This window comes from Hyperolius riggenbachi, chromosome 7, assembly GCF_040937935.1.
Source record: "Hyperolius riggenbachi isolate aHypRig1 chromosome 7, aHypRig1.pri, whole genome shotgun sequence".
Lineage (NCBI taxonomy): Eukaryota > Metazoa > Chordata > Amphibia > Anura > Hyperoliidae > Hyperolius > Hyperolius riggenbachi.
Window position 1 is genome coordinate 163,421,648 of NC_090652.1, and position 251,350 is coordinate 163,672,997.

The 251,350-nt window shown below is 43.1% G+C and overlaps 1 protein-coding gene across 2 annotated transcripts; it reads left to right on the forward strand.

The window, feature by feature from the left end:
- Window positions 1-481: 481 nt before the first annotated feature.
- On the forward strand, window positions 482-226,086 carry TNRC18 (trinucleotide repeat containing 18). Of its 2 annotated transcripts, none has more exons than XM_068244834.1 (29): window positions 482-1,426; window positions 3,465-3,685; window positions 40,533-40,658; window positions 46,086-47,732; window positions 61,439-61,535; window positions 63,542-63,741; window positions 91,722-91,868; window positions 100,645-100,997; window positions 103,510-103,849; window positions 107,133-107,966; window positions 115,995-116,170; window positions 118,766-118,902; window positions 122,607-122,729; window positions 125,808-125,973; window positions 130,356-130,584; window positions 134,267-134,530; window positions 142,271-142,468; window positions 151,557-151,969; window positions 171,258-171,395; window positions 172,534-172,675; window positions 173,749-173,866; window positions 189,793-189,868; window positions 192,971-193,079; window positions 195,825-195,941; window positions 204,906-205,070; window positions 209,245-210,419; window positions 215,234-215,470; window positions 222,258-222,332; window positions 225,094-226,086. In XM_068244834.1, the coding sequence occupies exons 2-29, from the start codon at window positions 3,508-3,510 to the stop codon at window positions 225,298-225,300; spliced, it is 8,187 nt and encodes a 2,728-aa protein (XP_068100935.1). In that variant the 5' UTR covers window positions 482-1,426; window positions 3,465-3,507; the 3' UTR covers window positions 225,301-226,086. The 2 variants fall into 2 exon arrangements, with proteins under 2 accessions (XP_068100935.1, XP_068100936.1); XM_068244835.1 differs by having other exon boundaries at window positions 482-894.
- Window positions 226,087-251,350: the final 25,264 nt, after the last annotated feature.

The window sequence follows — 251,350 nt, forward strand, 5'->3', positions numbered from 1 at the left end:
AATACTAAATAATAATGTTCCATACTATAACAGCTGCAATTGCTGACTTGTTAGGAAAGGTTCAAGCTACAGGGCTCTCATTATTCTTCACCCTGGTCTTTCCAAGAGCAGCCCTTTCTTTTCGATTTGCCACAAATATACCACCCCAAGTTTTTTATATTCTTCTACCCCCTCAGCTGGACACTGATGTTCTTTCAGTACCCAAGTTCAGAACAGTTTACTGCCCAAACGTAATGTTTATTTATGTGCTGATCTACCAGCATGAAAACCAAAATGTGTTGCCATAACTGGATTATCTCAGATGTACACTGTACTATTCTTCGCTATCTTTCTATGCGACTTTGCAAATTATGCAACCCCCTTCTCTCACCCCGCAACAGCCCGGGCGTCTTGAAACCGTCAAATTGGGTTTGGCCGAGGGCGACTTGAAACCTCCAACTCTACTCGGCTGAATTTCTAAATAAACCTTACTTTTTGCACAGAATAGTAATTTGTAGATCATGAAGGGGGGAGAGAATCTACACACTGCAGCCTTCAGCGCTAGATAGACGATAGAAAGCGGCCCTGTCACCCGAGTCCTGCAAGCTCCTTACCAGCAGCGATACGTGATTAGCAGCTATCATGATTTCACGCATGATGTTCTAGAGGCTGAGACACCAGCAGTCGCTTCCGTTTACTTTAATCCTCCGGTGTCAGTGCTTGAAAGCTGCCCTATCTTTCATGTATTCTCCTCGCAGAATATCGCATGGTAATTCAAACCCTGGGAAAAAGGAGCCGTGAATGACTGGGGGTCCCGGAGGCCATGCGTATATGGAGAGCTCACTACAGCGCACGTCTGTTGGAGAACTGACAGCACGGAGTAGAAGAATTGCATTCTGCCTACTGCAAAGATAAGTAAAGGCCCGGGGGAGCCTGGAAACCTTTCCTAAAAAATTCTCACCACCAGTTCCTACCATTCAGGCTCCTTCGGGAAGCCTTGAAACAGGAGCAGTTCTTACTCCATAACTGACTTCATGGAAATGGCTGAGAGCCAAAGTGTTTGTGCGCCGGAGATTGACAGGTGGAGCGGCTAACCAGAGGCGTGCGGGGCGCTGCGGGTTGGTGGGTGTGGGAGTGGGCGGCACCGGGCGCACAATGCTGGTTTCTTTGCTACTTAGCGCTTTCAGCGTTTTGCTGCGGATGTAACATTCAGAAAAATGCGTCTTTGCCGAGTTGTAGCTTTGCTGCGGGATCGGAGCTAATATTAACAGCTCAGCAGCATCCTGGATTATAAAGTGCCTTCGTGCTATTTCAGAATAACATGTAAAGTAACGAGTGGGCACCAATAAGATTGTAAAAATCAGGTTTTTGATTGCTCTTTAATCTCAAAATCCCCCCCGGAGGATTGGCAGCTATCTAAGGGAAGGAGCTGCGCCAAACGAGGAAGGTAAAAGAACCGAATGTTCATAGAAGGAAGTACTAATATGGCAGTCGATCATTAATCGGGAACCTTCGGGCTTTCCTTACATTATCCCTGCACGTATAATGTCAAATGAACACTCTAGAAAAAGGTTATTTTTAGCAAAACTGCAGCCATCTTTAGTGGTTGCTGCACAAATTTCCATTGCTGACTGTGGTGTGAGTCACGGGAACTTTCCGCCCTGCACAACTCGCTTTCGTTTGCTCGTTGTTGTTGTGGAAGTTAAAGATCGGGGAATGTAGATTTGGTGGCTTAAAACATCTGACCCTTCTAGTAATGATCTGCTGGAGATCTAGCAGTGGCAAGTTGTGCCTGGCACGGGCAGCCCTAAGAACAGGGGCACGTTTGCCTTTCTGAAGGGCTTTATTTACTGCTCCCATCAGTGGGTGGAATAATATTTTTCGCGTTTTAATTTTTATAAGCCAAAGTGGTTGTTAGTTTCGCCCCCCAAAAAGTGAAAGTAGCTTTTTCAGCTGTCCAATTAAAGCTACATGTAATTTTTCTTCCCATCTGGAGATAACACGACCTGCATAAATGAAAGCATTGGCAGAAATGTTTATTGCTATGCATTTATGTAATGCTTTCTAGTTTACATGTAAAAATTCATGTCACTGAACTGTCTCACTCAAGGTCTCACGATCTAATATTCCCACAGGGTGGCATTTGAGTTTATTATAGGGGGTTATTTACTTTGACGTGAGAATGTTGGTGTTTGATGCGTTAAGGGTTGAAAGCCACATAAACAAGATGCTGAGATGTATAATACAGCTGTTCAGGGGGAGGGAAGGCATTCTTCATCATTCTATTTGCCTGCATACATCTGTCCTTCCATTTAGAATGCATCGCCTTAAATGTATATTCTAGTTTGTTTCATTATGTTATCCTGATAAATGTTTTTAATGTTATTTTTAGAATTGCAGGTACTAATAAATACAGCATAGTGCCTAAACTGTAAGTGCGTAGATTTTGTATGTGTTGATGCAACACATTTCTTCTTCTAGCGTACAGTGTTGAAGACAAAAATATTGTTGTGTATGTTGTACTTTTAACACCCCCACAGTCGTCTTTTGGCATATGTCTGTGCGCTTATTGTGCAAGCATACGCAACTGAATTTGTGTGCTGGGACATGAATATTAAACATGGGTATTTTACTGTAAAATTTAGCTTGTTCTATTACTTGTATTGCACTTAAACAGAATTTTTATTTTTTAAATGTTAATGTGAGATGTAATTCTTACAGCCTTCTCTGGCAGTCTTTACATTTTCTTATATTTAATGAGATTTTCTTGTAGAATATGTTTTGCAGTCTTACCTTTTCTGGAAGCTAAACACAGGGTGGTCTTATTAGCTTTCATCTGTGGCTTTTCCGCAAGATCTGTTTTTTTTTTTCTTTTTAAATTTCTATTTTTTAAAAGTAATTCAGGTTTTCCTTCCCCCCCATGATGTCCATTCTGTTTCCATTGTAGTCTTCTTTTGCTTTTGCAAGATTGACAGAGCTTAATAGGGGTATCCTTTTTTTCATCATTAGTTTGCTCATTAGGTGTACTGTATATCCTGAAATGTTATTTCAGTTTGTACATGATTACATATTGGGCAAAATGGCTGGTAGCTTCCATATCCAGTTACTGACAATGGTGGTAGTTTGACATTCATAATTATTTTTCCATTTTATTTAGGTTTACAAACCCAATAAACTGTATTTCTTTCCATGGTGGGATTATACTGTATCATTTATGTGGATGTGTAACCAATATACAGGGTCTGACATTCTGCTGCGTGTCTTGCATACACAGAAAAATCATTGACTCTCAAGGGAGGCATATTAACTAACTGTAGAAAAGTGTTACAGTAAGCTATAATTTGGTGTTCTCTTGATAGCCTGTAATGCTTCTGCAGTCTTAGACTGGTGCATCTTTCAAATAAAGTATACATAAACATGTCATATTGGCACAAATTATGGTAATTTTTATTCTGATTAGATAAACCAATATGTATTTGTTTTAGGTGGATTTTGAACCATGGTTCGGTTTAAGGATTCTGTATAGAAATGGATGGGCGAGAATTTGTGAACATGCCCCCCTTAGGGCTCTCGGGGTTGCCTATGGAGCCTGGCCGTGTGTCCTCGGGAGCTGCTGGTGGACGACTTCTTCCATCAACAGGTCAATTACCCCCATTTTGCACAGCAAAGTACTTCCCAGCATCCCTTGGCTTACACTCTCAACCAGGTAAGACAGTGAGCTGTTATGGCAAGTAGATATGTTATTCTCAATAGCTGGCAGTTAGCCACTGTTTTCACTGTATTTATCATTTAAGAGTTTTGGGGACTAAAAGAACAAAAAAAAAAAATCTGTGCTAAATATCTGCTTTTTTTAATGTTCATGATGTAGATTATGACAGTGCTGTAAGAACAAGGCCAATTTTCTGATAAGTGAAGGTTAAGAATGACACACATGAAACTTTTTTTTCTTTTTTTCTTTGCACTTGTTTGTAGAACTCAATGCTGCTGGATTTGCTTCGACAACAAATATTATCGTGTGGACTTTCATACTTAACTGATTTCATTATACTGCAGTTAAATGGCATTAATTTAGTAAGGTTGGAAAACAGTAGAGAATCATTTATCTGTTAGACTTGGCCTGCATTTGTTAAGAGAAAAAGGTCTGCAATTAAGAATCTAAATGTGGGTTGTTAGTAAATTGATTGTACAATGATATTCATGCATCTGCAGGAAGAACTTGAATCAAGACAGTTGTAGAATTATTGTTGTGACTGTGTGCTTTTAACCCTTCAGCTCTCCTCACTGTAGTCTAATATGACCCAGGCAAGGGCTGCTATCGTTTGCCACCAAATAGCAGGCTTGCTGTATTAATGATTGTTATTGTTTTCAGCCAGTCTCCTGCATCTTCAGCAACGATTCCCTCCCTACCACCTTCCGAATGTTGTTATTCAGTGGCAGTCTAGATGTGTGGGCTTGCTGATTTACTGGCATTTACATACATAGGTGTATGACGGAGATAACGGTAGTGTTGGAAATGTGTTAGATTGGTGTGAAATCCGCAGAATGGATTTCTTAAGTCATTAGAAATGAGTAGAATGGCAGGAGTGTATACAGTAGAGATAAAGCATAAATGACCAGACCCTCTGTACAGCTCTAGGAAATCATTTGCTTTGTGAATGTAATAGAAGACACAGCCTTTGTGCATGTACTGAGGGACTGATGTGTTCAGTAGTGTTTTTACAACTCTTATCCAGCCAGAGTGTTTATCACCTTATACTTTTTTTTTTCTCTTTAATGGACCACTATCACGAAAAATTGTAAAGTTAAAAATACTTGTAAACACAGGGTCGGACTGGGACACTAAGGGCCCACCAGGAAAGTTTCAGCCTGCCCCTTCCCCCCCCCCCCCCCCCAAAAAAAAAAAAATTGGGCTCACATACTCATGTACTCAAGACATTTTGTGCAGATGTCAGTGCTATATAATTCATTTGGTAGGACATTAGACTATGGTGGGGAGTAGATTGTGAGCTCAGTCTATAACTGGGAGATGGCTATGCGGGCCGCAGCAAAAATGAGTGGCCATGCACTGAAACATGGGTGTGGTCATGATGGCTCATCGCAGACCCCAAAATACACAAAATAAGTGGCAATGTTATTTACAAAGAGTGGGTCTGACAATATAATATTAAGATAAAATAATCAAGTAGTAACATGCCTCATAATTCATCAAGTAGTCAAATGCCGCTAGATAAAAATATTAAGTAGTCACACATCTCCACATAAAATGATTAAGTAGCCAGGTTCAGTAAACAAAAAAAAAATAGCCAGGTACATCAAAACAAAATAGTTTAGTAACCAAATGGGCCCTGTATACATAAATTAAGTAGCTATGTTCCCCAGAAAATAGAATTAGGTAGCCACATGCTCATATCAGTATTAGGTAGCCAGGACTGGCTGGGGAGGGCTGGGTGCTACTGCCTGCAATGCTGGGTGGCCTTAGAGCATGCAGGGCCTGAAGAAAGTGTCATATGAAGGGCCTAGAGCCTGAGTATAGGTGTCCACAGTATAGGTAGTTAGCTGTAGGCACCCCAGTATAGGTAGCAAGTTATAGGGGTCCCAAGTATAGGTAGTGAGCTATAGGTGTCCCCAGTATAGGTAGCTATCTATAGGTGTCCCCAGTATACAGTGGAGGAAATAATTATTTGACCCCTCACTGATTTTGTAAGTTTGTCCAATGACAAAGAAATGAAAAGTCTCAGAACAGTATCATTTCAATGGTAGGTTTATTTTAACAGTGGCAGATAGCACATCACAAGGAAAATCGAAAGAATAACCTTAAATAAAAGATAGCAACTGATTTGCATTTCATTGAGTGAAATACGTTTTTGAACCCTCTAACAATAAAAGACTTAATACTTAGTGGAAAAACCCTTGTTTGCACGCACAGAGGTCAAACGTTTCTTGTAATTGATGACCAAGTTTGCACACATTTTAGGAGGAATGTTGGTCCACTCCTCTTTGCAGATCATCTCTAAGGGCTGGTGCACACCAAAACCCGCTAGCAGATTTTTAAACGCTTTTTTTTATTTTTATGAGGCGTTTTGCTAGCGTTTTGCGGATTGCTGCTGCGGTTTTCAGTATAGTAGATTTCATATATTGTTACAGTAAAGCTGTAACTGAACAGCTTCTGTAACAAAAACGCCTGCAAAACCGCTCTAAAGTGCCGTTTTTCAGAGCGGTTTGCGTTTTTGCTATACTTAACATTGAGGCAGAAACGCATCCGAAATCCAAAAAATGCCTCACCCAGGCATTTTTCGTTTCTGCAAAACGCCTGCCGCTCTGGTGTGCACCACCCCATTGAGATACATTGACCAAGCAGATCCGCAGCCGCAAGCGGATCTGAGAACGCCCAAAAAGCCGCTCGGTGTGCACCAGCCCTAAATCCTTAAGGTTTCGAGGCTGTCTCTGTGCAACTCTGAGCTTGAGCTCCCTCCATAGGTTTTCTATTGGATTAAGGTCCAGAGACTGACTAGGCCACTCCATGACCTTAATGTGCTTCTTCTTGAGCCACTCCTTTGTTGCCTTTGCTGTATGTTTTGGGTCATTGTCGTGCTGGAACACCCATCCACGACCCATTTTCAGTTTCCTGGCAGAGGGAAGGAGGTTGTCGTTCAGGATTTCACGATACATGGCTCCGTCCATTTTCCCGTTAATGCGATTAAGTTGTCCTGTGCCCTTAGCAGAAAAACACCCCCAAAGCAAAATGTTTCCACCCCCATGCTTGACGGTGGGGACGGTGTTTTGGGGGTCATAGGCAGCATTTTTCTTCCTCCAAACACAGCGAGTTGAGTTAATGCCAAAGAGCTCTATTTTGGTCTCATCAGACCACAACACCTTCTCCCAGTCACTCACAGAATCATTCAGGTGTTCATTGGCAAACTTCAGACGGGCCTGCACATGTGCCTTCTTGAGCAGGGGGACCTTGCGAGCCCTGCAGGATTTTAATCCATTGCGGTGTAATGTGTTTCCAATGGTTTTCTTGGTGACTGTGGTCCCTGCTAATTTGAGGTCATTCACTAACTCCTCCCGTGTAGTTCTAGGATGCTTTTTCACCTTTCTCAGAACCATTGACACCCCACGAGGTGAGATCTTGCGTGGAGCCCCAGAGTGAGGTCGATTGATGGTCATTTTGTGCTCCTTCCATTTTCGAACAATCGCACCAACAGTTGTCACCTTCTCTCCCAGCTTCTTGCTAATGGTTTTGTAGCCCATTCCAGCCTTGTGCAGGTTTACAATTTTGTCTCTGACATCCTTGGACCGCTCTTTGGTCTTTCCCATGTTGGAGAGTTTGGAGTCTGCTTGATTGATTGATGCTGTGGACAGGTGTCTTTTATACAGGTGACTAGTTAAGACAGGTGTCCTTAATGAGGGTGACTAATTGAGTAGAAGTGTCTAACCACTCTGTGGGAGCCAGAACTCTTAATGGTTAGTAGGGGTTCAAAAACTTATTTCACTCAATGAAATGCAAATCAGTTGCTATCTTTTATTTAAGGTTATTTTTTCGATTTTTCCTTTTGATGTGCTATCTGCCACTGTTAAAATAAACCTACCATTGAAATGATACTGTTCTGAGACTTTTCATTTCTTTGTCATTGGACAAACTTACAAAATCAGTGAGGGGTCAAATAATTATTTCCTCCCACTGTATGTAGTTAGCTATAGGTGTCCCTAGTGAAGGCAGTTGGCTATCAATGTACCCAGTATAGGTAGTTGGCTTTAGGTGTCCCCATAGTTAGCTATAGGTGTCCCCAATTACCTGGAAGGGGGAGCTTGCTGATACACAGCGGTGGAGAGGGGGCCCAACTCCCACACCTGGATCCCCCCTACTTCTGCACTCCCCCTCCAGTTTTTAGTGCAGTGATGGGCTGGTAGCAGCGTGCAGGGAACCATTCACCTCATCCTGGATCCAGACTCCGGTGTTCTGCCACAGAGTCGCTGCGTGTCATGTATCTTCCGTCTCCCACTAATCAGGAAGTACAGTGAGAGGCATTGGAGACGGAAGACAAGTGACACGAAGTGACACAGATCCCCGGCATCTGAAACGCAGGAGAAGTAGTTCCCTGCCCGACCACTGCCATTGTGCGACATTCTGGAGGGGGGAGTGCGGAAAGGGAGGGCCCCAGGTGAGGGAGGGGGGATTTGGGCCCCCTCTCCGCCGCTGTGTGCCCAAGCCCCCCTTTCCTGCGCTGCTACCCCCTCCTCTCCTGTTGCTCGGTGCAGGGTCTTGGAGGGCCCATTTAAAGTTAAAGGGACTAGGCCTACTGGGAAAATTCCCGTGATCCTGGTGGCCCCGTCCGAGCCTGTGTAAAAACATACAACAATTCTTCAACATTAAAATGAGCCATAAATTACTTTACTTCCATCTTCCTGTCACTTACAGCTGGTAGTAGAAATCTGACAGAACCTACAGGTTTTGGTCTTGTCCAGCTCTTCATGGGGGATTCTCAGAATGGCCTTTGTTTCATAAAGATGCTGGCCAGCCTCTCTGCACACTTTTGTAGCAGTTGGACGGAGCAACTGCTATTCACAAAGTGCTTTTGAAAATAAAGATAACCCTGAGAATCCCCAAGAGCAGATGGGCTAGTCCAAAACCTTTCAGTTCTGTCAGATATCTACTACCTACTGTAAGTGACAGCAAAATAGGAGAAAAGTAATTTCTCATTGTACTCTGGAAGAAATGTACTTCTTGTGTCTGTGTTTACATGTATTATAATTTTTTACAATTTTCACGATAGTGGTTCTTAACCTCCTTCGCGGTATGGACCGCCGCAGGGCACTGCTCAGGCCCTGGTGGGCCGATTTTTGCTAGCTGCGTGTTGGGGACGATCGCCGCCAATGCTCCGCTACCCGCCGCGTAACAGGGCCCCCCAAGACCCCGTGCGCAGCCTGGCCAATCTGTGCCAGGCAGCGCTGAGGGATGGATCGGGACTCCCTGCGACGTCACAACATTGATGATGTCATTCCGTTCGTCGCCATGGCGACGGGGGAAGCCCTAAAGGAAATCCCCGTTCAGAACGGGATTTCCTGGTGGGTTTGATCGCCGGTGGCGATCGGAAGGGTGAGAGGGATTCTGCAGGCAGGGGGGAATCATGTAGCTAGCGCTAGGCTAGCTACGTGATTTAAAGAGAAAAAAAAAAAATACTGCTGCGCAGCTACCCTGACGATCTTAATAGAGCGCCAGGGTGGATAATATACAAGTCCTTTTTTTTTTTTTTTTTTTTTTTTTCTTCTTCTGTTTGTGTCTCTGTTGGATGACTCTTTTCATGCCAGGACATGTAGTTGGAGGAAATGCCAATTTTTGACAGTTGTTAGGCCACATAGACACATCAGACCATAGTCTTTTGAAAATGAAAGATCACAGACCAATCTTACCACCCTTCATGTAGTATGAGAGCCATACTCTACACAGTCTTTTCTATGGAGCTGAACTCCACATCAGAAAAAAATCTTTGCAAGATGCAGCACACACAGATGCTGTACAGACACAAAAGATCAGTATCTGCAAAAGATCTGTTCCTGCCAAAAATCCATTCCTGCAAATTGCAATGATAGTCTATGAGATCTGCAGATCATCATATATACATGATTTAACTGACATTCATCTGCAGATCAAGCAATCATCTGCAGATCTGAAAATCCATCCTGGTGGATCTGACCTGCAGATGAATGTCAGTTAAATCATGTGTGTATGATGATCTACAGATCTCATAGACTATCATTGCAATTTGCAGAAATGGATTTTTGGCAGGAACAGATCTTTTGCAGATACTGATCTTTTGTGTCTGTACAGCATCTGTGTGTGAAGCATCTTGCAAAGATTTTTTTCTGATGTGGAGTTCAGCTCCATAGAAAAGACTGTGTAGAGTATGGCTCTCATACTACATGAAGGGTGGTAAGATTGATCTGTGATCTTTCATTTTCCAAAGACTATAGTCTGATGGGTGTATGAGCCTTTATAGTAACCGGTGTCTTTCTGAGAGATTGAGGCTAGGTTCACAGTGGTCAGTTGCATAGCGCACACCTTTTCCAGCATAAGGCCTAGTTCACATCATTTAGCGCAGAAGGATGTGCGATCGGAACGCAACGCGTCCGATCGCACGCCATCTGCGCTACTATGGGATCTGCGCTGCAATTACCAAAAATGCGTGCAGCACGATGGGAACAGTAGAAGGGCTGTCTATGCCCTTCTACCGTTCTTGCGCGTCGCACACTATACGCGCTGCCAAAATGAGCACGGCAGCGTGTATAGTCTGAACGAGGCCTTAGACTGCTACTGCCTACTGAGTGTGCTCTAGTAGCTGCCTTGCAAGTGCTTTGAGGGCTCCTATACACTACATACAATTCTAATTTTGAAGTGATTTTACAATGCGATTCTGATATTTGATATTATTAAAAAAAAGACCTGCATGCTGTGTTTTTCTTCTTGCTTTATCATATAGTGAAAACTACAAATCAGAATCGCAAATCAAAATTGCGATTTGCATTGTAAAAGAAGCCTTAGTCCGACAGGAGAAAAGCACTCTACAAATACTGGACTTATAATTATAAACTATTATAATTTGTTATTAACACCACTGTGGTGGCTTTAAAACTTATTTGATCTCTGTCAGCAAATTGGGTAATATACAGTGGTTTGCAAAAGTATTCGGCCCCCTTGAAGTTTTCCACATTTTGCCACATTACTGCCACAAACATGAATCATTTTTATTGGAATTCCACGTAAAAGACCAATACAATGTGGTGTACACGTGAGAAGTGGAACGAAAATCATACATGATTCCAAACATTTTTTTTCAAATCAACTGCAAAGTGGGGTGTGCGTAATTATTCAGCCCCCTTGAGTCAATACTTTGTAGAACCACCTTTTGCTGCAATTACAGCTGCCAGTCTTTTAGGGTATGTCTCTACCAGCTTTGCACATCTAGAGACTGAAATCCTTGCCCATTCTTCTGTGCAAAACCGCTCCAACTCAGTCAGATTAGATGGACAGCGTTTGTGAACAGCAGTTTTCAGATCTTGCCACAGATTCTCGATTGGATTTAGATCTGGACTTTGACTGGGCCATTCTAACACATGGATATGTTTTGTTTTAAACCATTCCATTGTTGCCCTGGCTTTATGTTTAGGGTCATTGTCCTGCTGGAAGGTGTACCTTCGCCCCAGTCTCAAGTCTTTTGCAGACTCCAAGAGGTTTTCTTCCAAGATTGCCTTGTATTTGGCTCCATCCATCTTCCCATCAACTCTGACCAGCTTCCCTGTACCTGCTGAAGAGAAGCACCCCCAGAGCATGATGTTGCCACCACCATATTTGACAGTGGGGATGGTGTGTTAGATGCAATGTTAGTTTTACACCACACATAGCGTTTAGCATTTTGGCCAAAAAGTTCCATTTTGGTCTCTGACGAGCACCTTCTTCCACATGTTTTCTGTGTCCCCCATTTGGCTTGTGGCAAACTGCAAACGGGACTTCTAATGCTTTTCTGTTAACAATGGCTTTCTTCTTGCCACTCTTCCATAAAGGCCAACTTTGTGCAGTGCACAACTAATAGTTGTCCTATGGAAAGATTCCCCCACCTGAGCAGTGGATCTCTGAAGCTCATCCAGAGTCACCATGGGCCTCTTGACTGCATTTCTGATCAGTGCTCTCCTTGTTCGGCCTGTGAGTTTAGGTGGACGGGCTTGTCTTGGTAGGTTTACAGTTGTGCCATACTCCTTCCATTTCTGAATGATCACTTGAACAGTGCTCCGTGGGATGTTCAAGGCTTTGGAAATCTTTTTGTAGCCTAAGCCTGCTTTAAATTTCTCAACTTTATCCCTGACCTGACTGATGTGTTCTTTGGACTTCATGGTGTTGTTTCTCCCAAGATTCTCTTAGACAACCTTTGAGGCCGTCACAGAGCAGCTGTATTTGTACTGACATTAGATTACACACAGGTGCACTCTATTTAGTCATTAGCACTCATCAGGCAATGTCTATGGGCAACTGACTGCACTCAGACCAAAGGGGCTGAATAATTACACACACCCCACTTTGCAGTTATTGATTTGTAAAAAAATGTTTGGAATCGTGTATGATTTTCGTTCCACTTCTCACGTGTACACCAATTTGTATTGGTCTTCCACGTAGAATTCCAATAAAATTGATTCATGTTTGTGGGAGTAATGTGACAAAATGTGGAAAACATCAAGGGGGCCCGAATACTTTTGCAACCACTATAGGTAATGGAAAAGAATAGAATCCTGGCATCTTTTATCTTTCAGCCCCTTTCCCAAGCAAGCCCATCGGGAAAAACTGGCAGCTGTGCAATCGCAGTGAAAATCATGTTCCCACATAATTTTGCATCTGGGATTCCAGGTAATGAAAATATGTGAATCGCAATGCATGGATGGGAACATTAGACAGTGCAGTCTATGCCGATCGTGTTGCAGCAAAACGCAGCTAAAAATGGCAGTGTGGGGAAGGGCCCTTACTGTTTACCTGAGTAAACTGATCACGTTTCTCTGTGAATTCTGATAAACACAAGCAACTCTAGTTCTAACCCTTTCCTAACCCTATCCAAAATGAAAAATGTTTTGACTTTGTTCCACTTTAGTGTTATATCTGGTATGTAAATGGCTTATAAACCTGTTTCTGTGTGCACCTTTTGATTGCTTGTTGCATTTGCAAGGCATGTTTCCTGGTCTGTGTTTTTTTTTTTTTCCTTCCCCTCTGCTGAGTAACGATGAGGATTACTGTTCCTACTTTTTATTTACTTATTTTTTCTTCCCTCTGCTGAGTAATTATGTTAACTGTTCCTAGCCCTCCATAAGGGCCTGTTCTCACTAGGGCGATTAACGGGTAATTCCCACTAATCACCAAAGCGCTAGCGCAATTATAAGTATTGCAGTGATTTCACTGCCACAATTGCCGCCGATCGCAGGAGCTCTGCGAATAATGGCAATCGTGAAACGTGGCCTGCCGCATTTTGTCGCAATTCTCGAGTGATTGCGGTACAGTGCTTAAAGGTAAGGTTCAGGGACAGTTGGTAAAAAAAAAAATCCGAATCCACTTACCTGGGGCTTCCTCCAGCCCGTGGCAGGCAGGAGGTGCCCTCGGCGCCGCTCCGCAGGCTCCCGGTGGTCTCCGGTGGCCGACCCGACCTGGCCAGGCCGGCGGCCAGGTCGGGCCTCTTCTGTGCTCCATTGTGCGTTCCACGCCGGTGCGCTGACGTCATCGGACGTCCTCCGGGCTGTACTGCGCAGGCTCAGTAGTTCTGAGCCTGCGCAGTACAGCCCGGAGGACGTCCGATGACGTCAGCGCGCCGGCGTGGAACGCACAATGGAGCGCAGAAGAGGCCCGACCTGGCTGCCGGCCTGGCCAGGTCGGGTCGGCCACCGGAGACCACCGGGAGCCTGCGGAGCGGCGCCGAGGGCACCTCCTGCCTGCCACGGGCTGGAGGAAGCCCCAGGTAAGTGGATTCAGATTTTTATTTTTTACCAACTGTCCCTGAACCTTCCCTTTAAAGCACTGATTGCGATCGTTTTGAATCGCGGGGGAATACAGTGATTTTTTTTTTTTTCTTCCCCCACTAAGCGTGGTAATATCCCCTGTGCAAAAAGTTAGCGCTAAGCGCCACCGGTTTGCACTTTTAAGTGTGAATGGGCCCTGAAAGTCTATCAAACTGGTTGGTTTGATTAAAAGCAACTGTTGATTGAGCTGATCTGGCCCTCACGATTAGAAAATCTCTCTTTGCAATTATGATAAAAGCAACAAACTGTCTTTATTCCAGTAGTTGTTGAAAGTTGTGCTTGATTTTAAAGCGGATCCGAGATGAAAAACTAACTATAACAAGTACATGGCAAAGAAATAAACAGCAATACTTAAAAACAGACAAGTGCCTACCTGCAAAAGAGTGCAAGCCCCACTTGTGGGATAAAATACACACCTAGCATACACATGACCTGTCTACCACTGGAGGATGTTGGTTTCCGTAACAGCTTGCATGCAACCTATTAAGTACTCGTCCCTCCCACTGCGAAGAAGTCAATCCTCCATGGGAGGGGACCTAACACTAACTAAATCCTAACCTATGTATATGCATAGCCTGGGTGCGGCTAATCAAGTAAATTCGAAAATTGAAAATTGCGCAAAAGGTGGATCAGCGCATCACCAGGCCGCCTACGAATGGCCTCCAATTAAGAGGTGCGCTGAGCCCCCCCAGAAACTATAACAAGTAACTTGTCTATATATCTTATTTAAAGTTTAGATAATAATTGCAGTATTTGTATAGCGCCTTTCTCCTGTCGGACTCAAAGCGCTTGCGAGGCAGCCATTAGACTGCACTCAGTAGGCAGTAGCAGTGTTAAGGAGACTTGCCCAAGAAACTCCTTACTGAAATAGGTGCTGGCTTACTGAACAGGCAGAGCCGAGATTTGAACCCAGGTCTCCTGTGTCAGAGGCAGAGCCCTTAACTATTACCCTATCCAGCCACTGTTGGATAGATAGTTTACACAGCAAATCTAGCTGCAAACAGCTTTAATAGAAAATGATTTCTTCCTGTGATACGACAGCAGCCATGTTGTTTGTAAACATTACACAGAGGCAGGCTTATCTGTATCTTGAGCACTCAGCCTGTGAAAAAAACCTAATTTCCCCCCCCCCCCCCCCCCAGTCCTCCCCTCTGCCTCTGAAATCAATGGCTAGTAACACCACCACCTCCTCCTGCCTAGACTGAGCTCCCATGAGCCCTTGCTACTGCCAAGGCTCTCTGAAAACCTGTGGGCGTGGTTTATTTAGTTAGAGTATTAGAGTATTAAAACAAAGTATTTGGCTTGAGGAATGCCCTATAAATAATAGGAAAGGAACACAATTATGCAATGAGTAAAAGTTCACCTCAGATCCACTTTAAAGAGAACCCGAGGTGGGATTTAATTATGTTACTGTACTGGGGCACAGAGGCTGGTTGTGCACACTAAGACCAGCCTCCGTTGCCCCATTGTTTGCCGCTATACCCACCGCAGTGCTGGCGACACGCAGCGCATCGCCAGCACAATGTTTACCTATGCGCTGTCAGTCAGCGCCGCTCCCCCCGCCTCCTCCGCATCGTTGCTACCCGCCCGCGTCACTTCCCTCCTATCAGCGGGAGGGAAGGGACACGGGCGGGTAGTGCCGATGCGGGGGAGCGGCGCTGACTGACATCGCTTAAAGAGAAACTCCGACCAAGAATTGAACTTTATCCCAATCAGTAGCTGATACCCACTTTTACATGAAAAATATAATGATTTTCACAAACAGACCATCAGGGGGCGCTGTATGACTGAATTTGTGCTGAAACCCCTCCCACAAGAAGCTCTGGTACCGTACGGTACTCTGGGCAAACTGCCACAATGTAACAATGACACACACAGGAAATGGCTGTTTATAGCTGTCTGTTAAAGCCAGAACAGCTACATAATCTGCCCACAGTAACAATGTCACCATGTAATACATGTCAGAATGTGAATCTGGGAGAGGAAAGATTTTACAATGAGCAAACTCTGACTAAATCATGTATACATAATTATTGTAAAAATTAAGCACCTTTTTATATTAAATTATTTTCACTGGAGTTCCTCTTTAAGTAAATATTGTGCTGGCGACACGCTGCGTGTCGCCAGCACTGCGGGGGTATAGCGGCACGCAGGGGGGACATGGAGGCACACCATGGGGCAACGGAGGCTGGTCTTAGTGTGCACAACCAGCCTCTGTGCCCCAGTAACATAATTAAATCCCACCTTGGGTTCTCCTTTAAGGCTGTAAAAAGAAACTACAAATCAATGTATCAAATTGTTACCTAATAAGGTACTGCAAGCATGTAACTACGAGCAGGTTAAGTCCTATTTCAATTACATGTGCTGCGAATATGCTATAGTTTACCCTTGTGTAACTTGCTGAAGTTTTTTTTGCGTTTACTTCTATTTAGGTAGCATCTTAGTTAACCAGAGATGTGTTGGGTAATGTGGGACTTCAGTGTCTTGTGTTGTTGAAATGAAAAGCATTTTTTGAGACTAGCTCTACAGCTATTCTAGAGCTGCACTAAAGCTACCCATAGACATGATGGTAATTGCATATTTTCGGACAAATAGTATGATGGGATCAGTGCGATACTGGGATTTGCATTGAGGTTGGACGATTTTGCTCAGTGCTTTAATTCTACTTTTTCCCTCAGCAGTGATAATAATTCAGTCTGTGAAGCTGAGAGATGCTGACAAATGCACATGCTATCTGTATTGTACTGGATGTACTGTCATGCTTTAAATAAATTTCTCTGATTTTGATAAAGATTGTGCATTTCTAAAATAAATTAATCAAGTATTATCTAGACTAGAGTGCCTTACCATATGTCAAGCATCCCTTGTTCTTTATAAATATTGTCAATGATTATTACATTTTATACAAATGTTCTCCAGACAATACATTGTCTAAAAAAGAAAACCAAGATTGACACCCAATGTAACAAAATGATAAATCCCTTTCTGAGCTGGATATGGGCAAGTCTCCCTAACACTGCTACTGCCTATAGAGCGCGTCCTAGTGGCTGCAGCTCTGGCGCTTTGAGTCTGCCAGGAGAAAAGCGCGATATAAATGTTCTGTGTTTGTTGATTAGGGATTGATCGATTCCTACTACACACAGCACATCCATTTCCAGGCGATTTAAGCTTGAAATCTACTAAAAATGGATGGAACTACTGCCTTGAAATGCTTTGACACCACTCCAGCCCCATCCCCAATTTGCAGAGATGTGCTGTCTGGTCTGTCTGATCTATCGTGTAATCGTCAATTATTTAAGTTTTTATTTTAATCCACCCGTTTATGCAGGAGTTTCATGCACAGATTCTTTCCCTTTTGATACCTGACAGATTCAATCACTATGATCAAGCCTGGAATCGAACAGCAAAATTGATGTGTATGGCATGCTTTAATAATTGGGGGTCATGTGACTAGATGTAGAACTGCTGAGGTGTGGCTTATGACATCACCAAAAGGCTGAAACCTATGTTCTCAGCTGCCCATCACTTGTCCTTACTGGCCTTGCCATTTTAATTAATAGGACTTGTAGTACCAGGTAGCCAGAGGAAGGTAGAAAATTGTAAAAATTGTAATCTAAAGAGGTGTTTTTTATCTTTGTTAATCTACACATGCTGGCAATAGTTGTTGGCCGTTTTTGGCAACAATTTAATGTGCAAGTTTTATGTAAAGACTATTGGCTGATTATGAAAGTCATTTCTGTTGTTTCCTGGTAACATAGCACTGGTGGTGTCTGTGTAGAGTCCCGTCCCCTCATTCTTTGGTGAGAACACAAATGTGCGTATTCAGTCATTCATATGTGGAGCATCACTTTTGAACCTCAGGGCCTACAGTTTGAAGGAGCATAGTAAAACCATAATTTATTTATTTTATATTATGTAAAGTTTAATATACTTAGTTTGGAACAAAAGTTTATCTAAAATAAGAAATTAATCTGTTATTGAAGACTATCACATTAGTGCTGTACATTAGTTGGTGGGGCGAGTACTGAAGCACTACATGCTTTCCCAGAATAGAAATATGGATAGACACAGTGCAGGAACGCTGAGTGGATTTGCTTGCTCCTTTTCATGGCACCCCCTAATGTTAGGAACCATCTTGAATTAAAATAAATGTTTAACTCTTTAAAGCATCGTAATTTATCAAATACCGGTTCATCCCACATCGGGCACTCAATTTGACTCAAATTAACTTAATCACTTCAGGACGAGCAATTTCCACATATCAGTGCTGCTCCCATTCAGTCACCAATAACTTTAATACTACTTATCACACCAAAATGATCTATATATTTTTTTTTTTTTCCTTTTTCAGGACAAATTAGGCTTTTAGCGTGTGATAGTTTTGTTCGTAATTACCTTATTTTCTATGCTTTTTTTAAAGTGGATCCGAGATAAACGTTTACTCATTGCATAATTATGTTCCTTTCCTATAGTTTATAGGGCATTCCTCAAGCCAAATACTTTTCTTGTTTTGTTTAAGGCTGGTTTCACAGTGGGACGTTACAGGCGCACGTTAGAGCAGCCTGTAACGCACCCCACCGCACAGCAATGAAAAATCAATGGGCTGTTCACAGTGCCCACGTTGCGTTACAGTGTAACGCTGCGCCATAATATAACGTACTGCATGCAGTACTTTGCAAGCGGCAGAGCCGCGTTAGACTGTTTGCACATGCTCAGTAACGTTGGGGAGGAGCAGAGAGCGGCCAGGCGCATGGCTAATTAATATTCACTGCACTCAGTGTCGTGCAGTGTTTACTTCCTGGAGCGGCCGCTCTGTGCGGCGATTGGCCGGCGGGACCACGTGATGCCGCATGCGTCCAAGAGTGCGCATCACGGCATCACGGACCCCAGAGTGAGCTGCACAACGCGGCTCACTCTGACGTCCAAAGCAGGGAGCACCAGGCGTTGCGTTAGGGGCACGTTATGCGACCATAACTTCCCCTAAAACGCAACGTCCTGGTGTGAAACCAGCCTTAATACTCCAATTCCCTATAAACTAAACAAGCCTCGCCCACAGCTTTTCACAGTGCCTTGGCCTTTTCAGACAGTAGCAAGGGCTTACAGGAGCTCGGTCTGGGCAGGAGGGGGAGGTGCTGCTAGCCAGAGATTTCAGAGGCAGAGGGGAGGAGGAGAGGGGGCAAGCTGATCGCATCTCCTGATGGCTGATGGCAGCCTGTGACAAACAGAACATGGCTGCCCTCATTGTATCACAGAAAGAAATAATCCTATTCTGTTGAAGCTGTTTGCAGATAGATATGCTGTGTACACTATCTAAACTTTAGGTAACCTATATAGACAAGTTACTTGTTATAGTTAGTTTTTCATCTCGGATCCGCTTTAAAGGGAAAAAAATAGAAAAAAACACACTATTTCCCCATTTACATCCAGTATAACTTTACAATAAACCTTGCTAACTATAAGTTAACCCCACAAATGTTATTTGGTTATCCATCCTGGTTAGTACAACATATACATTATGTTCCTAGTGCAATGTATGGTGACATTATTGTATTTGGAAATAAAGGTGTGGTGTGGTGTTTTTTTTTCCCCTCAGTTTTTTGCTTTCTCATTGTGCACTATCGATGATTCCAATACCTAATTTTCAAAAATAATAGTAATATACCCTCATGGCATACATATATTAAAATTTGGTCAGAATGAAACAGATTTGAGTGGCACTCCCTACACTAACATGGAGCAGTGTGAGTGCATGGGCAAAAATCGTTCTCACCAAAGCATCTGCTGCTGGGACGTGTTCACATCGGACTGTGTGAAGAAAGCAATCAGTAACCTCCAATAAACAGAAAAAGAAGTTGAACCTCCAGGCACCTTCCATCCAAGTTCTTTATTGCAGTGCTTTGGCTACAGGTAATACGTCTGCGATACATCCATATAACGGATCATCAAGTGATGGGGGGGGGGGGGGGGGGGGGTGCCGGGCACTAGATGGGGCTTGCTTTTGACGGCCGTTTCGCGTCTCAGTGGACGCTTGGTCACGCTACGCTCCAATAACAAGAGCGAGCTGCGGTCTTCTGGTATATTGTGGGGATACGCCCCGCCCCTTCCGGTTGCCGCTATTGGTGGATGAAGATCAAATGGGACAGTCCGGCCAACGGGGATACATCCCCACCGTGTCTGGACTACTATACCCATAAGGCAGTGCGGACTAGGAGGCATAGGAGGGTTGTGTGCTTTCGCCACACCTTACTGGCTCTCCATCAATCTGTGCAGCCAATCCCTCCGTCCTAACATGCCGCACAAAAAACGACTGCTTGGATTTTAGCAAAAATGTAGAAACGCCTTCGCATAGTAAAGTAGGGGTATTCTGAAGAAACTCCCCATTACTTGTCTATGACACGGCGGGGGGCATCCTCAGTTCGCATCTCCCTAATCTGTGCATTATGTGAAAAGTGTAAAAGTGACACACAATTTATTAAAAGGGATAAAACCTGGGCTATTCAGACCCAGCTGCAGCCAAACAAGCTTCAAAGCTACGATTCATCTTATAAGACTTTACACATTGCATATAATTATGTGGCCCTAGCTCATGCCTAAATAGCTGTAAGCAGGGGAAGATAAATACCAAGAGTCTGAAACCTGGCTTTCTGAACCAGTTGGCCCCACCCTGGAGGCTGCCGTGCCAACAAACTATTCCGTGATATACTGCAACAGGAAAGAACGCAGGGATGGAGGGGTTGCACTTTGCTTTAGATCAGCTTTGAAAATCAGACCACTTACTGTAGGACCTACCAACTCGTTTGAATGCTTGGGGGTGCAACTTTCAGCTGAGAAAAACATTAATGTATTGCTGATCTACCGCCCACCAGAAAAATACTCAGACTTCCTTAAGGAACTTGTAGCCCTCCTATGCAACCTAACACTGGAACACCCCAGATGGATTGTTCTTGGAGTTTTCAATACATGGGTGGATGACTCCTCTTCACAATTTGGAATAGAGCTACCTCGAGCCTTACATGAACTGGGCTTCCTCCAATAAATCAGCTCTGCTACTCACAGGAAAGGTCACACTCTGGACCTTATATTCCATACTGGGCTGTCAATAGCCAATGTGGAAATTAATCCTGTTGCCTGGTCAGACCATCACACTATCCACTTCTCCCTATCAATACCAGCTGTCAAGCACCAGGTCAAGAATCCAAATAAAATACTGCAACTTAAAAGGGCTAACACCTCAACATATCTGAGATAACCTTAGCTTTGATGAATTGACTGACTCCAGCTTGGACCCTGATACTCTGGTGTTTAACCACTTAAGGACCAGGGCTTTCTGCAGTGATCGGTGCTGCGTGGGCTCTCCAGCCTGCAGCACCGATCAGGATTGAGCCTTGGCGATCAGACTCACCCCCCCTTTTTTTTCCCCACTAGGGGGATGTCCTGCTGGGGGGGGTCTGATCGCCACCGGCTGTTTGTGATCTGCGGGGGGGGCTCTTCAAAGCCCCCCTCCGCAGCGTTTTCGGCGCTCCCTCCTTCCCCTTACCTCCCTCTCCCTCCATGGGCTGCGCAGGACGGATATCCGTCCTGCGCATTGAAGGATAGGCTTCAACCTATCATATACCGGCGATCCCCGGCCAATCAGAGGCCGGGGATCGCCGATCTACGTCACGCCGCTGCTGCGCAGCAGCGCCGTGTGATGTAAACAGCGGGGATTTCTTCCCCGCCTGTTTACAGTTCGCTGGCGAGCCGCGATCGGCGGCTCTCCGGCTGTTCACGGAGACAGCTTACGTGAACTGGCATGGAAAGGCCGCTCGATCGAGCGGCCGTTTCCATGCTATACCATTAACGACCCGCCGACGCCTATCGGCGTTAGGCGGTCGTTAAGTGGTTAAATACAACAAATGTGTGTCCACCTTTGAGACCATTGCTCCTCTGGGCACCAAATATCTTACTCCACACCATCATGCACAGTGGTTTGATAACGCTATAAAAGAGCTGAAAAGACAAGGCCGAAAACTTGAGACTGTGGCGCAAATCTCTGTCCCCAGAAGACAAACATGCCTTAATCCTCCACTTGAAGAACTACCAAAAGGTAATCACGGGAAAAAAAATAATCCTTTCTATCATAAGATATTGCAAATGCAGTTAACAAACCAGCCCAACTGTTCCGCACAGTGGAAAAACTCTGCAACCTGGCATGTCAAAAACTTAATATCGAGTCTTCAAAGGACCTCTGTGATCAATTTGCCCATTTCTTCACAGACAAAGTCTCCGCTATAAGGTCCGCCATCCAACTTACAGCATCTGAGCCTAATATAGCGCCGAAGACCATTAGCAGAGACAACGTAACACCTTGGTCAAACTTCAAAGAAATTGATGAAGAAGTCACATCAAGCATCCTCCTTCACCTCCGCCTAACTACCTGTGACCCGGATCCTGGCCCAACACAGTTCATGTTGAACTGCCCCGACCTGTTCGTACCGGTATTCCTCAAAATTGTTTACTGTCCCTTACAATCAGGGTTATTTCCTGCTTTACTGAAGGAAGCAATCATCGAGCCTCTCCTCAAAAAACCCTCCCTGGACCCAAATGCAATGACCAGCTACAGACCTATCTTTAACCTCCCCTTTCTGGGCAAGCTAATTGAAAAAGCTGTTTACCTCCAGCTAGAAGCCAAAATCCTACAAAACAGTTGTGACCTATTCCAGCCTGGCTTCAGGAAACACCACAGCACTGAAACTGCCCTCATCCAAATATGGCAAGAGACAGAGGAGAGTGCTCGATCCTCATACTGCTAGACCTTTCTGCAGCCCTTGATACAGTTGACCATGACATCTTGATAAACAGGCTACAGGAATACTGCGGCATTGATGGCATAGTTCTTCAGTGGTTCCAATCCTTCTTGAGTGGCAGAACCCACAAAGTGTCTATGGGGCCCTTCCTGTCCACCCCTGTATCACTTAAGGCTCAATCTTCTCTCCCCTGCTTTTCACGATTTACATGTTACCGCTTGGAAAACTAATCCAAAAACATGGCCTGACATACCACTGCTATGCAGACGACACCCAACTAGATCTTTCCTTCAAGCCTGGTGTGACAGACCCAACTCTAACTATAAACGCCTGCTTACGTGAACTACGGCAATGGATGAATGACAACTGGCTGAAACTAAATGCAGACAAAACTGAAGTCCTTCTGATTGGAGGGCAGAGCATGATAACAAAACAACTTAACTTTCAGTCTTCATCATTGGGAATAGGAGGCACGGATCTACGCAGCTCTGATCATGTGCGTAGCCTGGGAGTTCTAATTGATGGGAATTTAAACTTCAGAACTCAAATCTCTGCTGTGGTGAAATCATCCTATTTTCACCTGAAGAACATTGCAAAAATCAAGCACCTCATCCCCCCAGAAGATCTGCCAACCTTAGTCCATGCCTTCATCACATCCCGACTGGACTACTGTAATGCTCTCTACACTGGCCTTCCAAAAAAGGTCTTGTACCGCCTACAGCTGATAAAGAATACTGCTGCCAGACTGCTAACTAACCAACCCCGTCACTGCCACACGCCGCCAGTCCTGCACTCCCTTCACTGGCTACCTATAGAATGGAGGGGCCTATTCAAGATCGGCCTACTGACATTTAAATCCCTGAATAATCTGGGCCCTGGATACATGAAAGATATGTTGCAGCTGCGTAGCAATCCCCGCATTCTCAGATCCACAGGTTCTAATAATCTAGTCATACCCAGAGTCCACTTGGAAACTTTTGGTCCCAGAGCCTTCTGTCATGCTGCCCCTACGTTTTGGAACTCCCTACCTCAACAGATCAGGACAGCTCCATCCCTGGCCGTGTTTAAATCCAGACTGAAAACCCACCTGTTCAGTTTGGCATTTGCAGAATTATAGCTTTTGTTGTGTGATTACTTTATCCTACTACCAATTACTGAATCTGAGAGAGCCTAAGCGCTTTGAGTCCTATGGGAGAAAAGCGCTATAGAAATGTTATGGTATTATTGTATTGTATTAAAATGGGAGGCTCTGAAAGGACACATTGGTCATTAACACGACCTCCATCACTCCAGCATTATATAACAATTAGAGGCATATCCAAAATCAATCAAACAGAGAACTGGCAAGATTAACCACTTCCCGACCGCCGCATGTACAAATGGCGGCCGGGAAGTGGACCCCGCAAGGACCGCCGCATGTACAAATGGCGGCGGTCCTTGTACGGGCATGGGCGGAGCGATCATGTCATTCGTGACGCGATCCTCCGCCTGGGACTGGCTCCGCTCCCCTCGCGCTGTAACCTGCCGGCCGTTCGGAAGCGCCGGCGGGTTACTAGCACCCGGATCGCCGCATACAAAGTGTATAATACACTTTGTAATGTATACAAAGTGTATTATACAGGCTGCCTCCTGCCCTGGTGGTCCCAGTGTCCAAGGAACCACCAGGGCAGGCTGCAGCCACCCTAGTCTGCACCCAAGCACACTGATTCCCCCCCCCCCCTGCCCCCTGATCGCCCACAGCACCCCTCAGACCCCACTGCCCACTACCCAGACCACTGTTTGCACCCAATCACCTATCAATCACTCCCTGTCACTATCTGTCAACGCTATTTTTTTTTTTTTTTAATGCCCTAAACTGCTCCCTCCTGATCACCCCCACACCCCTCAGATTCTCCCCAGACCCCCCCCCCCTGTGTACTGTATGCATCTATCACCCTGATCACCTGTCAATCACCCATCAATCACCCCCTGTCACTGCCACCCATCAATCAGCCCCTAACCTGCCCCTTGCGGGCAATCTGATCACCCACCCACACCAATAGATCGCCCGCAGATCCGACATCAGATCACCTCCCAAGTGTATTGTTTACATCTGTTCTCTACCCTAAACACCCACTAATTACCCATCAATCACCCCCTATCACCACCTGTCACTGTTACCCATCAGATCAGACCCTAATCTGCCCCTTGCGGGCACCCAATCACCCGCCTACACGCTCAGATTGCCCTCAGACCCCCCCTTATCAATTCGCCAGTGCAATATTTACATCTGTTCTTCCCTGTAATAACCCACTGATCACCTGTCAATCACCCCCTGTCACTGCCACCCATCAATCACCCCCCGTCACTGCCACCCATCAATCAGCCCCTAACCTGCCCCTTGCGGGCAATCTGATCACCCACCCACACAAATAGATCGCCCACAGATCCGACGTCAGATCACCTCCCAAGTGCAGTGTTTACATCTGTTATCTACCCTAAACACCCACTAATTACCCATCAATCACCCCCTGTCACTGCTACCTATCAGATTAGACCCCTATCTGCCCCTAGGGCACCCAATCACCCGCCCACACCCTCAGAATGCCCTCAGACCCAAGCCCTGATCACCTCGCCAGTGCATTGCTTGCATCTATTCCCCCCTCTAATCACACCTTGAGACACCCATCAATCACCTCCTGTCACCCCCTAGCACACCTACCCATCAGATCAGGCCCTAATTTGCCCCGTGTGGGCTCTTGATCACTCGGCCAAACCCTCAGATCCCCCTCAGACCCCCTTCCGATCACCTCCCCAGTGCATTGATTGCATCTATTTTTCCCCTCTAACCACCCCCTGAGACACCCATCAATCACCTCCTGTCACCCCCCCCCCCCTAGCACTCCTATCCATCAGATCAGGCCCAATACAACCTGTCATCTAAAAGGCCACCCTGCTTATGACCGGTTCCACAAAATTCGCGCCCTCATAGAACACCTGTAATCAAAATTTTGCAGATGCTTATACCCCTGAACAGTCATTTTGAGACATTTGGTTTCCAGACTACTCGCGGTTTTGAGCTTTTAAAATGCCAGGGCAGTATAGGAACCCCACAAGTGACCCCATTTTAGAAAAAAAGACACCCCAAGGTATTCTGTTAGGTGTATGACTAGTGCATAGAAGATTTTTTTTTTTTTGTCAAAAGTTAGTGGAAATTGATTTTTTTTTCTTTCACAAAGTGTCATTTTTCACTAACTTGTGACAAAAAATAAAATCTTCGATGAACTCGCCATACACCTAACGTAATACCTTGGGATGTCTTCTTTCTAAAATGGGGTCATTAGTGGGGTTCTTGAAACAAAAATGACCTGTGAAATCCTAAAGGTACTCATTGGACTTTGGGCCCTTTAGCGCAGTTAGGGTGCAAAAAAGTGCCACACATGTGGTATCGCCGTACTCAGGAAAAGTAGTATGTGTTTTGGGGTGTATTTTTACACATACCCATGCTGAGTGTTAGAAATCTCTCTGTAAATGGACAATTGTGTGTAGTAAAAAAAAAAAATAAAAAAAAAATCAAACAATTGTCATTTACAGAGATATTTCTCCCACCCAGCAAGGGTATGTGTAAAAATACACCCCAAAACACATTATACTACTACTCCTGAGTACGGCAATACCACATGTGTGGCACTTTTTTGCAGCCTAACTGCGCTAAGGGGCCCAAAGTCCAAAGAGCACCTTTAGGGCTCGTTTCCACTTGTGCGGCGTGCGTCTCGCAGACGCACGCCGCACTGAGTGGGTGGGCGGGATCGCTGGCGAATCCCATGAGCCGTGCCATGCACGGCTATGGGATTCGCAGCCTCAGCAGCGAAAACTGCGGGGTATTCCGGGCGAATCGCTCCCGCGAGCGATTCCGCACCGGCGCCGTCATCCCCTATGGCAGAGTTTCCCCGTGCGAATGATGTGCGGGGAAACTCTGCAGATTCGCGGGCGAAAACGCCCTAGTGGAAACGGGCCCTTAGGCTTTACAGGGGTGCTTACAATTAGGCACCCCCCCAAAATGCCAGGCCAGTAAACACCCCACAAATTACCCAATTTTGGAAAGTAGACACTTCAAGGTATTCAGAGAGGAGCATAGTGAGTCCGTGGCAGATTTCATTTTTTTTTATTTTTTTTTGTCGCAAGTTAGCAGAAATGGAAACTTTTTTTTTTTTTTCTTTTTTGTCACAAAGTGTCATTTTCCGCTAACTTGTGACAAAAAAATAAAATCATCTTTGAACTCACCATGCCTCTCAGTGAATACTTTGGGATGTCTTCTTTCCAAAATGGGGTAATTTGGGGGTATTTATACTATCCTGGAATTCTAGCTGGAAAAAAAGGGTCTGGTCCTTAAAGAGACTGTGTAACATCAGAAACACCCCCCTGGGGGGTACTCACCTCGGGTGGGGGAAGCCTCCGGATCCTAATGAGGCTTCCCACGCCGTCCTCTGTCCCACGGGGGTCTCGCTGCAGCCCTCCGAACAGCCGGCTGTAAATTCAATATTTACCTTTGCTGGCTCCAGCGGGGGCGCTGTGGCTGCTCTCGGCTCCGAAGTAGACGGAAATACCCGATCTCAGTCGGGTCCGCTCTACTGCGCAGGCGCCGGAAACTTGTGCCTGCGCAGTAGAGCAGACCCAACGGCGATCGGGTATTTCCCCCTACTTCGGAGCCGACAGCCGTCAGAGCGCCTGTGCAGGAGCCGGGAAGGTAAATCATGACGTCATTTTGCACGGAGGGCTGCAGCGAGACCCCTGAGGGACGGAGGACGGCGTGGGAAACCTCATTAGGATCCGGAGGCTTTCCCCACCCGAGGTGAGTACCCCCCAGGGGACGTTTTCGACGTTACAGATGCACTTTAAGGGGGGTAAAGCCCACGGTCCTCAAGTGGTTAACAAAACCCATTCCCATCATTAACATGTCCACTTATAGCACATAAAACTGGCAAATCATACAGATATTCATGGATCCAGCATACATGCCAGTTCGATTTTGTCGTTCAGGCCAGCCGGCCCCATTGCTTCCGTACGTAGTACGATACGTGTTTCTTTTCTAAGGAGGAGTTTGTCCCGATCACCTCCTCCCCTGGGGACCTCCACCCTATCCAATACTGCGAATTTCAATCCATGGCAGCTTCCTCCATGTTTATCCTTCATGTGTGATACTAGTCTGGTGCAGCTCTTTCCAACTTAAATTGTACTGACATGCTCCCCAATTCGTATTTTAATCGGTCTTGTTGTTTGTCCGATATAAAATCTTTTGCAAGGACAAAATATCACATATACAACATAATCAGTTAAACAAGTATATAAACCCCCTCATACGGAACTCCACTCCTCCATCCTTAATATATTTTTGTGTAATCATTTTAGGGCAATATTTACAAAACCCACATTTAAAGTTGCCTTTGGTGACAGATCTATTAAGCCAAGTTGTACGTTTAGGGGACACAAACTTGCTTTTGGTCAGTAGATTGGCCAGGGTGGGCGCTCTCCTAAAAGCTACCCGTGGGGGTTGTGAAATCTTTCCAGATAATTCTGGATCCTGCTTAATTAATTCCCAATGGTTGAAAACACTCTCCCTTATTTTTGTTGGCCGGAGGGGTATAATCGAAGGTAAAGACTATCGTCCTGTCCTTCTCTCTTTGCTTTTGTGTTTCCCTGCAAGAGGGTCACTCTGTCCTTTTCGGCAGCCCGACCCCCTAGCCCTCACCAGCATCTGCGGATCATATCCTCTTTTTACAAATCTGGTGGTCAATTCAGTCGCTTGGTCGTCAAACGTAGATCGCAACCGATTATTCCTTTTTAAGCGAAGATATTGGCCATAGGGGATAGCCTCCACCACATGCTTTGGATGGAAACTCCCAGCATGAAGGACCGAATTGGTTGCGGTTGGTTTGCGATAAATTTCACTAATTCATTCTCTACAATTCTCAGCCTCAGGTCTAAAAAAAACACCTCATCCCTTATCATTTCTGAAGTGAATTGCATGTTAATGTTGTTAACATTTAGGTACTTCATGAAGTCAAGGAATTCAATTTCAGTACCAGACCACACCACCAGGACGTCGTCCACGTACCTGGACCACTGTCTGATGTGGCCCCGGAAAGGATTCAAATCCGAGTACACAGCAGACTCCTCCCACGCCCCCAGGAAGAGGTTGGCGAAGGAGCATGCCACTGGGGTCCCCATAGCGGTCCCCGACACCTGTTGGTACCAATGACCTTCAAACAAAAACGCATTATGTGTTAATACAAAATGCACACATTTGCAAATGAACTCAATGTAATCATCATCTTTATTAGTACGTTGTAGATATTTTCTGACGGCCTGCACCCCCAGGTCTTGGGGAATCCTGCTGTACAGACTGACCACATCGATTGTGGCCAGTCTGTCCTTTGGGACCCAAGTGGCACGCTCCACAGCCTGTAACACCTCCAGGGTGTCCCTCAGGTAAGAGGGCACCCCTCCAAGAAGGAGGCGCAGGAGATGGTCCAGGTACCTGGACAGTCTCTCTGTGAGAGACCCACAGCCTGAGACTATGGGACGTCCCGGTGGTGCGGTCAAAGACTTGTGAATTTTGGGGATGTGCTACCACACTGGTCATCTGGGAAAGGCCAGGATTAGATCCCTCGCCAATTTCTTGGGGAGAAATCCCCTCTGCACCCCTCTTTCCAACAAGGCCCTTAATTCATCCTGGAAACGAGGGGTTGGATCACGAGGAAACGGACAATAAGTGTCCTCATCATTCAATTGCCTCTCGGCTTCAATTTTGTATTGTTGAACAGACATTATAACCAAATTGCCTCCTTTGTCCGCATTCTTAATGACCAACCCCTCATTTCTCCTCAGCCATTCAAGTGCCCTTCTCTCTTGTACACTCAAATTGGGAATGGCTTGATCATAAATCTGGGCCTTCAGATCTTTCAATACAGCATCAAAAAAGTGATCAATACTAGACCCTGGGCTAATTGGGAAGGGCTGCACCGACCTACAGGCTCTGAAGGTGTTTGTGTCTCCCAATTGCAGATCCCCTATGGCTAGCACATACGGCCAGTCCAACCGTCCACCTTCCTCCCACAAATCACTTAATATTGCCTCGATTTCCTTATCTGTGGGGTCCCACCGCACTATTAGGCCAGGGCCCAAGTTGCCGGTGTCTATCCCCTGTGTCATCTGAGGAAACAAGGCTTTTACACCCTCCGTTGCCTGTGCCAAGCACCCCCACCACCTCCATCACTTGATGATCCTTTATATGGATGTATCGCAGACGTATTACCTGTAGCCAAAGCACTGCAATAAAGAACTTGGACGGAAGGTGCCCGAAGGTTCAACTTCTTTTTCTGTTTATTGGATGATACATATTTAAAAATCCATGTTCGTAAGGTAAAAATATGTTTTTATTTTATATTCTGTAACTTGTTTTCATTTTACAAGTAATTTATTTTGGTACAAATATGCAAAAAGTTAATTGCTTTTGATTCAGTTTGTGACTAAAAAGAATACACAAGACGTGGGCCTCAACCCTAAAATGCTTTGAACTTGATTCTACTACCTATCACGGTTAAAATGTTAACATCTTGTAGTTTTCCTACAACCCCTATGCAACATAATTTCCTTCGTACATTCAGCACATACCCTCCTCTAGAAGTACTCAAGCAGAGGTTACTGCTTCTATAGAGATACATGTAACTGACAAATGAATTGTGAATCAAGCAGCCAGTGTCTGCCTAAAGCATAAATAAATTCCTGACTTGATATTTAATGACATTACTGAAGATAAATTGCTCCTGGATAAGAAATAAACTCAAGACTATTTCCACTTTTTTTTAAGAGAAGAAAATGTTACTGGTCTTTATTTTGCTGTTATATTAGCAGGAATAACAAGCAGGTGGACTGTTAGGCCTGGAACCCACTAGCGGTGCTTTTCTAAGCTCTTGTAATTTGTAAAGCTCTTGCTAATGTAATGCTATGGGTGATGTTTAGAAAATCATATCCCTGAAGTGGGAATCGCACCGATAGAATGACATTAGCAAGAGCTTTTCAAATAACAAGTGCTGAGAAAAGCACTGCTGGAGGGTCCCATGCCTTAAAGTATAGTTGAAATTACATGTGGCACGATGAAATAAATGTTAAATATTGATACTCTTATCTGGGAAGAAAAGGACCACCCCTCTAATAATTCAGTACAAAAATAAACAAAATACAAATTGAAGGTTTCTTGGCCTAGTATTCTTATACATAAAACATAAATTTTAATAGTAATTCCAATAAATAGTCATACAAGTGATACAGAATAAAAAAAAGTCCTTAGTACATGTTGGTCATAATGTCAATAGCCTAACGTACGTTTCGCGACCTATGACCAGTTCGCTTCTTCAGAGGCAATTTTTTTTGCAGTTTAAGGTTCATGAATACAGGACGGTTTTATAAAAGCATAATCAAAACCATATAGAACCACATCCAGGTGTGTATTGCATGTTTTTATCGTCCTGTCAGTCCAGTACACAGCCAATTCTAATCGCATCCAATAGTCAATCTTTACAAAACAGCATAATATCAGAGACTGAGGTCCAAATATAGCACTTTTCAGCTGGAGTATAATCCTTTAGATGCAGCCAGGGAAGGCACAGCAGTATCACATTGCTGTCTGTGTAGTACTGGTGATTCAGGAAGGCCTGCGAATCCTTGTTGGATGTGGTTTATCTTCTGCTTTTGTAAACTGTCCTGTATTCATGGACCACTCTGAAAAATGTTGCCTTTGAAGAAGCGACCTGGTTAAAGGTTTCGAAAGGTGCGGTAGGCTATTAACATTAAAGGGAAGGTCCAAGCAAAAAAAAAAAAAAAATGAGTTTCACTTACCTGGGGCTTCTACCAGCCCCAGGCAGCCATCCTGTGCCCTCGTAGTCACTCACTGCTGCTCCAGTCCCCCGCTGGCAGCTTTCTGACCTCGGAGGTCTGGGCCACATTGCATACATTTTTACGCATTCCAGCTAGTGCAGGAACAAAAATGTACGCGTTGCACCACTAACGCGTAAAAATGTATGTGTTAATGTTCCTGCACTAGCGGGAACGTGTAAAAATGTACGCAATTCGGCCCTGACCTCCGAGGTCAGAAAACTGCCAGCGGGGGACTGGAGCAGCAGTGAGTGACTACGAGGGCACAGGATGGCTGCATGGGGCTGGTAGAAGCCCCAGGTAAGTGAAACTCATTTTTTTTTTTTTTTTGCTTGGACCTTCCCTTTTAAGACTGTATATTAAGGACTTTTTTTATGCTGTATCACTTGTATGACTATTTATTGGCATTACTATTAAAAGTTCTATGTTATGCATAAGAATACTAGGCCAAGAAAGCCTCAATTCGTATTTTGTTTTTGTACGGACGATTAAATAAAGATGTAAACAAGTGGTACCAATCTATAAAACGCCTGTGTTCCTTTTTTCACTACAAGGTTGAATAAATCGGTGCTTTATCTGTGCAGTTAGACTTCTATGGTAGCTCTTATAAAAACTTTTATTAGAGGCAGTAAAACTTCTGTCTGGTCGTGCAAACACTCCTGATAACAGGATACTAATAAAATGTTCAATAGGCTGGCATTTATTTGTGTGGGAGCTGAATAGGGATGGCAGTGCTTAAGCCCCATCTACACGATACGATTCTTTGTGCTATTAGATTACGTTTCTATTTACGATCCGATTAAATTTGACATGTCTGATCGTGTTTCGATTCAATTCGATTTGCGATGGCAAATCGGATTGAATCGAATCCAGATCGGACATGTCTGATTTAATTAGATCGTAAATAGAATTGTAATCGAATCGCACAAAAAATCATATTGTCTATATCGGGCTTTAGAACGCTTGGAGAAGCATGTGATCCATTTCATCATCTGATAGATTTGTAAGGATCTGATTCTCTGTGAATACTTCTGGTTTAACACATGACCTTGACCAGCAAATCGGAACCTTACAAATCTATCAGCTGATCAAGCTGATCACATGCTTCTCCATGAGTTTTCCTAAGTATTGCCATCCATAGAGCTGAATAACCAGCAGCATGTCAGTGTGAAGTTATGTCTGGCTGAAACTTTAGCCCTAAGGTGCCCGTTAACGGTAAAAAAATGTTTTCACTAAATGTGATCTTTCGATGCAATTTTTATGATCGAAAATAATCTGAAGGTAATTTTCAATTTACTGAACGATTCTTTCTTCAAATTTGATCATGAAATCCAACTTTTGAATAGATTTTATCCCATTTAGCAATAGACCAAAGAATTGATTCTTATTGATTTGCCTTCATAAACAGCAAATATTCTATACAATTTGATCATTCAAATCGCATTGAAAGATCGCATTTAGTGAAAAAATTGTACCGTTAATAGACAGCTTTTTAGTTTTACCGTCTTTAAAATCAAAATGGGAATCAGTTACTCAAGGAGAGTACTATGAAGCATTAGTTCTACAGATACAATATATCATATGTCTATTTTCGATTCTGGTTTGTTTTAGGGCCCACTTCTCCATGACACATAGTAGTACTTGGTCTGATACGAGTATCAGCATAACTCTCACTGTCTGTCTGTTTGTACCTGGAGTCGGTGGTTTTATAAACTGCGGAGTTGGATTATTTTTATACCGACTCCCCAGCCCTGGTACAGAGTAGCAACCTTAAAGGGCCATGTGTATCCTTCTTGGTGTTCCCATCCGCAATACCGCCCTGCACCTGTGCAGGACCCTATTGCAGATGGGAACACAAAGAAGGATACGGTTGGGTGGGGATATACTCAACTGTTTGTATCCGTAGGTAGCGAATGAGACCTAGCTTCCAGCCAAGCTGTGGGTTACTTATTTACTGCAATAGGGGGATTTGCCTGCTTTCGGTAATCTAAGTTAGTGATGTTAGTGGTTTCAGTGAGATCATATTTGTATTGTATGGGTGAAAAATTTAGAGGCATATGTACCATAACTGAGGATAGACTTGGGTAGTAAAGGACAGAAAAGAGAAAGAGTGGGGGGGGGGGGGGATGAGGAGTAGCAAGATAAGGTACTTTGGCTATCATTCATGAAAGTGCTGTCGGTAAAATAAATACATGCGGGAAAACACCGCTGTCGGTATTTTAGACTTCTGGCTGCTCATTCATAAAAATGTTGCCAGTTGCGATAGCACTGCCGAGATTCCCCGAACTAGGCTGGCGGTAGGCGTGGGGAAGCACAGGAAGCTGCTGAGTTGATACATTTCCCCGTGTTCCGCTCTACTGCAGCTGCCTGGGAGGTCTGTGTCTCCATTCACTTAACGTTATCGCCACATGCAAGGGAGCGGTACTTCCCGACCTCACACCGATTGCGGATATTTTTATGAATTAACATTTTGTTACATTTTTTACGATAATCACCGCACAAGGCGGTGATTTATCGCTCTGCTCGATAATGTCAGCTTTTCATGCGGAAAGAGCCTTTATGAATGCAAAATTTGCTATGTGGTCTGTAAAGTCAGCTGTTTTAAGCATTTCCGCATGCGGAAATGCTTTATGAATGATAGCCATTGTGGCCTATTTATTTAAAGATATTGTCTCTAACACAAGCACCTCATTCAAGGCCCAAAAGATACTCCATGAGTGGAGACTCGATTTTATTGAATTTTTGTCATATTATCTTCCAACCTCGCTATTTAGTTTTTCAAAGAAGAGAATGCGACCCAGTCTGTTTTTGACTAGGCCTAAAGATACTATTCTGGAGTTCCAAGTGGCTGCAATAGTTAGTTTAATGGCAATAAATATGTAATTAGTGCATTCTGTGATTTAGATAGGTCTGAGTATGGGAGACAAAGAAGTGTTTGGGTGTCTGGAGATGGGGTGTTAAGTAGGGAGGGAGCCCAAATGCATAGTCTCGTCCATAGACGCCTCACTTGTATGCAATTCCACCAAATGTGCTTGCACGTGCCAGGGGTATCGAACTCTCTAAAGCAATTAGGCTTTAAGTTCAAGTTGAATTTGGCTGACCTGTGTGGTACTAAGTACCAGCGAAACAATAGTTTATAGTTCACCTCAATCAAGTCAGCATTTACTGAAGATTTAAAAATATTGTTCCATGTCGCCAGGAGATCTGGATCTCTTTCTGTATCTGTATATCTTGTTCCCAATTGTAAATATAATTTAGTTTATGTTTATTGCAGCTCAGGGTAAGTTCTTTATATATTAATGAAATCATCCTGGAGGAGAGCAGGTCCACAGCACATACCTGGTAAAAGGATGTTTGTGACGGGGGATCTGCCTTAGAAATATGCTCTTTGACGAAATGGAATATCTGCATATAATGGAATATTTCACTAGGAGGATGTTGCATACATTCATGTAAAAAAAAAGCGTAAGTGGTTTAACCCCACATATTGGTGGTTGTTATACACTCTGGTTAGTTTTGCTTGGGATCACCATTGATAGAGTTTGGGAGCCTCCAAAGCAGCTGGGAATGTGGGATTGCCAATAAAGGATGCAAGTGGTCTATGAGGGGACATTAGTCTACCTGAGTATTTACAGTTATACCAAATTTTGATTGCATGTTTGATTATGGGATTATGAATTTTACGTTGGGCGGGAGTTAACCAAAGTAGGTTATGTGTTTTGATTGGATAGATTGTATGGTTCTCTATGTCAACCCAGATATGACTTTCTTCCTCTGTATGCCAGCTTGTTAAAGGTCCTATTTGGGCTGCTTAGTAGTAGTGTTTTAGGTTAGGGACACCTAATCCTGCATCGGATTTCAAATGAAACAAATGGCGTCTATTAAGTCTAGTTGTGTACTTTTCCATTGTAGGATATCTAAAGTTGTGGATGGAAGTGGGATTGGGAGTGCTGAAAATATGTAAGAGCTTAGGGAGAAAGGTCATCCTAATTCTGCCCAACCAGGATGTGGAGTATCTCTTCCAACGTTCCAGTAATTTTAGTGAGTTCCTTAACAAGAGATGGGTAGTTTTGTTGGTATAGAACACGAGTCGAACTCCAGGCCTGGAGGGACAGATCCATGGTAGTGTTTAGGATGGACTGAGGGCTCGTTTCCACTATCGCAAATCCGCATGCGTACAACGCATGCGGATTCGCACATGTAATGCAAGTGGATGGGCCTGTTTCCACTGTAGCGTTGTTGAGGTGCGTTTTTTTTCAGCGGTGAAAAAACGCACAAAAGAGCCGCAGAATTCGCCTGCTAATGGAATGCATGCAAATCGCATGCAATGTATTTAATAGGGAAATCGCATGCGGTTTCCCCATGCGTTTTTTTTTGCCGCGAATTCGCATGCAAATTCGCATAGGTACCAATGTAAATTCACACAGGCAGTGACATGGTTAAATTCGCATATACCCTCACCTATGCGAATTCGCGGCAAAAACGCATGGGGAATCGCATCCCCATGCAATGTCATCAGCGGTGGAATCCAGGCGATTCCGCACCGCAATAGTGGAAACGAGCCCTGAGAAAGAGAAGAATGTGTTCTACCTGAAGGACCACACCTTTCCTGATTCAGACCCATCAATTATTTTGAGCTGTGTCAAAAAATGTGTGAGGACCTCGGCCCTTGAAGGACCGGTTTGACATCCCTGAAAGTGACACACGTATTAGTGAGATTAATTCCGAGATAGGGAAGTTTATACTGATCCCATTGAAATTCAAATGTGTCTTGTTACAACTTGCACCCATTTGAAGAATAAAGATAGATATTAAGGGCCCATAATTTTGTTGCATTAACCCAGTAGACTTATTATTATTATTTTTTTTTTTTTATCCAGTCCAGGTTTGCTAAATCACTTGTGACGTCGTAAATGGAGATGCTTTAGTTATCAGGCCCAGCATATGTACTTGAGGAAGGATCTGTTGTCTGCTTTGCCTGTATCTGGAGTTTAAAAATGACTGTTATAATGTACTTATGCAGTTGTAATAAAGTATTGCTGTTGCAATGGTATAGATCAGTGCTGTCCAACTGGCGGCCCCCAAGGCCTCCTGCTGCGGCCCCCGAGTCCCCAGAGCTGAGGACTTTTTTTTTTTTTTTTTTTTTAAACCTCTTTCCCCCATGCTGCGGCTGCTGGACTGTGTAAATATTTACAGCCCCTCCTCGTTCTCTCCCGTGCTGCTGCCGCCTCTAACTCACCTCAGATCGGCGGCAGGCAGGAGATAGGAACCAGCCAGACCGGCGCATAGCAGCCGCACAGTGGACTTTTAAGTGCTGTACGTGACCGATGATGTCACTTCCTGCATTTAAATTCACCACGCGGCTGCTTTGCGCCAGTTTGACTCGCTCTGATCTCCTGTCCGCCGTCGATCTTAGGTGTGTTAGAGGCGGCAGCACGGGGGAGAACGAGGGGAGGGGGTTTAAATATTTGCATTTAAGCAGCTGCAACACGGGGAAGAACAAGGGGAGCAGGAGTGTGTAAATTACATTTAAGCAGCGCAGCATGAGGGAAAGGGTTTATGGTGAAATCTGTGGCCAATCTGACTGCATTTTGTGGGGAAATCTGAGGCCAATCTGATTGCATTATGTGGGGAAACTGCTGCTAGATTTTTTTTCTTTCCTTTTTGGGGGGGTCGGGGAGGTCTGCCGGCCCTCCACCATGTGGTCTGGAAAAAAAAAACGGCCCTCCATGCCTGCGAAGTTGGACAGCACTGGTATAGATCTATAAAATTGCAGGTAATTTTGAGCATACATCAGAGCTTGTTTAACATATGTTGGTCTGGGGTTTTGCATTTTTTTTTAAACATTACAAGCTTTCTTATCAAAGTACAAATGAGCAGTATGAGCATATCTTGGCCAATATGAGACAGGTGTTTTGCATCTTTAACCTTAATTTGTGCTTAGGCAGGACATAATATACAGAGGGATCATTAAATGCTTCTTCTCTGGCATTAAAGCGGACCCAAACTAAACATTTTTTTAATTCAAAATATTTAGTTGCACCATTCTGACACATACAAAGATAAATAAACATTCATTCAAGCCTATGAGCATTTCAGTGCATGTTTTTCACCCTTCTCTTTTCATAACTAGGGTTATACAGGTGGCAGCCATTACTTCTGAGCTTAGTAGGAGGTTTTAGATCATGGGTGTGTTTGTCATCAGCTACCATCCCTCACAGGGGTGTCGTCTATGTGAAATCTCTCACAAGCTGAGATCACCTCCCCTGTGACATCATCAGTAGCAGCCTGTGTTTTTGTTTTTTTTCTCCTCCACCAGTTTGCCGGAAAAATCCCTGCAATATGAAAGGAAGGGAGGGGTTCCTCCAATAAATGTAAAATATTTTATATTTGTCATCATGCAGCTGAAAAAAGCTGCTATTTATCATTATAATTTAGAAAATAGATTTTATTTCTGTAATCTTGTGTTTTTAGTTTGGGTCCACTTTAACTGGGACTTGCCAAAATGTGTGGATCACATCAGATAGCTGAAATATAAGCTAGATTGATTCTTCCCTGATGTCTTCCATTGCTGCACATAGCTAGCCTGCTCAGAACCTGAGCTCCTATGAAACAGACTTGCAACCCCTTCTCTGTTCTTCCTCCATCTCTACCTTGTAAGTCCTCCACAATGTGAACTATGAACTCTTTCATCTGCATCCTTCTATACCAAATTATAATTTCTTACTGCATAGATTTTATAACCATCTTCAACATGCAAAACAAGGAAAACTGTTCTTCAAGGGGAAGGTTTCTCTGAACACTTTTTTTTTTTTTTTTCATTTAAATTTACCTCCCCCTTTACCTCTAATAGGAATTTATCTCCCCTAACATCACCCAGCACCTTGTAAATCAAAACTGCCTTGTTCTATGTTACTAATTAACTGTTTTTCTAATTTCAAAATACAATAATTAAGCAAAGGCACTTGCCTCTTCCCGCCCCAAAAAATAAATTATTCAATTGACCCATCAATATCTTGCTTGGGAAAATATTTTGAGATACCTAGAAAGATGGACAGTTAAGTCCCATAGAGGTGCCAAAAAGCATTCTTCAGCACCTAGTTCATGCAACACTGCACAAACTGTATCCGCCGGGGAAATCCAGGTGTTTCACAATATTCAGAAATAACTCATGAGAGGGTTTATTTTTTATTATATTTTTTTAACGTGCGCACATACCTACGTTACTGTGCTGCACCTGCTGCGATCTGTGCCGGACCAGAAGTCATGTAAGTATGGCAAAGGGTATGAATCATTTTGGACTGGACACTTTTTGCTCAAATGTAAATAAAAGCCCCCACAATAAAGCCTCTGGTACATTGTCGGATTATCTTTTGGGAGAAACCTATGTCACTTCCCGTCAAAAAATTACTTGCTGGTCAAATAAAAGAAACTTTAAGGCCTTGTTCACATTGCGTTCCATTCACGTGGCCGTTAGCGTTGGGTGTTTGTTTTTATTATATTTTTATTTTTTTATTCCCAGCGCTTGGGTGGGCGATTCGTTTTTGTTATAAGCGGTTTTCTAAGCGTTTTTTCCCGAGCTGTTTTGCAATTCACTACCTGACGCAAGTCAGGAAGTGGACTCTTTGACCCGGAAAATAATGAATAAAATGTATTTATTCTTAAACGCAAACGCTACACAACGATTTTGTGAACTTTTGACGGTTTTTCCTATACCAAAATGGTACATGCAGCGCTTATCTGATCGGAAACTAACCGCTCAGATGTGAACTCCGTAATAGAGAATCATTGCACCAGCGTTCTTAGTGATTTTGAAAATCGCCTGCGTTTGAAAAAAGGGTCACGTTAAGTTTAGTGAGTTGTATGGACATTACAATGACCCTGGCTGCTGACACAAATGCCACTGTTTTGAATCCTGGCAAGTCTGCATAATCGCATTGAATTCAACCAGACCAGGGACATTGCTATTATCTCCTACCTCACTCTCCATGTGATTCTGCACCAGCAGTGATGTCAGGCGATGATCTCATCATAGGGTCAGGAAGAAAGCGTGTGTGTTGGTAAAGGTGGGCAGAGGCGTGCCAATGGGGGGAAAGTAATCAAGGCTGGGTTTCCCAATGCCTGCCTTCATATAGGGGGTCCGAGGACAGAAATGGCTTTATAAACAGAATGGTACTGTAACAGTTAATGCAGAAAAAAAGACCGCAAAAGAACTGTAGACGCTACTTAATGGGTAGCTGTGCACATAGCTTATCAAATGAGGTATTTGTGATTTCATTTTAATTAAAATAAGTTGTACAATACATTTTGATGTCTCTTAATCCATCACTCAAAAAATGTCTCTTTCAAACTTTGGAAAACTTTAGGAAAGCTACACGAGTCGGAACCTTACTAACTACTCATATTTGATTAGCCCTGGTTGTTTCATTTTCAGTATGTGACATTTGTGGCCTTTTTCTGATGTCCAGACTCTACTGGAGCTTCAAAAAAACAATGGCACTAAAATATTTTATGCAAAAAGTTGACCTGTGGAAAGCCACATGCAGACTTCAGGTTATTGCCCTGCTAAATGCTTAACTAGCTATCAAATGAAACATAACGTATGTGGTATTGTACTGGAACACAACCCAAAGTGACAGAATTTAAGAGAATACATGCCATATTTTTCAAAATCTATTACACACTTTTTCTTCCCAAAAAGTGTGTGTGTGTGTGTGTGTGTGTGTGTGTGTGTGTGTGTGTGTGTGTGTGTGTGTGTGTGTGTGTTGCATCTTATAGTCTGGAGCATCTCCATATTCTGAAAAATACAGTAATTTGTTACCTTAGGGACTCTGCTTTTGAAATATGTATTTCATGAAGGGATGTTAGGGCTAGTTCACAATGCTCCATTACGTTGCAGATTAATTCTGCATGTCAACTCACTGCTCATACAATTCACAGTACAACATTGTAACCGATCGCACTCTTCTAATTTTTGCTGCATGCAGGCTTTGTACTAAAGTCTGTCTCCATTGCAGTTCACACTTATTAGAACAGTAAGGCTAGGTTTACAGTGGTCAGTTGCATAATGCACGCATTACATATTTATTATGCGGTATGCAACTAACCGCCTTACTGTTATTTTTGCAAATAAGGCCTTGTAATGATTGATAGAGTATACTGAGAAGCCAAAAACATGCACCTTTATTTCCAAATAAAATATTTTCACCACACATTCTACTAGGAACACAATTTGAATATTATGATTATCTGTAAACTTGAGCCGATTGAGTAACTTTTTTTTTTTTTTTTTTTTTTTTTTTAAAGCCTTTCCTCACCTAGGAAGAACCGTCTACCATTCCTACATTCCACTGAGCCACCTTGAACCTTCCAGTGGCAGCAATCCTCTGCTAACACACATGGGGCCACGCAGTTTGATTGAGCCCCCAAAGGGTAAACCTTTTATTATATAATGTTTAACTTCATGCTTTGTTTTAGGTTTGTACCAAATATTTGTCTAGTTGTGTTGAATCAAAAGTACATATATGAGAGTTTCCAGTGTAATCATGTTTGGTCAGACATGTGACTCACGCCTAGACCTCATTCACAGTACATATTTAAGTTACATCATGTCATCTGCAGTACCTGCTAGGGAGAGCAAGAAACTTTAAATTAGGATGTTGCAGTGTCATCTTACTAGCCATGTAGTTTTCCAGGGCTATTGGAATAAAAGAAATGGGTGACCAGGAGAACAATGTCCTTGACCTGCGCCTGGCCAAGATGATCCACCAGGTCAATCACTCTTCATCGTATTAAGGGGATTTTCAGCAGCATCATCCCTGAACACAATCTAGAGTGAGTACGCGGCTTAAAGGGATACTCAAATCAGCTGAAAAAAAGGAGTTTCACTTACCTGGGGCTTCTGCCCACCCCCTGCAGCCGTCCTGTGCCCGCGCAGCCACAGACAAGCAGTGAGTGCCTGCAGGGGCACAGGACGGCTGCAGGGGGCTGGTAGAAGCCCCAGTTAAGTGAACCCCCCCCTTTTTTTTTTTTTTTTTCCAGCTGACTTAAAGAAATCGTCAGGCAGAAAACCTTCTACCAGCCCCATGCAGCCATCCTGTGCCCTCGTAGTCACTCACTGCTGCCCCAGTCCCCCTATGCCAGCTAGTTTTTTTTGTCGACCTCTGGGTCGGCAGCCCGCATTGCGTACATTTTTACGCATTCCTGCTGGTGCAGGAGCATTAACGCATATATTTTTACGCGTTAGTGATGCAACGCATAAAAATGTACGCATTGCACCACTAACGCGTAAAAATGTATGCGTTAATGTTCCTGCACCAGCGGGAATGAGAAGGGACATATTCACATAAATATGGCCCAACATGGGTCTGTGAAAACCTGTGGAGCTTAAGCTGTGAGGTAAGGCAGCTCCTGATTGGTTGGATACTTTGGGGCTCAGTAGTAGGGGAAGAAAGTGTAGGCATGTCAGTGATAGGTCGGCACAGGTAACTGTGCCTAGTCTGCCAAGTGTTGCTGGGGTGCAACATTGTTGCAGGGGCGAATCAGGGGTGAGATAGGTGTATATAAGAAGCCCCTGTTCGCTGTTTACCTGCCTTCATTCCTGCGTGGCTGGGACAAGCTCCCCACCCACCCGTCCCTCTCTGCTGTATAGAAGAATCGTCGTGGTCAAGCCTTTAATGGTAGAAGATACGACAGAAGTCAAGTCACATGTGGGGCCCTAACGGAATTATGTTGATTTGGGTCTGAACCGTAGTGGTGGATCTAATTAATGGAGTTATGTCTGTTTGACTATGGTTAGTAAGTTGAATAAAGTTATTGGTTGAATAAAGTTGGGACCTCAACAATTTTAATGATTACCAATAAAGATGGCCACGGCCTTAAAACGGCAACCTGGAGTGTATTTATTTATGTATTGATGTTATGCTTAACCTTTTTTTCAACAGTGCTGACTACAGTCCCATGCGTAAAAATGTACGCAATGCGGCCCGCCGACCCCAAGGTCGGCAAAAATGAAACTAGCTGGTGGCGGGGGACTGGAGCAGCAGTGAGTGACTACGAGGGCACAGGATGGTTGCATGGGGCTGGTAGAAGCCCCAGGTTTTTTTTTTATTTTTTCCTGACGATTCCTTTAAGTATCCCTTTAACTCTATTACTCAACCATCCTATGACCTCTAAAGGTCCGTACACATGTTCAATTTCTGTCACCTGCAAGAATCATGACTGAATCCCTCAGGTGGCGAGCTGATTTCAGTAAAAATGTATCACTAGCCTGCATTCTGTATCTATGTAGAGTGGAGGAGGGCAGACAGTGCAGCACACAACACAACAGAGTGCCATGGAGTAGGAAGAGAAAGAAGGGAGGATGAAGGACTCGCAGCATGAAGGCTGACCTATTTGTTTCCTTTTAAACTATACTAGTTACCTTTCATCCTGCTAATTTTTCATGCATCAGTAGTATTTGAATCACGCACTTTAACAAACATGCGGCAAATGCAGTCAAACTTAAGTCATACATCTGATTTACACACTTGTTCACAGTCTAGTACTAAAATTATTAGAGGCAGAGGATCTGCAGGACTGCCAGGCAATGTGCGTTGTTTAAAAGGAAATAAATATGGTAGTCTCCATATCACTCTAAGGCCAGTTGTCCTTTCCTGAAGAATAATTTTAAAACAAGGAAGCCATAACTTTGCCTTTTATATCAGACATTTAAAAAAAAAAAAACTTTTAATTTTTTTAAAATGTATTTTCTGTTATCTTCAATCTTGCCAAGAACCCGCATAGCTCAATTTGATAGTCGGCCATTATTCACTTAGTCTGACATGGGTGAACAAGAAAATCTGCAGTTATTTTGCTTTCCTTATATAACTGTCTTTTGGTGACAGAAACCTGTGTTGAGTGATCCTTATTGAAAAATGAAAGCAGCCTTCTTGCTATGCTTGTCTCCTCCTCTTAGGCCACATACACACATCAGACCATAGACTTTGGAAAATGAAAAATCACAGACCAATTTTACCCCCTTCCATGTAGTATGAGAGCCATACCTACACAGTCTATTCTATTGAGCTGAACTCCCCATGTGTATGTGGCCTTACTGCGTTACTGACCGATAACTAGTCTACATATCAGATGCTCTGGCAAGTGTAGCTCCATTGCTGGCTGCATGGATTATTTGGGTCATCAAAAATGTAAACTTTTATTCACCAAGGATTTGTGCCTGAAATGCTGTAAAGCTATGTTGGTAGTTAATCTACACAGTGTAGTTAGGCTACACTTTTTTTTACATTTTTATTGAAGTTACTGTAACAGTTTCAAAGGTAATCAGTTGCAGGATGAAAAACTAGTAATTTTGCAAAATCAATTCAAACTGACATTGCTTAAAGTGAACCTCCGGACTAAAAATCTACTCAGCAGAACTGGAAAGGCTTGGTGTTAAACAGTTTCACAGAATCAGAACTTTGTTTTTCTTACCAAAGCATAATTTTTAGCTGCATTTTTAGCTTAGCTCCACCCATCAAAGAAAACTGCCGGGTGGTTTTTCCCTGATGCAGTGCAAAGCATGATGGGATTTCCTATGATGTTGTTCACGTTGCCTAGCAACTGGGAAGAGTGATCAGCACACAGGACAGTTGGGAACTGTCTCATGCTCCCTGTCACCTCCTTTCAACCAAAAAGATGGCTGCCATCATGAAATCAAACATTTGCCTGTTCTTTTAAAACAGGGTGGGTAAGAGATTATATTACCTATCTATTTTAATTAACATAACGTAACTTAATGACAGTATGTGTGTTTAGGCAGGAGTTCCTCTTTAAGCTGTGATAATAAACATTGTTTATGGTATTATAGCATTCACATTTGTTGTGTTCTTACCACATTTCAACACTGTAATACATTGAAAATGAGTTCTTGTCATACTATACATGTTGTTCCTATATCGGTGCTGCATAAAACAGTAAAACTATACCACAACAAAGGTACATAGAGGAAAAGTGATAACCCCGCCCTTCTCCCCCAAAATACACATAACATGCGTTAGCAGTAATCTTCCTCATGGCATAATTGGCTCCATCTGAGTATATATTAGCCTTATCAAACAAAGTTATATATTCATAGCTGTCAATGGTTACTCAGCCTATTTACCACAAGCCAGTTTGCATAGGTATGTTTTTGTTGGCTGTCAGCTGATTGCGGGGAGACGCTGAGAGACAGCGCTCCCTCCCTTCAAAAAAGTAGGGGAATATAACAAATCTATTCCCCTACTGACAACATAGCCTATCCTCTACTGGCGTAATTCTGGGTCTGGCTATTGCTGACACCTGAATGCAGTGGGACAAGATGTACACAGACGCGTAGCTATAAAATTATAGCTATAGCGAAGCCCAGGTCCGGCACTGCGCGGTAGCCATCGAGTGCAGAAATGATCTGCTTTGGCTCAATTACCTCGCACCTTTTCAAACCAATTCAGACACTGAGGCGTTATACTAAAATAAACAGAACTATGCTCTTTAAAGCAGTAGGATCAGCCATACTATGCCAGGGAAAAAAAACACATATATAAGTAGATAAATACTTGATCTGCTTACATAACACATGTATTATACTGTCCACATTTTGATTTCAGTGAATGTTATATAGTAAATTACGAGAATTCTGTTCCTGGTGGGGGCCATGTCTTTTGCCCACAGTTAAGGCTTACTCGTGATGTCATTTCTGCCCTTTACTTTTTTTTCTTGTCTCCTCCAATCGCTGAGTCGCCTACGCCTTGCTTGTAAACACAAGTGAGTAGGGGATTAGGTTTCAGATAAGAAGCTGGCAGGGAAATAAAGGGAAGAGGAGGAATAGATTATAGATAAAAAGAACCCCCAGCATGCAATTCTTTGGCACGACTACTAAAGGGCCAGTTTTCCTTAAAGAGAACCCGAGGTGGGTTTGAAGAATATTATCTGCATACAGAGGCTGGATCTGCCTATACAGCCCAGCCTCTGTTGCTATCCCAAACCCCCCTAAGGTCCCCCTGCACTCTGCAATCCCTCATAAATCACAGCCACGCTGCTGACAAACAGCTTGTCAGAGCTGGCTGTGTTTATCTCTATAGTGTCAGTCTGCTGCTCTCCCGCCTCCTGCAGAACTCCAGTCCCCCACCTGCATCCCTTCCCTTCCTGCTGATTGGAGGGAAGGGACGGTGGCAGGGACCGGAGCTATGCAGGAGGCGGGGGAGCAGCTGAGACTGACACTACAGATGTAAACACAGCCTCACAACACGGCTGTGATTTATGAGGGATTGCAGAGTGCAGGGGGACCTTAGTGGGGTTTGGGATAGCAACAGAGGCTGGGCTGTATAGGCAGATCCAGCCTCTGTATGTAGATAACATTCTTTAAACACACCTCGGGTTCTCTTTAAGTATGTGATAACTCCAAATCATAATAGCAGAAAAAGTTTTGAAAGTTTTGAATGCAGGCTTAGCATCTTTATCACTTAATACACTCAGTCCAGTTGCTGTTGAAATTTGATTTTTATGGTGACGATACCACTTTAAGCTGTTCATTTGCCAACTTGCAGAAAAATGTTTCCTTTAGTACATTATATGAAACTTGTATGTTTCAATTCTGGGTTGTCCATGAGATTTTAATAATTCCAAGTTGTTGCAAATTTCATGCTTATTGTATGCAAATTCATACAGCTGTGAATTTGACCAACTCAGAATTTAATAGCATGTCATCCCTTTCTTGTTTTTTCTTTTTAAATTGCAGGTTCACAAGATTGCTGGGTAAATTTACAAGTATAGTTGAAACCCCATTTAACTGTGTAATATGACATGAGCCCACACCACTAACTTACTTTTTTGTACCTTTTTTAGATGGATTTTGTTTTCCTGGTCAACTATCAAGCTATCATCCTACACCATCTCTAGAGAAGATATCAACTAACCAGACACAAGGGTCCCGTTTGAACGAGAATGATGTTTGTCACTCCTATAAAAATTCCAGAGAGGTTTCCAAGGAGTCTAAAGAAAAATATTGCAGAAAGGAATTATTATGTAACACTCAATTATTAGGCACATCAAAAAAAGATGGACGATTATCTGTGGAAACCAGTTCTGGTGATGTAGTAGAGTATGACCTGGAGACAAAAGGGGAAAGGGAGCGGAAGAAAAGTCTTCCTAGGGTGCCTAAAATAGGGGACCATGCCTCTTCATTCTTTTCTGAGCAAGTGCCAATTCACTGGACTGGAAACAATGAAGCAAAGGCTTCAAACTATAATCCAACATCTGTTTTAAGAGGTTGTAACCAGGGTAGTGAATTGCTTGCCAAATCACTTGCTTCTGAGGATGATACAGGTGTCAAGGATGCAAGGAGACATGATGAGAACTTAAGGACTTTGTTTTCTACAAGTACAAATCGAACTAAACCTAGTGATTCTACTTTGACACCATCTTCCTTGAATACTTTGTGCAGCTGCTCTTCCGTACATTCTTCTAATTTATTGTGTAAAATTGGTTCCTCTTCCCCAGTACCTGCACAACCTCTCCATCCCACCATGTACAAAATGAAATTACAAAGCAGGGACAGTGATGAGTTAAAGAACGTGATATCATCTACTTGTGTGTCTAATTTAGAGGGAACAGATGAACAGAGGGACTCTACACAAGTTGGAAACCCAATTCGTGATTTTAAAGGAAAAGTAAGCAAGTTGGAAGAAAAGACAGATTTCTATTCAAATTTACCCCAGGACATTTCTTTGAATGAACGTAAGAGAGTAGAGGTTTTCCAGGAGAAAGGATCTGTGATTTGCTGTAATTCTTCTGCAAAATGCCAGGGTGTATCTGATTCTTTAATGGACACTCCAGTAGTAGCCGCTGCAGAGAAAAGGCCGTTTGTATCTACAAAAGATACCAGTGCTTCCTACTCTAGGCAGGGTGACCAATCTAAAGAAAAATGCAAGTCTTCTGGTTTTGTGGATTCTCAGCAGACTCAGTCAGGGATTTCCCATGCTAACCTCCCAGAACAAAAAGCAAAGCATTTAGAGATTGGAGAATGTATCTCTTTGCAAAAGGACGGTTTAACCGCACAACATTTTCAAGTAAGTCATAGGAAAGATGAAATGAAAAAACTATGTTCTGAAACAAAAACTGGTGCCAACAAAGCCGCTTCTGAATTTACATATCCATTTATTCACTCTGAGGGCTGTGCAATGCAGAGTCTGATTAAATACAGTGGAAACTTTGACAGAAAGGCAGCTTCATGGAAAAGTGGTGACAAGAAAACTCCATTTGGCGGTCTTGGAAATATGAGGTTGGAGGAATCTCAAGCGAAAGCTACAAAGTTAGCAAATTTATCCCATCAGGAAGTAAAGAGAGACCCAGATCGGCCAGAAAGTGCTAAATCTTTTACAAAGGATCCAATTGCTTTCCAGGAGCTGGAAGTGCGTAATCCGCCTGTTGGAATAGCTGTGGCTGTAGCACGACAAAAGGACAATAATGGAAATAAATCAGTATCTTCAAAAGGTAGGACACTTTGCAAATTTTACAGCTTTATTTGGTATTACCTTTTGTCTATATATACACAACCATTTTAGGCCCAGAGCAAGTTAAGGTGTTGCTGTGTAATAACGTTAAGATAACCATCGGATTTTTTTTATACTGTTGTGTTCCCTTATAAAAATGGCTTTCTGCGAGTTCAAGCATTAAATATGGATCAGAAAGGAATTAGCTACAAGGTACTAATACAGCAATTTAATTATTCTTAAAAAAAAAAATGCTCTGCATCAATCACTCCCACCAAACATATAAAACCCATTAAAAATAATGTAATGAGCGCTCATTATCTGTACGATGGGCTGGGCAATGATCTCCCAAGTGAGAGCCCACGTTTTCCAAACACTCGAGTTGTATCCAGCTTCTAGTTTAGACATCAGGGTGATGAGCAATAGCCTTTGCCATATGCATGCATGTGGATGCATATGCCAGACCGTATTGACGAGCAGCATATAAAGGTGCATACACACATCAGACTATAGTCTTTGGAAAATGAAAGATCACAGACTAATCTTACCACCCTTCATGTAGTATGAGAGCCATGCTCTACACAGCCTTTTCTATGGAGCTGAACTCCACATCAGAAAAAAAATCTTTGCTAGATGCTGCACACACAGATGCTGTACAGACACAAAAGATCTGTTCCTGCCAAAAATCCATTCCTGCAAATTGCAATGATAGTCTATGAGCTCTGCAGATCATCATACACACATGATTTAACTGACATTCATCTGCAGATCAAGCAATCCTCCGCAGATCTGAAAATCCATGCTGGTGGATCTGATCTGCAGATGAATGTCAGTTAAATCATGTGTGTGTGATGATCTGCGGATCTCAGACTATCATTGCAATTTGAAGGAATGGATTTTTGGCAGGAACAGATCTTTTGCAGCTACAGATCTTTTGAGTGTGTGCAGCATGTTTGTGTGCAGCATCTTGCAAAGATTTTTTTTTTTGTGATGGGGAGTTCAGCTCCATAGAAAAGACTGTGTAGGCATGGCTCTCATACTCCATGAAGGGGGGTAAGATTGGTCTGTGATCTTTCATTTTCCAAAGACTATAGTCTGATGTGTGTATGAGCCTTTAGTCACCCATATACAGTGTGCTAATCCTCTAGAGGTGGTAACAGAACCTCATTGAGACTTTCATTTAGAAGCTTTTATTCAATTATGCTCTGTCATCATCCACAATCGCTGCACATCTTTTGGGGGCTCCTTGACCACTTTTCCATCATTGGGACATATGCAACGCCGGTCATTCCTGGGCCCATATGCAATTCATTTTTTCACCATCATCTAGAGTCATCTCCTAGATTATTTTCATCTTCTCTTTAACCACTTGAGGACCGCAGGCTTTACCCCCCTTTAAGGACCAGACCCTTTTTTCCATTCAGACCACTGCAGCTTTCACGGTTTATTGCTCGCTCATACAACCTACCACCTAAATGAATTTTACCGCCTTTTCTTGTTTGATTGCTGCTGCGATTTTTACTTTTTATTATATTCATCAAACAAGACATGAATTTTGGCAAAAAAATGATTTTTTTTAACTTTCTGTGCTGACATTTTTCAAATAAAGTAACATTTCTGTATACATGCAGCACGAAAAATGTGGACAAACATGTTTTTAATAAAAAAAAAACCCATTCAGCCTATATTGATTGGTTTGGGTAAAAGTTATAGCGTTTACAAACTATGGTGCAAAAAGTGAATTTTCCCATTTTGAAGCATCTATGACTTTTCTGACCCCCTGTCATGTTTCATGAGGGGCTAGAATTCCAGGATAGTATAAATACCCCCCAAATGACCCCATTTTGGAAAGAAGACATCCCAAAGTATTCACTGAGAGGCATGGTGAGTTCATAGAAGATTTTATTTTTTGTCACAAGTTAGCGGAAAATGACACTTTGTGACAAAAAAGAAAAAAAAATGCTAACTTGCGACAAAAAAAAAAAAAAAATGAAATCTGCCACGGACTCACTATGCTCCTCTCTGAATACCTTGAAGTGTCTACTTTCCAAAATGGGGTAATTAGTGGGGTGTGTTTACTGTCCTTGCATTTTGGGGGGTGCCTAATTGTAAGTACCCCTGTAAAGCCTAAAGGTGCTCATTGGACTTTGGGCCCCTTAGCGCAGTTAGGCTGCAAAAAAGTGCTACACATGTGGTATTGCCGTACTCAGGAGACGTAGTATAATGTGTTTTGGGGTGTATTTTTACACATACCCATGCTGGGTGGGAGAAATATCTCTGTAAATGACAATTGTTTAATTTTTTTTTTTTTACTCACAATTGTCCATTTACAGAGAGATTTCTCCCACTCAGCATGGGTATGTGTAAAAATACACCCCAAAACACATTAAACTACTTCTCCTGAGTACGGCGATACCACATGTGTGGCACTTTTTTGCACCCTAACTGCGCTAAGGGGCCCAAAGTCCAAGGAGTACCTTTAGGATTTCACAGGTCATTTTTGTTTCAAGACTACTCCTCACGGTTTAGGGCCCCTAAAATGCCAGGGTAGTAAAGGAACCCCACTAATGACCCCATTTTAGAAAGAAGACACCCCAAGGTATTCCGTTAGGTGTATGGCGAGTTCATAGAAGATTTTATTTTTTGTCACAAGTTAGTAAAAATGACACTTTGTGAAAAAATAAAAATAAAAATCAATTTCCGCTAACTTGTGACCAAAAATAAAATATTCTATGAACTCGTCATACACCTAACAGAATACCTTGGGGTGTCTTTTTTCTAAAATGGGTTCACTTGTGGGGTTCCTATACCGCCCTGGCATTTTACGGGCCCAAAACCGTGAGTAGTCTGGAAACCAAATGTCTCAAAATGACTGTTCAGGGGTATAAGCATCTGCAAATTTTGATGACAGGTGGTCTATGAGGGGGCGAATTTTGTGGAACCGGTCATAAGCAGGGTGGCCTTTTAGATGACAGGTTGTATTGGGACTGATCTGATGGATAGGAGTGCTAGGGGGGTGACAGGAGGTGATTGATGGGTGTCTCAGGGGGTGGTTAGAGGGGAAAATAGATGCAATCAATGCACTGGGGAGGTGATTGGAAGGGGACTGAGACTTTGGCCGAGTGATCAGGAGCCCACACGGGGCAAATTAGGGCCTGATCTGATGGGTAGGTGTGCTAGGGGATAACAGGAGGTGATTGATGGGTGTCTCAAGGTATGATTAGAGGGGGGAATAGATGCAAGCAATGCACTGGCGAGGTGATCAGGGCTGGGGTCTGAGGGCGTTCTGAGGGTGTGGGCGGGTGATTGAGTGCCCTAGGGGCAGATAGGGGTCTAATCTGATGGGTAGCAGTGACAGGGGGGTGATTGATGGGTAATTAGTGGGTGTTTAGAGTAGAGAACAGATGTAAACAATGCACTTGGGAGGTGATCTGACGTCGGATCTGCGGGCGATCTATTGGTGTGGGTGGGTGATCAGATTGCCCGCAAGGGGCAGGTTAGGGGCTGATTGATGGGTGGCAGTGACAGGGGGTGATTGATGGGTGATTGACAGGTGATCAGAGGGGGTAGATGCGTACAGTACACGGGAGGGGGGGGGGTCTGGGGAGAATCTGAGGGGTGGGGAAGGGGTGATCAGGAGGGAGCGGGGGCAGTTTAGGGCAAAAAAAAAATATAGCGTTTACAGATAGTGACAGGGAGTGATTGATGGGTGATTAGGGGGGTGATTGGGTGCAAACAGGGGTCTGGAGGGTGGGTGGGGGGGGGGGGGGTCTGAGGGGTGCGGCGATCAGGGGGCACGGGGAGAAATCAGTGTGCTTAGGTGCAGACTAGGGTGGCTGCAGCCTGCCCTGGTGGTCCCTCGGACACTGGGACCACCAGGGCAGGAGGCAGCCTGTATAATACACTTTGTATACATTACAAAGTGTATTATACACTTTGTATGCGGCGATCCGGGTGCTAGTAACCCGCCGGCGTTTCCGAACGGCCGGCGGGTTACAGCGCGAGGGAGGCGGAGCCAGTCCCCGGTGGAGGATCGCGTCACGAATGACGCGATCGCTCCGCCCATGCCCGTACAAGGACCGCCGCCAATTGTACATGCGGCGGTCCTTGCCGGATCCACTTCCCGCCCGCCATTTGTACATGCGGCGGTCGGGAAGTGGTTAAACTAACTTTTCAGCATATTACAATTGAAAAAGTACTCAAAAGTTAGTGTAAAAAGTACTATCAAATTTATTTTGAGTATTTTCTTGCTGGCTTGCTTTTTTTGCGAAAATAACACCTAGGAGAAAACTCAGGAGAAAAAGTGAATTGCATATGGGCTCTGGGCTGGCTGATTAGCTGGGTGGTGTGCGAGAGGTGGTGTTTGGCTGATGGCAGATACTGTAATTACGGCAGCACTGACTGCTTTCATAAGCTTCACAGTGGGCACTTGCTCACATGCCAGTTGTCCTTTCTGGAAATCTGTTTTGAGATCATGAGAGCACTCATTACATTTTTATAGTGGGTTTTATATGTTTAGTGAGAAGGAATGATGCACCTCATGTTTTTTCTATAACCAATAAATTGTTGTATTAGCACCTTGCAGAGACTCCATCCAATTCTGTGTGGTTTTGGTATCCAGTTTCCCTATCAGAGGGGTGCTTTGTTACAAGCTGGCCGCTCTCATATCTATTATATACAGCGTTAAACAAATATCAGTTTCCTTTCTCGGGCAGATTTAGAAACAATATGGAAAACTCAATTTAAAAAACAAAAAAATGAAGGCTGATAAAATAGAAGCAAATTAAAATGAAATATTTATTCAGTAATGAATATTTAAAAAAAAAAATGGATTTTATTTTTTTTTAGAACATTTGATTTGTCACAGCCAAAAACACACCATAAGCTAATTTAGGGAATTTATTAATATATATTTATATAAAATATAATTTTGAATTTTTTGTACATAAAAATACACACCCACCACTCAAATGCATCTTTGAATATTATCCATCTGCCTACCAAGAAAACTAGATCCATTGTAACCTTGAGTTTTTCAATACGAGACATGTTTAGTGGTGAGTGGCCATGAAAATGAGGACTACAGTACATATAAAAAGCGCAGTACTAAAGTAAATATAAAAAACACACACACAAATAAGACCCCAATAAATGATTTAAAAAATGTTCCCACCTTTGTGACTTTCAACCTTTAAAAAGCTTTTCCTTTAAAAAACACGCTCAACATGTCAGGTTACAAGTGCATCTCTTGTTCAGTCCTCCTCTCCCCACAGATTTTTCTTTTTAGGCCTGGTCTCTGGGTGGGCTAGTCTAAAATTTTAGTTTTCTTTTATTGATTTGGATATATGCTTGGAGTCATTGGGCTTTATTCACAAAACTTATTGCTTAAAAATAACCTTTCAGCACATTTACAAGCATAATAATAAGTAAGTTGTACCTGAATTATAAATTAGTTTGCTTTAAACCTAATAAGTTCCCAAAATATATAAACTAACACATGATAAAGTGTGATTTTTCTCACCCCCAGGGTCTGTATTCCACATATGGTCTTATGGTCCCTGCCTCCAGTGTGAAATTGGGCCTTGGGCTTTTTTTTTTTTTTTTTTTTTTTTTTTACCCCAAACCATAGATGCAAAGGATGCTGGGAAATTGATGTAATAACTCCACTCCTCATGTCCATGGGATTTAATCTAGGCAGACAGACATCTGAAATAAGAATTATAGCAGACAGACATAAGAGAGGCTGAAACCGGTTTCCTGTGTCTTCTATCTCTCCTACACACTGTGAAAAGAGAAGTAATTTGATCCAGGCAGGGGAGGGAGGGACAGGGGAGTTAACCAGGCTGAAGAGGTGGGGACAATGCTTTCAGCTTCAGGAGGAATACGGAAGTGCTACTTACAGATATAAATGTGAGTCTGTTCTATCAAATATGATATACCAGATGTAAACTTTATATGTTCATCTAACTGTATAGTGCCTAGACTATATGTGTGTGTGTGTGTGTGTGTGTGTTTGTATTGCCATTTAGACCTTTTTTTGGCTGGAGGTGGTCTTTCATTTTAATATTACTTTTCTTACCTTAATTTATATTATATTTTTGCTCTTTGGGAGCTTCAAAAAGTAACTTAGATAAGGTGAGAACAGAAGAAAAAGGGTGAAAAAGCTTTGTGAATCATGCACATTGTTGTGTTGAAAAGTGAAATTCCTCTTCGTCTTCAGCTTTCCAGGTGACACCTAAGGTTGAAGGTGAAAATAGGTATTTGGAGCTATTCATAAATTCCCACCCCCACCTTGATTAAAGCCCCATTTCCAGCTGAAGAAAAGCAACCCTAAGGCCAGGGACCCACTAACACCGATTTTCTAAGCGCTTGTGATTTAAAGCGGATCCGAGATGATAAAAAACTAACTATAACAAGTAACTTTTCTATATATCTTATCTAAAGTTTAGATGGTTTACACAGCAAATCTGGCTGCATACAACTCCCAATAGTTTATGATGATTTATTCCTGTGATACGAGAGTGGCCATGTTCTGTTTGTCGTCATTACACAGGTAGTCTGCAACTGCATCTCCATCCTCCAGCCTGTGAAAAATTCACTCCCCCTCCCCTCTGCCTCTGAAATATCTGGCTAGTAACCACCTCCTCCTCCTCCTGCCCGGCTACCATAAGCCATTGCTACATGGGTCTGAGTGCCTTGGCGTTTTGGAGAAGCTGTGGGTGAGGCTTGCTTAGTTTATAGGGAGTTAGAGTATTAAAACAAACAAAAAAAGTATTTGGCTTGAGGAATGCCCTATAAACTATATGTAAGGAACACAATTATGCAATGAATAAAATGTTGTCTCGGATCCACTTTAAAATGCTCTTGCTATTGTAATGTTTTTGTTTTTTTTTTTCCGTTTAATTTTTTTAAATTACATCTCTCAAGTGGGATTACACCCATAGCATTACATTAGCAAGCGCTTTTCTAATCACAAGTGCACTCCTAGGATTCTGAGCTGCATGACCTAAAGAGTCTCACTCTCCACTATAGAAGTGTTCAGACTGTGACTACTGGAATGCGGGCCATAACCTAGAGGTGTAAGAAAAGGATAAAGAGGTGCAGAAACTCCTGATTTCAAGAAAAGCTTAAATATGATTTACTTGCTCACCCTTGCCTTCACTCTCAGCACCAAATGGTGTTGGGTTTCCTTGAAAGAATAGCAACGCTGCGCTAAACCTGCTCTTTAGTACATCTTATGGCCTGGATTTAGCATGTTTGATGTTCTGGTTCCCATGCTATGTGCTTTAAAATGCACAGAAGTACTCATTGTGATACTTGGATTTTGCTTTGCTGTTCTCGTTCAGCTGATGGCTGTATCATCTTTGGATGCAGTTTTGTTCTCTGCATATTTTGTTAAATAAAACAAATCTTAGCTGGGATAAATAAAGAATAGTATATTTATAGGCCATTTAAATGTGCAATTCTGAACGTTATTAAAGGAATACTGTAGCGGGTTGGGGGAAAATGAGTTGAACTTATCCGGGGCTTCGAATGCTCCGCCGCAGACATCCTGTGCCCACGCAGCCACTCACTGATGCTCTGGCCCCGCCTCTGGTTCGCTTCTGGAATTTCATACTTTAAAGTCTGAAAACCAATGCGCCTGCGTTGCCATGTCCTCGCTCCCGTTGATGTCACTAGGAGCGTACTGCGCAGGCACAAACCATACTGGGCCTGCGCAGTATGCTCCTGGTGACATCAGCGGGAGCGTGGACACAGCAACGCAGGCGCAGTGGTTTTCAGACTTTAAAGTATGAAGTTCCAGAAGTGAACCGGAGGCGGGCCGGAGCATCGGTGAGTGGCTGCGTGGGCACAGGATGTCTGCGGGGGAGCATTAGAAGCCCCGGGTAAGTTCAACTCCTTTTCCCCCGAAAGCTTTAGAAACCATTCAACACTGAGTATTTTAAACTGCGCATGCACTTTACAAGCATTTTAACATGTGCTTTTAATGTGCTTTTGTATTCACATTAGAAACAATGATTCATGCACATGCAGTGCAGGAAAGTGAGCTCAGAAAGCATTTAGCAGACATATGATCCTGATTTGGTAAACATAATTTTACGTTGAACAGTTCATTGTACTTTTATCACACTTTACTGTATTCTCTGTTGCAAACTAGAGTCGTCCTGGATGGTGTGTTGCCAGATTGGACCGGTATCAGAATATGGATAGGATGACTTTATTTTCCTAGTGAAAGGAAGTATGCAAACGTAATTGCAGAAATTCAGAAATCCACATTTATTCTTCTAATAATTTAAAACTGACAGCTGAACTGTAACTGTTTACTGTGGATAACTGCATATTGTTACCAGCATTTGTGTTCTTCTAGTAAAATGTGCTAATAGTGAACGGTTTTCTAAGTAGTATAATGTATTTTTTTTATGAATAATTATTAGTTCAGGAAGGCAGATTGATTTTAAAGATTCAAATACCTACTAAACACACAATAACAGTTAAAAAGCTGGATTAGTGCTGTCTAGTTACGCATGCTCGTGCACCTCTGTCCACACCCTCTGCTGCTTATTTCTGTACCATAAGTACTGTGGTATGTGGCAGAATTCCCTTCCAGATGATGGTCTCCATCTTAAGATTAGTGCAACTATCCATTTCTGACAGTCTTGTCTCTTATTAACTAACCCTAGATAGAGCAATGGTCATGTGTGCCCAGCTAGTATTAATTCACGGAGAGCTAGGACCCTGATATGAGTTACAGCAAAAAGAAGAGCTATATAGATAGAAGAGATGGATGCCTGGGAGTGAGAAGATGCACACCCTTGCTACCTCTATCGAGAGTGGCCACAGGAAGGAGGGAGTGGTTCAAGGTGTGGATCAGTGCTAAACTGTAAATTTACATAATGAGATGAGCAGTCTCTGGAAACTGGGTGGGGGAGTCATGGGGGGAGGATTGGTTATTTCAGATGACTTAAACTCATTGGATATGACGTGAGCATCAAATTACCCCACTCCGCCTTACCCCATCTCCCCAAACAACTTGTATATGATAATTCTCTAAAAAAACAGGATGATGTTGTAGGTCTTTGGTGCTGGTCTGTGGGTTGACTCTCTGACTGTTCTCACCATTCGTTACTTCTGTTTATCCGAGATTTTTCTTGGTCTGCCACTTCCAGCCTTAATTTGAACTGAGCCTGTGGTCTTCCAGTTCCTCAATATGTTCCTAATTGTAGAAACAGACAGCTGAAATCTGAGATGGCTTTTTGTAATCTTCCCCTAAACCATGATGGTGAACAATCTTTGTCTTCAGGTCATTTGAGGGTTGTTTTGAGACCCCCATGTTGCTACTCTTCAGAGAAAATTAAGAGCAGGGAAATTTACAGTTGACCCCCTTAAATACTCTTTCTCATAATTTGATTCACCTGTGTATGTAGGTCAGGGGTCACGGAGTTTACCATATAGAACATAGACTGCACTCTCTGATGTTTCCATACCATGATTGCCTGCATTTTGGGGCGAATGTGCCAGCGCTCCCATGCATTATAAGGAATTGGATAGCAAGCACCACCGCCGCAGGAGTCACATGCAATGCAGCCATACTGACGCATTGGCTCTTGCGCTTGCACATTGGAAGCGAGCCCTAAGTATGCAATTCGATAATACTGTGCTTTTGCCTGCTATGTAGCAGGAGAGAGCTGCCATCATCAGCAACAGTGGAGAATCAGTTATCTTAATTTCCTGTATGCCATAGCAAGCAGCACGTATGTACTGCACCCGTTTTACACCTCGTGAATGTATGAATGCTAGGTTTCTATGCTTGCACCTTTACATTTCTTTAGTGAATCTCCCTCCCCATGATGTTGGCATTTAACTTAGGCCAATGTTGTCTAATAAAAAATAAGTGTTTGATTCCTGAAATCAAAACTGGAAATTTGGCCACTACAGGCACTGGAATAGTTTGGGAGCTGCAACTTTCTCAACACCAAATAAAAGAGAAACTGGAGAAGGCAGTTCAGATATCAGCGGCAATTGCGGGAAGGTGTTACTTAGCCATGGGTTGGGGACGGGATTGGGGGGTCAGTTAGTTTAGACACCGGCTGGGGGGGGGGGGGGGGGGGGCACGTTTGGTCGGTTGGGGTGGTTAGGCATTGGTTGGGGGGGTGTTGATTAGGAATTGATAGCGCGGAGGGTTCAAGTGAGAACGGGGTTAGAGGATAATAAAATATTGGTAAAACGCCAATATTTTAATATTGTAAAGAGAAACAGTTTAAGTTAGGTATGTCTATGGGCTTACCTAAAGAGCTTCAGTGAAGACCACGGTTTGTGTCCCTGCAACCTGTACCTCACATGTATCGTGGGTCCCTCCCTCTTCATCAGAGTAGGTGATGATTCATGTGTCTGTGTTTACTATACCTGGTCTTGGATTTTACTTTTAAGTGTGTTACAATACGCAGGATGTCTCATGTTGCCAGGCTCATCATAAACACTACTTGCTAGACAGAAATGTTATGCCATCTCCTTATATAATCCTCCTGGCTTTGATGAGCAAACATTTTCAGCAACTTTACGATGGCTTTTAAGTTCTTTTCATTAACAGCCACATCTGTGAGAAGACATGATCTTCCCAGCTGCGGATCTGCAAAAGCACAAGCCATAGGAATTTATATTTCTTGTACTTGTATAGCACTGCCGTACTTTGTAGAACTTTATACAAAGAACATCTTCCTTAGTTATTACTGAGACTGTCCTGTAAATAACAATACTGCTGTTTCCACTCGATCATCCATCATGAGAGATTGCCAGATTCACTATTGGTAGTGTATGGCATGGTAAAAATGTAGACATCAGTCATGAAGACAGTTTTTTCCCAATTTTATCAGGACTGGTATTCCAAGACTATCGATACCATTACTACTGAAATGACAATGCAAATCCACACATGTACTTTAAAAGTATTCTCAAATGGAGCTCTTTTTTTGAGTGATACTTATCTCTCTTTCCCAAGATTTTATAAGAGACTGTGTTGTGGGAGCGGAACTAGTGTGCTTGAGATAACTACTGGTCTGCTGACTAGGAGACCCATCCCCTTTGTTATTGCACACTATCGCACATGTGGCCAGAAGAAGTATATTATGGTTTTTTCCTGTGTTCCCTAGTAGTTCCTTACTATTACAATCAATCTCCGCTGCGACTGCTCTGGGCAGTCATCTTCTCCTCCCTTTTGAATTTACCAATGGACAAGCCTCCAGGCTCTGACTGGACAGCTATGGTATGGGGTGGGGGTGTGCCTCCACGGAGAAGCCGAGCATGTGCCTGCTAGATTTGTGTGTCAGTTGCCTTCCAATCCTGTCCAGAGGCTAGAGGCATATCCATTTATGTATGTTCAAAGTAGGATGGCGATAGCCGCATCGTCACGCTGAAATTAATGTAATTTTGTAATATTACATAGCTCCCAGGGACCTGAGGCAAGCTAAATCAACTAGAGGTAGCTGGACAGATCTGCGAAATCAGGACTTTAATATGTAGCCCCGCCCACACAGTGGTGGTTTCTCATGGTGTAATTTGCCCTTCTTCCCCAGAGCACTCTGGAAGATGCAAACATTGACAAATGAATATTGGGTTTTTTTTTTTGTTTTTTTTTCATTGCATCAAAGTGTCACATTAATTGCAAATGATCCACATACAAGGCCTGATTACTGACAGCCATAATAAGTGGGAATCACTGCAATGCTGGAAAAATCTTATTTACACTGACAAGACAGTGTTGCCCACGCATGATTCTAGTCAATGGCTGATGCCACCTGTGGCTCTAGTTGAGGTGTCCCACCAAGAAATGGGGATATGTCGCTCCTTGTAATTCATTGCGGCAAACTCACTGCTGATCATTTCATGCCCCAAACAAGTGTAGACTTTGGACCAGCCTACATTTCCACATCAAAAAAAATGTAATTATAGTATTTAAATAATTATGGCTGATTAGTGCCTAGAGCATCAGTTCTGCTGACTACACCTATTTATTTTACGTCCAGACTGGGGGGATGGGGAGGGGCGTGTCACCCCTTCAAAAAAGCTAAATTTTGATATGTTATAATACAGATTACAGTAATCTAGCCCTAGCTTCTAAACTAGCCCTTCTTTAAACCAAATGTCACACTACCTGTCTGTTTTAATGTAATTTGAGCGCTGGCAATAGCAACTAGAACCCAAATTGCATTAAGCAGGGGCGGGTAGTGTTATGCGTAGAGTTTACAGGAAGGCTAGTGTAGAAATAAATTAGGGCTAGATTACTTGCCAGATATAGTGCAATTTAGCCCTTTTTGAGGTGTGTGTATATGACACCCGACCCCCCCCCCCCCCCCCCTTTCTGTCTGTACAACCCTTGGAGCTCTGGCAGGTAGCTGGTATTTAACATTTAAATTACTAAAGGATAACCTTTTTCGCTGTGGAAACCTGCTGAAATGTCCACACTTGATTGGGGCTATGAATTGATCAGTGACGAGTTGGCCACAATTAATTTCAAGGAGCAGCAATTCCCTATGAGGCTTTCCGGTGGGTCAACTCAACTAGACAAGTGCTTCTATTTCAACAAATGGCAAATGTTTCAGTCTCAGGTAATTGTATGGTAGAGTGATAATTATGCTGTTCTAAAATAAACAGTGTTGGTATTTATTTCATATTTGTTATGCTTATACATGTCCAGTCTTGCATTTACATGCATTACTGTAGAGTCAAGTAAGTTTTTGAGCAGTCTATTTTTTATATTTTATTTCCAATTAAGGAGGCATTTAATGATTTCAGGGCAAATTAAGTGTAATAAGATATGAATGATGCAGGTAGTGGATAGCATACTTGCCTTGTAACGCTAGAGGACCTGGTTCACATCAATTATGTTCTTCCTGTGTTTGTGTGGGTTTATTTTGGGGACCTTTGGTTTCCTTCCCCATCCTGTACGAGTACACATACTGGTACAGTTATTGTTTCCCTCGCATTTGGCTTTAGACTACCATAGAGACCCTACGATATTACTGTGGTAGGGATTAGATTGTAAGATGCACTGACAGACATTTAGGGACATGGCACTGTGGAAGATGTCAGTTGTATAAATACAAAATAATATTATTACTCTATTATATAAGAAAATGCTTTGATCTAGAGAAAGATCCATAGTAACACTTAGGTCATAAAAATCACATAAAAATGATAATAAAGGGAAGGTGGTACTTGGTTTAACACAGCTTTTCCTCACATTGCCGCAGTTTGCATGCCACCCGTTATTGTGACCATTGTATCTCCGGTAAATACAATCATCAAGTGAGCTGAGGTGAATGATTGTAAAGCTCATAGCATTGGCCTCAGCGTGTGCGGAGCAGGAACTAATAATCCCTGTATCGGAGCCATTAGAAATCTGCACCAGACTTGATTTTAGCTTGATATGACCACTCTTTAGATCAAGTGAAAGTGCATTTACTCATAATATTATATTTCTGTACAGATTCACAGTCAAACAAAAAATACAAACCTGCATGTTTCCAAAACGTAATCTAGCCAAATTGTTCTATCTACATTTAAAACAAAATATATAAAATGCAATCTTACTTTCTAGCTTAACTAAAGGGGTTTGCTGTACAAGCATATAAACTAGAAACATTGGTCTAATTGGCCATAGTTACTCCATTTGTTATATTAATTTCTGTTTTTTTTTTTTTCATTGTATAGGACATACAGGTGAAGAAAATGGGGATGAGCAGGTTAGACATTGCAATGAAAGAATACTGATGGAAAGAATGGACAGGGAGCATGCTGCATTGCTTCGGTGAGTGTCTAAGGCTGTCCAGAGGATGATGGGAAAAAAAAAAAAAAAGTAAAAAATCATTAGTATGCCAATAGTTTTTAGTCATTTGATGGTACCACCTTCACCTCCCGGATGAAGTTTTTTTTTGCATATTATAAGAATTATCTGCTCATCACTATCTATAGATGGGCACTGAGATTCATGTTTGGTGAGACATTTTACATTTTTGTTTGAATCACTGCACTTTTCTGATCTGTGGCAGTCTTAAAGCAGATCCGAGATGAAAAACGAACTATAACAAGTAACTTGTCTATATATCTTATTTAAAGTTTATATAGTTTACACAGCAAATCTAGCTGCAAACAGCTTCAAAAGTTTATGATTATTTATTCCTGTGATACTGTTAGGGCAGCCATGTTCTGTTTGTCACATTGTCACAGGCTGAGGGCTGGAGATGCTATCAGCTTGCCTTTGTGTAAATTCAGTCCCCTCTCTTCATCCCCTCTGCCTCTGAAATCAATGACTAGTTACCTACTCCTGCCCAGACTGAGCTCCCATAAGCCCTTGCTACAGTGTCAAGGCACTATGAAAAGCTGTGGGCGAGGCTTGTTTAGTTTATAGGGAATTGGAGTATTAAAACAAAACAAAAAAAGTATTTGGCTTGAGGAATGCCCTATAAACTATATGAAAGGAACACCATTATGCAATGAGTAAAAGTTTTTTTTATCTCCGATCCACTTTACTATTTACTTAGTTTGAACAACTTGCTCCTGATTACTGATCAGACAGATATTGTTTGTGTAGTGCTAATGATAAATAGAATGTTTCTGGAGTCTCACGTTCTTATTTTAATTTTAATGCTGAAAGGATAAAGGTATAGATGCATATGGGTACTGTTGCATGCAGGAATTGGGACTCCATCCCTTGCCTGACAGCTTGGGAACTAGGTCTGTACAGACACATCACTAGTCTATATGTTGCTATGCAGTGGGGAAGAGCAAGAGCGAACAACAGAGGGGGAGGAGAACAATGCCTTCGGCTTGCGCGTGGCTGAGATGATCTGGATCTCTTTGCCCCCTGTAGGAGAGGGAAGGAACCCATGCTTAATTCTCGGCGAAGGCATGCCCGAGCATCTTCCTCGGTTGAAACCATCTTGCGTGTTTACAATTCTAAAGTGTGAATAGCAGATATGTCAGTGTAACATAAAATCTAGTTCATTCAAAGCTGTCCTGAATCGTTTGGTAATACAGAATAAGATGAATTTTGCGCAATTTAATACATATGCATTAACTGATCAGTTTGGGGCATAGACACGGATTTGTTAAAAATATATGCAAAGGGTATTCAACCATGAATTAAACATTTATCTAAATATATTTGTCAAAATAAGCCTTAGTGCATGATAAACCTCTTTTGAGTCAACCCATTGTTGTGATCTTGGAACTTATGTGATTTAAAGGGACTTACATATGAGTTCTAAGGAAATGCTTTCAGTATCTAATGCAAAGCAGCTACCATATGCTTCTCACTTCAGGTTCCCTTTCAATGCAGATTGTGTCTATCAGAGGTTGATATGTACCATAACATTTTAACGGAGAATGATCTTTAATTGAGCTGTAAGGCACAAATATCGATCGAGCGTGGTAGATAATGAGATATCTAACTAACATTTACTTCTGCATGTTTTCACCCAGCCAAACAGCTGAAAAATCCTTTTACTTAGTGAGGATAGAGTAAAGTTGGGCCTGTAGTACAGAGTCTCACCGTTTAAGTAGACAAAATTTGGCTGAACATTTTTGTGATGTGGTGGATGGAGAAAGACCATTCAGTGTTGCCATGTATAGGTGAAAGTACATCAATATTGCACAATAAAACCTGTTTTAGGAGAGAGCTTTTCAGCTTGTATTGTTCATTGGGCAAGACTGTTGTTCACCCAAAGTTGTTATCAGCTCTTTTGACTACACAAAGTGCCATATTGACAGATACTTTAAGACTTCTAATACTGTATTTTCTGCATTCTGTTGCAGAGAAAATAAAGATCTGCCAGACATTTCCCCGATTCATCCAGGAGGATGTGCAGCCATTGGTCTGAGCTCTAATCTGATGGTAACAGGAGGTCCTGCAATTTCAGGGCCTTGGGCATCTGATTCTACCTCACACCTCTCAAGTCATCCTTGGCTTTCTGGGGGAGTTTTGCCTTGTATGTGGCATCCTGACAATCCTTATGGTAAGTTATTACAGAAATGTCTTTACAGACAGGACATGTTTCACTGTGTTCATTTACCTGTATTCATCTATTGATTTATTATCAAACATTTATTAGTGCTAATAGTATACCAGAAGCCCAGGGCCAGCACTTCAATTGAGGCAAAGGGGGCAATTGCCCCAGAGCCCTCAAGCACTTGTGGGCCCTCCAGGTCTCCCTCTGACTTCTCCCCGGGCCCCTGCACCTGCATCCCTGTGATCTTGCCGCCGGGAGACTTGGGCGCAGGATACAGCCGGTATATGGCTTATCCTGCTGCTGCACAAATTCCCAGCGGCGTTAAATACTATTCCCCCTCTAGGTCCACGTGGATAGTGGGGAATGATGTATTTCGGCTTCCAGCTAAAGCTGGAAGCCGAATTACAGTGTTTTAAAAGTATCTTCAGCTCCGTCTTCTGACGGCGCCGAAATTACTCACTGTGTGTCGCTATAGCCGTAATTCCTATTACGGTGTATGGTGGCGCTGGCTGCGCCCAAATCTCCTGTGCTGTTATTACAGTGCTCGCTGCACCGTTGTTGACAGGATTACTCGGGCTTCTGTGTGCCTTGATGCAAACAGGCGTGCTGCCCCAACAGATCTTTAGATCGCAACGGCCACCCAGCATCAGCTAGCAGCAGAGAAGTGCCTTCCATTCTTTCTTGCTCACTTCTTCATCAGGTTTATCGATCCCCACGGCACCGGGTATCCGAACGGTGAAGAAGAAATTAATGGCACAATCAACAGCCTATCATGGAATCTGATTCCCTGAAAGTAAATGCAGGAGCAGCTCTCTGATGTCTGAAATATCTAACAAGAAGTGAGCAAGTCGAGGAAGGAAGGCATTTATGAAGGGAAGCTGTGCTGCTGACAGGTGCAATGCACACTTGTTTCTCTGCTAGCTGATGCTGGGTGGCTTCTGAGATCTGAAGGTCTGTTGGGCAGCACTGACTGCCTAATGGCTACTGCTTCCTGTTTGCCTGACTGACACACAACTCAGGGGACCTGTGGATGGAATTTTTTTTAATTTTCTATTTTGAAGGAGTGTGGTAGGTGGCTCCAGGTTAACATTTGCCCTGGGGCCCCATTAAAACTTAAACTGGCCCTCAGAGGCCTACTGGGAGTAGACTAATGGCCTAAACATACATATTTAAAGGTTATGAAATAGGTAAAACAGCATTCATTAAAATTAATCTGAAGTCATTTTTAAGTACTGCGTTGCCGAGCTTTCAAGAAAATATTTTGGAATAGAATCAGGACCACATACATGGCATCGGTATGAACCAAGTGTAATCAGAAGACTTGAGTATTATAATTAATGATGAGCTATGCTTTTAATTAAGGTTTCCTTTAACCACTTGAGGACCGCAGGCTTTACCCCCCTTAAGGACCAGAGCCTTTTTTTCCATTCAGACCACTGCAGCTTTGATAAAACAATTTTTATTGGTTTTTACACAGACAACAAGAAACAATACAGGTTTCATTCCCCAAGGTGGTCTAGTCCCCCCCCCCCCCCCCCATTGGTGCATCCGAAAAGAGCAGAACATATACTTTGCTGTTGATGCATGTTACACGTCAGAGACACAATTATATCACACTTCAATTTTAAATACTCTCAACCACTTTGACCAAATCTTGTAGAATTTCTTACATGAACCTCTGTTGTCGTACACACTCTTATAAGTAGGCAAATCAGTATTAACATGTATTTTAAATTCTGCACATGTTGGTGGAGAGGAGTTCTTCCACTTTAAAGCTATCGCCCTTCTAGCGTACATTAATAGGAGTCTTGTTAGGTATAATTTGTTCTCTGCAAGAGAGATAGTACCAAAGACGTTTAAGAGCATGGCCATAGGAGTATGGGGGATTCTGATATCTATTATCAAAGTCAACATCTCGTGAATGTCCCTCCACAAGGGCTTAATATGTGGACAGTCCCAGAACATATGGAAGAAGCAGGCATTAGAGGCCCTGCATCTCCAGCACTGGTCGTCCTTCATCCTACCCATCTTCAGCAGCCTATGTGGTGTAAGGTAAGTTCGGTATAGGTATCTGAGGGAGATTAGTCTGTGCTTAGCAGCAATTGGGGTGGAGACGAAATGAGCGAGAGTGTCAACCCATTCCTTATCCGTCAGTTCCGGTATGTCTACCCGCCACCTGAGAAGGAGGTGGTTGGTTAAACTGGCTTCTTTATTCATGAGGGTTACGTATATCTGAGATATAATCCCTGTCAGGCCCGAATGAGCTAGGAGGAGCTCCAAGGGGTGGGATCGGACCGTCAGGGAGTCGCTTGGGAATTGAGAGTTGAATGCATGACGGAGCTGTAGGTATCTGAAATACATGGAGTTGGGCAGGGAAAAGAGGGCTTTGAGGTCATTAAATTGCAGGAGAGTACTATCTGCGGTGATGTCTCTTAGCTTAACAACTCCTCTGTCTGCCCAAAGGCATGGGTCAGGAATAGTGGTAAACTCCTTGAGCCTGGAGTTGTTCCATAGTGGAGTGTGTGGCGACCATTGGCCCCTTGGAGATAGATATGTACCCGCGACATCCCAAACCTTGATTACCGTGATCATAGAGGGTGTGAGGTTTGGCAGGGCCTTAGGACCTCGAAATGGTAGACTAGAGAGGGCCATAGGGGAACCCACAATAGCTGCTTCGAGTACTGTGGCCGGATTATATTGTGATTGGGCAAACCACCAATACACCGAGGTAAGGACAGCTGCCCAGTAGTAGAACTTAAGCTTAGGTAGTGCGATCCCACCCCTATCTACAGGAAGTTGTAGGTTACGTAACGCAATACGCGGTGGGGAGGTTCCCCATATAAATGAACATATAAATGTGTCCATCTCTGAAAAGAAGTGGGCAGGGAGACATACCGGGGTGTTCCTGAATAAATAAAGAAATTTAGGCAAAATGCACATTTTGATTAGATTTGAGCGACCAATGAGAGATATTGGCAGTGTTTTCCAGGCCCTTAGTTTATCTTTGACTATGGCTATAGCTGGAGAGACATTCAACTTGTAGAATTGCGTGACATCAGGGGATACATCAATGCCAAGATAGCGAAATTTATCAACTACCTGCAGTGGGTGTGTAGAGGGGTCAGGGGCAACATAAGGGTCCAGTGGGAGTAAGAGAGATTTGTTCCAATTCATCTTAAGACCAGAATAGGAGCCAAAATCCGCAATTAGAGATAGTGCTGAGGAAAGGGACAGGTGGGGGTCTGCCAAGTATAGGAGGAGGTCGTCGGCATAAAGCGACACCTTCTCTTCCAGGTCTGTAAGATGGAGTCCAGCTACATCTTTAGAGGCCCTCAGTCGCGCCGCCAGGGGCTCCATCGCCAGCGCAAAAAGCGCCGGGGACAGCGGACATCCCTGCCGTGTGCCTCGGCTAAGGGAGAAGAAGGGAGAGAGGCGATTCCCTGTCCGGATTTTGGCTCTAGGGGAGTGGTATAGCGCCTGGATGTACGTTATAAATTTGGGTCCAAAGTTGAACCTCCGCAGGACCTCCCAAAGGTACGTCCACTCGACACTGTCAAATGCCTTTTCGGCATCGAAGGAGGCGATTACTCTAGATCCAGCGTTGACGTGCCGAGTGGACAGATTAGTGAAGAGCCGGCGGAGGTTGATGTCACAGCCTTTCCCAGGTATGAACCCGGATTGGTCCTTATGTACTAGTGTGGTGATAACCTCGTTCAGTCGTTGAGCCAGCACTTTAGCAAGGATTTTGCTGTCAACGTTTAAGAGGGAGATAGGTCTGTATGAAGAGCACATGGAGGGATCTTTCCCTTTTTTAGGGATGACTATTATCAGTGCCTCCGTCATTGAGGGGGAGACTGTGCCTGTTCGGGCTACTTCTCTAAATAATTTTAAAAGCCTAGGGGCCATCTGTTTTTTGCATTTAGTGTAAAGCTCAGAAGGAATTCCGTCCAGGCCAGGGGTTTTGTTGGTTTTGAGTGATGAGATGGCTTGTTGGATCTCTGTGAGAGATACGTCAGCTTCCAGCATTTCCACATCTGGGACAGAGAGCCGTGGCAGTAGGGTGTTTTCTAAATACTGTTTAGTTTCAGAGGGGGATTTAGCAATACTGGATGCATATAGTTGCTGGTAGTAAAGGCAGAATTCGGCATTGATGTCTCCCGGATGTGTAAGCTCCACCCCTGCGTTTGTAGTAATTTTTGCTATTTGAGTGGCTCCCTTTTCCTGACTGGCCAGCTGGGCTAGCATCCTGCCAGTCTTGTCTCCATGCGTGAACACTCTTACATTTTTTGTTTGTATTCCGATTTTAGTATAATCAGATTGTTTTGCAGAGAGAGACAGGAGGGATGCCTGCCAATGGTCATATGTTTCCTTGGTTTTATGGGCTATATAGGTATTTTCAGCCTCCTCTGCTGCCTTTTCTAGTGCTTCCAAAATAACATGCGACTGTCTCTTTTCCTCAGCAATGCTAGACATGTAGGCTCCCCTGATCACTGCCTTGTAAGCATCCCAAGCTGTTAATGGTGGTACCGGGTCATGTGAGAGTTGCCAGTATTCCCTCATACGATCTACGACAGAATACTGTACTCTAGGAACTGAGAGCCAGTGTGGAGAGAGCCTCCAGACCAGGTCAGCATGGGAGGCCCCAAAGTCCAGCTTTAGTTTCAATGGACAATGGTCTGAGATGCCTCTTGGAAGCATCTCTACGTTATGGACCAAGGTTTGTCCTGCAGAGGTGGCATAGACTAAGTCTATTCGGGATAGGGTGCAATAGGAGGAGGAGTGGCAGGTAAACCCTTGCACATCTGGATGCTTCCAGCGCCACACGTCGGTAAGGGAGTGGGCGAGTGACCAGTCAAAAAGCGCAGGTGTTTCTGAGTTGCGAGGCGTGAGTCTGTCCACGCCTGGGGATGGGACCATATTAAAGTCACCCAAATAAAATTTATAGGGGGTAGGATATTGATAGGTTAGTTGTGTGATCTCATGTAGGAGATCTGTCGATGCTGGGGGCGGCCAGAAGCATCCAGATGTAAATGGTGTAGTTGGAATGGCAGGTTTTTCCTGACCAGGATGCTAACTCCTCTGGAGTAGGAGGAGTACGTGGAGTGATAGCAGCTAGCAATCCATGGTTTTTTGAGAGCTAGAAGCTTGCTGCCCACCAAGTGCGTTTCCACAAGGATAATAACATGGGGTTCGTGTTTCTTTAGGAAGTTAAAGACCAGGGACCTTTTAAATGAGGAATTGAGGCCTCTAACGTTCCAAAGAATACAGTTTACATACTCTCTTTTATTAGCCATAGTCAATTGGAGAGGTATACCTAGACAGCGTCTCAATAGAATACTCATCGGAGGGGTAGGTGGACCAGACCCTGGAGAATAACCTGGGGAAGGGAACAGCATCCCCAGTAACCTGTGGCTCCCCCCCCCATATCAAGTGCAATCCCACCCACAACAACCCATCCCACCATCCCCCCCCCCACCCCCCTCCCAGGTTATCTTAAACCCACCCTGCAGCTTCCCCCTAACACCGAAGTTGCTTAGACCCTTAACCCCTAACAATTGCGAACCTGTACCCAAACCTGGAACTGAGTGTGTGCTCCGTACTGTGGCTTAATAAATGCAGAATGTATGATAGATAGGAAGGGAGGATAGGGATGGGAAAGAGGGTAGAAGGGAAATTGGGAAATAAGGAATGAGGGAAGGGATAGGAGCAGAGTTGCACATTAGTGTGTATACAGTCATTGTTTACGTCTCTCCTCTCCCCACATTCTGCATATACATATAGCCATCATATACGGTAGTAAAAAAGAGCAAGAACAATAAAGTGCTATTTGGCTGCTCCGGCTAACAGGCTGGTGCTCCACGTTGTATATATTCAGTTTCGCCTCGGACCGAGGTGGAGAAAGAAGAGTTATTAAAGTAGGATCAAACAGTCTGTCTCTAATCCTGTAAAAGGAAGATCTGAAGGTGACGGTTAGTGACCTGCTGTCTATAGCATGGCCCGGTAGATATTCCAGCGAGACGTGTCCGCGTAGGGCCTAGTAGTGAAAGTGCGCGGCCAGACCATAGGCCTCTAGCCGTTATTTATCAGTGGTGGAGCACCAGCGATTATGCAGTACATGTGGGAGCCATCATTATTTAAAGTGAAAGAAAAATAAAAAGAGAAAACATAGTCAAGAACGATCTCACCATCAGCGGAGAGTGTCCAGCCAGTCGGATGCCTCCGAAGCCGTGCTAAAGAACTCAACCTTGTCGTTATGTTGGACGCGCAGTCTCGCTGGGAAAAGCATGGCGTACTTGAGGCCTTTGTTACGGAGACGAGATCTCACACTGTCGAAGAGCTTGCGCTTTCGTTGCGTCTCAGCCGCCAGGTCTGGAAAAACCATCAGGGCTGCATTTTGGTACCGCAGATCCTCACACTGGCGGGCTTCCTTCAGGACCAGATCACGATCTAGATAGTTGAGGAGTTTGAAGATGAAGGGGCAGGGGTAGGCGCCCGGAGCTTTCCCGCGGGTGGTGATCCGATGTGCTCTCTCCACCACAAAGCAGTTAGAGAACGGGGCCCCGGGGAACAGTTGCTTGAGGAGGGTGATGGTAAAGGATGGCGGATCTTCTCCCTCCGGTAGGCCGAGGATGCGGATGTTGTTCCGCCTGTTTCTATTTTCCGCGTCCTCCATCTTCGCTTCCAGTGCTGAGATGCGCTTGGAGTGGTCTTTCGAAGTGCTGTTTAGAGTGGCGACGGAGTCTTCTGTAGTGCTCACTCGTTGCTCTACTTCCCCTATTCTGGCTCTAATGGCGCCAACGTCTTGCCGGAGAATGGTGACTTGTGATTGCACATTATCAATCTTGAGAGCAAGGGCGTCTCTCGTAGTAACGATCAGATCTTTGCAAGACGTGATGGCTGCAAGTAAGGCTGCTGCGTCAGGCTGGTCTCCGTCCTCAGACGCCATTGTCTGTACGGCTTTGGCCTTCGTTTTAATAGAGGATATGGCGGGCCGGCCTACTTCCGGTTTGTATGGCGTGTCCTTATTTCTTGCTCTATTGCTTCTTTTTGCTGACGTGGATGTCATCACCTGATGGCTAGGTGTTCCCGTTACCGCAGGGCTGAGAGTGAGCGATTGTAGGATAAAAGGTGTAGCAGGATTTTGCCCGGTAAGGCTAGCCACAGACGGAGCTCCTCTTCAGCACGTCTTCTCAGTCCATGCGTCCGGCCACGCCCCCCAGACCACTGCAGCTTTAACGGTTTATTGCTCGCTCATACAACCTACCACCTAAATGAATTTTGGCTCCTTTTCTTGTCACTAATAAAGCCTTCTTTTGGTGCTATTTGATTGCTGCTGCGATTTTTACTTTTTATTATATTCATCAAAAAAGACATGAATTTTGTCAAATGATTTTTTTTTACTTTCTGTGCTGACATTTTTCAAATAAAGTAAAATTTCTGTATACATGCAGCACGAAAAATGTGGACAAACATGTTTTTGATTAAAAAAAAAAAAACTCATTCAGCCTATATTTATTGGTTTGGGTAAAAGTTATAGCGTTTACAAACTATGGTGCAAAAAGTGAATTTTCCCATTTGGAAGCATCTCTGACTTTTCTGACCACCTGACATGTTTCATGAGGGGCTAGAATTCCAGGATAGTATAAATACCCCCCAAATGACCCCATTTTGGAAAGAAGACATCCCAAAGTTTTCACTGAGAGGCATGGTGAGTTCATAGAAGATTTAATTTTTAGTCACAAGTTAGCGGAAAATGACACTTTGTGACAAAAAAAAATAAAAAAAAAAGTTTCCATTTCTTCTAACTTGCGACAAAAAAAAATGAAATCTGCCACGGACTCACTATGCTCCTCTCTGAATACCTTGAAGGGTCTACTTTCCAAAATGGGGTCATTTGTGGGGTGTGTTTACTGTCCTGGCATTTTGCGGGGTGCCTAATTGTAAGCACCCCTGTAAAGCCTAAAGGTGCTCATTGGACTTTGGACCCCTTAGCGCAGTTAGGCTGCAAAAAAGTGCCACACATGTGGTATTGCTGTACTCAGGAGAAGTAGTATAATGTGTTTTAGGGTGTATTTTTACACATTCCGATGCTGGGTGGGAGAAATATCTCTGTAAATGACAATTTTTTTATTTTTTTTTACACACAATTGTCTGGTACGCCACTGCTTTCTACAGATTCAAATTCGGACCCGGATGATTCGTCGCTCTCACCCGACTGGTCCATGTACCTGTATACCTCCTCATTGGAAATTCCCCTTCTTGCCATTGTGGACTGCTAAATTTATGGGGTTTTCCTCCGAGACTACACAGAAAAAAAGAGCACCTACCTAGCAAAAGGGAGTATTTGAGAGGTAGAAAGCTGTGGTCACTGAGTTTTAAAAAAAATCAAAACTGATCTTTACAGCGCCACAGCTAGTGTACAGTGTTTTTTGCAGTGATCAGAAAAAAAACTGTCACTACAGTGGGGCGGCTGGACGCAGGTGCGGGCGAACAATCAGGCCTGATCGGGTAAACACTGTGTTTTTAGTGGAGCCTACACTAAGGTGACCCTAATGTACTGCTATAGATCTGTCTGCGATCAGGAATGATCACTAGATACTATATAGTACCAATGCTGATTAGCGACAGTGATGGCGATAATCGGCGACTAATCGGTGAATGCGGTGCAGTGGGCTGGGCACTAACTGACCCTAACAAAGGGGCCTAGCTAACTGGCCTAACTGCTAACACTAGTGATACTAAAAAAGTGTCAGTTTTCACTGATCACTGTTTTTAGATCACTAGGATAGTAACAGAGGGATGATCTGGGGTGGTGGGGTTTGGGGGTGGTGGGGGTTTGGGGGTGGTGGCGAGTGGGGTCTCAGAGGCAATCAAACAATCACGGGACAATCAAAGCCGATCACGGGACAATCAAATACAATTACAGCACAATCGAATCCAATCACAGCACAATCAAATATGATGCACTCGGAAGGTAATGTGGGGTGGTGGTGGGGGGGGGGGGGGGGGGAGTTGGTGGGAAGTGGGGTCTCAGAGGCAATCAAAGAATCACGGGACAATCACATACAATCACAGCACAATCAAATCCAATCACAGAACAAGCAAATCTGATGCACTCGGTTGGAGGTGGTGGGGTTGGGTGTGGCGGGAAGTGGGGTCTCAGAGGCAATCAAACAATCACGGGACAGTCGAAGCAGATCACGGGACAATTAAATACAATTGTAGCACAATCGAATACAATTGCAGCACAATCGAATACAATCACAGCACAGTCAAATACAATGCACTCGGATGGTGATTAGGGGGGGTTCTGAGGGCGATTTGAGGGGGTGGAGGGTTGATCAGGAGCCCGCACGGGGCAGACTGAGTCCTGATCTGATGAGAGGCAGTCACAGGGGGTTACTGATCGAAGATCAGTTAGTGATTGCTGGGGAGGACAGATGTAAACAATGCGCAGAGGATGTAATCAGGAGGGGGGTCTGAGGGCAATCGAGGGTCTGGGAAGGTGATCGGTTGCCCCCGCGGGGCAGTTAGGGTCTGCTCTGATGGGTGGGGGTGCTGAGGGGTTTTGGACAGGTGATAGACAGGTGATCAGAGGGGGATCAGGGGGCAAGCTAGCTTTATAAAGATGTATACAATATACAGGCGGGTAGTCTGGGATGGGGTCTGGGGGGGATCTAAAGGTAGGGGGGGGATCAGGGGTGATTAGGAGGCAGTTAGGGACCTAATCAAAGGGATAGCGTCGATAGTGACAGGTGGGGGGGGGGTTAGAGGGGTGCAAGGGTGCTGGCAGGGGTCTTCTGGGGTGATCGGGGGGGGGGTCTGAAGGCTGGGGTGGGAGATCATGGGGGCTATGTGCAAAAAAAATAAGTGTGGTGTATACTCACTATGGCTTCCTCCTCGCTGGTGGTCTCTGGAACAATGAGACCACGAGGCGAGGAGGAAGCATGTATAAGGCACTTTGTTTACCTAACAAAGTGCCTTATACACATTGATAGGCGAATTTTTATATTTCTCCGCTTGCCGGCGCTGCTAATTGGCCGGCAAGCTGGAGGCTAAATGCCCGGCCATCGATCCTCGGCAGAGGATTGCGTCACAGATGACGCGATCGCTCCGCCCATGCCCGTACAAGAACCGCCGCCTCTGTGCATGCGGCGGTCCTTGCGGCATCCACTTTCCAACCGCCCCAGTGCAGTGGGCGGTCGTTAAGTGGTTGAAATATGTGATAAATTATCAAAAAACTATTTAAGCTCAAACGTAACAGTGTTTTGAGTTAATCTTTTATATTTATTTATTGTATTTATTTATTGTGTTTCAAAACCATCTCAAGTCCATTAACCCTCCTGGCGGTCTATTAACCACTTCACCACTGAGGGGTTTTACCCCTTGAACACCAGAGCAATTTTCACCTTTCAGCGCTCCTTCCATTCATTCGTCTATAACTTTATTATTACTTATCACAAAGAAATGAACTATGTCTTGTTTTTTTCGCCACTAATTAGGCTTTCTTTAGGTGGGACATTATGCCAAGAATTATTTTATTCTAAATGTGTTTTAATGGGAAAATAGGAAAAAATGTGGAAAAAAATTATTTTTTTTCAGTTTACGGCCTTTATAGTTTTTAAATAATGCTTGCTACTGTAATTAAAACCCATGAAATGTATTTGCCAATTTGTCCTGGTTATAAAACGTTTAAATTATGTCCCTATCACAATGTTTGGCGCCAATATTTTATTTGGAAATAAAGGTGCATTTTTTTCAGTTTTGCATCCATCCCTAATTACAAGCCCGCAGTTTATAAAGTAACAGTGTTATACCCTCTTGACATAAATATTTAAAAAGTTCAGTCCCTAAGGTAACTATTTGTTTTTTTTTGTTTTGTTTTTTTTATTGTATTTTTTTTTTCAAATTACAAAAAAATAATAATTGGGGAGTGTGGAAGTTAATGAGTTAATTTATTGTGTAAAACTAATGTATTTGTATATGTAAAATGCTTTAGGGTGTAGTTTTACTATTTTTACAGTGAGTTTGTTTACATGCGACCTGTAAGCGTCCGGAAGGACGCTTACAGGAAGGAGTACGAGGCTGGGCAAATCACAATGATCGTGCTGTTTCTCAAAGAAGCAGCAGATCATTGCGGGGGCTTAGATCAACGAACGGGAATGGATTTTCCCATTCATTGATCTCCGGGCGAACTAACGGCGACACGCACGAGCGGCGGGAGCGCGGACAGCGGCGGTAGCGCGGAAGGTACAGATTTCTCCATCCCTTGGTTTTTTAGGGGGGGAAAAAAGGGACGGAGAAATTCGTACCGGGGGGGGGGGGGGGGGGGTGTAAAGTGGTTAAAAACCGCCAGGGGGCAGCAGAGCATTTTTTTTAAAATGGTTTTTTAAAATCATGTAGCGAGCCCAGGGCAGCGGCATCCCCCCACCCTCTTCGATCAGGAAGTCCCGTTCAAAGAACGGGATTTCTTGGAGGGCTTCCCCCGTAGCCATGGCGACGGGCGGCATGACGTCACCGACGTCGAGACGTCACTGGGAGTCCCGATCTACCCCTCAGCGCTGCCTGGCACTGATTGGCCATGCAGCGCACGGGAAGGGGGGGGGGGGAATTAATCGGCGGGTAGCGGCGGCGATCAGAATGCACACGAAGCTAGCAAAGTGCTAGCTGCGTGTTGCAAAAAAAATAAATCATGCAAATCAGCCCAGCAGGGCTTGAGAAATCCTCCTGCGCGGCATAGCCCGTGCTCAGCGCGGGCTTACCGCCAGGGAGTTATCCTTCCCCCTGTCTTGGTCACAACTGCAGGAGAAATTTAATTTACCAGACTCGGAAGCTTTCAGATACCTCCAGGTTGGCCACTTTTTGCAATCACAGCGTTTTAGACGTTCTGTCTTTAGCTTCTTCTGGTTTACAAAAAATGGCTCTGACCCACCCACTCCCCAGTGGCCTTATCTCCTCTCTATATCATGAACTCTGGTACTCTGAGCACGATACATTTTCTACAGCCATGTTGAAATGGCAAGATAGACTGAATGCTGCTTGTGATGCAAGGCAATGGGAGGCTATCTTTCTGGGCATGTCTACCTCGTCTAGGAATACAATTACTAAGGAACACAAGTATAAGCTTCTTTTCGATTGGTATAGGACACCTGCCCAACTGTTCAAGTGGGGATTGCTCTCATCTGACTTATGTTTCCGTGGCTGTGCATCCACAGCTGATCAAACTCACTGCTGGTGGTCATGCTCTTTGGTAGCGGATTTTTGGGATATGTGTTATTCACTTGCATCTGCAGTATTAGGTAGGCAAATCCAACCAGATCCATGGTTGGCTCTGTTCCATAGGCCACATCCTCAACTCTCCAAACCCCAGAACAAGCTCCTGGGACAAATTTGTAATGCTGCAGAAGCTTTACTTGCTAAGACTTGAAAATCCCTCCCCCCTTCCAGAAGCTAACTTATAAACCGGATACAAAGTATATATATGTGTTAGTAAAAATCACTGCAACAATTCGAGACTACACCCCAGTTTGACTTGAAATGGGATCCTTGGACAGTATGGTCGGCTTTAAATATTTCCCAGTAACACTAACTCTCTTCCATACCTGTTTACATTTAAAGTTATTATATTGGTATATGATATTCTGTCTTATCACTGTTGTTGTTTGTTCTCTGGATAATATCCTCCAAGCATGACTTGCTGTTGCATATTCGATGTTATGTGTTTAATATTTGTTTCTTTATTCTTTTTGAATAATAAAAAGATAATTGAAAAAAAGAGTATGTTATCCTTATTTTTAGAAATCTGCCACCTGTAGAGGGGTTAATCGTTCAACCATCTCTAACAAATGCCACTAGATATTTGTCATCTAACATTTTAATGTTAACCTGAAGACACTTGAGGCATCAAATAAGTTCCATTTCTTAACCACCTGGGCATTACGGACGAGCTCAGCTCGTCCAGTAACGCAGCTGTGGATTCTCAGGCCCTAGTGAGCCGATTTGCATAATTTTTTTTTTTTTATACACGCAGCTAGCACTTTGCTAGCTGCGTGTCTTACCCGATCGCTGCCGCTTGCCGCGGATCCGCTGCTACCCGCCGCGAAAGAGGGCCCCCTTGCGCAGCCTGGCCAATCACCGCCAGGCTACGCTATGGGGTGGATCGGGACTCCCTGTGACGTCAATGACGTCATTCCATTCGTCGCCATGGCGACGGGGAAGCCCTGCAGGAAATCCCGTTCAGAACGGGAGTTCCTGATAGGTATTCCCACCGGCGGCGATCGGAAGGGTGGGAGGGAGAGAGCAGGGAGGGGGGAATCATGTAGCTAGCGATAGGCTAGCTACATGAAAGAAAAAATTTAGATTTAAAAAAACCATCCCACGGCCGTGCGCTGCACGGAATCAAAACGCCAGGGAGGTTAATACTTCTTTCAAAGAGCCTAGGCCAGTGATCTGCAAACGTAGTTCCTTAACAGCTGGAGAGCCATAAGTTCCACAATCCATTTGCCTTTATGAATCATGACTGTGGCTGTCAGACTCCTGCTTTGCGCTGTGGTACTTGTAGTTCCTTAACAGCTGGAAAGCCAAGTAGGCAGATCACTGGCCTAGGCTGTTGTGTTGTGCCATCATTTCCTCATGCAGGCGTTGCAAGCATGCCAACTGTTTGTAATTCTCTGGTCAATGTAGTAGTTGATCTATCACAGTGGTGGCGAACCTATGGCACGCTGCTGCCTGCCACAACTGGTATATTAAAGATTTTTGTTTTCTTTTTCTAAACAAAATCATTTCCTCTTACTTCTCCCTTCTGGAAACCTCAAATCTTGTACAGTGCAGAGAGGCAGGCAGCTAAACTCTTAGTTCTGGCCGACAGGGAACAGAAGCAGAGATGCTCTGGACTGGCTTTTTGAACTACGCAGTCCAGCCTGCCCCGCCCCCTACACTCAAACTGCTGTGGAGAGGACTCCATTATCTCCCTGCAGGATCTTTGACTTCCTGGTTCAGGGAAAGTTTGCCCCCAGGAAGAGGACCTGTCTTTTCCACTTTGCTAGCTGCGTGTTTGGTCTGATCGGCGCTACCTGCCGCGATACAGGCCCCCCCGCATACCCCTTGCGCAGCCTGGCCAATCACCGCCAGGCTGCGCTATGGGGTGGATCGGGACTCCCTGTGACGTCACGACGAAGATGACGTCACTCCGTTCATCGCCATGGCGTCAGGGGAAGCCCTCAAGGAAATCCCGTTCAGAAAGGGATTTCCTTATGGGCAAGCGGCGCCGGCGGCGATCGTAAGCTACGGGAGGACGCCGCAGGGAGGGGGGAAACATGTAGCTAGCGCTAGGCTAGCTACATGCTAAAAAAAAAAAAAATTACTGCATGCTTCTCTCTCATTTTTTGTTTTTATCGCTCTCTCTTCTTACCACTCTTTTCCTCTCACTACCCTCCCCTCTCTCATTATCCCCCCTGTCTTTCATAACCCAGCTCTCTCACACACCCCTCCCCCTCCTGCCCTTCCTATACCCACCCAGCAACAGCATGTACCTACCCTCTCTGCCATTCAAATGTTCACCCAGCAGCATGTACCCACCCTCGCTACCCTACCTCTTGCCCGCAGCAACCACCTACCCTACATATGCCTGCTCAACCATATCTACCTACCGTTACTACAGCCGACCCAGGTGCTGCTACCTAACTGCAGTCCCTTCCACCCAAATCCTAACTACGTACCTTTTCATACAGCCCGCCCAGCAACAGCTACCTATTTTACCTACTGCGTTACTGCTGCAGCTACCTACCTACAGTTACCTTACCTGCTTACACTCCCTCCTGTCCTGCAGCATATATTTAATCCCTCTACCTACCCTCCCTCATTACTTACACTGTTTCTCCCCAGCTGCAACTACTTAACATCCCACCTATCCTCCCGCCCAGCTGCAACTACCGTATCTACCTCCTTACACTCCCTCCTGATATACAGCAGCTACCTAATCTCTCTACCTACCCTCACTTTGAGCCACAGCTACCTAACCTCCCTCCCTACCTACCCACACTGATTGGGGGGCAGTAACTATGGTATTAAAATTGCCATTTATTCATTTTTTTTCTATCTCACCTTGTGCTCAGCTGAATTACCCCCCCAGGACAAGAAGGCGGCATTTGGAAATGCACTGCAGCTAGCAGCAGGGCGTCATTCCTGCGTAATGCAAAGACTGGTAGGTGGGTCTGCTGTACTGACAAGAGTAGTGGGCCGTGCGCAGCCTCTCAAAGTGAGGAGGAAAGTTATTATTGGGCTATAAACAGCCGGACGCTCGTCAGAATTACCTGGGTGGAGCGTCTGACTAAAATGCTCAGGGGAGAACTTGGGGGTAGGTTAATTGCGGAACTTATGAGGGACATTTCTGCATTTTATACGTGGGGGTGATTGCCAGATTTCAAATGTAGTGTGGCCTTTTATGTATCCGTTGTATCTTTGTTTCTTTTTTTAACTAAAGCTGCAGGATTCAGTATAAATAGCCATGTTGGCACTCTGTGATAAATAAGTGAATTTTGGATCGCAGTTGGGCACTCTGCCTCTAAAAGGTTCGCCATCACTAATCTATCATGTTGGGCAAGTGTTGGATCAACAGGAACCCAATTAAACCCTCTGTATTTGCCAGGATGACACGGTAAAAAGCAACTTAGAGTAATTTAAAGAAATGAGCACTGTAGGGGTAAGTAAGGCACTAGGCATTGCAGCTTTATTTTTGCCTGAAGCTGAAGCGACTTCTGGTTTACTTTTATCTAATCTAAACCCTAGTTCTGTTAATTCATCTTTATACCACCTCCTCCTCTCCCCACCAAAAGTAGTTTTCCTTCTCTCTATAACCTACATACTTACCTACAGGAGTTCTCACATTTGGGCTTCATGTGTGCACCACTATGGGTAGTCGCCCTTTGCATTCCTCACCACTGTCCAGATGACCTATCCATCCCTGGGCTGCATCTCCCCCCCGTGGGAAAAACAGAAGGTATTCCAAGTGGCAGTCAATTCCTATAAACTCCCATGGCACATTCTGGACCCCTCTCAAATACCACCATGTGCCCCCCCCCCCCCCTCAAATTACATCTCTATTTCATAACTAATTTGCCTGAGTATTTAAAGTGAGAGGAGTGGAGGATAGTTGCTATTATGGCCATACCACTCTCCAATAGACCGCAATGAGAGTTTGTAAATAACATGATGTAATTGTAAATGACAAATGCAAGCCAACCCAACTTGCCCCGCCTCCATAACCGAACCACACCCCCTCCGAAGTGGCTGGAAATGGCAGAATTCTAGCTGGGAGCCATAGCATGAAGTAATCGCTGGATGGTTAAGGGATATTGTGTGAAGTAGATGGGAGGGGAGTAATATTACTGCACATTCTTCTTTTTCTTTTTTTTTTAAGGACAATCTAGGCTTTCTCTGATATATTTATTTTAATATTCTTTTATTTAGAATAATTTTTATGCAGATGGTATACATACAAGCAGTTGTGGTGATGTGACGCGCATATACTTTCTGTGTACGCATGCTATGTCATCACAACTGAGCCATTGGTTCTTCTCTCTTTGATGCTGCATGATTGTAATTCATTTTACCAAACTAAGTGTAGGCACTGCACAATGGTGAATTTCAGTAAGTCCTCAAAAGCAGCTGACAATGTGTAAGTTCCTTGTTTAAAAAAAAAAAGACAACAATTCTGTTATAGTGAGTAATTTTTACTTTATACTGTAGTTTGTAATTTATTTTTTTTTTTTTTAGAAATATTTTTGGATCGAGGAACCAAACAGTTTCCATTAATCCTTACTGGGAAATTTGCTTTGATATAACTATGCTTTGGATTACAAGCATGTTTCTAGAACAAATTCTGCTTGCAAACGTTCCACTGTATAATTCTGAGATAACGAACCATGATCTATAAACCATTTCCAATAACCAGTATCTCTATACCTTGAAGTGCTGTGCCTTTCGCCCCTCCCAGAGCAAGCAGAGCAGAAACATGGGTCTATTAGTAACTTGCAGGGCACACTGCTGTATTTATACAGTCCTGGCCAAAAGTTTTGAGACTTTCAAAAATATTGGAAATTAGAAAAGTTGGTGCTTAAGTTTTTATAATAGCAATTTGCATATACTCCAGAATGTTAAGAAGACTGTTCAGATGAATTGCATAGTCCTTCTTTGCCATGAAAATTAACTGAATCCCAAAAAAACCTTTCTACTGCATTTAATTGCTGTCATTAAAGGACCTGCTGAGATCATTTCAGTAATCATCTTGTTAACTCAGGTGTGAATGATGATGAGCACAAGGCTGTAGATCATTATGTCAGGCTGATTGGGTTAGAATGGCAGATTTGACATGTTAAGAGGGTGATGCTTGAAATCATTGATCTTCCATTGTGTACCATGGTGATCAACAAATAAACCAATGCAGCCATTTGGATTGGATTGTATCACATGTAACTCAACACACGTGGTGTATCTATTATGGTGCACGTGTGGATATCAATACATTGGTAGGACAACTAGATTACTGAGGAAACGGATATCTGAGCATGTATACAACATTGAGCGGGGTTTTGAGGGACATAGTGTTTCTAAACACTTCAAGTTATATCATCAGAAAGACCCCAGCCACATGAAGTTTTGTGCAATTGAGAAACTATCAGGCAACTGGAGAGGTTGCCATAAGATACGGGAGATTTCTAAACTAGAGACTAGGATATTTGAGGTGAAAACCATGACACCTGGCGGTCTGAATGTGGAAGTGGATTTGAACTGTTTCATTTCAGACGATTAGAACTCTGATTAAATTGGATGTGTGGGGTGTTGCTGATAGAGGGGGGATCTGCAATGCTCACACCTAACCTCCCGAGGAATCTTGGGGCCTGGTTTACAACTATGGGAACCTTATGTGGTTCTTTGAAAAAATTTAGCGAGAATATTGAGAAAAATAATCACTAATGGGCTTAGAGAGATAAGATATATAATGCACTGATAATTATATAATGCACTAATCACTATGTACCAATATAGTGGGGTGAGAGAAGTATCATGAGCAATATGTGCCAGATAAGTTAATTAATAAGGGAGGGGGGTGCACTGGTTAAGGGATATTTGAGGATGGTTAGTATAACAGAGTTGGAGGGTATGAATAATCAACCAGTTGGAGTGTATATGGGGTGGTTGTTATATTACACAGAATTGGTCGGCATTATGAACAGTTGGCACACGTGAAACAGAGGTAGGTTCACTATATGGTTATAAGAGTATTGAATTAAAATGGGGCGATTAAAATAGTGTGGTTGTTGAATAATAGCACTGTAGATAAGATGATTGTAAAAAGGATCAATAAGGTATAAACACAATAGGCATAATTAAGATAGGATCTGTATGTGGAGTTCACATGACTATTTGCACGGGTAGGATATCCTACAGAGGGTGTACACTATGTAAAGAATGTGTAATAAGTGGGTGGGTGGGAGGAAATATAGCGGGCGGTGAAGGGTTAAAGGGTTTAAGTGAATGGGTTCCTGGGGATATGGTGAGTACATAGGGGTCCAGTTTTTGAGCCACGTAGAAGGAGTTGTTGCTATGGAATCCGGACGCATGAGGCAAAACATTCTGACTGTGGAGCAGTGCTCTCTCGAGACTCTGGGAAGTATGGGTAATGTAGTCTGAGACATCGGGCCATGCTGGGCAACATGGCGTCTAAGTCTCGCGGGAGTGCGGGATTATGGGAATATGGGTAATGTAGTTCTTGCGGGCGGATAATGTAGTTCCTGTAGGTGCGCAAGATGCCCTGAGTCTCGCGAGGATGCGAGATTTGGGCGAGATGGGTAATGTAGTTCGGGGCATGCGTGCAGGACAATAATCCCATGAGAATTTCGACAAGTGGCGCTGCATAAAAGGAATCAATAGAGTATAAGTAAGTACAAGATGGTGGGGGAGCGAAAGGCATAAATAACAATATTTTAGGAAAACAATTTTTAGCTATATAGGTGTTAGGAGTGTTTTTGGCTAGTAATCACATGTGTGGAATATGCTAATGAGCTATGGGAATATATAAGACTGCTGGGTCGCTTCCTAACCAATAGCCCCTGATGAGTCGTATGACGTAACGCGTAGGGCGGAGCCTGGAAGGGAAGCGACCAGCAGCAGGAGGAGACGTCCCCTGAGTGTTTTAAATTTACATGCGCTTTTTATCTGATGTTTGTGAGTACAACTCTTAACTTTTATACAAATAAATCGTGGATTTTACACTATTGGAAGCTTTTTAGTCTATAGATGTATGCCTAAGTTCCCGCCATCAGACTGTGGAGGTGGTATCCGTTTGTAATCACTGAGGTTGAGACTGCACACCTATAAACGTGGACAGCTGTCTGTGAGTGTGGGCAGCAGGAATAAAGGGTGAGCAGGAGACCAATAGATGTGAAGTGTTATAAGATTCCAGTTGTTGTGTAAACAAGATTGCACTATGATATTATCTCACTGCTTTGTTTGAGATTGGATGAGTCACTGACCGCTGGGAAAGAACCGGTTAACCCATAAGTGCAGTTGCTGTCTGTGGGGCTGGGCAGCCCGGCAGCAAGGTGAGCGTGCTAATTGTTGGCTAGATGGTCACAGATACAGAGGTGATCCCACTATAAGAGTCACATAACTGATTCCCATAGGGTGAAGGTCCCTACATGGTTTCGACACAAACGGATCGCACTATGATTTTGTGTCTATTTCTCTTTTTCTTTTTGCATATGTGAAATAATCGAATAACGGGTGAATAAGTTTGGAGTACCTGAATACTGGACAGTAAACAGCGGAAGACGTGCCAAACAAGGACCTGTGTAAAGCTATTGAACATTGGGAAGGGGTAGCGCACTCTATAAGTACTGTTTTAATATATGAGATGTACATGTAGCATCTGTTTTGAGTTGCAGCAGGCCCTGATATAGAGGGGAGGGTGACAATAGGGGAGCGCAATTGAAAGACTATATAAAATTAGAAAAGTTGGTGCTTAAGTTTTTATAATAGCAATTTGCATATACTCCAGAATGTTAAGAAGACTGTTCAGATGAATTGCATAGTCCTTCTTTGCCATGAAAATTAACTGAATCCCAAAAAAACCTTTCTACTGCATTTAATTGCTGTCATTAAAGGACCTGCTGAGATCATTTCAGTAATCATCTTGTTAACTCAGGTGTGAATGTTGATGAGCACAAGGCTGGAGATCATTATGTCAGGCTGATTGGGTTAGAATGGCAGATTTGACATGTTAAGAGGGTGATGCTTGAAATCATTGATCTTCCATTGTGTACCATGGTGATCAACAAAGAAACCAATGCAGCCATCATTGCTTTGCATAAAAATGGCTTCACAGGCAAGGATATTGTGGCTACGAAGATTGCACCTAAACCAACAATTTATAGGATCATTAAGAACTTCAAGGAAAGAGGTTCAATTCTAGTTAAGAAGTCTCCAGTGTGTCCAAGAAAGTCCATCAAGCGCCAGGATGGTCTCCTGAAGAGGATTCAGCTGTGGGATCGGAGTGCAACCAGTGGAGAGGTTGCTCAGGAATGGCAGCAGGCAGGTGTGAACGCATCTGCACGCACAGTGAGGTGAAGACTTTTGGAAGATGACCTGGTGTCAAGAAGGGCAGCAAAGAAGCCACTTTTCTCCCCAAAAAACATCAGGGACAGATTGATCTTCTGCAGAAAGTATGGTGAATGGACTGCTGAGGACTGGGGCAAAGTCATATCCTCCGATGCAGCCTCTTTCCGATTGTTTGGGGCATCTGGAAAAAGGCTTGTCAGGAGAAGAAAAGGTGAGCGCTACCATCAGTCCTGTGTCATGCCAACAGTAAAGCATCCTGAGACCATTCATGTGTGGGGTTGCTTCTCATCCAAGGTAGTGGGCTCACTCACAATTTTGACAAACAACCATGAATAAAGAATGGTACCAAATTACTCTCCAACAGCAACTTCTTCCAACAATCCAACAACAGTTTGGTGAAGAACAATGCATTTTCCAGCACGATGGAGCACCGTGTCATAAGGCAAAAGTGATAACTAAGTGGCTCGGGGAACAAAATGTTGAAATTTTGGGTCCATGGCCTGGAACCTCCCCAGATCTTAATCCCATTGAGAACTTATGGTCATTCCTCAAGAGGCAGGTGGACAAACAAAAAACAACTAATTCTGAAGGGCCAACTCTGCAAATACTGACTCTTTGCATAAATCTCATTTAATTGTCAATAAAAGTGCTTATAATTATATTTCAGTACATCACATAAACTGAAACAAAAATCTAAAAGCCGTTTAGCAGCAAACTTTGTGAAAACTAATATTTTTGACAGTCTCAACTTTTGGCCAGGACTGTATATTACAATGCATTCAGTTAGAATGTATCTTCTCCTGTGTACACTTTTAGCTTGTATTCAGCTGAGACACTGCTAGCAGTGCTTATATTATCTTGCTTGTTTTGTTGTTCGCTACTATTCTAATCACTTCCTCAAGTTTGGTAATGGCACTTCCCACCGAAGAAGAACATGCTGTGTTTAATGCTGTTCTACTACCAGTGGTTTCTTTTTTTTCCTAGTATTACCTTTTTATTACTGTAAAGAATATTTTAGAGAATAGAAGAAATTATGAATTTCATACCATTTTAAGGAAGAAAAAATTAGAAAGGGTAGGATGATTAGTCTCCTATGGCATTCCTGTATAAGGACCTAGAAGGAAAAGTTAAACTCATGTCTCATTCTAGGTCAGTAATGGCTAACCTTGGCACTCCAGCTGTGACAAAACTACAAATCCCATCATGCCTCTGCCTGCCCGAGTTATGCTTAATGTCAGAGTATTGCAATGCCTCATGGGACTTGAAGTTCCACTACAGCTGGAGTGCCAAGGTTAGCCATCACTGTTCTAGGTCTTTAGCCATCACTGTTCTAGGAAGTGTTAGTGACAGATCAAACAAGCAACAACAAACAAATACAGAACATTTATATCGCGCTTTTCTCCTGGCGGACTCAAAGCGCCAGAGCTGCAGCCACTAGGACGCGCTCTATAGGCAGTAGCAGTGTTAGGGATACTTGCCCAAGGTCTCCTACTGAAAAGTGCTGGCTTACTGAATAGGCAGAGCCGAGGTTTGAACCCAGGTCTCCTATGTCAGAGGCAGAGCCCTTAACCATTTCAATCCCAGATCAGAACAATCAACAGTTTTTTTTCTGCATTTAAGGTAAGGAGTAACTTATTATGGCAACTAGGAATAAAGTTGATTTCTTGAATGTCTATTTTTTCTAAACCCTTTTTTTTGCCCAGGATAGATTCCATAACACTAGCAATTCTTATTGACATTTTGAATCAGGTTTTTACATCTGCAAAAATGATCAAAATTGGGCAGTAGTAGCATTCCTAAAGGGACTTCTCTTTTGCTAATATTGTGGAAACAGCTTTGTTTGCATCTTTCAAAGTGACTTCTGGAGATGGTCAAAGAGATGAAAATAATTTTGAGTTAATGCAGCATTATGCAAATTTATGCAGCTTGAAAATGAACCAATCAGATCCTGCTGGGATAAAAATCAATTGGTCCATTTCATAGCTGCATAAATTTGTGTAATCCGGCATCCATTTAAAATTGTTTGCATCTCATTGACCATCCCTAGTGACAATTCCCATCTTCCCCTCCACTAAGCGGTGTACAAAAGTGAGGGGCGAGTTCCTTCTTGAAAGATTTGATAGAACTCAATACTGAATCTAACCTAGCTGTGGCTTTTCCATTTTGCATAGTTGAAGGCTGCTTCCTCAAATTCTGTTACAAAGATTGGGGAGTCCAGTTGAGGTGTATTTAACACATTCAACAAGTTCAAAAGAGAAACCTACACAATGACTGTGAATGACAGTAGCAAGATAATGAGCCTTAGAGTCAAGAAGCACTGGCCTGTATAATTATTTATCTGGTTAGAATTTATTATAAAATCCTGATTGCTGCTGGGATTGAAAAAAAAAACCCTCTACACATTTCTGTTATTAAGAGCCTGGAGTTCAGATCTGCCCTTTTGTATGAAAATCACATATTTGTTTAAATGTCAGTGTTTTTTGATTTGGTCTTCATGTACCACCTGTTGGTTATGCTTGAGGACTACTGCTGAGAAACCTGCCTCAGATAGTACAATTCTCAGCTGGCTCAAAATCCACATGATACATTTTAGTTTGCTTTTGTAAAAGATCAGACATATTTTTGCCTAATGATGAGCTTTGGTTAACCACTTAAATGTATTATTCTACAAATGTAGACCTGTCAGAGTTTTTCCATTACTACTGGAACAGTTTGTCTTGTCTTATCAGAATATTACATCTGTCCTGAATAAAGTGATCAGATTACATTGGGTATCTGTCAAGTATGGTTGATTATGGTAGGCCATGGTTGTCTGGTTGTTGTAGATAATCAATAGTACAGCCTATTTCAACACAAAGCAAAAAAAGCACCCTTTTGTGACCAGCACACTTGCTTTCCAGTAAGAGGGCAAAGTTATAGGCAGGTCTGTCACCTGCAGGTTCAGGCACTCCACCCCCTCGTTTCCCCTGCTCACCAGAACAATTATTTTACACCAGCCAATGTCCGCCACCTAGGCTTCTAAATAAATAACTATGCAGGTAAACTCAGGGCTATCTTTTTAGTAAAACGTTAAAATCAGTAATGCCCATACATGTTAAAAAACATAATATACAGCTCTCTCATTTCACCATGTCCCAGCCAAGTAGATTGCAGTTTCCTGCTCGTCTTCTCCTCGTGCTGGCTCAGCATGTGTGACATTGGCTCCGCTCTACTGGTTTCGTCATTCCATGACTCATCAGGGGCTATGGGTCACACACGCCTCTGAGCCTATGTAGTACCACCGTTAACTAGTTAGCATAGTTCCCAACCCTTCCTCATCGCCACCACCCATTGGTCATTAGGCATAATTGATTGGTTCCTTTTGGATAAATTGGGATTCTGTTAACTGCCGGACACCTCAGGGCATTGTGGGCAGACCACCAAAATGTTTAAAATATTTGTTGTGAGGGGTATATTTTGAGGGATTTTTTTACGTGCATGTACGTGTGCAGTCTGTTTGGAAGCTTTCCACATCTGTGTGCCCTAAAGAGGATGTAGTAATGGGGGATGTGCTTATAAAATAATTAAGGGTCTTCTTCATAATCCTTACTTATTCAAACAGAAGGTTAAATGGTATAACACACTAAAAAAAATTGATGAGACTAGTCATACTTGCTTTTCAAATAATTCTCAAACATAGTATTGTAATTCACCTTTTTATTTATAAATGTTCTGTTCCTTTTCATCATCTTTGTTCTTAATCCTTATCCTTATGAACCAGTATCCAACTGTCCACGCTCACCAGATCCCTGGTTATAAATGATGGGGAACCTCAGGTACAACATAATTTTTTTTTGGGGGGAGGATCTCGATTTGTCCAGACCAATAGACAAATTGGAATACTCAATGGCAAATTTGAAGAAACTCCAAGGGGAAGTGACAGGTATTTCTAGGGATGTTTTATTGTGTGCTACCATTTAAATTTGTGTTGAAATGGGTACTACAGATCCTCTGTGTAGACCAGAACACAACATTTGGAAAAATAAATGTTCGCGAAGGATTGGAACATACATCATGAATTCATACCTCTCAACTTTTTGAGTTAAGAAAGAGGAACACTTTCAGACACGCTGCTGCCACACCCCTAGTCGCACGTCATAAAAAAATCATAAGCAATAGATGTAGTTTTATCATTCAAACTACAGTGGTCCTTTTCTATTGTCATTAGTATTATTTTATAATAACATTTAAAAGTAAAAATATATCAATTTAAAGGAATAAAGTTTAGAATCAATTAAAATGTATTCAGGAGAAAAATGAATATGTTTACATCAGTCCTGAAAAAAAGAGCAAATGAGGAAGAAAGAGGGACAGGGTGATTTGGTTCACAAAAAGGCACTGTCCTTCCAAAAAAGGTACAGTTGGGAACTATGTGAATGTGGGAAGTATTTGGATATACCATACTTTAAATAAATACATAACAAATCTGGCATTTCATTTTGTGTGGCTGAAATTTAACCATGTTAGTGTTTTTGAGTGTGGATTTGTAATTAATTTCTTCAGAAATTTGCTTTTTTGGAACCAGTACTAATCTTCATTGCTTCTTCCTCAGCTTTGCCTGTTTCCCAGCTTACTGTCTGCTTTCTTGAACAGCTGACGAGTCAATCTAAAATAATAATTATACTTGTATAGCGCTTTTCTCCTGTCTGACTTAGAGTATGCCAGAGACCTCCAAAACTAAAGCTTTGATACTTAGCTGGGGGTTCCTCCCACCCCATAAACGCGTCTCACGTGTTCAGCTGTGATCGGTCCCGGTAACTGGCTCAGTCTGTTCCAGTCTGGGTCTTCTGTGCATGCACGGCAGGCTGTGGGAGGACGGTGTGGGGCGGGAGGAAGCTCCAGGTAAGTATCAAATCTTTAGTTTCCCAGGCATGTCAAACCGGTCCTGCAAGGACCGAGGACGTCACACATTTTTGGCACAGCTCAAATAAATTGATGGGTCTGAATCCGGAAAGGTGTGGTCTATCAGGTAGAACACATTTATTCTCTTTCTCAGTCCATCCTAAACGCTGGCATGGATCCGGCTCTCCAGGCCTGGAGTTCGACACCTGTGCTTTAAGCACTTCAGCCTTCAGTGTTTTCATCTTATGCGTCCGAGCAACTTTCACCTCTTTTCCAATAACTTTATCACTGCTTATCACAACAAAATGATCTATATTTTGTTTTTTTTCTGCCACCATTTAGGCTTTCTTTGGGTGGTACATTTTGCTAAGAAATATTTAATTATTTATTTTAACAGGTATATTAAGGAAAAAAGTTGAAATGCATTATTTCTCAGTTTTCAGCCATTATAGTTTTAAAATAATGCATGCTGCCATAATTAAAACCCACATTTTATTTGCCCATTTGTCCCGGTTATGACATCATTTAAATTATGTCTATCACAATGTATGGCAGTGATATTTTATTTGGAAATAAAGGTGCAATTTTTTTTTTTCAGTTTTGTGTCCAATCGCTTATTACAAGCCCATATTTTAAAAAACAGTCATATACCTTTTTGACATTCATATTAAAAAAGTTCAGTCCCTAAGGTAATTATTTGTTTGTTTTTTTGTTGTTGTTGTAGCTATTGGGGAGTGTGGGAAGTAAGGCGTTACTTTTAAAAGTAAAAAAAAAATAATTTAATTAAAAAATATTTTTTGTAGATGTAATTTTACTATTTGGCCACAAGATGTCCTTGCACCCAAGTTCCTTATGCGTAGTATTACTGCGCAAAATGGAAGCAATGCGTGGACGTGTAAGTATCGGCTTTGTGAATGACGGAGCAGTCTCATAGACAGCGTCGGTCATTCATACCGGGGCTTAGATAAATGAATGGGAAGTATTTCCATTCATTGATCTCCAGGCTTACGGGCGGCGGCGAAAACGCGATTACCCACGGTGATGAGCGGCAGCAGAGGTAGTATTTTGGACATAGCAGCTACGTCCAAAATGCTAAAGTAGTTAAAGAGCTTGAGAGCTGCAGCCACTAAGGGTAGGCTCAGTAGGCCACCCTACAGTATTAGGGAGTCTTGCCCAAGTTATCCTTACTGAACAGGTACTGTCTTAAAGGACAAGTGTAGTGAGATGTATATGGAGGCTACCAAATGCATTTCCTTTTAAGCATTGCAGTTGCCTGGAAGCCCTGCTGATTTATTTGTCTGAAGTAGCACCTGAATCACCAGAAACAAGCTGCGGGCTAACCTTGTAAGATCTGACAATAATATCAGAAACACCTGATCTGCTGCATGCTTGTTCAGGGTCTAGGGCTAAAAGTATTAGAGGCAGAGAATAAGTAGTTGTCTAAAGGACAACTGAAGTGAGAGGGATATGGAATCTGCCATATTTATTTCCTTTTAAGCAATACCAGTTACCTGGCAGCCCTGCTTGTTTTTTTGCCAGCAGTAGTGTCTGAATCACATCAGAAACACGCATGCAGCTAATCTTGTCAGATCTGACAATAATTTCAGAAACACCTGATCTGCTGCATGCTTGTTCAGAGTCTATGGTTAAGGGCTTGTTTCCACTGTTGCGACGCGATTCGCCGGCATTCCGACGCTTGTAAAAACGCATGCGGATGTGTTTCTGCATGCGTTTTTACCCGCGATTTCGCATGGCAGGGTGCCATGCGAAATTAACCATGACACTGCCAGGGCAAAATAACATTGGAAAAGGTGCGAAATCGCACGCGAATCGCGGGTAAAAACGCATGTAAAAAACGCATGCGTTTTTACTATTAAATACATTGCCTCTTTTGTGCGTTTTTTCTCCGCAACAAAAAACGCACAACGTCACCGCAGGAGTGGAAACAGCCCCATCCACTCACATTACATGTGCGAATCCGCATGCGTTGGACGCATGCGGATTCGCGATAGTGAGAACGAGCCCTTAAGGTATTAGAGGCAAAGGATCAGCAGGAAAGCCAGGCAACTAGTATTGCTTAAAAGGAAGTAAATATGACTGCCTCCAAATACCTCTCACTACAGTTGTCCTTTAAGACTTGGTCCCTATGTCAGAGGCAGCACTCTTCACCAGTATACTATCCAGACATTATACAAAAAAATACAAAAAAACAAACCAGCAACAACCTGCAAGCTGTGCAGCTAATGTAATATTTATTCTATTCTTTTGTGAAGATCTCTATGCCAAATTACACTAGAAAGGCCTAGTGCATTCTTTCACCAGATTTTTAGGAACAGAAACTGAGTGTTTTTATTTTACACAGAATATTTAAGTTTAAGCTGATTTGTTCTGTGTGCAGTTTATTTATGGGAAATTTTTTTGTTTGTTTTGTTTTTACGCAACCATATATTTTTTTTTTATAAATATATACATTTTATCTTTCACTTTAGGTTTGGCTCACCCCACTCTTCATCAGGGGATGAACCCAGCAGTCCCCCCGGGCGTACCAGCCAATTTTCCTTCTGCTTACAGTTTTGCCAGAGATCCTCAGAATGGACAGATTGTGGTGATTCCTGCTGAACATTTATCAAATTTTGGTACGTATGCTAAAAATATACATTTTTATTCACTTTTGTACAGTTGTTCAAAATTATTCAACCCCCAATGCTGTAAAGGGTTTTAGGAAATTTAGTGTAAATTTGTAATTGTGTTCAGAATAAAATTTTACAAGGACTTTTTAAAGAACCAAATGCAACTAAAATGACATCCATTGTTTTTGTAATACAGTATTAAATGTGTTTTTTTGTGATTTCTTCATTGACAAAATTATTCAACCCCTTAGACTACCACTCTTAGGGCTCTTTTCCACTATGAAATGCGATCGCGATTCCGATCGCAATCGCGTTTCAATTTCCACCATGCGATTGAGCTACTATACTCATTATAGTACAGCTCAATCGCATACAAAACGCGGCAGGACGACGATTGCGCTTTGACCAAAATCGCATCGCAATCGGATCGCACTAATGGAAATTGCTGCTGCAGTAAAAGTACCTTGCGATTTGCGATCAGAAGCAAATCGCAAATCGCAGGCTAGTGGAAAAAGGCCCTTAAGAACAGAGGTTCAAGTGTTTTCGATCAGGTATTGCAAACACCTGTGGATGTTAACGAGCAGCAATCAAGCATAATAAGCACCAATTAGGCAGATTTAAAATGACTGTGATACTCAGCTCCTTCTAGACATTTACTGGTGTGTTTACAAACCTGATGAAGTCAAGAGAATGGTCCGGGAAGACAAGAGAAGAGGTGATTTCTCTTCACAAGAAGGGCGATGGCTATAAGAAGATTGCACCGATGTTAAACCTACCAAGAGGCACCATAGGAAGCATCATTCGCAAATTCAAGGCAAAGGGCACTGTTGAAACGCTACCTGGTCATGGCAGAAAGAAGATGCTGACTTCTACTGCTGTGCGCTATCTGAAGCGCAAAGTGGAGAAAAGGCCCTGTGTGACTGCTGAGGAACTGAAAAAAGATTTGTCAGATGCGGGTACTGAAGTTTCAGCTCAGACAATAAGGCGCACACTGCGTAATGAAGGCCTCCATTCCAGAACTCCCAGGCGCACCCCTTTGCTGTCTCCAAAGAATAAGAGTCGACTGCAGTATGCTAAAAGTCATGTGGACAAAACACAAACGTTTTGGGACAGTGTTCTGTGGACTGATGAAACAAAATTAGAACTGTTTGGGCCCATGGATCAAAGCTAAGTTTGGAGGAGGAAGGACAAGGCATATGAATAAAATAATACCTTGCCTACTGTGAAGGATGACGGGAGGTCAATCATGCTTTGGGGCTGTTTTTCTTCTGCAGGTACAGGGAAGCTTCAGCGTGTGCAAGGTACCATGAATTCTCTTCAATACCAGGAGATATTGGATGAAAATGTGATGCAGTCGTCACAAACCTGAGGCTTGGGAGACGTTGGACCTTTCAACAAGACAATGATCCCAAGCATATCTCCAAGTCCACTAGAGCATGGTTGCAGATTAAAGGCTGGAACATTTTGGAGTGGCCATTTCAGTCACCAGACTTAAAGCAATAGTCAGGCAAAAAAAATAAAATAAATTGAGTTTCACTTACCTGGGGCTTTTACCAGCCCCATACAGCCATCCTGTGCCCTCGTAGTCACTCACTGCTGCTCTGGTCCCCCTTCGTCAGCTAGTTTTGTTTTTGCCAACCTCGGGGGTCAGAGTACATTTTTACGCATTTCCGCTGGTGCAGGAACATGAACACATACATTTTTACGCATTGCTCCACTAACATGTAAAAATGTATGTGTTAATGTTCCTGCACCAGCGGGAATGCGTAAAAATGTACTCTGACCTCGAGGTCGGCAAACACGAAACTAGCTGCCAGCGGGGGACTGGAGCAGCAGTGAGTGACTACGAGGGCACAGGATGGCTGTATGGGGCTGGTAGAAGTCCCAGGTAAGTGAAACTCAATTTTTTTTTTTTTGCCTGACTATTCCTTTAAATCCGATTGAGAACCTCTGGTGGGACTTAAAGAGGAACTCCAGTGAACATTTTACTATTGGCAGGTGATGTAGCTGCTGCATGGTTTTTGCTATTTCCCACAAAAGTTCGAACTTTTCTTGTGGGAGGGGTTACTTGTGGGAGGGGATTCACCACAATATCAGTCATACAGCGCCCCCTGATGGTCTGTTTGTGAAAAGGAATAGATTTCTCTTGTAAAAGGGGGTATCAGCTACTGATTGGGATAAAGTTCAATTTTTGGTCTGAGTTTCTCTTTAAAGGAAGCAGTTGCAGCACACAAGCCTAAGAATGTGACTGAACTGGAGGCTTTTGCCCATGAAGAATGGGCTAAGATAACCGCAGATCGCTGCAAGACACTTGTGTCAAGCTATGCTTCACGTTTAAAAGCTGTTATAACTGGAAAAGGATGTTGTACTAAGTACTAAGAATGAATGTCACTTGGGGGTTGAATAAAACTGATAATGATGTGAGCACAGAAAAGACATTTGTGGTTATTTCATTGTAAGTCAGACAAATATAACATAACATTTATAAGTGCCTCTTTGACTTAATTGTAAACAAGATGACCGAAATGATCAAAATCAATGTCAAACTGGCCAAAACACTCAATTTCAGTGGGATTTGAATAATTTTGAACACAACTGAATGTAAAAGTTAAGGTTCATAAGTCCTATTTGTGGTGAAAAGTTAGAACTCTGAAATAACATAAAAATATCAGCTATTAGGCTGGATTTACAGTGGGACGTTAAAGTCCCACGTTACAGCAGCCAGTAACGCAGCCTAACTCGCAGCACTGTAAAATCAATGTGCTGTTCACAGTGCACATATTGCGTTACATAGTAACGCAGCACGTTTCATCAAAGTGCTACATGCTGTACGTTATACTGGGCTAAGCCACGTTAGACTGTTTGCACATGCTCAGTAATGTTGGAGGAGGAGGTCTCCCCTCCTCCTCCGCTGCCAGCCACATGGCTAATTAATATTCACTGCACTGTGGTGACTGGTGGTGGAACTCCTAGTGTTGTCCAGATCATAAACGAATCGTTCATTTGATCCGGATCTTTTTTGTGAGTCGAATCATCCGGATCACCACAATGAACAATTTGTTCACAGTGGATGTCTGTCTGGAAGAAACAGGAACATACAGAATGTACAGTGCAGGGAAAGTCCTGTCCTGCTAGTCATTTCACCCAGTCTGCTTCCCTAGTAAAATGATTCAAATGATTCGGTTCAAGGATCTGGATCTTTTCAATGATCCGATTCAAATGATCCAAATCCTTAAAAAGATCCGGACTTCCTGTCACTTACCTGGATCGGCTGCTTTGAGAGCTGCATAACGCAGCTCAATCTGACGTCCAACTTCAACACCACCATGCGACCATAACGTCCCCTAAAACGCAACGTCTTAGTGGGAAAGTAGCCTTAAAGAGTAACTGTTAGCCCCCAAAGTGAAATTTAAATCTGTACAGCAATGTTTTATTTAGTATTAAAGTGATCAAAAAAGCCAATGCGTTCTGCAAAAATCAATATAATTTTGCTACTATGTAGCCTTTTGCCCACGCTAACGACGCAAAGCCGCATATCAGATACTGATGACGAGCATGCCTATGTTTGCCCGACCACCCTCTCCCCCCCAGGACCAGGTGCCGATCTATTTGCACCACAAACAGCTGACCGCTCTGACACGGAGACAGAGCGGCAGCACTTCCAGCGGGAGCACCGCAGAGCAGCCGCCGCTGTGCATCTCTCACATGTGATTCTCTCACATGTGACTCGGCGGCGGCTGCTCTGCGGTGCTCCCGCTGGAAGTGCTGCCGCTCTGTCTCCGTGTCAGAGCGGTCAGCTGTTTGTGGTGCAAATAGATCGGCACCTGGTCCTGGGGGGGAGAGGGTGGTCGGGCAAACATAGGCATGCTCTGCATGCTCGTCATCAGTATCTGATATGCGGCTTTGCGTCGTTAGCGTGGGCAAAAGGCTACATAGTAGCAAAATTATATTGATTTTTGCAGAACGCATTGGCTTTTTTGATCACTTTAATACTAAATAAAACATTGCTGTACAGATTTAAATTTCACTTTGGGGGCTAACAGTTACTCTTTAAGGCACATAATTATAGTTGCCATTCGTGTTATGTGACCTGTGTGGTTGCTTAGAGCATTATCTTAAGAAACAACATAGTTAGATTTTGAAGGAACTCTAATGCTACATACACACTTGAGATAAGTCTTTGGAAAAGGCAAGATCACAGACCAATTTTACCGCATTCCATGTAGTATGAGAGCATACTCTACACAGTCTATTCTATTGAGCTGAACTCCCCATCAGATAAAAATCTTTGCAAAATGCTGCACACAAAGATGCTGAACACATGCAAAAGATCTGTTCCTGCAAAAGATCTGTTCCTGCAAAAGATCTGTTCCTGCAAAAGATCTGTTCCTGCAAAAGATCTGTTCCTGCAAAAGATCTGTTCCTGCAAAAGATCTGTTCCTGCAAAAGATCTGTTCCTGCAAAAGATCTGTTCCTGCAAAAGATCTGTTCCTGCAAAAGATCTGTTCCTGCAAAAGATCTGTTCCTGCAAAAGATCTGTTCCTGCAAAAGATCTGTTCCTGCAAAAGATCTGTTCCTGCAAAATGCATTCATAGTCTATGATATCTGCAGATCCTCATACACACCTTGTTTAGCAGACATTCGTCTGCATATCTGGCAATCTGCAGATCTGAAGATCCATCCTGGTGGATCTGATCTGCAGATGAATGTCTGTTAAACAAGGTGTGTATGAGGATATGCAGATCTCATAGACTATGAATGCATTTTGCAGGAATGGATCTTTTGCAGGAATGGATCTTTTGCAGGAATGGATCTTTTGCGCTAACGGATCTTTTGCGCTAACGGATCTTTTGCGCTAACGGATCTTTTGCGCGAACGGATCTTTTGCGCGAACGGATCTTTTGCGCGAACGGATCTTTTGCGCGAACGGATCTTTTGCGGGAACGGATCTTTTGCAGGAACGGATCTTTTGAATGTGTACAGCATCTTGCAAAGATTTTTATCTGATGGGGAGTTCAGCTCAATAGAATAGACTGTGTAGAGTATGCTCTCATACTACATGGAATGGGGTAAAATTGGCCTGTGATCTTGCCTTTTCCAAAGACTTTTATCTCAAGTGTGTATGTAGCATTAGGCCGGTTTTACACCTGGACTTAGCGTTGTGGTCTTCTGAGTTCACTCAAATCTATTGGCCGCATTCTTTCACCAAGTGTGTGTGTTTCTTACTCCCCAAACTACGATTTTAATGAACATTTGACAACATACTCAAGAATTACTTGTGTGTAAAAGTGTTTTCTTTCACTGCAAATAATCTCTGGCTAATCTGCAAATGTAATCATTGCTCTCCAGGAGACAATATCAGCCTGTGTCTTGATTCTGCTCCCTCCTCCCTTTGCTGAATAGACACATAGCCCTAGCATCAGCTGGGTCACTTCAGCAGAAAAGGATGGGGGCCGAGTGAAGACACAGGCAGAGAGAGACAGCGCATCACTTTTTTTCCACATTTTGTTAAGTTACAGCCTTATTCCATTGGGGGAGTGTTGTGTGTGTAGAATTCTGAGGAAACAAATTTAATCAATTTTGGAATAAGGCTGTACATAACTTTTTCCACATTTTGTTAAGTGCAGTGAATACTTTCTGGATGCACTGTACTTTGTGGCAATTATTACATTTGCCAATTGGCTAGAGATAAGCAAGCCCATACTGCTCTCTGCTGTGAAAATAAACATTTTAAACGCAGGGAATGCTTTCAAATGTTTTTATGTACTCAGGAGAAGCTAATAAAATGTAAATTTTCTAAGTATAATCCCATTTAAAGGACTTACGAGGCTAAAGGTGCGTACACACGCTCTATTTGCAGGAACGACGGGTTTATCGGACCCTCCCGCTGGGCAGGCGTTCCAGCGATAGCAGAGTGTGTGTACAGTCTGTCTGCGGACTGATAAATCGCTCAAACGGTATTATCAGTCTGCAGACAGACTGTACACACGCTCTATCGCTGGAACGCCCGCCCAGCTGGAGGGTCCAACGGACCTGCCGTTCCTTATAGTAGTGCGTGTGTACGCACCTTAAGGGCAACAATCTATGTTTACTCACTGGGGCTTCTTCCAGCCCATAGCAGCCATTTCAGTCCCTCGCCACAACGCCGGTCCTCCTCTGTGTCCCACTGGCTACCCATAATGGTCTGCAACCGGCCGGCAAGTTGTCTCTGCGCACGTCCACATCATCTGGGTGTACTGCACTTGCTCACAACTACTGCGCAGGCGCAGTACGCACCAGATGACGTGGACGTGCGACGAGACAACCTGACGGCGGGTGGCTGATCATTATGGGCGGCAATGAGCAGCCTTCCTTGTTTCGCTTACCTCGTCGCCATGGCGACGAGCGGAGTGACGTCATGGACGTCAGTCGACGTCCTGACATCAGCCGCCTCCGATCCAGCCCTTAGCGCTGGCCGGAACTGTTTGTTCCGGCTACGCTGGGCTCAGGCGGCTGGGGGGACCCTCTTTCGCCGCTGCACGCGGCGAATCATCAGGTAGCACACGCGGCTGGCAAAGTGCCGGCTGCATGTGCTGCTTTTTATTCCATGCAAACCGGCCCAGCAGGGCCTGAGCGGCAGCCTCCGGCGGTAATGGACGAGCTGAGCTCGTCCATACCTCCCGGCTGGTTAAAACCACTAAGGTCAAAATGACACTTTCCTATCCAACTATCCTTTTTTTTTTTTTTTTTTTTTTTTTTTTTTTAAGGTGCTTTACTCCCATGCTGTTCTAGTCTCATGGGTCAGAAAGTGAGGTCGAAGCTAATCCAATGTCCAAAAAAAATATAAAATCATAAGGAAAAAAGTTTCTTGATGCACTCTTCACACATGTCCTGTAGGAGAGGAAGCTTACACTAGCGAGATAACTGTTTAGAAATGGAGAATGCAGTAAAAAATAAAAACAAGTGATTGGTGACAGGTGTTTCACAGACACACACACCACTCCCCAATACTGTATTCGCTCTTCAAATAGTAGCCATCTCAAAGACCAAGTAGATCTAGCGATTAACCATATGAAGCCCGCATATATGAATCGCAAATGATTCGGGCCTCTTTCATAGTAGGACATTGCGTTTTGATGCGACCTTAAAGTCTCAACGCAAATTACAATGCAACGCCCCCAAAAAGTCACAACGCAACTTAATGCCCCGTTATCGCCGCATACAGTACAGCATACAGGCAATGAAAAGTATGCTTCCATGTCATTACTTAGCATGTGCAAACATTCCAACACAGCTAATAATGTGTATAACGCACAGCATGCCACACTATAACGCTACATGTTACACACAAACGCAACGTGTGCACTGTGAATGTCGCACAGACTTAGTATTGCTGTGCGTTAGTCTGCATTGAAACATTTTCTAACGTCAACTTTAACGTTGCACTGTGAAAGAGGCCTCAAAGTGTAATCAGACTAGCTTCCACAATATTCTTTAAAATGCCAGTTTTAATCCAATATCAAAGTATAAAACCAAATTGCACATAGCGTAATCCAGTAAAAGCAAGGCACTTCAGCCTGCTAAAAGTATATATTGCACTTACAAACTTGCATATGAATTGGCCATAGCCTTGCCCATGGATGGACTGATAGACAGTGGGACACAGTCTTCCACACACATCCAGTGCCCGGGTCGACATGGAGTTAGCATTATGATATGCGCCAATCCATCTGCAAGTTTGGAAATGCAATATATACTTTTAGCAGGCTGAAGTGCCTTGTTTTTACTGGATTATGCTACGTGCAATTTGGTTTTATACTTTGAGATTGGATTACAACTGGGGTTTTGAAGAATATTGTGGAAGCTGGTCTGATTACACTTTAAATAGTAAGCGGGAAATACTGAGGAGCTTCATATGGTTAATCGCTAGATCTACTTAGTCTTTGGGGTGGCTACAATTTGGTGAGTGAATACAGTATAGGGGAGTGGTGTGTGTGTGTGTGTGTGTGTGTGTGGTGCTCTCACAGTGAAACACCTGCCACCAATCACTTGTTTTTTGTTTTTTTTCTCACTGCATGCATGTTTCATTTCTAAACTGTTATTACACTATTTTAAAGAGACTCTGAAGCAAGAATAAATCTCGCTTCTGAGCTTATATTCAGCAGGGGCATGTGTGCCCCTGCTAAAACGCCGCTATCATGCGGCTAAACGGGGGTCCCTTACCTCCCAAATCCCCTCCGTGGTGTCCGGGGATCTCTTTCTTGTGAGGCAGGGCTAATGCACGCAGCCCTGCCTCCACGCGCGTCTGTCAGCGCGTATCTCCGCCTCTCCCCCGCCCCTCTCAGTCTACCTTCGCTGAGAGGGGCGGGGGAAAGGCGGCGATGCGCTGCTGATAGACGGCGCTGTGAGGCAGGGCTGCAGCCGTTAGCCCTGCCTCAAGAGCAGCAAAATCTACGACCAAGTTGGTCGTGGATCTTGCAGGGGGGGATTTGGGGGGGTAAGGGACCCCCGTTTAGCCGCGGGATAGCGGTGTTTTAGCAGGGGCACACATGCTCCTGCTGAATATAAGCTCTGAAGCGAGATTTATTCTCGCTTCAGTGTCTCTAAGCTTTCTCTCCTACAGGACATGTGTTAAGAGCGCAGCAGGAAACTTTCTTGCTTTATGAATGTAAAAAAAGTGTCTACGGGTACCACTTCTTTAGTCTTGCTCAGCTTTGTCATTTAAGTAAGGGGGGAGTGCTTTGTTGCAATCTGTACTCATGGGTATTTATTGTTAAATATGTTTGTTTTTTGTGCCTTTTAGCAGAAATATTGGATCGGACATCATCCTTCTGGCCTTCTATGTATTCTTCAGCACATAGCTCACTGCAGCATGCACACCAACTACAGCTATTTTCTCAACAACAACTTCTAAGACAACATGAACTATATATGCTGTTGCAGCAACAAGCAGCACACTCTATAGATCTACATAGAAGTGCTCAACTGGAGGCTGTTGAACCACAGAGAAATGACCAAGCAGATGTTATGGATTTGCAGAGAAATTCACAGCTAGATATTCTTGAGATGAGAAGAAGTTTTCAGGCGGAAATGAAAGAACTGCAGAGGAGAACTCATGTTGAATCTCAGCAGTATCACAGAAATGAATACCGTCCAGTAAGTTCTCAAAGCTTTTGTGATATGTTGTATTTACTCACACTTTTGCTTTTACAGTCTGCCAGCAAAGTTCATACAGTAGATTCTCTCCTGTTTTATTCAAGGTTTGTAGATACATATCCGAGCTCTAGGTACTCTACTCTTCTCTCCTTACAGCTACCAGCGGTGCTGTAGTGTCCTTTGTAGACTTGCATTGGGCCCCGGCTGCTTGAACTGCCAAACAACTGGAAAGCCCACCTATCCCGTATCGGGCAATCTCCGCCTGTGCCAGATAACCGAGAATTTAATGTATTATCTTTTTGAAAACACATCTGAAATCTGTGTTTCTGTCTTTTATCAATGGATTCTGATTTTTTTTTTATTTGGTTGATTTTGTATGCACAGAGCAATGCTATTTTTTATTTTCACACTTTGAACGCACTTTGTTTGAAAAGGTTTTTTGTTTTTTTTAATAGTTTTAACAATCACCATTCCCACAGTTGTTTGGCATTCATTGGAATCATGCAAAGTATGTAGCTCATAGTTTCATTGAACTGTAGTGTTTTCAGCTAAATTAACTAAATATACCAAAGTAGAAATGGAAGAGGAGGAAGACTAGAGTAGAGTAAAAGAGAGATAAGGCAAATTAGAGGAACTAGTGCACGATAGGGCCAGAGATCGTTTGAATCATGCACATTGAAATTTACATGCCAGTTTCACTACACTGCAGTGTTCTCCCCAGAATTTTTTTCCAGCCGGGTGGCATGAAATAGTAGCCGGGTGGCATGAAAAAGTAGCCGGGTGGGGCGAGTTGAAAATGCAGGACAACTGTGCTTACAGCATAGGAGGAGGTAAGGAGGTGAGCCGATGACAGCCGGGTGGTCACCAAATCTAAACAGAGCCTGGGGAGAACACTGCACTGCTACTCAATATTGTTTTGCCCAGCAGTATGAAGGCAGAAATTTTCTCTAGTCTTGCAATGCCCCCTTTGTCCATATAGTGATATGGGCTCATCATCCCTTTTTGCTTAGTGCCTTAGTTCTGCTATTTGTTTCAGGTTACTTGGCAAGATTGGTAGTCTGATAGTGGACATAAGTGAGTCTGCAAGTTATCTGTATTCAGGGTTTTCCAGTTTCACAATTTCTGAAAACAAAAAGATATAGTGCCCAGTGCTTTTGGCCTACCATGAGGAAGAGCATGCCACTGTATAATTTACTTCAGCTTAGGTGGACATTGAATCTACCTTTCTCAGAGCTGGCCTTACTTTCTGGCAATTATGCACAATTTGCAGGAATAGGTTCCCAAAGTGGTGACCTCTTGCAAATCACAGTTTGAGAGCGGTCAGGGGCTGCTGTGTACGCTGGATTCTCAGCAGAGATGGTCATTACTGGTTGCCTCAGCGGAGTTTCCTCTACCATGTGTGCGCATCGTAAAAGGGAATTTTAAATAGATCTAATTAGTTGGCATTTATGACAAAAATGAGCATCAAACTCACCACCTTCTTCCCCAACAACCTAAAAAAAATACTAACTTTTGTTGCCTACTAAGAGAAGGTGGCGTTAAACTGACATTTCATTTAACTTTCTGTGGTTTAGAGCTGCAAAGCTGAGGCATTGATCTGACACAGCTCTAATTTTTATTCTCCTTCTCACGTTGGTAGATTGTGGCTTATGTTTTTTTTTTCTTTCTCGATGAGACCTATGTGCAGGGCTATATATCTTTGGACCTAATCTTTTGACACAACATTAAACAGACTATCAACATTGATAACTTCTTTAGAAACATTTAAACTTGGCAGTTCGATATATAAACAGTTTTACCACATTAATTGTGATATAAAGTGGTAATTTCCCAGTAATGTAAGCTATAGTTTGCTTATTCCACTACAAGGGTTGAACAGAAAGCAAGAGTGAGCTGGTCAGGATAGATTTAGCAGAAAGGTCCCATTTCCACTTGTGCGTTGCGGTTCCGTCGCAGTAAACGCATCAACGAATCCATGTGCTGATTCGTTCGCTTTTCCATGCAGATTTTCACGCGGAAACGCTTGCGGTTTGCGCTATGCGATTTTAACCAGGTCAATGCCGGTAAGCATCGACCTGGGTTTTTAAGCGGAAACGCCAGGAAAACCGGAAGACTAAAATGCTTGCGGTTTTCCTATTTAGTTACATTACCGACGAATTGTGTGTGGCATGCGAATTCTGACGGCTCTGCCGGGCAGATTTTTTTCTGCATAGCAGACCGCACAGAATTCCTGACAAGTGGAAACAGCCCCATCCACTTGTATTGGTTATGCGAATCTGCATGCAGAAAACGCATGTAGATTCGCTCTAGTGGAAACGGGCCCAAAGACAGAGGTGGTGTGGAATGTTTTTTTTCTTGCATTCCTAATTCCCACTTGTTTACCAGAGGTAGGAAGTCTTAGTTTATGTAAGCATATTTTCTGTTGCTAACGGTTTTTGGCTGTTTTCTTGAATTGTTTTCCTTATACTGTATTAGTCATAATTAAAAAAAAAATGTTTTGTGTACTTTGTAGGAGCCAGCAAAACAAGTAGAGCAAAGAGTTGTGGAGCATGTATCAGAAACCTGTCGGCAAAGCCCAGCTTTTCGTTCTGTGTCCATGCAGAAGAAAGTGACTGCTCTGGCATCCTCCACATCTTGCATTAAGGAATTTGAAGTCTCGCGGGTCTCTAGAAAACCCTTTCCATTGTCCAATAAAGCTGAAGATCTGACACAGGAACAAAATGGTGTCCACTCATCCAACCATCCTGACTTGTGTCCTACACCTCCTTCTACAATATTACCAGCCAAAGTGGAGGCACACGAAGAGTTTATAAAAGATATAGACATAAAGCAAGACTCCTCTTCTCTTGAAGGTTTGTATCTTTAGGTAGTTTTTAGATTTAGTAATATATTAGCATTCTTCCTCCCATTGCTTTGGTACATAGCACCTTTCTAAATTTGTAGAATTACCCCACGATATGCTAAGCAGTTGACTTTTTTTTTCTTTTAACTTGCAGGCTGATTCTGTTGTTAGCACATACACCGATCAAATATAGCTGTGAATTTTCTAGGCTCTCTTAGTATTTTTTAAAAGCAAGAAGTTTTGAATCAGGATGATACCATTTATTGGCTAACTTAGAGATGGATAAACAGTGAGCTTTCGACTTATAAAAAGCCTTCGGCGGACTGGTTCCTGACCAAAACTGAAAAACACAGCTTATATACACTGACATACAGAGGAGAAACCTTCTTTAGCAAACATAAATGTAATTAGATGCCTCAACTGTTACTGAGGAGGCTTTTCCAGACATCCTGGCTAAATTGATAAGATCAATAGAATCCTCAACATGACATAAAGCAGACTCTGGTGATGGGGAGACGTCATAAATTCCAAATTCAAATTGTAACTCGGCTGGTTAAATGCACCATTAATTCTAAGCTTAATGACCCATACTCACGGGCAACTTTTAGGGCCTGTCGCCAGCACACGTGAGCGTGTGCGCGACAGGCCGGCGACAGCTCGTCGCCAGGTCCCTCCTGCATACACACGGCGGAGGGACCTGGCAACTGATGCGGCGGAAGCTGTCGCTGTTGCTCCTCCCCCCGCCGGAAGCACAATGTAATCCTTGCTTGTTGCTGTAGCTAGTCTGCGTACTCACGTGGACTAGCGACAATTTGCGGCGGAGTTGCGGCGACAACTGTCGCCAGGCGATTGAGCGGTTCAATCGCCTGGCGACATCAGCGGCGTGCAACAGTTCGGGGTGCTGTGTTGCGGCGACAATTGTAGCCCGTGAGTATGGGCCATAAGAGAATTGTGGCATTTAAAGCCAGCACATGAAAGCAAATAAAATGAATAGTGACAGTGAATACCATCTTACACAGCATATGGCACAAACATTTTTGTGAGACATTTTCCTTTGTTATAAGAATCTTGAACTATCTTTCACCCAGATGTTCAAAATATTATGTTACAAGGTTGAGATAGAAATGATTGCAAAAAGTCATTTTCAGATCTACCTTAAACAGAATGAACAATATAAAGCAGTTACTTTGCATGCAACTACAGCCAAAACATTTTTATTTTAAATTTACAAGTGAGTAAGTGTTAAAATACCCATAAAGTGTTATCTGTGGGGTTTCCTTGGTGGGGAGATTTTCCCTCACTGTCATTGTCTGTTTGCCAGCACAAGAATTGTGTAGAATCTTCACATCTGGAACATAGTTAAAATAAACCCTTAAGACATATGTACTACTTCTTTTCTGCAATAATTCAAACAAATATATTAATGTGTTTTTACAACGGTCTGGGTTCAGGCAAAATCCCTTTAGCTGAAATTCAAAGAGCAATAAGGTTTCTTTTAGATCTAACCTTTTCCCCACTTAGTAAAATAAATAAAAAATATAGTTTTGACTAAATTTTCACTATAAATGAGAATGAAAATGAGACAACTTAGAGGTGACTTATTTAGCATGTATAAATGCATACAATGGCCATAGAAAAGCTTGGCAAAGGTCTGTGCAAAGGATAAGGGGATGTAAGGTATGCATGGTGCAAAGGAGATTTTCCCATCTTTTTAGAATGGGGACCTACAAGTCCCAGGTAGGTAAAAGGACACTCTTTAATCACATATCGGGTAGTCTTTAAAGGGATCTGAAACTAGAAGTATATGGAGGCTACCGTATTTATTTCCGTTTAAACAATACCAGTTGCGTGGCAGCCTTGCTGATCTGTTTGGCTGCAGTAGTGTCTGAATCACACAAGAAACAAACCTGCAGCTAATCTAGTCAGATTTGACAAAATTGTCAAAAACGCCTGATCTGCTGCATGCTCTTTCAGGGTCTATGGCTTAAAGTATTAGAGGCATAGGGTCAGCTGTAGAGACCAGGCAACTGGTATTGCTTAGAATATGGCAGCCTCCATATCCCTCTAACTGCAGGTGTCCTTTAAGGTGTGAAATATTTTACTAGAAAAAGAACTTGTGACAAATTTGATATTTGTATATTTAAAGGGACTCCGAGCAGTGCAGAAACTATGGAAAGATGCATATCATTTTAAAGCTCTCTTTCTCCTCTTTCCAATGATATATAAACCGCCGCCCTACGCCTTTTAGTTTTAGCTATTTTCGCGATTGAAATTGCAGCGGCAGCGATTTCGATCGCGAAAATAGAGAAAACTAAAAGGCGTAGGGCGATTATTTAGGCGTCGTCAGAAAGAGGAGAAAGGGAGCTTTAAAATTATATCCATCTTTCTATAGTTACTTGTATTACACAGGACGACACTTTCCCCAGTGTCAGCAGCTCTATTCAGCAGAATGGAGCTGCTGACTTTAGGAAAAAGTCGCCCTGTGTAATACAATATAACTATGGAAAGATGGATATCATTTTAAAGCTCTATTTCTCCTCTTTCTGGCGACACCTAAATCGTTGCCCTCCGCCTTTTAGTTTTCTCTATTTTCGCAGTTGTGGCAATTTCGATCGCGAAAAAGCGAAAACTAAAAGGCGTAGGGCGGTGGTTTATATATCATTGGGAAGAGGAGAAAGAGAGCTTTAAAATGATATGCATCTTTCCATAGTTTCTGCAGTGCTCAGAGTCCCTTTAAAAGGTGATTGGTTGCTTTCCTTACTTTGAAGGACAACCACAATTACGATTGGTAAGTGTGTGAAGATAATACCGTGATCTGGTGAGGAAGATGGTTTGAGCCCTTTTTGGCTTTTACTTCCTCTAGATTGAGGTTTAATGAGGCTCAAAAAGTTGAATTTGGATGCATATTTTTTTTTTCAACTTAAATATGTATGTACCTTTTGAATCTTTATGGTATTCTTTTAAGCATATATAGAATTAACAAATGGTATCCTAAAAAAATATTAATTTTTTGCATGGCTTTTTATACTCTAAATGCATGTTATTTTACTGCTTAATTCCAGCATAATATTAAGCATCTGCCCTGAGATGTTCATTCATCATTGATTTTCCCCTTATGTCTGGAACTTGCCACTACAAATGTTGCTGTGTTTTCCAATCTGTTTTTTTTTTATCTTATTTTATTGAAAAGCCACATAGATGTGGTTGTGGAATCACATCAAAGAGTCACTCTGTGTTTTTTTTTTTTTTTTTTTAAATATTGTACATAATATGAAGGTTTGTTTTTGTTGCAGATAATGCCCGAGGGTTCTTGTTTCCACCGCTCTTACCCTCTGTACAACAGCACCTTTCTGACACAAACCAGCCACAAGATGACATACATGCGGACAATTTTCCAGCAGCTGTGAAACAACCTGGTTTAAGTACAGATCATGCTGAACCCCTTCTGAGTTCAAGGCCCCTTATTGCTGAAGACTGTGAGATAGATGACAAGAAAAGCACCACAGTTAAAGTGGAAGATGAACCTGTTGTTGCATGTAGGGAAAGTTTACAGGATGAAAGAGTGGCTTGCTCTTTGCCCTCTGAATGTCTTCTGAAAGAAACTGAAGAACTAGATATGGCACAAAACCTAGATCGGACTGAAGCAGAAAATGTCACATCTTGCATTTTTGAGACAAATCTGTCCAATGGCAAAGAGACTTCTTCAACCCAAACAGATTTCAATGATGCAATTAGCCAGGATGAGAATTGTAAAACTAATATGAACATGTCTCAGAGCATTTTAATATCTCAAATTCAAAATACATCTATGGACCTTAGTATAGAAGCTGGTAGAGAATGTACAGAAGGAGACACAGATGTGGCATCTGGAACTTTTGGTTGTAGCAGTGCAGAGATAAGAGATGACCTTACAAGTATAAACTCTTTAATTGTCAAAGCAAAGGATCCGTTGGATGGTATGAATGTTTTAGTTGCAGCAACTGAAATGACTCAAGCCAACCCAGTGCTGCCTATGAGTGCTGTTATCTTGGCTCCTGACATACCTATAGACCATACATTCTTGCAAGGCATCATTCTCCTGAGTGAGATGGCTGAACTAGAACTGGAAAAAAGAAAACACGTGGACAGTAAGCAATTATATATTATAAAATAATATAGGGAGGGGATATTTCTGTCCAGGGTTTTTGTTTTTTTCTTGTATGTTTCTGCTGAGGACATTTTTCCCCACACTTTGTCCCTGTAGCTAACACAACTCAGGCAGGAAACTCGCCACAGGCTCAAATCCTACCCCACTTTCTCCAAAAACTGCAAAGTTAGCTGTATTTTCTGTTGTATAGAGATTGACTGCCAAACCTTCACACACACTTAGAATAGTACACTGTTTTATTTATTGTTTTTGTTGCGAACACTTGGGTAATTTCTTGGGAAAAATGTTCAAAGACATTGCATCATATTCACTTAAGTATTCAGTCTGCTGGTGATCTATTTATTTTTATTTTTTTTAATTCTTGCCCATGAATTGTTGTTTGAATTGGGCTTGATTTACCAAGATTTTCCACGGTTGTACAGTAGGGAGGAAAAGGTGCCCAGAATGGATAAAACCAGTGCAAATAAAAACTTATTTCTACCCATTTTATGGTTGTGTCGTTGGAGAGGTAAGCCACCGCTACTTCTTGCCAGGTTTGAATGGGTTACAGTGGGTCAGCCACCTGCAGTACCATTTTTTTTTTCTTTTTAAAAGTGCGACCAACATGTATCCAGCCACATCTGGAGCACCCGTGTGGAGATGGGATTGTGTTCTCCACCTGCTTCTTGTGGTTGCTTGCCCCTTTCTGCATTCCACCCTTATTAGTATATTCTGATTATCTTCACGTTGAGTGACATATTGCGTTATTGGGCTCCCATTTCCTCTCTGTTCTTTTTAAGATGCAATCCACACTTCAACCCCTTCTCTGTTCTAGGGATGTGTAAGCCTAAGTAACATGCATAAACTCAATAAATATTGCTATTACATGGCAAAAGTTTTTGACTTTCTCCTGTGTCCTATAGAACTATTGAGTGTTTCTGAAATGTTGATGAATTAGTAGTTGCGTAGAAAGGTCTGCCTGTGACTGTAGGTACACGACTGCTGTCCTACTTTCCTATCAGCAGCCTTTGCTCTAGTCTGATTTTAGCTATGCAAACTTGCACATTTCTGCCACCTAATAGAAAATAATTTTAAATAACTGCAGTCCAGGATAGCAGGATCACTTCTCTTGAACATTACACGTTTGTAGACGTGGTGAGGTGTGGGTGTCTGTGCACCCTCTGGAGAAAAAACACAGGAGACAGGGACGGTAGCCCAATAGTGTAATATGTCAAACCAGTGATGGATATAAGTAATGGAAACAAGACTACCGTATATACTCGCAAGCAAGCCGACCCGCATATAAGCCGACCCCCCAACTGTTTCCTGAAAAAACAGGAAAAAATGATTGACCCTCATATAAGCCGGGGGTAGGAAATGCTGGCCGTGTGATTTCCCCCCCCCCCCCCCAGTGTGTCCCAGTATAATAATTCCTTTTAATAATTCCTTTTTTTGTATAGCGCCTTTCTCCTGTCGGACTCAAAGCGCTTGCGAGGCAGCCACAAGAGCGCACTCAGTAGGCAGTAGCAGTGTTAGGGAGTCTTGCCCAATGAACTCCTTACTGAATAGGTGCTGGCTTACTAAGTAGGAAGAGCCAGGATTTGAACCCAGGACTCCTACATCAGAGGCAGAGCCCTTAACCACTACACTATCCAGCCACTATAGTTAGTATAGTGCCCAGTATAGCTAGTAAAGTGCCCAGTATAGCTAGTAAAGTGCCCAGTATAGCTAGTAAAGTGCCCAGTACAGCTAGTAAAGTGCCCAGTACAGCTAGTAAAGTGCACAGTATAGGTAGTATAGTGCTCGGTATAGCTAGTGTAGTGTTCGGTATAGCTAGTGTAGTGCTCGGTATAGCTAGTATAGTGCTCGGTATAGCTAGTATAGTGCCCAAGTATAGCTAGTAAAGTGCTCAGTATAGCTAGTAAAGTGCCAGGTATAGCTAGTATAGTGCCAGGTATAGCTAGTATAGTGCCCAGTATAGCTAGTATAGTGCTCAGTATAGTGCTAGGTATAGCTAGTATAGTGCCCAAGTATAGCTAGTATAGTGCTCAGTATAGCTAGTATAGTGCTCAGTATAGCTAGTATAGTGCTCAGTATAGCTAGTATAGTGCTCAGTATAGCTAGTATAGTGTATAGCTAGTATAGTGCTCAGTATAGCTAGTATAGTGCTCAGTATAGCTAGTATAGTGCCTAGTATAGCTAGTATAGTGCTCAGTATAGTGCCAGGTATAGCTAGTAAAGTGCCCAAGTATAGCTAGTTTAGTGCCCAAGTATAGATAGTATCGTGCTCGGTATAGCTAGTATAGTGCCCCCCCCAGCTCACCCAACCCCCCCCCCCCCCCCTCACGCCCGCCGCTGCTATTCGCTTACTGTGCGGCTTCCAATAGTCCCCTCTCTGTCTCCTGCATGTAAATAGCTCACAGCAGCTCGCTCCATGGCGGCTGCTGTGTGATGACAGGAAGCTGTAGGCAGAGCAGTTTCCTTTAACGGCGATGTGTATCGCCGTTACTATGGAATCCTCTCTGCCTACAGCTTCCTGTCATCACACAGCAGCCGCCGTGGAGCGAGCTGCTGTGAGCTATTTACATGCGGGAAACGGAGAGGGGACTATTGGAAGCCGCACAGTAAGCTAATAGCAGCGGCGGGGAGGGGGGGGGGGGGGGCGGCCTACGACCAATAAGACTCGCAAGCAAGCCGACCCTCCAACTTTTGGCCCACTTTTGGGGGGTCAAAAATTCGGCTTGCTTGCGAGTATATACGGTACTCACAAAGGGGGGTTGCAGTTGGGCAACCGACCACAGGAAGCAGGTGGAGACAACAAACCTGACTCCACTCGGGGTGACCCCTAGATATCGGGATGCGGTCGCTTTCCTTGGAAAAAAAAAAGGGAGACAGATGTCTGGTAGAACCACGTGTATTCTGTCTCGACCCCTCAGACCATAAGGTATGGGGGTATAAAATGCACAAATTGAGTGAAAGAGGCGCCCTGGTGGTTTGTAAAAGCACTTAAAAACAGTTTAAAATCAACAAATTAATTTGAGGTGGCTTACCTCAAATAACGAAAATCTTTACTGAAACAAACGATTTTATTATTAGCACAAGCAGCGCGTTTCACGGGTCTGAGCCCGCTTCCCCAGGTCAAATAACAGTGCCTACATAGCAGAGAGAGACTCCTTAGTATACCAACCTCTTAATGCATTATACATAAAAATTAGTATTAGTTTTCATCATCTTAGTAAACTTGTTTGCAGACTGCAAGTTCTGCTTGATTGTATGGGAGATATATAGAGATAGATAGATAGATAGATAGATAGATAGATAGATAGATAGATAGATATAGTAGTCTCAGACTGGATATAAATATCAATTAGTACAGGTATTAATAGTTTTTAAAGTTTGTTTCATATTATACTTAACAAGGCTGCTGTTACTTTTTTCACATTTTGCCATAAGGTAAATAATTCATTAATTACAAAACAATCAATTAGAAGAGCAATATAAATTTATAAATTCATAGGTATATCTTCTAATAATTGCTAAAAAAATTAATTGGTACTGGATAAATAAATAAATAGGATCTAATCTCCATAATATATATACTAAATGTAAGAAATAAATGTATAAACCCATAAAATATCCTTAGACCTAATTGGTGTACATATACCATACATACTAGAGTATACTCTTCTATTGAGCAGTGATCCTGTGTGTCATGTTAAGGATAAATTACCTCTGGTCCCCTGGCATGTGCTCCCTCCCGCAGAACAGTGTTTACCTGCAGAACACCGCCAGTGGTATGTGAAGAACAGTGTGTGCCTGTTGTGTCCTCCACCGTGTGCCAGCCGTCCACAGTGATATGTGCAGAACAGTGAGTGCCGCTGAGTGTCTCCTAGCTCAGAGCTGTATGCACAAAGTATTTTTGGTCATTAGGCTTACCTGTGTGCCCGACATCTTCAGAGTGGCTGACAGTGAGAGCAGTCACTCATTAGCTCCTGTTGCTAAGATTCCTCGTTAGCTTCTCTTTCAGTCTCATTTCTATGATGCCCTCTAGTGGTGTCTCACAATGTGCGCATCATTGTGGGACGTCATAGAGACGAGACTGCAATAGGGAAGCTGAAGAGGAATTCTTGTGGCAGGAGCCAATGAGTGAATGCTCTCACTGTTTGCCATTCTTCTGATGTCAGGGGACACAGGTAAGCCTTACGGCCAACACCTCTCCGTGCATACAGCTCTGAGTCAGGAGACTGTCAGTGGCACTCACTGTTCTGCACATTTTGTTCGGGGGAGGGGGGGGGGCGGGGTAAAAATAATTCCGAGGGACACGTCAGCACACACTGTTCTGCACTCACCACTCCGTGCATACAGCTATGGGGAGTATGGTACATGCTGGGAGACACTTAACACGGACTTTTGCATACTGCTACAGGGGGCACATGCTGGGAGACACTCGGGCAAACACTGATCTACTCATACCTCTTTGGCAGGGGTCCATGCTGGGGAAACTTAAAGAAGAACCACTGATTTGTGAATGTGCATACTGTATATGCTCCAGGGGACACACTGATCTACATATCCCTCTCCAGCAAGCGGGTAGAGGAGGGGAAGGAGTGGGCACTGATTAACACATCTGAACCAGCCCTAAGCAGGCTAGGACCAGGACCAGTGTTGCTACCTTGCCTACTAAATTGCTAGTCATAAGGTTAGGTCAGTGATCTGCAAACTTGACTCTCCAGCTGTTAAGGAACTACAAGTCCCACAATGCATTTGCCTTTATGAATCATGACTGTGGCTGTCATTCTTCCGCAATTGATTGTGGGGCTTTTAGTTCTTTAACAGCTGGAGAGCCAAGTTTGCAGATCACTGGGTTAGGTCATTAGACAGGAAGTCACCAGAGGGCCAAGACATTGAGGAGACTTTTCAAAAAAAAAGTGAGCAACGTTGGACCACAAGTGCATTCACCAGTGGGACCAATACCTGAGGGGGATGGCATGGAATCCTATAGAAAAGTCAATTTTAATAGGCCTAAGTGGAGAGTGCAATGACATGTAGTGATCAGAGAACTCTAGGAGGTCCTGAGTAGGTGCTACATTTCATACCCTCGGGTCAATCATTTTTCCTGGTTTCTAAGGTAAAAGTTGGGGAGTCTGCTTATACTCAAGTATATACGGTAGATTATAACAATTCCCATCCTTAGATCTCTAGAGAAATGTTGTGAAAAAAGGGGTATAGCACTCATAAATGCATATTAAAGCACATCGACTTAAATCATTGCAACAAAATAAAAGGGCAAATGTCTTGGCATTAGTCCTATATGTCTAGATGAAGTACAGTCAGTAGGTATATGTAAACTCTAGGTGTAAGATCATACCTGCTGAGGGACTCTAATACAGGCAGAAAGCCCTCCAGTCTATAGTTCATTTTGCATAAATATGTGAACATACAAAATATCCAAGAGAAACATACATCAACAACAACATCAATAACAACAATAAAACATTTCAGTTGCTTTTTCCCCTAGGACCCAAAGCGCGTAAGCAGCTTAAGAGAGCATCAGCCAACTTGGGAACACTCAGAAACCTCTTTCACACTTACCGTATATACTAGAGTATAAGCCGACCCGAGTATAAGCCGACCCCCCAACTTTTACCTTAAAAATTGTGGGAAAATGATTGGCTCATGTATAAGCCGGGCATGGGAAATGCATGGTGCACTGGTGACTTTTAGAGTGGACCTGAACTCTTGCAGTGGGCAGAAGGAAAACAGGGAAATTCCTCCCCCTCATTTTTCAGCTGACTGACAGGGCAGAAAAGCTAATTAGTAAATACAGGATGTTAACAATATGTCTGCTTCCATGAAAGCAGGAAGTGAAAACACTGCAGATGTATTGCAGGATTTGTATTAGCTATAAACAAATATTTTTTCTTTAAAGGTTATTATGCTTTTGCTTATCTTTTAGAGCTGAGATGAAGTTCTGTGTTCTTAGTCAAAATAGAATGCTACTACTCAAATTGTAAATTAAGGGGCTCGCTAGAGTTCAGGAATACACAGGTGCCATGGAAAACTCATATCTGCTTTGAAGCAAGAAATTTTAAGTCCCCTCGAGCACCCCCACCCACCACAGGAAGAATGGAGCTGGGCATGTAGTGTGTTGAGGTGAGGCTGCATTGCTGGCTGCTGCCCGGGCATCGATCGGCATGAACTGTGCTGCTCCCGCCGTTTCTCCGCTGCCCTCTTACACCAGTTTCCCCCGCTGTCACTGGATCTGAGCTCCGGAAACTTGCTACACGGCAAGGAGTCCTTCCTAACCTCATCGCTATGGCTCCCTCTAGTGGCGCCTATGTGGCACTGCAAAAGTCATAGCAATGCGACTAGGGAGAACAGAAGAGGACTCCTTGCCGTGTACTGAGTTTCCGGAGCTCCGATCCAGTGACAGCGGGGAAAATTGTCGTGAGAGGGCAGCGGAGAACCGGCGGGAGAAGCACAGTACATGCCGAACGATGCCCGGGCTGCAGCCAGCAGGTGAGAGCACTGCAGCCTCACCATAAAACTACACACTGCTCACAATACATGCTGGTCTGCTTGGTCGGGATGGCGGCATACAATCCAGCTCCACTGTTCTTGCGGCAGTTTGGGATGCTCGCTGGGGGGTTGTATTTTAGTTACTTATGTATATGACTCCTGTATAAACCGAGACCCCCACTTTTGAGCCACTTTTTTGGGCCCAAAAACTCGGTTTATACTAGAGTATATACGGTATTTCAGATTTATACCAGACCAATGCTGGGTCAATTATAGAATGAATTAAATTACCTGTTGATGACTGCCAAGTAAGAATGTGAATGTTTTTGTGTACATTTGAGTAGTAAATCCTGGCTTAAGAGTATTAATGTGCTCCTAAAGAAAAGGGCAAGTTCACATGAAATATGCAAAATCTTGTCATTACTTCTGAGTCCTTTTTGGCTTATTCATATCGGAGCATAATTTGTATGTTGACATATTTATGTAAAAGCCAATGCAGACCAGGTAGGTGGTTTTGCCATACTTAGGGCTGATTCACATGGGCATCTGCCCGACTTTCGGCAGCGTTGCGTTTGGGCTTTTGGAAGCTTGCAGTTGTGGTCGGCGTTTCCATCCCCACAGGGGGACATTAGCCGCAATGGTTAACTGTCCCAGGATGCTACATGTAGTGTACAGGGTCACCTCGAACACCAGGGAAAATCGGGATCTGAACGCTGCATTTGTGCAAATGCCGGTAAAAGTCGGTACAAACGCTCCCATTCAATTGAATGGGAGCATTTAGTGCCGAGTCATGAATGCCAGTGGTAAACGTGGGGCAACGCCCATGCGAACCAGCCCTAAGGCCTCTTTCAAATGGGAGGCTAAATTGCCTTTTGGCTGCTGACCATGAGTGCCATTCGGTGCAATTAAAATGTCAGATTTTGTAACAACCTGCATCATTGCTTGGACTGCATTTTATCAGCCAGTACTGATCACTAGTAAGCCCCTGGCAGGTGCACTGCAGTAGCTGACAGGTTGTGAATTCACCACCTTCAGCCTCCTGTGTGAAAGAAGCCTTAAGCTTCCTGCAATGTATATTTGCATTTCTAGTGGTTACAGTCTTGCACTATACCGATCTACTGATTGAACTTGAGTTTAAGCATTTGGAACTAAGTTATGCCAAAGGGGTTTTTTTTGTGTGTGTGTTTAACATATCTATCTTTAAATAGGTACATCCAATGGAATTCCCTTTGTCCCAGTTTTATTCTGATACATACCTAGATCTGAATGAAGTTTGATTTTCTTATTGAATAAAACTTTGTAATGTATTATAATTGAGTTGGAAAATGACTCGGTTTGTGATCAAACATCACCTTTACCAGTTTAGGAGCATAAATATTAAAATATGGATGGATCTCATTCATGTCTTCTTAGATGTGCCTTTTAACTGACCATTTGATTTTTGAGGCTGTATATTAATTCCCTGGAGGGAGCTAAACGCACTTTGGTTGCTTTTTTTTCTCCTTGTCAGATCTACAAAGCCGACATGTAAGACCTTCCCTTGAGAGTCTGTTGGCTGCCAGCACCCAAATGTTGATGGAGGTGCTCTCTTCTCCAGCCTTGGATGGAATAAAACCAGAATCAATCAAATTACCCAGAGAACTTTCTCATAATAAAAAGTATAGTTGGAAGCAAGAAAAAAATCCAGTAAGTGGGATACAGAAATCTTCCAGATGCAGAAATTGTTTGCACATTTTATGTAGTCTTATAATGAATGGGATATTTTCATTGTTCAGTTAACGTGGAAGAATATATCACTTTGAGGTGAACACGGTTATAAACAGTTTTTCCGTTAAGATACCTTTGTGTTGAAAAGTCTAGTAGTAGTGCATTTTATGTTTGTGTAAGTTGTAGTAGTTTTTACACTGGTAGAGCAGTGGTCCAATATGCTGGCAAAGAAATAGTTCAACAAACAAGAGTAGCAATAATCCAATGTGCTGGCAGAGCAATAGTTTTTGTTATATGGTGCTTTTTCTGTAATTTTCAACTCAGCACAATCGAAACAAATCCCCAAAAAGTGCTTTAAAATCCTACTGTTTATGGATTCCATCTAGAAGTTGCATTGTCTATTTTTTTCCCACCCATTGTTCTCCACGCACTATGTAGAAGGCCACTTTCACACATGGTGTACCACATTGCATTACTCTCCCCGCCGCAGCTCATCGCAGTGGCCATTAGTCTCTGTTAGACTGTCCACAGTACCCACAGTACGACGAAAGTGCTGCGGGCAGAAGTAACACAAAGGCTGCAGTGCATTCATTTTGCAACTCCAGGAAGTTTACCAGAAGTCCCACTGGAAACCAAACGGGCATGATCCAAGGTTCTAAGGCCTTTAAAATTGGTTTTGGGTACCATAGTTAATTAACAAAATTCAAACTTTCATACTAGTAATACTGCCACAGTAATGGTGTTTTGTAGTGTCTGTGAATACAGTCACTCTCATATTGTATTGTGTACATACAGTAGCCTTAGGCTCTGTAAAACTTTGTCCTGGATAAATTCTGTTTCTTCCTGCACTAAAGCAATCTAAGGCATTTTACAGAACCGTGTAGAAGCCTCTGCTGGTCACTGAGACTCGAGCACTGACGTGGTTGAAGCTGTAACCTAACCAATAAAGGAAAGGGGCTAGGAACTAGTTCTAACTTCTAATATCCGAAAATCAAGAAAATCTCTAGTGGATGGAAGGTCCGCTACAAACCACCCCAGATACTGGGAGCAGAGTTTTCTGAAGCCAATGAACAGCCAGGTGGAAAAGAAACTCTGCTTCACCAGTTGAAAGGTCCACATTAATAGCTCACGGGTATCAGAGCCGGCTATGACTAAGGAGCTATGTATGCTCCGATGCGCGTGAGCAATTTATGTACATTAACCAGTTCACCACTAAGGGATTTTTCCCCTTGTGGACCAGAGCAGTTTTCATCTTTCAGCGTGCCTCCCATTCATTCAATAATAACCTTATCACTACTTATCACAACCAAATGATCTATATCTTGTTTTCTTCCACCACCAATTAGGCTTTCTTTGGGTGGTAGGTTTTGCTAAGAATTTTATTTAAATGCATTTTAATGGGAATAAGAAAAAAAAATCCTTTTCTCAGTTTTCAGCCATTATAGTTTTAAAATAAAATGTGCTACTGTGGATAAAACCCACACATTTTATTTGCCCATTTGTCCCGGTCATTACGTATAAAATATGTCCCTAGTACAATGTATGGCAACAATATTTTATTTGGAAATAAAGGTGTATTTTTCAGTTTTGTGTCAGTCACTAATTACAAACCCTTATATGCAAAAATAACAGTAATATACCCACGTGACATACATATTAAAAAAAAGTCCCCAATTCCCATTTTTTTCGTTAAATGGCTTTTTTTTTAACCTACAAATGTTTTCCTTTGATAACTATGGTAGAGTGGGGGAAGTAATGGGGTTAATTCTGATTGTTGGATTTATGTATTTTTATTTAAGTGTACTAGGGTGTAGTTTTACTATTTGGCCATTAGATTAGGTTGTTCCTGAGGTTCTTCCTGTGTACTGTGAACAGTTCACGGGAAATAGTGTATGTTTTACTTTCACTATCTCCGTGACCACCGGCATCTCATTGATTAATCATTTGATCACAGGCACGTTGATTAGTGAATGGGAACGTGCGTTCCCATTCACCAATCAGTCTACTAATGGGCGGCGACATGAACGCGAGTAGTGTCAATCGCGGCACGGTAGGTATATCTACACCCCTGGAGCTAAGATGAAGTCTCCTGGGTGTAGATATACTGTCTAAAATACATTATGTGGTTAATTTGTTTTTAATAGCATTAAATTGCAAAAAATAAATAAGGAAGCACCCATGTGTTCTTATTCAGTTTTATAATGAAAGCTAAATTTCTCTAACATATGCAGCAGCCTCAGCTTGATATAAATTTATATCCCCCGCTTTACTTACTATAACACAATACTAACTACATTAACCTCCAGCTTTTAGTAATCTAACCCTACCTTTACACATTGACCCAAATCAACCCAACAAAGCCCCTTCCAATTATCACTTCTGGCTTATCAGCAGGGTTTTTTATTTTTAATTAGGGGCAGAAATATTTTGGACTCCGCTGTGATCAACCACATCTAGTCAAGTTGATTCAGCTATTAAAATGTGCCAATACAATTTTTGCTATTTTTCTATAATGTAACTTGATGTGTGAAATTATAATTTGCAATAACCAGTTTTCCTATTTATTGTATTCAGCATTTTTCAGTGACCTCTGCAATTGAAGTCATGGGCTCGGTGGAACTTGATTGTAGGGTGAGGCTTGCAGAGTTGCAAAGAAGGTACAAAGAAAAGCAAAGAGAATTGGCAAAGCTGCAGAAAAGGAGAGACTCTGAGTAAGTCTAGTCTTGCTGGGTCCTAGATACATTCTTCTCAAAACATCATGTGATTTTTTTGTGGGGGGGTTGGGGGGGGGGGGTGTTGAAATTTACAGTTTTTATGCCAAGATTCTGGCAATTGCAGTACTTAGATAAACTCAATAGCAAAAGGAATGCTTAGCAAGTATGCAAATTTGGTTACTGATACTACACGTAAACCACTCCACGTAAACCACTTTTACACATATATAGCAATGAGTTGCATTTAAGCAGATTGACTGTTATGGTTTATCTAAAGAAAAAAGTGACTATAGCCAATACACAGTCAGGCAATTTATGCCAGTTGTCACTATTGTATACTATTAATCTGTACAAATGTAATATGTAAGCAGTAAAAGGCATCAGGTGAGGTGCAGGATCAGAATCTCCAAGGATAAACTCCACTTCAGCTGTAAATATTTCAAGTACAGGCATATTAGCCACTGCTGTAGTGATTTATAGAAAGCCTATCTACTCACTAAAGCAGGCTTTCTCAACCAGTGTTCCCTGGAACCCCAGGGTTCCTTGAGTACTCTGCAGGGGTTCCTTGTCATTTTTTCCCATTGTTGGGGTTGGGGGAAGTATGATAGAGAGCACACTATACTAGGTGGTACTGTAAAAAGAAGCACTAAATTGGGGGTCAGAACAATAACGATCACATTAATAAAAAGGACAAGAGTAAGGAGACATTGTAATGATGGCACTGTAATAGGGGGTAGTGGCATAAACAGCCACACCAGCTTTTAAAGACCATGCCAGGGATTCCTTGAGATCCCAAAATTACTTGCTGAGGTTTCTTGAGATCCAAAAAGTATTTGCAGGGTTCCTCCAGGGTAAAAAGGTTGAGAAAGGGTGCACTAGAGACTCCCCTTTTGGCAGTGTTCCTTTTGCTGTACTAGTGTGGTAATTTGTCAGGGCAAGCAGGTCCAGGCAAATCTCAGCCTTTTTGCTGACAAATATGTGGTCAGGAATATAAACACCAACCGAAAGCGGTATAGGGCGCCACAGAATATGTTGGCGCTTTATAAATCAATAATGGTAATAGGGACTAAGCTCCTTTAACGCTCTCGAGTCTTTCTGTTATGTTAGAATTGTAACTTGTTCTGTTAACAATGGCAGTCACACTGTTCATTAGACTTGTTATGTATGTACAGGTAGTCCCCGGCTTATGAACGCCCGACTTACGAACGCCCGCCATGACGTCACGATGTGGGGGACTTCCTGTTCTTCTGCCCGCTCCTTGTGCAGAATAGGCGCAGCGGAAGCCGCATGGAAACTTCTCACCTGTTCCATGGTGGTGAAAGGTCTAAGCGTGCTCCCGGAAAGCTGCGCGGCCCGTCCTCTCTCCCGTCACTGTTCCCCGGCGGCTCTTCTTGAGTCGCATAATGACGCAATTAGGAAGAGCCTCCTGATTGCTTCATTATGCGACGCAAGAGGAGCCGCCGGGGAACAGTGAAGGGAGAGGGGACGGGCCGCGCAGCTTCCCGGGAGCATGCTTAGACCTTTCACCACCATGGAACAGGTGAGAAGTTTCCATGCAGCTTCCGCTGAGCCTATCCTGGGTAAGGAGACATAGGAGGCAAAAGGGGGATGTAAGGCGGTACGAGGGAGATAGAGGGGAATACTGGAGGCACAAGGGACAGGGATAGCACAATATCCCGACTTTTAAAGAGAACCTGTACTGTGTAAAATTATTTAAAATAAACACATGAGGTAACTTCAAATGAACATTACATAGTTACCTTGCCATCAGTTCCTCTCAGAAGCTCACCATTTTCTTCTTACAGTGATCCCTTCCAGTTCTGACAACATTTTGTCAGAACTGAAATATATCAGTTGCTGTCAGTTATATATCAGTTGCTGCCAGTTACAGCTGAGAGGAGTACTGATGTGCCCATGTTTCCCTATGGCTCAAGTGGGCGATGTTACAGTTTAACAGTGTGCTGACCAGGAAGCTGTTATGGGGTAATGGCCATTTTCAAAATGGAGGACGGAGAATTCCATTGATCACAGTGGACAAACTGGATGCAGGAGAGGAAAAATAGATTGAGGAGTAGACTACACAGGAGGTAAGTATGACTTGTGTATGTTTATTTTGACTTTTAATTTTCAGTTCAGGTTTTCTTTAAGAATGGATTCAGGTTAAGAACAAACCTACATTCCCTATCTCATTCGTTAACCGGGGTCTAGCTGTACTCTACTAGCATTGATGTAGATAAAACTTGTTGTAAAGTGTATATTCATAGATTTTTTTTATTATTATTTTTTTTTATAATTTGTTGAATTCACTAGAACAGCACTCCAGTTCCAAACCATTTGCTATCACGTAATATTAAGTTAATTACAGATAATATCAAGGAGGACTTATCAGAGTTATTTGACACACAGCATGCTCGCTTTAATCATTTTGCAAGGGTGGGAGGTCCTCTGGACTTGTTTGCTGTGTGCTCACCAATGCCTGTATCCAGTCGTGTATTACGGCACCCCATGCTGCTTATTGTGCGTCTAGAGGCAACTGAAAGTGTGTGCAACTGTTATTCTCACACCTGGAGAATCTGCAACAGGTCAAGGAGCTTATTTTTAACCCCCATACCTGTTTTATAATAATGCTGAAAAGTTTAAAGGAACACAATTGCGAAAAATTTCAAAATTCATGTAAACGCATACAAATAAGTAGGTTTCTTCCAGAGTAAAATGATGCATAATTTACTTTTTTCCTGTGTTGCTGTCACTTACAGTAGCTAGTAGAAATCTGACAGAACTGACCGGTTTTGACTAGCCCATCTCCTGGTGGGAGATTCTCAGCATGGCCTTTATTATTTACAAAGACATTCCCTGAAAATTATTTATACAAAGATGCTGGCCAGCTTTCCTGCTCACTGCACACTTTTTTTTTGCAGTTGGATGTAGCAACTGCCATTCACTAAGTGCTTTTGAAAATTAAATAAAACCCTGAGGATCCCCCATGAGGAGATGGACAAGTCCAAAACGTGTCGATTCTGTCAGACTTTTACTACCTGCTGTGAATGACTGCAACATAGAAAAGTAATTTATGGCTCATTTTACTCTGAAAGAAACCTACTTCGTAAGTGTTTACATGTATTTAATTTTTATTTTATTTTTTTGTGGTCGGGGTCCTCTAACTTTCATTAAGCTACTGTAAAAAGCAATAAAATATATTTAAAAAATTACAAAACCTTATTACATATATTTTTTCAATTTGTACGCTTGTGTGTTCATCTATTTACTTTTTAAAAAAGAATTCTGGATAATTCTTTCATCTCCGTTTACTTCTACTTCTGTATGCTTCTGTCTTCTAATGTTGTCTTTTTTTCTGTATTTCTTCTATTCCTCTATCTTTTTGAGCCAGTAAAGGGCCATCATTTATGTAGGGAAAAATGAACATGCATTCAATGTTTCCCTATTCGCTTTGATGGAGTTGTGTTACAGCTGCAGTAGAAAACAGCCTTAACTTCAAAATGGGTTTGAACATCTGCATCTGCTTGCCTAGTGTTTAGGCCAAAGCGGCAGCATTAAGGCAACCTTGTCAGACTCTAAAGATTTCCCATAATTGTTTGCTTTTCTGTGCTATTGTAAAAAAAAAAATGGTTAGAAGTAATCTAACTATTTATGTCTGGTATCTAGCTCTAAGCTCCTGTTTTGAAACTCTGAATTCTTTACAGGGACAAGACTGATGAGAAGAGTTTGAACTTGTCAAGAAGAGGCCCAGGGAGGCCAAAGAAGAGAAAGCATGGAACAAGTTCTTTGTTTCGCAAAGAAGAGAGGATGAAAACCGGCAGCAGAAGGTGAGCGGCAGTGTTTAAAAACACAAAAAATGGTATAAAGGAAAACAGAATCTGCTGTTTTAAAAATGAGGACTCAACAAACAGCCACTATACAGTTAGGGCCATAAATATTTGGACTGAGACAACTTTTTTTTTTTCTTCTAATTTTGGGTCTGTACATTACTATAATGAATTTTAAATGAAACTACTCCAATGCAGTTGAAATGCAGACTTTCAGCTTTAAAAGAGTTATCATGGATTTTGTAACAAAATAAGTGCTACTTATGTCCCTCGCTGCAGCTCTGCCCGCAGCCGTTCGCCGCCTCTGCTTCCCGGTGCAGTGCGCTCCGGTCCATGTGGGGGTGATTGACAGCGCCGCAGGCGCAGTACAGGCCGACCTCCAAGTCGGCCTGATGTCATCACCGCGGACCGGGAAGCAGAGGCGCCGAACGGCTGCGGGCAGAGCAGCAGCGAGGGACATGCTGGGAGCTTGGGGCTGGAGGAAGCCCCGGGTAAGTAGTACTTATTTTGTTACAAAATCCCTGATAACTCCTTTAATTCAGTGGAATGAACAAAACAATTGCATGAAATTGTGAGGCAACTAAAGCTGTTTTAACACAATCCCTTTGTTTCAGGGGTTCAGAAGTAATTGGCCAAATTAAATTGTGTGTAAGTTAATAGAATGTTTTTTTCCAGAACTGTGCTAGCTTTTTTAAATGTTCTTGAGCAAAGTCCAGTGTAGCCTTTTTATTGTTGAGGTTTATGAGTGGCTTGCACATTGCAGTGCACCCTCTGTATTTACTTTCATGCAGTCTTCTCTTTATGGTAGACTTGGATATTGATACACTTACCCCCTAGAGATTGTTGTTTACTTGGTTGGTTGGTTTTTATATATGTTACGGCCAGAACCCGTAGTGTGTCTACTTCGCGTTCTGGCCAGCCACTTCGGGTTCTGGCCGGCCAATGTGCGAAGTTGACGCAGCGGGCAATGTTAGAAATGTTATGTTTACGCCATCTCGCTGCGGCCAAATTTATGACAACCTTGCTTAATTTAATGTAATAGATGAAGCCGCCGGCTTTTGCACTGCCTCTCTCCTACGTCCCCCCCCCCCCCCCCCCCCGCCTCTCTCCTCTCCCCGCCTCCCATACAATAAGTAGCAGCCGGCCGGGACATGCAGCCGGAGAGTCGTTCGTCGCGGCAGGGGCAGCAGAGCGGGGAGGCTGCAGACATTGCTTCTGCCAGCACCCGCTCTGCAGGAACAGCAGGATTCCCCTGTCGCGACGAACGACTCTCGGGGACACGCATGTCCCCGCCGGCTGCTACTTATTGTATGGGAGGCAGGGAGAGGAGAGAGGAGGGGGGGAGGAGAGAGGCAGTGCGAAAGCCGGCGGCTTCATCTATTACATTGCCGCCGGCTATATTTAATTCAATTAAGCAAGTTGTCATAAATTTGGCCGCAGTGAGACGGCATAAACATAACATTTCTAACATTGCCCGCTGCGGCCACTTCGCACATTGGCCGGCCAGAACCCGAAGTGGCTGTCCGGAACGCGAAGTGGCCACACTTCGGGTTCTGGCCGTAACATATACAAAGAAACAGACTCCCCACTCAATATATATATATACAGATCAATTAGCTCTGAAAAAATACCAGCATAGGCCCAAATCAAGATACAAAATAGTCTTTATTGAAGGGAGAAGTTTAAAAATTAAAAACAAGGCATGGCCATCATGTCTCCTCAAAAGTGGTAGCTATATATAATAACAAAGATATCACACTGTCCATGTAAATATAGCATAACGGTCCAGGTAACAATATCAGTAGTCATAAGCCGTTAGTGGACAGAGTATATGGCATAAAAAATCATGGACAATACTTTACAGGAGATGCAAACATAATCATAGCTAGCATATATAGTCCCTAACTGGAAGAAGTGCATCCGGTTGGCTGTTGTGAAGGGGTTTCTCTTCACCATGGAAATGATTCTGCGATCATCCACCACTGTTGTCTTCTGTGGATGTCCAGGACTTTTTGCATTGCTGAGTTCCAGTGCTTCTATTTCTCAGCATGTACCAAACTGTAGATTTTGCCACTATCAACATTGTAGCAATTTCTCGGATAGGTTTTTTCAGTTTTCGCAGCACATCGGACGCATGTATATCTTGTGAATCACATTTCGCTGATTGTACACCTTGTGTGTACCATACTTTTATGCTTGTCAATATATGATGTATATAATTTGCATTAAATACTATCAATTGAACCCACTAATGAGTCCAGGCCTGTACTACTTCCTATGCTATTGTTGATGTATTCCTCTCATAAAAATATATTTTTTTTCTAACAAATCAATTTATTGAACACTTACAATTAAACAGCAAGCTACAGCAGTGCCGGCATCTTCTCTTTCTTTCTTGCTTTATGCAATCCATCAGGGAAAAAAGTTGGTTTATGTAAAACGTGTAGATCTGTGGCTTGTACTTATTTTAGGTGTAAGTAATGTTAAATATGTATATACAAACTCTTGCTTCCAACCATGTTTACTAACAAGAATGTGATTGCACACAATTTTGTTTCTTTGTGTAGGTATAATACATGGGTGCCATCAAAAAGTGCATAAGGTTCTCCAGAATTGGGCTTGAGGGTTACCTTGTGTGTTAAATCTAAGGAAGGTCATGAAGTTTACATTTTATGGGGCCCAGAATGTCTTGATGGATTTTGATATGGACCTTGTGACAAAGGATCTGTGTCATCCACAAATTCTGAACCTATAGTAATAAACGGGCTATCTTTTTCGCTTAACTACGCAACCTTGTGAGCCACTTAATTATTTATTCCACACCCTTTTCCCCATCTCCATTCTGATACTGAAGTTACAAAGAAAATGTTGGCACTGTTCCATGAATGGCGGATCTATATCCGGTCTGGCTGTTACCACTACACCCCTGAAGCACATTCCTTCATTTAAAATACTGACTCACTGAAAATATTGGTATAACTGAACTAATACAGTATTTGTATGATAAATTGTTTTACCAGACACTTACAACACTGCAGACTTAGCCTGGTTCTCATCCATACTCTTTGCTGTAAACAGGCTTGAAAAATGTGTATTGCTTCCTGAAAGCTCCAAGACTGGTGGATTTTTTAGAAGAGCTCTGTTGAATGTTTCAGAGGTAGATGAAATGGAAAATAGAATAGGTGATGTGAAAACCAGACATAGTGAGGAAGAGCAAGACAGAACGCAATGCTTTATATATGAGGTAAGCAAATATTTGATGTTCTAAAGAAAATGACATTTACCAAATGCAGTGATTTTACCTTCCATTAATAATAACCAAGCAAGTTAAAATTATTTGACACTTCTGGAAATACATAATTTATCTCATAAAAATGTACCTACACATTTAAGAACTGTACAAGTTCATGAGTGATTGATACACAAAAAACTATATTTAGCTTGATTAACCACTCACCTTTCTAATGGACCTTGTTTCAGCTATGTCTTTTAATTTATCAAACATATTTAATTTTTCTGAGCTGTAAGGAGGTGAAATGCAGGCACTGCGTGAGACCCACATCGGTGGGTGCCGGCAGAAAAGGTATCGTCTCTGCACTGTATGCAAGCTGACATGCGTGTTTGAGAGAGAAGCCATGTATGTACAAATGTTAATAAAGTGAGCAGGAAGTTCCTGGCACTGCTGTCTGTAATGGAAACGGTGCAGTGGTACATCACTGGTAATGTGGACAAATACCTTTAAAGCTGTATGTGACAAAGTAGAACAGTGGCCCTACGTCTATTTCACGCTCTCTTGCTTCTCCTGGGGCTCTGTATCCCACACATCCTACAACTTTTAAAGTTGTAGGATGTGTGGGATATACATCTTACAAACAAAGCGGTTTTGGCATAAAATATTAAAATTCCTTCTCAAACAGTGTGTATAGTTTGAAAAAAAAAATGGTTCTATAGAAATAAAATTTAATTGTCTGTGTTTGTAAACACTGACGGAATGTAAGGCTGATCCATCTGTTAGGGCTTGTTCACTCTGCAGGCGTTTTCTTTTTTTTTTCCGGGTGCGTGGGGTTTTTAAAAACGCCCTCCCCGCGTGGCCAATGAATGTCTATGAGAAGGTTTATATCAGCACGGGTTGTGCGCTGTGCGTTTAGTAAAGCGGTGCATGTACTATTTTTGAGGCAATTCCGCCTCATTGGAAAGTATAGGCGAAACGCAAAACGTTCAAAATCGCTTTGTGGGGCGATTGCGTTCGCATTTTGAAGAATGAATACATTGTATTTTTTATCCTTTTATGGGTCAAGGAGTTCACTTCCTGACTTGCGTCAGGGAGTGAATTATAAAACCACTTGGAATAAACGCTTAGAAAACCGCTAAGCACAAAAACGAATCGCTCACCCAAGCGTTGGGAATTGGAAAAAAAAGACGCATAAAAACAAACCCAACGAGGACGGATACGCGAACGGAACGCAATGTGAACAAGGCCTAAGGGGTAGGGGGGTTTTTTTGTGGTTTTTTTTGGTTTTTTTATCATTGTTTCAGAAATATAACTGCTGCCTACCTATTCATCATTGGTGTAATCCAGTGTCTTGCAATTGTCACAGCAGTTATCAATAACAGCTGCCATCCTCCGAAGTTTCTTGTAGGAATCCCACATAGGGAGGACACCACAGATTGAATCCAGGCAGACACCGGGCAGCATGACAGTGAGCACATAAGGTATGTGCATCGTTGCCTGACAACCAGACTCCGGCGTCTCTGCAGAGGTCAGTGTGTGCGAGTACAGAAAAACTACGGAGTACGGCAGCTGTTATTTATAACTGCTGTAACGGCGATTCTGCGAAACGCTTGATTACACCAACGATAAATAGCTAGGCAGCAGTTGTATTTTTAAAAGAATGATAAAAAAAAAACTACCCCTGACAGATAGATCAGCCTTACATTCTGTCATTTATTTAAAAAAAAAAAAAATATTCACACTGAGAAAGAATTTTATTACTTTACGCCCAAACCGGGTTTTTTTTCTCGTTTTGTGACTGATATGCTTTAAGCTATTTATCCACATTACCGTTGATGCACCACTGCACAGTTTTTTAAAGAAATTTATGTAATGCAAAATACTTTTTTTCAGTTTTGTTCAATACTATTTTTGAAACAACTTGTGTTAATGAGAGTAGAAAGTTTAGATTTTATTCTGCTTCCTGTGACTGCTCCATTTCATTATCACTAGTTGGGCATGTAACCATTAACTCCATGTGGTTTTTAATTTATTACAAGTAAAGAATGTAGCATAGGGGATGATTTGGAGTTCAGATATATCGATATTTCTACTAAAAAAAAAAAAAAAAATCTTCAAAACTTTCTTATAAGTGCAGGATAAAAAAAATGGCTAACCAAACCTGGTTTGTGCAGCTGATCACTTACACAGGATAGGGAAATAACTGTTCTGTCTGTTGTGGAGCACAGAATGCAGTTTTCAGACTAGAGAATTAAATTTCAAAACCCTGTTTTAGGCCTGGTGCACACCAAAACCCGCTAGCAGATCCGCAAAATGCTAGCAGATTTTGAAACGCTTTTTCTTATTTTTCTGAAGCGTTTCAGCTAGCGTTTTGCGGTTTTGTGTAGCGGTTTTGGTGTAGTAGATTTCATATATTGTTACAGTAAAGCTGTTACTGAACAGCTTCTGTAACAAAAATGCCGGCAAAACCGCTCTGAACAGGCGTTTTTCAGAGCAGTTTGCGTTTTTCCTATACTTAACATTCAGGCAGAAACGCATCCGCAATCCAAAAAATGCCTCACCCCGGGAGTATGCGTTTCTGCAGAACGCCTCCCGCTCTGGTGTGAACCACCCCATTGAGATACATTGACCAAGCGTATCCGCAGCCGCAAGCGGCTGCAGAAACGCTGAAAAAGCCGCTCGGTGTGCACCAGCCCTTAGCACTGATAAGTGTTTTTTTTTTAAAACTGAAAAACATAATTGAAAGGTTGCATCAATGACGACAAAGTACGGCAGTTAAAGGGACTCCGAGCACCTCTCATGGGTATGCCTTTAAGACAGATGACTTCCAACAAAGTCGTGCTATGACCCCTTTGGAGGAGCCTCTTGCAATGGCCATGCATGTCACTTCCTCTTCCTGCTTCATTCGGTGATGCACTTCTCTAACTGAGAAGACAGGGGTGACCTGAAAGTTATAACATAGCCAAGATGGCAGCCGCGATTTTTAAATTGTAATCGAACGAAAACTATTTGGTGTAGAATGGCGATTCAGAATGAGGAGAGCACAAGCTACAGAAAGGTATGCATCTTTAAAGAGACACTGAAGCAAAAAAAAAAATATGATATAATGAATTGGTTGTGTACTATGAATAATTACTAGAAGATTAGCAGCAAAGAAAATATTCTCATATTTTTATTTTCAGGTATATAGTGTTTTTTCTAACATTGCATCATTCACTAGTATGTGCAGATTACACAACACTCAGCATTCAAAATGATTCTTTCAGAGCAGTCTGTGAACTAATGACCTCTCCTCTGGCAGAGAAAAAGAAAACAGTTGAGATAATAAAAGTCAGAAGACAGCCCTCTCCAGGACTTTCAAAGTCGTAGAGCTTAATGGCTTTATTGCATAGAGATAACAACTGGAGTTTCTTAACTCTTCCTGTACTGGAAACAATTAGACTGATGTATCTGATCTTAATGTTTTATTTCTTAGCTGTACTACACATACAAATCATAATATCATAATTTTTTTTCGCTTCAGTGTCTCTTTAAAGAGAACCAGTGACGAAGCACCCTCATGTATTTTATTACATTTATCAGTGGGAACATGACAGTAAACACCTACCCTGCTTTTAGTTTATTCTTCTCAGTCTAATCTATCTGTTATCAACTGTGATAAGAATCCACCTACTATTCAGTCGAGGTTTGACCTGGAATCATTATAGCTGAGTCACTCTTCTGTGGAGTCTTTTCAAGCCCAAGCCTGCCACCTCCTGGATCAGATTTCATACTCTAGCTGTTGACATGGGAGGGGCTGCTGCTGCCGAGAAAGAAGCTCTGAAACAGTATATCTGTGTGCAGTGTGCAGCCTGTCATTATCTACTGTATGCAGTTTCATTTCTATGAGAGACACTTCCTACAGGCAGCCACACAGCATTCCAGAATAATAGTTGAAAGCAGACAGATGAAAGGCTGCAGCAGCCCTGCTTGTCTATAGTCTCATAGAGGATAGACAGCACATCCAGAACAATTTATAACCCGGAAGCAGAACAGGTATGAGCCGGCGGCCATATTGGATATTTCCTGGAGCAATAATAAATAAAAAAAACACTCAAAAAGGCACACCAGAGTGGCGAAATTATCAGATAGAGCATTTATTCTTTACAAGCTATCAACTGATATGTTTATTTTGTGTGAATCGTTCATTTCTGGTTCCCTTTAAGTACTGTGCAGTACTGGTCGGAGTCTTAAAGGCATACCTATGAGAGGTGCTCGGAGTCCCTTTAAAGGAGAGAACAACTTAAACTTTCAAAATTTTATAGGAATTTTTTAGCTGTTTGAAAGGCAGTATTATAATGTTTAAAAATGTTTCTTTTCAGTATTGTGTATAACATCACTATCTCTTAAACCAGGCTCAAAACCGTTTTAAAAAGAAAATGAAATCTAGCATTCCTGACCATCTGGTGAGCACGCTGGACAAAGCTCTATCAATAACAAAACGAAACAGAGCAAAATCCATGTTTAAGTTCCCGGACAATAGTGAGAGGAAGCAGAGAGATGCAAGAAGTTTAAAGAATGTTTCCACCTCAGACTTCAATCAAATGTGCAGCATTCAGCTTTCAAGATCTATATCAAAAGAAGGTACAGCAAACTTCTTTCAAAACTAATTTTGTAGCTTTGGGTAGACATTAGATGAGTCATTTGCTGCTTGCACATCACTTGGACATTTCATTTATCTCTGCACAAGGCTGTAACCAAAGTGTCTCTCTCACTCTCCTCCCTAATAATTTATAAGAGTAACCAAGCAGCTCAGGGTGACCCAAACTACTAGGAATGTATAGGGAGATAAAAGGGACCAAAAAGCCCTCCTACTAAAAAAAAGCAAAGCTTAGTGTATTTGCCTTCTTAAAACAGAAGGAAATCTGCAATAATTCAGCTATAAGTGAACATTTGTGGTACCCACAATGCACTACTACTGAATATGCAAATTATCCCTTTCCGCCCTTGATAAGCCAAGCAAGCATCCAGAACTGCTGGTGTATAGCAAGCCTATAGCTTTAAATTTTACACAGCCATATCAAACCCACATGTAGACAGCCTGTTTCTGACTTTTGGTCCTCATCAGTACATGGCAGGTATTGATAAGGCTGTATGAGATAGGGCTTGGACTAGTACAACAGAGTAATAATTTATGTAATCTATGTAGTACAGAGTTCCCTGGATAATGTACTGCTGTTGTTTGGTATTGTAATGGCTTCTGTAGTTGGACAGTAATTACCTGTATGACAATTGTCCACCCAGGTAGAAGCTATCACATTTCCCTTACCAGAAACCACATAAAACGGGTATGAAATATTAAAAACGTGATTTATCATCTTAGCATCATTTTAATTTTGTTATTGTTCTGTTGGGTGGCATGATAACATGTGCTTGCTGCTGTAAATTAATATTCATTTTCATTTGTTGCTCAATAATTACAGCACATGTAACTTGTGGTAGTTAGACAACTTTATTGAAATAGTTACTGGCATTAATGGATCTTGGAGTCCATGCTCACCTGGGTAGATTGGATAAAGGTAGACCGTGGCACAGACAGGCTATGGCTAATACAGAAAGCCCACCCACTTCCTGAAAGAAGTATTTATAGGTTGATGGAGGTGTGTGTTGTAGAATGCATTTGTATAACATTTTTGATGGTAAAGAATCCTTTAATACCTGTTTAAAGGCAGCCACTAACGATACAATAAAAAGCTTTTTCCAGTTTTTCAATAAAAATGATTGTACAGAATTTTTTTTTTTTCATTCGAAGTTGAAAAATGGGAAAGCTACAAAACATTTCCAACACTTTTTCAGAGTATTGAATAGGATAGATTGTCAATTTCTTGATTTATAGACCAAAGCAATTTGTTCAAAGTTTTCGATCATACTTTTTGTAGTTGAAGAGAATTGGAAGACACTTGTGTGATACATTGATCAGATGTTTCAAAAGCTACAATCTGTTGAAAAAATGGATTGTAATTCTGGAATCGAGAAATATAAAACCTTGTATGTTGTGTGGCCACATGGTTTGCTGCACACAAAAAAAATGATTAACTGAGAAATCTTTCATAGAGTGCAAATAAGCCCTAATGTTAAACATGCAGGATGCATGATCTTCACTGCATATGTTCTTTAGTAAATCACCCACAGTGTGAAACCGTAAAGCCCAGAGAAGCATGACAATCCATTTTCTTCATGGTTCTGTTGTGTGCTGATTGTACTACTAAATGCCTGCACTAGGAAAGCAAGTCCCTTGTAGGGAGAATGATGCCAAGAAAAGTGTCCGTTTCTGTGTTCTGAGATTTTGTCACTCTGCTTTGTAAGTTCTAGTTCCTTTATCTACTAATAGCCGCTGAGGCACCCTATTGGACAGAGGGATATGGAGTATGTAACTTACAACACAACAAACAAGGCCTAGACCCCAACCATTATGGAAAATCACTTAAGCTTTATTTTCCAAAATGTCCTTGACAACATAGCCTGGCTAGCACGACCTTTTGGGCCAGGTATCCCTTTCTCAAGCGCATAGACATACAAAAAAAAAAATCACAAACTTCAGGTGCCATAAAATTAACATAAACACGCACACAAGGGGCAGGCATCCACTTGGAATTAACTAGATTACTATAAGCACACCACAACAGGGTGTTGACCCAAGACCCAAATATCAAAAGTTAATAGTAATTTACAATCCAGGAGTTTTCTGAAGTTGAAATGACAAGCTTCTTAGCTTATGAGTTCACATTAAGGCAAAATGTGATTCCTGCATATTCGCTTCAAATTAATTTTTTATAAATAAAGTAACTTAAAGGACTTACGAACCCAAATGACAAAAAAAAGGTCTTTACCTGGATGAATTTTGAAGGCACGGAGATAGCCTGTAGCGTGGATCGGGGAGGGAGGCCCTAGAGCTGCGCAGCTGCACTCGCGTCTGTGCGGACTGCGCAGCCACGGCCTCCTCCGGTGGCCATATTTGAGGAGGCAGAAGAGCCCGACCTGGGCTGTGGGGTCGGCATCCGGCCGGGGGGAGAATAAGCAGCGTGGACCCGGCGGAGCTGCACTGAGGGCATGGATGGCGTCCTCCGTGCCTTCAAAATCCATCCAGGCACAGACTTTTTTTGTCATTTGGGCTTGTAAGTCCTTTAACTACTTGCCGACTGCTCCACGCCAATCGGCGTGAGCAGTGCGGCAGCCCCAGGACTACTCCACGCCGATTGGCGTGACCAGCCGTCTATGGGGCTAGCAGGAAATCACGCACGCATATCCTGCTCGGGGCGGAGCTCCGCCTCACCTTCAGTCTCTGAACGGCGACCGCCGTCTAATAGGGTAGTACAGCGCTGCGATCAGTACATCCCCCTGGGATATTAGAGAGCGATCGGCTCTCATAGGCAGAAGCCTATGACAGCCGATCGCCATGATTGGCCAGCTACGGGGAGAGCGGGAGGGAGGGGACATAAAAAGAGCTCTGTTGGTGGGGAGAAACGGGGGGGATCACTTGTGTGCTGTGTTGTACGGCCCTGCAGCTTTGCCTTAAAGCTGCAGTGGCCTATTTTACTAAAACTGGCTCGATCACTAGGGGGGTTTAACACTGTGGTCCTCAAGTGGTTAAAGCTTGGTTGGGTAGATGTCTGATTAACCACTTAATTCCATCCATCGAGCGGGTAAAATGACACACGTGCACAATTTCTTTATTTATATTTCAAGCAAAGTTTTTTTCAATCCATTTTTTTTAATCTCTACATGGATCAGGGGGTGTCGGCAGCAGTAGCCCCTTCTGCAAAACCACCAGGGCTTTTTTTTCCTTCTCTAAAGTCCTCTAAAACTCTGTAGCCAAAGGGCTTTGCAACACTTCAGGTAAAGATGGCCGCAGCTGTGTTACTGCTGGAGGGGGTGTGGTTTCAGACCTCTAATTTATGGGCAGTGAGTGAGACCTGATCTGTGCAGGAGGGAGATAGATCTTTGCATGAAAGGGTTTACACATAATAGCTTCATGTGTTTAGTACTTACACACAGCTTCATTTATGGACTTATATTTTTTGTGTGTTTGCATTTGTGAATTGCTTGTGTTGTTACTGACACTAGGTGTAAACTTCATGTCAATAGCCCCATTAGAAATCTGTTTACTATGGAAAAAGTTGATGTAGTTTCCCTGCTGTGTATATCATTCAGATGTATTTTTAAAACCATTGTATATTAAGTAAAAACATGATTTAAATGCTTTGTTTTTAAGTTGTGAAAATTAAGAAAAATAAAGGTATTTAGCTGATCAACATTATAATTACAGATACAGATACAGAGGAAGATGAAAAAGTTATGAGGAATGAGTGGCCTTCCCATTCCAGGCCACTACAATACAGTATGTGCAGTATGTTGGCACAAAAGATGAAGAATTTTGAATGTTCTCAATCTTCTGAACCTACCTCATCTTGCTATAAGACTGTCAGACATAAGCAGTCAATCAACCGCAATAAGCAGTTTCGTTTGCTGTTGATGGACACAGAGGCTGGGTCATCCTTCAGTGATTCAACGGAGGACTCGTTTGATCAAGGTTATTAGCTTGGCAAAGCTGTGTTATAACTCCTAGAGATTCAGGGAACCTTTTGCCTATCATAATTGTCTCTGGTTGGCTGTCTGTCTGTTATGCAGCTTCAACGGCTTTACTATGATTTTTTCATCTCTTCCTATTAAAGCTCTTTGTGCGAGCTGTTTCTAGTCCTCCATCTGTCTTACCCTGTTGCTTTGTTTTGTTTTTAATTTAATTTTTTAATATGTGGCATGAAATTTGCACTTGAAATTTTTGTAATAAAATAACACAAGGGTGTCACTTGTATTAAAATCAATTATTAAACATTCAAAATTAAATTTGTTTTAACAAAATCAATGTACTTTGTCTCCTGTGATGCATTCTAAGTTGTTAATACAAGTTTGGCTTTTACTCATTCTGCTTCTTCTGTGTGTCGTGTACCCTCTGCATCACTCCAATGATTACCATATTGCTGATAAAGTCTTGCGGTGTCCATTGTTCAGTCATCCCTCACTCGAAATGAAAAAAAAAAACTTTGTGTGTATGTATGCATGTACACACACACACATTGGGTCTTATTTAAATTTGTAAGGACATTTAAGTAATGCTGAGCTATATGGTAGAATTGTATGTCTGTTATGTATGAATTAACCTACTAAGTTCTGATGTTTAAAGTGGTTGCTTTGTGTAATTAAACAGTCAGACCAGACAGAAATTTTGTTATATAATTTGTTTCTCTGAGGGATATTTGAGTAATGGGCTTTGCAAAGACATGCTATAATACTAAAAAAAAATGTGCAGTAATTAACCAAACTTTTCTAGAATGCTTGCTTTTTCCTTGCAGCTGCTTGAGCATTCCTTCACCCCCGACCCTTACCCATGATGCTTTGAATGTCTGTATCGGTTTCTTGCATTTGCTCTTACGCTGCTCTAAGGAAGCAAAGTGATTGGCTGGAGTAGGGCAGACACCGCACAGCATGGGTAAGATTGCAAGCCGTCAGAAGCCTGATGTCTGTAAAGTAGGTAACTTCCGAACATCAGTCTTTTTACAAGTAAAATTTCTAGTCTGATGTCTGATCTCATGTCTCTTAAACCAAGTAATGTAGCCCTCATTTTTGCAGATTAATTAACTTGATCTACCAAACAATATAAAAATGCAACCGGGAGCAGTATTCTCTTTTATAAAGGATTAGGCATCTAATTAAACATTACATTAAAATCGCATTCAAATAACCCCTTTGTTTACAAGATTTCTCCTTTGGCAGATTCTCAGTATATTGTTTGTCTCTTGGAGAATCTAAAATTTTGTTATTTTTGGCTATTAAAAGTTCTTCATTGTTAAATAATTTATATGTTACACCGTGTACAGTTATTCTTCAGCTGTGCACCTGTAGTGACAGTGATTGACAAATCTAACTGTCATATTTTGCTGGAATGTAGGAAAATCGGACTACTTTTATAATAGTAAAAATACCATACCATGTGAAAGATGCACAAATGTAATACTTTATTTTCTTTTAATAATACAGCACCATAAGTTGTTTTGTATTTTTTTTTTATTCTAAATAACTGTAAAATCACATCGCAATTTAGGAATTGAAATAGTTTTAAAAGCTTGATAAATTGAAATACTCAAGTTATTAAAGTAGGGCAAACCTGGTTGGAAGAAAACTGGCGGCAATGCACTTATTTTATCTGGATAAATATCTGCACTCTCGTTAAGGTCCACTTCCATATGAAAGATAAAGATAGATGCTTAAAAAAAAATCTGATGAAGGGTACAAATGCGAGACTGAAAAGACCCTTAAGCTGTCTATGGTCTGCCTTCATCTAGCCTGCTTTGTAAGCTCTGCCTCTCATTGTGACAGAGTTTGTACTTACGAACTTCAATGGGGTCTGTATCATGCTCATTGTCTGTATATTTTCTCTCCTTTTGCTAGAATGCTTCACAATTCATCCTGTGTGTCAATCTTTGGTAACTTAATAACATTTTAATAATTTCACCATTTAACATATAGCATATGGCTGCTTGTAAAAAATACTGTTTACTGTGCTATTATTCTTGAAAAAGCATGACCTAACCTTTTTGTTTGTCTTTCCCCCCTCTGCAAGCTATCATCTGTTTGGATGCCATTAATAGGCCTGAAAAAAATATTGTTTACAAATTACTACTATGGATGTTTAGATATACTACGTATCCTGAAAGACCATGGCTGTATTTTAATACTTCAAAAAAACTAAAATGCAGAAGTGTGGAAACAGAGACTTCATCCCCTCATATTTGTTTTTCCAGTGTATTAACCAACACATTTGTTGTCTTTTCTGACCAACAGTTAGATTAAGTTGCTTGGAGTTATCCAGCTGTTTGCTGTGACTGAAAATTATCATTATAGTTAGTAGTACAACAAAATAATGTAGCTTGTTGCTTAATGGAATGTAAAACAATTCTCAGTGATTAACTGTGTTCTTATGCTTCCTATAGGTTTGTGCAGTTGAGTCTGAGCTTTTGAACAATCTCTTCCTTGTAATAGTTTTACTAATGGCTCTTCCAGACCAATGTTTTGTTATCTTTGGGCAGTTATAGACACAGCCAGGTCTGCAGTCACAATTCAGTAGGACCCCCTCTTTCTCCTCATATTGGCCATCTTTTAAAGTTTCCTTGCTGTAACATTCATGATATTAAAACAGCGTCCAGTGGACAGATAAACACTCTTTGGCATGCAAAAAGACCCCCTTTTGCAGAGATTAGCAGCTTGACGGTTGGCTGTAAATATGGTTCACCCTCCTGGTTCCTACAGCGATCAGCTCTCTCCTACATACAGTCATACATACAGCCACACTTGTAGCTGCTAATCTCTGCAAAGGGAGGTGCAGGAGCGACCACTAGATTTGTACTGGTTGAACTCGATGGACGTATGTCTTTTTTCAACCAAAATAACTATGTAACTATGTAACCAGGGGGGATACCACTAGACCTCCAGGGAATTATTACACAGAAAAGGGAATACTACTAGACTACCAAAAAATTCTTGAAAGGAAAAAAGGATACTACTAGACTACCATGGAACTAGAAGGGGGTGCACCACTAGACAACCAGGGAATCCCTAAAGTGGGTCCGAGAAAAACTTTTCTCATTGCATAATTGTTTTCCTTTCAAAAAGTTTATAGGGCATTCCTCAAGCCAAATACTTTTTATGTTTTGTTTTAATACTCTAATTCCCTATAAACTAAAGCCTTGCCCACAGCTTTTCAGAGAGCCTTGGCACTCTGTTCCAGGTAGCAGGGGCTTATGGGCAGGAGGAGGAGGTTAATAGCCATTGATTTCAGAGGAGGAGGGAGGAGCAAAGGGGACTGAATTTACACACAGGCAAGCTGATAGCATCTCCAGCCTTCAGGCCTGTGAAATTGTGACAAACGGAACATGGCTGCCCTCATTGTATCACAGCAATAAATAATCATAAACTTTTAAAGCTGTTTGCAGCTAGATTTGCTGTGTAAACTATCTAAACTTTAGATAAGATATATAGACAAGTTCTTTGTTATGGTTACTTTTTCATCTCAGATCCGCTTTAAAGGTGAAGGGTTGGCATCAGTAGACTAGATTATAGATTGGGCACCAGGGTGTTACACCCTGGTTAGTGCCCCACTTGTTGAGCTGCATGTGCACAGTGCTCACCAGATACTGCAGACTTAACATTCAAGTCTTCTGGTACAACCAGTGGCAGGGCACAAGTGGTTCATTTTCCAAACTTATCTCTCTAGTCATTATCTGACTGGCTGTTCCTGTGCTTACAAAGCTTTCCAACATGGGGATAAACAGTTAGTCACTGTACTTTTTTCACACATGGTGGGCTAAATTCTGTTTTCTAATCCAGAAGAGTTTAGTGTAACTACACTCTTTTAAATTCAATGTGCTTGATGCTGTAAACTTTTCTCTAGAACAATCACACCTGATCTTTGGCTGATAATTTTAGATCCCCACTGTTTCAAGTTTTTACCCATTTTTTTCTGTCTTTTGCAGTATATGAACCGTCTAGAGTATTGTTAGTGAAACTGCTGCTGTCATTCTCCTTATATTCATAGACTGTGCATCTGACATCATTATGCCACCACTTCCATCTTGTGTATAAACTAGAAGTGTTCATCTACCAATCCTTTCCTTTAGCCAGTTAGGAATGGCTGCCCTGTCCCCTAATGACTGACAGTTCATCATCATTCTCCCAATCCATTGCTGCATTCTTTCACATGTGCACTTTGGATACTTATTCCAGGACACCCCCCGCCCCTCCCCAGGGTCTACCTCCACACTGATCACTGGCAGAACACTGCACCAGCCAAGCTTCACCACCAATGATCAGACCCAAGGGCAATATAACTCAAGTTCTATCACTCTAACATATCTCCTCTCAATGGCAAATGCTGCACTCTATTGTATGTGTAGTATGACCACACATGAAAGCTGTGCTGGAGGAGATACACAGGAGCAGTTAAAAGTGAATAAATTTGCCCTTGCTCATTGTTGGTAGGGAGGAGGAGGGGTTGCAGGGACTAGGGTGTCCAGGAGTGACGGTGTGTTGGAAAAAATGATGGATGATTTACACCTTGCTGTTGGCTGTCTACCTAACTGTGCCCATTGCCCTGTCTACCGAATTGTGCCTACTGCTTAATATGGCTGTCACTGGAAACCTTTGTTGCCATGGTCATGTCATTAGAAAATGCATATCCCGGTCGGCCTAAAACTAGGAACTACCTATTCCTTTCTGCTTATCACTGTTAATGACATTAGAAATCCTTGTGATTAGAAGCTACTTATCACCATTTCCCTATCATCTGTCACTAGCTGCCTACAAACTACCCTTTACTATCTTTCTGTCACTAGATGCCATTAGAAACTATTACCATATCCCTGTAATTAGAAACTATTACTATTTCACTGTTACTAGAACCTTCCTATCACTATCTGCCTTTCACTAGTAACTGCTTATATGTCATTGTGTGCATGTCATTAGAAACTATTCACTGTGACTTGAAACTTCCCATCACTTATGTCTGCCATAGAAACTGTCTGTTACTTTGTGTCTGTCAATAGAAACTACCTGCCACTGTAATGTGCCCCCCATCCACATACAAGCACACCCACCCTTGCCTTAAACTATCCCCCCCCCCCTCCCAACCTGCACCTCACTCTAACCCGTACCCCCTCCTGTGCCTAGCCTTCCTCTGTATCTAGCCCCTATCTTGCTCCCTGTCCTGAACACTAACCTCTCTTCTTTCCTGTGTCTAACATTAACTTCCCTCCTTTCCTGCGCCTAATATTAACCTTTCCCCTCTCTTGTGCTCTCCCCTCCCTTCCCTGTACCTAAAAAAATATAATTTTCCCTCTTCTGGGCCTAACCCACTCCTACTACCCTGTGCCCAATACTAATATCTCCACTCTACTGGGACTAGCCCACACCTCCTCACCTCTCTGCTTGTCTTATACTAACCTTTCCTCTTCCCTGGAAGCTCTGCATTCCCACTACCCTTTGTATTCACCTTAATATCCCCATTTTTCTATGCTTAAAGAGAATCTGAAGCCAATATAAAACAAAATCAAAAAAATACTTGAGAGGGAAGACTCAAGGTCCGACATAGCCGTCCCATTCCTGTCCTCATCCCCTTGTCCCTCCACAGGCTCCTTCGTTTAAATCTCCCACTGCGAATAGCTTCGGAAATAGTTGGGAGCCCCAGTGCTCCCAAAGATGGGTGGCTCCGTTCTGCGCACTTGTGAGTGCGCGAGATAGGGTGCTCGAGTGTGCACAGTATGGAGTGGCTCATCTTTGGCAGTCTTAGTGCTCTCAAAGACTTCTGAAGCCTACCCGCAGCGAAAGAGAGCAGTCTCTGACCGATTGGAGACTGCTAATGGAGCCAACACAGGAACAACTGGATGAGGAGAGGAACGGGAAGGCTCTGTAGGACCCAGAGCCTTCCCTCTCCTTATGTAAGAATCTGATTTGTTTTTTTTTTTTTATTCCTGCTTCAGACTCCCTTAAACTCTAACCTCCCACACCATTTTCCCCACCTAACTCTGACATCCTTTCTCAGTAACATGACTAACCCTAAACCACAACTTCCTGTGCCTATACTCTCCCTCCCACCCCCATCCCTCAGCTTTGTTCATGATACGATCTTTCCTTCACCACTCTGTCTAATTCTACCCCCATCTAACCTTAACCATCCCAAACAACCTGTATTTGGTTTGGTGCCATATATCTAGCCATACCCTTCTTTCTAGGCTTTGCATCACAGCCAATGGCATCCTGGCTTATGCCATGTCAAACAGGCTCACATGTTGCTATTTGTTATAAAATAAATCCATCAACTGGATTGTGTTTGCAGATTTATCCAGTTTTACCCCAACAGTGGGCAGTTTCAGAGAACAGCCTTGCTCACAGCCTTGGTCATGCTATTTTCCTCTCATCCCTGCAGTCTGTAGCGGGCTGAGTGTTGACAAGAAATGGTAGATTTGATGGCCCTTGTCATTTGTGTAGGGAATAAGTCATGGCTATGTGCAGGGTAATGCAGCAACAACAGAATTGTTACTTAGGGCTCATGCACACTACAAGAGCTTTTCTAAGCCCTTTGAGATTTTAAAAGCTCTTGCTAATGTTATCCTATGTGGGTGTTCACACTGGAGCAATGTGATTTTGTAAAAATCCCCCATAGCAATCATTGCATTAGCAAGAGCTTTTAAAATCTCTAGTGCTTAAAAAGCTCTTGCAGTGTGAATCAACCCTCACTCACATTAATAACTGAAGCAGATATCTCTGCTTTAATTGTTCAGACTGATAAGCATACATTTTCAGTTTAAACCAGTATTTTAATGTCATTAGTCCCTCAAAGTCCTGCTTGGTTTTTTTATTCTTTTGTTCTGCAAATGTTTTACATTCCGTTAGGACCACAATAAGCTAAGGAATACATTTTTAAAGTTGTCCTGATATCTCTGTCCTTTCAGTGAGTATCATTGAGACATTAGAATGATTAAAGGCCTATGCCACCCAGAACTGGGATTTCAGTTTTCAATGGATCCAGATGATTTTATTACCTTTTTTTTATTATTTATTTTCCTGCTTAAATGGCAACATTTTGGCTCTGCAGTTTGCTGTTTTCCAACACCTTTAAGGTGTCATTTACAGATGGATGTCCCAGTTATTTGTTAATTCTCCATTTTTGCTATCAGAATGGCATGACACAACCATTTGGATTCCCAAAAGTGTGCACAGGTGGGCGAAACTGTAAGTTAGTCTAGGGATACATCCCTATTTTATCTCTTATGCCCAATCTACACGATACGATTCTTGGTGCGATTCGATTACGATTCTATTTACGATCTGATTAAATCTGACATGTCCGATCGGGATTCAATTCGATTTGCCATTGAAAAACAATGGCAAATCGAATCCCGATCGGACATGTCTGATTTAATCGGATCGTAAATATAATCGTAATCGAATCTCACAAAGAATCATACCGTGTAGATGGGGCTTTAGGATGTACAATATAGGATCCCAACGTGTGACTTAGCTTGCCATTGTTCATGCAGAAGTAAAATAAGTTGTTTATAGTAGTCATTAGCGTTAAACTTGTGATATTATCATGACTTTCTAAATCCATACTGTGCTGTTTCTCCTGGACAGTGTTGGTATTATTGGTTCGTTTATTAGTGGCTTAGATAGAAATGCTGTTAATGTTTGTAATAACGAACACACTTTCTTAAATGTTTAGATTACAGCTCAGAAGATGAGGAATTCACAGATTATGATGCCGAATATTTATCTAGCCTCCACATGGAGGATAATGGACTGGGTCTTCTTGCCCAGTTTGCTGCCAGTGTAGAGCCCAGCCCAATCTTGTCTTCACCTCTGTCCACCATGCAGATGGAAGAAAAACGAAACACAGTGGAAGAAAAACAAAGTTTTATTGGTAAGCATTATTAAAAATAATCGTTAAAATATTTTGTCATGCAGCTGTGTAAACTTTCCAGTGTTAAAGCACTGTGTACCTAAAAAGTAGTTTATTTTCATTCAAGACTAACGCATACTGTATTATGTTGGGGATACACGGCACGTTTCTGTACTGCGTATCGACCAGCTGATCCGGCCAGCTGATAATATTCGGCTGGCCCGATCATGCCGCTCGACCCTCGCCAGCTCGATCTCCGGATGAGCGGTAATCGATCCGCGAGCACGAGCGGGGACGCGGCTGGGGTCGATCCGGCGGCTAATTGAGCCGCCGGTCGACCCGTGTATTCCAGCCATTATGTTACACAAGTCATTTTGTAGTTTAATATGAAAATATATTTCAATTTTGAAGTTAGCAATTATTTTCTAAAGGCATCACCTCCCTTCTTTACAACTAAAGCAGCAGTACAGTACAAAAGACTCCCAGATCTCGATATTCCTAAATGAGTACCTTTCTAAACTGCTCAGAACAGACACTCTTATTTCAGTTTTCTACAAACCTGGAGTTAACGGTTTATAGCACGCAAACACTTCTACTTAATGGTTTTCTGTTAGATACTCTTTGTAGTGACAGGCGTTTGTGTTCAAATAAGAAGGTGAAATATTTAATATCCTTGCACCGTATAAGGCCCCCTGCACACTGCAAATCTGTTTTGCGATTCCGATTCCTTTTCCGATTTGCAATTCCAATTTTCCCTGAATGCAATCAACAGAAAAACGGAGGAAAAAACGCAACATGCAGTAACTATTAAAAATTCGGAATCGGATGTAAAAACCGATTAAAAATCGAAGTCGTGTTCAGGGATCCTCAAGCTGATTTTGGTGGGAAATATGTTTCTCAAATAACTAAGGAATTTTAGTTGCACAAACCATGTTCATTTTCAGAAGTCCTCCAGTTGATCTGTGTACCATTTATATAAACACTGTAGCTAACAAAAAAAAAAAAGAACATTTCCTAAACTTGCAATCGAGTATAGAAAAGTTAGACTGGACAGAACAGAAAAGTGCAGTATAGTTTAATATGTATGATAGTTAATTTGCATTAATTAGCTATGCACAAGCTTTTGTGCATTGCATGTCGCTTTTTTTCGATAAAATATATTAAAAGTGCTTGTCTGGCTGTAGCCAATAACTTGCAATACACAATAATGGTATAGGCAACTACATTGGTCAAGTTAGTTTAACCACTTTTCTACCACTGTTTTGTACCCTTTCTGTACAAGAGCAATTTTCTCCTCTTGCTCCTCCCATTCAGTCGCCAATACCTTTATCGCTACATATCGCACTGAAATTATCTGTATATTTATTTTTTGCGGGACAAATTAGGCTTTCTTGGAGCAGTACTTTTTGCTAAGAATTTTATTTTATATACATTTTACAGGGAAAAGGAGTAGAAAAATTGCAAAAATTCATCATTTCTCAGCTTTCAACCATTGTAGTTCACCCCCTTCTCGACCACCTAACGCCGATAGGCATCGAGTAGGAGACAGCCCCAGGACCGCCTAAAGCCGATTGGCGTCAAGAGCGGTGGGCGGAGATTAGTGGGGATCGCGCATCCCCGCTGAATGACGGAGCTCCAACATCAGCCTGCTAGCCCAGCTGTTAGCAGGCTTTTAGAAATTAAAAAAAAAACATTTCTAATGGTTGTACAGTGCAGCTCTGCTACTGAGCTGTCCCCTCGAGTGGCTTGCAAATGATCATCTCTCACAGGCTAATGCCTATGCCTATAATGCCTATAAGAGACAATCATGATAATTGGCACTCAGGAGGGTGGAAAAAAAAGTTTTTTTATTTAAAAAATAAATAAATATTTAAATTAATAAAAAAAATACAGCCTGCAGTAGCTGCAGTGTGCTGAATTGTAAATAAATAGCCTGGTCACTAGGGGGGTGTAAACCTGTGTTACTGAACTGGTTAAAAATTAAAATGTTCTATTGTAGATAAAACACATTTTTATTTGCCCATTTGTCTGGTTATTACAAGGTTTAATTTGGTCTTTAGTACAATGTATGGCAATAATATTTTATTTGGAAACAAAGGTGTATTTTCCGGTTTTTTTTTAAAATATATATTATAACAATAATTACAAGCCTTTCTTTACGAAAGCAACAGTAATATGCCCTCATGACCTACATATTAAAAAAGTCCCTAAGGTAACTGTACTTTTTTTTTTTTTTTTTTTTATTTTTTAATGATGTAGTTATGTTTTTTTTTTTTTATATAAGGCTTCTTTCACAGTAGGACGTTACGTTTTGATGCTACGTTAAAGTGGCAACGCAAATTACAACGCAACGCCCCAAAAAGTCACACCGCAACTTAATGCCCCATTATCGTTGCCATACAGGCAATGAAAAGTATGCTTCCAAATCATTACGGAGCATGTGCAAACAGTCCAACGCACCTAATAACTTGTATAACGCACAGCATGCAGTACTTTCTAATAACGCTACACGTTGCACAAAAACGCAACACGTGCACTGTAAATGTCGCACAGACTTAGTATTGCTGTGCGTTAGTCTGCGTTATAAGATTTTATAATGTGTGACTTTAACGTCGCACTGTGAAAGAGGCCTAATTGTTTTATTTTGGTAACTATTGGATAGGGTGGAAGGGGTTAAAAAATAATTTATTCAGTTGTTCTATGTAAAAGTGTATTTGGGTGTATTTGCCACTACACTTAGTTCCTGTCTGCTGTTGAGGGAAACCAGAGACAGGGAGAAAAAAAATTTTTTTATACATACATGGGGCTTCCTCCAACCCTATGCGCACGGATTGCTCCCAGCCGCGGGAGAGATATGTAGAGGGCTCACTTCTCTTGCACAGACTAGCCGCAACAGGGGGAAGTTACGGGACCCAGTACCGAAGCTGCAGGCAGCGGAGGACAGCAGCGTGGGAGCGGTCCGTGCGCATGGGGCTGGAGGAAGCCCCAGGTATGTATACATTTTATTCCTGTCTTTGGTACACTTTAACAGTAGACAGGAACTAGTGTGTGTATCAGTTTGCTTTCAGTTTTGAATGAGAGCTGCGTCTCACTCCTGCAAGCTCTCATTCATCACAGGCACAGTCATCTGGGTTGGGAACAGATGTTTCTTATACCCCGATCACCGAAAGTCATGATTGCAGTGATTGCAAACGGAAATGTTGCGGCGATCGAGAATGGCAGCGGTAAGTAGCGGCGGCAATAGCAGCATAGGGGGTGATATTGTGGCTGGAAACGCGAAGAATCACTCGCGTTTCCAGCCTGTCGGCGGCTGACGGTGAAACCGGAAGTAGCCGCCGGCGGGGACAGGAGGATCGGAGCGACTCTACGTGGGCACCGATCAGCTGCAGGGGGCTGAGGGAAGCCCCAGGTGAGTAAAACACTTTTTTTTTTTTTTTTAAGGCTTAAGTGTCACTTTAACCTCCTTAACGGTAATCATGAGTTCAGCTTGGGGTGGAAAAAACATGCCAGAAGCGGTATCCCTGAGCTGAACTCGTGGTAGCTGCTAGGAAGTTACTGCAGAGTATAGCGCACAGCGGGCATTTTAACTCACCTCCTGGAGGAACCCGACGTCGGCCGCCATTCTTCTTCCTCTCCTCCGAGGCTTTGCTCCCCCCCTCCCCGAGTCGACATTCTGACCCATTCCAGCCACACAAAATCATTAGGTGTCCATCATATGTCCACAAGAGCATTGTTGGTGACCGGGCAGTTTAGTAAGCTTAAGTTCATCATCGCTACAACAAGAGCTGGCTCTCGCAGGAACACTTTTATACTGAGGAAAGGACTACAACCACGATAGGATCACCTCCACATTAACATCACCATCAATTTTAGGTATTTAGAATCAACCCTTGCCTGCCCAATTGGCCCATGGTACCCCAACTGTGCTGGGCTAGTCAACATGAAAACCTCCCCAACTCCTGTTACTAAACTTCATAGGAAACCTCATGAAATATTCATGCTGCTAGACTACTTTTTTTATGTTCAATAATTATTTTTTTTGTTGTTTTTTTTTTAAATGCAAAAAGGTCCAAACTGTAGTACACAACAGAGGTAGGCATTATCTTTTTATAGCAACAATTTAATTTGTTTTGCTGAAAAATATTAAAGCCTTACGTTTACACACACTGGCAGAATTTGATTTCTTGACCTTTTTTATAGAACATAAAAACTTTAATTTCACTCATGGTTAGTGGTTGGCTCGGCTAAAGCCATATACTGTCAAACATCTCCGTTTACTCTTTTTAATCATAATCACTACAGAAACTACCTAAATGGCCCTGATCAAAAGTTTACATACCCTGGTGATTTGGCCTGATAACGTACAAAAGTTGAGACAAACAGGTTTTAATGCCTATCAAAGTTAACCATCTTAACTGGTGATCTGTTTGCTTGCAAATAGTGGATGGGTAAAACAGGAACGGGATATAAGAAAATATTCAAGGAATTGAGAAAGCTAATCAGCAGTGTTCAAACTCAAGGAAATGCAAAATGATGGGTTCTGTCTGGTAGACCTGCTGAAATTTCAGTCAAAACTGACAGAAAAATTGTTCAGGATGCAAGAAAACCCCCACAAATAAATTTGGGTGAAATACAGGACCCTCTGAAAAAATGTGATGGCAGGTTAAAGATACACAATGAGGCACTAGAAGAAAAGATGCTTGGTCGAGTTGCCAGAAGAAAACCATTACTAAGCAAATGGCACAAAGTGTCCTGCTCACAATATGCCAAACAGCACAGAGACAAGCCTCAAACCTTCCGGCACAAAGTCAATTGGAGGGATAAGACTAAAACTAAAAACTTTTTGGCCACAACCATAAACACTACATTTGGGGGACAGTCAACAAGGCATATGATGTAAGGTACACCATTCCCACTGTGAAACATGGTGGTGGATGAGGTGATGTTTTGGGGAAGTGTGAGCTTCAAAGGCACAGCAAATTTGTTCAGGACTGATGGCAACATGAATGTAGTAAGTTATCAAAAAATACTGAAGAAAAATTTGCACTCATCAGCCAGGAAGCAGAGCATGGGATGCACTTGGACATTCCAACATGACAATGATCCAAAATACAATGCCAAGTTGACCTGCCATTGGCTTCTCCAAAATAAGGTGAAGGTTCTGGAATGGCCATCTCAGTCTCCTGAGCTCAATATCATTTAGCCACTCTGGAGAGACCTCAAACATGCAGTTCATGCAAGACAGCCCAAGAATTCACAGAAACTGGAGGCTTTTGGCAGGAGGGATGGACAGCTTTACCATCTGAAAAGATAAAGAGCCTCATCCACAACTACCACAAAAGACTTTAAAGTGTAATTGATGTGAAAGGACTGACGAGGTGACATTTGTAAAAAAAAAAAAAAAAGTTCAGTACCTGTCTTTATTCTGTATGCACAGAGGACGCTACCCGCGCCCTCCGTTTAATTCTGCCGGGTCTCCCACTCTTTGCCAAACCCCTGGTCGGCTCCCGATCCCACCGCCCATATCGGGCTCTCATGCCACAGGTAAAATGGCCGCAGGAGCTTGCTGCGGCTGCACAGCTTTAGGGCTCCTCCTGCCGCGTCCTCAATACAGGCAGTCTCCTGTGCGTGGATCGGGGGGGGGGGGGGGGGGCTAGAGCTGCATAGCCGCACTTGCGTCTAGGCGGACTGTGCAGCCGCGGCCAGCTCTGGCGGCCATGTTACCTGTGGCATGAGAGCCCAACCTGGGCGGTGGGGTCAGGAGCCAATCGGGGGTCTAGCAAAGAGCGGGGGACCCGGCAGAAGTAAATGGAGGGCGCAGATGGCGTCCTCCGTGCATACAGAATAAAGACAGGTACTGAACTTTTTTTTTTTACAAATGTCACCTCGTAAGTCCTTTAAAGGGGGCAATACACAGTATTAAGAAATGGGGTGTGTAAACTTTTGATCAGGGTCCTTTAGTGTAGTGATTATGATTTTAAAAGAATAAACACAGTTGTTTGACCATATTCTATGAAAAAGGGATAAGAAATCATAATTTCTGCCACTTGTATGTAAAATTATGAGGTCATTAAAGAACATCTGTATTGTATTAAAGAATACAATTTTACATTCATACAATTATTGAAAATGCAAAGTCTAACAGTGAGGTTTAAAAATTAGTGCATGTATCGCAAAGGGCATGGGAATCCCACATTCAGAAGAAAAAAACAATTATTATTAACCCTATCACTTTCTCTTTCCTTCATCAAGATCCCAGTCTCCTACTGTCAACACTGCAGGGTTCACCCTTCTGTTCATCTTGTCACCAGTGGCGGTAACCTCAGAGATTGCAATCTGGCGGTTAATTGATGCAAAGTAGTCCCACTAGGGGTAGCAGCCTATTGTCGCCTGTGGAAATCTCTGGTGAAGGCCAGTGGCTACCTAGATTCCGCTCCTTGAGGAACACTACTCCTTCCATTGGTGCATAGATCAACAGCGCCCTGTTAATGGTACCCCATCCCTACGTAGGTGCTCCTTTTCCCCACAGAACATGAATACTATCTGGCATACCATGGCTTTAAAGAGGAGCAGATATACATACTATGCCACCTATGTAAATAGATAATTACTTGCTCTACTTACATAACAGATGTGTTGTACTGTCCACGTTTTGATTTCAGTAAAATTTATATAGTAAAAAAAAGAGAATTCTGTTCTTGGCAGGGGCCATCTTTAGTTCAACAAGATTGAAGCTAATCCTGGTGTCATTTTCTTCCTTATGCTGTGCATCACCCTGGGCATCCCCTTTCCTCCCTGCAGTATTGCAGAGCAAAGCTGGGAGGAATAAAGGCAAGCGAACACAGGCTCACCTACTCATAGTTCCAGGCACTGGAGTTCCCGTCTATACCCGCCGGCAGTAGTGCAGAGTATATATGGGAACTCAATCACCTGGAACCATGAGGGTGAGTCTGTGTGCGCTTCCTTTATTTCTCCCTGCTTCGCTCTGTAATACTGCGGGGAGAAGAGGGGATGCCAAGGGGGGTGGGTTGGGAGTGTGATATGGGGGCAGTCGGTGGCACTGTATAGGAGGGGCCGAGGACAGTGACGGGACCACTTCTGGCACCCCTCCAGGCTGAATTAGCGTGCACTGAAACTTTCCTTCTGAGGCCGTCGTACAAGATAAGGGCCTTGGGGGCATGGGGAATGAAAATCTATTGGGAAAAAAAGGGAGATTGATTTTAAACTTTTGAATTGCCTGGTTAGCATCCTTTTTACTTATTAAACAGCTACTAACAGATAATTGAATTTGGATTTTATGCCTTAAAGAGAATCTGTATTGTTAAAATCACACAAAAGTAAACATACCAGTGCATTAGGGGACATCTCCTATTACCCTCTGTCACAATTTTGCCGCTCCCCGCCGCATTAAAAGTGGTTAAAAACAGTTTTAAAAAGTTTGTTTATAAACAAACAAAATGGCCACCAAAACAGGAAGTAGGTTGATGTACAGTATGCCCACACATAGAAAATACGTCCATACACAAGCAGGCTGTATACAGCCTTCCTTTTGAATCTCAAGAGATCATTTGTGTGTTTCTTTCCCCCTGCATCTCTCATGCACTGAAGTTTCAGGCTGCTCTTTTCTTCCTGCAAACAGCTTTGCCCTTGTCTGTAATTCTTCAGTATGTGAAAGCCCAGCCAGCTCAGAGGACGATTTATCCAGCTTGTAAAAGATAAGAGAGAAGAGAGAAGCTGCTCTAATCTAAATAACACACAGGCAGTGTGCATAGAGGGGCCTGGAAGGGGAAGTTCATAGCAGATCCACAACACTGAAGAACTTGGCAGCCTTCCAGACACAGGCTGACAAGTCTGACAAGAGAGAGATAAGTTGATTTATTACAGAGACAGTGATAGTAGAAAGTGCTGCAGTAAGCCAGAGCACATTAGAATAGCTTTTGGAACTTGTAGGATGATAAAAAACAGGATGCAATTTTTGTTACGGAGTCTCTTTAAGGTGACTCAAAGGTGAAAAAATTAAAATGTTTTATACATACCTGGGGCTTCCTTCAGCCCCGTCCGCTCCAATCGCTCCCACGCTGCCGTCCTTTACTGCCTGCAGCTTTGGGAACCGGGTCCTGTCACCTCCGTCAGTCGGAGCCAGTCTAACGTAAGAGAAGTGCGCTGTTTGCATATCTCTCCTGCTGGAGAGATACGTAGAGGGCGCACTTCTCCTTCGTACACTGGCTCCAACTGACGAAAGTGACGGGACCCGGTTCCGGACGCTGCGAGCAATGAAGGATGCTAGCGTGGGAGTGATCCGAGCCGATATGGCTGGAGGAAGCCCCAGGTATGTATAAAACTTTTAAAACATTTTCAGCTATGGTACACTTTAAGGTGGCCACACACACCATATAATTTTGTAAATATCTGTTCAATTCAATTTTTCTGACTGATTGTCACAATTCAAAAATCTGCCTAATGTACCACACACCTATGTTACATTTTTCCCCAATCATGAATAAAATTAATTGAAAGCTCAAAAAATTGATTGGAATTGTACATCAAGTAATGGACAATCCACCACACACCATATGATTCTGATGGTCTGAAATCTCCAACATGTCAAATCCCAAAAATAAAAAAACAGGACATTTTGATTGGATTTATCAATCAAAAACAAAGAAAAGCTCTCGATTTTTCGGGACAGCTGATCAAAATTATCGAATTAGGGGAAAATTGGATCTTTTAATAGTATGGTGTGTGGCCACCTTTACAGTTACTCTTTAAGTAACTGCATCAATCTTGTGACCTGCTTTGTTGCAGTGTGGTTTTGTTTTCAGTCCTCAATCCACTCAGGTTCCCAGGACATACAGCTATTGGTGTTGGTGCCCACAGTTTGTTCTGCAGGGTACTCCCTACTGAACACACTCTTTGAGAATTTCCATATACCTCCTTTTGCCAGCTATACCTCATTGTTCTTGCTAGTATTTTAGCAGATACCAGATTGGATACAATACTGTTACTATTGTTCTGGCAAAATTATACTTCTTGTCCCACTCTCTTCCATTTAAACAAGTTTAAATTTAGGCTTCCACCTATGATTCTACAATATTTATGTTCTCTACAGGCACAGAATTTGAAGACACAGATTCAGAGAATGAGGAGAAAATTGAAACTAAGCCTTCCAAGCCTTCAACTTCTATAACATTTTCCAACTCTGATGCTGCCACTTCTACCATAACTCTAGATTCTTCAGAAGAGAAATCTTGCCTTAATCTCTGTGAAAAAGGAAAGATGTTAAATAAGACAAGAAAATGTAAAAGACTAAAATCCACAAAAGATCACAGCCAAGAACTCCAGGCTGAGGTCAGTGATGATGACCTTTGGAGCCGCCGTCGAAGTGAGCGCATATTTCTACATGGTTCAGTCAGTTGCCCATCTATGCTTTCTGCTGCCAGTACAAATGCAAACCCTGTGCCCAAGAACATCCGCTGTGGCAAAGTGACAAGCTCCAAGAAGGGAAGAGAACAAAAGGAAAAGGCAAGTATGGTATATTTAACTGGTTTACATTCCAGGGTTTCAACACCTTAAAGAAAACCTGAACTGAAAATTAAAAGTCAAAAACATACACCAGTCATACTTGCCTCCCGTGTAATCTACTCCTCAATCTCTTTCTCCTGTCCCGCATCCTGTTTGTCCACTGTGATCAAGGGAATTCCCCGTCCTCCATTTTGAAAATGGCCATTAACCCATAACAGCTTTCTGGTCAGCAAACTGTTAAACTGTGTAACATCGCCCACTTGAACCATAGGGAAACATGGACATTACCTGGCACATTCGTTGTCCTCTCATCTATAACTGACGGCAACTGATTTATTTCAGTTCTGACAAAATGTTGTCAGAACTGGAAGGGATCATTGTCAGAAGAAAATGGTGAGCTTCTGAGAGGAACAGATGGTGAGGTAACTATGTAATGTTTATTTGAATTTACCTCATGTGTTTGTTTTAAATAATTTTACTCAGTTCAGGTTCCCTTTAAGGTTCCTGACATTTTTGTGTCGCTTTTGATACATCAGTAACTTTTTAATTATTTATATCATGTTAGCGATCTATTTTAGGGGTTTTTTTTTCAGTACAATCTAGGCTTTCTCTGGCTAATATTTTTTTTCTCTAAAAACTACCGTATTTTTCGGACTATAAGACGCTCCGGACCATAAGACGCACCTAGGTTTAGAGGACAAAAACCAAGGGAAAAAAAATTACACTAAACCAGGTGCGTCCATGGCAGGTGCATCTTGTGGAGCTTCTCTACCCAAACTGTTTCTGTTATCCCCAACACAGTAATACCCCCCATGTACAGTAATCCCCTGCCCCACCCCAATTAAAGTAATACCCCCATGTACAGTAATCCCCTGCCCCCACCCCAATTACAGTAATACCCCCATGTACAGTGATCCCCTGCCCCCACCCCAATTACATTGAGCAAAGACACTGGCAAGCCCCCCTCCCTCCGATATGGATAGTGTTGCAGAGACTCCCTCCAATATACCAAGTGCTGGCAGCATTACTCACTCAGCCATCCACCCGTGGGCATAAGACATCAGGGAGCGGCAGTGTCTGCATGATCAAGGCATCCCTCCACCCGCGGACACGAGACATCAATGAGCGCCGATGTGTGCTGATCGAAGCCTCCATCCACCCGCGGACATAAGACACTGCATACCAGCCTGCAGCACGTGCAATGTTTTCCTCTGCCTCCCGTGTCCCTCCAGCTGCAGCCGCTTTTACAATCATGCCGCTCTACTCAATACCGGCTTCTCCGTACTTCCTGGTTGGTGATGTAAAGTCACTGCGTGATCCGGAGCGCACGTGCGCTCCAGATCACGTAGTGACATTACATCACCAACCAGGAAGTACGGAGAAGCCGGTATTGAGTAGAGCGGCATGATTGTAAAAGCGGCTGCAGCTGGAGGGACACGGGAGGCAGAGGAAAGCATTGCACGTGCTGCAGGCTGGTATGCAGTGTCTTTTGTCCGCGGGTGGATGGCGGCTTCGATCAGCACACATCGGCGCTCATTGATGTCTCGTGTCCGCGGGTGGAGGGATGCCTTGATCATGCAGACACTGCCGCTTTCTGATAACTGGCCCCGCCGCTGATACCGCCTGCTCTGGGGATCACTGGCAGAGGGGGATGAGAGGACCCCGCTGCCGGCTGGATCGGTAGGTGCTCTGATGGTCCCAAAATCGTGTATTCGCACTATAAGACGCACTGACTTTTTCCCCCCAGTTTTGGGGAAGAAAAAGTGCGTCTTATAGTCCGAAAAATACGGTATTTTATTTTAGTCCTTTTAAGGGGAAAAATTGGGCATAAATGCAGAAAGTACCTTTTTTTCCCCATTTTCTATTCTTCCTAATTTTCACATGACAAGTCCTACAGTTATAAATGTATACTCAGCCTATGCATCTGTAACAATCGGATGCATTCACTAAGGCGACAGTCCTGGGGACTCCAGTCCTGTACAGATACATCACTAGGCAATGGCAGAGCAATACATCTGTACAGTATTGGAGCCTCAAACTGTTGCATCCGATCGCTAGAGGAGGCAGTCATTAAAAGTGTACAAACAAGTATAGGTATTTGGGTTACATAGTTACATATAGTTGCATAGTTATTTGGGTTGAAAAAAGACATACGTCCATCCAGTTCAATCAGAAAACAAAGTACAACACCAACCTGCTCCCTCACATATCCCTGTTGATTGAGGAAGGTGAAAAACCCTTAAGGTGGCCATACACTGGTCGATTTGCCATCAGATCGACCAACAGATCCCTGTTTGATCGAATCTGATCAGAGAGGGATCGTATGGCTGCCTTTACTGCAAACAGATTGTGAATCGATTTCAGCATGAAACCGATCACAATCTAAGAAGCTGCCGCCGCCCCCTACATACATTACCTGACCCGGCCGGCAAGAGTCCCCTGGTCTCCACTGTCTTCTTCTCCGCTCTGGGTTTCGGACTGGCAGGCTTCACTTCTTTCTGTCCGGGGAAGTTTAAACAGTAGAGGGCACTCTACTGTTTAAACTTCCTGCTGGGACAGGAAGTAGCTAGCCGGAACCTAGCGGAGAAGAGACAGCGCAGACCAGAGGATTCGTGCCGGCGGAGCAGGTAATGCCTGTCATTCGAACGCCGCTATCGACGCACTCCGACCCGCCGGCGATCAAGGGAAATCTTCCGCACAGACTGAACGATGGGAATCGTCGAACGATCGATTTCGCCCAGAAATCGATTGTTCAGTCAGCGTTTGCGTGACGATTTCACAGTGATCGAATCGGCTGTATATCGGCAGGAAAATCGGTAAGTGTATGGGCCCCTTTAGAAGGCATGGTCCAATTAGCCCCAAAAGGGGAAAAAAATCCTTCCCAACTCCAGATGGCAATCAGATAAGATCCCTGGATCAACATCACTGGGCATTACCTAGTAATTATAGCCATGGATGTTAATAGGCTAGGTGAGATAGGAGTTCAAACTTAACGGGGGGGGGGGGGGGGGGAACCTTTTTTTTTTGTTTGTTTATTTATTTATTTATTTATTATTTATTTATTTATTTAGAGACCTTGTCGTTTGTTTGGTTTTTTTTTTGTTTTTTTTTACTTGTAAAACTATTTTTTTATTTTATTTTTTTGTGCCTAACCTTATTGAATGATTGTTGCTATTTGCATCACTTTTACTATGCACGCCCAAGAACATGTGCGTACAAAGACTTTTCATCAGAATGTAGTCTATGTCCTAGAACATACTGCAGCACTTTTTAGGATGTAGACTCTACGTCCTAGAACTAGTTAATCTTACAGAAATGTGTACAATTTTATGCATTTTTTTTTTTTTTTTTTTTTTTAGTTGAAAGCACTGAGATAGTTTAGTTAATTTGTTTTTTACGTATAACACAGATCTGAATCTTGTTTGAAGTGTTACTTTATATATACTTAAAGCTGGCAATACACTTTTAGATTTCCACCCAGTGTCCCAAAACAATAGATTCCTTTCTGAACAGAATCAATTCAAAAGGAATCGATTTCTTCCATACACTGCACATCAATTTCCAATACATTCTAGCTGCGATATATTGAAAAACGATTGAGCTGCAGAATTGCACTGTTTGATGCAGTGCAGAGCTATAGGCTATCGATCTTGCCAATGCTCTTGCTCTGCCCCAAATGTGTTAATTTTCCACCCTGTACAATCAATATTTTTGATCAATTTTTTTAGGCATAATTTGATTTAAAAAAAATCGATTACATAGTTATTTGGGTTAAAGACAGACGTCCATCGAGTTCAACTAGAAAATAAAGTACAACACCAGCCTGCCCTGTTGATTCAGAGGAAGGTGAAATACCCTTACACGGCATGGTCCAATTAGCCCCAAAAGGGAAAAAATTCCTTCCCAAATCCAGATGGCAATCAGATAAAATCCCTGGATCAACACCGGGCATTACCTAGTAATTATAGCTTTGGATGTCTTTCAACGCAAGGAAAGCATCTAAGCCCCCTTTAAATGCAGATATAGAATATGCCATAACTACTTCCTGTGGTAATGCATTCCACGTCTTAATCATTCTTACTGTAAAGAACCCTTTCCTAAATATATGTCTAAAACGTTTTTCCTCCATGCACAGATCATGTCCTCTAGTCCTTTGTGAAAGCCTAGGGACAAAAAGCTAATCTGCCAAGCTTTTATATTGCCCTCTGATGTATTTACAGTGGGATGCGAAAGTTTGGGCAACCTTGTTAATCGTTATGATTTTCCTGTATAAATCGTTGGTTGTTACGATAAAAAATGTCAGTTAAATATATCATATAGGAGACACACAGTGATATTTGAGAAGTGAAATTAAGTTTATTGGATTTACAGAAAGTATGCAATTATTGTTTAAATGAAATTAGGCAGGTGCATACATTTGGGTACTGTTATTTTATTGATTCCAAAACCTTTAGAACTAATTAATGAAACTCAAATTGGCTTGGTAAGCTCAGTGACCTCTGCCTTGCATACACAGGTGAATCCAATTATGAGAAAGGGTATTTAAGGGGGTCAATTGTAAGTTTCCCTGCTCTTTTAACTTTCTCTGAAGAGTAGCAACATGGGGGTCTCGAAACAACTCTTAAATGACCTGAAGACAAAGATTGTTCACCATCATGGTTTAGGGGAAGGATACAAAAAGCTGTCTCTGAGATTTCAGCTGTCTGTTTCCACAGTTAGGAACATATTGAGGAAATGGAAGACCACAGGCTCAGTTCAAGTTAAGGCTCGAAGTGGCAAACCAAGAAAAATCTCAGATAAACGGAAGCGCCGAATGGTGAGAACAGTCAAGAGTCAACACACAAACCAGCACTAAAGACCTACATTATCATCTTGCTACAGATGGAGTCACTGTGCATCATTCAACCATTTGGCACACTTTACACAAGGAGATGCTTCATTTTGGAATAAGGTGCTGTGGACTGCTAAAACTAAAATTGAGTTATTTGGGCATTACAAGGGGCGTTATGCATGGAGAAAAAAAACGTTATGCATGCGTTATGCATGGTGACAGCATTCCAAGAAAACCGCCTGCTACCTACAGTAAAATGTGGTGGCGGTTCCATCATGCTGTGAGGCTGTGTGGCCAGTGCGGGGAGTGGGAATCTTGTCAAAGTTGAGTGATGCATGGATTCCACTCAGTATCAGCAGATTCAGGAGACCAATGTCCAGGAATCGGTGACAAAGCTGAAGCTGCGCCGGGGCTGGATCTTTCAACAAGACAATGACCCTAAACACTGTTTAAACTCCACTAAGGCATTCATGCAGAGGAACAAGTACAATGTTCTGGAATGGCCATCTCAGTCCCCAGACCTGAATATAATTGAAAATCTGTGGTGTGAGTTAGAGAGCTGTCCATGCTCAGAAGCTATGAAACCTGAATGAACTAGAGATGTTGTTTTCTCTAATTGCCATCCGGGACATCACGAGATCCGGTCCCGCCCAGGATCTGGGGAAACCTAACCCCAAGAAGATTAAAAGCCCCCGCCCTCCCTCCGACCTCAGTTCATCTGTGTTTCCATGTCGGAAACACCTGAGAAGGCAAGCTCCCGTTGTTTATTTTTGTACTCACCAGTGGGTGAGTTCGTTCTCGGGGAGGCAGCATGGCTTGGGCGAAGCAGGAGGTGACGCCGGCTATGGTCCTCCGGTGACTACGGTATGCGACTCCTGTGTAGCGTATGGCCGGCTTACCGCTCGTCCCCCCCGTCAGACGCCGGCTCTGCAAGGCGCATCCGCGCTCTGACCGGCGCCTGGAAATGACGTCAGCGAGTCGGGCGGCCGGAAGGGGGTGGACTTAGGAGAGCCAGGAAGTTTGAAAGCGTGCTCCTGGCGTCTCCATCGCGCTTGCAGATCCTCCGCAGTGGCAGCAGCAGGTGTCATACTGTGGGGAGAGAGGATGTCACAGCAGAAGGGGGAGCAGCCGCAGCAGGCACAGCAGCGTGAGTCGGAGGCTGTGGGCTCCGCTTCCAAATCCTCTGGGCAAGTGCAGCCATCTGGTTCGAGTTTGGTAAGCCCTCCAGTGGAGGACAGGCTTTATCCCATACACTTCATGCTGATGGCTTATCAGGTCTGTTGTCTTTTTTTCTGTTTTATTCTTAGACAAAGACTGATCCTAAAACGGCTGGTCAAGTTAAAACTTATAAAAGATGTGGCTTGTGTAACAGCAAAATAGCATTAGAGGCCCCAAGGAATTTGTGTCAGGGCTGTACTGATGCTATTGTAGCCTCTCATTCATCGGATATATTAACCACTTCACCACTGAGGGGTTTTACCCCCTGACCACCAGAGCAATTTTCACCTTTCAGCGCTCTGTCCATTCATTAGTCTATAACTTTATTATTACTTATCGCAATGAAATGAACTATATCTTGTGTTTTCCGCCACCAATTAGGCTTTCTTTAGGTGGGACATTATGCCAAGAATTATTTTATTCTAAATGTGTTTTAATGGGGAAAATAGGAAAAAATGTGGGAAAAAATTATTATTTTCAGTTTTCGGCCATTATAGTTTTTAAATAATGCATGCTACTGTAATTAAAACCCATGAAATTTATTTGCCCATTATTCCCGATTATAAAACCGTTTAAATTATGTCCCTATCACAATGTTTGGCCCCAATATTTTATTTGGAAATAAAGGTGCATTTTTTTTCAGTTTTGCGTCCATCCCTAATTACAAGCCCGTAGTTTATAAAGTAACAGTGTTATACCCTCTTGACATAAATATTTAAAAAGTTCAGTCCCTAAGGTAACTATTTATGGTTTTTTTTTATTGTATGTATTTTTTTTTTTTTTTTTTAAATTACAAAAAAATAATAATTGGGGAGTGTGGGAGGTAATGAGTTAATTTATTATGTAAAACTATTTATTTGTATGTGTAAAATGCATTAGGGTGTAGTTTACTATTTGGACACAAGATGGCCACAGTGAGTCTGTTTACATGCGACCTGTAAGCGTCCGGAAGGACGCTTACAGGAAGCAGTAGGAGGCTGGAGAATCACAATGATCGCGCTGTTTCTGAAAGAAGCAGCAGATCATTGCGGGGGCTTAGATCAACGAACGGGAATGGATTTTCCCGTTCATTGATCTCCGGGCAAGCGGGCGGCGGCGTGCACGAGCGGCGGGTGCGCGCGCACGAGCGGCGGTAGCGCGGACAGCGGCGGGAGCGCGGAAGGTACGGATTTCTCCGTCCCTGGTTTTTTAGGAAGGAAAAAAGGGGCGGAGAAATTTGTACCGCCGGGGGTAAAGTGGTTAAAGGGTGTAATGGAGGCTGTTAATAAGAACATGCAGGAGACTTTGGATAAGTTCAAGGAGTCTTTTGTTCCACAAGCTCCTGACTCCCTTCCAGGGCCCTCTTCTGGTCATTTGTCTCACTCTTCCACCCTTTCTGATGTTTTAGGAGGAGGGGGAGGGGGTGTCTGTTTCTCAAGAAGAGGGGGAACAGCCTCATTCAGAGGGTTCAGTAAGGGATGAGAGGGTTAAGACTCCCAGATTTCTTTTTAGTCCCGATGAATCTTCTGAGTTGCTTAAGGCAGTTTATACTAAGGAACAGATTAAGGAACCAGTTCCCGAGTTAACCCCTCAGGATCAAGTTTATTCTGGTTTAGGTCAGTCTAAGGGTAGAGTGTTTCCTATCCATAAAACTCTCCAGGACATTATTACCTCTCAATGGCAAAACCCTGAGCGGCCTTTATTTATTCCTAAATCAGCCAAAAGAAAATATCCTTTTGAACAGTCAGAGATTGATAAATGGACAAAATGCCCAAAATTCGATGCGTCCTGTCCAAATATTCAAAGGACTCTGATTTATCCTTTGAGGACACAGGAGTTCTCAAAGATGTAATGGATAAAAAGGTCGATGCTCTCCTTAAAAAGACATGGGAATCGGCTGCGTTTGGATTTATCCCAGGGGTTTCAGCCACATGTATCGCACGTATCCTTAGAATTTGGATGGATAATTTATTCTAACAAATTTCTAAGGGTGTTCCGCTCAAAGATTATGCAGCCTCTCTTCCGGTAGTGCTGAGAGCAGTCGCTGTTTTAGCGGACTCAGTAACCGAACTTATTCGTGTCTCTGCGCGTACTACGGCTCTCATTAATTCAGCTCGGAGAGCAGTGTGGCTGAGAACCTGGGAGGGAGACCAAACGTCCAAGAATAGGTTATGCTCAATTCCGTTTGAGGGTAATCTATTATTTGGCTCTGGACTAGACGAGGTTTTGTCTCGTTCAGCAGAGAAAGGAAAACCGTTTCCAAACAAAAAGAGAAATATGAGGGGAAAGAGGCCCTTCGTCCCTAGTAAACAATCTTCTGATCAATCGAAAAATAGGAATGTGCAGAGGAAGTGGTCCTTTCCTAAGGGGAGAGGTAGGGGGGGATTCACGCTCGGTAAGACTGAACCCCCCAAGTCCAATAAATGACTTACCGGTGGGGGGGAGGCTGATTTATTTTCTTTCAGAATGGGAAAAGTTAAATCCCGATCCTTTTGTTTTACAGATTATAAAGCGGGGTTACCGCCTTCAGTTTTCAAGTCAGCCCCCTCAGAGAAGGTTTGTGAATCCTTTTCCAAAAGACCCAGAGAAAGCCAAGGGTCTGGAAACAGAGATTCAGAAACTTTTAGCAAAGAGCGTAATTTTGCCAGTTCCCTGGGAAGAAGTATTCCAGGGGTATTATTCCCACGTATTTTTGGTAAAGAAGTCCAACGGGGAATTCAGATTTATCCTGAACCTAAAATCTCTCAATCCATTTTTGATTTACAAAAGGTTCAGGATGGAAAGCATTTATTCAGTGAGAGCTCTATTACAGGGCAAGGAGTTCTTTGTCTCAATAGATCTCCGAGATGCCTATCTGCAGATACCCATTTTTTTTCAACCATCAAAGATTTTTGAGGTCTGCAATCAAGGTCCACTCTCAGATTCATCATTTTCAGTTCCAGGCTCTGCCTTTCGGGATAGCATCCGCTCCACGGATCTTAACAAAGGTTTTAGCCAAGGTCATGAAGGAACTGAGAATCCAGGGGATATCGATTGTTCCGTATCTAGACGACCTTTTAATTTTTACGGAGTCAAGAGAATTGGTGTTGTGTCACAAGGACATTGTGATCAACACCTTGACGCGTGTAGGATGGTTAATAAACTACGAGAAGTCGAATCTGACACCTGTCCAGGAGATCACCTTTCTGGGTTACAGGATAAACTCCATAGACAAGAACATTTACTTACCCTCACAAAAGATTGTAAAGATTCAGTCCGAAGTTAACAGATTGCTGTCTCAAGAAATTTGTTCAATTCGTCAGATCTTGAGAGTGCAAGGTCTGTTTTCCTCTTCAATTCCAGCAGTCACCTGGGCGCAATCCCACGGCAGGAATCTTCAAACCCTACTCCTACTCTACTGGGACAAATCTCAGGGGTCTCTAGACCTCTGTTACCATGCCTGAGACAGTCAAAGACAGTCTAGCCTGGTGGCTGAGTTCCCAGAATCTAGACAGAGGAAGAGTTTGGAGACAGCGCGATCCGATAAAGATCTTTACGGACGCGAGTGCCTGGGGATGGGGCGCAACAACAGTAGGTCATCATGCTCAGGGGGATTGGCCCGACTCGATAAGAAAAAAGTCGTCAAACGTCAGAGAGTTACTGGCGGTTCAGAAAGCACTTCTGTCTTTTCAATCTCTGATAGAGGGAAGACATGTTTTGATTTTTTCGGACAATATCACCACGGTGGCGTATCTTGCAAAACAGGGAGGCACAAAATCCAGGGATCTGATGCTTCTTTCGTCTGAGATTTTCGGTTGGATAGAACCTCGAATTCTATCCTTGGCGGCGATCCACATAAAAGGAATCCTCAATGTGGAAGCAGACTTTTTGAGCCGCCAGCAGGTCAGTCAAGCAGAGTGGGAACTACATCCGGAAATATTCAAGTTGATAACAGAAAGGTTCGGAATGCCGGAAATGGATCTCTTTGCTTCCCCAACAAACGCGAAAGTAAAGCAATTTTTCTCCCTTCACAGGGGTCAGGGCTCCTTGGGGCTGGATGCCCTAAGTCTACCATGGGGGTTCAAGTTAAGTTATGCCTTCCCCCCTGTTAACTCTTCTTCCACAAGTCCTAGTGAAACTTCAAAGGGAATCAGGGAGGCTGATTCTCATAGCCCCTCTATGGCCAAAGAGGCCATGGTATGCAGCTTCGTTAAGGATGGCAGTAAGCCCACCTTTTCTGCTTCCAGTTCACCCAGACTTACTAATTCAGGGACCGCTGGTTCATCCCAAGCCCCACTTATTCAGACTGGCCGCATGGATCCTGAGAGGGTCATATTGAGAAACAAAGGTCTTCCTGACAATGTGATTGAGACTCTTCTTAAATGTAGAAAGCCAGTGACTCAGAAGATCTATCGTAAGGTGTGGAAGGTATACTGTATATAGCCTGGTGTATCTCTCACTCCTGGAATCAGGGTTTGACTAGCTCTGTATTAGAATTCTTGCAGAATGGGTTTGATATGAAACTAGCACCCAGTACTCTAAAGGTACAATGCTCGGCATTGTCTATCCTTTTAGACAGACACTTGGCACAGGAAGATTTGGTAAAAAGTTTTTTAAGGCTTTACAAAGGTCTACACCAGTTAGGCAAAAGATATTTCCACAATGGGACCTTTCCCTTGTCCTCAATGGCCTCACAAGGGCACTTTTCGAGCCTATCAAGGAAATTGACATAAAATTTCTTACACTCAAACTAGCCTTTCTGATCGCAGTCACGTCTGCGAGACGTTTAAGCCATCTAAAAGCTCTATCAGAGGCGGGACAAGGTCCTCCAGCACCCAAGGCTGAGACACCAAAGTGCGCCCCTCCATCCATGCCACCCCAGCCGTCACACACTGATTGCTATTAGACTAAGAGGTGCCACAGGGCCCACAACCTCCCCAACACCTTAATATCTAGTTATCTGGCTTGCAGTCACTGCTATGTAACCCCTTTTCTTATTTATTTCTGCTTAAAACACAATTAGGAATGACAGCTGAATGAATTGTGCGCCCCCTCCTACACTGCGCCCTGAGGCTGGAGCCTCTCCAGCCTATGCCTCGGCCCGGCCCTGAGCTCTATCAGTTAAAGATCCCTTCCTGATCATATGTCCTGATAGTGTCAGACTAAGGCTGGATCCGGCCTATTTACCCAAGGTAGCATCGGAGTTTCATAGGTCGCAAGAGATTATTCTGCCTTCTTTCTGTTCCAATCCCTCGGGGGAAAAGGAGGAAAGATTTCATTTGTTAGACGTCAGAAGGTCCCTGTTAGTTTATCTAAAAAGAGCAAGGGAATTCTGGAAATCCAGTAGTCTTCTGGTCTTATTTTCTGGAAAGAATAGGGGTCTTCAGGCATCGAGACAAACGCTTGCCAGATGGGTTAGACAGGTCATTTTATTGACATATGAGAAAAGTGATTGTCCAGTACCAGCTAATATTAAGGCACATTCTACCCGATCATTATCCACATCATGGGCAGAGAGAGCAGGAGCCACCATCCAGCAAATATGCCAGGCTGCAACATGGTCAAGTGCATCAACTTTCATCAGACACTACAGGGTGGATGTACTGTCCCAACAAGACCAGTCGTTTGGCAGAAAGGTGCTACAGACGGTGCTCCCTCCCTAGGTGAGTCTTTAAGTTTGTTAAAGACTTACTTATCTATCTCTCGTGTTGTCCCGGATGGCAATTAGAGAAAGACTCCTATTAGACCTACCGGTAATGGAGTTTCTGATTGGCATCCGGGACAACGGCTATAACCCTTCCCTTTCCTATCTGGCACCTTTCCTTTCAGAATTAATACCACAGGGATATAGCCACTGGTTGATATCTGTTTCCTTCCTTCATCTTGGTGTTTTGACATAGTTACTTTCAGACGCACTGAGGGCGGGGGCTTTTAATCTTCTTGGGGTTATGTTTCCCCAGATCCTGGGCGGGACCGGATCTCGTGTTGTCCCGGATGCCAATCAGAAACTCCATTACCGGTAGGTCTAATAGGAGTCTTTTTAAAGAATGGTTCAAAATACCTTCAACCAGAATCCAGACTCTCATTGGAACCTACAGGAAGTGTTTAGAGGCTGTAATTTCAGCAAAAGTAGAATCTACTAAATATTGATTTCATTTCTTTTTTGCGGTGTCCAAATGTATGCACCTGCCTAATTTTGTTTAAACAATTATTGTGCACTTTCTGTAAATCCAATAAACTTCATTTCACTTCTAAAATATCACTGTGTGTGTCTCCTATATGATATATTTAACTGACATTTTTTTTATCGTAACAACCAACGTTTTATACAGGAAAATCATGACGATTAACAAGGTTGCCCAAACTTTGGCATCCCACTGTATACATGTTAATTAGATCCCCTCTAAGGCATCTTTTCTCCAAACTAAATAAACCCAGTTTATTTACCCTTTCTTAGAAGTAAGACCTTCCATCCCTTGTATAAATTCTGTTGCTTGTCTGTGCACCTGCTCTAAATCTGCAATACCTTTCCTGTAATGTGGTGCCCAGAACTGAATTCCATATGCCAGATGTGGCCTTACTAGAGAGTTAAACAGGTGCAATATTATGCTAGCATCTCCCTTTTATTTAGCTTTTAATGCATCCATAAATGTTATTAGCTTTAGCTGCAGCAGCTTGGCATTGAATATGATTTAACTTGTCGGTGAGTACTCCTAAGTCCTTCTCCAAGTTTGATGTCCCCATCTGTATCCCGTTTATTTTGTATAGCGCTAGACCATTGGTATGACCAAAATGCATGACTACATTTTTCAACATTGACTTTCATCTGCCGTTTATGTGCCCATATAGCCATCCTATCCAGATGCTGTTGCAATATGTCACTATCTTCCTGAGAGTTGATGATTCTGCACAATTTTGTATCATCTGCAACAATAACAACATTGCTTTCTACTGCATCTACTAGATCATTAATAAATAAATAGAAGAGTACTGGACCCTGTACTGACCCCTGTGGGATCCCACTGCTAACAGTCAACCATTTTGAATAAGATCCATTGACCACAACTCTTTGTTTTGTGTCCATTAGCCAGTTCCCTACCCATGCACACAGACTTTTGCACCAGACTTTTTTGGGGAACAATGTCAAATGCTTTTGCAAAGTCCAAGTATATCACATCTACAGGATTCCCAATATCCACATTAGCATTCACTACCTCATAAAAGCTGGGCATGTTAGTCAAACAGGACCTGTCTTTAGTAAACCCATGCTGATCCTGAGAAATAAGATTTTCTACTATGATGTCTTGTATAGTATGTCTTAGAACCCCCTCAAATAGTTTGCACACAACTGACGTTAAGCTTACAGGTCTATAATTTCCCAGATCTGATCTTTGCCATTGTTAAATAATGGAAAAACGTAGGCTGTATGCCAATCTACTGAAACTCTGCCAATTGAAAGAGTCACAAAATATAAGATAAAAGGGGTTTATCGTTAAAGGGAAGGTCCAAGCAAAAAAAAAAAAATGAGTTTCACTTACCTGGGGCTTCTACCAGCCCCATGTAGCCCTCCTGTGCCCTCGTAGTCACTCACTGCTGCTCCAGTCCCCCGCTGGCAGCTTTCTGACCTCGGAGGTCAGGGCCACATTGCATACATTTTTACGCATTCCAGCTAGTGCAGGAACAAAAATGTACGCGTTGCACCACTAACGCGTAAAAATGTATGTGTTAATGTTCCTGCACTAGCGGGAATGTGTAAAAATGTACGCAATTCGGCCCTGACCTCCGAGGTCAGAAAGCTGCCAGCGGGGGACTGGAGCAGCAGTGAGTGACTACGAGGGCACAGGATGGCTGCATGGGGCTGGTAGAAGCCCCAGGTAAGTGAAACTCATTTTTTTTTTTGCTTGGACCTTCCCTTTAACTGAACTTAATTCCCTTAGGACCCGAGGATGTATGCCATCTGGGCCAGGTGCCTTGTCTATTTTTAATTTATTTAGTTTTGCCTTGACTTCTTCCTGTGTCAAGTATTTAATATTACAATTGGAAGATTGAGACTCTTCTGCATCTGTAATTTGCAACAGCGATGTTTCCCTTGTGAAGACAGAATCAAAGAAAGCATTTAATTCCGCCTTACCTTGGACATCCACCATTGAGTTCCCACCCTCATCCTTTAGAAGTCCAATATAGTCAACCTTTCTTTTTTTTTTTTTTTTTTTTTATGTACTTGTAAAACTTCTTTGGGTTAGATTTGATATCCCTAGCGATTTGATTTTCAGCTTCAATCTTTGCCAGCCTAATTTCTTTTTTACAACTTTTATTGCACTCCTTATAATTGCTTAATGCAGCCTCGGTCCCCTCCTTTTTTTAAGACCTTACGGGGCCCCTACACTGGTCGATTTCAGCCATCCATTGATCGATCGATTCTATGAAATCGATCAATCAGAAATTGATTCTATCAAATCGATCGATCGATTTGTTGCCCATTTCGATCGTTTTGATCTATCTGACAGGATGGAAAATCTAGATCAGTCTGCTGCTTGCAGCAGATCGATGGCCCATAGAGTTGCATTGGATCTAATGGTCCAATAATGCATTTAGATCGATTTCCAATAGATTCAATTCTGAAATCTATTGGAAATCTGTTCCTAGTGTGTGGCACACATCAGATATATTCCTGTCAGATTCGACTTGACAGGCATCTGAAGGAAATCTGATGGTTGAATATGCTGCAAATCTATAAGTGTATGGCCACCTTTATAGGCATTCTTTTCCCCCTTCATTTTATTTCTAACCTTTCTATTCATCCATAGAGGCCTTTTTTTATTTATTCCCAGACGTTTTGTTTCCACATGGGTTATAATTTTTTTTAACAATTCAACATATGGGTTATATTTACTACAATATTGAGTAAAGGTGCCCATACACTGAGCCGATTATCGGCCGATCGATGGCAAATCGATTGACCAATTGATCGATTTGTGGCCGATTTCGATCGATTTCAATCGATCTGACCTGCTGGAAAATCTAGGTCGATCTGTTGAGATGGCTTATCATTTTGCATTGGACCTAATGGAAATCTGATGGCAAAAAAATGCCATCAGATCGATTTTCAATAGATTTCATACTGAAATCTATTGGAAATCTGTTCCTAATAAAAAAATGTTCATAAACACATCAGTTTGATCAGAGATGTATGTGATGATCTATCTGCTGCTAATCTAATGTGTGTGGTCTGCTTAAAGGGGAACTTCAGCCTAAACAAACATACTGTCATTAAGTTACATTAGTTATGTTAATTAGAAGAGATAGGTAATATAATGTTTTACCCACCCTGTTTTAAAAGAACAGGCAAATGTTTGTGATTCATGGGGGCTGCCATCTTTGTCATGGGGGCAGCCATCTTTTTGGTTGAAAGGAGATGACAGGGAGCATGAGACACCGTTCCAACTGTCCTGTGTCCTGATCACCCCTCCCAGCTGCACACGCTAGACTTCAATGTCAAATACAAAATGTAAAAAAAAAAAAAATTGCACCAAAACAGCAGAACGAGAGCAACAACATCAGAAATCCAATCATGCTTTGCACAGCATCAGGGGAAAAAAGCCCAGGCAGTTTTCTTCTGTGCAGCTAAAAATGAGGCTTGGATAAGAGAAACAAAGTTCTGATGCTGTGGAACTGTTAAAGAAACACCAGGCCTTTTCAGTGCTGCTGAGTCGATTTTTAGTCCGGAGGCTCACTTTAAGAATAATTTTAAGTTTGCCATTTCCCTTCAGTGTCCTCCCCTTGTAGCACACTATCCCAGTTCACCAAACGTAGTGCCTGCCTGAGTTGATTGAATGTTGCTTTTCTAAAATTCATAGTTTTCGTTGTCCCGTTGCTCCGCGACCTATCAGTCACCAGATCAAACATTATCATGTTGTGATCACGATTTCCCAAATTTTCTTGAATCTGCACGTTTGATACATTATCTGGTGTATATGAAATGATCAAATCCAGTAACGCATTCCCCCTAGTTGGTTGTTACCATTTGAGTCAGTCAGATTGATCTGTCATTTTGGAGAATCTATTTTTGCAAGGATTCGAATAGGAAAATCAATGCGTGTACAGGCACCTTGGTGGCCAAATATCTCTTGACTTGGTGGCTGATCGACCATCTGATTCATTAATTATCGAATTAGATGAAAAACCTGTGCTGGCAAGAGCATGCCCGATTGACGATGTGGCCAATTTCGGGCAGAAATTGGTCGCATGTATCAATCAGACATGCTGCAAAATGTTGGGCCATCATAGTCCGTCAATCAGGTGCGTGGCGGTAATGGCGAGCGATATTTGGGATGAGTAACAAAACCCCCAGCGCTTCCCTCCTAGTGTATAAATGTGTCCCCCCCCCCCCCCCAGTATTTATATAGTGTAGCTCATAAATGGATACTGTTATGTATGCGACGGTGGGAATTTACTTTATTAGATCTTATATCTTATTTAAATCCATCCTGTTGCCCTGGGCAAAATCTCTATTATCGACTTGGAGACTTTTACCACTTAATGTACTGGGGAGAATAAATAGTCAGAATCATATTGTTGCCCAAGTTCTTATACACATACTGTTGCATGTGGTGGTGTGGGTACCTCACAAATTTATTTTCAGGACTAGATGCTCTGACAATTTTCAGCTGGGGTTCTGGTAGAGTGATGGTAAAATACACAACTCTCCAGCCAAGAAATTAAACAGCAGGCCTTGCATTTGTTGACATTTATTAATATCTTATAGCAGGAAACCTCCAGTATATAACTGCTGCTAATTGATTTTTTTATTTTTTTTTATCAACAAAACTCAGTTTATTGAGATTATAACAATTACATTCCAAGACAAAAGGCATTTTATCGATACAGAATGTAGACAACTGGATTTCAATATAAACAGCTTTATCAAACATTGACATTAGAGATTCTGGATATACCAATGTTAGCAAGAATTTGATCTCTGACTTAACATACACACGAGACTATAGTCTTTGGAAAATGAAAGCTCACAGACCTATCTTACCACCCTTCATGTAGTATAAGAGCCATACCTTCACAGTCTTTTCTATGGAGCTGAACTCCCCATCAGAAGAAAATCTTTGAAAGATGCTGCACACAAACATGCTGTACAGACACAAAAGACCAGTATCTGCAAAAGATCTGTTACTGCCAAAGATCCGTTCCCCTGCAAATTGCATTCATAGTCTATGAGATCTGCAGATCATCATACACACGTTGTTTAACTGACATTCATCTGCAGATCATATCCACCAGGATGGATTTTCAGATCTGTAGATGATTGTCTGATCTGCAGATGAATGTCAGTTAAACAAGGTGTGTATGAGGATCTGCAGATCTCATACACTATGAATGCAATTTGCAGGAACGGATCTTTGGCAGGAACAGATCTTTTGCAGATACTGATCTTTTGTGTCTGTACAGCATCTGTGTGTGCAGCATCTTGCAAAGATTTTTTTTCTGATGGGGAGTTCAGCTCCATAGAAAAGACTGTGAAGGTATGGCTTTCATACTACATGAAGGGTGGTAAGATTGGTCTGTGATCTTTCATTTTCCAAAGACTATAGTCTCATGTGTGTATGCACCTTAAGTCAGGATCAGCATAGTCCTATGCAGCTAGCCAGTCACACCAAATCTTTTCAAATTTACCAGCTGAATACCGATGTGCATATATAACTTTTTCAAGCTTTAAAGAGATATTAAGTTGTTGTATCCACATATTTACAGAGGGAGGAAAATAACTTTTCCATCTCAGAAGCATCAATTTTCTGGCTACAAATAAAGATCTGAGCACTGCTATTCTAACATGCTCCAATATGTCCCTATCTACAAAAAAGCCCAATGCACAAACCAAAGCAGAGCATGTAATCTTTATGTTGAAGACTTGATCAATAATATCCAATATACCTCCCCAGTATCTCCTGAGTTTGGGGCAATTCCATAGCATATGGACAAGATCTCCAATGATCCCTAGCACACCTGGGACAGGCCGGTGAGGGAGCCAACTAAAAAAAAAATGCAGACGTTTAGGAGTGTAATGAGTTCTATGAATAATCTGTAATTGTGTAAACTTTTGAGCGGCATTAACCAAGATTAAGGGGACAGTCTGCAATGTCTCCAACCAATCTTCATCTGAAAGATTCGGTATATCCTGTTTCCAAAGTTCTTTACCCCTTAGCGGAAATTTCCACAGAAAATCCCTTGATAACATATTATAACACATAGAAATAAGTCCTTGTTTAGTAGTGGCCTGAGCAATAAAATTAAACACTGGGGAGGTCTGCAGCTGAAATAAATCTATCTGCCTGTTTCCTGACTGCATGTTTGAAATGTAACCACTGAAATTGTAGTATACCCTTGGGGATTGAATAAAGTAGCCGTGCCAGTAAATCTAATGACAGTAGTTTGTCTCCAATAAATATATCCCTTAAATTAGCTATGCCCTGGCTTTTCCAACTATGGCCAAAATTTAGATTGCTCATTTTGGGCAGATTAAAGTTCTGCCAAATCGGTGTGTGTATATAGTAAACCCTTTTATTTGTTGCAGGAGTCTAACCCTGTGCCACACTTTCATGTATTTATCACTATAGCCTTTTCAACCCTAGGAGGCACCCAAAAAACTAGTTTCTCTTTAACCAGGTTTGGGCTACGTAAAGGAGGCATTCATCACTTAAGCATTGCAAGATGCGGTACTGACATTGAAAACCTTAACAAGAGCAGTAATGCAACGCATTTTTATAGGTCCTGCTCACTTCCTTACATAACATTGCTATTAGGTTGGCAAGAGTAACGTGATCACACAGCTTCTGACTCCTTGCACTCCTCCTGCTCTCACTGTCACATGACCGCAGTTATAGTCTAGCAGCTCTCATGAGGAGGCAGAAGTTGGAGGGAAGAAGTGAAGACTACTGATGGCATCTAAAGCGGTATCTTTAACTTGCATACACAGTTCCAGTCTACACTCTGCAACCCACACACACTACCAGTGTGCGCTCTGCAGAAGTAGCTATAGAGGACCTGCAGAACCCAAACCCCCTCCCCCCACCACCACCACCACCACCACCACCACCACACACACACACACACACACACACACACACACACACACACACACACACCAATTTTAGTCTGCTTTTAGTACAACAATGTTGTGTTATCTGCGAGTAGGATATTATGGTACTGTGAAAAAAATAATTTCATAATAGGTTAATAAATTGTTTCTTTTATTATTCTATACCTCTTTAGAAGAAAAGGATGAAGGAATCTCTCTCATCCAGTCACTCCTCCTCTGATTTTGGTGGCACTACACCGGACAATCTGCTTAATGTTGGCTGCAACCGAAAGAACAGAATGAAGGGGAAGACTAAAAGTTCAAAAGAAGAGGTAAAGGTGTGAATTGGTCATAAGCAACGGTGTAGCTTACAGGTTAACCTACCCCCAGAAGTGTATATATGGCAGTCACACAGCAAAGTGCCAAAATGTGTTTTCTAAAGATTGCTTCAGGTCTAAATAAGGGGAAAGGAACAGGGGTTGTTAGTGATTATGAGTATGCAAAGGACTTATAGGAGTAATCATTCCTCTTGTAGCACCAATTAAGAGCTAATAAGATGGCTGAACAAAAACCCTAGATGGCCTCACTGCATCCCTTCTTGCTATGCCACTGGCAGTTGATGCATAAATCCTTTGACTCTGTTTCAAATCCCTCAGTTTATGGTACCGCCAACTACTTTGTTTTTGGCACGTACCTAGTACGTTCTGGTAGGCAAAGGCTCTTAATGCCAAAAATGCATCTAGTATGTTTTTGGCATTTTTTTCCCCCCTGAAAGTAGTGGGGGGGGGAGGGGGGCTGACCTAATTTCTCCCTCCTTCTCCATGGTCCCCGCTTCCTGTGCCCTTCTGCAGAGCTGGAGCAGCGGTGCGGTGTGTAATTAACTCACCCGCTCGCTTGCTCTATGCAATGTGTCCCCACCGGCAACGGTCTCCGCTCTACTTCCTTTTTCTCTGTATGACGTGTGATTACTCGTCATACAGAGATCGGGCGGGCAGAGAGGAGCCTGCTGCCTGAAGGGACGCATCGTATAGAGCGAACAGGTGAGTTAATTACTAACTGCACTGCTGCTCCAGCTCTCCAGGGGGGAACAAGGAAGGATGATGTTGGCCCCCTCCCCCAGTGTAAATATAATTTCCAAATTCATGCGTGTATCGATACAATATGCAGCCTAATGCCGCATCTTTCTTAATTATGCAACTACTTCTTCAGAGGCTTAGAATTGCAAGTAGGCATTCAGGAAAATGGAGATAAAATCGCAGTATCAATTAAGCACAACACTATAATGTCCTCCTGGATGCTTGGAATATCCAGAAAGGGGGGGACAACTGGTATGTTATAAATCTTAAAAGTTAGACTTATGCTTTTCAGTACTTAATCTGTTCTTTCAAGGTTCAGTAATCTTCTGATTATTTGTGGTATTATTAAAAGCACTAGCACCCTAATGTTACATTTCGAACATTGGTGTTTTAGAATCATGGTAAATGTGGAGCTGTGAGCAAGCTGATGGAGAGTATGGCAGCTGAGGAGGACTTTGAGCCAAGTCAAGACAGCAGTTTTTCCGAAAATGAGAATTTTCCAATGCCTTTGCACCCTGAACGGCCAATTACTCCTGGTAAGCAATTGTTCTCATAATACTCATTCACTGGATTCTCTTCATACGAAGACACCTGTGATTTAACCATGGCTATAAGATAGAATATTTTTTTTTAGTGGAGCTTTCTGGTTTCTGACTTCCTAACAATGTTAAACATTTTCACCATATTTACATTAGCTGCTCATTGTTTGCCACCAGTGATGGCCACATCACTGACTCCAGATTTGTATTATTTCTCATTGTCTGGTTCCGCATGTATATCTCTGATCGGTCCGAAGATTTCCATAGTTCATCATTAGCTTTACCTCCCCATGATGTTAACCACAGTAGTACTGGGACACAGCCAATTCTTTGCTGAAGTGGAGAGAAGTGAGAGTGCGAGGGAATGAAGAGCGGCTTTGGATTTTTATACTACAAAAACATTTTATTTTTGCAGTATCAGTTTCAATGCATATGTTTTATATCTACATCTCTATGAATTGCAGATATAAAAAGTGAACGTGAACTAGGTCTTTGGTCTGCATAGATGAGATGGCAATATGCAGGATGTTTTGTATTCATACCCTGTTCTGAAGCTGCCTTGCTCATTTTGTGTAAGGCAACTTGCTGAAAGGTTAAATACCCACAATTTTTTTTACATTCAAAATTCTTTATGGATGAATTTTAAGATGCTGTCTCTTTGAAAGGACATACTTTTACAGTTTACAGATTTTTTTTTTTTTGTTAAGTGTTCACTTTTTTATCACCTCAACCTGTCTTCTGAAAGAGATAAGAGAGAAGTACACTTTTTAATCTGGGAGGGAAACTTAAATTCATGTGTTCATTACTGTAAACTGTAAGTCACAAAAAAAATGCTCTACATTTAATTTCATTACATTACATTTCAGTAATACAGTTTTTCTGGTGCAAGGTGTACTTTTATGTAAACCGTTTTCCTACAAACTCCATGATTAAAACCTTGGTTTATAGAGTGGACAGCATCCTAGGTGTCCCAAAATATCCTATATGTATTCACCAAATAACATATATGTATGCATATATTTATAACCTATATAACTGAATTTCTTTTTGGTGTACTTTGCTCTTTACAGCCCCACGTTCTTGCGTTATAGACAAGGATGAACTGAAAGATGGACTGCGCGTTTTGATTCCTATGGATGACAAACTACTGTATGCAGGTCATGTACAGACTGTCCACTCTCCAGACATGTAAGTCCTACATCAAAATATTTATTGAACCTTCCTGGCGTAATGATTATTTCCAGATTTCAGCACGTTTCAGACCCTAAAATCAGGACAAAATCATGCTACCAGAATGCCTGCCGCAGTCCCAGCACTTGCTCACCTTCCTGAAATCAAGTGCTGCAATTTTCCCTCCGTCCTCCGGGTGGCGCTGTAACCCTGTAGTGAGATTGCCGCCAGCGATCTCACCATAGTGATTCAGAGTCTCCGAGGACAGGAAAGAGAATGGCTGTCGGCGACTGGATCCCCTGGGAGGTGAGTAAATACGCGTGCTGTGCGCCACTGCTCTGCATTCAGCTCCCAGCGGCTAGCCCGAGCGTAGCTCAGGGTTACCGCCAGGGAGGTTAATATTATTAGGTTTAACAGCAGGATCCTGAGCTGCATTCATTGACTGGACTACAAATGTGGAATATTTATTTACCAAACTCATTAATTCACCACAGACACTGGAAACACAGTTACACTTGAGCTAGATCACAAATTATAATATTGTGTATTGCTTTTAGAGGGGCTTATATTTTACTATATTTTTTTCTCATCTACTTGAGAAATTTCCAATGGAAAATATCCCAAAAAACCATTAGGTGAGAGGTAAAAAAAAGGTGTTGAGTACCAGTATAATTTGTGATCCAACTGAGGGGTGAGTTGATTCCATTAGCCATGACTTATTTTAGTTTTGTAAATGACTATTGTAAGCTTTTGGTCCAGTCAGAGAGTCAATAACACACACAAAGTGGTCTGAATAGAGTTCAGCAGTTGAACACAGAGGTCACAAGGTGGCAAGATTAAAAGCCCTTCGAAAAGAAAAGGATTGTTACATAACCTTTATTTGTTAACAAGCGCTAAATAAGCTCAAAGTGCATGTGCAAACCTGAAGTGAAAATAAATTAGATTATTTTTATGTGTTTTACTATTCGTAACATAGAAATGAGTCTCCTGTCTTATGCTGGGTACACACGTTGCGATTTCCCGCTCAATCCGCAGGATCGATCCTGGTTGATCTATGATTTTCGACATGTTTGATCTGGTTTGGATCGATACAGCAGTCGATTTTGCATACTTAACATGTGTAAATCGACGGCTGTATCGATCGAGACGCGATCAAACATGTCGGAAATAATCGTTCGAGCTCGGGATTGAGCAGGAAATCGCAAAGTGTGTACCCAGCATTAAACAGCAACCATTAGTATGATGATAAAGCTGCTTTGCTAAGCAGCAAAACAAACACGAGTAATGACTCTTTATTTTTCAGCTGTAAAATGTTATCAGTAGTCTTTTCTCTGCCTGATAAAGGTCTTTTGGCTTTTATCTACTTGCCAGTAAACCGATGTTTCTTTCCTAGAAAACAGAAACAAACTTCGGACAGTCTCTTAGGCTCGTACACACTGAGGTTAAAAATAATCATGCAAACAACGGGTCATTCTGATATTGTTGGCAAACTATATGATTTTAGAAATACAATCTTCGACAATTCTTGTGCGTTTCTAACGACCCTCATGATGAATCACATCGGCAGATAATCGTTCATAGTCAGCAGTGTGTACAGATCGATTTATTAAAAGATGTGTCCTCAGTCTATGGTGCTTGTCACATGTTATGCATCATTTAAAAATCAGATAGTTTACTGTATCACCTGTCAACACATCATGTCATTCACATCGTGTGGATATCTTCAAAAATAGATTGTGGAACACTCGTCCACCTGCCTATTTACACAATCTTTCTTTCAGTGTATACAAAACTTTGGTAAGACTAATATATGGCATATATTAAAAAGGGGCATCTGTATATTTGGACCCCAGATGGAGCTGTTAGTAGAATATCGGCAGTGTTACCAATATTCTACTATTGGATGCTGGATAATACTGATAGTACAATATTGGTAAGATTAGTAATATTCTACTATCCCTTTACTTAACCTTCCTAACACACTCCCCCACCTACTCCTAACACTAAGGGCCATATTCTATTGATGAACTCGCCAGTGCTAAGCACTGGCGAGTTCTTAACTTAGGCGATGGGAGCATCGCCTAATCTTATAAAACTTTAGACCCCCCCAGGTGGAAAAGAACTCGCTTGGGCGATATAATCGCCCAGCGAGTTCTTAACACGTGTCCAAGATGTTTAAGGACAGGGAAGACTCGGACACACCTCGTCAAATAGACAACACATTTATTCATGCATCAAGGGCCGTTGATACAGGCATCATCAGAGTAATGCTACAGATCATTAGCACACAGCAGATTTTATAGGGTTACAAGTATGCAAAAATATACACTCCCTGGGGCTGGCCAGGATATTTGTCATTGTTACAGAAACCAGTCACAGATCAATATTCACTGCAGACATGAAACAGTTAAGTCCATTTTCCTGGAATTCTCCTCCCATATGTAAATGAAAATCTCCACCCCCCAGGTAATTTATTGAGGAACTATGTGTGACCACTGAAACAAGGAAAGGGGATGCATCTGTTTTAAAATGAGCATCATTAACTGTATACCACGTCTGGCATGGTCTCCATTCCTGTAATCCATCTTGAAACCAGACTGTTTATCTGGCTGAAAATAAACAAGAGGAAGTTCCTTTAAATTCCAGTCTGCATATCGATACTCAGAGTAAATACAATGTTCAGTGTTTAATCAGCATAGAGACTTAATTTAACATGGCTGAATCTTAACAAAATGTCCACCATAGATACAAGAGAAACTTCACATCTTTATCACTCCCTCCTCTAGTTCATCCCTGTGAACTATTTATATCAAAAGTTTTTCCTTGGTCCTTTGGTGGGGGGCCCCAGCTGATATCACCGGATGGCATTGTAGTATCTTCTCCCTCCCCAGAGCCGCACCCTTAGCCAAAACACTGAGTTGGGTGGTGCACCCTGGGAGAGCATTATTGTGTCTCTCCTCAGGGTGAGTCAGAAAAGGTTCCTTGAGGTCCTCCATTGAAGCAAAGTGTCATACCAGGATGAAGAGTGTTCCTTTTTGATGTGGAGCGATGTCTTACCAAGGATTCAGCTGCTGTCACCTGTCCAGCTGGGGTTTCTTTCCTCACATCCTTGGGACCTCTTGCCACTGGTTGTAGAATAACAGGTTATATGGTGACACATGAGGTAGAGTTGAAATCATGAGGTAGGTGCCACACTATGGACGACAAGTCTCTTAGGTGTCTTCTTGGTGATAAGCCAGGACCCCTTTAAGTCTTCTGAGGTAGATATTAAGGTAGAACTAGAGGGTGATTGATGTGGTTGTTGCCTAGGTGCACAAGGAAAACACAAGAACATGTCTGCAGGACAGAGGAAACACATTTCATCATTTTTTTATTTTATTTTTTTAGACGTTCCAGTCCCAAGCCCTGTGTGCCTGTGGCCCCCTTTGTTTTTTTTTATTTTTTTATTTTTTTACTATGCCTTAAGGGCAATATCATATTTGTTTCAACAATAACACATAGGGGATTACAATGCCTAATAAATCTACCCTCTCACTTCTGACAGACTCCTCCCGCCCCTAGCTCAGCAGCCTGACCACTGGCCTCCGGTTCAAGAAGAGTGTGTATGATTATCAGTTTCATTCATACCTATGTTAACTTGTTGGTTTTTTTTTTTCATCGCTGGAGGACCCTACGATTTCCAGTCACTCGTGTCCATCCATACTATTTAACTACAAGGGATTGGGGTAAAATTACAATGATTACACAACATTTATCCATATTCGTCATCCAGGGATACCACCACTAAAACATCCCTGAGTTTCCTTTTTTATTTCTTATTTATCCTTGGGCTCAACCTCTTCATTTTACAAAACATGAATAACTGACAAAGGTCAAACAATACGGTAAGGGCTATTAGTACCACTACTGGGTTGAGCATGAGATTCAGAAAGGCACTTGCTTTTGGACTATACCCGAATAAGCTTTCCCACCAGGACACACTAGCATCTTGCTCAAGGGCATGTGAGACCTGTAACAGTTTCTCACGATTATGCTCCAGGAGCACAGTTGCTTGCCTTTCTGAAGCTCCGAGAGTTTGTATGATCTCATCCTTTTTCCCAAAATCCAATAACCACCCTTTCAATTCTGCTCCACACCCTAAAGGAATCTTTTGTAAATGGACAGGTGTATCAGGTTTGATGTCGAGTCTCTTTTCAGGTGTTATGGGTGTTCGCCCTTCTGGCTGTGCCAGATCTATCCCTAGGACTGGGCCAATGGTGCAGTACACCCCTCGGGTCAGTGTTCTACATTGAGTACAATTCAATGTGTACACTGCATAAGAAGTGACATTCTCCATCTGATACCAGCACCAATAACCCTGTCCCAGACATTTCATCCTGCTCGGCACCTTTTTGTTGCGTCCATCAAACATTATCCTTCCTTGTCCCAGCATTGCGGTCTCAAAATTCTATTTTGTTGTCCTTGACATAAGAGCACATTTTCCTTTTTCCAGTGCCCATATGTATCTACTAATCTGGGCTCCCCTTCTTCATACAGCACTAAATTTCATGGTTAACCCGGGAGTGCAAAACCACACCTTCAGATAGAATAGAACCCAGGTTTACCACTGCATAAGCTTGGTGTTCTTTGCCAGCAACAGGCACTAAGGAGGAAATAGTGCCTGTGAGGCTCTGACACCCATGGAACTGAGTAAGCCACCATTTTTCATGTGTCTTGCAAAATCAAGGACAGATCTTTCAGCCTGTTTACGTAAATTTATAGGAAAATGGCCAGCGTGCAGCGAGGTTATCATTAACTTTAAATCTTGTGACGGTTCAAATTGAACCTGCGTACATGATAATGCCAACTGGACTTCTGGATGTTTAAACAGACCTGCACTTAAACCCTTGAACTTCTTCTTCATTACTTCTGACAGTGATGCTGTAGCATCAATGTGGTCATGTTGTAAATTCTCCAATACATGATTTATATCTAAATGGGTTTTCACTCCCACCCCTACATGCTGAGCCACCCCTCCAAGTTTATTTCGTAGCACCTCCAAATCCATAGTGTTCAAAAGCTCCCAAACCGAGACCCCCAGCCCCTAGTGCTGTACCCATCAAATCCCTTTTTACTTTATTGTGGCTATGTCCTGATTACAACCACCCTTTCAGCATGTATATTTGATTTTTGACATACACACCACACCTCCTGTCTCATGCATTCACCCTAAAGTCAGTTAGGGTTACTCTCCATCGATCTGAGTATCCACCAACATCGCCCAAGGTGCAGCCAATCCAGGAACAATTAGATCCACCACTTTGACAGCTGGGACCTTACATGTGTCTGAACTCATCTTTGCATGGACCACAACATCCTTTTCCCATTCTACTTGAACTACAGTTACACATACTTTATCTTTTCCTTCCCATGTGTACCATCCCTTTTTATTTATCGACAGGTTGTTCAAATGACTTACTTTTAGCGTCTGTTTGTACATGCAATACCAGGGTGCTAAAATAGGCACCAAGTCTGACTTTTTCAGTGTCTTTATACTAGGTGACTTGTTTGACTATACTACAGTTCAGTCCAAATATAATTCTTTCTCGAGTCAAGTATGTCAGAGGGTTTACAGTTCCAATGTACTCAGGAATTTGCGTGAGTTGGAACTCCATAATCCCATCTGCTAGGTTATAACACTTATTTAACAAAGTACCTTGCACAGGTTCGGGTTGGTCATAGGATATTTTCCTTACTGTCCTGTCTCTCCAACATTATATACCATGTACATAATGTTCCAGTCGTCATACCCTCCTCTTGTCGGGTCTTCAGGATATAATTTTCCTTTGTCACCTCTTACTGGCAATGGGTCAACTAAGGTTCCATTGTTTAAATTGTATGATAAGTCCCTCAGATCTTCACCGTCAAGTGTTTCGTCATCTATGTCATTAGGGTCTGTAATGCATGGTACATATGTCTACTTCAGGGTCCTCATTTCCCTCACAGTCAAGTATATTTTTTTTGTCGTGGACATATGTCAAAAAGAAAATAATCTCAGGTCTTCCCTGCAACTTCTGTTTTAGATACTCCTGAAAAAGGGGGAATTGTTCTGCGGTACAGACTGCCACAAAGCTCATCTAGGGTATGCCATTCGGTGTCTATTACGATAGGTGGATGCATTGGTCTAGCATATTCAAAATAATGCTAAATAGTGGGACTCATTCCCTTTATACCATGTACATGCAAATACCCATGGACAAAGAGGGGGTATTTTGGCACTAATTTCCCATGTTTATACTCTATCCTGTGAAGGTGGGATGGATCCCATCCTTTTGGTTTTATTCCCCATATTTCATAAGATTTGGGTGGAACCCAAGGTCCCTGATGGTGATTTGGGACATGCTGATTATCAGTCCCTGTGGATTCTCTTGACAAACGACATAACATACAGACTAACATAAATGCCCCTTTTGGCATAGCTGTCTTAATTATTTTCCCGTATTCCTTTACAATGAGATGCATGGATCCACAGAACCTTCCCCTCCAATTGTCACCGAATTTAGAATCTGAAATAGAGGAGACAACTTGTCCATGCAATTTTTGTACGTGGGTTATGTAATGATTATACATACATCTCTAATGTTTAATGCATAGTTTGCCCTTTCTGTTCTCTATTCCTGACATAACTGAAGCCGTATAAATATCCGTGAAAGGCTGGAGCTCCAGACCTTCAACTCAGGTCTAGGAAGTTTATACATAGAAACTGACAAGCACCTGGTAAGGGCCCTCCCATCATGGGAGGACCACTGCCTTTGAAAACTGATCACATTAGTCAGATGAAGAGTCAGATAACTCAGCCTCAGTGTCCCTATCAGCTTGAGTCTCATATATATCAGCCAAATCAGGACAACACAAATTCTTCCACCAGATATAACACCACTAGACTATCAGAATGATTATACTGTTAACTGTAGCAATGAGCCAATAAATCAGTGTCTCACAATCCCTCTCAGGGCAAATAACAGCACCCTGTGAGAAATTTACATTTATTTGATCAGGATAAGACCTTTTGAGCATGCGGTCACTCCCTCACTCATCCAGGGGTGTGCACAGGCTATACTGTCTCAGATATCTGAGCCATCAGAATCATCTGAACACTTAGAACCCGCAGGTAGTGGATCCAACCTCTCCACTAACTGAGGGATTGGATAATTCCAGATCCTCAGAATTGTCTGAGTCTTCTGAGTTGTCTAGTCCCTGCCCCACCCTCTCTTAATAGTTGAGGGATTGGGAGGTCCCAGGGGGTGACTAATTTTGACAGAAAAAAATATAATGCTGAGCGACTATTTCAGGCTTTGGCTGGTATTCAAGACCCAATTCTGCACACTCCCAGGGTGTTGACTATAAGGGGAATTGAGTGCTGCCTGGGAGGCGTGGCACATAGGGCCTTATTACAATTGGCCTGTATCTGTCTAGAGAGGTCTTGGGGATGCCGCAGGTCACTCTCCTCCTGATCAAATATTCAACTATACTGGGTACTTTTTCCAATGATGTGAGACACTCTGGGCACACTCTAAAGTGTTTGTAGAGGTTAGTACAAAAACAGCATAGTTCAGGCAGGTTTAGTTTTCTCCCTTCCACACACCAATTAAGTAGGCCCCACTGATGAGCCCCACTAGACTTTACGTAGTGTGACGTAATTTAACCACTTTACCCCCGCGCGTACGTATTTCTCCGCCCCTTTTTCCATCCTTTAACAACCAGGGACGGAGAAACACGTACTTTCCGCGTTCCCGACGCTGCCCGCGCTCCCGCTCGTAAACACGCCGCCCGCCGCTAGTAAACACGCCGCCGCCCGCTCGCCCAGAGATCAATGAACGGGGAAATCCATTCCCGTTCGTTGATCTAAGCCCCGCAATGATCAGCTGCTCTCCTATGGGCAGCGCGATCATTGTGAGAAAAAACTCACGTGTCCAGCCTCCTTATACTTCCTCCAAGCTTCCGGAAGGAAGCTTGGAGGTCGCATTAAAACAAAAAGTTACTGTGGCCATCTTGTGGCCAAATAGTAAACTACACCCTACACATTTTTCACATACAAATAAATGACTTTTACACATAAAATTAACTTATTACCTCCCACACTCCCCAATTTTTTTTTTTTTTGTAATTAAAAAAAAATTAAAAAATTTACAATTAAAAAAAATACATAAATAGTTACCTTAGGGACTGAACTTTTTAAATATTTATGTCAAGAGGGTATAACACTGTTACTTTATAAAGTATGGGCTTGTAATTAGGGATGGACGCAAAAATAAAAAAAATGCACCTTTATTTCCAAATAAAATATTGGCGCCAAACATTGTGATAGGGACATAATTTAAATGGTTTTATAACCGGGACAAAAGGGCAAATACGTTTCATGGGTTTTAATTACAGTAGCATGCATTATTTAAAAACTATAATGGCCGAAAACTGAAAAATAATTATTTTTTTCCCCACATTTTTCTTATTTTCCCATTAAAACACATTTAGAAAAAAATAATTCTTGGCATAATGTCCCACCTAAAGAAAGCCTAATTGGTGGCGGAAAAAACAAGATATAGTTCATTTCATTGCGATAAGTAATGATAAAGTTATAGACGAATAAATGGAAGGAGCGCTGAAAGGTGAAAATTGCTCTGGTGCTCAGGGGGTAAAACCCCTCAGTGGTGAAGTGGTTAATGTGTATTCCACCTTGGTGTTTGTTGGGAAGGAGAAGACAGTTGCCTACACATATAAGAGTATACTTAGTCAAATACAGTTATCTCTGAGCTGCACACACTAGGTACCTTGCAGACAATAAAACACCATTACACATCACCTATAAGTTTAAACATATGTTCAATCTCCCTGCTACAAGTATCCCATCCAACGTTATGTTGTCTCAGGGGAGAGCCAGCCTACAAGTTCTCTGCTTTGAAGGAAGCGAATCTCCTCTCTGTCTATGATTTATGACCACGGTCTATAGATTTTCAACCTGTGGTTTCCTTCTGAAAACTTTCTCCACAGTGTGTATCCTGTGTGATAACTGCGTGTTGCAGCACCACAGGGCTATGCACACAATAGTATGCTGACTCACAGATTTTATAATCTAGATTGGCTCTCCACTGTCGACCCCCAATACTCAGGATACCAACATAGAATGTTCTCTTCAAAAATATGACATTACTCAGCATGAATCCACATATCATATACTATTGTAATGAATTCTAGTTACTCACACAACACTATACTCCATACAATAGCAACTAAGTCAGATTCCATGCACTAAGTTAATCACAGCAGACAGACGGCATGAATAACACATGTTAAATCTCAAGCACCAAGTTAATCAGAAGAAAGAGACGGTATGCATACAGGGTACAGAGTAAGAAATAGAAGATGACATACCACATATCAGGAGACCGTTGTCATGGGAGATCCTCACGGAAACCCTGCTGAGCGCAGTAGGGTTGCAACCAGCAGGGAGGTGCAAATATCAAGTAGGTGATCAAGTCTCACCTGGTACAGCGCTGTTTAAGGATTTGATATCTGGACCTCTCCACGGCTGTTTCTCCAAGGTTCCGCTCCTCAAGATGTCCAGGGTCCCTCCAGAGGTGTGCCACAAAGTCAATCGTTCATTGCCCGCATCCTCCACCAAAACTGTCCAAGATGTTTAAGGACAGGGAAGACTCGGACACACCTCGTCAAATAGACAACACATTTATTCATGCATCAAGGGCCGTTGATACAGGCATCATCAGAGTAATGCTACAGATCATTAGCACACAGCAGATTTTATAGGGTTACAAGTATGCAAAAATATACACTCCCTGGGGCTGGCCAGGATATTTGTCATTGTTACAGAAACCAGTCACAGATCAATATTCACTGCAGACATGAAACAGTTAAGTCCATTTTCCTGGAATTCTCCTCCCATATGTAAATGAAAATCTCCACCCCCCAGGTAATTTATTGAGGAACTATGTGTGACCACTGAAACAAGGAAAGGGGATGCATCTGTTTTAAAATAAGCATCATTAACTGTATACCACGTCTGGCATGGTCTCCATTCCTGTAATCCATCTTGAAACCAGACTGTTTATCTGGCTGAAAATAAACAAGAGGAAGTTCCTTTAAATTCCAGTCTGCATATCGATACTCAGAGTAAATACAATGTTCAGTGTTTAATCAGCATAGAGACTTCATTTAACATGGCTGAATCTTAACAAAATGTCCACCATAGATACAAGAGAAACTTCACATCTTTATCACACGTTATCCAAATACCCTTATCATGCCTCCGGGGAGCGATACTTCCCGGCAGACATGAGCGTTAGCTTAGACCTGCAAAAAGCAGGTCTAAACTGGCTAACGCACGTCGCCGCCGCAGCATCTGGGGGTCTCCTTTAATAAGGAGACCCCCAGAGCTCCCCGTCGGGTCACCGCACACTGTAGAAGTTCCCCATGTAGCTGCGCCTGCTCCCCTGCATACATACCGCCGCAGATCACCCGACGCCTCTCGCCGCAAAATCCGTCATGTAATTACAGTGTATCTGACACTGTAATTACTGTGCGCATAGAAGGAGCCCGGGCAAAGCATCTTTGAATCTGCAGCCTGGGCTCCCCATTGGTCCGCTGTGTGAGCCATTTTATTGGTTCAGACAGCGGACCAATGGGGAGCCCAAAGCACACGTCTGGAGTCCCAGGAGTGGGGCAAGCTCCAATATAGGACTTTAATTACCTTCTAACACTAACCTACCCCTACCTACGGCTAACACTAACCCCCACCCCGACCTAAGGCTAGCACTCAAATACAATACTAATATACAATACAAAGACATTGATAAAGCACTTTCCTCTTATAACACTCAGTGCACAGGATGTGGAGCAGTTTAAAGGGAACTAAGCACCCTTTTTTTCCCTGGAATTCCTCCTGGTTTGTATTAGCTATAGGAGCTGCTATGCCCCCTTTTCATTGTCCTTATTTACAGAAGTCACAAATGTTATCTTCACACATTTCCTCTGGATAAGCTCTTTGAGGAAGTTGACTTACATTCTCCTCCCCCTCCTGTTGATGAGTTACCCTTGCCGCCGCTATCTGTGCGGTTAATATCCACTCTTTCTGCTCCTACATGTCCCTCCGCCACTATTTCTGAAGCCAAAATTGTTCAATGGGTTTTGCTGTAGCGCAATTAATATTGCAGTCTATGGCGCCTATATTCCCAGGTGGGCGCCCAAATTTGCCAATTCATTCTATATGTACCTATGGTTATCATGTCACATGTCACTTAAGATAAACAGTAAAGCAGACTCTAACTCTTGCACAGCACACAATGAAAAGTCTTTATTCCACATATAGTTACTGAAGGAAATCACTACTCTGTGTTCTGTTTATTTAACCAGATGAGTGCCCCTAATAAGTTCTTAGCAGCAGCTGTGAATAGACTGCAGAAGAGCTCTGCCAGGCTGTTTTCCCATATAGTAAACACTGAGCCTTAACCTTTTATTTTTTCCTAGAAAGTGAAACCAGGTTAAAACAATGTTAACCACTTCGCCGCCCAGGTACAGTATATCTACGCTCCATTGGACTTCAGTTCCCCGCCCGAAGTATAGATATACGCACCAGCTGTCCGCGCTCCCGCTTGCACGTGCGTGCGCTCCCGCTATCATGCATGCCGCCGCCCGCTCGCCCGGAGATCAGTTAACAGGAAAAACTATACCCGTTCGTTGATCTCTGCCCCCAGCAATGATCGGCTGCTCCTATGAGAAGCAGGGCGATCATTGTGAAAAAAGTTTCCTAGCCTCATTGAACATCCTGTAAGCGTACTTCCGACGCTTACAGGACGCATTCACAAAAGGTTACTGTGGCCATACACCCAAAAACTTTTTCATATACAAATACATTTGTTTACATTATAAATTAACTAATTAACTCCCACACTCCCCAATTGTTAATAATTTTTTTTTTTTGGTAATAAAAAAAACATAAATAGTTACCTTAGGGACTGAACTCTTTAAATAGTTATATCAAGAGGGTATAACACTGTTACTTTATAAATTATGGGCTTGTAATTAGGGATGGACGCAAAACTGAAAAAAATGCACCTTTACTTCCAAATTATTGGTGCCAAACATTGTGATAGGGACATAATTTAAACGGCGTAATAACCGGGACAAATGGACAAATAAGTTACATGGATTTTAATTACAGTAGCATGCATTATTTAAAAACTATAATGGCAGAAAACTGAAAAATGTTTTTTTTCAAAATGTTTTTCTATTTTCCCATTAAAACACATTTAGACTAAAATAATTCTTGGCATAATGTCCCACCTAAAGAAAGCCTAATTGGTGGCGAAAAAAACAAGATATAGTTCATTTCATTGTGATAAGTGCGTGCGCTGAAAGGAGAAAATTGCTCAGATGTTGAAGGGGTAAAACCCCTCAGTTGTGAAGTGGTTAAATAGCAGAGAGTATGTTCTGAGTTTAGCTCCACTTTGAGGCATACACTCATCTATTTTCTCATTCAATTCCTGACAGAACATGTCCGGTAGTTTGAATTTCAATCAATTTAAGGCATATAAGGCCCATAATCAATCAGAAGTATCAGTTGGACATGATTGAACATTTTTGTCGATCGGGGGTGGGGGCAGGAGTGGTGGTCAATCAATGAGCTATAGCATTGGTTCTCAAACTTTTTTGGGTGAGGGCGCCCACATGTACTTTCACATTTTTTTTCCAAGGCACCCCTTGGCAAAAACAACTACCAAAAGGAGGCCTTCTGGCTGGATGGACACAAAAATATTTCGACGCACTGATGGCTGTTAACCTTCCACTGCACTTGGGATCACTCCCTCTTGTAGTGTTTCAATACAGGCAAGCATGTATAGAGAAATAATACAGGGAGCAGGACGACTACTTTAGTAGTAGAATCAGTGCAAATGGTCATTTAATGAAATCTGTACACTCACTTTTGTGGGTCCTAAACCACTTAGGACCCACTGGCAAATAGTGCTACCCACGTCAGTGGTACTCCTTAAAATAATCCACCAGACCTCCAGGCAGAAATATCCGCTCTTAGCCCTAGGGCTGAAAGGGAGTCCCCCTCCTCTGTTTTATGTCTGAGGTAATCTGGGCTCGTATTTGATTAATTTCTGGCTAGATGGAGGCCTTTCTGACTGGCTTTGGCTGGATGAAGGCTCCTGCCAAGCTACAACTGACAGCTTCAGACTTCAGTGCTGGTGACTGCACTGCCGAGGTTTCATTGGTCGGGATTGGATTTTAAAGCTCCTCTGAAGACAGGCAGTGACATGACTATGTAAAGTGCTGAAGAAAATGGCAGTACTATATAAATACATAACATGGAAAGTATAAGATTGTCAGCTCCTCTGAGGGCAGTCGGTGACAAGACTAAGCACTTTCTATCAGTCATTAAGAAAGCTTGCCCTCCCCACCATAATTGTCAGCAATAATCACATAAAGCAGGCCCACCACACACAGAGAATACCAGTCACTGGAACTGTCCCTCTTCAACCAGCTATTAGTGCCACCAATTGCACATGGTCCCAACACACCCAAACAGTCACGTATCACAACCCCTCTCCCTTACAAAAGCACACAGTCACCCCCTGCCCCACAGACACAAACAGAACAGTATCAGCCATGAGAAAGGGCCTTCCTTCATCAGTGTCACAATTAGCAATAAACACATATAGACAAACTGCTACAATACCAGTCATTAGAAACTCACCCCCCCCCCCCCAACAATCAGCATCAGCAGTTGTACAAAGCCTTTCCACACAGTCATCCACCACCCACAAAATGTCTCTAACAAAAACACACAGTTAGCCACAGTTAGTTAACAACCCCCAACTCACCTTTTCCCAAAAATCACTGTGACAGATGATCATTAATCACCAACAAACCTACCGTAACTTGAAATGTCATATAGCCCGAGGGAGGTGGTGATCTGCTAAATGCAGCGTGTGATGGCTGGAATAAACAGCCCTCTTAGCCTGGGAGTGGGGTGAAAATGCTTGCTGCAGTGTGTGCAGTAATCATTCCCCAAACTCCCCACCTGCTTGTTACACTACTGGACCATAGCTACATCTCCCACCTCATGACTGTTCCACCAGCTCTGCTGCGCTTGAGTACTAGGGGAGACATGGAGCTGGTAAGGAGGGCAGGTGATGAAGTAAACTTGCTCTGCTGTGGTCAAGCTAGGAGTCCCAGGAGTGGGGCAGCTCTGATAGCACTGCTTTCTTCTGCATCTACCCACCAGTGGCAGCAGACCAATCAGAGCTGTACATCCACATGTTAGGGGTGGCGCTGCTCTGATGACTTGACAGTGTGAGTCTCCTCTCCAGCACAGCAATCGGCATGCACTGTCAGAAAAGCCTGCCCAGGCAGGGACAGAGCCATGGCAGCCCTAGGGAGTGCTTGCGGTGCACTAGGGCGCTGCGGCACCCAGTTTGAGAACCGCTGAGCTATAGCATTGTGCTGCATCAAGCAGGGGACTGCTGCAGTACAACTGATTTTCAATCGATTTCCTGCTGACATTTTTTGAGAATGAATGTGCAGTTTGTAGTAAGAATCAGTTTAAATTTGGTCAGCTTCTGATTGGATTGCTGTATCGGGGACATTGATGCATGTATGGCTACCTGAAGAAAAGATACACAAATTTATTACACACTGTACCTGAAGAAAAGATGCACATATTTATTACACACTCTAAGAGAAAATAGCCATCCTTTTAATACCCATCAGGTCCTACTCCCCATGAAGAGAGCACTTATATGAAATTACACGATGGTCCATATACTGTAGTCAATTCACTTTTTCTCCTAAGTTTTCTCCTGTGAGGTTTTCAACCCTTATCAATAAAATGTCCTCTAAACCACCTGTCTGCAAGAAAATACTCAGAATAATTGTGATAGTACCCTTTCATCTACTTTCAAGTACTTCTTCAAATGCTTTGGTGAAAAGTTATTTTAAACAGAAGTTGAAAAATAATCTCCTAGGAGAAAAGGCCTATAAGGCCTAGTGCACACCAGAGCGTTTCGGCTGCGGTTTGCGACCCGCTTGCGGGTGCGGATCCGCTTGGGTAATGTATTTCAATGGGCTGGTGCACACAAGAGCGGGAGGCGTTTTGCAGAAACGCATACTCCCGGGCTGCTGCAGATTTTGGATTGCGGATGCGTTTCTGCCTCAATGTTAAGTATAGGAAAAACGCAAACCGCTCTGAAAAACGGCACTTCAGAGCGGTTTGCCAGGCGTTTTTTGTTACAGTAGCTGTTCAGTAACAGCTTTACTGTAACAATACATGAAATCTACTACACCAAAAACGCTTCACAAAACCGCAAAATGCTAGCTGAAACGCTACAGAAAAAGAAAAAGCGTTTCAAAATCTGCTAGCATTTTGCAGATCTGCTAGCGGTTTTTGGTGTGCACCGGGCCTAAGTCATAACAAGGGTAAAGTGCAAATGTGGACTGAGATGCCATATCACCTCCCACTATCTCCAAACACATTAACACTCACTAGTCTCACATTCCTCTAATTAGTATAGCAAAATTATCTGCTAGGAATACAATCAATGAAAAACCCTCAACCCAGTCCAATATGTTTCATCTGCTATGCTTCATCAGGTTTGAATAGGGAGAAAGGCAGACACATTAACCCATATAAGTGACACACATAAGTCCACATCTATCTCAGTCGGAGAGAGCAGCTCAAGATTCTGCTATTACTACTAGTATGTGCTAGGGGTTGGTGGTTCCCTTATAAGAAATGTACCCACAGAAAAGAAAATTTTGGACTGTAATTGTTCTTAATATACAGTATATTGTGGAATTGTCTGTTTTGTTATAACTTTTTGGGAGATTCATTTGTTTTGTTAATCTAATAAATTTGCTTATTCAATATTTCTTTTTTTTGTCCTCAACAGATATCGTGTGGTGGTGGAAGGTGAGAGAGGAAACCGTCCACATATCTACTGCCAGGAACAATTGTTGCAAGAAGCTGTAAGTGTGATTAATCTTTGATCAGGGCCTGTCCACATTTTTGTGTTTTAAAAAAACAAACATAAAAATGCTGTCAAAATTATAGAAAGAAAGAAGTGCAATATGCTGCGTTCTCTCTATATTGACTAATATTACAGTACATGCATTGGGACTAAAAACACAAAATGGTGCACGAGTCGAGACTTCAGGAAGTGCTTTCTATGCACTTTCTGATGTCTTTGCAGATCGCAGAGTGAAAGATGGCAGCTCCCCATTACACAGAGACGATACATCAAACTTTGCTTAGATTAGATCAAATAAGTTAACTTTGCTTCAGGTTTTCTTTAAAAAGAGGCAATGAAACAAAAAAAAAAAAGCAAACAATGTAGTTGAATGAAAACTTACCCAGAACTGTTCATCAGGTTCGGTAAAAAAAGACTGCAAGTATGTTTGTGATTCATACTTGACCTGCAGCCATTGGTGGATCAATTGGTTTTCTTATAAAGAACACTTCCTGTCAGCAAATCCATTTAGTCAGTTGACTAAAGCTCCCATAGTAGTCAGATTATAATCCAAATAGACCTTCTGTAAACTGTAAGCCACAAATATTAATATTCCCATGTAAAACAGAAGTTTGCCTTCTTAAACAGAAGGTATTTGCGATTATTCAGGTTGGAGTGAACTCTGAACTCATCACATACTCCTAGGAGTTCTGGATCACCATGAGCTTACTTGGCAATCTGTAACTCTGGGTATTTCAAAGCCTACGCCATAGAGCCATATTAATCCATGCCATGCTTGTAATTATTCTTGCATATAGGGATTTGTCTTGCACCCTTGTGATTATTACATAGTTACATAGTTATTTTGGCTGAAAAAAGACATACGTCCATCGAGTTCAACCAGTACAAAGTACAACTCCAGCCCGTCCCCCACATACCCCTGTTGATCCAGAGGAAGGCGAAAAAAACCCCACCAGGCATGGTCCAATTAGCCCCAAATGGGAAAAATTCCTTCCTGACTCCAGATGGCAATCAGATAAAATCCCTGGATCAATATCATTAGGCATAACCTAGTAATTGTAGCCATGGATGTCTTTCAACGCAAGGAAAGCATCTAAGCCCCCTTTAAATGCAGGTATAGAGTTTGCCATAACGACTTCCTGTGGCAATGCATTCCACATCTTAACCACTCTTACTGTAAAGAACCCTTTCCTAAATAAATGGCTAAAACGTTTTTCCTCCATGCGCAGCTCATGTCCTCTAGTCCTTTGAGAAGGCCTAGGGACAAAAAGCTCATCCGCCAAGCTATTATATTGCCCTCTAATGTATTTATACATGTTAATTAGATCTCCTCTAAGGCGTCTTTTCTCTAGACTAAATAAACCCAGTTTATCTAACCTTTCTTGGTAAGCCAGACCTTCCATCCCACGTATCAATTTTGTAGCTCGTCTCTGCACCTGCTCTAAAACTGCAATATCTTTTTTGTAATGTGGTGCCCAGAACTGAATTCCATATTCCAGATGTGGCCTTACTAGAGAGTTAAACAGGGGCAATATTATGCTAGCATCTCGAGTTTTTATTTCCCTTTTAATGCATCCCAAAATTTTGTTCGCTTTAGCTGCAGCGGCTTGGCATTGAGTACGATTATTTAACTTGTTGTCGATGAGTACTCCTAAGTCCTTCTCCAAGTTTGATGTTCCCAACTGTATCCCATTTATTTTGTATGGTGCTAGACCATTGGTACGACCAAAATGCATGACTTTACATTTGTCAACATTGAATTTCATCTGCCATGTATGTGCCCATATAGCCATCCTATCCAGATCCTGTTGCAATATGACACTATCTTCCTGAGAGTTGATGATTCTGCACAATTTTGTATCATCTGCAAAAATAGCAACATTGCTCACTACTGCATCTACTAGGTCATTAATAAATAAATTGAAGAGCACTGGACCCAGTACAGACCCCTGTGGGACCCCACTGCTAACAGTCTCCCATTTTGAGTACGATCCATTGACCACAACTCTTTGTTTTCTGTCCATTAGCCAGTTCCCTATCCATGCACACAGACTCTTCCCCAGAGTATTCTTGTACTCCAATGAGTTCTGGTTCACCATGAGCTTGTTGGTTAGTCTGTACCTCTCGGTGTTACAAGCCCTACTCCATAGAGCCAAATTAATCCATGCCATGCACTGATGAGGATCAAACAATCCGAAACAGTCTGTATACATGTTGGATTATTATGGCTCTGTACAAATTAACAAGCTGACACATCATTGCATTCCAGCGGTTCTGGAGGTGTGTTTAGCTTCTAAGGGCAACAATGGTTAATTTGCATATATTCAGCAGTGATGCACTGGGAGACATCTCAAACTCACTCCAACCTGAATTATAGCAAATTCTTTCGGTTTTAAGAAAGCAAACTCTTGTTTTGCATAATTTAATAAACTTTAGTAGTGGAAAAAAAAGATCAACCAATCCGAATGAGTCTGTATGCATGTTGGATTAGTTTGGCTCTGTAATATTAACAAGCTGACACATTGCATTCCAGCAGTTTTGGAGGTATGTTTAACTATCAAGGACAACAGAGATGATTTGCATATTCAGAAGTGGTGCACTGTGGGATTCCTCAGAGCTCATTCCAACCTCAATAATTACAAATGCCTTGTTTTAAGAAGGCAAACTCCTGTTTTGCATAGCATTTTAGTAAGGAGGCTTTTTGGTCTCTCAGCCCCTTACACACTCCTAGTAGCTCTAGTTCACTATGAGCTTGCTGGGCAATCTATACCCAAGTAATGGCCGTGAAACATTACTTCAAGCAAGTCTGCTGATTCACACACATACCTGCAGTCGCAGGCCCTGCTTTGTTGAATGGTGGTAGTAGTTCTACTGATTTAATGAATGATGAAAAGAATGTGCACATTTGAGAATTAAACCCAGAAGCTCTACTTTTACAAGCTTGAGGTCTGGAAGCAAAATTCTAGCAATCCTACTTCAAAGGTCTTATTTATATTTTTACAATATCCATTATTTCCTATCCATACCAGAAGCGGGGTGTTTTTATATCATTTACTAGTAAATGTTTCTACTACTATGTATGCTTATCTTTTGTTGACAGATTATAGATGTGAAGCCCCCTTCTGTCCGTTTTCTCAAGGAAGGAACACGAATTGCTGCTTACTGGAGTCAGCAGTATCGCTGTTTGTACCCAGGCACCATTGTCCGTGGTAGGTGAACAATGCCACGCCTTTTATTTGTAGTTTATAACAACTGTTTTTTCTTCATTACAATTAGCATTAAAATAATTTCCAAGTACTCTGAATGAGGTATAGTTGTGGTACTCCACTCTAGTTGACTGCGCTGTCCAAAGATAAGAAGATAGTGAGGGGCGTATCAATAGGGGGTGCAAAGGTAGCGACCGAATCGGGGTCCTTGGGCCAGAAGGGCCCCAAGGGGCCCTCCATCAACTGCAGTATTGGCTCTCTATTTGTCCAGTGCTCATAATAATCACTTCTATAGATACTTTGAATAGTGGTAATCATTAACACACTGCTGCCCATTCACTTCTTGCACTTCTGACACTGTGGTTGTCCTTGGCAGGTTTTGGTGCGCCGTATCAATTGTTATGTATAGAGTGATTGGGGGGCCCCAATGTAAAACTTGCATCAGGGCCTACAGCTCCATAGCTATGCCTCTGGATACAGTAGTTTCAGTTATTGTAGCCTCATGGTTTCTGAATAATCTTTTGAATCAGCAGGCAGTTAATATGGGGCCTGATTTTATCAAGGCCTGTGGGGGAAAAAAAGTCCCCAAATTGTCCGGACACCACATGTATCCTCAGTTTTAGGTGAACACTGCAGTTATTGTGCACTGACACATTTATAGTAAACATAGAAGAGGTCAAAGCCAACCTAATGCTCCTCTAGCAGGATATTGGAAACCTCTGAAGCAAAGTTTCTCAGATTTGTAGAATTACATGTGGCATTCTTCAAGATGTCCAAGGCATTTAATTCCAGCTGAAAACAAATACTAGCCACCAGGAAGACCTGGAGACCTGCCTGAGAAGCAATAATGTCAAGTCTGTGGGGCTACCAAAGAGGGCAACATATACAGTATAACCTCAGAAAAGTGGTCCATGGTGTCTAGTATACAGCCTGAAAACTGGACCCCTACATGAATTCTTGAGTGATACCAAGGATTGCTATCCCTGACATGTTGGGTTTTATTTATTAATTGATGTTGAGTCTGGTTGTGGCTTGCCCAGACCTATGTATTTTAACCATTTAAAGACTATGCTAATTGAAATCTACCCCCTGTTTTGATGCTGATCTGGCTGCCAGGGCATAGATTTATATTCACCGCGCATTCTTGACGCTTTGGACGCTCCCGACTATCTCGCTGCTGTCTCCCCACCGCAGCTCACTCGCTCTGCCATCTCTATAACAGTAGAGCCCAGTGAGCGGGTCAGGAGCCGATTTCATTGGCTCCTGACCCTGTCTATCACCGTAAGCAACTCCCAGTAGCTTACATTGATAGACAAGGTCAGGAGCCAATGAAAGCGGCTCCTGACCAGCTCACAGGACCGCGTAAAGAAAAAAAATAGGCAGTTTTATTTAAAAAAATGACAACATTTACACAAAACAAACAAACACTGGGGGGGGGGGGGGGGAGGGGGGGCGATCCGACCCCACCAACAGAGAGCTCTGTTGGTGGGGAGAAAAGAGGGGAGGAATCACTGGTGTGCTGTGTTGTGCAGTCCTGCAGCTTGGCCTTAAAGCTGCAGTGGCCTTTTTTTTTTTTTACAAAAATAGCCTGGTCTTTGGGGGGGGGGGGGGGGGGGTAAAGCCCATGGTCCTCAAGAGGTTAAAGATAAATGGTGAAGGCAAGTACATTTATTTTTTTTTTTTTTTAATTTACTGTCATAGATTTCAGGTTCCTAATCCTTAATTATCCCAGTATGTCCCGCCTTACTTCTTATTTGAGCTAGTTAGAAAAGATCTAACATTGATTACAAAATAACCTAAATCAGGATAGACTAGTTCATTCTCTACCTGGAAAGTTTTAAAGAATTTCATCTTAAAAATGAAGTGGTAGCTTCTGTGTTATAAGTTTGGGGGGCATCTTAAATCTGTTACAAATATAACTGATGCAGAAATTAAAGGAATACTGTAGGGGGTCGGGGGAAAAGAGTTGAACTTACCCGGGGCTTCTAATGGTCTCCTGCACACATCCTGTGCCGGCGCAGCCACTCACCGATGCTCCGGCCCCGCCTCCGGTTCATTTCCAGAATTTCAGACTTTAAAGTCTGAAAACCACTGTGCCTACACTGCCGTGTCCTCGCTCCCACTGACGTCACCAGGAGTGTATAGCACAAGCCCAGTATGGTCTGTGCCTGCGCAGTACGCTCCTGGTGACATCAGCAGGAGTGAGGACATGGCAACGCAGGCGCAGTGGTTTTCAGACTTTAAAGTGTGAAATTCGAGAAGTGAACCGGAGGCGGGGCCGGAGCATCGGTGAGTGGCTGCGCGGGCACAGGATGTCTGCGGGGGACCATTAGAAGCCCCGGGTAAGTTCAACTCCTTCCCCCCCCCCCTCCCTACAGTATTCCTTTAAGGAAGTTAAACCAAATAAAGCTGTTTAAGAACATTATTGTTTATGATTATTATTTCTTAATTATATAGTGCCAACATCTTCTGTATCACTGAATCTATCATATGAAATAACATACCATGTAAATAGAACTGCTGGAGAGGGAAAGGATATTTGTAGGTTTTCTTTTCCTAGACTCAGGTGCCTATCATGTAGCCATTTCACAGGATCTATCCCTGTCACACCAAATTCAAAACAAACTAAATCGGGTATGTCATGTCACACATTAGAAGTCAGTCTGTGGGATTAGTAACCATTAAAATCTCCTCTATTTTAAAAATCTTACTTTTCTTATATTTACAAATAATCTTTTTACTTATTAGGTAACTCAGACCAGGAAGAAGATACAGATTTGGTAACAGTGGAGTTTGATGATGGAGATACGGGGAAGATACCATTGTCACATATCCGTCTGTTACCCCCCGATTATAAAATACAGTGTAAGTACAGATTATGCATAGTTGTATTATACCATAAAATATGATTATATTTTAAATTTTTTTGCCACAAAGCATTTTGTGAATCTGTGTTTAAATTGTCCATATCCATTGGTTTTATATTCTCAGTGGTCTTCTTGTAATTGCTGTAAGTCATCTTACATGTATTCTTCCATCCGAATGATCTGCCTCTTGATTGCTAACCACTGACATGTGATAGACCTGTTATATCAACTCATCAAATAATGGACTTGAAGTAAGACCATGAACTCAGTCAGATCAGGTGCAGTTCCACAAAATTAGCAGTCTCAGATGAGACCTGCTGTAGACCTATTGATGTTGAAAAACATTCAGTAGTGTGGGCCATAAGTTAGTTTCTTTTTATTGTGACTTTGCTTTGCAACAAGTGGTAATAATGTTACTAACCAATGACATACATTATGGACCTGTTAGCCAGTCATTGAATGTTGTTGATGTGGCTTGTTTAAACAACATATTAATGAAAAAAATACTGTAGTGCAGCGACCCTATTGTAATAATCCAGGCTTTCTCAACCAGGGTTTCCTTGAAACCCTGGGGGTCCTTGAGGACTATCAGGGGCTCCTTTGTATCCTCTTCAAACATTGTATGCTTGCTCCAAATGGTTGTAGGGTAGGAATAAAATAGAGCACACTATAATAGAAGTACTGTAAAAAGAACCACTATACTGGGTCAGAATAATGAGCACATTAATGAAAAGCACTAGATTATAGAGACAGTATGAGGGGCACTATAATAGGGGACAGTATAATAAATGGTACTGTTAAATAGAACATTAGAATTGTGGAAGTTATAATCAGAAACCCCAAAATGTGCTATTATAATAGGAAACACTGTAAGGAAGAAACCTGGAATGGTGGCTAAACATGGTTGGTACAATGAACAACCACTTTTAAAGACTGCGCCTCATACAAAATAAATCCCCCAGTCTACTGCTAATGCTGGGGTTCCATAAGATCCAAAAATTATTTGAAGGGTTCCCCTATAGTCAAAAGGTTGAGAGAGGCTGTGCTAACCACTGACCTAAATGACTGGTTACACAATCTAAAAATGTATTAAGGTGGCCATAAACTAATACACAGCCACCCAACATGCTCAAAAGATAAATCCCTCTCTGATCAGAATCTGATCAGAGAGGTATCTATTCCTGACACAAACTGCAAATCAATTTTTAAGAGCTTTCACGTTGAAGCCTCTTAAAAATGTATCGAACCGCGCTGCAGACGATAGCAGTATTAGATGACTTCTTCTTCCCCCCCCCCCCCCCCCCCCGATAGTATAACTGATGGGCCTCCCAGGTTCTGGGCTATCTCCTGCGTCCTTCCATCTCCATCCCAGCTGGTGTCGGTTCTTAGTGACTCTGCAGCATATACACACTCTGTAATATGCTGCCGGGTCATGGAAAACAGTCGCTGTAGGGGATGGAGACAGATAGACACAGACTAAAGGAGGGAATGTGCCAGCTAGACAGATCATTTTGCTCAACTGCTGTGAGTATACTGCACCGCAATGGGCCCCTGGGGGAGCACTATTAACTTGAGGTGGGGGGGGAGACCTGGAGGGGGACCATCAGCCACCTCTGGGGGGCCCTGACCCTATGAGTCGTCAATCTGAGTCGTTAATCTATTGCTGGCATCAAGGCCAAACTTCTAGAGGGGTCTCTACACTAATGGTGGATGCATATGCATCCTACACATACGAGCCTATCCACAATTGGACACGTCTGGTATAAGATAAAAAGTCTAAGGGTGCGTTTCCACTAGTGCGGTGCGGAATCGTTGCGGATTCCCCGCAGATGAATTCGCATGCAGGAGCAGAATCGCATGCGGTTGTATGCGAATTTTACCGCAAATTCGCATACGATTTCGCATGGATGATGCTGTGTGCGAATTGAACCATGTCTGTGCCTGTGTGCTTTTTCATTGATTTCATGCGAAATCGTATGCGAATTTGCATGAAAATTCGCATACAAATCCGCCATGCGAATTCCCTATTAAATACATTGCATGCGAATCGCATGTGGTATGTGCGGTGTCCGAATTCGGATGGCTCTGCTGTGCAGATTTTTCCTGCACAAGAAAACTCTGTTTTCCTGACAAGTGGACACCGGCTCATTTACTTTTAATGGTTATGCGAATTTGCATGCGGGGAACGCATGCGAATTCGCGTTAGTGGAAACGCACCCTAAGAGCAAACTTATCTGAGATTGGCCACAGGGCCATGAGCACCTAACCTCGAAGGGTTCAGTCTGACATCGGGGGGGGGGGAGAGACCACCAGCAGATTCCCCCTTTAACTCTACACACACAAAACAATACACAGCAAAAAATTGGTAGTAACTCAGTCAGGCTGATAACTATCATGAGGAGCTCCCAAGGCTGGGCAAATGAACAGAGCAAAATTTAAAGGGACCTTGTCTCAAAACTCACAGCTAGCAGCTAACACCACATCCGAAAATATACAAGATTGTTGGTGCGACATATCCAACTGGAGTTGGATATTTGGCACCCAATCATGTTGGTTAAGCCCCTCTGCCAGTGCAAAGGCCAATCTCCTACTTAAGTTTGACAGGAAAGAACATCACATTGAATTCTGACTTTAGTTGAATAGCCAGGAAACATGAAGTCTCCTTCATTTTATTATCAGCAGAGAAACATCGATTGCTTCTGATGGAATTGATTTGACAACTGTTCATTTCCATGTACAGACTTATAAAGCAGTAATTTTACATACCAGCGCTGCGTAATATGTTGGCGCTTTATAAATACAATAAATAATAAAAATACCATGCATTAATCACATATTTACAGAATACATAAAGAAAACATACCACTTATAAATCAAAACATTACCTTGAACAACCCTGATTGGTTTGCCACGTTGGTTCAACCCATTGGAAGGCAACACCTCCATTTATGGAGATGTTTTGACAAGTCACCCAGAAACTATAAGATCACCTGAGTTTCAGCTGCCTGCGTGGAGGAGCAAATTCCACTTGCAATTAGGGACAGTTGAACACGTTTGCCAGAGGACAGCCGCTGCTCATCCGTTCATGAGTAACGTGAACTATACGGGCTATTTGTGACTTCCCTAATCTGTACCATGGAGCTATGTTTTGACCTTTCACCCTGAGGTCAGGTGGAGCAGAACAGCTAATTAGACATTTTTACCACATTGGCCATTCCCACCTCTATAAAAAGCACGATCCTGGTGGCTGTGTTTAATTTTGCTGTAGTCAGTGTAGGGAGAGGAGCTGCTTCTGCAGATAGAGGAACCGTGATATAGATATTCTGTATTGTAATACAGTGCTGTGTAGTTGCTTCATAGGTGCTCTGCTACTTTTAGTGCACCGGCTAGGGACCCCACGGTAGTCCTTTTGAGGACTCATCCTGACCACAAAAGTCCTTTTTTGAGGACTGACATTGACTCTGTTGTACTTATATTTTGTTGTTGCATTTTGTGTTTTAGCAACCCAACACCTGTATATAGAGTGTAGTGTGTGGCTGGCTGCGTCACTATTATAGTCCGCTGTCACTTTGCATAAGTGATTGTCACTGACCCCCACACAGCGTCACCCCAACACTCGTGTCACCTTAAGTTACTACTATGTGTTACTGTCGGGGTTATCAGGCAGTGTGTTGAAGAGTTACAGAAATTTTGGACGATGCTCCTTGGCTGATCACTCACTATAACAAACATGACAAGTGGAGGTAGGCCAAAGTGCAGAAGTTATAGGGGACGTGAAGGTGTGTTTTCGCGTGGCATATGTGATCTTCTACAGAAAAAAACCATTACTAAAAACACCAGAATGCAGAAGAGGTGGATGACTGGCTCACTCGGCGTTCCACCTCTTCTGCTGCCAACGCTCCAGTACCCTCATCATCCTCCTCTGTGTTCAACCGCAACACCACCTCCACCAACACAGCCCCTCCAACTGAACAGAGGAGCTTTTTCCCCAGGCATTGATGGACCAGAGTGATGGGCAAGCGTTCTTGCTATCAGATGGAGACGAGCAAGGCAGATGCTCAAACAGTCCTTAGGTCACCACAAGGTGTTATGTCCCTGCTGCTGCGGCTTGCTATGAGCTTGAAGCTGTAACCGATGAGGGGGGTAATGATGTGGTGATGGATATGTCATGGGTGCTCACAAGACAGGCACAGGAGGAGGAGAGTTCCGAGGGAGAAAAAGAGCCTCAGAGAAGGGAGTAAAAGGTTAAGAAGCAGGGAAAGGACAGGAGGCACATGCGGTCACATGGGGTCAGCCAGATACAGCCACAACCAGCTGCACAAGCTCTTTAGCATAGAAATATTTCTGTGAGTCTACTGCTGACAGAACCAATGCCATCTGCATCCTGTCACCAAAGGGAGTCATGGGAATACCAGCACCCATGTAGGAACAACTTCAATGAGAAGGTACCTGGCGTCCATCACAAGGCCCTGTGGTCTGAAGCCCTTAAACTATTGCCGACTGCATCACGCTGATGGGCGTGGCCGCCGCGGCAGCCCCAAGACCGCCGATCGGCGTAAGGTCCTTGGGGCTCGCTTTGCAGGATGCGCGCGCATCTCCGCTAGATAGGCGAAGCTCCACCTTAAGCCTCTCAGCGGCGATCGCCAAATCGGAGACTGTTAGACAGCAAAACCGCGTTCTAATTAAATGTACAGCGTTGCGATCCACAGCAGCGGTGTACTGGGTACAGCCGTATGACACGGCTGTCCCCCTGGGAGACCTGACATTGATCGGCTGTCCTAGGCTGAAGCCTATGACAGGCGATCACACTGATTGGCTGGTGGGGGGAGGGAGGGGGGAATAAATAGAAACAAAAAAACACAGGGAAATGTATTAAAAAAATAGACATAAATATTTACAAACAAACATCTGGGGGGCAATCTGACCCCACCAACAGAAAGCTCTGTTAGTGGGGAGAAGGAGGGGGAGGGGTCACTTGTGTGCTGAGTTGTGTGGCCCTGCCGCAGGCCTTAAAACTGCAGTGGCCTATTTATAAAAAAAAATGACCTGATCTTTAGGGGGGATTAACACTGTGGTCCTCAAGAGGTTAAAGTAACCCTGATCCGGTCCCCCCTCCCTTAAACTTTTAATAGTGTTCTACTATTGGTGCTATTACTAAGTCACAGCACCATCCTCCCCCCTCCTGTGGCACCCATTCTGCTCAGTCATAATCTTTGACTAAGCAGAGCGTTGAATATGAGCAGGGAGGAAGTCGCAGTTCTTCCTCCCCTCTGCGCATCCATAATTCTGCCCCCTCCACCTGCTGCTTTAGTTCTGCTTCATGATTCACTGCACACAGTGCGCAGGGGACCTGCAGGCTTGTGATAATTGAGGTCAGATATCCTTCCAACCTCAATTAACACCTAAAGCTGCTGTTCATAATTGACGCCAAAACAGGACCACAGGGGGTGCTGGAGGGGGGAGGACTGTGTGGCTGTCAAGTGGAGTTGGTGCTACAGCTTACATGCAGGCCACGCTCTGCTTCTACCCCTCTGCAGTCCCTTCCTCGGCTGAGTCGTCCTCTTCCGCTGCGCCCTCCAGGTCAATGACTGGCTGATCTCACACAACCTCACTGTTGGAAGAGTCGTCTGTGACAACGGTACCAATCTAGTGTCTGCACTGAAATCGGCAACTTGACTCCCGTGTATTGCATGGATCATGTGATCATGTACTTAACCTGATTGGACGTTTTATGGACAGGTACCCTGGATTCCAGGATGTCTTGAAGCAGGCCAGTAAAGGTGCTGGCAATTTTTCTGAAGAGCTTACACAATCATGGCTCGCCTTGCTGACATTCAGCAGCAGTATAACATGCCTGTGAGACACATAATCTGGGACAACCCCACGAGATGGAATTCAACGTTGCTTATGTTGGATCGGCTGTACCAGTAGCCATGTGCATACAAGTACATCTGTGCACTGACTAGTAGGACAGTCTCTGGGGAGATGGGTTATTTTTACCTGAGGCAACGGGTGCTCATACGTGATGCCTGCAGACTGTTGAGTCCTTTCAAGGAGATCACTAATCTAGTTAGTCGCAGTGAAGGCAGCATTGCTGACCTCATACAGTATATTTTTTTTTTTCTGGAGTGTGCCTTGCAGCGTGTCCTTGACCAGGCTGTGGATGAGTTAGAGCCTGAAGAGGAGGAACAGTTCATGCTGGCGCAAATTGGAGAGGGCGCTATGTCCTCTGCTGTACAGGGGCACGTACAACAGCCCAAAGAGCATTCAGAGGAGGAGGATGGTGACTGTGGAGAGGTAGAGCAAGAGGAGCAGGCTTTCCAGGGACCTTCTTACCTTTTCGGGTGACCCTGGTCTTGTCTATGTTTGGGGGGGGGGGGGGGGAAGAGACATATCGTGGTTGATGATGTTGCCCTGGATGAGGAACAGAACCTGAGCACTCTGCCACAAACCTCATTAGAATGGGGAAGTTCATGCTGATGTTTGTAAGGAAGCAACCCTGTATCAAAACAATGTAGAACACAGACCTGTGCTGGGTTGCAACTTTGTTAAACCCTTGTTACAAGCATGAGATGCTACCATCATCACAGAGGGTGGCCAAAATTCAGCACTTCCATACCAAGCTGACACAGATGTTGGATTGCCCTGTTCAGGGTGGTGGCAAAGGAAGGGCCATTCACAACCCAAGAGGTGCCACCAGTAACACTCCCACACCTCCTGTGTGATTTGCTGCTGATGATGATGTGCCAGTCATGTCCAATATGAGGTTCTTCCTCTGTGCAATGCCTCAATAGGTCTGATCCACGTTCAGGGAACCCCTTTTGACCAACAGGTATCTGACTACCTTGGGTTAACAATCACTGTGGACACTCTGAGGAACGAGTAACCTCTGGACTTCTAGGTGTGCAGGCTTGACCTATGGCTAGAGCTGTCGCAATTTGCCATGGAGCTTTTGGCTTGCCCTGCTTCAGGTGTCCAATCCGAATGGACATTCAGTTCAGCTGGAGGGACCATGACATGCGAAGTCTCTTAGCACACAGCAGTGTGGATTACTTAAAGTGGACCCAAATTAAAAATACAAGATTTCAGAAATAAAATCTATTTTCTAAATTATAATAATAAATGGCAGCCTTTTTTCAGCTGCATGATGACAAATATAAAATATTTTACATTTATTGGAGGAACCCCCCTTCCTTTCATATTGCTGGGACAGAATTTGGCAGACTGGTGGAGGAGATGGAAAAAAACAAAACACAGGCTGCTACTGATGATGTCACAGAGGAGGTGATCTCAGCTTGTGTGAGATTTCACATAGACGACGCCCCTGTGAAGGAGGGTAGCTGATGACAAACACACCCATGATCTAAAACCTCCTACTTGGCTCAGAAGTAATGGCTGCCACCTGTATAACCCTAGTTATGAAAAGAGAAGGGTGAAAAGCATGCACTGAAATGCTTATAGGCTTGAAGGAGTGTTTATTTATCTTTGTATGTGTCACAGTGGTGCAACTAAATATTTTGAATTAAAAAAAATGTTTGGTTTGGGTCCGCTTTAACATTTATAAAATTGAATGAGGCATCGGTATCAGAGGGTTACAGCATGGACGTGTAATTTTTTTCCTAATTGAATTGGAGCAGCATGCCCACCCTGGCCACAGGAAAAGTTGTCCTGCACCACCAACACCTCCACCTCCCAGTATGTCCTTTTGCAAATTATTATTGGAAATTATTATTATTAACCTGGCACATGCCAGTTCTTTCTGGCCTCTCATACAGAGGCTGAAAGTAAAATATTTATTTGACAGGTAATTGACCAATTTTTCAGGCTTCACCTAGTGTGGCTGAAATTAAGCAGATAATCTTGTCACCAGTGTCTAAAGTTATTTGTGTGTGTGCTTTGTAGTATACAACATAGAGCATTCAGCATCTCTCTTGTACATACTGTAGATTTAATTATACATATATCTCATGACGACTTAATTTGTTCTGAAAGTTTGCAGCTGAGTTTGCCTCTGTGGTAGAATTACTTAGAATTATAGTGGTGGAATCAACTTTAAGTAGGAAATTAAAACCCGTTATTTGTTGTTGAACACAGGTTATTGCCACATACTTTGGCATTACAAAATCATGCACACCCAGGAGTTCCCATTGTTAACTCTCTACACTGTGCTGTACTGTTATAGCTGCACATATTAATGAAGAATGCAGAAGTTACATCTGCATTCTGTACATCACTTGCATAATTGTTCACTTAAAGGGACTCCGAGCAGTGCAGAAACTATGGAAAGATGCATATCATTTTAAAGCTCTCTTTCTCCTCTTTCCAATGATATATAAACCGCCGCCCTACGCCTTTTAGTTTTCGCTATTTTCGCGATTGAAATTGCCGCGGCCGCGACTTCAATCGCGAAAATAGAGAAAACTAAAAGGCGTAGGGTGAGGATTTAGGTGTCGCCAGAAAGAGGAGAAAGAGAGCTTTAAAATGATATCCATCTTTCCATAGTTACTTGTATTACACAGGACGACACTTTCCCCAGTGTCAGCAGCTCCATTCAGCAGAATGGAGCTGCTGACTTTAGGAAAAAGTCGCCCTGTGTAATACAATGTAACTATGGAAAAATGGATATCATTTTAAAGCTCTCTTTCTCCTCTTTCTGGCGACACCTAAATCGTCGCCCTACGCCTTTTAGTTTTCTCTATTTTCGCGATTGAAATTGCGGCCGCGGCAATTTCAATCACAAAAATAGCAAACTAAAAGGCCTAGGGCGAATTTATATATCATTGGAAAGAGGAGTAAGAGAGCTTTAAAATGATATGCATCTTTCCATAGTTTCTGCACTGCTCGGAGTCCCTTTAACGAAGCCAAACACTGACTGCAGATAATTTAAGATATTCCAGGTAGGCAATGGCTGTTATTGCTTGAAATAATATCTTTTAATTGTCTCTCTATATTTGCTACACAGGTGCAGAGCCTTCGCCAGCCTTACTGGTGCCAAGTACTAAAAGAAAAACTCGAAAAACTAACAAGGAAAAAAATGACATGAAAGAAAGCTGTACTGAAAGCTGTGAAGGAATGGCTGTAAACCGAAAGCCGAGGGGCCGAAAACCAAGTATCAAATCCGTATCAGGTGTGTTTTTCTCTCATAAACTCAGAATACTGAAGACATTTTAAGTTTTAGGGCCTGTTTCCACTACATGCAGATTGGATGCAGAAAAACTGACTCCAATGAATGCCGATGGGAAAATCTGCATCGGGAAAATCTGCATCAGAAAAATCGCGTTTAGTGGAAACAGGCCCATAGGCATTCATTGGAGTCAGTTTTTCTGCATCAAATATGCATGTAGTGGAAACAAGCCCTAACAGTTCAATGAGCTGAATTGCAGCATTTGTAGCCACTCATGTGTCAGCATCAGATATGGCAACAAAAAAGCCTAGCTATATCTGTTTCACAGCTCCTCTAAGTCTAGGTTCCCCAACCCTGTCCTCAAGGCCCACCAACAGTGCATGTTTTGTGGAAATCCACAGAGGTAGCTAATCAGCTCTGCTGAGACACTAATTACCCCACCTGTGATTGTGTGTGGTTTCCTGTAAAACATGTACTGTTGATGGGCCTTGAGGACAGGGTTGGGGAACTCGGCTCTAAGTTACATTGCTATTCTTTCACAAGTGCTTGATATGTTCATAGGAAACCTGCTCTTCAAAAATATGACATGATTATTTTCTGCACTCTTAACCACTTCAGGACCACAGTGCTAAACCCCCCCCCCCCCTAAATACCAGGCTATTTCTTTCTAAATAGGCTACTGCAGCTTAAAGGGCAAGCTGCAGGGCCGCACAACACAGCACACTAGTGATTCTCCTCTCCCAGTCCTTTTTCTCCTCAACAACAGAGCTCTCTGTTGGTGGGGTCTGATCCCACCACGTTCAGCCTATGACAGCCAATCACTCCCCAGCCTATGGAGGGGACAGCCGTGTCACGCGGCTGTCCCCAGTACAGCGCTGCTGCAGATCGCAGCGCTGTACACAGTAAATAGATCACCGCTCGGAGACTGAAGGTGGGGCGGAGCTCCGCCCCTCAAGCAGGAGATGCGCGCAAACTTCTGCAGTAGACTGCCCCGGGACCTGACGCCAATTGGCGTTGGGCGGTCCCGGGGCTGCCGCCGCGACCACGCCCATCGGCGTGGGGCAGTCATCAGGTAGTTAAAGATAACCCAAGGTGGCTTTGTCAAATCATATTAGGACACAGAGGCATGTTCTGTATTCAGTGACCTGCCTCTGTGTCCTTCCATTGTGCCTCCAGCCCCCCATTAAAAAAAGTGCCAGGCTAGCGACCCACAGATTGTCGCTAGCCTGCTATTTACATCAACCTGTCACTCACCGCCGCTCTCCCGCCTCCTGTATTACACGGCTCCCCCACCTGTGTCTCTTCCCTCCCCGCCTCCGTAAGCTTCCTCCAATCTGCTTATGAAGACGGGTTTCCCCAGTACTCCATGCTTATGGAGACGGGGAGGGAAGGGACACAGGCGGGGAACTGTGTAATACAGGAGGCGGAAGAGCGGCGGTGATGACAGGCTGAGGTAAATAGCAGGCTAGCGACAATCTGCGTGTCGCTGGCCTGGTGCTTTTTAATGGCGGACAGCAGAGCTGGTTCAGTTTCCTGAAAATACATACATAATTTTTCATAACCAGGTCAGCTAACTAATACAACGTTTGAGAAAATTGTAATTTTTCTATACAAGTAATCATTTTTTCATTGAATAAACAAGAAAGTAGCTGTCACCAAAAATTACCATACTCTTCAGATGAAATGTTTTATTGTGACTTCCCTATGTGCTTGTTTTTGATTCATGTCCGCAATTTATAAACTCTAGATGGGCCAGGTAAATAATTTTAAGTGGGATTAGCAATAGTAGCCTATTTCTTTGGGCAGGGCTGCTGACTACACTAACGATGCCAGTGTTTCAGCGTTGCTCGGTGGTGGAAGAGTAGTGATGGAAGAGAGACTCTTCCTCCATCGAATGACGCTGCAACACTGACATCATTCTCTGGATCCAGATCACGTCATAGCATGTGATCGGGATAAAGAAGAGGATGTCTGCATTTCAGCGCACGCTTGGTGGAGTAGGAGGAGAGCCGATCCAGTATCTGGAACGGGTAAATATGAAGGCTCATCCTGCGCCCACTCTGCATTAGGCTGCCACGCTGGGAGAAGGAGAAAAATGCATCACCACAGCAGGCACAGCAAAACTTTTAATTCGGCGAGGAAAGGGTTAAAGTACACCTGAAGTGCTTGTTTAAAGAGAAACTCCAACCTAGAATTGAACTTTATCCCAATCAGTAGCTGATGCCCCCTTTTACATGAGAAATATAATGATTTTCACAAACAGACCATCAGGGGGCGCTGTATGACTGATTTTGTGCTGAAACCCCTCCCACAAGAAGCTCTGAATACCGCGGTACTCTGGGCAAACTGCCACAATGTAACAATGTTCACAGACAGGAAATAACTGTTTACAGCTGTCTGTAACAGCCAGAACAGCTAGAAAGAGCTACATAACCTGCCCACAGTAACAATGTCACCATGTAATACATGTCAGAATGTGAATCTGGGAGAGGAAAGATTTTACAATGAGCAAACACTGACTACCGTAAATAATTTATACATAATTATGGTAAAAAATTAAGCACTTTTTTTGCTACATTATTTTCACTGGAGTTCCTCTTTAAGGCCTGTGGCTTAAAGCAGGCCTGGGCAAACTCCACATGCCGCGGATCATATGGTGCATTCCTAAAATACTTTGCCTCCTCCCTCCCTCCATGCAGCGTCGTGAGCGGGGTGAGAAGAATAGGTTAAAACTCACCTGATCGCCGATTCCAGCATCGTGTCTCCATGGCTACTGGCCGTCAGGACATGCCGGCGTGTAATGTGCTGGTATGTCCTGACGGCCATAGTTTGCCCAGCGCTGGCTTAAAGTATTAGAGACACAGAATCAGCAGAACAGCCAGGCAATATGCGTTATTTGAAAGGACAAAATTGTTAGCCTCCATATCCTCCACGTGCTATAAATCCCAACTGCATTTCATTCTTTGTTTTAGATTTTGATATAGAGGGTAGGATTAATCTTTACAGCAAATTTGCTATTGCTGTCTTTGTTCTTCCCAGAAACAAATGTGCTCAATCTGTTGTGACAACAAGGGCTTGAATCTTAGTCTATTGTGTAACAATGAAAACTAGCTGTTTACTTTTCCACTCAGTTTTCTGTAATGCCTTCTTTACTCAGGAGATTTACCCTCTTCTTTCTGGGCAGGGAATAAGTAACGTTCTGATCAGCATGGATATTCACTGCAGTAAGAGAGGTTGAGACGCTTTCACTGTATCCAAAACTAAAACAAAATGTTTTAGGAGGAGTAGGCCTTTAGCTGGCTAGAATGGCTGTATTTCATGAGACTGGAACTTTCATTGTTTTTTTTGTTTTTTTTTTACAGATAAATTGATAAGGTTGCTGCTGACTCCTGAAAGTCTTCCTATCATACAATGTTCTAAGGAACTTAACCATTTTGGAACATATCATAATTATTACATGCTCTTTTAAATGGACACCATATTCTTGTTACTGTAGCTTGTACAGTTTATGGTTGCAGTTCTGTTATCTGTTATACTGTATTGACCTAATTGTTGACCTTGCAGGTTGATCTTCTCTAAATTATTTTCTACTAGTGTCACCGCCGCTCGCACACCCAACCGCCGCATGCGCGCGGACACATGCCCGCCCGCTCGGCCGGCTTCTCCTGCGTCCTGTCCCATCGGCTGTCAGTGCAGGAAATGCGCAGTAGCCCAAAAGCACTGGCACAGGGACAGGACACAAGGACACTTGTATATTATTAGGTAGGATACTGGCCCTGCTTTGATGTGCTTCTGTACTTTTGGCTTTGACACACAGTTCTCTATGCAACCACATTAAGATGTATGACATGAGGATCCATATGCAATTAACTTTTTCTCTTAGGAGATAATTTTTCATCTTCAATTTAAAATAACTTTTTAGCACTTTGCAATGGAAAAAGTACCAAAAAGTGGTGAAAAATTACTGTAAAATTTTGAGTATTTGTTTGCTTGCTTGTGGTTTAAAAGGAATTTAATTTTACATTGTGAAAACTCAGCTAAAAAAGTGAATTGCATATGGCCCGAGGTGTCTATGGTGGTTTATAAGAATTTTTTCTAGCTGAAAATTTTTTTCCAACGCACCTGTAGAATAACCCATTCTTACATTCTATTTTCTTTTTGCTTTTCCTTCTTGCAGAAGACTTAACCATTCAAGAAAATGTATTTAAAGATTCCTCGCGGACAAAGAAAGTGGAAGAGAAGCAAACAAATGTGCTTCACTCAAATTTGAAGACCGATATGGATAATCCTCAGATAGCACCTGAGGCTGCCACTGAACCAAATGTTGGCAAATATGAGAAAATGAAAATTGGCAAGACCTTTTATCCTTGTTCTCTGTCTAAGAATTTGGTTAGTGAAGACTTTTACCATGAAATGACTGGCAGTGGATTAAACCAGGATCTTTTAAAAGAGGAAATAAAAGCAAAAAGGAGAGGGAAACAAGAGGACAAGAGAAACTTTGATTCATTTGGTAAAAGCTATCATAATTCTGAAGCTCCGTTAATGGTCAAGTTGGATCATGAAGGAGTTACGTCTCCAAAGACCAAAAAAACAAAAGAAGCTATGATGAGTGGTGTGAATTCCAATAACCTAACAAAAAGAAATCGTAAGAAAATATTAGGTGCATGTTACTCAAGTCTGCATCCAAGCAAACCTAAGCAAAAGCATTCTGGATCAAAATCTCACTCGCTAAAGGAGTCTTTGGACAATACAGGCAGCAAGTTAAAAAATAGTCCTGGGAAGAAGAGTAGAAGCCAAAAGATTAAAAAAGATATGGAGAGTAGTAACAGCAGTTCAGAATCTGAGGATGAAGCTAGCCCCCAAAAAAGGAAAAGCAAAAATCAACATACCGCTGGTAGCTCAAGATCTTCTAAATCTTCATCTTCTACCACAAGCAGTTCATCTTCTTCGTCATCCTCTTCTTCGTCTTCCTCCTCTTCATCGTCAACATCCTCCTCTTCTAGTTCCAGCTCTTCTTCGTCCTCTTCCTCTGTAACAGATGAAGCGTCTTCAAGCAGCTCAGAAGATGATGCTGTGAATACCCCTTCCATTCCTCCAGAGACCTCTCAAAAGCAACGCTGTAAATATGAGAAATCTGAAAATGTAACTAAAACTGCTGTACACCTTAAACAACAAAAGCAGGAACAATTGAGAAGTATTAGATGTAAACCAAAGAAAAGAGAGGGAATACATCTGCCCACAACCAAGGAACTGGCCAAAAGACAGAGACTACCTTCAGTAGAGAACAGGCCAAAAATTGCTGCCTTCCTACCTGCTAGACAGCTTTGGAAGTGGTTTGGAAAACCCACTCAGGTAATTGCACATTTTATTAAACACACACACCACACCAGGTTAGTCATGGAAAAATATTGCTTTGTAAAAAGGGTTATGTATTTAAACACAGTTTTAACTAGTATAGGCAAAACCTATTTCAACCTAGTTGAAAAAGCATTACAAGGGGGACCAAAGGCGCTGCGCTCCATCCTTCCAACACTTTCTATTTCACAGCGGACGTTCATGTTATGAAGCAGAAATTTCCCCCCTCTAACGCACACTGGTACAGTTTTGCTTCTCACAAAACTGTGCTCACTCATCCCTAATGGTTATGTCTTGTTTGATAAATATGCATATGGGCCTGGACTTGAACCTCACAATGAATGACTATGAATAGGGAAACATACATGTATGTTCGATGTTGCGTAATTCAAACATGATTTCAATTAAATACACAAGATGTTCATCTGTATAAATCTGTATACCTCTGTATTTATATGTCTTCCTAAACTGCATTTAAGGCCATATTATGATCTGTACTTTCACATTTCTGTGTATTACATTTTTCATCTGTTTCCACCCCCCCCCCCCCCCCCTTCTTCATCTGTAATTAGTGTGTCTTCCTTTTGTGATCATCTTTACTTCTACTGCCTTGTTTGGTCCCTCCATCTATACCTTACGCAACACTGGGAACCCAAATTTTGAACATATTTGAATACTGCTTTTAGGACTAGGTCTAGATCAATGGGAATCATTCTTCAAATAAGTTCCTAGCAGGAAATGCGTATCCCACACTGAACAATTCTCATTGGCCCTTATAAGTATTTTGAAACTTGTGTGTTTATTTCATTACAACCATTTTTTCACAGTGTGTTTTTATATTTCAACCCTTTACAGTGAATATTTACTTGGGAGAGGGCAAAATTCAGGTGGCCTTATTAGGCCTAGTCCACACTAGGTCCGAAATGTATCCGTGGCTCCGGTTTTCAGCCCTGATTAAAAATGGAGCCCCGGATACTAATGTTAAAAATAGCAGCCGTCTTCACCTAAGAAAAAAAAACTGATCCGTCTGCGTTTGTAGGGACCCGTTTTCGAAACCTGAACGGAAGGTCCGGAACTGCTGCATTTTCACGCAACGGATCTAGACCCTGATACATGGAGGGGTAATGGCAGGCAATGGGAAAACGAATTTTCCACTACACAATTTTTTACACACCGCCTGGGAGGGTAGGGGGCCATCATGCTGGAGGGTGATAGGCAGGTTGGGGGTGGCAGCGGTCGGTGGGGAGGAGGGATGCCCCCTCACCTGGGTCCCCCATCCCCGCTACCCCTCCAGCTAGTTTCAAGCATTTAAAAATCGTTTAAAATCAATATAATGTAGCAGGCGGCGAGTGTGGAACTTACTTCCTTGTGCCCTACCGCTGCCGCGTCACTTCCTGTAATGCCGTCCTCTGATGTTCATTGGACGGCATTACAGGAAGTGACACGGCGAGCGGTGGAGCGCAAGGAAGTAAGTTCCTCACTCGCCACCTGCTACATTATATTGATTTTAGACGATTTTTAAATTATTGAAACTAGCTGGAGAGATAGGAGGGACCCGGGGGGGGGGGGGGGGGACTGGAAACGTCCTTGCAAAAATAGCCATTTTCTCTGAAAACGGAGAGAGAAAAAATTGTTTACAAAAACAGATCCGTTTTAAACGGATCCGTTCTGCAGGGCACAAGTGTGGACCTAGCCTAATTAAAGTATACCAAGTCACCTTTTACTATTATCCCATCTCTTACTATGTTCCAGAGGTGGGACTGAATTCCCTGTTCTTACCAATGGAAGAAAGGTACCGTACTTTGCAAAGTTGAGATGCTTTGTCTGTAACTGTGCCTCCTGTACATTTCAGCTGCTTGCCTGGTGGGCAGCATGCATTGTATACTGCCATTGCAATTACAGCCACATTAAGTCAATGAATTGCAAATTTAAATCCTTTAGGTAAATCTCTGTTCACTGTTCACCTCCAAACCAGAACACCTCAGACTCATCACTCTATAGTGTAAAACCATTAATAAATGTATTGAATATTTAAAATGATCACTCACATGATCCAAACTTGTACTGTGTCCATAGTTTATCGGGCTCTCCCCAGTGCATTGGCTGCCTTAAGACCGTGCTGTAGTTCGTAAACTCTGCTGCCAGTGTCTCCACACAACCTTGATTCCATGTAAGGACCCATCCTTTCTTCCGAGTTAGGACCTGACTGTGTCAGCTCTTTGTAACGGAAATAAAAGTTACAAAATAAAAGCAAAGTTGAATAATTAAAATTGCAAATGCTAAAAAAACAAAACACTTTACTGGATGCTACAGTCAAGTACTGTGCTCTGTCTAGTAAGACATCTTGGCTTCACTTGAAACATATGACAGTTATTGTGATGCCTTTGATATATTGCATATCAAATGCATCATAACCTCATATTTCAGTTACAGGATCACAAAAGAGCCACAGCAGCTAAAGAGTTAAACTTTTCCAGTACAGAATGAATTGGCTCAGCTTTTAGTCACATCAAAAGAGGGCTTTTCCCAAGTGTGATTAACATTTGTCCCAGCACCCTGCTGATTAACAACACATCTTCTTTTAAAGGGATACTTAAGCGAAAAAAAAGTTTTTTTTACTCACCTGGGGCTTCCCTCAGCCCCCTGCAGCTGTCCGGGTGCCCTCGCAGCCCCGCTCACGGCCACTTCCAGGTTTGGCGACAGCCGCCGACAGGCTGGGAACGCGAGTGATTCTTCGCGTTCCCAGCCACAATATACCGCGCCCTATGCTGCTATTGCGGCAAAAAGGCAATAGCAGCATAGGGGGCGATATATTGTGGCTGGGAACGCGAAGGATCACTCGCGTTCCCAGCCTGTCGGCGGCTGTTGCCAAACCCGGAAGTGGCCGCTGGCGGGGACAGAAGGATCGGAGCGGGGCTGCGAGGGCACCGGACAGCTGCAGGGGTCTGAGGGAAGCCCCAGGTGAGTAAAAATCAATTTTTTTCCCGCTTAAGTATCCCTTTAATGTTGACAGAAATCATTAAGTTCAAGCTTCCCAGTCAATAAAGGCCCCAATTCACTAAGCAGTTTAGACTAGTCTACTGATGGTTTGGTGTAATGTTTTAGACCTGTTTTTAGACCTGGTCTAAAACATTTGGTAATAAGGGCAGTAAAGCAGGGGAAATTATCAAAAGATGCAATTCACAAAGGCAAACAAGGAGTAACCATGCCCACTTTCTGACAGAGATTAGACCAGCTGATTTCTGTCAGTCATAGCTACTAGTTTGTGAATTGCATCTTTTGATCATTTCCCCTGCTTTACCGACCTAATTACCAAATGTTTTAGACCAGGTCTAAAACATTTGGTAATTATTAGTGAATTCCCTTTTGATGCAACTGATTTATACCAAACCATCAGTAGACTAGTCTAAACTGCTTAGTGATTTGAGGCCTTTTTAGAGGTGTGGAAACCACAGATACACTTTGCTAGAAGCTCAAGTATATGTGTACACACACAGCTGCTGAGACGAGGATCAGGCTAACTCCCTTTTCCAACCAGGAAATTAATATTTCTTCATATTTAAGGTTTTCCTAGGCCATAGGAACATGTTAATTTAACCATTTTTTGACAAGTTATTAATGCCAATCCAACACACCTTCTGTGAAATTCCAAGGCAAATGTGACATCCACACCCTGAGAAATAAAGGTTCTCAGGCATACTTTGTTTCATAATCATTTCATCATTTCATATGGGGGAATTTACAATGCCTTACTAAAGGCAAAGCAGGAAGCCTGCCAAAATCTTTCTCCATGAAGGGGGAACTGAACCCCTGATCCAATTATACAAGGCTTGACTTTTGCGTGTCATAGCCACTCCCAGCTGGAGAAGTGAGCAACACCCAGGGACACAATTGGTCCAGGGACCTTTGTTCTTTTGTCGAATTCCATCTACAACATACGCTGACAGGACATCGGCCACAAATCCACATTTTGGATTATTCAATAAAAAAAGACTTTACCGCTTCTTGGACTCCAACACGGTATTTTGCACTTTCAGACATTCGGCCTCTTGCACACTGCAAGTGATTCCGATTCAGATTCTGCTTTTTAATCAGTTTTTACATCCGATTCAGATTCCGATTTGCAGTGTGCAGGGAGCAAACTGCAAATCGGAATCTGAATCGGATGTAAAAACTGATTAAAAAGCGGAATCTGAATCGGAATCACTTGCAGTGTGCAAGAGGCCTTCTACCTAATTTCTCATCTTTTACTTACAACTATCCAATCAATCTGTTCAGCTGTCAGATATATTTATTTGCCAGCTCCAATGTATATTTGTGTATATAGGTTTTTATGATAAAACTAACGATTTAATCATTCCAGTTTGTTACCTAATTATTCTGGTCCATGCTAGAACTCTGTCCTCAAGCAGAGACACACTGCCGCAGTGTCTTATTTTTATAAATTGTTTATTCGTTAGCTAGGTTGCAAATAACCATTTAGGAATAGCTAGCTCCGAAGTCTCTTTGCCTCATTTCAATCCGTAGAGTGGTGGCAGCAAAATTACCTTGATTTCCAGTGTGAAATCAATAACTTTTTACTGATTGTGCATACAATCAAGATTGTAACATGTATGGGCACACAACCAATCTTAAATGTTTATTGTTCTCACAGAGGCTTTGCCTCCAGAAGCCTCTAGTGGATGAGAACTGTATGGCAAGTGTGGCATAGTAAAATGGGATTGGCGGGTGTTTGTCACAGTTAAAGTATAATAATACCATTTTGTCTCTTTTCACTCTCTTTTAAATAATTTACGTTTCTAATTTTGCAGAGGAGAGGAATGAAGGGCAAGGCCCGAAAGTTATTCTACAAAGCGATAGTCCGTGGAAAGGAAATCATACGAATTGGGGATTGCGCAGTGTTCTTATCTGCAGGACGGCCAAATTTACCATACATAGGATGCATTCAAAGCATGTGGGAATCCTGGGGAAATAACATGGTTGTCAGAGTTAAATGGTTTTATCACCCAGAAGAGACTTGTCCAGGAAAGAAGCTAAATGACACCAAGGTAGGTTGAAAAGAAAGAAAACTATCTAATTGTTCCCATGTTTTTATTTGTGTTTAGCGAGTTAACAGAAAGCACTTGACTCTCTTAATCTGGATGAACAGCAACATAACTTAAAAAATGGTAACATTATGTAGTCAGAATAACAGATGAAGTCCACATTACATTGATTGTTTTAAAACCTAGTATACATATTTTGATTAAAGGATACCCTTAGCCCTTTTAAAAATTAAAAAAAACGGAGGGAGCTGGCATGTGTACGAGGCTGTCCCAATGTCCACCACTCCCCCCGTTCTCCTCCGACCCTCTCCGGGTCAGGGGGGTTGGTGCGCATTGCGCAGATGCTGCCTGGCGACGCGCATTCTTGATTGCGCACCCGGGGCAGGGATCGCTCTACCCATGCACACTACGTGGTTCTGACGTAGTGCGCATGTGCTGAGCACTCCCGGCCGTGGGTGCAATCAAGGACGCGCATTGCCTGCACTGTGCGCACCCGCCCCTCCTGACCCGGATGTAGCTTTAGGGGACATCAGGCATTAATGGGGGGGGGGGGGGGGGGGTTGGTGGAGAAGGAGAACGGGGGAGCGATGGGCATGAGCAGAGCCTCCTACACATGCCTGCTCCCCTCCATTTTTTAATTTTTAATAGTGCTAAGGTATCCTTTAAAGGGGCACTATGGCAAAAAACTGTAAAACTGTAAGATATAAATTCATATGTGCACATACATATAAGATGTACATTTGTCCCAGAATAAATACAGGATAAAAGTTCTACTTTGTATGTAGCCGTCAGTTTCTACAGATATTATAATGCTGAACCTTAGGGCTGAACGATTTTCGGTTTAAAACCGAAAATCGCGATCAGGGGCTTGACAATCTTCAGATCGTCAGTGTCGGTTTTGCTGCGATTTTTGCAGCCGCTGGTACCTACTCCTCTCCCGGCCCCCTCCCTCTCTCCTGACCCCCTCCTCCAGCAAGTTCTTATCCCGTTTGGTTTCACTGCATTAGACTGCTGCGCGGTGAGCCGTGGTGAACAAGCAGCGAGTGTTGCCCAGTATTGCGGGGCCTGAATCAGGAAGTGTGACATCACTTCCTGGCGCCCACTGTTACCAAGCAACACTCACTGCCTGTTCACCGCGGCTCACTGCGCAGCAATCTAATGCGGTGAAGCTGAATGGGATCAGAACTTGCTGGAGGAGGGGGCCAGGTGAGAAGGAGGGGGCCGGAAGAGAAGCAGGTACCATCGTGAGGGGGATCTGCCTATATACACTAAAAGGGGGGGGAAGTGTATCTGCCTATACTAAAGGGGGGATCTGGCTATATATGCTAAAGAGGGGGATCAGGCTATATACATTAAGCGGGGGAAGGGGGGGAACTGCCTATATACACTAAAGGGGATCTACACTAAAGGGAAGTGGGGAAGTGTGTCTGCCTATACTAAAGGGGAGATATGGCAATATAAGCTAAAGTGGGGGATCTGCCTATACTAAAGGGGGATCTAGCTATATACATTAAGGGGACGGACGGACTGCCTATGTACACTAAAGTGGTGATCTGGCTATATACACTAAAGAGAGGGGAAAGAATCTGCCTAAATACACTAAGAGGGGGGGGGGGGGGATCTGGCTATATATACACTAAGGGGGATCTGCCTATATACACTAAAGGTGTGTGCGAGTGTGTATGTGTGGGGGGAGAGGGGGAATCTGGTTACACTAAAGGGGATCAGGATGGCTAACCTGTACTGCGATACCTACACTGGCTAACCTGTACTGCGGCACCTACACTGGCTAACCTGTACTGCGGCACCTACACTGGCTAACCTGTACTGTGGCACCTATACACTGGCTAACCTGTACTGCGATACCTACACTGGCTAACCTGTACTGCGGTACCTACACTGGCTAACCTGTACTGCGGTACCTAAACAGGCTAACCTGCACTGCAACACCTATAGCTGGATTACCTATACTGGGGCACCTATAGTTAGCTAACCTTTACTGGGGCACCTATAGCTGGCTAAACTATACTGGGGGCATTGTGAATTTAGTGCTAAAGCTCGATTTGAAGAAAATCGTGAAAAAATCGAAATCGCAATTTGAGAGAAAAATCGCAATTTCAGTTTTTTCCTAAAATCGTGCAGCCCTACTGAACCTTTTATCAACTAATTTTATGCCGGGAATACGCGGTGCGTTTCCGCGGCTCGATCGAGCCATTAGATGGATCGATTGATAATTTCCGACGTGTCCGATCACGCGCCAGATTGATTCCGTGCTCGATACCGCAGGCCGGGACAATCGAAAAAGATAAGGAAAACGAGCAGAAGATAAAAGAATCGCCCACGGGGACGAGCGGGAATCGATCCGGTGGCATAATCGAGCCGCGGAAACGTCCCGTGTAGTCCCGGCATTAGACTAGTCTCCTCGTTGGGTAATATCATGATTGTTATTTTCAAAAGCAGTTGCACGTGATTAGGCAGGCTGGCAGGCATCTTAATGTAGGTCCTTTTGAGGGAGTGATTTTGAAATAATTAAATGAAACTTTAAAAGGAGATGGACTAATTCAAAATATGTTGGGAAGAGATTCAGCGCTGTTGGAACTGAATAAACATAAAGCACATTAGCAAATCACACTGAGACAGTTCAACCTTACAAGACCACATTTTTTAACACTTTAAAATAAAAATATGGGACTCCAGGAATATCTTATTCTAGGTTAGTTCTGTAGATACGATTGTTTTATCCTGTCAGCTTATAGTCACTTTCAGATTAAAAATAACGTAGCATAAAGCATTACTGTAATAAATAGAAATTTAATGTTTAAAGTGTACCGAGGTGACGTGACATGAGATAAACATGTGCATGTACAGTACAAAACATTAACCAGGCTGTTTTACTTGTTTTATTTTGCTTCCTGAAAGAGGTAATTTCTAGGCATGGAAGTGACAGCTTCAGTCTTGTTGGTACCTTTTCGAGAATATAGTACCGGTAAACCTCACTAGCAAATTCATAGCTTCAAAAGTTTGTATTGCAGAATTCAACTTCTGAGGGCAGGGAGAGATAAAATACATATGAACTATTCACCTTTTTCTAACTCTGGGACACTTAATAGGCTGCCACTGATTAGAGACAATAAAACATTCAAACTACTTTGCAAATCTATAAATATAAAATGAAACCCTGAGATTTAAAAAAGTCCTTTTTAGGAGTAGGAGGATAAATATAATTGTTTACCTCATAGGTTTATTTTCACCTCGGGTTCACGTTAAGCGACGGTCCAGTTTACATGGCTAAAGTCTGTTCACGTCATGTCAATTATAATGTAGTTTCTTTTGTTTTTATTTATTAAACTTGACACATCAATAAATTCAAACATTGCAAAGCAAATGTATGCATAGATCTCAAAAGAACAGGATTCTGCGTATAACAGGTCGATGCAATATATAACCATACAATAATAACACAGCAGTCAAAGACTATGTAGGCCCCATTATACAACGTAGGAAAGGATCTATATGTTTGTAAGAGAGGACTTTTTCCAGTGCGACAAAATGCAATTAAATTTGGTGAGGGTTCCCCTATGCGTGTAGATTATTTTATGATCTGGCAGAATTGCATTCACAGAGTGAATCCATTCTCTACAAATAGGAGTAAGGGCTCTTCCTTCGGCAAGCGTGATCGCAAGCTGTTTTTTCCACTACCCAAGATTGCACCTTGCAGCTGTTGTAAACAAAGCGTGATCGCAGCGAGAATCACGCTAGCCAGCGATTGTGTGCGGTAAAAAGTTTAAACATGCTAATGGAAAATGAGCACTGCGATTTTCATATGTCACAGTGCTCTTGCGATCAGAAAGGCTGCAATTCGCTTTTTGAAGCGGATTGCAGCTAGTGGGGAAAAAAACCCTTATAGGGCGTATTTAGTGTGTGACTAGTGTTTTCCTGGCTAAATGCATGGGAGAGCTTTAGAGTTTTTATCATTAATGTGAATAGGCAGGAGATTTAAGAGGCAATTCCTTAGACTATATGGCACTGGGATACCCTTAACATCATGCAGGAATTTAGTAACGTGCAACTAGTAGGCATCGATTGCAGGGCATTCCCACATCATGTGATAAAACCACCCTGTGCTAAAGGGAAAAAGGGCCCCGGCTGGATAACGAAATGGCGCAGATGGATAATGAAATCTCAATGATAAACATCGTTTCCGGAATAGGTTAATAATAAATACGGTTTTAAAACAGACAGGAGTTGATAACGAAAATATATTAACGTTTAAAATCGTAACCTAATTCAACAATACAGCTTAACCCAACCCTACTCTCACATAGAACCCTTGCCTGGTGGTGCCTAAAATTAACCACTCCTTTGGTGGTGCCTAACGCTAACCACCAGGGGCCTTGCCTGGATCAGCTAAATGAAGCAAGAAGTAATCAGCAATATGGACCATGGTGGGTGGATAGTTTACTGGTTAAGGGCTCTGCCTCTGACAGTAAACCAGGACTCAGTAAGGAGAACTTGGGCAAGACTTCCTACTACTGCCTACTGAGCGTGCCCTGACTTGCTATTGCCTACTGAGCGTGCCCTGACTTTCTACTGCCTACTGAGCGTGCCCTGACTTTCTACTGCCTACTGAGCATGCCCTGACTTGCTACTGCCTACTAAGCGTGCCCTGACTTTCTACTGCCTACTGAGCATGCCCTGACTTGCTACTGCCTACTGAGCGTGCCCTAGTGGCTGTAGCTCTGGTGCTTAGAGTCCGCCAAGAGAAAAGTACAATATAAATGTTGTGTGTCTTGTATTTCCACATCTTGCCTGAGGTGGACAGCAAGGGGTTCTATAGCAATTGCAAATAGGAGAGGGGAGATTGAGCAACCCGGTGATGCAGTTTTAACCACTTCTCTACCACAGGGTTTTTCACCTAAAAACCACAGCAATTTTCACATTTAAGGGAGGCAAGGGTTAATGGGCTTAATGGGGGTATCATTTATTTAAAAAAAAACTCACTAATGCTGATCAGTCACTAATGCTGTGTTAGTTATCTGAGATCCTCTCACGAGTGATCTCAGTAACTGTAACAGCATAGAGACTGATGCAATGTTTACACACATTCTGCATGAATGAGCACTGTCATTGGCTTTGTGAACACATGTTCACATCAGCCAATCATGGACCCGCGGGTGCCCGACGCGTATGCAAATTCGCGTGCACGCGAACGCGCACAGCAGCAAAATAAACAGGAGATGCCTATCTACGCCCCTGTGACTCAGGTGAAGTTTAAAGGGGCGTAGATAAGCGTGGCAGAGGTTGTTAAGTGGTTAAATATGTGTAATCCAAGTGACTGGTAGAGATGGCATGCAGACATAGCTGCTTCGTGATAACAGAATCTGCCACACTATGCTGTCCAGTGGCTACTCTGCATAATTAAGTTTTGAGGACTGTCTATTGTAGGGGACACAGAAGCATAGTGCCTAATTATGTTTTGGAGGATACACTGCCTATTTATATTTTGGAGGATACACTACCTAATTACATTTCAGGGGACACACAGCCCAATTTCTTAAGGGCCATATTGCCTTATATGATTTTGGGGACCATGCCTTAAAATATTTTGAGGGATACACTGACTAATTGTGTTTTAGGGGCACACTCCTTAATAAGGTGTGGAGGTACAACAGGCACTTTAAATATGTTGGCGGTGGAGTATATCGGGCATGCTGCGCTATGCATATGACCCTGTCGACGCACTCTGCTGCAGGGTCATATAAATCGTGTTTTTTTGCAGTGCGATCGCACCGCAATGGCCAGTTGTAAAACCAGGCCTCAAGTCTTTCTGAGCTGAAAAAAAGTTTATTTGGGACTTCTTCCAATCCCTAAAACTCTCTCTGGAGGGTAGCAGAACTGCAGCACTAAACCAGAGCGCCACTGTGCCCTCTGTAAGATGGCTGACCCCAGCTGGGTAGCAGGCTTCTGTGCATGCACAATTTTTTTTTTCTAGTCTTGATAAAGTGAAACATCAGAGGGGTTTTATTATAGTATACCTTTGTCTACTTTACTTTATTTCCCCTTTAACCTCTTTAGGACCATAGGCTTACACTCCCTAGTGACCAAGCAATTTTTTTTTACAATTTAGGGCACTGCAGCTTTAAGGGCTTGCTGCAGGGCTGTACATCTCAGCACACAAGTGATTCCGCCCCCTTTTCTGCCCTCCAACAGAACTTTCTGTTGGTGGGCTCTGATTGCTGCAGTGATGTTTATTTTGTATTTATTTATTTTTCAATAAATTTTACTATTTCTTTATTTATTTTTTACTATCCCTGCCCTCCCTCCCCCCACTAGCCAATCACATCGATTGGCTGTCATAGGCATTAGCCTATGACAGCCGATCGTCCTGTGCCTCCAGGGGGGACAGCCAAGTGACACGGCTGTCCCCAGTGCAGCGCTGTACATTGCAAATAGATGGTGGTGATCGCCGCTGGGACACTGGTGACGGAGCGGAGCTCTGTCATTCAAGCGAAGATGCGCATGCAATCTCCTGCAAAACACGCCTCCAGGACTTGATGCCAATCGGCGTTAGGCGGTCCTGGGGGAGCCAATTGGCGTGACGCGGTCGTATAGAGGTAAAAGGCCTATTTGGCTTGCTATCAAACTGCAAGCAAATTACAATCTTCTGGCAGATTTGTTTTAATACTGTTATGTTCATCATTCAGCTATGTCTTTTAGGATGTACAGTTTATCATGTGCCCAAACCTTTCTTTCCTAACTCAATTTTATATTTTTTTTTACCTTAAATTAGAACTGGGAGCAGCCATCTGGTAAAGGCAGCACACCCAGTTTGCAATTGTCTATACAACGGAAAGATTTCATGGAGGTAAGTACTGCTATGCTGTCATTTCATATTGTTAGCCATCTCCAGTTAACTCTATAGACTTCAAAAGTCTGCTTCACTATCAAAGGTATTTCTCCTGCCCCTTACATTGGCAGACTTGCTGTGTAAATTCCAGGCTGTAAGCCACAATGCAATGTCCTACATGTTTCCTTGGTGTTACAGAAGTACCATATCCCTAACTTTTCTCTGTATTGGAAAACCATATTAATATTAAGTATAAAATATTTTATGGCCATAGAAGGTCTTATCCTAAAGCTGAACATAAATTACAGAGTTGTTTAGTTTTCCCTTTGAGAATGGGCCCCGTGAGATAAGAAAAGGTTTTGAGTTGGTTAGTTTAAATCTTCAACACTGAAATTCTGCAGCATTTATCAGCTGTGGTTCTATGGTGCCACTTTTTACAGCGTCATCTAGTATTACCTTGGCTTGTCTAACTAAATGTCTCCCTTATGGTAAAGGGTGTAGGATATGTGAGGAACTATTAACCACTTGCCGACGGCTACACGCCGGTAGGCGTGGCCGCGGCGGCAGCCCCAGGACCGCCTAACGCCGATTGGCGGAAAGTCCTGGGGCTTGCATTTGCAGGAGATCGCGCATCTCCTGCTTGGTGGGCGGCGATCGCCGCTCTGGAGACTGTAACGGCGAAACCGCCGCTTAATTGTATTGTACAGCGCTGCGATCTGCAGCAGCGCTGTACTGGGGACAGCCGTGTGACACGGCTGTCCCCCTGGAGGACGAGAGAGCGATTGGCTCTCATAGGCTGAAGTCTATGACAGCCGATCGCCGTAATTGGCCGGCTGTGGGGAGGGAGGGAGCGAGGGAGGGAAGGGATTTAAAGGAAGAGGGTTTTTTTAAAAAAAAATTGGCAACACAAATATTTATTAAAAAAAAAATAAACATGGGGGGAGCGATCAGACCCCACCAACAGAGAGCTCTGTTGGTGGGGAGAAAAGGGGGGGGGGGAAATCACTCGTGTGCTATGTTGTGCGGCCCTGCAGCTTGGCCTTAAAGCTGCAGTGGCCTTTTAAACTAAAAATTGCCTGGTCACTAGGGGGTTTTAGCCCTGCAGTCCTCAAGAGGCTAAATTAGAGCCTGGATATTCCCATGCTTCACTTTGTGTAGGAGAGTACTGTTTCAAACTGCACTCTCCTACACAATGTCTGATGAATCGCATGTGCGCCATGCTGAAAAAATGGGGGGAGGGGGGGGGGGAGTTGTGCGACGCGCGCAGTACACTGTGCTGAAAAATGGGTGTGGCCATGGACCAGGGTGTGGAGCCAACTTAGCAATGGTGTGACACTGGACAAGGACTATGGTAGGGATTAGATTGTGAGCGCCTCTGACACAGGGACCCCCAATGTTTAGTGACAGGCCTCCTCTAGCTTAGGTGATGATAGGTGCCCCCAGTTTTAGGTAGCGTCAAGGACTCCTCCCCCAGTTTAGGTGGTGTCAGGTGCCCCCCAGTTTAGGTGGTGTCAGGTGCCCCCCAGTTTAGGTGGTGACAGGTGCCCCCCAGTGTAGGTGGTGACAGGTGCCTCCCCAAGTTTAGTGTCAGGGACCCCGCACTCAGTCAGTGGTCCCAGCAGCCAGCCACAGACCTCAGAATCAGCCGGTGACCAGTGAGAGCAGGCGCATGGTACCCTGTGGACACCGCACAGCATATGCGGAAGTGATGTCACTTCTGCATATCAGTGCGGTGTCCGCGAGCTACTAGCGCCCGCACTCACTGGTCGCCGGCTGATTAGAGGTCTGACGCTGGCTGCTGGCACTTTGCCTATTACATTATAGGCAGCAGGGACATCCAGGGGGAGGCCTCCACCCCATTTTGGCCAATGTGCGGACGCCCATGGACGGTGTACAGTTTCACCTTACTCTGCAAATCAGCACTCCAGAATATTGCAAAATTATTTATTCATGATCAAGATGAGAATGCAACATTTAGGGATGTTGTATCGTCCCTTTTTCAAGTACAACAAAGATTTACCAATAACAAATCCAGGCATGGTCCTGAATTCAGCACTCACCAACAGGTGATGTGCTCCTCCCCTGGCGTCTAGCGCTCTGAGATTGTCATCTGTGTTTTTATGTTCTTCATTCATGTATTTGTAGCTTAGTCAACCCGCATTCAAAATTTAAAGGGACCCGGTCTCAAAACTCACAGATAGCTAGCTGCTAACACAACATCCCAAAATGAATGAGATTGGTGGCACATATCCAACAGGCATGTGAGCTATACCACTCTATCACAATCTTCAGCAGGAAATTCAAATATTCCAACTACTGTACTAGTTTCCTGTGATTTCAGGGTGGAAATGTGGAGATTGTGGCAATGCATGATGAGAAGATAAAAAGGAATCTTTCATAAAGTGGACCTGAAGTGGGAGAGATGTCAGATTTATGTCCTTTTAAACAATGCCAGTCCCCTGGTTGTCTTCTCTTGATCTTTTTGGCTTCAACAACATCAGATTGACATACCTGAAATTAGCTTGAAGCCAGTGCAGTCAGACTATGGTCACAGCATCTGATACTGAATAATTATTCTGGGGGGTTGTTTAAAGTATCAGCGGCAGAAAATCAGCAAGACAGCCTGGCAATATGCATTGTTTGAAAGGAAATACATATGGTAGCTTCCATATCCCCCCCAGTGATTGATTACTTTAAAAGTGTATTCAAGCTTTTAGCACAGGAACAGGTATGTGTTTTGGTGTATCTATATAATGTGACTATATGTTTTGTTTTGCAGCGTGCTTTGTACCGGTCATCTCACATCGATGAAAATGATGTACAGACAGTCTCTCACAAGTGTTTAGTCGTAGAGCTTACACAGTATGAACAGATGATCAAGACAAAGAAATACCAGGACAGTGAGGATCTCTACTACCTTGCAGGAACTTATGAACCCACCACAGGAATGATCTACAACACCGATGGAGTTCCTGTCATCTGCTAAATATGGACAGTGTCACAAACGAGATGTTTTTATTTTGACAATCATTAGGACACTTATATTTAGTAGGGAGGGTTGTAAATTAACACTACATCTAGAAAGATGACTGCAAATGATATATATGTATGTATATATCAATCACAGTAATATTCATTAGACGTAGATATAGATAGAGATTCATCACTATCACATATGTATCTAACGAAAGTACATGTACATAGACGCTCACTGGTTACACTGAAGTGAAGAATAATATTCCAGAATGTCTTTCCACAGTAATATGCCTATTGAACACATGAAGCACTTAGAAAAGGCACACATTGACTCTATGACTGTATTAGAATAGAACAACTAAAATGGCTGATAAAGGAGAGGCAGCTAAAAGTACTCAGTATTTTGGACAAAGCGGTTCAGATGATGGTACTATGTTCTGGACCAAACTGGTTGTGACAGTTTATTTTAAATATATGGTTGTAACCGTTTATTTTAACTTAAATGGGATCATGTGTGCACATGCGAGATTTTACACAGTAGCACTTTTACTGTACCTAAGTACAATTATATAAAAAAAAATACATTTCATGCTGATATGCTGCCATGTAATGCAATACTGCATTCCAGCTATTTCAAATCTTCAAAGAACTGTTAACTGACCTTTTCAGACAATCTTCAGATGAAAAGAAATAGTCTTTTACCTATGTTACCTCTAAAATGTATCATTTTGTTGAACATTTCTGTGTGTTCTCTTTCATAAAATTTATTGTAGCGAATGTCTTTGTGTGTAGTTCTTTACATTTTTATATGTATGCAGCTAAATAATATTGATTCCACAATGGCTGTTTTTTTTGTACTACAATGCTTCCAGATAATGTGTCCATTTAAATAAACACTTAATGTCTTAATGTGTACAGAATATGATGCCCGGTTCTGGGACAAGGTAATCCACACCTACAGTACATCTACAAAAAGTAAGCTATGCATGGTGCACATCACCAAATAATGTTAATCCAGGCCCTGTCAGAAAACCACCATGGCTGCAGTCCCATGGAGCAGTCACAATATGTGGCCTCATTACCAGATATTTTATAGCCTATACATATGCATACAATTATTTTACGTGAATTTTTATACAATTGTGGCTTGTTGGCATGCTTAATAGAGTATGGACCTGCTTTAACCTCTTAAGGATCATTGGCTTAAACCCCCTTAAAGACCAGGCCATTTTTTTTTATAAATTAGGCCACTACAGCTTTAGGGGCTGGCTTAATTAGTTACTTAATTAGTGATCCCCCCCCCCCCATTCTGCCCACCAACAGAGCTCTCTGTTGGTGGGGTCTGATCGCTCCCCCAATGTTTATTTTGTTGGTAAATATTTGTCTTTCTTTTTGTAATAAATGTGACCATTTCTTAATTTATTTTTTTTAAGCCCGCCCTTCCTCTCCCCAACAGCCAATCACCATGATTAGCTGTCATAGGCAGCCACTTTAAAAACAATTTAAAATGTAAAAGCTAAGTAATTTCTCATCTTGATCATGACAACTGTAATAGTTGAAAGGATTTTATTGCACTTATGACTTGTTTTGTCACGATTTAGCATTGGTGCAGTACAATGATTTGAACCACTGTGGTTGTCTTCAAAGAAGTAAGAAAATACCTTTTTTGTTTTTTATTTTATTTTTTTAATATCTTATGACATTTGGGCTCCCCTCCCCATTGTATTGTTTTATCTTCCTTGGGAGGGCAGTAGTGTTGGGCGAACATCTAGATGTTCGGGTTCGGGCCGAACAGGCCGAACATGGCCGCGATGTTCGGGTGTTCGACCCGAACTCCGAACATAATGGAAGTCAATGGGGACCCGAACTTTTGTGGTTTGTAAAGCCTCCTTACATGCTACATACCCCAAATTTACAGGGTATGTGCACCTTGGGAGTGGGTACAAGAGGAAAAAAAAATTAGCAAAAAGAGCTTATAGTTTTTGAGAAAATCGATTTTAAAGTTTCAAAGGGAAAACTGTCTTTTAAATGCGGGAAATGTCTGTTTTCTTTGCACAGGTAACATGCTTTTTGTCGGCATGCAGTCATAAATGTAATACATATAAGAGGTTCCAGGAAAAGGGACCGGTAACGCTAACCCAGCAGCAGCACACGTGATGGAACAGGAGGAGGCGCAGGAGGAGAAGGCCACGCTTTGTGAGACACAACAACCCAGGCCTTGCATGAGGACAAAAAGCGTGCGGATAGCATGCTTTGTACCGCCATGCAGTCATAAATGTAATAAAGATAAGTGGTTCAATAAACAGGGACCACGCGGCAACGCTAACCCAGCAGCAGCAGACGTGATGGAACAGGAGGAGGAGCAGGAGGAGAAGGCCACGCTTTGTGAGACACAACAACCCAGGCCTTGCATGAGGGCAAGAAGCGTGCGGATAGCATGCTTTGTACCGCCATGCAGTCATAAATGTAATAAAGATAAGTGGTTCAATAAACAGGGACCACGCGGCAACGCTAACCCAGCAGCAGCAGACGTGATGGAACAGGAGCAGGCGCAGGAGGAGAAGGCCACGGTTTTTGAGACACAACAACCCAGGCCTTGCATGAGGACAAAAAGCGTGCGGATATAGCAGCAATGCTTTTTGCCGCCATGCAGTCATAAATGTAATACAGATGAGAGGTTCAATAAACAGGGACCGGAAACGCTACACCATCCCAGATGTTCATTGGTCATGTTACTTGGTTGGGGTCCTGGAGTGTTGCGTAGTCATTTCCAATCCAGGATTGATTCATTTTAATTTGAGTCAGACGGTCTGCATTTTCTGTAGAGAGGCGGATACGCCGATCTGTGACGATGCCTCCGGCAGCACTGAAACAGCGTTCCGACATAACGCTGGCTGCCGGGCAAGCCAGCACCTCTATTGCGTACATTGCCAGTTCGTGCCAGGTGTCTAGCTTCGATACCCAATAGTTGAAGGGTGCAGATGGATTGTTCGACACAGCTACGTCATCTGACATGTAGTCCTTGACCATCTTCTCCAGGCGATCGGTGTTGGTGGATCTGCACGCTTGCTGTTCAGTGGGCTGCTGCTGCATGGGTGTCAGAAAATTTTTCCACTCCAAGGACACTGCCGATACCGTTCCCTTTTGGGTACTAGCTGCGGCTTGCGTTGTTTGCTGCCCTCCTGGTCGTCCTGGGTTTGCGGAAGTCAGTCTGTCTGCGTACAACTGGCTAGAGGAGGGGGAGGATGTCAATCTCCTCTCTAAAGTCTCCACAAGGGCCTGCTGGTATTCTTCCATTTTGACCTGTCTGACTCTTTCTTCAAGCAGTTTTGGAACATTGTGTTTGTACCGTGGATCCAGAAGGGTATAAACCCAGTAATTGGTGTTGTCCAGAATGCGCACAATGCGTGGGTCACGTTCAATGCAGTCTAGCATGAATTGAGCCATGTGTGCCAGAGTCCTACCAGAATCCTCATCATCCTCTTGTGAGCGTTGTGATAGTTGTTGTGATGCATCATAGTCGTCACCTTCCTCCTGGTCTGCTTCTGCTGACCATTCGCGTTGAATTGTGGAAGTCCAACGTGCACCGCTCTGGCCCTCGTCAGTGGTGGCATGAAATTCCTGCTCCAACTCCAGCTGTTCCTCCTCCTCTTCTTCGTCATAGCTGCTGGGGCCAGCGTTCCCTGAGGCGGATGGCCTGATGTTGGTACCATCACGCTGATCGTTTTCTCCTTCAGATTCCCCCAGTTGCATCATGACAGCTGTTTCCTTGATTTTTAACATCGACCTCTTCAGTAAACACAGCAGTGGTATGGCAATGCTGACTGAAGAGTTGTCACTGCTCACAAGCAACGTGGATTGCTCAAAATTTTGGAGGACTTGGCAGAGGTCCAACATGTTGGCCCAATCGGATCCACAGAAGCTTGGCAGCTGTCCGGATGCGCCTCGGTACTGCGCCGTCATGTACTGGACCACTGCACTCTTCTGCTCACAAAAGCGTGCTAGCATGTGCAGCGTAGAATTCCAGCGCGTAGGGACATCACACAGCAAGCGATGGTGGGGGAGATTGAAGCGCTCCTGCATCTTGGCGAGTGCCCCCGAAGCAGTACTGGAATTTCTACAATGTTTGGCCACTCGACGCACCTTCAACAGAAGATCGGCCACGCCTGGGTATGTCCTCAGGAACCGCTGAACTACTAGGTTCATCACGTGCGCCAGGCAAGGGATGTGTGTCAGCTTAGCCAACCTTAAAGCGCGAATGAGATTACTCCCATTATCACACACAACCATGCCCGGTTTCAGGTCCAGCGGTGCCAGCCACAAATCCGTCTGTTCCTTTATTCCCCTCCAAATTTCCTCCCCTGTGTGCTGCTTATCCCCAAGGCAGATCAGCTTCAGCAACGCTTGCTGACGCATGCCAACAGCTGTGCTGCACTGCTTCCACGATCCTACTGCTGCTGGGTTAGCGTTTCCGAAAGAGGTACAGCTTTGAGATGCGTTGGAGGAGAAGGAGTCAGAGAGGTAGGTGCTGCTGTTGTTATCCAGTGGGAGGGACGGCGGTGCAGCTGTTTGCGGCGTGGGCAACACCCGCGCCGTAGCAGGTGAGGAATCGCTGCCAGGCTCCACAAGGTTCACCCAGTGCGCGGTAAGGGAGATGTATCGACCCTGGCCGAACGCACTCGTCCAGGTGTCAGTGGTGAGGTGAACCTTGCAGGCAACGGCATTCTTCAAGCTTCGGGTTATTTTGCTGACCACGTGCTCATGCAACTCAGGCACTGCAGAGCGCGCAAAGTGGTAGCGGCTGGGAACCACGTAACGTGGGATGGCCACTGACATCATGCCCTTGAAGCTGTTTGTCTCCACCACTCGATATGGCAGCATTTCGCAGGCCAGAAGCTTGGCTATGCTGGCTGTTACTGCCACGGCCCGGGGGTCATTTGCTGGCAATTTTCTCTTGCGCTCAAACATCTCCGACACAGACAACTGAACCGTAGCGCTGCACACGGAAGGGCTGTTGGTTGTTGTGTTTGATGAACACTGGGAGACCTCAAGAGCACTACTCCGGAAAGTGACAGTGTCAGCGTCGTCTGATGTTTGTGAATGTTGTGAACCACGCAATGGCTGGGCTACTGCTGCTGCTGAGGCGGGTCTGGTGGTGAGTCTGGTGAACCCAAGGGAGGCAGTGTTGCTGGTACCCTGTCCTGCCGCGTTTGCCCACAGAGTGGGATGTTTGGATAGCATGTGGCGGCTCATGCTGGTGGTGGAGAGGTTGTTAATACTTTTCCCCCTGCTCAGGCGAGTCTTGCACACCTTGCAAATCGCCATGGTAACATCCTCAGTGCAGTCTTCAAAGAAAGCCCAGACTTTGGAGCACCTGCCTCCTTGCTGGCGATTTCTGTTTCCTCCTCTTTTGCCTCTCACTCTAACTTCCACGCTTGTGGTGCCTGAAATTGCGCGCCGCCTACCTTGTGGCACAAGGCGAACTCGTGCAGCAGTGGGTTCTTCAACAGACTCATCTGTGCTGCTGCTACGACGGCGATGTTCTCGTTCACAAATAAAATCTGGGTCTCTGTCCACATTGTCCATACCCTCCTCTTCCATCTCCTCAAACTCGTCATATGTCATTGTGGGGGGCCGCCGCCGTGGAGTAGAGCTTCCCAGAACAACCTCTGCGCAGCTCACTCCAACGTCGTCTTCCAGATCTTGTCGGCCGACCTCCTGCAATTGCAACCCCTCCTGCCCAACTTGCTCTGGGATTTGGGTTTCCGAGTCCTCCTCGGACTCGCCTTGTATTTCAGTGCGCGGTGCATTTCCCACAGTTAATGGTTGTGAATCCGGGCACAACATTTCTGGCTGTTCCTCCATTGACCTTTCATAGGTGGAAGTTTGTTGGGCTGGGAATAGCTCCTGCGAATACCCCATTGTGTCCTGAGGTAATTCATAGGACTGGTTATCTGGCAGTTGTGTGCGTGGTGTCGCTGCCGGTTGTGTCAGCTTTGTGCCCACTGGCTCCTTGTAACTGGCTGAGGACTCGGACCTCGTGCGTGATGTGCTGGTGCTGCTTAACCCACTGCTGGACGCTTGAGAGGTCATCCAAGTAATTATCTGGTCCTGTTCTTTTGGATTTGTGAGGGTTGTTGTCCTGGACAACATGGGCGGTATTGAGTGGGTTTTCTTGGGTGCTCCCCTGTGGCCTGTACGTGAACCGTCAGGGGAAACACCTCTTCCCTTGCCCCTTCCTCTTTCACCGGATTTCTTCCTCATTTCACTTATCCTTACAGTACACGCTGACTGGCAGCAGTACAGTGGCAGCACAGAAATGCTATACAGTACCACTATTCCCAGCAGCGACACAGAGCACAATGCTATACAGAGGCGGGTGAGCGGTGTACTACTGTTCCCAGGCCCAGCAGACAAAGAGTGGAAGTAAACACAATGCTATATAGTCTGGCTGAGCGGTGTACACAGAGTGGCAGTACACACAATGCTATATAGTCTGGCTAAGCCGTGTACACAGAGTGTCAGAAAACACAATGCTATATATAGCGTGGCTGAGCGAGGTGCACAGTGGCAGTACACACAATGCTTTATAGTCAGGCTAAGCCGTGTACACAGAGTGTCAGAAAACACAATGCTATATATAGCGTGGCTGAGCGAGGTGCACAGTGGCAGTACACACAATGCTTTATAGTCCGGCTAAGCCGTGTACACAGAGTGTCAGAAAACACAATGCTATATATATAGCGTGGCTGAGCGAGGTGCACAGTGGCAGTACACACAATGCTATATATAGCGTGGCTGAGCGAGGTGCACAGTGGCAGTACACACAATGCTATATATAGCGTGGCTGAGCGAGGTGCACAGTGGCAGTACACACAATGCTATATATAGCGTGGCTGAGCGAGGTGCACAGTGGCAGTACACACAATGCTATATTAGTCAGGCTAAGCCGTGTACACAGAGTGTCAGAAAACACAATGCTATATATATAGCGTGGCTAAGCGAGGTGCACAGTGGCAGTACACACAATGCTATATATAGCGTGGCTGAGCGAGGTGCACAGTGGCAGTACACACAATGCTATATTAGTCAGGCTAAGCCGTGTACACAGAGTGTCAGAAAACACAATGCTATATATATAGCGTGGCTGAGCGAGGTACACAGTGGCAGTACACACAATGCTATATATAGCGTGGCTGAGCGAGGTGCACAGTGGCAGTACACACAATGCTATATATAGCGTGGCTGAGCGAGGTGCACAGTGGCAGTACACACAATGCTATATATAGCGTGGCTGAGCGAGGTGCACAGTGGCAGTACACACAATGCTATATTAGTCAGGCTAAGCCGTGTACACAGAGTGTCAGAAAACACAATGCTATATATATAGCGTGGCTGAGCGAGGTGCACAGTGGCAGTACACACAATGCTATATATAGCGTGGCTGAGCGAGGTGCACAGTGGCAGTACACACAATGCTATATATAGCGTGGCTGAGCGAGGTGCACAGTGGCAGTACACACAATGCTATATATAGCCAGGCTAAGCCGTGTACACAGAGTGTCAGAAAACACAATGCTATATATATAGCGTGGCTGAGCGAGGTACACAGTGGCAGTAAACAATGCTATATATAGTGTGGCTGAGCGAGCGGTGTACTACTGTTCCCAGCAGCGACACACAATGACTGGGGGGGACCCTGGCTAGCGTGGCTGGAGAGCGAACTACCCTGCCTGCCTACCCAAAGCTAAACCCACAGACAAATGGCGGAGATATGACGTGGTTCGGGTATTTATTTACCCGAACCACGTGACCGTTCGGCCAATCAGAGCGCGTTCGGGCCCGAACCACGTGACCCGTTCGGCCAATCACAGCGCTAGCCGAACGTTCGGGGAACGTTCGGCCATGCGCTCTTAGTTCGGCCATGTGGCCGAACGGTTTGGCCGAGCACCGTCAGGTGTTCGGCCGAACTCGAACATCACCCGAACAGGGTGATGTTCTGCAGAACCCGAACAGTGGCGAACACTGTTCGCCCAACACTAGAGGGCAGCCATCAGCTGGCCCAGTTTATTTTGTAAATGACCACAGCTTTGCTCTGCACATAGTTTAGTTATGTAACAGTGTGGGTGTGTGTGCAGCCCAACCCCCTTTCAGAGAACTGCAATCTGGGACACAGGAAGTTCCTCCCAGCTCAGTGTGTGTATGTGTTCCAGGGCATTCTGACCAAGCAGCAGAGCCTTCATGAAGAAACAGACATAATACCTCTTAAAGTTTGATATCCCTTGGTTAAGCGGAGCAAGGTACATTGCAGTTAATAACTGTTCACATGCTTATTGCATCTTGTTGATTGTTAGCTCTGTATTGATAACTGTTACATGTATGTTTTGTTTGCAGTTTTCACGGTGCTCAACTACTGTATGGAAAGCATTAAAAAATAAACTTAAAGCACCAGTCTAGAGACTCTGCATAATTACAGAAGCCAAGGGCTGTTACAGTGAAAACTTGTCGCTACATCTGAGTCTGCATATAAAGAGCACCTGAAGATAAGTCACTGATTTGCATTTAGCTGCATGAGATATTAAGAATGTTGTCAGCTGCAGAGGAATCAGAGAAGACTGCACAGGTCAGATGCAGCTCCAGGGAGAGAATTCTCACAGAGAAGGGACAGGAATTACATGACCAGGAAGTTATGAAACATGAGAGTGCATTTAACAAAGCATATGACTCCTGGATGCAGATAGCAAAAGAGACAAGGACTAGACTAAAATCATTCTGTTTACCAGAGGATCTCCACACAATACAGCATGAAATTCAGAGCAGACATTGCAAGGTCTCCCAGCATTATAATTCCCTTACACGCAGCCGCTCTACTACCCCAGATATTGTAAAGAAAATGGATGCCTGTGTGATTCTGACTGCAGAAATGTGTGAGCTTGTAAGTAAGCGACTAGAGACTAATAATGCAACTTATAATGATCGGCTAGAGAAAGACAGAGTAAGGGTGATATTAAACAAAGATGAATATGGATCTGTTTTTGGACATACAAACACAGAAACCGTATACTCAGAACCATCACAAGCATCAGATGTCCACTCTAATGCCAGCTCCAAGGTCTCGAGCAAACAAGTAGATGCAGAAGCAGAGCTTGCAGCTAAAGTAGAACAAGCCAAGGCTATGGAGGAAATTCAGACTCAGGAAGCAATACTTCACAAACTGGAGAGCGAATGGAAACTAAAGGAGGCAAAATTGTTTGCAGAGTTTCAGTTAAAGCTGCAGGAAGAGAAAACAAAGCTTCAACAGCTACATACAGATAAAGAAGTCAGAATAGCAGCAGCCAGAGTTAAGGCCTACAGCAATTTCCAAGTAAACCCTGACTGTTATAAGGATGAGGATGACTTTTCCTGCCAGAGTACTGAATTCAAACCTCTTCTGAATACAGAGACTGTTTCCTTCCAACCTCAGAAAAACCCTCCCAGCCTTCCACCATCTGCAGAATCATCCAGCCTTGCCCAGGCACTTGCAAGTGCACTGACAATAAATCGGCTATCTCCTCCTGAATTAACTACATTTACAGGTGATCCTTTAAAGTTCATAGATTGGAAGATATCATTCATGGCTCTCATTGATCAAAGACCCATCCCTGCTTGTGAAAAGATGCTTTATCTAAAACGGTACCTTGCTGGAGAAGCGCGTAAAGCTGTGGAAGGACATTTCTATAGGAACTCAGAGGAAGCATACCAGAGCGCACTGAAAGTTTTGCAAGAAAGGTATGGAAATCCATTTATTGTACAAAAGGCATTTCGAGACAAGCTAATGAAATGGCCCAAGCTTAGTGCGCATGATCCCCTGGCAATCAGAGAGTTTGCAGACTTCCTGCACAGCTGTCTTGAGGCTATTCCCCATGTAAAAGGTCTGGCTATTTTAAACGATTGTGAGGAAAATCACAAACTGCTCAAGAAATTACCTGAGTGGATTGTACATAGGTGGAGCAGAGTTGTCACAAAGAAAATGGATGCATCAGGAGAGTATCCTAGTTTTGCACGTTTCACAGAGTTCATGCAAATGGAAGCACGGGTAGCCTGCAATCCTATAGCCTCTCCTCTTATGATGAACCTCAGGACTACAGAGGAAAGATCATCTAAGAAAGCCAATGTCTTTAACACAAGTGTTGAAATTAAGACTGACACCTTCAAAGGAAAAGATATGTTTGACTCAAATTTGAAACTACCTTGTTCTATTTGTGTAAACGAGGAACACGGTCTTGCTGTATGCCCAATCTTTGGAGCAAAAACCATTGAAGACAAAAAAACTTTCATTCTTGAAAACCATATATGTTTTGGGTGTCTAAGAAAGGGACATATTAGCAAAAACTGCAGAAGGCGACACACTTGCAACACATGTGGCCGACGACATCCAACCTGCCTGCATGAAGAAAAATCTGAAAGGTCTATGGAAGTATCTAAAGAGGATTCCGCCCTTACAGAGGACCCTGCGAGCCATATATTCCACAAGGTAACGTCCCATGTACTGAAGCAGTGCGTCACCACCACATCTAGTATTGTTCCTGTTTTTGTATCATCAGTAGAAAGGCCTCATAGAGAGATTCTGACATATGCATTGCTGGACACACAAAGTGACTCCACATTTATTTTAGAAGATCTTGCTACAGAGTTAAATGTGAATGCTCAACCTGTTCAGCTAAAACTAAGTACAATGACCACTGTTGATACAGTTATAACCAGTAAAAAAGTTCAGAGCTTACAAATTCGAGGACTCTACTCTGGAAACAGCATCAGGTTACAGCAAGCTTACACTCGTGACTTCATTCCTATTGACAAGTCCTACATCCCAACTGACAAAACAGTGCTGCAGTGGCCTCACCTTAGACACTTAGCGGATAAGTTACCACCTCTCCAAAGCTGTGAAGTTGGAATGTTGATCGGATACAACTGCCCATCAGCTCTAGCCCCATTAGAGGTCATTACAGGCCATGAAAATGAACCATTTGCACAAAGAACTGAGCTCGGCTGGAGTATAATAGGTTCATCTAACCCTCACTTGGATCGTCAGGGAGGCCAAAGCTTTGTACATCGAGTGGTGACAAAGGAAGTACCTGTACCGTCTACCTCTGACATCCTAAAAACCCTTGAAGCAGACTTCAATGAAAGAAGTACTGAAAACAAGTATGTATCCCAAGAAGATATCATTTTCCTACGTCTACTTCATGAAAACATAAAACAGAAGGAAAATGGACACTATGAAATGCCTCTTCCTTTCAAGGGAAACGGTTTACCAGTATTACCTAACAACAAGAAACTGGCTACTGTTCGATTGCAGTATTTACAAAGAAGGCTAAAGGCTAACAAACAGTACTTTCATCACTACAAAAACTTCATGGAAGAAATGATCAACAGCGGCAAAGCTGAAATAGCACCAGTCATATCTGAGGGAGAGACTCACTGGTATATTCCTCACCATGGCGTGTACCATCCTAAGAAACCAGACAAGCTTCGAGTTGTGTTTGACTGTTCAGCAAAATTCCATGGTATTTCTCTCAATGACACTTTATTGACAGGACCTGATCTCATTAATCCACTTGTGGGAGTTCTTTGTCGTTTTAGAAAGGAATCCATAGCAGTAACCTGTGATATTGAAAGAATGTTCCACCAGTTCTTCGTCACACCTGAAATGCGTAACTACCTGAAATTCTTATGGTGGGCAGATGGAGATCTAGAGAAAGAGCCTCGAGAATACAGAATGACAGTGCACCTATTTGGTGCAGCTTCATCCCCTGGATGCTCCAATTTTGGACTTAAGTATCTTGCACAGCAATATAGGGCCAATTATCCTTTGGCATCATCCTTTATTGAAAGGAACTTCTATGTAGACGATGGTTTGGTCAGCATCTCGTCTGTTGAAGAAGCCAGAACACTGATTGTAGAAACTCAAGAACTGTGCAAAAAGGGAGGTCTCCATCTCCACAAATTCAACTCAAATTCAAAGGAAGTTCTTGACTATGTGAATACCTCAGAAAGAGCAACTATCCCTAAGGCTCTCAACTTAAACTTAGATGTGTCAGCAGAACGTGTTCTTGGAATTCAGTGGTTAGTAGAAAATGACACTTTCACCTTTAAGGTTGAACTGCAAGGCAAGCCTCCAACACGTCGTGGTATCCTGTCTGTAATTGCTTCTGTGTATGATCCTCTTGGATTTATTGCTCCATTCACTTTAAGTGGAAAGTGTATCCTGCAAGAGATGTGTAGAAGAAGCATTGGATGGGATGATTTGCTTCCAGATGACTTGCGCCCACGGTGGGAGAAGTGGAAGAATAGCCTCCAATATCTCAAGGAAATTACAATACCCAGATGCTATCATCCTCAGAACTTCAAAAACATTGTCAGAACAGAACTACATCATTTCTCAGATGCCAGCAGTGAGGGCTATGGTGCTTGTTCATATCTCAGGTCCAAAAATGAAGAAAATGAAGTTCATTGCAGTTTAGTGATGGCTAAGGCAAGAGTTGCCCCTACAAAGGTTACAAGCATTCCACGACTAGAACTTTCAGCTGCTGTGGTTGCTGCTAGGATTAGTGTTATGCTAAAAGCTGACCTGGAAATGAAGATCGATAAAGACATTTTCTGGACAGACTCACAAGTTGTTTTAGCATACCTAAAAAATGAAGCCCGAAGGTTCCACGTATTTGTCGCAAATCGTGTCCACTTTATAAGAGAATCCACAGATCCTAGTCAATGGCATTACATCGACACAACAGAGAATCCAGCTGATCACGCCTCTAGAGGTCTTCAGGTATCAGACATCTTAACTTCAACCTGGTTATCAGGACCCAAATTTCTGTGGGAACAAGAAGTACACCCTACACCTTATCCCTGTGCTGACCTGCTTGTCGGTGATCCTGAAGTTAGACCAGTTCATGTATTTACAACAAGAGCCACTGGTCACGTTGATTTTCTTACTCAACTGAGTACATTCTCATCTTGGACAACACTCCTTAAAGTCGTTGCAAGAATCTTGAGACTGCGATCCAAACAACAAAATTACTCAGAACTTGTGACTGTTGTAGAACGTGAAAGAGCCGCAGAAGTCTTAATTAAGCTCATTCAACAACAAGCCTTCTCTCCGGAGATAAGGAAGCTTCAAACAGGCAATGGTGTTTCAAGCTCAAGTTCTCTCTATTGCCTTGACCCAGTTATTATCAGAGGACTCATTTGTGTTGGTGGAAGATTAAAGAACTCATCACTCAGTCAAGAAGTTAAACACCCAATCATCCTCCTAAAGGATCATCATATCACCAAGTTGATCTTGTCCCATTACCACAATAAAATCTGCCACCAGGGCCGAAACCAAACCCTAATGGAACTCAGAGCAAATGGATTTTGGGTTATTGGTGGGAGCAAGTCTATTGCCAAGTTGATACATAATTGTGTGTTTTGCAGAAAACTCAGACGACCTACAGAATGGCAAAAAAAGGCTGATCTTCCTAAAGAACGTGTAGAAGTCTCAGCTCCTTTCATGTATTGTGGCATGGACTGTTTCGGTCCTTTTCTAATCAAAAGAGCACACAAGGAATACAAAAGATATGGGCTTATCTTTACATGCTTCTCTTCCCGGGCAATTCACATAGAAATGCTTGAAGATCTGTCAACAGATGCATTTATCAATGCCTTAAGGTGCTTCATCAGTCTAAGAGGAGCTGTTCGTCAACTTCACTGTGATCAAGGTTCTAATTTTGTGGGAGCCAAGAATGAGCTCCGAGTGGCACTTAAACAGTGTGATACCAATGCACTTGAACATTTCCTAACTGAAAGGCAGTGTGAATTTATCTTCAATGCTCCTTCAGCTAGCCATGCAGGTGGCGTCTGGGAACGCCAAATTCGAACTGTTCGAGGTGTGCTGAATGCTACACTTGCTCAATGTCCAGGCAGACTTGATGATAACTCTTTACGAACACTTTTCTATGAAGCAATGGCTATTGTTAACAGTCGCCCATTAACTGTAGATGGAATCAATGACCCTAAGTCACCTGAACCATTGACACCAAACCACCTTATCTTAATGAAATCTGAAGCTGCTCTTCCACCTCCTGGAAAATTTGTGAGAGAAGACTTGTATGCCACAAAAAGGTGGCGTCGAGTCCAATACTTAATTGAACAGTTCTGGAGTCGCTGGAGAAAAGAATACCTTGTGAACCTCTCCTTACGCCAAAAGTGGCACACACCCCAGCGTAACATCAAGTTGAATGATATAGTAATCATCAAAGAGGACAATTTGCTTAGAAATCAGTGGCCACTGGGACGAGTGGTTGAAGCTGTTGAAGAAAGCGATGGGTTAGTCCGTCGTGTCAAGGTGCAAGTAGGTGATCGAAAGTCAACAGTGAAGCAAGATCATAGATCAAAACCTTCAATTATTGAACGACCCATTCAAAAACTAGTACTTCTTCTAGAGAGCAAGTAACCTACAATAACTGAACTTTGTGTGGTCACTTATTGTAATACATTGAAATCATGTTTGTTTATGGTGAACTCACAATAACATGATTGGTGGGAGTGTAAATGACCACAGCTTTGCTCTGCACATAGTTTAGTTATGTAACAGTGTGGGTGTGTGTGCAGCCCAACCCCCTTTCAGAGAACTGCAATCTGGGACACAGGAAGTTCCTCCCAGCTCAGTGTGTGTATGTGTTCCAGGGCATTCTGACCAAGCAGCAGAGCCTTCATGAAGAAACAGACATAATACCTCTTAAAGTTTGATATCCCTTGGTTAAGCGGAGCAAGGTACATTGCAGTTAATAACTGTTCACATGCTTATTGCATCTTGTTGATTGTTAGCTCTGTATTGATAACTGTTACATGTATGTTTTGTTTGCAGTTTTCACGGTGCTCAACTACTGTATGGAAAGCATTAAAAAATAAACTTAAAGCACCAGTCTAGAGACTCTCTGCATAATTACAGAAGCCAAGGGCTGTTACATATTTTTCTAGAGCGCGATCACATCCAGAGAGAGACTTGCTCAACTGAGTGCATTCCCCTGGTGCACATATGTAGGTTGCTGATACGAGAAGCCGGGTTTGTGAAGATTTGTCCTGTTCTGCCACTTGCGTTACAATCTGCACCATTTGGACTCCTTGTGGTCTTTGTTCTTTTTAATATATGTAAAAGAGAAACCGAGAGCCCAATAGTGTAATATGTTAAGGCAAGTGAAGTATGAAAAGAGTATAAATTTATACTCACAAACCAGGGTTACCTCCAGGCAACCACTGTATAGGCAGGTGAGGAGATTTTCCTGTCCTCACTCAGGATTTAAGAAGTCGCTCTCTGTAGACAGTAGAAAAAAGGGGGTATCCCCCTCCACCAGGGGTGGATATATATGAATAAACACGTGTAAAACAGAGGCGCCAAAAGTATAAAACAAATTCTTAAAAATTTAAAATTGCTTTGGAGGTAGTGGTGGACTTACCTCCTGTAAGCAGACCCAAGAGGCTGTATTATTTCAACAAAGTATTTATTGGGTATACTCCAGGGGGATTTCGCGTGGAGTATACCCAATAAATACTTTGTTGAAATAATGTTGCAATTAGTTTACTTGTTTCTCAGTTGAAAGTGTGATCAGACCTGTTAAAAAAATATTTATTGAGAAGTGGGTAGGGAAAATGTGGTTTGATGCCCTCATAGCATGGCAGGGGCAAACCCGAGACTCTCAAAAGGGGGGGGAATTCTTGAAAGGTCTTTCTCAGCCCTGCACAATACGGTAGGGCATTAAGCTAGGACTATGGAAGGATTAGATTGTGAGCTCCTCTGAGGACAGTCAGTGACATGACTATGTTCTCTGCCAGGGCTGTGGAGTCGGTCCAAAAATCCTCCGACTCCGACTCCTCAGTTTAGGATTCCACCGACTCCAACTCCTCTAATTTGCATATTACAATTTTGTTGATTAAAAGTATGTAACATTAAATTCGTCTCTTAACTGCCAACGCTTAGGAATTTTACAAGACAAACTGAAGTGAGAAGGATATGTAGACTACTATATTTATTCCCTTTAGACTAAAACTAGTCCTTGGTAAGAGTACTTGTAAAAGGTACAAACCGGAACAAAGAACATCTATCAGGCCCTAGGCAATGTAAGTGTGGGTACATGTAAGAATGATGTGCAGGTACTCTGCAGGGGAATGAGGAGATTGTAAACAGACAACACCTCTGTGTTCAATGTGCACAGCATTCTCAGTGGATTCCCTGCAGCTCTGTGGGGAGTGCATATGTAGAGTATAGTACTACTGTGTAACAAAGTAAACAGATGAAATTAAAGTTTTATACATACCTGGGGCTTCCTCCAGCCGCCTTCAGGATAATCAGTCCCTCTATGTCCTCCTCCACCACCTGGATCTTCTGCTATGGGTCCAGGTACTTGAGCCAGTCAGGCGTAGTGCGCATGCACACACTCCGCCACCAGGAGCGTACTACACCTGCGCAGCACTATTGCGCAGGTGCAGAATGTTCCTGGCTGTGGGAGCGGCATGCGGCCGGACAGCGCTGACTGGCTGAATTACCAGGACTCATAGCAGAAGATCTGGGTGGTGGAGGACAGTGAGGGACTGATTAGCCTGAAGGGGGCTGGAGGAAGCCCCAGGTATGTAAAAAAAACTTTACTTTTCATCCGTCTCCGTTACCCTTTAATTTGTAGTCACCAAACCAAATTTTAATAACATATCAAATTATTTGATTTCATGAGCAAAGAGAGTGCATACATTTGCATAAATCAGCATCAATGCAGAATTATTTCCATCTCGTTGACCATTTCTATTAGTGACACGGCTACACATCAGGCTTTATTCTTACAGCATAGATGTTATTTAGTATATATAAGAGATTCCTGTGTACACATCATATATACAGTCACAATCAGATATGTATATCTGACCTTAAAAATACGGGGACTGCTTTATTGAAGCAGCACAAGTAACTAATTTTGATTGGTTTATTTCATTTTTGTGGACTAAGCACAGCTATTACTGTATACATACTGTATATATACATTATATTTAATGACTATTATCTGAGAAATAGAACATTTTATCATATTTTCTATTTTAATTACAGTTACAAATTCATTAGGAGTCGGAGTCGGTGCATTTTTTTCCGACTCCAGGCACCCAAAATTGCCCGACTCCACGACTCCGACTCCACAGCCCTGTTCTCTGCAATGTGCTGCAGAAGATGTCCGTGCTATATAAATACATAAGAATAAAAATACTATGGTATGACATTAGACTAACTATGGTAGGGTTTAGATTGTGAGCTCCTCTGAGGACAGTCTGTGACTTGATTATGTACTCTGCAATGTGCTGCAGAAGATGGAGGTGCTATATAAATACATAATAGTAAGAATGAGACCATGTTGATTTTATTATTTTTTTTAGGAGGGTGGGAGAGAGATGGTGAGACAGAGAGTGAGGGAAAGGAAGAGAGAGGAAAGTGAACGACAGTAAAGGGGAAGAGACATGAATGAGTGTCAGTAGCCAATATGCAATTAACACCTTCTCGTGAGTTATCTCCTAGGAGATCATTTTCATGTTCTTTATAATTTTTCAGCATTTTACAGTTGCAAAACTACCCAAAAGTTGGCGAAAAAGTACTATTAAAATTATTTGAGTATTTTCTTGCTTGCAATTTACAAAGCACTAAATCACAAGGTGTGAACATATCACTTACAAGAAAACTCAAGAGAATAGGTGAATTGAATATGGGCCAGTGATTCTGTGGGGAAGAATGAGAGACAGGAATGAGGGAAACCAAAAGAGACACACAAAGGCCTCTTGCACACTACATGCGATTCTGATATTTTTTTTCCCCTGTGTGTGCAAGAGGCAGGAAAGAGAGGCACAGGACAGAAGGAATGGGAGGCAACACAGAAACAGGTGAGCGATACCCGACCAGGATTGCAATATTCTATTTTGCAGAGCCTTACTGAGATAATACACAGACATATTGCACTGTGGAGAAGACTGGGTAAAGGGGAGAGAGGCTGTACCAGGGAGACAGGGTGAGAAAGACATTGAGAAGAGTGAGACACTCGACAGTGAGAAATGGAAGCAATTGGATGTAAGAGGGCAGTTACATGGGCAGCCTGAGACCAGCACGTATTCAGCTAGCTTGTTCTTCCAGACTGCCCTCGGTGCTTCTTCTGCTATTACAGAAGTCTGTTGACTATGCATTGTTATCTGTATCCTCTGGCCTCTGCAGCATTTTCAGTTTGGTGTTACAGGAGCCAGTGAATACAGATAATAATGAGGACAGACAACATCTGTAATGAAGAGGAAAGTGAACCATTCAGTGAGGTTCAAAGGTGTAGCATGGGGGGGCAAGGGAAGGACATATGTTCTGGGCGCAGCACTGTAAGGGCAAGCAAGAGGTGGCTCGCTGGCCACCCAAAGTGTCTCTGCTTCTCTCCTTCCCTCTGCAACAGCAGACCATCTACTGCAGCATTTGTGCATTTGGCGCCACCCATGACCATGCCCACATTTAGCTGCATGTCCACACCCATTCATGTGTGGTGCCCTTTGATTGCTGCAGGACTGACCACAGGGGGCATGAAACCGGTGTTTGTTCTCGGGCACTGAAAACTAGCTACGCCTCTGGTGAGGTCCTGACTTCCTTCTTTACTAGCACAGCAGGGGCACGCGGCTATGCTCATACCTGGCTCTGTGCTCTACAAAGTTTCCCAGAGCTGCTGCACATACTGCACTCTCTGCTGCTACATCCAAAGTCAAACGTAGCTGGGGCAGCACATAGACCAGGCAGCAGCACGGTGCTGTGAGCTACAGGATGCCTGTAGATATTCTGGGGTTTGTTTGTGCCTGTCCCCACACACTGCATCGGCCTTGGTCTGAGGGGGGATTCTGGGCAACTGTAATCCCCCCCTGGACTTGCCTATGCATGGCACTGTACCAACCAGTGGAAATCTAGCAATTCCATCAGTCATCGATACTGCAATCCATGGAGATTTAATTCAAAGGGTGGTGTAGGACAAAGCACATAGTTTGGCCGTGACCACATTTTTAAGAAATGGGTGCCCATGTTAACCAAGGAAATTACAGGCTGCATTCACTCTAATGTAAGTCTACCAAGTCAGTCTACCAGTGTGAGCTTATATTAAAGTATGGCATCTGTTAGGAGTGGATGCTTTCTGTGCCTATAGGCAGGGCCACCATCAGAAATCTTGCCCCCCCCCCCCCCAACTGCCTGTGTGCGCCGCACCAAATATATATGAACTTAGTGGTGGGTCTGCCCAGAGTTGGCTGTAGGCTCCTCTCCTACAAGCAAATAATGCCAAGATATACTCGCCAGCATTGCACGGTTCTCAATAGAATTGTATTGTGCCGTGTGCACACGCAAGAGCGTTCCTGGCGATGGGAGCACAATCAAGAAGGCCCTCAGACACTAAGACTGGGCATGTCTAGTAGCTGCAACTGGAGCTCTAGTCGCAGCACTGTCAGAGGAGGCTATGACACAAGCAAGTGGCCCAGGAACATTGAGGGACCTGACAGACAACAGGGTGCCGGAGGGAGCCCCAGGTAAGTTAAAAAAAAAATCACTTTTTTGGTGCCAATTCATTGGTATTTTAATACAGATTATTTTTCTGTAAAAAATATGTTGTACTTAAAGTGCCACTGAATTGGCCAAAAAAGGGGATTTTTACATACCTGGGGCTTCCTCCTGGCCCCTGTAATCCATATACTACCTTGGTGTCCATCTGGTTTGGTCCATTCTCCTGCGGGCAGCTTTGGTAAAGCTCTCAACTGAGCCAGTCAGGGACTACTGCACATGTGCAGCCCTGGCCGAGCACCTCCTTGGTTGTGCTCTCGTGGCCAAGAGTGTTCTGCGTCTTTGTAGTGTTAACTTAACTTTGCAGGTGCAGTACGCAACTGGCCACAGGAGTGTGACCAAGGAGGCGAATGGCCAGGGCCACGCATGTGCCGTAGTACCTGACTACTGGAACTGACCGCGGTACAATGGAGAGGCTCAGAACACAGAGGGAGGCTTACAGGGGCTAGAGGAAGCCCCAGGTAAGTATATATGCTTGCATGTGTCATCTCAGCAGGCACTAATTAAGGGAAATGTAAAGCTACATACTCTACAGAAGATGGATCAGGGAACCCACAGCGACACGACCTGAGGAACGAGCATTCCTTGATCCATCTTCTTACTGCGGGAAAACTCTACGGCACACAATGGGCCCGAGTGAGAGTACAAACAATTGCGGCACTTTGTGCTGGAGTCGTTGGATAGCTTAAAGGATACCACAGCTGAACTACTATATAAAATGGGGGGGTGCAAGGCATATATTAGATGCCATCCTCATGCCCACCACTCCCCCTGATCTCTGTCCCCCTCCTTTGTACTGTAAATCCTCCGCTGCAGCTCAGTCCACCGGTGTCGGGTAGTAGTGCGCAGGTGCTCCTGGCCGCATACCTGTGCACTATTGCTCAACTTCGGCAACCTGGGCTTAGCTGCGGCGGATTTACCATGCATAGGAGGAGGATGGAGGAGAAGCGTGGGTGTGGTGGGCATGAGGAGGGCATCTAATACATGCCTGCTCCCCCTATTTTTATGTAGTAGTTCAGCTTTGGTATCCTTTAAAGAGAACCCGAGGTGGGATTATATTATGCTAGTGGGGCACAGAGGCTGGTTGTGCACAGTAACACCAGCCTCTGTTGCCCCATGGTGTGCCTCAAAGACCCCCCTGTGCGCTGCTATACCCCAGCAGCGTGTCGCCAGCACAATGTTTATCTAAGTGCTGTCTGTCAGCGCCGCTCCCCCGCCTCCTCCGTATCGGCGCTACCCGCCACGTCACTTCCCTCCAATCAGCGGGAGGGAAGGGACACAGGCGGGTAGTGCCGATAAGGAGGAGGTGGGGGAGCGGCGCTGACAGACAGCGCTTAGGTAAACATTCTCGCCAGCACTGCGGGGGCATAGCGGCGCGCAGGGGGGCTTTTGAGGCACACCATGGGACAACAGAGGCTGGTGTTACTGTGCATAACCAGCCTCAGTGCCCCACTAGCATAATATAATCCCACCTCGGGTTCTTTTTAAAGATTCAATGCGCCGATATGGTCATAATCGCCTAGCATCACAAAACAGCATTTGTATAATCACACACATGTACCCACGTCAGAAAATTTGTAAAAATGCTCACCCGATGCACAGAAATAAAAAAAACCCTGGTCGCTGGAAAAACATAGTAAGTTCCTTTAGGGTTAATAGAAGTGAAGGAGATAAAGACAAGTGGCAGGAGAAGAGATGCCTAACTAAGCTGACCCCAGGTCATGGCTGGTCAGAGAGAGTATCTGTAGCAATAAGAAGGCTCCCTTCCCCCATTATTCCTGTCCTGTATTTAGCAGCTTCTCCCAGCTGACCAGACACGGGAAGATTTATCAACGCATTACCAACAGTTTTTTTCTTCTTAATCTATTCTAACTAGCAGGGAGAACAGTTCTGCATGAAAATAAGAACCTTCTTAAAGGGAAGGTCCAAGCAAAATAAAAAAAATGAGTTTCACTTACCTGGGGCTTCTTCCAGCCCCCTGCAGCCATCCTGTGCCCTCGCAGTCACTCACTGCTGCTCCAGTCCCCCGCTGGCAGCTTGCCGACCTCGGAGGTCGGCGGGACGCATTGCGTACATTTTGACGCATTCCCGCTAGTGCAGGAACATTAACACATACATTTTTACGCATTACTAGTTCAATGCGTAAATTTTTACGCATTGAACCAGTAATGCGTAAAAATGTGTGTGTTAATGTTCCTGCACTAGCGGGAATGCGTAAAAATGTACGCAATGCGTCCCGCTGACCTCCGAGGTCGGCAAGCTGCCAGCGGGGGACTGGAGCAGCAGTGAGTGACTGCGAGGGCACAGGATGGCTGCAGGGGGCTGGGAGAAGCCCCAGGTAAGTGAAACTCATTTTTTTATTTTGCTTGAACCTTCCCTTTAAATCCTAGGTAATAGTGGAAATTTAGCATTTCTAGAGCTGCACTACAGTTAAGAAAAGTGCAAATCCATCCCTAAACTGGCGCAGATTAAGAAGTGCTTGATAGCAGTTCTAAAGATGTAGAACTGCAGGCTAGACATGATTTGTGATGTGATGTGCTCCCCCTCCCCCCTTGCTGAATTCTTCCTCAGATCCTGCTGCTATCAATACAGCAGGTGTGTTGGTTACCTCAGCAACAGCAATTCCCCTCACACACTGCACTGTCTGAGAGACCTTCCTAGCTCCTCCTATTGTACAACAGTTTTAGGCCCGGTGCACACCAAAACCTGCTAGCAGATCTGAAAAAATGCTAGCAGATTTTGAAACGCTTTTTTTTATTTTTCTGAAGCGTTTCAGCTAGCATTTTGCGGTTTTGGGTAGCGGATTTTGTGTAGCAGAATTCAAATATTGTTACAGTAAAGCTGTTACTGAACAGCTGTAACAAAAACGACTGCAAAACCGCTCTGAACTGGCGTGTTTCAGAGCGGTTTGCGTATTTCCTATACTTTACATTGGAGGCAGAAACGCCTCCGCAATCCAAAAAATGCCTCAGCCCGGGAGTATGCGTTTAAGCAAAACGCCTCCCGCTCTGGTGTGACCCACCCCATTGAAATACATTACCCTAGCATATCCGCAGCCGCAAGCGGCTGCAAAAACGCCTGAAAACCAGCTCGGTGTGCCCCAGCCCTTAGAAGGAATCTGCACTATCTAATGATTTCTTAAGATGCCCGAGACAGTTCTGCATGGATTTCTAAAAACCTAGCAATTTTGTCTCAGACACTCTTGATAAATCTTGGCCCACAGAGTCTCACAGACTGGACAGTGAATGCAGGGAAACAAATCTAAGAGGAGAGACACTCAAAAGTTATGCTGGGTACACACGATGCGTTCCCGCACTCGATGCCCCGCTCGATTCCCGGCCGCTCGATTATTTCAGACATGTCCGATTCGCATTTCGATGGAGCATTAGGTCGATTTGGCATACTTTACATGAGAATCGACCTAACAATTATCGAAACAGGATCGTAAATGCTCGGAAATAATCGAGCGGCCGGGAATCAAGCGGGGCATCGAGTGCGGGAATGCACCGTGTGTGCCCAGTATAAGGCCAGTTCCTGGCAGACAGCCCTCTCCCCAGTCACTACACTCTCACCACTCATTGTCCCCTACTCCTGACAAACAGCACTGACAGGAGATCGCAAAGTGCAACTCTTCCTGTTGCACAGTAAATCCCATACACAGGCTCAGGAGCAGTTTACACACTCAGCAGAGAGCGAGATTAAAGGTGGCTACTAACGGTCCAATTTCTAGCGAAAAATCGTTCGAGCGATCAGAAATTCTGATCGGACGAAAAATCATTCACCACACCATCAACTAACCAATCATTGCTTTCTATCTATCACGACCAACAAGAAAATCCAAATTTTGGTTCGCCGAAAATTCAATCGGACGATTTTTTTTTTATAATCATTCATTATCGATTGTGCCCATCAACTGAGATTATTTACAACCAATCCGATCAGAATTTCTGATCGCTCAAATGATTTTTCGCTAGAAATTGGACCGTTGGTGGCCAGCTTAAGCCTGTGTAAAGATCATTATCTGACCTGGTGTCTGGCTCTTCTCTCCCCCTCCTGGGCTTGCTGCCTCCCTGAACACTCATACTCTGGCCAGCACTGATAGATGACCCCTCTGAGTCATAGGAGACTCAGAGCTGCGCACCACATGGGCTGCCTGCCTGAAGTGTGACAGGAAGAGAAGAGGGGTGAATTTGCAGCCAATAGGAACAAAAAAAGGGAGGAGAGGGGGATGATCAAAGGCTTTCCTGAGGCTACTAGTGGCTGTAGCTGCAGCAGGGTGAGCCGAGGGGCGGGACTAACTCTCAGCCACGTCCGCCCCCGGCAATCAGCCCTGTGAGCGTGCATAAACAGAATCCACAAATATGGATAGTTGGCAACACTGGGGGGCGGGCCCCCCCTGAGAGCAAGGAGCCCCTCACTGAAGTGCTTGCTGTCCCCCCCTGATGGCGGCTCTGCCTATAGGTTCCTAAAGATGAAACCTGATCCTGAGTGGTGCCATAAATTCAATCACCCATCTCTACCTAATATCCAGGAGTGGGAGGGGCAGTCTTTACTCCGGGTTGAGTTCTGCTGATCTTGAAGCTCAGCTTTAAGTTTATATGACCTGGAATTAAGTTTGTATGAAATGGGATACAGCTTGCAATGCATTCTCAGTGTGTTAATAAACATCACACTGAACCCAAAACCCAGGGCCAAGTTTGTCATGCCATATTCCTGCCTACTGCTGTGAAAAAAACGCATGCGGCTTTCTGGATACTGACGCACAGAAAAAACGTGCACAGAAAACCAAAGACAAGCGTGACCCCTGCCTCATAGTTTTCCACAGTGTGCTCCTAGCCTTCTTTGCAGTAATATACCAGTACTTTTTTTGGTACTTACATATTATCCTGTCTTGAAAGTTTGGCAGCTTTTTGTTAAAGTTCTGTTTGCTCCCCCAGGAAGATCTGACCATTTTTGGAAAGCTGAAAGTCCCAGCTGTCTGTTGCACTGGGTCCCGGGTTGGTATGACGTGACCCAGCGGGGAGTACCGTGTGTGCCTCCAGTAACCATCCATAGGTGCGGGGACGCCCGCCCTAAAAACTTCTACACAGAGAAGCGTGAGTTGGCTGCAATTGGGCCAGCACAGCACAGAGTGGTACAGCAGCGGTCGTTTTAAGGGACCCCCAAGTGCACTGGGGAGAGGTCTGAACTGGTGAGCCTTAAGGTGACCACTAATGATCCAATCTTTTTCATCCAATCTTACCATTTCTATGTAATATAAGGTAACTGCCTGAAGTATCCATTCAGTATATTTACTTATTTACCCTATACTACATAGATTTGGTAGGATTGGATGAAAAAGATTGGATCATTAGTGGCCACCATTACTGAACTTGTGGTTTTATTGTTCGTCCGGAGGATCATGTGAGTTACTTTCAGCCCCTCTTTGCTTCATCTCTCATGCATGATAACTGTACATGTGAACTGGAACTTTGATTTCTTATATGCAAGCAGCAGTTCATTTTTTTGAGAAGCCCTGATCATACGGGCCAAGCTGCATACCACCATTTTGGAGAAAGAACGTTATTCACATCAGTTTTGGTATGGTCTGTCAGGTGCAGGTACAAAGAACAGTGCCGTCTTATGGGGAGGGAAATTGGGTTGCTGAGTAGGTGGCCACTACTCCGGGTTTTACATGGGTTGGTGCAATACTGAGGGATCTGTTGTATTTTGCCTATGTAATATTTTTTGCACAATGACATAGCATTTGAAACGACTTGTAATCTCTGAGTCATATGTTATATTAGGTTGATGGTTGTGTTATGCACAAAATTTTGCTTTGTTAGATTGGTATGATGCTCAGTTCCCAAGTTATGGGGTTTTGAAGGAGGGGTGACCCCTGAACTTGGCTGCAGAAAGTGCAATTACAGAAGTACAGGACAAACCCGACATGATGATAAGCAGCACGCCAGGTAGGTCTTCTTCCTTAGCAGCATAAATCTGTGTCTTCAAAACTTATGTCAAGTGCCATGGGTCTCTGATTACAGATGAAGGAGCAGCGCAGCTTTGCACCCTCATCTCCTCTCTGTCTCAAGGGGCCCATACACCTAACGATTTTCGATACAACTAACGATTAACGATATACAGCAGATTTGATCACTGTGATCGAATCTGCTGTGAAATCGTTGTGCAAACGCTGACAGAACGATTGATTTCCGTCCGAAATCAATCGTTCCCGTTGATTCCCGTCGATACGTCCGTGCGGAAGATTTTTCTCGACCGCCGTTGGGTCGGGAGTGCGTCGATAGCGGCGTTCGAATGCCCGATGACCGACGCAATACAGCGGAGATACATTACCTGTTCCGGCCGGCGCGACTCCCCCGGTCTCCGCTGTCGTCTTCTCCGCTCCAAGCTCCAGGGCTGCAGCCTCCTTAAACTTCCTGTCCCGGCAGGAAGTTTAAAC

Coding starts and splice junctions, on each gene's coding strand:
- TNRC18 (XM_068244834.1), top strand. CDS start 3,508: ATGGATGGGCGAGAATTTGTGAACATGCCCCCCTTAGGGCTCTCGGGG. Junction 118,903..122,606: donor CAGAAAAGGAGAGACTCTGA/GTAAGTCTAGTC, acceptor AATTCTTTACAG/GGACAAGACTGATGAGAAGA. Junction 210,420..215,233: donor GGTTTGGAAAACCCACTCAG/GTAATTGCACAT, acceptor CTAATTTTGCAG/AGGAGAGGAATGAAGGGCAA.